Consider the following 288358-nt stretch of genomic DNA (forward strand, 5'->3'; position numbering starts at 1 on the left):
GGGGGGGGGTTAGCAAGGTTTATACTCACTGTTAGAATGATTTAAGGTCGGAGAAAGAGAGTAATATTAATGATATTAATGCATCTTAATGCATATTGTTGTTGTTCCAAAATTATCTGAATTTGTGATATAAGAAGCTGAAGGATAACATAATAATAGAAGAATTATGGAATTGAGAAAAGGCCAGTGCTGCTGTCAGTTTGCATTGATTCATCTTTGCTCTACACTGGCCCTAACAAATGTCATACTTGCTCAGAAACTGCAGATAAAGGCTTCTAACATGAGGTCTGTGTATATTTGCAAGTGTCTTGGGGGGGGGGGAGAAGAAAGAGCAGGGAGCGGGGGCCTCTTTAGCAATGTCTGAATGTGAGCGCCCAGAGCAAGGTTTCCCTATGTGGTGCAATATGATTGGAGGCTGCAAGCCACGCATGGTATAAAGTCTGCTTGGTTTCCAGCACTGCAGAAGGGAAAGAGCTGCCGGACACAGGAAAAGCAAGGTATAGTCTCCTCACTTTCATTTATTGTGCTGGAATGTGTTTAGCTGAATTGGTTTATATGGAATTGGGTGACTTTGTACAGATGGAGAGGGGCAGAACATTGTTCACTGTTCATAAAGAGAAAGAGAACAAGATGAAGATTATGCATTTGCACACTTTATCTCTGTTCAGGCTCTAAGTGGGGGCTCAGTTCAGGGATTCAGCTAAAGATTCACGTGTGTCTGAAGCTGTGTGATTAAAGCTAGTGAATACTCAGGAATTCTTCTAATTGTGCTGCTATGCTGGGCAATGGGCGCTGATATTTATAGCCTAACATAGATCATATAGTTGATAAACAATAAATAAGCTTGTGTTGATCAATAAACTGGAATGCCGTTAAAATGGCTTCTGGAGTACTGGAGTAAGAGCTTATCTCTATAAATAACACTTCTAACTCAGATGAACTTCCTTTAAGGAGAAAAAACTTGAATCGAGTTTTGTATAATTCGAATCTAATAAAAAAAAGAATTTCAGAGTTTTAACAATTTGATTTTTTTAATACATTTCCCACAATCGAATTTTAAATTCATATGAATTTAAGGGAGTTTTTAAAAACTCGACACTTGATAAATATGCCTCTTGGAGTGTCAGCTTCCTACTAGGCATAAAGTTCTCCCCCATTCAGAGTTGGTGGGTATCATTGGGAGTGAAAGAGACAAGTCCCACATCAGAGAGACCAAGCATAAAGGGCTAAGTAAGTAAAGGGTTTCAAGCATTCAATCGAATACCATGCCAAAAAGACCCACCTTGCCATATCAATCCTCTGCCTATCGAAAGAGCAAATCCTCCAAAGCTCACCCAATATGATACTCACAAACTCTGAATTTGATTGGGGTAAATTTATTAAAAAAATCGAATGGTTAAAACTCGAATTGATTCCATTACATTTATACAAAGCTCGATTCAAGTTTTTTCTCAGAAAAAAACTTGAATGTCAGGAAGGCTAAAAATCTCCAAATTGATCCCTGGACCTCTCCCATTAACTTATTTGGCAGGTTTTAGGTGGCGAATAGTCAAATTCGAATTCTTAAAGGGCGAGAGTGATAAATCTCACAAATCATATGAGATTTTAAAAAAAAAAAAAAAAAAAAACTCGAATTGAGTTTGGATAATTCCCTAGTTGAATTTGACAGTTTGGATCATAGAAAAAACAAAATATCATATTTGAATTTTTTTTAATTCAACCCTTAACTTAACAAAAACCCTGCCCAGTACATAGACCCCCCAGCATAAGTGTTACCCTGGGCAAATGCCCCTAACGTTTTACTTACCCCTCGGTGCAGATTCAGGCATCTGAGTTCATGGGCGACATTGTCAGTCGCTTTGGTAATCTTTGGAATGAGTTCCGGCGCTTCAGTAATTTTCGGGACTATCGGCACATGAGCAGTTGTCACAATACTATAAATTGCTCCAACTGTGCAGGCACTGTCATGCTGGTCTCATTCCGAAGATTATCGAAGCGGCTGAAGATGGCGCCCGTGAATTCCGATGCATGAATCTGCACTGAGGGATAAATAAAACACTTAGGCTGGGGGTAACACTTAGGCTGCGGGGAGGAGGGAGGGGGTCTATGTAGGGTAGGGTTTTTTTAAGTTAAGGATTGAATTCTCCTTTACTAAATCTTCCCCCAAGTGTAAAAGCAGATGTCAGACCTAACTAGAAAAAGTGCTGTTTAACTCAAAACCCCGGTGAAGACCAAATACTGTATAGACCCACTCCTGGTAATTGAAACCAGAAAGTTAGGGCATGTTTCTAATGTTTTTCTAGTCAGGATTTAGCAGAGCAACATAAGGTCTGTAGTGTGTAATCTGCCTTCTTTGACTCAAAGCTAAAACCCAAATGACCAAATTTTGCCATAAGACAGTAATCAAAATAACATAATTCATTTCGGAAAATAAAGGGGAGGTCACATTTATTAAAAATCTTATTGAATAATTTTCCAATAAAAAATGCAGGCCCCAAAATAATTTTCAATTAAAGGATAACACTCTTAGCACCACTGCAAATGGTCAGGCCCACCACCAGTTGTCATAATACACATGTATGGGCTTCTCTTGTTGGGAAACTCCCTGACCCGGAAGCAAAAACCAGTGCCAGTGAGCCCCTTAGTGGTTGCCATTAAAATGGGCTTCACCTTGTTTACCCCCGAGGCCTGAAAGCAAAGTTCAGTGCCAGGTGAATTCCCAGTGGTTGCCACACACAGATCCAGGGCCTGCAAAGCATCACATGGGGCCTGAAAATGACATTTTAGTAATGATGCCTCTCTGTTTACTACCACTCTAAAGGTGGCCATACACGGGCCGATAAAAGCTGCCGACAGACTGTGTCGGCAGCTTATTGGCCCGTGTATGGGGGCCCCCGACGGGCTTCCCCGATCGAGATCTGGCCGAAAGTCGGCCAGATCTCGATCGGATGGGGTTAAAAATCCCGTCGGATCGCGGCCGCATCTGTTCGTTGATGCGGTACCGCGATCCGACCGCACTTTTGCGAGCGCTAGGATCCGATCGTTGGGCCCTAGGGCCCACGATCGGATCAGCCCGATATTGCCCACCTCAAGGTGGGCATATCGGAGGGAGATCCGCTCGTTTGGCGACATCGCCAAACGAGCGGATCTATCCGTGTATGGCCACCTTAAGTCCCTTGCTATCCTAGTCCCACCCACAGATGTTTTCTCCTCTCTAGCAGCCTATCGTTTTCCAAAAGAAACCCCCCCAGACTGGTCTCACCACCTCCCCCAGCAGCCAGCCCTTTGCTTACAAACAAGAAACCCCCAGTCTGATTTCACTGCCTTTTCCAGCAGCCCATTTTTTCCACAAAACCACTCAGACTGGTGTCGTCTGGAATGTTACTACACACAGCCCTTATTGGGCTTCACTTGTAGTTACTGCACTCAGCGTCTTATTAACAGCACCTTTCTATTCTCAAAGTTAATGTTTTTTTCCTAATTAAAGGCAGTCGGTTAAAATAACAGCAGGTGGCTCTGTTATAAAATGTATTATATTAATTTAGAATTTTGTCAAATTGTCTGTCTTGGAAACAAAAGAAAAAAACAAGTTAATGCAAACTACAAAAATGCTCTGTGCAATTTTACATTAAGCTGGTTTTTAGGGTTTACAAATTGCAAGCAAAGGGGCTGCAAGTTGTCTGGATTACAGTGCTTCTGGCTGCACATGACTTTAGGTGTGGATATCGGGGGTTACTAACTCAGTCTTTCACTCACTTTGCATGCAGGCACACCAGCACCCAAAACACCAACCAACACCCATAACTCATACAAAACTTGCTACCACCAATCTCAGGAGAGATACCTTCATTACATGCACAAGTGATTCCACAGCCACTAAAGGGTAAACTAGCATACACACAGACTAGTATTCTACCTAAAGTTTTATTGCAGGAGTCATCAGCACATATAAATCGTTATTAAACCAAACACATGTTTTAGTACCTTTTCCTTATTCCCAATTCACAGCTTTCTCCCCCTGCCTATGTCTCTAGGGGACATGCTACCATTTCTCACTTTCACTAGGTACCTCCCGGCAAGCTACCAGTCTGTGTACCATCACAATCATGGGACTATCTCAAGGGCTATGATTTGAGCTCCCTCATGTCCTTCATATTTAAATCTTTCACTGCCCACATCATTTCCCATACAACCTGTTGGTTGGTGGTTATACGGTCATGTCGAAAGCTCTGTTCATATTTCATTTTTATATTGCTGCTTGGTATTCTTATACTGGATTAATTATATCTGGCATAATTTGGAAATGTATCTGTTCTTTTGTGATCACAGAATACCCTAATATTATTAGTGTATTCTGTTCTTTTGTGATCACAGAATACCCTAATATTATGTTTTTCTATCTTCTGTACCAAAATCTCAGAGCTAACGGCAGACTTGGAACATGACATCCCATCATCTAACGTAAAATCAGCCATAGTATTTTTTTTAACAATGATTTTTATTCCAGTTTTGAAAGCGTTTCAATGTTACATGTATACAAGTCCTAAATGGGTCATCTGTTGCAGAACATTTGTAATTAAAAAAAGATCAAAAGCCCACCGTCTTACATTCTCTGCTTTGTTCCACTTGACTCAGTATAGACGCAATCCTGGGTTACATTCCTTTAGTGCAGCATGTTTACTTTGTAAGCCAACACCCAACTAGTTACTAGTCAGCCATGTGATCATAGACCAGGACAGCTCTTTACATTCCAGTACAGATCGATATCTTTGTATCCCGTTCTCCTGCCTAGGATGTGAAAGTATCCCGATCTTACCTCAACAAAATATCTCTTGGATCAACCTCACTGTTCCCACAATAAAGATTAAGGAATTAAAAGTCTTACAAGACTGTGTTATTGTAAGTTACTGCTGAACATAATTTCAATTTTCTTACTACTACTTCCTGGAGGCAGAATATGTGTGCTGATTTTTACAATCCAAGAGGTCTGGTTATCTGTTCCATTTTTCCAATAACTTGAGAAGAATAACTTGAAAAGATTAGGTTAATTAACTTTGTAAAGGTGGGAGGGATGTACAAATATGTTAACACCTGAGAATGAAACATCTTTAGTCATTTGAATTAAAGGTCCAGTTTCAGTGGTTTCACCATGTTTTGCAGGAGGGATAAGTTAAGGGCTTCAAATTTGTTATGGTAAATGGCTCAACTGGAAATTGCACTAAACTTGTCTAATAAGTCATATACATTGGGAAGTCTAATGGTTTAGAGACCAGCTATGTGACATTATTCACATGTGGTGGACTCCATTTACGGTAATTCCCTTTATTTTAAGGATGGATCTGATAAGAGAAGCCAAAGGTTCTATGGCCAAGTCAAAGAAAATGGGTGAGAGTCAACAAAGCCAACTTGATGTTTGTGGATCCATTGGGGTAAATGGTTGTTGATCCTGGTTGCTAAGATTGTGGAAAGGATTTTAATGTTGTGATTCAATATCTATATTTATATGATAGTTGCGACAGTCTATTGTCCTGTGTCAGGTTTAGAAATGGCAAAGAGTTTAGCCAATAGAGATATAGTAGAGAATTGTGAACCTTTGGAAAGTGAATTAAACAAAGCGCTACGGTGAGTGACCAATATAGAAGAAAATGCTTTATAACAGATGGCAGTAAAGCAGTCTGGGCCAGGGGTCAATCCTGATTTTAATATTTAATAGGAGAGCTTCCTCTATTGTAATCTCACCATCAGTGGAGTTTGCTTGTTCTGTGATAATTTTGGATAGTTTGAGATTTATTTATTTATATCATTAAAGGGGACCCGTCACCCAAAAAAATTATTCAAAATCCTATTTTATCACATTAGTCAAGCAAAATGAACTTTAATTACACTATATAAATTATTTGAATCTTGTTTCCTTCAGTCTGGGAATTCATAATTATAGCAAGCAGGTGAGGAGCCATTTTGTGGACACTGTAATTAAGACAAGCCATTGGCATAGAGGAGGGGCAGACAATATTTGATTGACAGCCGACATTTTTAAATGAGTTTACAACAGCTATGGATGCATTAAAACATTTAAATTGGATTTCATGTTTAATTTGAAAAGGACTTTTATTATACACATTTTTGTGTCAGGGTGACAGGTCCACTTTAAAAGGTGTCTGGCATTGCTGTGTATAGATTTTTATAAAACTTTGTTATTTTCTGGGGGTTTATTGTTGGCATGACCATTAGACAGTCTAAGAGCATAAAGGTTTGGGATGAGGAAGATTTTCTTAGCCAATATCTGATTGGACTTATTGGTATTAGTATACAATTTTTGCCTTGACCACATTAGCTTCTTTTCAGACTTTTGAGTGAGAACTAGGTAAAGACCAGAAACTCCAAATGAACCCACTCTCATAGATGTCCAGAAGTATACATTAGGATTGTCACACTGCTGGTCCATCAAAGAATAAAGTTTCTGAGCATCTAAAACCAAACAGTGCTGATTTTTACTTGGGCCCCTAACTGTATAAATGTGCCCCATACAACATTGTGTGGGTCCATAGTGTGGAGGCCAGTGGTAGTCTCTCTGCAGTTTAAAAGCTTAAGGGTTAAAGGGGAATGATCAGACCAAGAAACATTTAAATTTTGCAGTTTTCCCTAAATTTGGTAACACTTCTTGCAGGAGGAAGAATTGATCAATGTGAATATATACTTTTGTGGGTGACAATAGTAGTGAGTATAGGATTTATTATAGGGATGCATTTCTCTCCAGTCATCAACTATTTTGTGGGTATGTAGTAGTTGCTTACATTTTTGAATGGTATATTTATTTGTTGCATGGTCAGGGATACCTGCAACTATCTGACGATACCCAACCTCTTTCTGTAGTTACCAAACATAAGAGTGTATTTAAGAACAATGCTGGGTTTATATTGGGGGGTGTAGTAGTTAACCAAGGTAATTTTGGGATCATTATGCAACAGCTTTAAAATCAAGTATCTACTTTCAGATCCTGTAGAGCAGTGATCCCCAACCAGTAGCTCGCGAGCAACATGTTGCTCTCCAACCCCTTGGATGTTGCTCCCAGTGTCCTCAAAGGAGGTGCTTATTTTTTGAATTCCAGGCTTGGAGGAAAGTTTTGGTTGTATAAAAACCAGGTTTACTGCCAAACAGAGCCTCAATGTAGGTTGATAATCCACATAGGGGCTACTAAATGGCCAATCACAGCACTTATTTGGCACCCCTAGAACATTTTTTATGCTAGCGTTGCTCCCCAACTCCTTTTACTTCTGAATGTTGCTCACGGGTTCAAAAGGTTGGGGATCCCTGCTGTAGAGGGTCTCATCCAATCACAAGCAAGGCAGTACAAAAGATAAACAAGTTTTAGTTTTTTGTTGAACTGTTGTCCATATACACCATGGGGTATCTGTGGTGAGAATATCTAGGGAAAGAAGTAGAGGAAACGTGAGTTTCAGGTAGGCATATAATTGCAACAGATAAGGCTTTATAGTAGAAAGATGCTTTGGTCCACTTAGAGTGTATATTGAAACCTTCTTGCACATTGTGCTATGAAAACTATGATGGTATTCATGACTTTTTAATAACAGAGAGTTTTAGCAGATGGCTACATACCAGTGCATAACCAAAAAGTATATGTAACACTATTTTGGGCTATACAGACCAACGGGGTTAATCACCAGCTAGTGCCCTAGAGCATGGGTTACACGTGACTCTAACACTTTACTCTAGGGCCTTTGCTAAATGGAAGCTTAAAGGTGTGGTAAAAGAGGAAAAGAATGGAAGCCAGGAGATTCTTGCAACAGAATAAAACTTTTATTTGTCAGAGACAAATGATCCACAGGGTTGTACTTACAAAGCCACAGAGGCCCAGCAGACAATCATGACGTGATTACAACATGTCCCTCAGAGACAGCACATTGGAACTCCCTGAGGTGATAGTCTCACACCAGCATAGATACACCCTCAGGATCTCAGAACCGTGACCTGGATCCCACATGTTGGGTCAGGGAATTCACTAGCCCTAATTCCCTATTAGGCTGTGTCCCTATCTACAGGCTAGTCTTGCCTGAGAGGAGACCTACCTTCTTGCTATCCCTCCTAGTTGGAGCCAAGCTGCTCTTGCTACTTAATCTGCCTATCTTTCTCTCCTAGAGAGTACTATTACAGGTAGTAGCCTATCTCTAGCTGGCCTCATTCACAGGGTCCCTGCTCCCTGACTTATCTCTCTATAGTAACTGGTCCTTCTAGGGCACATGGCTTTACTGGGCCTTGTTGCATCCAGGCTCCCTGGAACATCCAGCTGGGTCAGCAACCAGAAGCCAAAGATGAAGATCCACCCCTTTGCTCTCACTAAAAAAAAGTGTGATGGTGTGGTCACAGCGATTCCTGGACAATAACTTGGATATGCAAATTACATCTAGCTACATAGGCATCTGCCCAGCAACTATAGAGATCAGGAAGTATAGGGACTTAAAGCCATAGGGGAATATTAACCCTATGGGTCACTATATATATATATCTGAAATCATTCATCTTTGGGAATATTATCAGTACTAGTGGTAAAAAAACAAAGCAACCATAACAATGACGAACAATAATAGAAAAAAATAACTTACAAAGGGGATGTGTGCATAGTTGTGATACATTGTTCTCAACCAGGAGTAGCAACCGGGGAGGACACTCAACACCAGGGTAAGGATACATAGGGATGGAGGAAGAGAGGAAAAAGGACAAGTGGGCAGGGGGAGTGGAGTAGAAATTTAAAAGATCTGTGGTGGTGTCTTTGGTGATTTTTTTTTTTTGTTCTTTTGGCATACCTCCCAACATTTTGGAAATTAAAAGAGGGGGAAAAAAATATTTTTTTCAGCGCGTAGCGCAGCATTTGTTTGACCACACCCCTTTCGGTGGCCACACCCCCTAATTACCATGTTTGTTTTACAAAATTTGGCAGGTTATGAAAGTTTGAAAATATTTCTCCTTATCTAAACTGTGTTTTTGTGTCTCAAAATTGTTACAAAGTATCTTATTTGCACTTGTTAGCTGTTCTGGGCTCTCTGCTAAAAGCCAATTAAGTGAGAAACTTTGTTTCTTTTTCTGGCTGTTCAGTGCAGAGAAAAGAGGGACTTTCCAGTACAAATGAGGGACTGCGGGTTGCGCTGTCAAAAGAGGGACTGTCCCTCCGAAAAAGGGACAGTTGGGAGGTATGCTTTTGGGACTAGAAAAAGGTCCAATGTTATGATAGTGAAATCCTGTTATCAATGATAATGAGTTGAGGAAGTTACATGTTACATCATATTATATTTATTGATTTACACCATTTTATAACCAGCTTATAATGGCAGTGTGCAGCTTGTTTTCGTTTCTCTCTCTATGAGCTGGTAGATGTAACATCTATTAAATCCCTTTCTCTTTTCATTTGCTGTTTCTAGATGGTGGATGTGCCGACAGTTGTGTTATCCTCTGCGGGGACACTCTGTGTTGCAACCTTGTTGTTCACACTTTATAATTGGAGGCGTGCCCATATTAAAATGGCATTGAGTCTAAGCTATCAAGCCATCAAAAACATTTTGTTATGCAAGTCTAAGGAACAGAGAATTTTGGACTTTGTGCTGAAGAACGCCATCTCTGGGGACCCAAAGAGTGTAATAGATAATGTTGACAAATACTGCAGTCAAAAGGAGTGGTCTATGAACGTGGGAGATGAAAAAGGTAAGGATTGCATGACACGGGGGAAAAAAAACTTTTCTGTTCTCGTAGGTTTTTTATCACATTCCCAAATTAATATGGAAGGAATAAGTATCTTAAAGAAACTAATACTTTTACTGCTATATCTAGGTAACTATAAAAATCCATATGGTTAGTTAATTTCTTGCCTGATGTTCATTGTCTACTTCTGGAATACAGCCACACGAGAGAACAGATAATGTAGATGAGTTATAGACTGTACCCTGGTACTTGGAGGTACACCCTACTGGAGGCCTTTTCGTGATATCAGGTGGTCTCACCAGTGATATCAGTGACAGTGATAGAAGGTGGTCTCACCAGCATGGCCCCTGTATTAAATTCTTCTGTTTGTGATTAAACCAAAGAATCATTCTATCTTTCATAAAAAATGGCCGACAGGGCCATTAGATATATATAATTATAATAAATAGGCAAAATAGTCATTTGCCCAAGACCCACTGTGTTCTCTCTCACTTTGTTTTCTGTCAGTCCTGCACTAATGAGTGTGGCTATCTCTGCACTCTCACAACCCCACCCCTCTCCTTCTTGTCAAGATTAGCTATATTTTCTCACTGGAGCCAGAGAGAACAATCAGTAGTTGCCTAAAGCTGGCCATAGATGTTGAGATTTTTAAAAGATCAGATCCTGATCGTGAGACCACGATCTTCTCAGAATGATCGTACGATCGTACGAATTGTCCATCAACTAAAAAGACCAATTTGCCAGAAAAACAAAGGGGAGCTGCCTGCTTGGCCCTGCAAACATAGATAGATTGCACTGGGACCGACTAAGATTTTTTGACCTGGCCGATCAATTTCCTGACAGATGTTGGCCGAAAAATCGTAAGATGTACGATCGTTCGAATCCCACTAACCGCACGATAATTTCGAAGGATTGGTCGGACTTCGCTAAAATCGGTCGTTCGGCAAGAAGAATTGTCACGTCTATGGGGAGCTTAAGCCCTCCTCCCAATTTCCTTATCTGTATACTCTCCATCTGATCCCCATGAAGAACATTAGACTGACTTAAAATTAGTGTATTGTTTGGTGAGACGTGAGTGTCCTTTTTATGTTGTAAAAGTTGTCGTGTTCATTTGATCTTGTCTATAGATGGAGATGTTGCATATTCCTTCACTTAGCATTCTACTTTCACACATACAGTGGTGTAGAAATACACCAAACATTTATGCATTAATGCCACATTATGTAAAATCCTGTCTGTAAGGCTCTGTAATGATCTTATGGCTATATGTATTTTAGTATAAAAATAGGTGTTACATTGAAAGAATAAAAAAATGGCAGTGCTGCTCTTTACAGAGATTTATAGACAATGATCATGGCAGAGGTATTTATCATCTCAATATATCCCATTAACTTCATTTGGTTATGTGAGCTGGTGTAAATTACATTATTAGTCATAGATTAAAAAAAAACATCTTAACAAATGCAGTTAGCTCTGTAGTGTATAATGGCTGTGACCACAATGTCTGGTGTTAATTCACTTGTATAAGTATATACAGTATGTGCCACTTTTTTATACGGCTATTTTAGTGTAAATCATTTTATAAATATACTTGATGAAAAGTACGCAGGCTGGTACAGTTTTCTGCGAACAGGAGCACCAGCCTGGAGTATCAGGTAGGTAACATTTGGCACATCCTCCGTGATTTATACTCTTCTCCTCCTGAAGACTGGACTGTGTTTCTTGCAATATGTTTGCTGCCGCATGTAGCTGTGGTTACTTGCTCTCAGCCTATTGGCGGCGGCATCAATTAAGGGGCAGCATGCTGCCCAGCCACACAACCATTTTCTTGCCAGAGCACTAGCGCCGAACAGCTAGTGCTCCAAAACCAAGCTAAGAAGATTTGTTTAGAGAGGGAGCGGGCAACGGAGGACACCGGCCGCTGGGCGCCTTCACCTCAGGACAAATCTTGGTTGTAATCCACTTTTAAGCAGGCATCCAATCAGAGTGTTAGAATGTGTACAGGATTTAGGTTCAGTGTAACTTTTAGTATGATGTCGACCACGGTTTTTTAACCTTAAGCAGCCCTTTGTATCATATAGAGTATCTTATACTGTGTATATATATATCTATATATCTATATATATATATCTATATATCTATATATCTATATATCTATATATATATATATATATATATATATATATATATATATATATATATATATATAGTGGTGTGAAAAACTATTTGCCCCCTTCCTGATTTCTTATTCTTTTGCATGTTTGTCACACTTAAATGTTTCTGCTCATCAAAAACCGTTAACTATTAGTCAAAGATAACATAATTGAACACAAAATGCAGTTTTTAAATGAAGGTTTACGTTATTAAGGGAGAAAAAAAACTCCAAATCTACATGGGCCTGTGTGAAAAAGTGATTGCCCCCCTTGTTAAAAAATAACTTAACTGTGGTTTATCACACCTGAGTTCAATTTCAAAGGTTATAAAGCCATTTCTAAAGCTTTGGGACTCCAGCGAACCACAGTGAGAGCCATTATCCACAAATGGCAAAAACATGGAACAGTGGTGAACCTTCCCAGGAGTGGCCGGCCGACCAAAATTACCCCAAGAGCGCAGAGACAACTCATCCGAGAGGCCACAAAAGACCCCAGGACAACATCTAAAGAACTGCAGGCCTCACTTGCCTCAATTAAGGTCAGTGTTCACGACTCCACCATAAGAAAGAGACTGGGCAAAAACGGCCTGCATGGCAGATTTCCAAGGCGCAAACAACTTTTAAGCAAAAAGAACATTAAGGCTCGTCTCAATTTTGCTAAAAAAACATCTCAATGATTGCCAAGACTTTTGGGAAAATACCTTGTGGAGCGACGAGACAAAAGTTGAACTTTTTGGAAGGTGCGCGTCCCGTTACATCTGGCGTAAAAGTAACACAGCATTTCAGAAAAAGAACATCATACCAACAGTAAAATATGGTGGTGGTAGTGTGATGGTCTGGGGTTGTTTTGCTGCTTCAGGACCTGGAAGACTTGCTGTGATAGATGGAACCATGAATTCTACTGTCTACCAAAAAATCCTGAAGGAGAATGTCCGGCCATCTGTTCGTCAACTCAAGCTGAAGCGATCTTGGGTGCTGCAGCAGGACAATGACCCAAAACACACCAGCAAATCCACCTCTGAATGGCTGAAGAAAAACAAAATGAAGACTTTGGAGTGGCCTAGTCAAAGTCCTGACCTGAATCCTATTGAGATGTTGTGGCATGACCTTAAAAAGGCGGTTCATGCTAGAAAACCCTCAAATAAAGCTGAATTACAACAATTCTGCAAAGAGTGGGCCAAAATTCCTCCAGAGCGCTGTAAAAGACTCGTTGCAAGTTATCGCAAACGCTTGATTGCAGTTATTGCTGCTAAGGGTGGCCCAACCAGTTATTAGGTTCAGGGGGCAATTACTTTTTCACACAGGTTTGGATTTCTTTTCTCCCTAAATAATAAAAACCCTCATTTAAAAACTGCATTTTGTGTTTACTTGTGTTATCTTTGACTAATAGTTAAATGTGTTTGATGATCAGAAACATTTTGTGGGCATGTTTAATGCATATGCAGACAATATCCAACAACACTAAAGCGGGAGGGCCAAAGTCTGGGCATGTTTGATGCATATGCAGACAATATCCAACAAATATTAAATGCCCTTTCTGCCCTACTTTAAACCTGGCTATGACAGCAGTTGGTTAGTTTTACATTATGATTAGAAGTTAGAAGATTAGAGTTAAAGTGGACCTGTCACCCACACATAAAAAGCTGTATAATAAAAGTAATTTGCAAATCAAACATCTTTTTTTCATTAAAACATCTATACATGTTATAAAGGTGTTTAAATATCTGAGTTATCAATCCTATATTACCTGCCCCACCTCTATATTGGAGGCATAGAGGTGGGGCGGTCAGTCATTTTCCATTAAGCACTTCCTAGATGTCACTGCTGTCCTCCCCTTCCCTCCTCACGCTCTATAATTGTATAGGGCACTTTGCATGGGCTTTACCGGTAGGTCCTCCATTCTAACACATAAATAAGATTTTGTGGTGACTCACAACTTGTCCAGAAAATGACAGCTGCCTGTTTGCTGTAATTGTGTAATTCCAAGACGGAAGGAAATAAAATGTCAGTAATATCTATAGTGCAATAAAATGTATTTTGCTCAATCAACATGATAGTAAAGAATTTGGAATTATTTCTTAGGCTGACAGGTCCCCTTTAAAAAGTACAACAGGTGCACACACACCAGTAAAACATTGTAGAAATTGTAACTTTTTTGCTTATTATTAATATTTGCCAATTCACATGTGTAGGTGTTATCTTGGATAACATAGTAAAGGAGACAAACCCATCTACATTGCTGGAGCTGGGAACATACTGTGGATATTCTGCTATTCGGATCTGCCGCTCACTGAAGCCTGGCGCTCGCTTCTTCACGGTGGAATTCAACCCAGCCTATGCCGCAGTGGCCAAGCAGATGATTGAATTTGCTGGGCTTAAGGACAAGGTGCATACACGACTCTTAAACAGAGTTTTGATTTATTTTCTTCTGCAGTGTAGTAGAAGGGTGAGGGGTGGTCTGTGATGGCAGGACCATAGCCAAGTGAGCTTTTGTGGAACTCAATTAAATAATTTAATTCAAATTAAAAACCAGTTTTGTGAGGTGTCCCGCCATTATTAAATGTGAAACTAATACTTATAAGATATAGCAGATAGAAGTCCAGCCCTGCCTGCAGGGTATTGTCATGTGCAGATATTCTTTTATATTCAGCTGTGCGGGTTATCCTCTTAGTGTTTATTATATCTCTTCATCTCTTTTACTTAAACTGGTTAAAACATAAAATAATTTTTATAATTATGTGGTCGAGTTGTGTTTTTTCAGAAAATTTTGAGTTTTTCAACTGGTAGTTTCAGTAAAAACTTGAGATAAAAAAAAAAGCTAGAATTTTTGGAGATTTATTATGCCCAGAAGCTGCAAAAAGCTTGATATCTAAAAAAAACTCATGTAGAAGTCAATGTCAGAGGTCCCATTAACCATATGAAAATGTTTTTAGCCTATGGGTTTGTTCAGGTTTCAGTTTTTTTTCAGTGGTTTGCGCTGATAACTGGATCAATTCAAGTATTCGAGTTTCCCCACAATTGCATTCATTCTAGTTTCTTACATTCGAGTTTTATAATAAATAAGTAAACATTCCAGTTTTGAGTTTATTTGAGGTAGAAAAAAACCTCACAAACCTTTGATAATAACCCCCTAAGCATGCTAAACATGGAAGCTCTGACTAAACCTCCGTTTGAAATTTCACACAAGTGTAGAGATAAGCGTATAAACTGGTTGTAAATGAAATACCATTATTAATAAATTGCACTGTGTATATACAGCTGAGCCAGTCATAGTGGTGAACTAAGGAACAAAACTGTTTTATTGTGAAAAATGTTACTATATTTCAATTCGATGTAATACCAAATTCTTCATAAAAGATTTGGACAAATACCCAATCAAAATGAGAGAAGGAAAAAAGCTTCCATTTTTCAAGTATAACCAGTGCAAGTTTGAATCTGGTCCGCTACAGGTAACAGCAAACATTGTTTCTTCTTCAGTCTTCCTGTAATAAATTGGCAGTAACTATTTGTTTTCTTTAAATCCCAGGTGCAAGTACTTGAAGGTTCCACAAGTGACATTATCCCCCAATTGAAGAAAAAATATGAAGTGGAAACTCTGGATTTTGTCTTTGTAGATCATTGGAAGGATAAATACAAGCCAGATACTCAACTTTTGGAAGTAAGTCACTACGCACAAATCCAAATCATATTTCATGTTTGTATATTGCATCATACACTTCTTTGTCTAGCTTGTTTTTGATTGGCTGACACAACGGGCAGATTTATCAAGGGTCGAATTTCTGAAAAAAAAATTTTTTTTTTGAGGGTGAATAGGCCGTTTTCTTCTAATTCGAATCATACAAATCGAAGTAACATTGTAGTTTTTAAAAAAGTCAAATTTTTAAAGAGATGGTACATGATAAATTTCGATATTCAAATTTTCGAATTTTTTTAAAATTTGAATCGAATTTGTAATATTCCATAGTCGAAGTACACAAAAAATAGCTCGAAAATCGTTTTTTTTTTAATTCAAATTTTCACTTCGACCCTTGATAAAACTGGCCCATCATAAACAGTTCATATTGCATGGCAGTTGGGTGCTGCATGGCTCCTCTTGGTCAAAATAACATTCATGCTGTGTAAAGTTCAATTTCTGTGTGGGTTAAAGGGCAAGTCAACCCCAAAATAAAAAATTGGCTAATAAAAGAAAATATAATTCCTAGCAACTTTCCAAAATACATTTATTAAAAATAGCTTTTAAAGTTATTTGTAAAAATAATTGTTATAGAAATCAGCATTTGCTTAACTCCCGGTTAATACTTTTTTAAATAATTAGCAAAAGTCGGGAGCGCATGCGCGGCGAAACTAAGATGGCCGCAATTATCTAGGTATCCGTAGCACTCCCGTGATAGAAAGCCGACATTAGCGGACAGAGGAGAACCCACGGTGCCCGCACATCTCCAACAGTTACCCGATATACAGGAGCATGGGTCGGAAGCGCTTAAAGGAGCTGAGCACGCTCTCCCTGCGCCGTAAAAGTATGAGTCAGCAGGAAAGTGAGCAGCAAGATGGTGCTGAGGACATGAACAGCTCCTCTAACTCCCCTACGCACCTAGATAGAGGAGATTCGCCCAGGAGATTGGAGGGCATAAACCCACCGCTGGCTTCAGTGGTCGGTACCTCAGAAGCTACTAATAGAGGTCAGTGGGGAGATGGGCTTACCCCTGGGAGGCAGAGGGGAGATATGGTCACGTCAGCAGAACTTTCCACACAGCTCTCCCAGCTTTATGATAAGTTTACACATACTATAACAGCCAGCATAAAGGCATCCATTAGTGACCTACAGAAGGATCTAAAAGACATAGGGCATCGCACGGATCAAGTGGAGCAGGCTACAGAGGCCTTAACACAATGTCAAGCTATCCTAGAGGATGAAAATGCTACATTGCAGGCAGGTCCGGACTGAGAATTACAATAGGCCCTGGCATTTCAGGTACACAGAGGCCCAATCCCCACATAGAGGCCCAAACAGCTCCCACCAGCCCACTAAATACTGACTTTCTATGGGACCTTATAGCAGCCCCTCTGGCATTTGCCAGAACCCACATATTGACAGTCCGGGCCTGATTGCAGGAGGAGGTAGAGAAGCTCAAAAGCATGTATGAGGACTTAGAAAACAGGGAAAGGAGACAGAATCTCTGGGTCTGAGGGATACCAAATACAGTTAGCCCTGCAGACTTAAGGACATACTGTATCTCAGATCCTTGTTCTCTACCATTAGTCCTGACCACCCTCCAGAAGCCTGGCGTATGGATAGAGCATTGGGCCAGGCCCCTGCAAAAGGTAATGCTCCCAAAGATGTCATATGTAGACTGCATTACTATGAGAGTAAAGAGGTGGTGATTATTGCAACACAAAATCAGCCACATCCAGATCTTTAATGACCTGTCGCCAATGACTTTGGCTAAGAGAAGGGAGATGCGGTCGACAACTTTAACGCTCAGGGAAGTGAAAATCCCGTACCAGTGGGGTTTTCCATCTAAGTTGATGGTAACAAGAAATGGACAACAATATATACTAAGAGATGCAGCACTGGGAGAACAATTTCTAGCTCAACTAGGAGTTTCGAAAACGTCAGAAGTGACTTCTCCACAGCTATCCCCAATGAGGTCCACACAACCCCTGGCATGGAATGTAGTATCCCCCAAGACCGGGAATTGGAGGAGATCGGAAGGATCTCAGAAGTCAACATCACCAGCACAAAGCTCACGCCCATCATCGGCAACTGAAGGATAAGGTGGTTACGTTAAGGCAGCTTTTATTGGCCAGACACACCACCAACTTAGAAAGAACGAACATACAAGATCGGGACACTCGGGGGAACCAAAGAAGCAACGGTAACTTTTTAGGGTAATATTTGCACAGGGGTGCCCGAGGGTTGAGGAACATATTCTGGTTTTCACCCCATGTCTCTGACAGTAGGGGGTCAGACCCCACAACAGACTTTCCTTGGATAATGCAGGAAGCTGTAAGTTACTTAAAAAATGTTCCACAACTCCAGGTTAGAGTGGAAAAATTGTATATGTTTTGTTATGGTTATGTAATAATGTTTAAGGTTAATATGACATGGTGGACACTACTACCACATTTCATGCTGTAAACGCCGGTTCTCATATGCAGCAATTTTACAAAATTTTATGGGTGACAGATGCGAATATAAAATTACAAGAGATAATGGCTAAAATACTATCTATAAATGTGAATGGATTAAATTCCCCCTTAAAGAGACAACTAATAAATAAGGAAATGATGGCGCAAAAACCAGATATAGTGCTCTTACAAGAGATGCACCATAAAGGGGGAGACCCATGGCGACTGAACAAAAGATTATACCCTATCTGTATAAATGCTTCAGGGGTAAAAAAGAAGGCAGGAGTAGCCACACTAATACATAGAGATTGTAAATTTCAGGTGGAGGGAATACTGAAAGACCCTAATGGTCATTACCTCATTCTTACTGGGGCCATGGGGGAGACCCCAATGGTGATTGCCAATGTGTATCTGCCAAATAAATGCCCACTCACTTGCCTAAGCAAATGTCTAAATAAAGTTACCGAAATCAACTGCCCAAATGTGGTGTTAGGAGGAGATTGTAATATGGTTTTATCTCGGGTAAAGGATAGACAAAAAATAAGCCAACGTAAGGTAGCACAATCTACAGGGCAAATGTCTCGCAAATTCAGAGCTTTGCTTAGGGCTCATGCTCTTATAGACATATGGAGGGTGGAGCATCCAGCGGGCAGAGAATACACACACTATTCCCATGCACATAAAGTGCATACCAGAATTCACTACATTTTCTTATCGTCTTCTATGTGTACTCCCCAACAGTTTTCAAGAATCCACTCTATTACATGGTCGGACCATGCTCCGGTGGAAATAACAATTAGATTAGAACGGCACACTTGGCATCTAAATGACTATTTGCATAAGATACCACATATAAGGGATAAAGTGAGAGATACGATACTGGATTACTTTAAAATAGGATCGGTAGATTCACAGGGAATACTGTGGGAAGCCCACAAATCAGTTATAAGAGGGCAAATATTGTCATTGGGATCGGCACTCAAACGATCATCCCAACTACATATACAAGGTAAAGAAATCCTATTAAAGGAAAATGAGAAAAAGCAAGCAACCAATCCCACCAAAAGTCAGTTGATTAGAATTGTACCGCTTACAAATGAGATAAAAGATTTACAGATTCAGCAGGTGGAAAAAAGTCTCATTAATGGGAAACAGATCCTTTTATGAGCGGGCAAATCAACCCCATAGTTTACTAGCTAGAAAGTTAAGGCAAAGAAAATGGCTAAATACACCACAGATTATTCATACCCCTACATCTGATCAACAGCAAATTATAGAGGAATTCTCTCTGTACTATCAGAGATTATACAATTTGTCCCCAGAATCCGAGGGTCGGATCACAGCTACAGAGGCCATGCAAAAATATTTACAATCATTGGACCTCCCGGTGTTGATGGGGGAGGAGCTAGAGATCCTTAACGCAGAGGTGACTGAGGAGGAGGTGACTGAAGCAATTAAGGAAATGCCTACATCTAAGGCCCCAGGACTGGATGGTCTAACATATAATTATTATAAGACATATCAACAAATACTACATCCCCTTTTGTTACAGTTATTAAACGCTTTCTTAAAGGGCCAAAAAATCCCCTCTATCACTCTTATCACCTCTATCACTCTTATCCCTAAAGAGGGAAGGGATTATACCAGATGCTCTAATTACCGCCCAATCTCCCTGCTGAACTCCGATTATAAAATCCTAACCAAGATACTATCAAAAAGACTGAATCAGTTTCTCCCTAAGCTTTTAAACTTAGATCAGGTGGGCTTCATTATAGGGAGGAAGGCAGGGGACAATACCAGGAGAATAATAGGTCTGATAGATGTAGCAAACAAAAGGGACACCCCTATGGTGCTCCTGAGTTTGGATGCCGAGAAGGCATTTGACCACTTAAAGTGGGACTTTATGTTCGCTGCACTGGACAGCATGGGTTTTAAGGGGGAATTTATTACAATTTTATCAGCATTGTATGGTAATTTAGTAACCAAAATAAAATGGCATCGAACATATCACAGCCCATACATATTCTAAACGGAACCAGGCAGGGGTGTCCATTGTCCCCTTTATTGTTTGCCTTAAGCATAGAGCCCCTGGCACAGAGAATTAGAAGCCATACAGACATCCATGGACTCCAGATTCGGGAACAGCAATATAAGAACGCCCTATATGCGGATGACGTAATCTTGTCCATAACTCACCCTCAGACATCCTTTCCTAATTTACATGCCACACTACAAGAATACGGAAAGCTGTCTGGAAACAAGACCAATAGGCACTCCCAATTAACATTCAGGGCTCCCAGCTTAAATTATTAAAGCTGAATTTTCCATACAAATGGCAGGATAAGAGCATTACATACCTGGGTATACAACTAACCCCGAGTTATAAAACATTATTCTCTGCAAACTATCCAAAGCTAATAGAAACAATAAAAAAAAGAATTACTAAGTTGGTGCAAATATAATTTGCCATGGTTTGGGCGAATATCATCCGTGAAAATGAATGTACTACCCCGTCTACTATATCTATTCGATACTCTTCCGATAGCACCTCCTAGATGAATTCTGGAAGAGTTACAAAGGGTAATAATGCGCTTCATTTGAGGTCATAAAAGACATAGGGGCAAATTCACTAAAGTGCGAATTGCCTAACGCTAGCGCAAATTCGCCAGCGTAATGTCATTTTGTTACTTCGCCAATTTACTAACGGGTGCTGGCGTAAATTCGCTAGCGAAGTGGACCTACTCTAGCACTACATCGCACCCTTACGCAAGGCGAATTTGCGCTATGGCGAAGGGACGTAACTATGCTAATTCACTAACTTGCGCATTTTACTGAACGTTACCTCTTGCGCCAGATTTGCCTTCGCCACCTCAGACCAGGCGAAGTGCAATAGAGTAGATAGGGATTGCTTCAAAAAAAGTTGAAATTTTTTTCTAAGTCCCAAAAAACGCTGTCGTCTTTTCTTTTTTTAAGGGTGATAGGCTGAAAAAGATCGTAAATTTTTTTGGGGGTACCCTCCTTCCCCCCCTACATTTCCTAACATATGGCACCTAAACTATACAGTGGGCTCATGTGCAGGGCAATATAACAACTCTATTTTATCTCATGAAGCTTTCCCAGGCTTGTGTTGTGTAATGTATTTGTTGCTACATATACGTCCATTGTAATTTAACTTGGTGCCGTATGCAAATCAGGCATCACTAGCGTAACTTCGCTTTCCTTGACGAATTAACGCTAGCGCAACTTCGCTACCGTTCGCCTCCCTGAGCGCAACTTCGGATATTAATGAATTAGCGGCGCCCTGTCGAAACTTCGCCTGGCGAAGTGCGGCGAAGTTTGGCGAAGACTGCGCTACCGCAACTCCGCAGATTAGGGAATTTCTCCCAAAGGGTGCAAAGACGGGTACTAACGGTGGCGAAATCAGAAGGAGGGCTGGCAGTACCCAATTTAAGAAACTATTATTTGGCAACCCAAGCAAAACAGATACTAGGGTGGATAACAGAAGTACCATTAACAAAATGGGCTGTAACTGAAAGAACATATCCACAGGTGGGTTCCTCCAATTGCTCCTTATGGATAAAACATAACCAAGCACCACATATCCTTCTCCTAGAAACCATGAAACATACAGCCGGGTGTTGGAATAAGGTGGTGACTCAAGTAGGGTGCAACCATCAGAAATCTCCAGGATGAGGTTTATTCGTAGGATGGATTATTTGACGGCTCTGAAACATGATAATATTGACCTATATAATAAAATATGGTATAACTGGGATCTAATAGAGTTGCAAAGGGGGAGCTTTCCAACCCGGGGTGAGTAAGAGGTAATTCCTCTGGGATATGGTCTGAATAGGATATGTGGGGCAATAAATTGAGAACAGAGATGGAGGTAGAGAATGGGTAGTGAAACAAGAGAAACTGTATATGAGTACCTTAATGTATAGGAAAATTGAAAGTGGCTCGGTATGCAGCAAGAGGAGCTTTATGGGAGATAAAAAGTTTATTAAAAAAAAAAAAAGTCTTAGTTCCCCAGCAAAAACAGGTCTATTATTCAGCTGCCTTGTCTTGCATTATATCAACAGTCTGAGCCATCAGGGCAGAGAATAGAAAGGAACATACACTGCTTTTAATAAGGGTGAGCCCTTTGCCTCAGGCGGCAGTGAACGGCCAGTTACAAGGGGCAGCAAAAAGCCGCCTCCTGTAACTTTAAGAGCCGAATTTCCGGGTTTTAAACCGGAAATTTGGCTCTGGTAGTGCAGAAAGCGCAGTAGCCGCTCATTGCACTAGCGATACTGCCCCTTTTGACCCGCTCTGACGCTAAACTTTTAAGCGCGGATCGGGAGAGGGGGGAGGCATCGGGGTTGCTGCCTCAGGCGGCAGCAGCCCACGGATCGCCCTGCTTTTAATAGTAATAAATATACAAATAACTTAAAAACTATAGAAATGTGTAATTAATGTATATTGCAAAGTTCCTTACAGCTATGTTTTCTTTTATTAGGCAAAAAATATTTTTTGGGTTGACATTCCCTTTAAATGAACCAAAATCTACAATATAAAAAACATTTTCATCACCACATATGACAATATTTACATTTCTAGCAGAACTCAGAAGGTGCCTATAACACAACTGAATAGGTATTATGATGTAAGAAAGTGAATTGTTTGCTTGTTGATAAGCAGCTGTGAACGCAGTCTTTACATAAGCTTAGTAAAACTATAACAACATTTAAATGGGACATGAACCCTCCAGTTGCTTTTCTAATAAAATGTTTCATTGAAATATATAAAACAATCATTTAAATATACAAATCTTTGAGGAACATCTTTGCTTTTTGCAGTGCCTAATATATATGTATAATGCTTTCCTGGGGCTTCCTGCACTTGGTACGCAACTGAGTGGTACCTCCACCTAAAAGTTCCTTTGTTATATATTTGTGGGAGCTCCACTGGGAAATAGAATACTAGCACATATTATAATTAACTTATATTTATTATACTTATATCTAACAACAAAGAATTCACTTCTAGAAAAGAGATTTACAGGAAGGCCACATTACTATCTAGTGCAGCTTAAACTTTCGAATGACTTAAACTGTCATTAGCATTAATGATGGTCAGGTTTTTCCTGACCCACATCCGATCTGCACCCGCCTTCCCTCCACCAGTGCCCACTTCCGGCTTCCCTTTATATGTCACAAAAGGGGCAGGGCAAGCAGGAGCACAGCTATAAAGCCGGAAGCCGGCAGATGAAGGTGGCAGGCGGGGAGAGCAGGAGGGAGAACTCAACCCGGACCTGCCCGCCACCCGCAAAGGGGGGGGTGTGAGGTCGGCCTGAACAGGACCGACCCACGGGTACAATCGGACCGCACATCACTAATTAGCATCCCTCTTAAATGAGAACTAAACCCCCATTAAGCGAAAAAACCTCATTGGCCCCCCCTCCCTGCTTTCTCCCTTCATAGTACCTTACTTGAAAAAAAGTGTCCCTGGTGTTAAGATGTGTATTAATGCTCTCATACAGATCCCATACTAATCTGATACTGACACAGTGTCATGTAACATGATCTTTGTCTGCTAAAGCAGTAGTGTTAATAAAGTTATGAGAAGCATGCTGTCTGTGTGCAGTTTCTCCTCTGTCTAAAAGAAAGCTGCAGGCTCACATGAGATTGAGCTACCGGTTATATCTCATCTCTTAAGCAGAATGGCAATGCCTGGCATTAACATTGGCATATTCATGCAGAGTAATGCAGCGGAGCTCATGGGCGCCATTTTCAGATGTATCCTCTTGTTTTTCTTCGGGCAATCTTCAGAGCTTTCCAGCATATGTGCAGTAGGCACAAATACCAGACTGTCCCCAGCTGTGCAAGCTCACTTACACAAGGAATCCAAAGACACTGAAGATGGTGTCCATGAGCTTCGCCCCACTACTCTGCATAAATGTGCCAATGTTAATGCTAGGGACACTTTTTTAACTAAGGTACTATGAAGGGAGAAAGCAGGGAGGGGGGGCAATGGTTTTTTTTGCTTACCTGGGGTTGTGAAAGTGTGTACCAACACCAGTCAGATCCTTGGCTTTACTCTTGCTTGTAAGAGGTCAGATCACTCTCTCTGGTCTGTGTTGTAACTTGAGGTCTTACCTCACCTCTTTACAGCTTCTGTTATTGTTCTCATACATAAGATAGCAATTTGTGTACGAGCGCTTGGCTTAGAGGGAACATTGCCTCAAAATAATTAATTTAATTTTGTCTGACATGTTATTTATTTGTTATTTCACATTTCTAAAAATGTGCCACCTTTTATAAAGTGTAGTGAGTATCTATCTATCTATCTATCTATCTATCTATCTATCTATCTATTATCTATCTATCTATTATCTATCTATCTACCTATCTACCATCTATATATCTATATACCATCTATCGATCATCTATCAATCTATCATCTATATATCTATCATTCATCTATCTATCATCTATCCATCTATCATCATCTATCTATATAATATAACATGTTAATACTTTTAGGGAATTTTTAATTGATTGGGTTAGTGGTGCTTCAAAAAAATAAAAAATTCTAATGAAGTACCATAAAGTTTGATGTTGGAAAGTGTCACCTTCATTATAATAGCTATAGCCACGGGGTAGGGTCCTCTAGCCTTTTGTTTCCTTGACACTGAGCACTTAATCTGTTATTTTTTATATTTATGTGAATTGTATTTCTAATAATGCATTGTTACTTTTTATTCCAATCACCCCTTGTTTGTTACTACTAATTTATTGTTTTGCTGTACAGTGCTTTGCCCTCGAGGAGCGCTTTACAAATAAAAATATACATACATAAAATATACACACATGTGTTGTAAGCTCACTCAGATTAGTCATAACAATTTATAACCAGTTTCTTTTTCTTCTCTGTAGAAATGCAACTTGCTGAGAAAGGGCTCGGTTGTACTTGCTGACAACGTGATTGTGCCAGGAGCTCCAGATTTCCTAGAATATGTCCGGAACTGTGGCAAATACGACTGTACCAATTTTCCATCTTTCTTGGAATATATGGATGAAAAAGATGCGCTTGAAAAGGCTGTTTTTAGAGGATAAAAGTGGTTGTGTTTGTAGCATGATGGATCAGTACTTAGCATGTTTCCCTTGCAGCACTGGGTGCTATGTTTAGCTCCAGTCAAGGCATTATCTACAAACGTCTGTATATTCTCCCCGTGCTTGTGTGATTTTCTTCCAGGTTCATCAGTTTTCTTCCCAACTCCTAAAACCTACAGCAAGGTTACCAAATTGTGATAAAATTAACCATAGTGTGTGTGATAGGAAGCTTAGATTCTAAACTCAACTGAAGCAGGGACTGAGACGAATGCAGTATAAAGTGCTGTGGATCATGTCGAGGCTTTCTAAATAGAGCATAATAATTATTAACATTTTAATTATATTTGCATTCTAATTCCTTGAATGGGATTAAAGCCTCTTTGTATGTACTTACTATGGTATAATGATGCTGATGGTGCCTTTTGTGTTGTTTTTACTAAATATTAAGGCGTTTAAATGTTAAAATGTCTCAAAAATAAAATGAAAAACAGGGTTCTGGCTCCAACGTAACCTGTAAACCATTCATATAGCTGTAAACCTTCCAGGAGTCTGTGCAACCCCTAAAGTAATCCAAAGAAATGTAGAGCAATGGAATAAACAGCTTCAAGGCAGTACTTTTAAACTGCAAATTTTCTTTTTATTTGATAAATTTTCTTTTTATTTGATAAAGGGTCTTTACATGAAACATGTAGTGTGTGTTTCACACTACTAAAATAAAAAGAAGATTTGCAGTTTGGAAGTACGGCCTTGAAGCTGTTTATTCCATTGCTCTACATTTCTTCAAAAATAAAATGCATTTTTTAATCTACAGTTAAATAAAATGTACGTTTATTAATTTTTATTGTTTGCAGAACATTACTGTTGGTCACACACCATTGTAGAAACTTAAAGGCCATAATTGATTCAGTAATGTTGCATTAGAATGGTATGACTCTGTGTCTAGATCAGGGATCCCCAACATGTTTTTTAACCATGAGCCACATTCAAATGTAAGAAGAGATGGGGAGCAACACAAGTCCTTGGAGACTGGGAGCCCTGGAGTCTGTTTGGCAGTACATCTGGTTTTTATGCAACTAAACTTGTCTCCAAGCCAGGAATTCAAAAATAAGCACCTGCTTTGCCACTGGGAGCAACATGTAAGGGGTTGGTGAGTAACATGTTGCTCGCGAGCCACTGGTTGAGGATCACTGCTCTAGATCACTACAACTAAGTAAATGGTAGAGGTGCAATGCCTGTTTGATTTTGTCTTGTTTCACTCAATAGGGTGGACTTTTAACCATAAATCCACAAGCCCCTCATTGTGTTTCAGTGCAGGTGGATATGAATATGAATGTCAATATAATTTAAAAAAAAAAACACAGACGCTTTTGGAAAAGTGGCCTCAGATCTTGGTAATATTGGTCAACATGGCCATATTAATGTGCAAATATAGGCATTGTTACTGTGTTTAGGTTACAAATATAGAAAGAGTTCAAACACACTCACGATACTTTGTATCAAGGCATGCAGCTTTCAGCCCAGCGTTTCCTCCGATCACGTGACCCTGCGTGATAGTTCCAATGTAACAAAAAAAGGTGAGGATGCTGTTGTGAAATGGTGTACCTACAGTACCTCCAAACTTGTATTTGTGCGGAAAGTGGCCCAAACGTTTCAGGAGTCTGAACCTTACCCACTGAGGAAAGGAGCGCGAGGCTCCTGAAACGTTTGGGCCACTTTCCGCACAAATACAAGTTTGGAGGTACCGTAGGTACACCATTTCACAACAGCATCGTCACCTTTTTTTGTTACAGGTTACAAATCTGGCCAAAAAGAGGATTGACTCATGGAGGCTAATTTAAAAACTTTGCGCAGGGCAGATTGGTTCGCAAAGTGAATATATTTGCCCTGCACATGGTTACATTTATAAAGCTGAATAAGAGTGTGGAAACAGAATTGCAATTTTTTTTCACACTGTGAATGTCTATAATAGCTTTTTAAATAGCAAAAAACGCAAATTGTGAATATTATGTGCACACTCTGCAAATTTTGAATTTAAGTTACTGTCAACGATATTTTCACGCTCAACAGCCTCGCACAGTGGGAGCACTCACGCAAACCCCCGTGTCATTTGCGAGCCATTTGTGAAAATTTATTCTCAATGCAAATTCGCAAAAACCGGAAAGATGTGCACAGCAGTGCAATATTTTAGTGTTCAGGAAAAAACATGGGCAATAGGGTAATTCGGACCCTAGCAACCAGATTTCGGAAATGGCAAAATGGGAGAGCTGCCGAATAAAAAGCTAAATAACTCAAAAACCACAAATAATAAAAAATAAAAACCAATTGCAAATTGTCTCACAATATCACTCTCTATTGCATACTACAGGTTAATTTAAAGGTGAACAACCCCTTTAAGTGCCAAGGTACCTAAATCACCCCCTACTGCCCCATTAAAAGGTAATAAACTCAAACTTAATCCTGAACTGGTGCAGTCAAAGGGACCATCACTTGCTCTTATGCTAACCTTCCACTGGAAGACTGTCCAAAAGGTTTTAACTTAAACACTTCTAGTACAAATTATAATGAGTAGATTGGGTTGGGACTTTTTTGGATCAAGCCTCATGTTAAAGGAAAACCATACCCCCCAAACAATGTAGGTCTCTATAAAAAACAGCTCATATGTAAAACCCTGCTTCATGTAAATAAACCAATTTCATAATAATATTCTTTTCTAGTAGTATGTGCCATTGGGTAATCATAAATAGAAAATTCCAATTTTAAAAAATAAGGGCCACCCCCTGGGATCGTACGACTCACTGTGCTCACAAACATACCAACAAACCATACTTGTTAGGTCAAATGAGTCAATTAACAGACAGAGTTCTGTCTTTTGCTTCAACAATTCTTCCTGTAAGAGTTGTAGTATTTCTGGTCAGGTGATCTCTGAGGCAGCACACAGACCATCACAAAATGGTGGTTCAAGGCAAGAGATGTAAAAGAGCAAGATTTCAAAAATTGTGTTGATGACTGGGGAATGGTAGCTATGCTCTCGATCTAAGTAAAGCACCCCTGCTCCAGGTGTGGGAACTAAAGGTCCCCATAGACGCAAAGATTTCTCTTGCCGAACTACCAATTTTAGCGAAGTCCGACCAATCCTTCGAAATTATCGTGTGGTTAGTGGGATTCGAACGATCGAACATCTTATGATTTTTCGGCCGACATCTGTCAGGAAATTGATCGGCCAGGTCAAAAAATCTTTGTCGGTCCCAGTGCAATCTATCTATGTTTGCAGGGCCAAGCAGGCAGCTCCCCTTTGTTTTCCTGGCAAATTGGTCTTTTTAGTTGATGGACAATTCGTACGATCGTTCCGAGATAAATGTGGTCTCACGATGACGATCGGATCTTTTAAAAATCTCAACATCTATGGCCAGCTTTATTCGAATATTTAAGGCGAGAGAAAGCAATCAATGCAGAACTTGCTGCTAAGTGTTTATTGCACACAACATGTTCCAGGTACCCTTTATCAAGTGTAAAGGTTTTTCAGTGATACAAGCTTTTAAGGGTATATACAGGAAGTGATGTCACATACAATACGTGTCGATCAACAGTGTATAAGTGCAAACATATAATGTCATTTCACGGTTGCCCATAATTTAAATAATGAATATCGCAAAAACTTCTTCTTTTGCAATGTCCATAGGCCTTAATCAGTTTAAATTTTTTAAAAATTCTAAGTTCTTTCTGGAATCCAATAATGCACAAATTACTGCCCATTTCTAGGCCTACCACAAATAAGCTTGATAACATGTTCTAATGTATGGAAAGAAGAAAAATGCCCAATAATCTTACCATTAGCTGCACATATTAATGTAACTATCTTAGAGCTCAGAAATCTGTTCTCTGAAAAGAAACAAATAAGGCATAAGTATCAAGAAAAAAGAACATTGTCACTAAAACAGTATCTAAAGTTTATACACATAGTACGAATAAAGCAACATTGTTAAATTTTTAGAGAAAGCATTTCACACTCCAGCTATTGTTCAAGCCTTTTGGATGGAGTGTATCAGACTTCTTAATCCAGTATGCTTCCCTTTGTAGTATTCTCTTTTTCGGGTTCCCATCTCTATTTTGGAGACTAATCACCTCCAGAATAGCCCACCTTAGCTGAGACTGATTATGGTTAGCAATGTTAAAGTGTCTAGTAGGGATGTAGCGAACGGCGGAAAAAATGTTCGCGAACATATTCGCGAACTTGCCTCAAAAATGCGAACGGTTCGCGAACGTCGCGAACCCCATAGACTTCAATGGGAAGGCGAATTTTAAAAGCTAGAAAAGACATTTCTGGCCAGAAAAATGATTTTAAAGTTGTTTAAAGGGTGCAACGACCTGGACAGTGGCATGCCAGAGGGGGATCAAGGGCAAAAATGTATCTGAAAAATATATTGTTGACACAGCGCTGCGTTTTGTGCTGTAAAGGGCAGAAATCACACTACGTCACTCAGGTGATGTTTCTGGACGCGGAATGTGAAAAAGCTCACACAGCTAGGTGGCACTTGGTTAAAGACTGGGCAAACAATGCCTGCAAGGGCAACGTATACAGTAGTGGGTACGGAATATATTATTGCTGCTGTAAAAACATCACTCAGGTGATGTTTACGGACACGGGATTATTATTGTTATTTAGACAGAATGTGAAAAAGCTCACACAGCTAGGTGGCACTTGCATACCTCCCAACTGTCCCTCTTTTGACCACTCAACCCCCTGTCCCTCTTTTGTACTGGAAAGTCACTCTTTTCTCTGAACTGAACAGCCAGAAAAAAAACAGTTTCTAACTTAATTAGCTTTTGGCAGAGAGCTCAGAACAGCTAACAGGTGCAAATAAGATACTTTGTAACAATTTTGACTCTGGTTGGTGCTGGTAGTGGTGAACTACTAGGAGGAGCAGCACACCAGTCCCTCTTTTCTCTGAACTGAACAGCCAGAAAAAAAACAGTTTCTAACTTAATTAGCTTTTGGCAGAGAGCTCAGAACAGCTAACAGGTGCAAATAAGATACTTTGTAACAATTTTGACTCTGGTTGGTGCTGGTAGTGGTGAACTACTAGGATGAGCAGCACACCAGTCCCACTCCCCAACACAGCTAGACTAATAGCACTGGGCTCTTACAGTAGCAAAGTAAAAAAAACAAAAAAGAAAATAAAAGCAGTCCTTACAAGGACTATTGGGTTACAGGCAGCAGTCAGCAGATGAGAGATCAGCAGCAGGACAGCTGCCCACAGCAGCTACATACAGAGCACTGCAGAAGGTAGATTACTAGTCAGCAAAGCTAACTAACCTAAACTCACTGTCCCTCAAAACCCTGCAGAGTTCTGTCCTTACAATACAGAGCAGTATCAAGTAGATTACTAGCCAGCAAAGTTACTATCAACTGTCCCTCAAATCACTCAACAGCTCTCTCCCTACACTAGCTCTTCCAAGCACACACAGGCAGAAAGAAAAAACGCTGCAGGGCTTCAGTTTATATATGGAAGGGGAGTGGTCCAGGGGGTGTGGGGGTGGTCCAGGAGGGAGAGCTTCCTGTTTGGCTGCCATGTATCTGCTGCTCTGGGGTGAGAGGGCAAAAATAAGCGCCAGCTAAGGCGAACCCAAATTGGCGAACTTCGCGCGACGTTCGCGAACATTCGGCGGACGCGAACGGTCGATGTTCGCGCGAATTAGTTCCCTAGTGTCTAGACACCGTGGTATCTGTAGCCGTTCCCGTTTTAAAATTTCGCATGTTACCCTTGTGTTCTTTAATGCAGGTCTTTAATGCTCTTTTAGTTTGGCCTATATAGTCTAATCCACAGACAGCAAGTTCTGCATTGATTGCTTTCTCTCCGCTTCCTAAATATTTGAAAAAGAGCAAGATTTACTTAAATATATAGACCAGTTTGGTAAGATTCTTTAATATGCCACTTAATATGATATAAATGCTTAAATGTTCATTTTGGGGGTATAGTTTTCCCTTTAAGGTTCAAAATGTACATCATTTCAAAGCTATAGAACTATAAAGATACTGCTGTATCAGCAATGGGATCAAGAAGAAAGTGAGTTGTCCTTGCCAAATCTTAATCAAATTGACCTTCAAGCTGGGTTTTCAGGAGAAGATAGGAATACAAATAGACAAACCCCCATATAATATCTCTATAAATTAACCTTAGACTGGGCCCTCCCAACCAATGCTCTGGGCATTCCAGGGTGGCTAGCACTGCTGCAAACACTGTACTGATTAGCAACGATAACAATAATAAAAGGTAGGCATATTACTGTGCTTCATGTAATGGTAACGTAGGACACAAACAAAATCCTGACCTGCATTAATCTCATTGCTGCTTACTGGCTAATGATTTATGAGAGAGGTAAGGCAGCCAAGTAATTACAATGTGTCTTGTTCTGTGCAGCCTGGTAGCATAAATCTTGATTTTACTGCAAGTGAAAGTGAATAAGTGAGCAGCAGCATAAACAATCTTCTCATTTGTTAGAAGGGTATAACCCAAAGTGACACACCACCTTACAATTGCTTTATTCCTGACAGTATGTAATGCTCAGCAAAGAACAGTCTTGTAAAAATGATTCACTGTTCAAAAACTTGTAATTCATTTTTCTGCTCCCGTGAAGCTTATAAGTTTGCATTAAAGTGACTTGCTTTATCATGTCAGTGGCGTAAGTAGAAGTTACCTGCCCCCACAGGGAAATTCTTTCTCGCCCACCTTCCTGACCCCCAGCCTTGGGCAAAGCAAAATGATCTGTTTTGCAAACATACCTTCTAATGGACCAGCACAGCAGCTGCTTTTTTTTCAATTCAATGTTTATTTTGTTTGGTTTTCTTATTGAAAGGAATCAGGGGGATACAGAAAAGAAAAAAGGGGGAAGGTGGAACAATAGGATAAAGCAGTTTCACACCAGTAAATGTTTTCATTATAACATATTACAGGTATGGGATCCATTATCTGGAAACCCATTATCCAGAAAGCTCTGAATTACGGAAAGGCTGTCTCCCAGACTCCATTTCATCGAAATAATCCACATTTTTAAAAATGATTTTGTTTTTCTCTGTAATAATAAAACAGTAGCTTGTACTTGATCCCAACTAAGATATAATTAATCCTTATTGGCAAACCAGCCTATTGGGTTTATTTAGGGTAAGGCCACATGAGGAGATTCGGGGAGATTTTGTCGCCTGGCGACTTATCGCCTTGTCTTTTGAGTGACTATCTCCCCGAACTGCCTCAGCATCGCCGCGTGTGCATTAGCGCAGGCGACTTTTCATTGCAGCCTATGGGGAAAAACGCTGAGGCAGTTCGGGGAGATATTTGCCAGGCGACAAAATCTCCCTGAATCTCCTTGTGTGAACTAGCCCTTAATGTTTACATGATTTTCTAGTAGACTTAAAGTATTAAAATCCAAATTATGGAAAGATCCATTATCGGGAAAACCTTAGGTCCCATGCCTGTAATAGTAAACACTCTTACAATTTCACTTCCTGATCCTACAAAAGCAGCTTCTTTTCATGCTCACCTTATTCAAGTCATGCAGTGAAGTTTTACACAGGTTTATAAGAGCAAATATTTTTTTTTCTACTTTGACTTTTCTTTTTGGTGATTAAATTAACACTTAGGGGGAGATTTATCAAGGGTCGAATTTCGAAGTGTAAAATACTTCGAAATTCGACCATCTAATTAAAATACTTTTTTTCATCTAATTTTTTCATCGAATTTGGCTATTCTCAGGGCCGGATTTACATAGCGGGCGCCCCTAGGCCCACTGCCGTTCGTCACCCGTGCCCCCCCTTTATTCATGCACATTTTTATAATCGGGACCTAAGCAATGTGGATTGGGCATGGGAAATTTACAAAATTATTGTATATTCTGCGCATCCCCAGTGTTTTTGAACCAATGTAGGTGTGGTTGGACAGCATGCCGCCCCCCTAAAATCCTGCCGCCCTAGGCCCGGGCCTGGGTGGCCTTTCCATAAATCCGTGCCTGGCTATTCTGCGGTCTAAGTAAAATCGAACGGTCTAACGATTCGAACAATTATAGCGTACGATCGAACGATTTTACTTCAATGTGTAAAGACTTAGAAAATGGTTGTAGCAGGTCCCCATAAGCTAATATAGCACTTCGGCAGGTTTAATTTGGCGAAGTATTGAAGTAGAATTTTTTGTTAATGAGACAGTACTTTGATTATCCAATGGTCAAATAGTCGAACGATTTTTACTTCGAATCGAAGTCGAAGTAAATTCAAAGTCGTAGTATCCTATTCGATGGTTGAAGTATCCAAAAGATTACTTTGAATTTCAAATTTTTTTACTTCGAAAATTCCCTCTAATTCACTTCGACCCTTGATAAATCTGCCCCTTAGCCTTAAAGGGATCCTGTCATCGGAAAACATGTTTTTTTGAAAACGCATCAGTTAATAGTGCTACTCCAGCAGAATTCTGCACTGAAATCCATTTCTCAAAAGAGCAAACAGATTTTTTTATATTCAATTTTGAAATCTGACATGGGGCTAGACATTTTGTCAATTTCCCAGCTGCCCCTGGTCATGTGACTTGTGCCTGCACTTTAGGAGAGAAATGCTTTCTGGCAGGCTAGTGTTTTTCCTTCTCAATGTAACTGAATGTGTTTCAGTGAGACATGGGTTTTTACTATTGAGTGTTGTTCTTAGATCTACCAGGCAGCTGTTATCTTGTGTTAGGGAGCTGTTATCTGGTGACCTTCCCATTGTTCTTTTGTTTGGCTGCTGGGGGGGAAAAGGGAGGGGGTGATATCACTCTAACTTGCAGTACAGCAGTAAAGAGTGATTGAAGTTTATCAGAGCACAAGTCACATGACTGGGAAATTGACAATATGTCTAGCCCCATGTCAGATTTCAAAACTGAATATAAAAAAAATCTGTTTGCTCTTTTGAGAAATGGATTTCAGTGCAGAAGTCTGCTAGAGCAGTACTATGAACTGATGAGATTTGGAAAAAAACAATTTTTTTCCCATGACAGTATCCCTTTAAGGCTACAGTGTACAATACCATTAATGAGAATTCTGTGCTTTCTATATTGTAGCAAGAGTTTGGGGGAAGACTTTTTCCTGCTTAAGCACAGTGATGCAATAAGGAGTCAGCATTTACACAGATACGCTCTATGTTATAACCACAATGAGTCAGGACATGTAATACTCTTCAGACCAACAGCACTATCAAAGGTATAGAATTAAAGGGTCAGTATACGCCCTAGTTCAATATGAGTTCTATGATCTTTTTTTTTTAATATTGCTTAAAGATAAAAACATCTATGTAGAGAAGCATTTACATATAAACCTTTTTTGCAAACTCATTGCAACTTTGCTGGCTGACAGTATTGCACCATTATTTCTTCATTCCAGTTACATAATTACCTCCCAACCTGCTTGTGTATTAAATCCTTTTCAGCTTTGGTGAAAAAAAGTTGGGGATTTTGCATGTTATTCATAACGTCTAGTTTTACCAATTATGCCATCTGCTGCCCTTGTCTGTTGCTCATATACAGATATACTTGTTATTGCTTATAAATCCTACTGGTGTGCTTCATGCCTTTATGTTGCTTTTACTGCTTGTGCATGAACTGAAGCACATATTAAAGCTTCGATTAGGCTTATGTTTTGGGCTTCTGTGCCAGCCTGAGGCTACGACAGCCCTGTCTGTGTTATTTTTATTCTGCCAATTCACGGCATAAGCTCTGTGCTGCTGTCAGCTACCTGAGCTTTAGGGTCAAACTCACAACACACTGTATATACCGTACTCAAAATAAATGTCACTATACAAGGCTGGTACAATCTGCCAAGAAGGGAAATCAGACATTATATTTTATGTCCAGAATGACTGACAGTGATCTAATAGGAACCTATATATATATATACCTTATTCACTGATCATTCCCCAAACACATTCCCAGCAGCCATTATTGTTACATTTTGAGATGGGTACATGTGTGGCCACCTTTAGGCTTTCTATTTTTGTTTTCCCTCTTCTATTAAAATTTTTTCTTCATTTACATAAAGTGACATAAGTGGATTCTAATATAATGCTTCACTAGGGGAGAGAAATGCTGGTAAACCAACAGAAAGAGGCAAGCTTGGGGGAGCTAAGCAATCAATTAATATTCACTTTAAATGTGAAATTTATACAGGCATGGGATTTGTTGTGCAGAAACGCATTATAAAGAAGGCCGTCTCCCATAGACTCAATTTCATCAAAATAATTCACATTTTTAATTATTATTATCTTTTACTCTGTAATAATAATATAGTACTTTGTACTTGATCCAGACTAAGATATAATTCATCCTTACTGGAGACCAAAAAAAACTATTGGGTTTATTTTATTAATAAATTACTTTTTATTAGACTTAAGGTATGGTGATCCAAATTTCAGAAAGCTGTAAAAACCCAGGTCCCGAGCATTCTGAATAACAGGTCCGATACCTATAATGGGTAAGTAGTAACTGAAAAAAAAATTCTTCTTCGTTTTTCATCTGTAAGGTAGCGCCATATAGGTGACTGTGCAGTTGGAGCAGTCTTTCAGTTTATGCTTCAAAAGTGACCTGGAAAAACTGCTCCAACTGAGCGTGCACCTATACCGAAGATCTGGAAGATGGCACCCATGTGCTCTACTGCACTTACTCTGCACAGATATGTGAGCAATGTTTTTGGGACACTTTTAGTGGTAATTAACTATGCGGGGGAAGCAGGGAGGGGGACTATGTAGGGTAGTAAGGGGCTTTTCTTATTTGGGGGTTTAGTTCTTCTTTAAATGGAAAAATGTGCACGACCCTGTTACAACTTAAAACACTTTGCCACAGTAACACTGCCACAGGCTTTTTCCTTCTCTTTAAGGTCTGATCAGATGAAATATGGTGAAAGAAACAATCCTTTGAAAGAAATAGAGCTGGGCAGTGGCGTAAGTAGTTGTTACTGGGCCCCATAGCAAATTCAATTTAGGGCCCCAAAATATTTATAAGTTGGCCTATTTTACCAAGATATATTAAAATTGCTAATTAATTAGGGTCTCACTGGGCCCCCTACACTCCTGGGCCCCCCTGCAACCGCAGGGTCTGCTTCCTCTATAGTTACGCCCCTGGAGCTGGGTATGTACTGTGGATACTTAGCTAAATCTGACAGCTCACATCCTCACCACCATTGAGATGAATCCAGTTCATGCCTCTGTAGCCAGGCAGATGATTGAATTTTCTGGCATCAACAACACAGTAGGCACATTCTTTATTTTGGGCAATATAGACGGTAGCAGTACAGACTGATATTCAGTGAAGCTAAAAGAAGTGCCCGATCTTGTCAGCATCTTGATTCTTCCCTTAGAGGGATCAAGGAACAGTAAGCAGAAACAAGGCAAATGTTTTGTTAGTTCTACAGAGAAGGAGACCCTCACTAGCAGCCTTAATAACAATACCGCAAATAAGCATTCTTTTCCTCTCTTAAATGTTACAGCAATCAGCAAAATTTCCCCCTTAGAGAATGATGTTACTCTGGGTTTAATTCCATAGTCTGTTGTAAAAATAATGAAAAGGTTTTAGTACTGCTAAGTAAGTGACCTTGTTTTATGCATCAATTACTCATGTGGAGACAGTTGGGTCAATGATGAACGTTCCTATTCTATACAAGCATTAACTTCTATTCTATACAAGCATTAACTTCTATTATTAAGAAAAATGCTCCAAATGCCAATTAGCAAAGCATTTCCCTGAGGGGATGATGTTACTGTGGGATGATTAACTTCATTATTCTGTTGTCAGAGTAGCTCAGAAAGAGAAGGGGGGCATACATTTCAACAATGCAGAGCCTGAGGCTGAATACAGAGGTGTGATTAAAAAGTGCGAACAAAAGTCCAATATACCGTAGAAAATCGATAATCAGAAGCAGGTCCAACATCAGGCTGTCATTCAAGCAAGACGAGATTTAGGCAGAAGGTCAGGACAGACAGCTGTTATTTATACAGTTATACAGTTATTTACTTATTTATTGGGACACATCTGGATACTAGTTCACTGACTATTGCAACCAAGTATATGTTTCTGCCTCCATGTTGGAACAGTAGAATGTGCAGGGGGAATATGCTGATAGCAAAATGACTTTAATTATTTACATCTATGACATATAGGAAGAATTAAGTCACAAACTGAGGGAAGCAATGCAGATCCACCTGCATAGGGGCAGCCAATATTATTGCAGGTCTTTAGTGACTAGCAGGTCTTCCTATTTATGTCAATGAGAAGTGATCTGAGTCAGCTATTGGTTAAAAATGTTACTTCTCTACATGTTAATTTACTGGTGAACTTTAACCTTTAAGGCAAACAAAATGGGGTGAATAACACGAAAACAGAAGAATTTAAAGGTGACACATTTGTATCCTCAGTTAGTAGTAAATCTTATAAGATCAGGTCAATACATCAACTGCAGTACAAGAAATGTTGTTTATTTGATTACATGTCTGTAAAGCCCAGTATGTAAGACAAACTTCTCAGAAATGAAAAGAGAGGATTTGTGAACATCTACCAGATATTAATATATATCTACATTCTTCTGGTGATTTAAGACACTTTAATATACAGGGTATTGAAAGAGTTAATCTTGACAGTAGAGGGGGGGGGATCTGTCTGAGATCCTATCAAAGCGAGAGTTTTTTTGGATTCTCAGCTTAAATACAAGGATACCCCTGGGACTTTGATGTCTCATGTTATAACTGATTATCAAAATGGGAATTTGTATATTTCCTATATTTTTTGTGCATTTTCTCATTAATGTCATGTCAATTGTTTTAAATTGTAGGTATATATTGAACTTTGTATGCATGTATTGAACTCTATGGTCTCTTTAAGACACACATGGAACCTTGTCTTTAAGAACCTTTTGTATTTTTTCTAACTTTTTTCGAACAAGTTTTTGATTGGCTGTAATTTTCTTTAAATTCTCATTTCCTGAGCTGTGATTTTAGCCTATGACTAAGGGCCTGTAGGACACAAAACACATTGGGCCCATTTATTTCTACAAATAAAAACTGTTTTTACATTATTATGCTTTGGCCCTGTGGATTTCTTTGAGTGCCGGACAGCCTCATTTTGTTTGCCTTATTTCGGATTGCCACTCCTTGAAGCTGAGGGTCTAAGAAGTAAGACTCAGTCACACCCATTGAGGGTAGGAACAAAAGAATGAGTAGAATTCCGTCTAGTTGGGGGTAGAGCTGTATTTCCACAGTGCAGTTGCTGCAGCTCCACGTGAGTATGAAATGATCCTTTTGGTAAAGTGTAGACGACCGAATTCTCAGTTGGTTCTTCATTATAATCTGCTTAAAGGGTAGTTTACCTTTAACTTAATTTATAATATCCAATTCTAAGCAACTTTTCAACTGACTTTCATTTTATGTATTAGTTGTTTGTATTTGTCTTCTGCCTTTTTCAAGTTTTTAAATGGGGGTCCCCAACAGCCAAAGAAACGATTGCTCTGTGAGGCTATGACTGTATTATTATGTTTTATTTCTTCTTCTCTTTCTATTCAGCTCTCTCCTCTCTCAAATTACTGCCTAGGTGCTAGGGTGAACTGAACCCTAGCAACCAGATATTCCAAAACCAGAGAGCTACAGAACAAAAAGCCTGGGAAGTTTAGAAGTCTGCATTTTAGGGGAAAAAAAATACTACAGTACTTGGCTTCTAATGTGTGGATGTTACTATAATAAGATGGTTGTTCTGCTGTGGCAGAGACTACATGATCTCTGTAATGTCCTGCATATTATGTCTGCTTTCTTCTTCTGGAAAAATTGTCTTGACTGATTAAACAGCTTGGACAAATTACCCCTGTCTATCCCTAAGGGTAAACAAGCCTTAAACAAGTAGGTTGGGCTTCTCCAGAATATAGTATTGCAGGTTCCTCAAGGAGGCACTGTCTCAGATGGAGGTCTCAGTAGTGGTGACCTGGCAATTGTTTCTGTGATTGTGGTCATTTGAAGTATATGACTCATTTTTGTTCGTACCACCTGGCAATGACTTGTGGCAAAGAAATTCCAAGGGCAAGTTCATACTTGTGTGTATCAGATACAAAGAAGCAATACTATTTGCAGGAACTCATCTGTGGGGAATGGATTAGTTCTGCACTGTTAAGGTTTCCTGGGCAGAGAGAAGGCACTTTCCTTTGTCTCCTACATGTTTATTACACCAGTTTTTTTAGAAAGTTGGGACCTGCATTGCTGTTAGGGTTGGTAAAAACCATACTTATGGCTTCTTCAGATTAGAAGTATTGCCTGTAGTTTTTGGGTCAAAGTATCTTACAGACTATAAAGTGAAGGGTTATAGGAACAATAACCTACTAGCAGATTTGAACACTGCCAAGCTATGGGCCATTAAAGAGCACTGAGTGGCTCATTTATACCTGGACTATAATCCAGGGTCAGGTACAAGGGAATGTGAATGCCATCTGCAGCTCGTCTCTTTTTTTGTAACATTAATCAAAGTTTAGGGCGCAGACCTCCTGATCACCCAATATGGACAAATCTAATTGAGCTAGCTCCAGTTAGTTGCTACATGCTCACACCTGAAACATCAGCTAATGTGAGTTTCTGTGAATCAGAAGTCATGTCACAGGAAGGTTTATTTATGGCATTTGGCTGCATATATCTTCATGTATCTTCATCAGATGGTTGATGTTCAGTGCTGAACCTCAACGTATGCTGGTGCTGCCAGAAGGGTCACACTTGGCCGACTTGCTACTATGATAACATAGAACTAGAAGGCTGCCCATTAGCCTAACCACTTTTGGTAGGTGTGCAGTGCAGATCATTTGCAAAGATTCTGGAAATGCTAAACTAATTAACACACCAAACAGTGTATTGCTCTGTAATTCTGTTTTGCTAATTGACTAAAGATTTATATGGGAGGCAATGTAACCAAGTAATTTCAATGTGCAAGCAAAGGCATTATGGGTGATGAACACATGTCTCCTGGTGAGAAGCACCTGAAACCTCTACTGAACCCCCTATTTACAGAAATGCTAAACACAACATCACTGGTGTTTGACTTTAAAGCCTGAATTGCTCTAGTGAGCATTTGGATTTAGTGAGTGGCAGGCAGAAGTGGTTATTTTGGATGCTTCTCCACTGCATAAAATATACCAGTTTAGAATACCCCTGGTTGTATCATAGCCCTAAGTCCAACCATAGATTTAATAAACTCATTTATAATAATGTGCAAACACAGAGAGTGTTGTCAAATTATATATTTATATTTATATATATATTTATATTTATATATATATATATATATATATATATATATATATATATATATATATATATATATATATATATATATATATATTGTTTTTGTTTTTTTCAATTGTCCATTGTTTTTATTTGTGCAAGAAACTGATTAGTTAGTATTAATGTGACTATTACTTACTTAATCTTGTTAGTGGTGTAACTAGAATTTGGTTGTGCCCCCCAGGGCAGGAATGTATGATGAAACTGCACATCTATCAGACCCCTAACATATAAGCCAATACATCTACTTCTAAATCTGTTGCTTACCTTATTCCTGGTTTGCATTAAAACAGATATCCTACTTCTAAGTGCAAATCAGTTACACTAATGTCCTGTTCTGCTTATGCACTGGATTAATCCAGAGAGTGCAGAACTGGACACAAGGTTGTCCAAGGTAATGTTATATACCTTTGTATCTTATTAATTCACATAATTTTCTAAAAGTGAGCTGACTATTAGATAAAGATTGCTTACAGGCTAGGGCTATATGAAAATGAGAGCATATATTAGGATGACCATATCTAGCCCAGGGCTAAACCTACTACTATAATAACATCAATATTTTTTAAATAATCCTTTTGATTATAATTTTACTGCTTACAAATGATGTACATTTCTAAGACTTCTGATGTGTTCTCACATAATAACAATTAGTATTCATAAATGTATCCTTAGTAGAAACCTGGGTTCTTGACACACAGAACTGATGGAAGCTAAAACTAAAGGAAAATGGTCCCCTGGTTGGAATGTTTTTATAGCAATGCAAGGAGGTCAAATATAATGTGTGTATAGTTAATGGCAGCTCCTACTTTGAGACAGTAGGTGGCAGCAGCTCCTAAGGTTAGGCCCAACTTGGCCTGGCTCTTCTGCATTTAGGCAGAGTCTGGCCCCTTTTTCTCCATGGCTGGCACATGCGCAGATGGCTTGTCTGTCCCGTGCACTTGCCAATTGTAGGACACAAGTACAAAAGCTCTGCCCAGTGTAACTTCTAAGGGGGGAGGGGAAAAGGTATAAATACCTACCACCAGGCCCGAACTGGCAATCTGTGGGTTCTGGCAATTGCCAGAGGGGCTGCTAAAAGGTCCCATATAAAGTCAGTATTTAGTGGGCTGGTGTGGGCTGAATGGGCCTTTGTGTACCTGAAATGCCAGGGCCTATTTTAATTCTTAGTCCAGACCTGCCTACCACTTCATAGTAACTGATAGAAGACCGTGAAAGGTCAGTGATAGGATAGAAGGAAATGGAGCTCTCTATAGGACTAGAGAAAGTCAGGCAAGTGAGTCAAGTAAGTCGGGTCCAAACAAGGCATTTAGTGGCGTAGTGACCCTGTGGTGAAGCAATAGTTAGGCAGTAACTTAACTGGATGGGTGCGGGCCCTGGTGCGGGATGTGCCGCCGGGCCCCCCTGCCCCCCTCCGTACCAGATTATTTTACCCGAAATCGGCCAATGCGGCCGGAAATCGGCAGTTCCGCCACTGTAGTTATGGTAGGCAGGTTATAGTGGAGACCCTTAGGTACTGAGTGCAGTGTGGTGATCCAGATGGTCAGAGAGGGAGGTGGGAGCCTGTATTAGGACACAGGAGCACCCAGTGCTGGGCCAAGTAGTACTTGTGCCCAAAGCAATACTACTTGCCCTGCAACCCCCTAACCCCTTGCCACCCCATTGACACATTTGCTCCCCATCAGGCTCACTGGGAAATAGTTCTATACATCCCCATCATCAACACTGACCCTGCTGCTTTCTCTAATCTAACCCACCTCTTTCCTAGCTCATTGTGACTTGCATAGTCCCAAACAGTGAGATCATAATCAACACCTGGTGTCCACACCGGCAAAGAGAAAAGAGCCAGAAGAGGTAGTTGTCTGTGGTCTTGGCAAACCCACCCATCATTACCCCCTGGGCACCTACTTCTTCTGCCTACCCTTAGTTCTGGCCCTGGAGTTCCCTCACTGATGTTACATGTTGCTCTGCACGTGAGGTGGTTGTTACACTAGGTTAGTTGGGCTGGAACTGGTGAGACACTGCTGTTGAACATGGTGAGAGAGGAGTGAATGTAAAATGAGTTAATGTGGGGACCAAGTCCAAACTGGGATTCAAAATAGGCCCTGAAGTTTCAAGTACACAGAGGCCCAAACAGCCCCCACCAGCCCATGAAAATAGTTACTGTCTATAGTATCTTACAGCAGCCCCTCTGCCATTTACCAGAATCCACCAAATCCTGCTGAAAAAGGCAGATTCCTGGCCGAATCCCAAACCAAATCCTGGATTCGGCGCATCCCTAATTTTTATAAAAAATAAAATGATGACTTGTTTGGGTATGTAGCTTGTACCTGTTTAATTGTGTCACCATAACTGTAAAAACCAGGTGAAAGCGACACAGATGGTGAAATAACAACCGTTCTTATGAAAGCAAAAAAAAACACATTTACAAGAACTGTGAGTGTTTTAATGTCTTTACTTGTCGCACTGCAGCCTTGAAACCCCCCCCGCTATGGATGGCCTGAAGGAACAGAGGATGTTGGATTTTGTCATGGAAAATGCAGTGCGCGGCGATCCTCAGAGTGTGATCGATACAATAGACCATTTCTGCAGAAACAAGGAGTGGGCCATGAATGTGGGTGATGAGAAAGGTAAAAAGTGGTTACGTTAAATAACACCCAGATTGTCTGCAGGACTGGATTGGTCAGACTTCTGTCCTAATCACTAATGAACTCAGTTAGTTTCATTCATGAACGCACGTCCAACTGCAAAGTGCAAACGTTTTCACTTTCATTATATGACAGCTGTTTTTTTAAACATTTTGTGCTCTCTCACTTTAGGGGTATTTCCTAAGCAAACTTCTAGAGTATATTAGAAAACAGTTTTTTTTAATCAGGATGTCCTAATCTTTCTAAATATAAGACATCATAAGTATGACTGCCAGGAGTCACGTGGCATATATACATAGTATTACAAAACTGTGGCATGAAAAATGAAAATATTGTACGATCAATTTTTACAAGAATCATCAAGTCAACAATCAGTCAAGAAAAATGGGAAATCCAATAAAAGCAATAAGCAATTATTGTACAGTGAGATTGGTAGTCATAATCCTAGTTCCACTAGTCTTCCTGTTAAGTTTATGTTTCTTGGGGCACAATGGAGCAATCAGCAATGCAGAACTGAAAATGCAATAAAATCACGAAAAATGTCAATTATGCAGTGAGAATAGATTAAGAGTGACTTGGATTATTTCTTGAACAAGCATAATATCAAAGGCTATTGTGATACTAAAATCTACAATTACTAGTGACGATATTTCATATATATATATATATATATATATATATATATATATATATATATATATATATATATATATCTATATATATAGTTTCATATATATAGATATATAGTCCAAATATTTCTGTATTTGCTCACTTATTCTGACACCTTTTCACTTGTTTATTATATATTATATAAAATAAATATATTCAATACATGTTGATTATTAAATGTTTATTGCTTATTTTTGTTTTAGTCACTGCATTTCCTTTATTTACACACACGAGTGATTACCAATGTAATGCTTCACTAGGGGAGAGAGGAGCTGCCGGAAAAACAAAAGCCATAGCAAAACATCAGTAACCATGAAAAAAAAACCTTTTTTTTTTTTTTTGTCATTAGTGCTTTTTTAAAGGGGTGGTTCACCTTTAAGTTAACTTTTAGTTTTAAAAAAATGGCTAATTCTAAGCAACTTTTCAATTGTTCTTTATCTTTTCTTTTTTTATAGTTTTTGGATTATTGGCCAGGGGTCACTGACCCAATCTAAAAACAAACGTTCTGTAAGGATACACATTTATTATTATTATTATTACTACTTTTTATTACTCATCTTTCTATTCAGGCCCTCTCCTATTCATATTCCAGTCTTTCGATCAAATCAGTGCATTGTTGTTAGGGTAATTTGGACCCTAGCAACCAGATTTTGTAAACAGAAATTGTAAACTGGAGAGCTCCTGAATAAAATGCTAAATAACTTAATACTCAATAATAAAAAATGAAAACCAGTTGCAGACTGTCTCAGAATATCACTCTCTACGTCATTGATCCCCAACCAGTAGCTCGTGAGCAACAAGTTGCTCCCCAACCGCTTGGATGTTGCTCTCCGTGGCCTCAAAGCAGGTGTTTATTTTTGAATTCCAGGCTTGGAGGCAAGTTTTTGTTGCATAAAGACCTGGTGTATTGCCAACCAGAGCCTCCCGTAGGCTGCAAGTCCACATAGGGGCTACCACTAGCCAATCACAACCCTTATTGGCACCATCCAGGAACATTTTTCATGCTTATGTTGCTCCCTAAATCTTTTTACATCTGAATGTTGCTCACGGGTGATAAAGGTTGGGGACCCCTGCTCTACGTCATACATAAGTTAATTTTAAGGTGAACAACCCCTTTAAAGGGAAGAAGGGACTTGGTCCTACAATGGTCTCTAAATGATAACTGCAACAGGCTGTTTCCTTCTGTTTAAGGTCTGATCCTAGATGAAGTGGTGGGAGAAACAGATCCATTGCTGGTACTGGAGCTGGGCACGTACTGTGGATACTCTGCTGTGAGAATAGCTCGATTGCTGAAGATCAGCTCAGATCCTCACCATGGAGATGAATCCAGTTCATGCCTCCATAGCCAGGCAGATGATTGAATTTTCTGGCGTCAACAACACAGTAGGCACATTTCTTTATTTTGGGCAAAATAGACAGTAGCAGTACAGACTGCAAGGTAGATATTCAGTGAAGCTAAAATAAGTGCCTGATCTCGTCAGCATCTAAAATGTTCTGCAGGGGATTTTTTCTTTCCATACAGATGATCAAGGAACAGTAAGCAGAAATAAATCAAACGTCTTGATGGTTCAATAGAGAAGGAGAGATACAGACTCCAGCACTCACGAGCAGCCTTTGCTCTTCTCAATGTTCCAATGCCAGTCATCAAAATATTCCCCTTTAGGGAATAATGATACTCTGGAATTGTTAACTCCATATTCTGTTATGAAGGTATCTCAAAAAAAGAATGTGTTGGTTTATATATATATATATATATATATATATATATATATATATATATATATATATATAGATAGATATATAGATATATAGATATATATATATATAGACATATAGATATATATAGATATATATCTAGTCAAATGCAAGAGTCCTCTGCACTCAACCCATTATCAATATATTTAAAAAATAGTGGTGAGCACAACTTTCCCTTGTTTGTTATAGATATATATCTATATATAGATATAGATATAGATATATGCTATGTTAAGCACTTTTGCAATGTACATTCATTATTTTTCTTTTTATATTCCAAGATATTAAAGAATACATGTACTGTTAACATGAATGAATTTCGTTACAACAGCGTCACCTGCTGGTCATTTTCTGACAAATCAAGTAGTCAAGGAAGCTGAAGAACATCAGAACAGCCATCTTTCTTTCTCCTGACACCTTCGTTGACTACTTCGTTCAGACTTGTTGGAAAATGACCAGCAGATGGCGCTGTTGTACTAAAATTCATTCATTTGAACATTCATTTAATATCTTGGAATTAAAAAAAATGCTTAGAATAACACTCATCATTCACTTATTTTTAAGGTTTACTTATCCTTTAAACCAAGTCCCTTTTTTATGTCTTGGGCATGTGTTGCTCAATGTGGGGGAAGTTCGGTCACTGTAGGGCACGCCTATTCTATATCAACAATAACTTCTATTATTAAGGAAAATGCTGCGAAGAGGCTGTTCTCTCTTTGCCCTAAATATTGTTATATTTACATCCCATCGTCAGGTGTAATATACAACATTCTACAGAAAGAAATGCAGATATCGAACGCCAAAGCATGCATCTCTTTTCAGATGTCTGTTCTGTTCAGGTCTGGTAGATTTATGCTACATTGTTTCAAGAGTCCGAACCAGCAGTGTAAAGAATATGAGCAGCTAGATATTGTTTTCAACAGCAAATGCATGTACATGTAAATTGAAAACCAAAATTGCTTGGAATTACAATACATTTTCTTTCATTCTGCAAAATGGAAAACTCCTTTGGTTATGAGAGCATTATAAGTTAACAGTTTGCTTCCCTGTGATAATCTATAGTCCTGAGCTCCCTGATATTTCCTTTACATTAGTATTTGTCTGAGTAAATGATATCAGAGGGTCTATGACGAGAAAATTGAAAATGATTTTATTATGATTTTATTTTTTAATATGCATTTGAGTTCTTATTGCTAAAATCCGACGCTGGCAAATGACTTTCTATATTGACCACTCAACGACATTTTGATTTTTAGGTTGAAGTACTTGAAGGGTCCACAGAGGATTTCATCCCGCAGCTGAAGCAAAACTATGGATTGGATACACTTGATTTTGTGTTTCTGGATCATTGGAAGGACAGATATCTAACTGATACCAAACTTTTGGAGGTAAACTTTAATAAGAAGTCTTCAATATTTTTATAAAAATGAATTGTCACTCTAAAAAAAACCCAAAATAACAGGCCAAAGTATAAAAGTACCAAAGTTCTCATGCAATTAAAGGAGTGGTTCACCTTCAGGTTAACTTTTAGTATGTTACAGAATGGCCTATTCTTAGCAAGTTTCTAATTGTTCTTTTTTATTTATTATAGTTTATAAATTATTTGCCTTTCTATTCTGACTATTTTCAGCTTTCAAACAGGGGTCCCAGAAGCCAAAAACTATTGCCCTGTGAGGCTACAATTTTACTGTCATTGTTACTTTTTAGGATTTATCTTTCTATTTAGGCCCTCTTTTTTATTCATATTCTTGCCCCTCTTTCAAACCACTGATTCTAGTTGCTAAGTTAAACTGGACCCTGGCAACCAAATAATAGCTGAAATTGCAAACTGGAGAGCTGCTGAACAAAAAGCTAAATTATTCAAAAACCACACATAATAAATAGGGATGGGCGAATTTGACCCGTTTAGTTTCGCCAAAAATTCACCGCGTGGTGAAATTTTTTTTGACGCACGTTTTTTTATTTTGACACACAACGCCATACAAGTCTATGGGCGTCATTTTTTTGGGCGAAACAAGGCGAAAAAATGCGCCCATCCCTAATAATAGAAAATGAAGAAAATTGCAAATTTTCTCAGAATAATCTCTACATCATACTAAAAGTTGATTTAAAAGTGAACAAACCCTTTAACGTATCCATAAAAAGCCATACAAGTTTAGTGCCCTGGGTTGTGGTCTTCAATATTTTTATTCAATATATTGTAAAGCTATTTCTGTAAGACATACATTTTGTTAAAGTATTGCGGTATTTGTTAAAGGTGTAGGAAGGGAAATAATATTAGAAGGCATGAGGCCAATGTCAGAAAAGCTACCTATAACCATGCTAGACATTACCTGTATACAGGGCTAATTGTCTGGGAAGACTTGGAATTTGAACTAAAATCAATGTTTTAGAAGAGCGAGGGGAAAAATTCATACACGTTGCTGATAATAAGTACATGTTGCATTTACATATCTATTTTCCCTTGGCTATTTTTTTAAATACATATTTGTGTATTTGTTCAATATTGTTCAGGAGTGTCGATTACTGAGGAAAGGCTCGGTGTTATTGGCAGATAATGTTGTCTATCCTGGCACCCCAGACTTCTTGAAGCATGTCAGGAGCTGTGGCCGGTACGACTGCATAAACTTCCCATCTCGTGTGCAGTACATGAATCAAGAAGATGCTCTTGAAAAGGCTGTATTTAAAGGTTACTTGTGAAAGGAAAAAAATGTCAAAAACTGTGCAAAAAAATCCTGTTTAGAAGAAAATGATGTGTTTCATGTGACACCAGTTCCATCCGTTTTGGAATCCCTGTTTATACCCACACCTTTGCTGGATTGACATTCCTACATTATAATGCAGACACATTATCAATCATTCTCTTGTGATTCTGGTGCTATCAGGTAACAGTCATAGGTGCTCAGTGAAAGCCACATGGTTTGTTTCCCTGACGTCTGTATGCACATGGACTAAAGGCAATAACAAAAAAGTAACCTGCTCTCATAACATAAGGAGGAAAACAATTGGGTAAAATACATTTCTGTTCTGCCTAATATCACTCTCAATCATTTGGCCTTTGACTTTATATCTGATCTGTTTTGTTTTTTGATGCCATGTAAAGCATCTAACAAGGAAAAACCTACTCCAGGTGGGATCCGGAAACCCATTATCCAGAAAACTTCAAATTACGGAATGGCCAATTCCGATAGACTCTGTTTTATCCAAATAATCAAACTTTTAAAAAAGATTTCCTTTTTCTCTGAAATAATAAAACAGTACCTTGTACTTGATCCAAACTAAGATATAACCAATCCTTATTTGAAGCAAAAACAGCCTATTTATTTAATGTTTACATGATTTTCTAGTAGACTTAAGGTATGAAAATCCAAATTATGGAAAGAGCCATTATTCGGAAAACCACAGGTCCCGAGCATTCTGGATAACAGGTCCGGTGGGTAGTGGGTTTGGTTAAATTCATGCCTCTTAATGCCCACTCCCACATACAGTTAGTTTGTTAGATTAAACAGTACAAAACACACAACACATCGCAGTGCAAGGAGTGGGGGGGGGCATGTTCACAGGCTCAGATTTGTGGAAAGGTCACTAAGGCCCAGCCTAGGGCGTCACAATTAAGGAGCAGCATGCCGCCCAGCTGCTTGTAAATTATTTCCAAATATTGCAGAATTGGATGCACAGTAGATTTAATTCTCCTGCGTGCGGTGCTGAAACTGGAGGAGTGCACATGCACAAAGGGGAGTAGAAGCGAGCGAGCAAAGCGGGAGTGCGGGGACGGATGGACGGTCCAAGGGTGCTTGGCCTTGAGGCACCTGGCTGGCAAATCCGGGCTGCATATTCAGCATGATTCTTCAGATTAGGATATCTCTGGGGCTGTGGCATTGTCAGGGTAAAATAAAAGTTAGATGAATAAAAGAAAGAGATTCATAAAGATTTCAAACACAAACCTGTATTGCAGGGAACAATATTTGCATAATATATAAAGAAATATATTTGCATTGCACATCATATCAGCGTCCTGCTGACTGGCATTTAGGTGTTGCATACTCTCACTATACAATACATATGTTTGCTTACCTCAGGTACTGTATGTATAACTGGGTCCTGTAACAAGGGCAACCGCCAGTAGGGATGTAGCGAACGTCGGAAAAAATGTTTGCGAACTTGCGTCAAAAATGCGAACGGTTCGCGAACGTCGCAAACCCCATAGACTTCAATGGGAAGGCGAATTTTAAAAGCTAGAAAAGACATTTCTGGCCAGAAAAATGATTTTAAAGTTGTTTAAAGGGTGCAACGACCTGGACAGTGGCATGCCAGAGGGGGATCAAGGGCAAAAATGTTTCTGAAAAATACATTGTTGACACAGCGCTGCGTTTTGTGCTGTAAAGGGCAGAAATCACACTACGTCACTCAGGTGATGTTTCTGGACACGGAATGTGAAAAAGCTCACACAGCTAGGTGGCACTTGGTTAAAGACTGGGCAAACAATGCCTGCAAGGGCAACGTATACAGTAGTGGATATGGAATATATTATTGCTGCTGTAAAAACATCACTCAGGTGATGTTTACGGACACGGAATTATTATTGTTATTATTTAGACAGAATGTGAACAAGCTCACACAGCTAGCTGGCCGTTGTTTGAAAATGAAGAACACACTGGGCAAACAAATTGAAACAATGCCTGCAAGGTCAACGTATACACTACAGCAGTGGATACGGAATATATTATTGCTGCTTGAAAAACGTCACTCAGGTGGTGTTTCTGGAGACGGTATTATTATTGATATTTAGACAGAATGTGAACAAGCTCACACAGCTAGCTGGCCGTTGTTTGAAGAACACACTGGGCAAATAATGCCTGCAAGTGCACTACTATTGGTGCACTACTATGAAGAACAGCAAACAGCACTGGACACGTTAAAGAACAGTGAGATAAGTAAAATAAAAAAATATATATATATATTAAAAAAAAAAATTACTCTGGTTGGTGCTGAACTACTAGGAGCAGCACACCAGTCCCACTCCCCACCCCAACACAGCTAGACTAATAGCACTGGGCTCTTATAGTAGCAACTAGCAAAGTAAAAAAACAAAAAAGAAAATAAAAGCAGTCCTTACAAGGACTATTGGGTTACAGGCAGCAGTTAGCAGATGAGATCAGAAGCAGTGCCCACAGCAGCTACATACAGAGCACTGCAGTAGAAGGTAGATTACTAGTCAGCAAAGCTAACTAACCTAAACTCACTGTCCCTCAAATCCCTGCAGAGTTCTGTCCCTACAATACAGAGCAGTATCAAGTAGATTACTAGCCAGCAAAGTTACTATCAACTGTCCCTCAAATCACTAACAGCTCTCTCCCTACACTAGCTCTTCCAAGCACACACAGGCAGAATGAAAAAACGCTGCAGGGCTTCAGTTTATATATGGAAGGGGAGTGGTCCAGGGGGTGTGGGGGTGGTCCAGGAGGGAGAGCTTCCTGATTGGCTGCCATGTATCTGCTGGTCTGGGGTGAGAGGTCAAAAATAAGCGCCAGCTATGGCAAACCCACATTGGTGAACGTCGCACGACGTTCACGAACATTCGGCGGACGCGAACACCCGATGTTCGGGCGAACAGTCCGCGACATCCCTAACCGCCAGCTGAAGATGTAGAGTTTATAACTGCCAAAGGATTCCATGTGTTTTCTACTGGAAAAGTGATTTCCAAGAAAACAAGATGAATTACCACTCTCTTTCTGGAGAACACCAAATACGTTGGTGTTTATTATTCGAATAAAAAACTATAAAAACTCTAAAAAATAAAAAAGAACAATTGGACACTTGCTAAGAATAGACCATTCTGTAACATACTGAAAGTTAACCTGAAGGTGAACCACACGTTTAATTGCATGAGAACTTTGGTACTTTTATACGTTGGCCTGGAGTTTTTTAGAGTGACAATTCAGTTTTTTTTTAAATATGGAAGACTTCTTATTAAAGTTTACCTCCAAAAGTTTGGTATCTATTAGATATCTGTCCTTCCAATGTTAAAAGAACAGTAACATGAAAAAATTAAAGTGTTTTAAAAGAATGACAATATAATGTAGTGTTGCCCTACACTGGTAAAACTGGTGTATTTGCTTCAGAAACTTTATATAAACAAGCTGCTGTGTAGCCATGGGGGTAGTCATTCAAGCACAGGATACACAGCAGATAACAGATAAGTACTGAAGAATCCCATTATATACTACAGAGCTTATCTGTTATCTGCTGTGTATTCTGTGCATTTTCTCCTTTTTCAGCTTTAAATGGTTGGCCCTATGGCTACAAAGCAGCTTGTTTATATAAACTATAAATATGTTTCTGAAGCAAACCCACCAGTCTTACCAGCATAGGGCAACAGTAGATTATATGTTCATTACTTTAAGACACTTTAATTTATTTGTGTTATTGTTCCTTTAACTGACCAGTTGAGCTGACTGGTTGAGCCACTGCAGTGTCTGTAGGACCAGCCTGGATGATAATTCTGCTAGACTTTACATTTGTTTCCATCATTTTCATTTGCACTTGCTTGTAGCCTTGTTGAGACCAGCTGACTTTAAAAAGCACATAATACACAATGTTTTGATTTGCCCAGGAGGCATTTCAATAGATCCATGTTCAAACATACATGTTTACAAACCATCATTGCAGGACCTTGGAGACCATCAGGGCTTCTGTTTTTTTGTCAATGAGAAGTTATATTTCATTGAGTAGAAATATATATATTTCTACTCAATGAAAGCCTTTTGTTTGACATGATTGGTTTAGAGATATTCTATCTGTCCTACATCTACTCCTTTAGCTAAAGGCTTAGGGCTAATTTACCTTGGCGAGCCTACATACAGTATATGTGTATTCCTTATATAAGATTTTATAATACACAAAAGCCATGAATATCCTGTAAATTATGTCCTTATAAACGGTGAGTTCTGATGTCATCAGTTATAAACGGTGAGTTCTGATGTAATTTCTGTCACATGACTCATTGAAATTTGTGTATTATAATAAATAAAGTACCCCCAGTTGTAAAATATGAGGCTATTAGAAGTTACCTCGGAGTTCCGGTATTTTTTTCCAGAAAAGGTGGCATCCCTAGCTAGGGGAGGTACTAGGCCCCCCTCCAATTTTGCCCTCAAGTTAAATGTGTGATATACAACTCTCCCTTGGCATTGCGATCGATCATTCCCATTCATCTGTCAGAGATCTCATCCAATAGCTGTCTTCATAACCCCTTCTCTGGAACCTCCCTCAAAATTAAATCTGTTGTAAAAAGTAACTAAGCACTTCGTGGATTCGAACGATTTTCCGGCCTTGTGTGGAGAGTCCTGACATTTTTCATCCGGTGGAGATCGGTCGTTTGGTCGATCAGACAGGTTAGAAAATTTCTGTCGCCTGCCGATAATATCTCTGCGTGTATTGCCGATCGTACGATTTTCAGAGGGAGACTGTCACTAGTGTTGTCAGACATAACTATCGTACGATTTCTGTCAGAGGTAGTACATTGGCTGATCTGTTCTTTTACTACTTTATTTGATCTGAATGATAAGACTTTGATCTTAATGGTTAAGTCCGAACGTCATTGATTCGTACGATCTATGGCCAGCTTAACATATGGATCTGAGAGCCACAGCTTCTTTGTCTGGTCTGTTATTCTGCTGAATGAGCCAAACAAAATAAAAATACATAGTGTGTGTGTGTGTGGTCCTGAATTCTGCTTTTGAAGTTTAGCATCACCTAAAGATTGACAGGCATGAAGATTATTAACAATATGAACACAGCAACTCAAACTACAATTTTCTCTTTACACAATGAATCCTAGTCAACTGACAGTATGGCGCATATTTACTTAAGGTCGAAGATCGAGGGTTAATTAACCCTCAATATTCGACTGTCAAAGTTAAATCCTTCGACTTCGAATATCGAAGTCGAAGGATTTAGCGCTAATCGCTCGATCAAACCAAAAATCCATCGATCGAACGATTTTTGTTCGACCAAAAAAAGTTAGCTAAGCCTATGGGGACCTTACATTGACTTCAGTAGCTTTTAGGCGGCGAACTAGGGGTCAAATTTTTTCTTTTTTAAAGAGACAGTACTTCAACTATCGAATGGTCGAATAGTCGAACGATTTTTAGTTCGAATCGTTCGATTCGAAGTCGTAGTCGAAGGTCAAAGTAGCCCATTCGATGGTCGAAGTAGCCAAAAAAACATTTGAAATTCGAAGTTTTTTTCCTCTATTCCTTCACTCGAGCTAAGTAAATGGGCCCCTATGTGTCCATTTTGCAGTGATTTTTTTTTTCAGCATGCCGCCCCCCCCCCTAAAATCCTGCCGTCCTAGGCCCGGGCCTAAGTGGCCTTTCCACAAATCCGGGCCTGTATCTTTGCCAATAATACTAATGCAGCAGGTTCTCTATGTGAGATGTGTCGCCATCTGCTGACCGGGAAACGGACAAAGCCAACCCCTCCCCCCCCATTCCCACGGGAACATTTACGTGTTCTTGGGTTACAGTCACATTTCAAATGAACTAAAACTAGTAAAGTTTTTGCATAATGAAAAACAAAATATGTAATTGTAAGCAAGTTTCCAATGATGAGTAATGGTTAGTGTACATTGGTTTTATATGGGTTATATGAAAATCAAATTGATATTGAAAGCAGTATTAGTTAGTTAGAAAGCAGTAAAGCCATTTCTATTCACTGCACTGCTTGTTCTGACTGTTGAAACTGTATCAGAAGCCAGATGATTAACTGAGCTATGAAGACGCATGCAAGGCATTGTGTGAATTCGAGTTTTGGATGGAGGAAAACTGGCCTCTGCTTTAGAAGTCAGAACCAGAAGTGCAGCAATAGGTAAACAAATGCTGATTTTTTTTCAATAGCAATTCCATTTACAAATAATTTTGAAACAACTGAAGTCATGTAGTAAATGTATTTTGGAAAGTTGCTTAAAATCACATTTTCTTTTATTATACAAAATAAATCTGGGCTCATTTCTCCTTTAATGACTAAACATAGATCACAATATATTTTGACAGTAAATGGCATCCTGTCCCTTTACTAATCGATCTCTCTTAGTAGCTCGACTTACTTACAGAATTTATATTGTCTCCTGTAGTCATTCTCCCAACATCAAGTACCGTGTGTTTCCTTCAGGTCTGATCCTGGATCAAGTACTAAAAGAGGCTGACCCATTAGTGGTACTGGAACTGGGCACTTACTGTGGATATTCTGCTATCCGCATAGCTCGGCTGCTGAAGCCCAGCGCTCGACTACTTACTGTGGAACATAAACCAGATCGTGCCTCCATCGCCGAACAAATGGTTAAATTTGCTGGAGTACAAGACAAGGTAACTCAGAGCTGGGTGCTCAGTGATGTCCTGACTTAGTAATCAGAATTATATTTCCTGACCCTGAGTTTGGTGCTAAATTAGAAAACATGGCACCTTACGTTTAGGTTATGTCAAAGGTAGGTTAACACTATATTGGAGCCTGGTATCACCATACTCTATTTGCAAACCCTGCAGTAGTTCTCAATTATTGGAAACCATGGCCTTCCCTCTGTTAAACAATGGCTTAAATTGTGGGCCAAATTGTGACACAAATCAATGACAATTCTACTTGCTCCCCTCGTTACTATGCCGGACAAGGTTCAAGTTCTCTCTCTTAAAGGAACAGTTCAGGGTAAAAATAAAAACTGGGTAAATAGATAAGCTGTGCAAAATAAAAAATGTTTCCAATATAGTTAGTTAGCCAAAAACGTAATGTATAAAGGCTGGAGTGACTGGATGTCTAACATAACAGAACACTACTTCCTGCTTTGCAGGTCTCTGGGCTTCCACTGATTGGTTACCAGGCAGTAACCAATCACTAGGGGGGGGGCACATGGGTCAAAACGGTTTGCCTTTGAATCTGATCTGCATTCTGAGGATCAATTGCAAACTCACTAAACAGTTATGTCCCATGTGGCCCCCCTTAAAGGAGAAACAAACCCTTAATAAAAAAAACACCCTACCCTACATAGACCCCCCCCCAGCCTAGCTGCCCTCTGGGCAAATGCCCCATGTTCACTTACCCCTCCGTGCAGATTCTGTCCAGCGGAGTTCACAGGTGCCATCTGATTCGGTAATCTTTGGAATGAGACCGGCACTTCAGCAATTTTCGTGAGTTTCGGCGCATGTGCAGTTGTCGCAAACAGAAAATTGCTCCAACTGCGCATGTGCTGCTTCACCGGTCTCACTCCGAAGATTACCGAAGAGAAGAAGATGGCGCCCGTTAACTCCACTGGACAGAATCTGCATGGAGGGGTAAGTAAAGAGTAATGGGCATTTCCCCGGGGGGGGGCAGCTAGGCTGGGGGGAAGGAGGGAGGGGGTCTATGTAGGGTAGGGGTTTTTATTAAGGGTTTGTTTCTCCTTTAAAGCAGGTAGTTAGCCATCTGTTCTCTCCATCTTTTATAGATTACATTTTTGGCTAACTATATAAGAAACCTTTTATTTATTTTATCTAATGATGTCATGAACTGTTCCTTTAACACACCAATAATAAATAGCTCTAATGGCTTTGTAACATCTTCCTTCCCCTTCTCTCAAGTTCCTTAAGATTGTTGTTGGCATTTGTATGATCATACAATAAGTTAACAGTTGCACATCGCCGAGTCCCACATAAGCTCCCTCCAATATCATCTATTTGCTGTACGCTTCTTGTGATTTTGACATGGAAGTCTGTGTAATTTTAATTGTGATGATACCCTTCACTGATACAGTATGTTATTGTCAACCTTATATTTATATATGATCTATCCCTAAAATCTAATTATCCTGTTACGGTCTGTAAATTGTAAAATAATTGATTTCTTCAGTGAAACATTGCATTCTACAGGGTATGGAGTCCAGTGCATAGACACCAAATAAAAGAAAGCAATGAATAATTGTACTTAGACATATTTAGCAAAGACATACAGTACATATTATACAATTTGCCCCAAACCAATCTAAAGCATCAATACAACCATTAATATTAAAATCAGAATACTGCCAGTTTCAGTTTTAAATGTGCATACAGGTTATAACTTGGTGGCACCGCTTTAGCTTATTATATAACTTGCAGTTTGACTAAGGGACCAATTATCTGGTGACTTTGACATAAACCAAAATAACCTCTTATTTGCCAAAAATGGGTTTAAATGGTTCAGATTCCTCTTGCAGTTGCTATACAAACTGCTAATATCTGCTGTGCTGTAAAGCTTCTGTCTCTCCCTAGGAAAGCACAGATCCTATGGTGCCAGAGACACAGAATTGCCTTTATTCAATAAAGAGTGATAAAATCACTTACATTCTCCTGATTTGCGGAGATTAGTTCACTTCAAGCTAATTCTTTTCCTGCTTTGAGCTAAATGTTTCAATTCAGGTTAATTGTTTACCTAGAAACACCGAGTAATTTGCTTTTCCAGCTCAATGAGTCAGTAACTCAGATTAGTTCCAATCTGCAGTGTTAATACAGCTTAAACTGACTACACATGAAGTGTTCCACAGCACACAGACAGAGTTGGGCCCCTAGGCACAGTAGTTTTCAGGGGGCCCTTTGATTCTTCTGCCAATGCAGTCTCTCCCAGAGACAAGTACAGAATTGACTTTGGGTAACAGATATGTAGGGTACAACCAAGCAGCAGCTGTATAGCAGGGCAATAGAGATTGGAGGGTGGGTAGTATCAGTGGTTTTGCCTAACCTGTGGCCCCTTCAGTTGTTGAAGTACCCTGCACCCAACAGCCAGAGACCAAAACATACTGAAAAAACAACAATAGAAGGGCTGTAGGATGCCTGTTTTACCTCTGAGCACTGCTACTACTAAAGGGCTGCCCTGTTCTTATTCTGGGGTAAGTGGGCCTTTAGCTGGGAGCCAAGGAAGCCTTCGGCATACTCCTGCTTCTTCTCCTCCAGAACTTTGAATTGGGGAGAAACCCTACAACATAGGAATGCATTCATGCAATCTGAGTAAACGCAATCTAAAGGAAAATTCAATTTTTGACAATGAATATTCTATTGCATTACCTCTATGGGAGAGAATTGAGTGGGAAGATTCATCTCATTGTTACCTGTACACTGAATGGAACTGAAAAATGGAGGAAGATCTCTGCCAAACAAATTCATTCTAAACATTTCTGTGGTTTTAAAGTTATTTGCAATAAAAAAAAATAAGATGGTTTCAAGACGACAACAAGAAATCTCAAATGTATTTCGGCTCACCACCTGGTCAGAAGAGTTGGCAGGGAGGAAACCTTTAGTGATAGGAATTGAAATTTAGGAAAATATCTATAAAAGACTCTGGTGGTATCTCTAGTTGATGCAGTCTTGGCCAGTGATGGACTGGGACACCAGGGGCCCACCCAAAAACCTTTGACTAGGGACCCACCAATTAATCTTAGATCAGGGTCCCACTCAGTACTATTATTCTTCCTCTCCTCACTCAACCTCTATTCTTCTAGTCTCTTTTCTTTACATACTATAATACATTATTCCATCTATTTAGCCACTTTGTTCTCATAAAAATAGGGAATGGCCATGAAATATGCCAAATGTTTAGCCGCATGAGAGCCCACTGACACCTGGGCCAACCGGGAGTTTTCCTGGTATCCCTGTGGGCCAGTCCGACACTGGTCTTGGGTGGTACTGGGAGTGGCTCAGGGTGGGAAGTATAACTTCTCTAATGTTTAGGGGTTTTTTGATGATTACTGTATGACCTTAACTCCAATTTAAATGTTTAACCCCATCCATGACTATGGCATGTTTTAATCTGTATTGTATGTTTCTTTTTAGTGCTAATAAAAAACATTTCTTTAAAAAAAAAAAAAAAAAAAAAAAAGATTATTTCATGTGGATTTATATTTACAAGTGATATCATAGTAACCCCATAAAAGGTAATGAGCCATATTTTTTTGTGTTGGGCTCTGGAATTTGGGAAGCATCACAGCAGCCCTGCCATATAGATGTTTGTTTGGGGCTTCATTTTACAGACCGTGCACTTTCCAACCCATTAATATGAATGGGAGGCTTGACAGGTTTCTCTGCATGGACAGTTACCTCCTGAAATGCACTGGTCAACCCATCATAGAGAGGGGATCCATGCTGTCGTAGCTCGATTCAAAATCGGGGAAAAATGTTATCCAAGATGGAGTTTTTTAGGCTCATCCCATGTTAACATTGCCAATTAGTAGCCATTATGCTCATTTCCATTTGTGTGCATATATGTTCTTGGCATAAGGGAATCCGCAGACATTCCTGCCAGTTGCAGTGCTGCAGTCACTCGGCCGAAAGCTTTCCTTAGTGAGGCACAACACGCAGACACCACAAGGCAGAGATGCACAGTGTTCGTTCCAGGCAGGATTTATTGAAAACATGTCAAACTTGTCATTTTGTACACCTGGCACGTTAACAGGCATTCAACCTATCAAGATTAGTAATACATCAGCATAGAATAGAAGGTTACCCCCTAACTTTCATTCGGAATATAATCACTTTACAAAAAAAACCCCCACAAATCTGTTCTGTAACTGCTCAGTTTAGAAAGCAGCTATTTTTGTAATTTTTATATTACAAATCTAAACACAATGCAAGGTCCCACCGACCCAACAATGAAGATGAAGCAGAATACAAGGAAGAAAAAGTTGGATGCGATTTTCTTCATTTTCTACTTTTATTTGAGTTATGAATGTTTATTGGTTTAAGGCACATGATCATTACAAACACATCTGCGACTAATTACAAAGAAGCGGCGTCTTAATACTTCCACTTCTAACCTGTCCCTGCCCAGCCCCAGCTCCACATTGTACATAGCCGGCTCCATGCTGCAACCAGGGTTCCACAACAATGGGTCGCTGGGGCTGCACCAGAGAAACAGTGAAAGTGATTGACAAAAAAGGAATATTTACAGCTGGGGAGGGCAGGCCTTTGCTCCCTGTGGTTCCCATTATAGAGCCCTGCATGTGTTGGCACTGATTTTACCCAAACCATCAGCAATCTCTTCCCTCGTGTAGTACTGCAGCCATGCTTACCTGCATATATACATCTCAGTGGTACAAAACAACCCCAGACCAGACAACCTAGCACCCACATTATCCTGTTTGCATTACGGTTATAGACAGACAATTAAATATTTCCCCCAAGTTTAGCAAAACGTCATACAGATTTTACAGTAATAGTATAAACATGGAATATACGCATCTGGAAACCATGGGAAGAGGTCAAATATCAGAAAATACAGCAAATATCCTTGGTCATATCTGCAGAGGTGGCACATTCTACATAGGGGACTTCCAGCTCCAAAGCCTACTGCTGGGATAGAATGTACTAAAAATAAAAGTAGGATCAGCAACTGGCAGATGAGCCCCCCAAATCTCACAATGGGAGATCAAAAGATTTGTATAATATGGTCACATTAAGAGTCTTGAGTAAGATCCTTCTCTATATAGTCATTGCGGGGATAGCCACAGGTTCTTATTGGTCATATATTGGTATTTTCTCAGAATATTAATGGGGAAACTGCCCCATATTTATAGGCAAGATGCACCATTGCTCTTCTGCATGTTTGTATTTTAACAGCGGGGCAGCAGCAGACCAGCACCATCTCCTTATGATCTCGAGAGAGGCAGCTTCACTGAACATGCATCTACCAAGAGGAGCAAGCAGTAGCTGCACAGGTCTAGATGCAAACGTGCAGTGAAGGAATGCTCGGCATACACACAATCATATGTCTTTATACTTGCCAACACGTTGACCTAAATAGGAGGTAAGGACAATTACTTGTCTTGTGTCATTGTTTGCCTTTATATTTAAATATAGAGTGCAGTTAAAAAGGGGATACACTCACCCCTTGTGTAATAGGACTATTAAGAGAGGACTGTATTTATATTTCCACTTTCCTCACCGTAATTATAATTCGATTTTTTTTTTCTTGGGCTCAAAATCCGTTCTTTATCAGCATCCCTCCAGGCAGGAGTGATTATCCCAGGTTGTGGCACAAAGACTAGTGACAATATAGGGAGCATGTGCAGAACAAAGAGAACCCAAAATAAAGCAAGGGAAGAAAAGGGCCCAATGCTTTGCTAATAACATGGACATGTATTTCCCTGTATCAGGATGACTTAAGCACAGGGAGAGATTCCATTATGGTTTGTCAAAAATAATAGTTGCAATAGGCCTTACTTTTTAAATGTGGGTAGGGGTTGGTGTGTGTTTGTTGGAATATTACAGTTAAAGTGGTTGTTCACACTTTTTTCAGTTTAATTGTTTTCACATTGTTCTCCAGAAATAAAGACTTTTTTCAATTACTTTTTTTTTTACTTTCCAATTACAGTTTTTTCAAAATCTCACTCTATTAAAATCACCAGACATCCTGTCTCTCTGCATGCAGGATTTGTGCAAAAGTCAGTTATTTTGAGCTCCAATACATCTGCTAGGAAAGGGAGCCCCTCTATAAGATATATTGGATGGAACTGTCAATGACTATTTGACACCCAACTTCTACAAGAAGACAGAATGAAGAGAAACAGATGCTGAGAGAGGGATAGTGAACATGAACTTGAGTTCAGAAATGGTATAGAATATTTAATTGATTTTATTTAGAAATTTTCGTATTTCAGTATAATGAAGCTTGTATTAAATTTTCATTTTTGCGATAGTTCAACTTTAAGGAATGAAGTAGAATACAGGATATCAATTCCCACCAAGCAATTTTTTTTTTGAAAAAAAAAATTACAAAAGAAAAGTTGCATTACTACAGAGGACCCACCACCATGACACAATGAGATGCTTCATATTGTACATTATTGTTATGGTGGCTATGGCATAGGGAAGTCTTTGCAGCCTACTAATGTGATCTTGTGGACACAGCTCTACAAGATCATCAGTTTACAGCAGCTGTGACTGGCCCCTCCCCATCCTGTTCTTTCCTCTTGCCATTCACTTGGAAACGGTTTGTCACTTTTTGACACATGGAGCAGATTTCAGCCCAAATATGTTCAAGTGATCATTCCAAGATGAAATGAGCCCCATGAGTGGAATCCACTCAGTGTGACAGTCTAAAGCCTAGAATCCAGCAGCTCAGTTGGCAGTCAAAAGTGCCAGTCAGCTCAGCCTTGCCCTTGTGGGATGTCCAATGTGCATTCTGCAGGGGTGCCAATAAACATATACAGCAAATACAAGTTGAAATGCAATGGATACATGGCCTAAAGGGATATGTTCTTCATTTATTGCCCTGCTATTGAAACCCACTTACTCAACACACAAGCTTTTTTTTTTTAATTACAATTGTGGTTTTTTTACTAAATAAAAACTCTGCTTACCTGAAGGAGATGAAATGGAGGTGCCACTTATATGGCTGATAAAAACAACACCTTGACTTGCGGTTACCAATTTTATAAGGAAACAGCATAAAATAGTAAATACTTATTTTTTTGTTTGGGTAACTAGAAAGTGTGGAATTAAAACAAAACTATTGGTATCCTTATGACTTAAAGTGGTAGTAGCAGAACAAGTTTTACATATTTAACTGTAACGCAGTGATACATCTTCTTCAAAAGTGTATATGCCATGTAATCAGAACAGTGCAATTATGCCATTCACATGCGGTCAGGAGACACCCAAGCTTGACCCAGTAGATAACAAAATAATTGGTTTTAAAAGAATCCAATGGCTCAAGTGGCAGCTGCTGCTCAGGAACGTTTTAGGCCTGTCGTCTAGGTCTACACCTTAGAATTCCTCGCATTCTACTGAGAAACCAGGGAAATATCATATGAAATGTGATTTTCTGGAATTGCAGTGGAGATGTAAGAACATGCCAGACAGCGCAGCAGCAACTGTTTCTAGGCATCAGGTGAACTAGGCAAAAGGGATTTTTGATGCAACACAGGTTACTAATAAACTTGGCTGTGCTCCATTCTTCAGAAAAGTCGCAAACCTGGAAAATGATCAGTCAGACTGCCTCCCTCTCTCCATACAAGCTGCCATGGGACTAAGTCTGTCTTTGACTCAAGAGATTAATTGTAAATGAACACACAGGATAAAGTTTCTATCCATAAACACGCCACATTCAGTAGTACACTGTGTAGCCCGGTGTATATAAATGCCCTGTCCGACATGGAACACAGGTCATACAGACACTATTAGCTCTGGTATGTTGGCTTAGAGTAAAGCCTGTGAAACCACATACTGTATTTCAAAGCAACTGAGCTGGACTACAACCTGTAAACACATCTTGTAAGCAGAGGGGGAAGCAATATAACTGATCAGCAAATTGCAGGATACAGTTGCCCTTTACAAATGCAACTGTCAGTACAATTGTAGGTGTTTTAAAAGAGAAGCAATCGTTTTATATTATGGTATACATTGAATATATAAAATCAGAATAAATAAAATTCTCTGTTATAAATCTGTAAAAGACATACAAGCTACAGTGGGAGTCTAGAACAAATTCAGCTGTAAACATGTACTAGTTCTGGGAGATCCCATTGCTTTCTCGTTTCTGAACCTGGCTGTGTCTTCGCTGAATCACTTTCCTAGGGTAATGCTATAGAAATAGTACTGTTCAGAAAGAGAATGTGAAATTGAGAACCAATCGGGGTTTTTTTTTTATCAGCTAAATGTCAGAATTCAAACGTGTATTCTGCAAAAACTTGCTGAACTTTTGATTGGTCCCAAAACCTTATAGGAGGTGGATCCCATTTAACCGTTCAATTCCACGGGAATCTCAGAGGGCAAACAGCAACGCTTAACTATCCCAACAACAAAATGTCAAAGGGTGGGGATGTTAGGTTCTCATTTACATCAATGCTATTTATACGGCCGAGAAAAGCTCTACTGACAGAAAACATTAAGAGTTAATACAAAACCCAAACCCACCATATATTCAAAAGAATTAAACTTAAAACCACCCTCTTTGTAGCAAGATTCATTGAGCACCTAATGAAAATACACTGAAATTCAACAGCAACTGTGATTTGTTATTTTAATCAAAAGGTTACGTTTTCTTCAATGGTTTCATGATTAAAGTCCTAGAGTGGTTCTGTTGACCATAACAGTGTTAGATGAGAACCAGCATGGTCTCCTACAGAGCATAGTGCAGGCATTGAGATGGGAATTCCTTAAGTTGGTTACAATGCAAGTGGAAAGAGAACACAAGTTAAAAGGCAAAGTTATCATACAGCAGAAATGTTTGTTTTTACACAGATTGCAACCACGAGAGCCAACTAGCTCCGACTTCAAAGCTTCCTTGCGATGCTGTAAATTCAGGTCGTTAGGAGCTTAATGGTCCAGTTCTGCGTATGCTTCATCATATATCTCCATGTATAGATGAGCTGGCTTTGGAAACATCAGTAAATTGATAGCTGTACAAGTCAGAGTTCAAATTGCATTCCTGTTTATGGCATGCACGCTCAGCGTAAAATTCCTGCTAAAATCAGAACTGAACCAGAAGAACTTCAGTCTTTCAGTCTCAATGAAATCACAACTTAAGGCTTTTTAGCGATGCACATCAGAAGCCTTTAAATTCACGTTCCATCCACTTTCTTTGATAAAGAGATCAGCGACGTGCTTCACGAAGATGCTTGCTTACAATCAGTTTATCGTCCAACGTTTCCGGCCAAGCCTGACTTTCTTTATTCGCCCTTCAAATAAAACCTGAACCCAATGAACTACCCATCACACCTCAATAGAAAAAAAAAATGTAATTGAATGCACCTCAGTCCAAATGATAAAAAAAATTCACAGTTCAATCTGAGGAAGAGACAAAACAAAAGTGCTCATATTTTCCATATTCTGATAAAAAGCTGTGGCTGTGACATTTCTGGTGCAGGGCTGCAGATAAAATCCATTTCTCCCACCTTGATGTCTACTGCTTGTTTCACCTGCATGGCACCATCACCTCCATCCAGGAGAACAGAAGCCATATTAAATGGAAACAAGGTGCGGGATGCTTTAATGGGAATGTTGCTTTCGATTATATATACTATACATATTTACTTAAAAAAAAAAAAGCATCATTTCAGAGGAAGAAAAAAATCAAGCAACAGTTTTTTTTTGGCGATGATCACAGTTTGGTTCTTAGACAAAGCAGATGGCAGTTTTCTGACCCCCTTTTCTCAAAGGGATTTATAAATGGTCCTGCAAAATGGGCATGGCAGTGGTGCATAATGATACTTCCTACACAAAGTCAAATTTGTCATTGTTTATTTAAAAAAAAAAAAAAGTAATAAAATAAGAAAAAGGTCTTCCCAAAAAGGGTCACTGCAGATTTAACCCTGTAACAGATAAAAAAAAAAAAAAGAGTTGGTGACAAAACAGCAAAGTAGTAGAAAAAACATGTAACAAACCCAAGGGGAATCAATGTGCTACTGAGACATGGCAATGGACATCACAATGAAAAATATGGAATTCAGGCAGATAGATGAAACTCAGACAAGTGCCTGCCTCTTTGCTTATAATGTGCAGCAGTTAAAGGGATACTAACTCTATTCTTTGCTGATTAAAGAGTGTGTTGTCCTTACAAATACTGGAGTGTCAGGATTACTGCTAGTCCAAACAACTGCTATTCCACTGACAAACTGCCCCATCTTATAAGCGAGTGTTCCACTCCATGGCAGACGAGATATCACTCACTGCTTGACTCAGTGCTGCCCCCACCATTCCCTAAATGAGTGGAGGCCAAAATTCTTTCAATTGCTTTTAACCTCAGGCAGGGTTTAAATCATATTTTTCATTATAGTATCCCTTTGCACCAAGAAAGCTACGCCGGCCATAAAGCAAAGCATACAGACTAAATGAAAGCATGAAATGCTCAGCATCTGCAAAGGGGTTTCTACCTGTTGCAACAATTCAAAATGATTGTTATTTCTTTTTAAGGAGGATGTGGACAATATTATTTTATGGTCATAAATCCATTAACTATGACGTTTTACTAGAGGTAATTGTAAAGACCTCCTTTTTCCCCATTCAGCCTATGATAGTAATAGAATTAATATCAAGTCAGTGACATTTATTGCTTCTGGGGCATCGGTTACAAACAAAACAATAACCAGCCCAAAACATTACAGCATTGAAAATGCATCGAACACAATTATTTCTCAACCATAGAAAGAACTTTCACAGATGCTGCATTGGATAAATGAAAAACGACCATTTTTATTGCTTGGAAGTAAGCGCATGCCTCGAAGAAGGAAAAACACAAAACCCCAAGAAATTGGAGGAGAGGATTTTCAGGAGCATAGGAGCCGGAAGGAAGCAGGTTAGTATGTAAGATGGACTAAAATGTGACAGTAAATTACATTCTAACATTCTAGCATCATTTTAAAGCCCCCGTGCAAGACTGTTAAGTTCAAAGTGGTTGAACCAGACTCGGCATGCACCCACCCTATATATCCAAGTGCACGGTGTTGCTTTATTTATATAGTTGCCACATGAATCCACCGTTAGCAAAGGATTACACTGCTAAGATTCCATGGAATCACTAGAAGAACCTACCATGCATGCAAAAATTAGACCCAGGAGTCAACAGGCTGAGGTTTAGTGTCTCGTGCGTCCACCAGATTCACAGTTGGCCTGTTACTCCGGGTAATGTGTTTCTTATTTGAGTCATTCTGCAGCAGCAGCAGAGGAGGAAAGGAGAGAGTAAAATAGAGATTAATGCAGAAGTGTATGAGAAGCCAAAGATCAAGAGGAGGAAGAGAAATAACTCATTCAGTGGAGTGTTAGTGGTGCCTCACACACAGAGAATATAGCAAAATGAACTGAATTTCCAAAAATGACAACCCCAAAGCGGTCCACAGAGCAGAAGTGGAGCATAGTCTGGCCTCCAATGAGTATTGATTGTCGGACAACTGGCCTGTGATCTTATTCATTGTGTGACATACCAACTTACTTGGATATCAGGCCGAATAATTAGATTGTAAAATGAGAGGGGGGGGGGCTGAATTCAAAGTATGTTGACCTCTGCCTTAGAAGGTGTGCTAGGGGTTGTTTTAAATATTGCCCACCATTGCCTCCTTGTACCTTCCTTTAACTTGAAAATGCCTGACAGTGGCAGGCCTGGTACTCTTGTAAGCATTTTTCTGCTGAAAATCACTAGTACTTGAACCGTTCAACATATCCCATTCAATTTAAGGGGTGAAGGCAAGAGAGGGCCCAAAGCAAAGTCAATGTCAAAACCACACAGCAGGGAAATCTACTTTTGTTAATAGCAGAAGACAAACTTCTAAAAAGGGGGTCAAATATCACTAATATTTGTATGTGTTCATTTTCCCAAGAATCTTTCTTCAATATTTAAGACAATTCCCACCATGTGCCCTGCTCGACATACATTCAGGATAGTCCCACACTTGGGGGGGGGGGGGTGGTTACCAAAAATGAAACAAACCTGGTCAGGGTGATGTTCATCCATATCAAACCCTCTAGTATAGATTATTGCACCCAAGACTAAAAGGTTGAACTCAACGTGCATGTATTTTTCTGGTTACACCAAAAAATAATGCAATGACGGCAGTGTCATTGCCATATGGTCAAGGAAGTTTAGCCTGAAACAGGACTATACAAATTCACCTTTAAGGGTTCCTTCTCAGACATATCCCCCATGCTTTCATTGGATCTGTATTTGCGCTCCTTGTCCCGGTGATCAATGGTGGAGTATCCATCTAGAAAGCAAAAATGAGATCAGATCTTGCACTTCACATATCCACTACTCACAAAATAACATGACATACTATTAAACATATTAAAACTCTTAAGCGGTCATTTATAACCCCCCACCCTGAGCACCTCATAGCAGATTTAAAAAAGTATACATATATCTTTACTTACCAGGGCCCAGTTCTCCCATGGGAATCATATCACGACTTCCAGATTTCTTGTTTACTGAAGAACACAACAACATGTTTTACTACATTTAACCAAATTACACCTGACATAGCCAATCCTTCTTGAGTAGCTCTGAGAGCTTAAGGTGGTTAATGGAACTGTAACACTAAAAAATTTTGTATTAAAAAATCCATTTCCCCCCCACTAATAATAGGTTTACCCTGCATAAAGTTTATTAAAATCAATGCTTTATTAAAAAATTTCTGTTTGAAAACTCTACTTCCTGTGTACTGCAAAACGGCGACTCACTCTGCAGCTCTGCATCTTCCCCCTAACCCGACTTCTGCCAAAACCGGAAGCTAAGTGCTACAACTGTCACAGCAGCCCATTCTATTACACATTGTACAAGCCGGATTTTGTGGGAAGTGGCAGCGATCCCCTCTTTTCCCCCCAGCTTACTTCGTAGAGGCAGGACTGTGGAACACTGAGCGCTGCCCCAGTGCTCCTTCCCATGCTAGCAGGCAGGTAATGACAAGCCCGTGGTACCTGAGGAAAATAATAAGTCGGCACCTCGGCCCCGCACCCAGAGTCAGCAGCAACTCCTACCCCAGCTCCGACAAGAGCCCTCAAAGCCCCTGGCAGCAGAAACGAAGACCCCGCCGAACCTAAAGTCGTGGAGGAACAGAAGACCCTGGATTGCTGCTAACAATTGCCGGTTCTTTACAGTTAGAGCCACAAAAAGACAACAGAGCCTCATGCATCAGGCCTCAGAAGAAAAAAGCAGAACCAGAGCCGGCCATTGACGCACCGCACAACCTGCAGAGCCACTGTTCACGACACTTCAACATCCTCAGCTGCCCAACATGCTGGAGCAAAGTCGCTCACCAGGCAGTAAAACTGAATTTTTTTAGGAGGATAATGAAGTGTCATGTCTGCACTGGCTTTGCGAGGTTGTGCGGTGCGGCAATGGCCGGCTTTGTTTCTGCTTTTTTCTTCTGATGCGTGAGGCTCTGTTGTCTTTTTGTGGCTCTAACTATAAAGAGCAGGCGATTGTTGCTAGCAATCCCGGGTCTTCTGTTCCTCCACGACTTTGTCTCTGCTGCCAGGGGCATCGAGGGCTCTTGTCGGAGCTGGGTAGGAGTTGCTGCGGACTTTGGGCTCGGGCCGAGGTGCCGACTTCTTATTTTCCTCGGGTACCACAGGCTTGTCATCACCTGCCTGCAAGCATGGGAAAGAGCACTGGGGCAGCGCTCAGTGTTCCACAGTCCTGCCACTACGAGGTAAGCTGGGGGAAAAAAGGGGATCGCTGCCACTTCCCACAGAATCCGGCGTGTACAATGTGTAATAGAATGGGCTGCTGTCACAGTTGTAGCACTTAGCTTCCGGTTTTGGCAGAAGTCGGGTTAGGGGGAAGATGCAGAGTCCAGAGCTGCAGAGTGAGTCGCCCAATCTCCGTTTTGCAGTACACAGGAAGTAGTGTTTTCAAACAGTATTTTTTTAATAAAGCATTGATTTTAATAAACTTTATGCAGGGTAAACCTATTATTAGTGGGGGGAAAATGGATTTTTAGTGTTACAGTTCCTTTAATAAGAAGCTTGCAAGCTAAGCAATATCCATGAAGATTATAAAAACAGGATGTAAACCTACACATACAATTTTTCCTGATGAAAAATAATATACAGTACCTCTCAGCAATTTCCCAGTATACACTAAACATGCTCAATTGCAAATGTATTTTATTTAAAGTGTTATTTAAGGCAGTATTCTCCTGTCCCTTTCTGCACTGTTGGTTTTGTTTCTTGAAGTCAAAGTTAACCGATGTATTAAGTGATACAGATGTATTATGTACCAAATTTCTGGGGAAGTTCACAGTCAAATGCTGTATCCCTCCTAGAATGTTACTCCAGTTCTATGTGTATCTCTAAATTAACTGGATAATCCATCTGCACCTTGGTAGAAATCCTGTTGAGCCAATGCAATTTCCTGTCTCATTTCCGGCTTTTCAAGATGTAGGACAATGTAAATCCTAACGCACATCTAGACTGATAATATAAAAACGAAAGTGTATTCTCTCACCTTGGCTTTTATCTACCAATGGTAGTGTGCTGTCATCAAATCCAGATTTCCCATTTCCTTTGGATCCTTTTGGCAGTGTTGACACAGCAGTCTAAAGCAGGAGACAAATAAAGCATTCCTGTAACTATGCAGAACAGAGCTCAAAACAATCAGTATAATGCAAACATGAAAATGTCTGGCTAAAAGCACAGCACTGGCTTGATGCTGTACTCAGTATTATACTGTAGCTGTGCAGAAATATCTTGGAGATAAAGACTGGATTGAAGAGGTAGTAGTCTAAGCATCAACATTCAGAATATAAGGCTCAGCTGGAGCACTGATTTGGTTGCTCTGTATACAAGATAGATATAAGGTTTTATCCTATGTAACTACCAAGACATCCCCGCTGGCCAATCTTGGATAAAAAAAAAGGCCAGCAGGTTTACCCTACAAGGTTTATTATGGTGTAGCTTTGCTTTATTTATTTTTGCTTAGCTATAAGATGGGCCATAATTTAAAAATAAAAAATGGATACCAATTGAAAAGTTGCTTAGAATTAGCAATTCTATAACTTACTAAAAATTAACTTAAAGGTGAACCACTCCTTTAAAGGAGAAGGAAAGCGCCAAGATATTAGCCACAATAGTGCAAGCTAGAACGCTATATTTATTCTGCAGAATGCTTTACCATACCCGAGTAAACAGCTCTAGACACTGACTCTGTTTGTTTAGGATAGAAGCTGCCATATAACCTTGGTGTGACATCACTTCCTGCCTGAGTCTCTCACTGCTCACTTACAGCTCTGAGCTCAGATTACAGCAGGGATGGGAGGAGAGAGGGGGAGAGGAGCAAACCGAGTATGCTCAAGCCCTGCCCTGGAGGTTTCAGCTGAAAACAGAAAGTCTGATACAGAAGCCCATGTGTACACAATACAAGGAAAGAAATGCTGTGTTTCTTTTGACAGAGGACTCAGAGCAGCATTACTCTGAGGGTTTACTGGTGTGTTTTTATAGACCTTTCTGATAAAGCTTACTTAATTTTAGTCTTTCCTTCTCCTTTAAGCATGTGATCCAGACCTAGTCTCCTAATGTTGATTATACAGCTTGAGCCTGCATACCTGGAAATTGGCTTTGTTCCAGCCCTCCTTCTGCAGTGAACCTCGTAATTCCTTGTAGCTCCAAACCATCTGCAGGACATGTGAGGCAGCTTTCACTTCCCTTGGAGACTGGCTAAAGATGGATTTTAGAGATTAGAAAGTGGTTCTACCAGCAGGACAATAAAGGAACATAACCCACCCCAGGAACAAAAAATGTAAGTTGCCCAGCAAAACTTATGCTACAGTTGTAATATGACTATGAAGATTTTCATTCATCCAGGTCATGGTATATATCTAGTATAGGTAAATCTAAAAACAACTGGACTTGCTGAGTAATCATTGCAGACATTTCACTACTCATCTGAGCAGCTTCTTCAGTTCAGTTGAACTGAAGAAGCTGCACAGATGAGTAGTGAAACGTCTTCAATGATTATTCAGCAAATCCAGTTGTTTTTAGATTTACCTATACTAGTTATACAGTTGTAATATTTAGATCATTAGGTCGGTAGTAATCAATAGGGCTGCTGTATCATTCTGTGGAGAGCAACTTACTCCATGTTGCTATAGCACATTAGGGGTACCCTGCAATCCAGTCAAAGTAAGCTTTGTCAAATCTAAATTGTGCAACCAAACTCATTAAAGGGGTGGTTCACCTTCAAACAACTAGTTGTTTTCAGATAGCTCACCAGAAATAACTTTTTCCCATGACTTCCTATTTTCTATGTGGAATAATTTTTCTAATATTGAAGTGTAAAGTGTCATTTTCCACCTTCTGAAGCAGCTCTGGGAGGGGGGGTCGCCGACCCTGTAAACTGTTCTAAATTGATACATTTAGTTGATACATTTCTTATCTTTGTCCCTGCTGAGCAGAATCTCAGTTTCATTACAGACTGATGTTAGAATTGATACAATAGTTGCTGATACTCCAGAGATGCTGCTGAGAAATGGATCAACTAAATGTTGCAAAATTGTAACCGTTTAGAGTCTACACCTGAATTACTGAGCTGCCAGACTCAAACACCACAGACAGGGACATTAAACTTCCAACTTAGATTTTGGAAAAACAGTAAAAAATAAATAATGGAAAGTAATTGAAAAAAAGTCTATTTCTGGGGAACAATCTAAAAACAACTGAAAAAAGTGTTTGGAAAGCGAACAACCCCTTTAAACATTGTCCCATTAGGCAAATGGTCTTCAGTTCTGGCAACACAATTGATCACCATCAACTGAAGCAATAACTAATTAATGCAAAATAAAAGTGATTATTTAAGTACTTAATCTGAATGGATCAGCAGACCTACTCATTTCAAAACATACACACGGTGCACTTGTGACACCAAAATAAAAATATATAATAATTGTGAAGCACGGGTGAAACAGCAAGAAATGACCAGGGATGCAATACGTAGTATTTGGTAGATTATAAGAAATGTAAATAGAGGCAGATGCTGTGCATTACAGTATTTGCAGACACAGAGCATTATATATAAATACACACGTCTGTGCATCAGAATAAAATGAATCCAGTTTGGATGATTAACTAAGTTCATCTTACACATTTGCATTTTACAGGGTAATCAATCTCTGCCCAGAGAGGAAACGAATGTTGATGGGATGATATTTTGATTAATGAATGATATGCTTACTGCAAGTATCCATAACAACTAATGATACCCAATACTGGTCTCTATCACAGAGATCAAGCAACTGGAGTATTTATAGTGAATAGATATATAGATGAGGCCAATAAAAGATTGATGGAGTTTCTAGTTACTTTGGTCAGTGTAGCCTTAGTGGAATATTGTAGAGAGTAAAGAAGAGCATTGAAGAAACAGTAACCTTGATTTATTTATTGTGATAAGTTTTTCGATTCCCTGTGACTGTATTAAGGATCGTGCATTCTCTGAGCTGTCTGTGATTATTTCATGAATGGTGTTCAGAACAGCAACCACTGTGTCTTCCTCCAGGTTTTTTGCAGGGCGTTGTTGGCCTCCAGGCAAGTTGCGAACCAGCTGTCCCATGGCGTAATTACCTGAAGAGAAATCATAGATGGACCATTTGCATTTTCCTTCTCTGAAAATCTCAGATTAGAGTATGAGAACAAATCATATAGTGGTGGGATAAAATGGATTAATCTAATAAAACAGTTAGAGGTGGGCTAAAATTGGACCATAAAGATTGGGCATATACGTAATGTAAGGAGGAAAACAAGCAAAGAAAGGATAATGCACAAAAAAAATACATAAAAAAGTGACTGAATGTGGCTAATGCAGGGCATTTGTAGAAAGGGGAACGAGAGGATTTTCTGTGGTTTTAGTTTTTTTGTGTACTGTTTTGCTGTAATTATTATTTTTAATATTAATAAAGATAGTCTTTTACATGTTTTAACCCAATGTTGGTGCAAATTTATAGAGTCTTGTTCTAGTGATATGAATATTCTGTCCATAAGCACAATAACTATGCCTACTTTGTAGAACTGTTAAATGATTCAGTACATGGCTCATTCTTGTGAATTAATCCTAAACTTTATTAACTTTCGTAATTAAATCCAAATTGTTTTTCACTGGCTTGTACACATTTCTCAAAATGCATCATATACAGCCTGTTGTCTACTTTGCCCAGTGCTAGTAAAACTTCTGGGGAGATAATTAGAAATGTTAGAGTTACTACCAACTAGGCATGTTCTATCACTGGCTTGATTTCCCATTGGATATGTGTAAGCAAACAGCAGTGAAAGTAGTACAGTGGATCACACAGAAATGCACTGTGAAATAAGCCAAGGGGAATGGGCTTAGAAAGTTTTGGAAAAGTGTTAACTATTTCCATCATTAAAGCATAATAAATAAAGACCCATAAAAAAACAAATACCTATCAAGTCCTTGTTGCGCCGATCCATAGAAAGGTTCCTCAGAGCGATTGCTACAGCCCTTACCACTTTGTCAGAGTCAGACTGAAGCAGCTCCACCAGCACTGGCAGACCCCTCTCCTTGCGCACAGTAGCACGGATATACATTGACCACTGAAGGGGAAGTAAAGAAAATCAGCTGGGTGAGTGTTACCTGCAGACTTTAATTATCCACATCATATGGCAAATGCATTGAGAATATGCTTTGGATATCCCAATATGTCCATTTTTATGCACCTAAAAGTGATGCGCTAACTATAAAGAGATGAGATTTGAGATGAACCACAACACTAATTGATATAGTGAGGACAATAAATATAAAAGAAATATTTTAAATCTTTCAAAACATAAAGGAAGTTATTCGTTTAGAATGGATTGTATGAAAGAAGACTTTGGAGCTCGTTGGATATTGGTTATCCCATACCTGTAGATTTTTTGGGCTAATGAGAAGACTGGAAAGGATTTAGAAACACAGCAAGCTTGGCAAGGACAATTAGTGCCAATCAGCCGCTGCAAAGACTTAATAAACTCAACATGCACAAAAAAGAAAAAAGAAAAAGAAAGAGGAAGGCATTCATGGGAATTAATTTTAATAGAGAAGTATTTCTTTCCCTCCCTTAGCAAATGATACAAATGCATTGCTTTGATGAAGCAGGCAGCCAAGTTACACACTATACATTGGAAGGTAATATAAATTGCACACTGAAATATTTGATCCCCACATCAAACAGAAAACCCAATTACTCTCTAAATTTGCTCTAGAAAGTAGTTCAAGTAAACTATAGCAGGCCTTTTAGTATCCCGCTTTCAGGATTTTCAGCTAAACTACAACACTCTATTATAACTTATTTTTCACTGATTACTTTGACTTATACTAGAGTTATAAAAGATTCAGGTTCTCATACAATTCATCGTATGTATGTATGTATGTATGTATGTATGTATGTATGTATGTAAGTATGTAAGTATGTAAGTATAACTTTATTTGTAAAGCACTGTTAAAGGAGAAGGAAAGGCTTGTTGCACTTGGAGGTGCCAAATGTTAGGCACTCCAAGTGATTGTATTGACTTACCTGAAACCCTGGGCCAGTGCTCCTATGAGTAGAAAACTGCACCGGCCCAGGGGTTATACCAGTGAGCACCACAGAGCAATCTTCTTCCTGCTTCCTTCTTCTTCTTCTTCATACAGCTGCACATGCGCAGTAGAACGAAAAGCCGAACTTTAACAAAAAAAGTTGGCTATTTCGTTCAATTGCGCATGCGTCTGCCCTAGTAAATTTGAAGACAGAAGAAGACGGAAGTGGATTGCTCCATGGTGCTCACTGGTATAACCCCCAGGCCTGTGCAGTTTTCTGTTGATAGGAGCACCGGCTCAGGGTTTCAGGTAAGTCAATACAATCACTTGGGGGTGCCTAACATTTGGCACCCTCAAGTGCAACAAGCCTTTCCTTCTCCAGCTCTGTACAGTGCATAAAAGTGTAATATATTAAAAGTATACACAGGGAGGACAAGTCACATAATAGATAGAATAAATATGCACAGTACACAGAGCTCATAAAAGGACATGGAGTGCCATCACACACACGTGTGTGTGTGTGTTTGTGTTTGTGTGTGTGTGTGTTTGTGTTTGTGTGTGTTTACGGTTTTGGAGAGTTTTAGCATGAAAAAACCCCAATGCCCAAAGTAAGGTCTATACAAAAATGGTTTGCTACAAAACAATTGCAATGAGAGTTGGTATGGGGAAAAGTTTGCATGCACATTTTAGAAATATTAACTATAGATAATATCACAGTTTGAATAAGGACATCAAAATAAAACTGGTGTCCGTACTCAGTTATTCTATGCACATGGAGGGGAGTTTGATTTGCAAACCCTCTTTTTTGTGTAGCATTAGTGGTTTCTTTACTGACAGATAAAACACTAAGTGTGACAGTGTTATAGCACTAGCACTGGTTCACGTATCACGTAAGCATAACCCCACTTACAGTCCAGTTCCCAGCACTGAGGTTCTGTAGGGCTCCTGCTGCCGCCTCCAATGTATTGTAGTTTTGACTCTCTGTCAGGATAGATAAATAGAGACGCACCACCTCTGGCTGGTACAGAAGTTCAAAACCTACACAAGGGGGAAGGGAGAGGAAATAGGGACCAAAATGATCAATTGTTTGTTCAGGAACATGATTAGTAGCATATGTTATACTTAGAATTACACACAGAACAGCCAGCCCAAGGAAATAAATCAAGGAGTCACTACACAATGAGAGAATGGTTGGAAAATTGGTCCAGGGAGTTTTATTCTGCATTGCAATTAAGCACTATGCCACTTGAGGGCAGTAGCAAGACTTGGATTTTCTCAAGGTCAGTCAAGGAAAGTTACGACATGTCACCAACATCTCAAAAAAAAAAAAAAAAAGGAAAGAGTAAATGATGACCACCAGCATAGAAACACAGATAGAAATCAGAACCAAATACTCAGTCAAGTGCAAACATGTACCCATCACACCCCCAACCTCCCAAATAAGTTAGACAGATATATGTATGTGTGTATGTATATGTATGTATGTGTATATCTATCTATAGATCTGCTAGAATGTTGTTTTTCAGTTCTGCATGCATCAACAGATGACTTTTTATCACTGATGCATAAAAAAAAAGTCCTTATTCCTCCTTTATATAATAGTATATACCTATGTAAAAAATTTAATTCATTGAATTTATTAAAATATTATATTTTGCTTTAAATATTGGTAGCAAGCCGTACATTTCCTCAACTAACCTTGAGAAAATTAAGTGCTACTGCCCTCACGTGGCAACAGTATTAAACTGCACAGCACAACAAAATCACCTGGATCATATTAATTATTCATTCTATATCAGCTCTTATGCGTCATTTGTATCACACGACCTTTATACAAGACTTATAATATCCTTAAATTCTACAGCAGGGGGCACATAATATATATTTTATATGGCTGTTTTTATCCTTTGTACTCTGCAAACTAATCCACTGGAAATCACTGGTCCCACTGGTAACAAATTGTTGAAAGATGCCTTTACATTTGCAAGTATGGGAGTTGCTGAATGTAAAACATTTTACATGTAGTGATTTGGAGTAAAAGTGGGGAAATGGCTTCTTCTGAACCCCATACTTGCAAATAGGTATATTCAGATGTCGCCCGAACGCCTGGTGATCTCTCACGGGTGACAAATCATGGTGTGTGCCATTAAGAAATTTAAAACACTACAGATATGTGAACAGATAGGATTTCAGACAATAGTAATGGCACAAGGGGCAACATTTGTGAGTGATACTCCCCTGACCTGCAAGTGCATCGGCAATAACCAAAAAATTACCTTTTAGGTCAATGGCAGGACAATCGCAAGGCGCCCACCCCCATGGCTGGAAACTGCCCTTTGTGCCATTGCCCTTATAAAGGCTGCTAGAATCCCAGTCATAAAGTATGACACAACTGCTGCATTGTCAGACAGAGGAAAGAGAGTCAGCCCATTTATTACATGTCCCTGAGCAAACACAAAAGTTACTATGCATTTATCAGAATGTAACTCAATCATTTGTATTTGCAGAAATACATTACTTGACATTGCACATTATATTCACACATTCACAAAGGGCCTTGCCATTCAGTTCCCCAAAGTATTTCTGCAAGCCACTAAGAGCTTTTGTTTAGCTAAGCTCGGAATTCCAGCCCCACATTCCCAGGCACCGAGCCACCAATGCAAATTGGTATCATTTGCAGCACAATGTTAACATGGGGAAAATGTGTGGTTAAGAAATGGTTAATGGGCCAAACCCACATGATTATCTCCACCACAGCCCCAGTGTACTATACTGCAGTCACGTCCTATATGGAGATCAGCATTCATTTCTCTGGTGTCTGTCATGTACAGCTGGACAAGTCACAGAGCAATTTGGGGAATGCATTAAGTAGAGGGCAAAGTCCTTCTAAGAATATTTCTTTAGATAAATACATATGAAGCAATATATAAATTGAAGCCAATTAAAATTAAAAACTACAAACTCTGGTAAAGCACAAACTGGCACAATTCCCAGATAGATGAGTGCCAAGTACCAAATAAAGGGGAACAACCACAAATATGAAAGCTTTAAACAAGCTTCGTCTCATGGAAATAATATTTCTAAATATTAATTCTGTGCTGATACTGAAGTTACTGTATCTTCTGTATCTCTTTTAAATCTGACTAACTCCTGCGTGTACATGCAAATTGCTGAGAAGGTGAAAGTTAGGGGTAAAAACAAAAAATTCAGAAACAGGACAGAATTAATTCATTATGTTTATAAAGTTTCTTATTTCCATGAGGTGAAGCTAATAATACTCATTTTGGCAATATCTAGCCTATAATTATTTGGGCAGGAACATGGGGGTTAAACAAAAAAGAGGGTATGTGTGATGGCCTGTGTATGGCCACCTTAACTGTGTCACTGAAATGATGTTCCTCTCACCCTGCACATGTATAAAGAACATTATATTAAGGACGGCAATAAGGGAGGAGTGGAGATTTTACTGCACCATGGGACACATAAAACCCACTATTTACTAGGGATGCACCGAATCCAGGATTCGGCCTTTTTCAGCAGGATTCAGATTCGGCCAAATCCTTCTGCCCGGCTGAACCGAATCCTAATTTGCATATGTAAATTAGGGGCAGTGAAGGGAAATCGCCTGACTTTTTGTCACAAAACAAGGAAGTAAAAAATGTTTTCCCCTTCCCACCCCTAATTTAGAACTTTGAAACAGAAGCATTAATGCAGCACATATATAATATTCTATAAAAGTTATATAGCAGGTTCTTAAAAGGTCATGGGCACTTTTTACACTAGGCGGGGTCTCGCTAGTGTTCACCAGCTAAGCTGGGAAAGTAAATGTGTTTTTTGTAATGATTGACTAACGTTCTCTGTCACTACTTTACAAGCGGTTACAATTTAACTGGTAAACGTTTTGGATATAATCATGTGCCAAAGCCTAGTTATGATTTCCAACAGCGAATGCTTTCCCTCTTGATATTTAGAACATTGAGAATAATATGTTTGTTGCTCTAAGTCCTTAGTACCGCCTTTAATGGAAGAAAGAAAAACCGCAAATTAGAAGAGTGTTCGAATACCTGGATACAGATGTCTGGCCAAAGCCCTGATCAAATTTATGAAAGTCGTAAATATATATAACAAAGTGTTTCGCAATACTCTTTGTAAATGGCTTTAGGTCTATTTTGGCTTTAAAATCATAGCACTGTTTAGCATTGGTAATGGAAAGGAAGATGTCACCTTTGCAGACACAGGACCCTGAAATGATCTCATGGAAGACACTAGCTCTTGCCAGCTCTTTAGCATCAGTAAGAAGCATTTAGAGCAAGCTAGTGATAATGTGTAGCGTGGACTATAAGAGAAGGATGTCATTAACATTGTTAGGTGAGGAAATGCGAGAGCAAAAACAACCTTGCAGGGAGCAGCCTTCTATATAACAGTCAGCAGGGGCCCAAAATGCACTGTTGTCATGGCTACCCAATCAGTATCCTCCAGAACATTCAAAGCCGTCTGCTGAGTTTAGTTAAGAGAATGTCACAAGTGCTTGATGTAAGAAAGAGGTAGCTATAGCTGCGGGCATCTGGAGGGCAATATATGTGTTAGGCAGGCGGCTTCCCCCCATTCCAAGAAATACAGTACTGTATGCTTCCAACATATACTGTACTATGTAAATAACAAACCAAAAAAACATAAGAGCAGAGTTTACCACATATATTGCAGCCAAGTTCTGAAGCTGGCAAAAGATTCTTTTTTTTTTTTTAAAACAAACATGAATATTGCACAGCACAAATGAATAAAAATGTCGAGAGACCAAACAAAAGCCACACTAGCACTGTGTGGAGAAGGGGATGACGAAGGAGGCACATGAATAAAATAATGCATGAGAACACGAAGGAACTAGATAAAACACTGCTTCAAAGGGCTCCCAAGGCCCAGCTTCAAAGGCAGGACAGCTCTAAATATTCAAGGGATGAATGTAATGGTCCCCACTTGATGGCTGTAAAACTTTGCTACTGCCAGCTTGACAACATCTGTAGAACATTGGATCTGAACTGCCTGGCCAGGTTGTGAGTTATGGCCACCTATATGCCATGCTTATTTAACCACCACACCCAAAAGACACATGGAATGGGAGGCTGAGCCACGGAGTGGGTCAAAGAGGGGAGGGAAATCGCTAATGCAATGAGCACAATAGCGCTCTCTGCACTAGTAGAGCTGAACCCAGAAATTCAGCACCCAGTGTTACAAGTTACAAGAGGCGGCATTTAGCCTTATGGCAGGAGCGGCCCTGGACATAGCAGTGCAAATAAAGATATATAACAAAAGATGGGCCCCTGATCACACTGGGCCCCGCGGCTATAGCTTGGAGGGGGGCGCTTTTCATAAATCTGCCCCTGGCCAGTATATGTAGTCACTACTCACCTAGAAAGGCACACTGAGAATTAGAGAGATAAAAAATTAATTTTCTTTCTGGCTTGGGTTTTGGGAGTCAAGTTCAAGCAACTGGGAAAGCAGCAAGTGACTAAATAACCCACCTTGGTTCAGAGGGTAATAATCTGATTGGGGACAGACAGGGCAAATTTTTAGGCTGAAACCCCTTTGTGTGCATTTTCAGGTCAATGCCATCCATGTGCACAAAGAGCCCATGCCATTACTGTTTTACTAACCACAAGTAGGTAGGGAGCAGAATAATTGCTCTCTCTACTGGCGCTTCTATTGGTTGTGAAAACACCACCTGTACTAAAAGCTTAAGGGCAATGTCAGACTGTCATCTGCAGCAGACTGGATATTCCATACATGCGCTCAGTGGCTGCCTGTGCCACAGAGCTGACAGCAGTAGGGGTGTTCATGCTGGTAAAATACAGCTAAAATTATTAATGGATGACAAGTGTCCCTTGAGTGTACTTGTTCTGAATATCTCAAAGGCAGCTCATTCTTTCAAGAGGTCTAACAGAAACCAGAGACTACTTATAAAATATTTAACCTACAAAGATACATAAACAGCATGTACTGAAACACAGTAAATCTTTTGTCTTCTTAACTTGTGTCTGGCCACCCACAAAAAATAGGGAGAGAGAAGGTAACAAACCAAAGAAAAGTAAAACCATAGCTTAGTGTAAAACAACAAGTCATAGTAATTAAATTACAACTTACAGATAAAATAGGATGAGAGGGAAAGATCATACACAGAGCAGTGCTATATCTTTCTGACCTGTTCAGGAGTTAATGTGCACTGCATTTGCACTTTTATTAACTAGTATTTGAGCCTGGTGTTTTGTAACGTGTGAAGCAGGCAACTCGTCACTGGCAAGGGTTTACACCAGATAGTAATTGCTTTTTATTTTCTGCACCAAATATAAGCTCCCTCTGGAATGCCAACTTTTCTGTTGTCATTTCTGCAAACCCATCACCTCCTCTCATCACATGACCACATTTATTAATCATCCTCTCAAGATGAACACGTCTTTCTTTTTGCTTAAGTCCTTTTTCCAGCCACGTACCTGCCTCTGAAGGCTCTCCACCTATTTGTCCCTGGATCTATGTAGATGTATTGTGTTGCAGGTGGTGAGGCCGGTTCCCACAACTTTTAACATTTGCATTCTTTAGTGTTAACAACCAAAAAATCTGTCCCAGAAGATGCAAATACAGGTGGTGATATATGTTTATTATGGAAATGTTTGTCATGAAGATTACACAAAACACTATTTCAGTGTTGCCTAAATCAGATGTAAATTATCTGTCTATACTTCTAGGCCTGTGGTAAGGACAACAAAGTGGTCGGCAACAGAACTCTTTGTATTAGGGTCTGGCCACACGAGCACAAAGAAACTTCGGGCGACTTTGGACCCTGCATTGCTGCAGGCGATTTTAATTTTAGCCAGCGGAGGGCAGGGGGAAGGCAGTTTGGGGAGATTGTCGCCCCGAACAAGAGGAGATTCGTCATTGGGGTGACTAATCTCCGCAAATCTGCTCGTGTCGCCAGACCCTTAAATAGTGGTAGCCCAATTCAGTGTGTGCCAATTCCAGCTACACCATACCCCTACTGGAATCACGTGTTCCAATTGGCTCTTGGTGCCCCAACACCAATCTAATAGAAAAACGCGTCTAACTGATTAACACAACTAGATATGCAGGGCATCTAATAATGTAATCAAAGTACAAGCTCTTGCTAACAGTGACCACACTAACAGGACACTACACTCTCCTAAACCAGCAGTGGCTGCTCTTCAACTCCTCATCCACAGACGCCCCATGTATTGGCAAACATAGCACATCGGCGGATTACATTTCCAACCAGCACGATTCATGGAACCGACCAATACGAATTAGTGCATTAATATCAGTTTGGGCTGTCGCACCACCATATACGCACTAATATTGTACTTAAAGTGGACCTGTCACCCAGTCATAAAAAGAGGTTTAATAAAAGTCCTTTTACATGAACCCCAAATAAATTTTTTTCATTTAAACACCCATACCTGTTATAAATGCATTTAAAGTTTCAGCCGTCAGTCATATAGTGCCTTCCCCTCCTCTATGCCTTAGGCAATTACTTTCACTTTCCATTTTGCATTTCCTACCTGTCACTGCCCTCCTCACATTCCCTCTCCCTGCTGACAGTCTATAATCGTGTAGCTACTAGGTATGGGCATCAAGTCTCCCATTCTGGCAAATAAACAAGATTTTAAAGGTGTAACAAAGCGTATCTTAATAACAATGCCCACAAAATGGCTGCTGCCTGCTTGCTGTGGTTGTGAATTCCAAGGCAGGTGGCAACAAAGATTTAAATAATTTATATAATGTAAGAAAATTGTATTTTGCTTTACAAACATAATAGATAAGAGAGATAAGAAAACAGATTTGAAAAACTGTAATATAACTTATTTCATTTACATACATATATTTATATTTATTAGGTGTGACTAATAAATATGGAAACCACAGCCACGAAAATAAACGGCTTCTGCATATCTCATAAAAAAAAAAAAAAAAACCACGACAATAATTATCTCCATATTTGTTAATGTCAAGTTATTGGCCATTCGGCTTCCTTGGAAGCAGCATAATAAATCATCATTAACAGACTGCTAAGAAAATAGTCACCACTAACTAATTATAATGAAGAACACAATGATTAAGTGGTGTTACTGAGCAATGCCATTTAAAGGGACAGCAACACATTTGTTTCACACACATTTTCTTATACTACTACTTTTACAAACTAGTAGAAATTTAACAAAACACAAAGGCAAACTGCTCACACAGACCTCTTTGACTAATGGTAAAAAGCTACAAAAGTTAAAGTGCCCCTTCTGGCTTGCAGGTGCCTCTCATTCACCCAAATGGGGAACAAACTGGTAATGGCAAAAGCAGCTGCTGTCCAGTATTCACTTCCATTTTCCCTCCTGATCCCTGTCTAACAGCACAAGCACATGCTATAGGCAACAAACGTACCCTTTGCTTTTGTTAATGTACTTGGCCTGATCTGATCAATGGAGTGGATAGCAGATGGGGCGCAGTGAGGGTTTGTCAAGGCTTTAAACAAGTTTTGCATTGGGAATGAGGCCTTAAACATAAGGGCACGTGAAGCAGAGAGATGTAGCACACAGGGTTAAAGCTTTAACAAAAAATGTTGGAATCTTAGTTTCTATCCTTGCAGTAGTATGAATTAGTGGTAGCTGCCAGTTCAAGCCCCTTTCTGTCCCGCTACCTCCCTTTCTTGATTTAAGGATTATTTTTAGAAGGAAATATTTGTGGTTGAAACCATTGACAAAGGAATGGGAAAACACATTCAGAGGCCTGTATGTGACTCGGAGCTCAGTCGAGAACTCCTACATCCTTCAAACCTATTTGGAAAAGGAAGCAGCAGACACAAATGAAGTGGCTGTGTGAAGGCAGTGCTAGGTTAAAGAACTAGCAAGGAAATCACCTTTTAATTTGAATTATTGGTATCACTTCATCAAGCATTGTGCTGAAAGATGGAAAATCCTCTTATATATAACATCTTAGTGAGAAGTCCAAACTGTTAAGTGTCAGTTTGAGCTTGAATAAGCACCATATGTTCTATGTTAAGACAAGTTCCATTTTTATAGACACAAAGTTCTTTTAATAAAAGCTACTGTTTAATCTCAGGGGCTGTTACAAAAGACCCCCATCTGTGGAAATCCACTCACCACGAGTGACAGTGGGTCTGGGTGTGCATGTCCTAGACCTTCAGCCAAGGGGAGTAATCACACAATTATGTAGAACAAGGGCTGGCACAAATCAGACACTATTTTAAGATCCATTTTTTGACTGAGATCTAGTATGTGCCAGCCCTTGTTCTACATGATTGTGCTATAATTTCACTCCCTGTTTTTTAGCAGGGACGTGGACTGTAGAGCAAAATAGTTTTTTGATTGTATGTGGAAAATATGTTTTCAGATCTCTCTCTCTTCAAAAAACGAAAAGAATCGAGGGGCGTAAAGAAGACCCAGCGGATTTAAAATGGACCAAGACTGTGCCTGAACTGATTGAACATTATTAAACTGTGTCCTAATCCTGCGAGTGCAGCACAAGGAAAGGAGGCTCTAGAATCTCATGTGAATGGCAAAGAGGAGGCAGCATGGAGACTGAGCTGTCACTTTCATAAGGAAGCCAGAATGTAATGGTGCCCCGAGTCACCCAAGACTGCAAAGGCTTATTAGAGGGAACTTCTTTGGATGTTTTCACATATTACACTTCTTCCAATTTATCACTCACGGCTCCATACCGAGAGACAAAAGAAAAGGATTTCTACTCAATGCTGTTCTCTGGGCTTTTTCTTCTAAGTATATGTTTAAAGGTATTGTCAACCTAAAAAATACATTTCGCCTAATAGAAGAAAACATAATTCTATGCATTATACATTCATTACTTTTTTGCTATGGTTTTTAAGTTATTTGTAAATGTATTGCTACTGAAAGCAGAGTCTGTCCATTTCTATTCTCTGTCCTGGTGGCTCAGACTCGATACAATGTAAAACAAAGCAGCTGATTAACAGACCTGTCCTGTCTGGAACGAAGACTTTACAAAATTGTTTAAAAAGTAGCGATCAGAAGTTAAGCAAATGCTGCTTTCAATAGCAACAGTTTTTACAAATAACCTTTAAAAGCACTGTACATTTTTAATACACTTCTATTGGGAAGTTGATTAGAATTGTGTTTTCTTTTATTTGGCAAATTTTTGTTTTGGGGTTAAATTACCATTAAGACTGTTATTGTTACTTACCTTCTATTAAATTAGAAAGGGTTATGTTTCCTATTAATTTAGAAAAGTTAATGTAGTAAATGTAAATGTAGTAGTTAATTTTAGAAAAGTTTTGTAGTATATTTATGGGATCAGTTATCTGGAAACAAAGGATCCAGAACGCTCCAAACTATGGAAAAGCCATATCCCATACACTACATGTTCTCCAAATAATACAACATTTTTAAAGTGATTTTCTTTTTTCTCTGTAATAATACAACAGTATGTTCTACTTGATCAGAACTAAGATATAATTAATCCTTTCTGGGGGCAAAACCAGCCTATTGGATTTATTTAACGCTTACATAATTTTCTAGTAGGCTAAGGTATGCAAATCCAAATTACAGGAAAACCCCAGGCCCCAAGCATTCTGGGTCCCATACTGTAATATAATGAATTTTAAAATGGCACTGTTCCATTCAAACCATTCCACTACTTAAAAAAGGACAACAATTTACTAAAGCATTTTTTTCACCAATATTTTAAATGGGTTGAATTAACTTTTAGTGGAGAGTGACATTCTGAGACAATTTGCAATTATTTTGTATTTGTGGTTTTGAAGTTATTTAGCTTTGTCTGATTCTGCAGCTCTCCAGTTTGCAATTTCAGACATCTGGTATACTAGGGTCCAAATTACCATGCAACCATGCACTGATTTGAATGAGAGACTGGAACATGAATAGGAGAAAGCCTGAATAGAAAGACTAGTAATAAAGAAGCTATAATACATTTGTAGCCTTACAGAGTATTTTTGGATGTGGTCATTGACCCCCATTTGAAAGCTGGAAAGAATCAAAAGACGGCAAAAAATGCAAAAGCGATACAAGAAATGAAAGACCAACTGAAAAGTTGCTTACAACCAGCCATTCTATAAAAGTTAACCTAAAAGTGAACCATCCCTTTAATTTTAAAAGCAGAGACTGTTGGGAACATAATGTCATTCCATCATCTGTCAATCACTCCTAAGTACAAGTAGTAGAATCCAACAACCAGATAAATATTGATAAAGGCAATATGCTAACCCAAAAAATGTTGTATGATTAAAAGTAAATTCATGGTAGTTTCGCCTTGGTCCGGCTTCCTCTTGTTCTACATCATGTTATAGCTACAAAACACCAATACCCCAAATTCAAACAGACTGTAGTAAGGAAATGAAGATACTTTTTATTCCCTTTTGGACTATTGACAGATAGATATATGATGATATTCTATGTAGCAATTTCACTAACATATGTAAAGATACTATTAATCTTCAGTCAGACTGTACAATGTTAAATGAGGCAATGGCCAGCTAGGTTAAACGATGTGGCCAGCACAATGCAACTCAATGAGAATAAACTACTATGCCTGCACTTTGTTGTTATGCAAACTTACCAGCCATACTAATTGTTGCCAGAAGTGGAGAAAATGCCTGTAATGCCATTACTTCAGAATTCTGGCACAAAAGGTGTTAAGATTAATTAAAGACAACTCTTAGGACATTGATTATATATAATATTACAGGGTCCTCTAATCAGTGTTCAGTGACCAGCCATTAGAAATGCATGTGGCATTGCTAAAGGTCAACTACTCCAGGGCACGGCTAAATATCTGATCTTGTCTTTAGTGCACAGGATTGTGAAAAATGCAACTGCCTAAGGCTGTGAAGAGTAAGGGACACACTGGGCGATTTGGGGAGATTTAGTCGCCTGGCGACTAATCGCAGCGACTTTTCTTCCGGAATGCCTCCCCTCACTCTGCGCCTGGATAAAATGAAAAGTCGCTGGCGCTAATCACACACGGCGATTCGTTTTCCGAAGTCGCCCGAAGTTGCCTCACGAGGAAACTTCGGGCGACTTCGGAAAACGAATCGCCGCGTGTGATTAGCGCAGGCGATTTTTCATTTTAGCCAGGTGCAGAGCGAGGGGAGGCATTCGGGGAAGATTGGTCGTGGAAAGTCGCTGCGATTAGTCGCCAGGCGACTAAATCTCCCCAAATCGCCCAGTGTGTCCCTACCCTAAATGCCAGATCCCACCTTGCCCATACACACCTCTAGCTTCTCAGAGACTCAAATAATTTGTACACACATTGTGCTACAAGGGGTTTCTGTCTGTGCTATCATACGCAGGCAGTGGTGATTCAGGTAGCTTCAGATGCAATCAATGATAAGCATTCTAAGGTCAGCGAGTGCTCAGTGTCTGAACAGAAGCGGATTGATTGCAACTGGTAGGTGCAGAGAGCACTGTTACATATCAAAGTGGAGGAGTTGAGACAGCGCTGAACAGGAAATGAATGAGAATCAAAACGCAGGTCAAAAAAACAGACAGTGTAGAAACTGGAACTGAAGCATATATTAACCAAGAGATACTGAGATTTCTGCGTTAGCTGGGTCAAAAATCTGAAGGAAAAAAAAAAACTCAAGGACTGTAGAACAGATATGCAACACTGGATTTTCTCTGTGTCGTGTAAACAGAACTTGGGTTGTTAAACAATTTGCTCTTTGGACTGCCCATTTGTTTAAGCCCATCAATACGTCTGATCCATTTCATTCTCTCTCTACCTTACGTTACTGGTTTTGTCATCTATGTATCCCCTTCTTTCTGACAACATCCCCCTCCCAATTCCTCTATCCACCCTTTTGCCCCCTTGCTCTGAATTCCACCCATTTATGTATATATCTATATGGTATTTATTTTAACTGAATAAGCTACTATGTCTTTATGGATAGTTTAACCAATATTCTTTAAGTTTGTTTTTATTGCTTTTATCACTCATGTGGTCAGCACAACAAGTGGAGTTTATTTCACACTATTTTCTCTGGTTTGGGTAGAGAGAGATTTACTTTGTTATATTTGTGTTTCCCTGTCCATTATATACTGAGCACCAGTGTATAATTACACACTGCTCTTTAAGTCTTTGTGCTACAAATGGGTGAGAAGAAAAGTCCACCGCACCTTTCGCTGACTCTGATCTTTTTGGCAAATCAAGAGTGTCAAAGTTCTTGTCTGTGTCCCCATTCTTTTTTCCTGAAAGAAAAACGTATTTATTAGGTGTAAATATGTACAACCACATGCTTTTATGTTTAAACATAACACTACATTTAACACAATAACAATTTCTGCTGTTAAGTGCTTCTACTGTAAAGGTCACTGTGATCATGGATATTATTTTTGTACTTTTGTAGTATTTTGTAGTACAGATACACAAAATCCGGCATATGGCAGATTTTTAAAGGCAAGTCAACCCCCCCAAAACAATTTACTGATAGAAGAAAACCTAATTCTAAGCAACGTTCCAATATACATGTATTATAAATGTTCAGTACTTTTAAAGTTATTTGTGAAAACAATTATTGAATATAGATATTGAAAACCGCATTTGCTTAACTCTTGGTTGTTAATACATATTTTTTGGGTCGACATACCCTTTAAGAATTTTGAGACACCATGGTATTAAGAAATCCAAACTTTTTCGTGTCCCAGTTACTTCAGTGTATTTGAAAAGCAAAGGCAACAAGTTCCTGCTCACAGAAAACAACATTTTGATGGTTTAGGAAAATTACCATCCTTCGGTCCCCTCACCTCTACATCCCCAAACAGTCTATTATGTAGAATGGTGCCCCGATTTGAAAACCTGAGATAAAAAAAAAAGCAGATTAGCACAGCGAAGTACCCAGGCACCATCTTCTGTCCATTCAGATACTCTTAGGGTCTCACAGCCGACATGGACCCTGCAGGAGCATACGCAGGTGGAGCTAGTCAGGAATCTGCTTCAACTGCAATGCACCTGCAGGGTCCTTGTCGCTGAAGAGACACAAAGAGTATCTGATTGGACAAAAAATGGCACGTGGGAACTCCACTGCACTGCATTTTTTAGCTCAGGTTTTTAAAAAGGGGCTCTTTTTTATGTAATGGACTGGGCGAGAAGTGGGAGATGAGGGGGGCCAATGGAGGGCAGTTGAGGGGCCCCCCTTTTGTACCAAGGGGGGGGAATTCAGTTCTCCTTTAGTTTGGTTTTATTTGCTTCTTTTTGTTACCTAGGAAAATACCTTGAATTTCACTAAGCTAGCATGAATCCATATAATCTAACTGGAGAATTGAATGCATTAGCATCCTTAAGGCAATGTGCTCTGTATTGCAAGACCCGATAAAAAAAACAAAAAAAAAACATAACAGGTTTAGGTCATTATGGAAAAAATTTGATTGTAAGAATGACCGGAAGGATTTAATCAGTGTAGAAAGCAGGGTAGGAAGTCTGAGAAATGAGAAAATTGAAAACAGAACAAATGATAAAACTGGAGAAAAGAATAGCAATGCTTCATATAGATACGTTTGACAAGAATATTTATTGCTGTAACTGAACATTTAAATGTATATATAAATGTAATGTGTAAGTGCTAAACATCTTTATGTATCTGGCTTTGCCTTTAAGCACATTTTAGAGGAAATACACACTAAGGTCTATGGCATGCCAGGCAATTTGACTGCTGTAGTGCCCACTGCAGCATTTCAAAACACAGACTCCCAAGGTGGGCCGCATTGTGGCAGCCAAACTAGAAATAAAGCAGACCACCGGCACACCACAATGACATTGATTGAATATCGCCCCTGAAAGCAAATTCCATGTTCTTTAGCAATACATGTTTAATTGCAGTACAGGGTGTATAGGGCCACACTAGCAGATGGAAAGTTAAAGTCAAAATATTTTGTCACACAACAATGTTTTTGACGCCAATAGACTTTTATGGGCTTCGCCGACATATCACCGGTGCCTAATTTTTGGCGAAACAAAATGGGTCAAACTCGCCCATCCCTATTCATGATCACTGTGGTTTTCCTAGAGAAATACTATTTGCTCTAGACCAGGGATCCCCAACCTTTTGAACCCGTGAGCAACATTCAGAGGTAAAGGGAGTTGGGGAGCAACACTAGTACGAAAATGTTCTTGGGGTGCCAAATAAGTGCTGTGATTGGCCATTTGATAGACCCTATGTGGCTCTTCAACCTACATTGAGGCTCTGTTTGGCAGTACATCTGGTTTTTATACAACCAAAACTTGCCTCCAAGTCTAGAATTCAAAAATAATCACCTGCTCTGAGGCCACTGGGAGCAACATCCAAGGGGTTAGGGAGCAACATGTTGCTCACGAGCTACTGGTTGGGGATCACTGCTCTAGACAGACAGTACACCATGATGCTGTAGATCCCAGTACACAAATATATTTTGTTGCTACAGATGCCATTTATACAACAGTGGTGCTTGCTAGATCGAGTCATCTTTCTATTACCATACATTCCAGAAGTAGTTTATGTTTACCACAGGAGAATGGAAATGTATCTAATTTATGTACAGAACTGAAAATATGTAGATCAAGCATTAAGGTACTGTAAATACATGCCAGCTGAGAGATACATTAGAGCATGTCTCAGACATCTCATTGCAAACAAGAAGCCCAGATCTAAAACAGAAAGACACTGTATGCCCTACACTGCACCGTGCCCCATAATTATACCACATAAACTGCCTGTTCCTTACATTCTCCTATCTGGTAAAGGGAAGATACATAGTGCATTCTATTAGGAGATTTCTGCTTAATTTTGTCATAAAACGATTTCTTGCGAACCTTATTAGCCAATTAGAAAATCATACAGAAGAAGGAGGAAAAGCAGATGCAGCTGCAGACTCACCTTGGTTAAACCACTCCTCTAATAAGCAGAAAAGCAAGAGAAGAGAGGAGAATTAGAAAAAGAAAAGTACAACAGGAACTGCATACACTTGCACTAGGGATAGATTTGTAACTAAACTAGAAGCCCATCTGGAGCTGAACTGAAGACATCAAAGCTTCAAGGAAAACATGTTTATTCGCGTTTAATTAATTGTGGTGACCTCTACACAGATGAAAAGCTGGAATACTGCCATACAGCTTGAGAATAGGGCATGGCAAAGATAGCTTTATCACTGTTTTGTCAAGAAAAGAGGTTCTACAGTTCAACCCAGCAGATCTGTATTCAAAAACTGAATATTGGCTCAGCTCACCCTAGCTTTGAATAAAGTTTCTGAAGTTATAACAGGGCTTTCATGCGGTACCAGGTGCAAATTAACCAAATTATTATTTTTACATTTATTTATTTTGAGGATGAAATGACAGAGCAAAAGAAATAATGGAGATGAGAGGTCACTGAACCATTGCAAATAGTGAATTCATTGGCACTTATTACATTGGCTATTGCATATTACATATTATACTGGGTGTAAATAAGCAAGGTAAAGTTTTAAGAAGCCAGCAATAGTAAAAGCACAGCACTTTAGTTTCAGCATAGCCAAGAACCCAAGTTCTATGGAAAATAGTGTCTCCATTTGTACAAACGTCTTTATTACTGTTAAATTAAAGGCTTTTCTAATGTCTGCTATCACAATGTAGCACAGACTGTGTTTTAAAGGGAGAGAAAGAACATTAAATGTAGCCAGCATGCTATGTCTCATAGGACACATCCAAGTCATGGAAAAGAAACATCCAAGTCATGGAAAAGAAACCTGAAGATCAATCAGGTTAAATATGTACACTGAATTCAGCTAAACAGGGCCACATAGGGTTGCCACCTTTTTTAAAAAAAATTTACTGGCCAGTGGTGGGGGCAGGAATTGAAGGGGCAGGCCGTGATGCAAAAAGGGGTGGAGCCCCAGGGTTGTGTTGCAAAAGGGGGCGGGCCACAGGTCAAGATGACAAAGAAATGGTACGTTTCCACTGGAGGGCAATGGCTTTTGTTAAGGGTATTACAAATTACTGGCAGCTATATTGCCGGTAAATTTGTAATACCGGGTGGCAACCCTAGCCACAGATGGCTTTTCGTTTCCAGCAACACAAACTGTTTTGGTATGCAGTTCCTTCCCAGTCACCTCCTTGTTGATTGAGCATGCTGCTGGGCTAAGAAGAGTATAGGAATACAATACAGTAGCTATAGGAGGGATCTAGAAAGGTTTGTGCTTCCATTTCAGAACAGAAATATGATTTGCAGAAGAAGGGTATTTTCATATCAAACTGTTTATCACAGCACCTTGATTCTGTACCAACTGGTATATCTTATATTGGTATACTGGTATCATATGAATATTGTTTAATTTCATATATAGCCCCTGCTTAAGAGTGTGAATGAAAAACACACACGGATACCCAGATAATCAGGCACTGTAGATGTAACTTCCCAATGAGGTTCCAATTCACTGCTTTCATTATGCCCATTCCTAATTTTAAAAAAAATGTCAGTGGAAGACACATTGAATCTCTCTTTCTCTCTTGCCACATTTCCCTTGCTCCTTTCTAAGACTTATTAGATAAATGCTATGAATAGTGATAATTGTCGCCACGAAAATGACACCCATAGACACTAATGGGTGGGAAAATTTGTAGCTGGTCAAAAAAAAATTGTCACCAATAGACCAATGCATTTCGGCGAAACGAAATGGGTCAGATTCGCCCATCACTAGCTATGAAGTATATTTGTCCATACCTAGCATGTTGTATAGGTTTGCTGCTTTTCTTCAGCTTTTCAGCAATACTTGCAAGAAAGTTGATAGCAAACATGTGGAGCATAAAAAACATGTCACAGAGTATGGCAAGGAATGCAGCTGGAATCCAGCCCTTACAAAGGCTCTGATGGCAGGTCTGAGCAAGCCAGACTTTGCCCAGTGCAAGGCAATAACTTGTTATGGGCAGGAGACAAAGTGGCAGCTTAGCAATGCGGTTTACCTTAGATTATTATCAACTGTAAAGTCTATAGTAAGGAAACAATCTCCTTAAGAGACACAACACATAACCAGCCCAAAAAAAAAAAATAAAAAAAAAAAAAGGTAGCTGGAAAGCAGCTTTAAATTTAATTAGAAACTGTGCAAGTTTCCACAACTGAATGTCCAGAAAGCATAACTTATCACTGCCCCAGTTAATGATTTCTAAATGAGTTATTGTTTATGAAGCAAAGACCCCCAATCATTTCAGCCCACAAACCTTTTGCTTTTTTACCCCCAAAACAGCCGGCATCATCTTTCTTCTTTTTCTGCTGACCCCCTATTCCACCTTGCTGGTTGAGCTCATTTTCCTGAAATCTGTCAGCCCCGGGGACTTCCTTGTGGACATGGTAGGAGAGGTTTCGCATGATACACACACAGTTTTCCACAGACTACACAGAAAAAAACAAGGACAAACAGCAGTACATTAGATTGCTACAATGTACATACATTTTTAGATATTTAAAAATTCCCTTCCCCAAACAGCACAAGAGAGCCACTCAGGCACCAAATGCTGAACTCATGGTTAAAGCAACATGGATTTATTTTACACAACTGCACTATACAAGACGTATACAAATTGAATAATTGCAATTCCATCCACAAATAACTACAAATTTGTTTTGGAAAGAAAACATTTTTGAACATCTCATTTGGCAAAACTAAGTTGAAGGCCCTGATCTTTGAAAAGTTATGCAGTCATTTTGGTTTTTTTTAGGGCAATGGTATTTTAAACCAGTTGAGGGGTGTTTTAGCCAGCTGCTCAACAAGCTATAAAATGCTGGGATAACAAAATGCTTCACATTGCTACAGGTAACCTAAAGGTGGATTTTGTGAGGTTTATTATTTAGAGCAAGAATGAACAACATGAGCCCATACAATTATATTTTAGGCCTTTTTTTTTTTTACACCAAACAAATATGTCTTTAAAGTATTTAAAATATAACAGTGTTGTCCTGCACTGGTAAAATTGATGTGTTTGCTTCATAAAGATTAATATAGTTTATAACAAGCTGCTGTGTTGCCAATTTATGCACAGGTTACATAGCAGATAACAGATGCACTCTGCAGAATACCATTGTTTTCTATTAGAGAGCTTATCTGTTATCTGCCAAGTAACCTGTGACTTTTCTCCTTTTCCAGCTTGAATGGCTGCCCCCATTGCTACACAGAAGCTTATTTATATAAAAAATAGTAGTCTTTCTAAAGCAAACACATGACTTCTACCAGTGCAGGGCAATATTACATTGTATTTGAATTACTTTAAAACACTTATTTTTTGCCGTTACTGTTCCTTTAAGTCGGCAGCCTATTGGGCAGTGTCTGGGGTCTTCCAATGGGCTTTCCCGTTCGATATCTGGCGAAAGTCTGCCAGATGTTGATCGGGCAGGTTTAAAAATCCTGTCGCATCGAGGACCGCATTGGTTTGCTGCTGTGGTCCTCGATCCAACTGCCTTTATTCTCCTCACTGTGATGCAATCGGTGGGCCCTCTGGGAGAAAGTTACAGATAAACCACATGGATTGGAAACCTTATTGTGATTTTGATGCGCAAAACACAGAAACAGACCAGAGTGTTTTTGTAAGATATAAATTGCTCTTCCAATCAGATCAGATTTTTTTTTGTTAAAAGAACAACAGGATGTATTGTATAGTACTTTTTAAGCAAGCTGCCCAGTCCTGATAAAAGAAAGCAATAAAAGACCATAATACAGGGATTCTTACCTTGTTATCTGTATCCTTTTTGCTCACTGCAGACTGAAGTGCATGCAGCAAAGCATCCACTAGCCCGTCACACTCGCGCAATCGTCTGCGTGCTTCTGCGCCATCTGAGCTCACATTCCTAGGAAAATAAAATTCAAAATGGAATGCCAGAATGCGGTTTCTTATATACATAACTATATATATATATATAAATAGCTTTAGCTATTACACTGTGAGAGATATGTATCAAGTATCCAAGTCACTATACAAACACTACGACAGATCTGCAGCACTACAATAGATTCCGAGAGACATGTGGCTATTAGCCAGGCTGTTATTAAACACTCTATTAATGTATAATTCAGAGGTTCTCTGCCTCTTAAAACCAGTGGCCAATGCATTTACTACACTGACTATTCAGAAGAGCATATCAGCAGAACAACTATCATGGAATATTTTGGTGTTTGATTGTATGAAGAGATAGCTGCAGGCAGTCTGGCCAGATTTGCAACACAGGAACCCAGTTAGTGCACATGAAAAGAAAAATTACACATACTTTACTGTGGCCAGTGGGTGGTGCAGTCTTCAGCAAACCGGAGCACAAGCTTGGGGCTCTCAAGTTAAGTAATAATAAAAACTGGGGGGGGTCCCCTAAAATTTTGGTGCCCTCAGTGATTAATCCTTCCTTCACCTTTAAAATTTGACTGATTTTAGCACTGGGCAAATCACTACAAACTTCTTTCACATGCAGTCACAAGCATATAGCTGTAACTCAGTCACCTTAGCATTCTAGCCAGTCGCAATTTCTTGCATCCTCTTAATACAAGTGTAGACAGGAGTGCCCCAAAATATTAGGTCATAGTCACTTCCCTTGATTTAATACAACTTTCTCTGTTATCCTTCCTGTATATCCTGCTACCATCTACCTTGGCATTGTAAGGTGCCAATAATTAATAAAAGTTCCAGTTAGCAATGTTCCTATTCTGAAAGATAAATGCTAAATCCCACCTGCTGATTGGTTGCTATGGGTGACCTGTATCAAACTTTGCAACTTTTATTACATTACTGCAGTGTAGAACTAGGCTATATTTTCTCCTTTAGAAACCGGGCATAATGTATACACTCAGAAGCAGACAAAAATGCAGTTTAAACAAACTTTTACAGGAAGAAATAAAGGGGACAAAAACATTAGTCCTAGACTGAAGGTTTGGTGAATAGATTGAACAGGAAAAAAACAAGTATCAAAGCCAGACTTACTGGCCCTGCCCTCAGTCTGCTTTGTTTTGCAATATGGGAAAAAAGACCCAGTGGTCACTAGGATGATAAATGTTTAACAACCCAAAGTATATGTGTCACAGTAAATTGTCTCAGGGCCACAAAGGTGGGGAGAAATGAAACAGCTCTGAATTCCTGTGAGATGCAGTGTTACCTAGATTTCATGGCAGATAAGGCTTGAATGCAATTTATTGTGAAACACTGAACACCCAGCCACTTTCCCCGGGAGACTAAAAGGCCATTGGCACACACCTCATTTTCTCCTCTTGCGTAGTTTATCAATTCAATTTCCATGACCAGTATTTAAAGGAGAATTAAAGCATAGCAGATGTAAGATAGAAATGTTTTTTAAGTTTTTTGTAGCAGGGGGTCCCTGGTTTTTACACCACTGAGCTTAGGGACCCTGAGCTTAGGGACCCCTTCACATTATTCAGTGTATAGAGAATATAAAAGTCAATATACAAGGATGATTAATAATTCATATTTACATTAGACAAACAACCCTCATTTTATGCTTGCTGATTTGCGACAAACCCCAACATTAGCAATATCATGTGACAGGGCTAAGTATTATGGCAGTCTTTTATTGGAAGTTTAAAGGCATATAACACAAGGTGTGCCTAACTGTAAATTACAATTTAGCTTCATGCCTTAAGGTGGCCATAGACGCACCGATAATATTGTACGAAACTAATTTTTTTTGTCGGCTTGTTGATCGGGCTGACCAGAAAGTTATAATTGGGCACCTCGGAAGGCACCTGAACATCGGCCATTGTTAGTTCTGAATTGTCAGATACAGGTAGAATTCTATTGTTTCTAGCTGTATATCTGACTATTCAGCTCTACATGTTATTGAAATGAATGATCTTACGTAATTGATACGTTTATGGCCATCTTTAGATGCCTTAAATTCTAGCTGAAAGCTTTAGACTTGTTCTGCAAGGTCCCTTTGCAAAGCTTCTCCTCAAGTACTGCTGCCAGAGTCCATTTCTGACATTGCAAACTACTGCTTTGTCTTCACAAACAGCACCTCCATTCTGCATAACTATTTACGTCAAGGTAAATGCTTTACAAAAATTCACACTTGTATAAGTAGTAGGTAGTAGGTAGTAGTATTAAGTACAACTTGGGGTCGATATCTTCTATTTTCCACATCAGTGAGTTAAGGTAAAGCCTTAAGAAGAATGAAGAATGGGATAAGCATTTTTTGAGTTTGCTTTTGAGTGTTTCTAACAAGGTCTGCCTTGCTTTAAAACTGTACAAGGAATGCATCAAGAAACTCATACAAAGCCGTGAATTCCTACGCAGGAAGCCTGCATATAAAATCACAAATACTGGTCAAAGCAGCACCCATAGGTTCTAAACATGCATATTACAGACAAAGATTTATACAATTTAATACTTTTTATTTATTAATTGTAAATGTCAAATAGTGCATACAATACCCCTAAAGATGATGTCATAACTGAAGCTGCTAATCTGGGGATACAGGAAACACAGACATATGTACTTTGTTTATTAAACCCATTCACAACAGCCAAGAAAAATTGGGGTGTGACTAACCTTTTTAATGAGTTTGACATGAATTTCTGGCTGTGGTTATGCCCCCTTATAATGTCTGATGGGGTGGACATGCTCATTTTGTAATTATAATGGGACATGTCTATGATGATTTAGTCACTTGCTCATGCTTGCTTAATTTGTGCAACCACAAGGTGTGCCCACATCCTTTATTTGTAGTGCATTGGTTGTTAGGGATTTAAATATACAGTTAAAGTGGTTTCTTTGTACAGTGGATTAGTTCGAGTGAGTCTCCATAATTAATTGCAGAGAGATTGAAAAGCACTGCTGGTTGGTTACCTGTGGGTGACAAAGTGCCCAAAAATGCCCTTTAATTCCAAAGAATGGAGACCACTACTAGTAAATACAAAAGAAGGCATTTTCCCGTGCTTGCATTTGATCACCATATGGAAAAGGTGTTTTAGAAGCAGCGATACACAGTGGCAGTGCCCTTAAAGGGGTTGTTCATCTTCAAACAATGAGTTGTTTTCAGATAGATCACCAGAAATACTTACTATTTTCAATTACTTTCTATTTTCTATGTGCTATCATTTTTCTAATATTGAAGTGTAAATGTATTTTTTTTCAGCTCTGGAAGGTGGGGGTCACTCCCCCGGTCACTGACCTTGTAAACCGTTCTAAATTGATACATTTAGTCGATACATTTCTTATCTTTGTCCCTGCTGAGCAGAATCTCTGGGTTTCATTACAGGCAGCTGTTAAGACTTGATACAATAGTTGCTAATACTCCAGAGATGCTGCTGAGAAATGTATCAACTAAATGTTGCAAAATAGTAACAGTTCAGAGTCTGCACCTGAATTACTAAACGGTCAGACTGAAACACCAGAGACAGGGACATTCAACGTTAAACTTAGATTTTGAAAAACCAGTAAAAAATAAATAATGGAAAGTAATTGAAAAAACTCTCTTTCCGAGGAACCCTTTAATAGAGCAGTGAGGTCCTGGGTTTGATTAGTCTGGGCAGTACCTGCAAGGAATTTACATGTTCCTCTATTGTCTGAGTGGGTTTCCTCCAACACTTCAAAGAACTATCAGTCAGGTTAATTGACTTCTGATTGAAATTGACCCTAGTGTGAATGCAATAAGGAACTTGATGATGAACAGTCTGTGTAAAGTGATGCGTTAATGTGTTGGCTAATAACAAATAAATGTATAAATACCAACAGGACAGGTGTTAATGGTACACTTGTGTACAATAGGTACAATAGGACACAAGCTAATTCCTCTATAATACATGGTGCGCTGGTGCAAGGCAAGCCCGGGAACAATGGTAAACCTTTATGAACACTTACACCTGCAAAGATTGGATATTATCACCTCCAGTAGTTTTCATAAACATAGAATATATAAACAATAATGCATAGATATGGCATAATGTCAAGGATTACACCACCTGAATTTATGGATGTAGCAAAACGTTACCCCTTATGAAAAGAGCAAAGCATAGCATACAGTAGGAACTTGCACAGTTCAAGTGGCAAGAACTCAATACGGAATTACCCATTTGTGAAGTTGCAGCCATAGCTACTTTTCCTGCGCATTCAGCAGCCCTTAGTTAAACCCAATCCATCTCTCAATAAACTCCCCTGTGACTGACCAATCACAAATTATATTTCCTTCTAGTTTCTTCAGCATCAGAGCAGCAACTTGAAAGTTAAACTAAGCCTCTGTATAATGGGTTTCCAGAGGAGAGAGTTTATTAAGAAAAAAAATCCCTACTTCTGCCTTTAAGGTGCTGGGACTTTGCGGGTGACTACTCAACACAGGTGCCAGTACCAGAAGACAAAAATTCTAGGTGCTGATGACAGTAGGCATTTTCTAGAAAACCGGCCCATGTTAAATAACACCATTCTTTTATTCACAGATTAAGAACAAATGCTACAGATTAATTTGATATTTTGATATTCAGTTTTACAGTATTATGGAATGTACCTTATAGTTTTGATGCAAGGAATGCTGCATAAATACAGAAACTATGATATACAAACATTAGGGAATATTTACAGGGATTGTAAGTCATTAACTGCTAAGACTTTTAGAATAGCAGCCATGGGTTTCATATAGATAAAGCTATTCAACTGTCTGGATAACAGTGGGGGATTTAAACCTCTCTAACAGGAAATGAACATTGCTTTTGGGTCTCGTGTTCTAAGCAGTGTACCTCATCGGGGATTCATATGGCATGCCATACAGCTTTTGAACTGGAGCTCTCCGGGGGGCCTGGAATGGAACCCTGTAACTCAATCTATCTCAAAAAATGTTCAGGCAATTTAAATTCACCATGAAAATAAGACACACCATGGGACGTGCAGAGACACAGCAGCAGCAATATGCGCAACACTACAGAAAGGTGATACAAGCACTTCTATCATTGTGTGAGACACCGTAGTGTTAAAGCGATATGATCACATAATGAACCATTTTTCATAATGCTATTGTTTAGAGACGGAGCGTAAAGAACAATTAAGAATTACAAGTGCCAGCAGTCCTACTTGCTGTTGAATATATAAATTTTAGCACCTAAATTTACCTTCCATGTTCCACAATCTCCCTCTCTAAGCCTCTAACGTAGACATGTGAACACTAGCTGCCTTGAACCTTTCCCTGCTCTTAATAAGTGTCATAGGACTGCTGGCTATGACACACCACGCCTTTTCTATACCCGAGGAGAAAACATTTGTTGGTGTGGCATTTAATTCTAAGCAAAAAAGATTATGAGTGGTTTTAAATATACTTGTAAATGCAAATGCCATTGAAAGCAGTTTTTGTTTATTCCCATCTCTGCACTGCTGATTCTGAATATGGCAACAGTAGCTACTGTCTGTATTTTTTTTTATATCTATATCTATATCTATAAATAAATGTTTAAAAGCATGTTTAACTAATGTAGATTGAAAACATGTTTAACTAATGTAGATTGAAAAGATGCTTTGAATTTTATTTTAATTGGGCAAAAAAAAAAAACCCTGTTTGCTGGACATATCCATATATATACATACACATACATACATATATATATATATATATATATATATATATATATATATATATATATATATATATATACATATACATACATACATACACACACACACACACATACATACATACATATATATATATGTTTAAAAGCATGTTTAACTAATGTAGATTGAAAAGATGCTTTGAATTTTATTTTAATTGGGCAAAAAAAAACCCTGTTTGCTGGACATATCCATCAAAATGAAGCAACAGCAGCATACAAAGAAAATAATGTGAAAAAGAGAGCAAATAGGCATTCATTCCAAATCTGACCCCAAGCTGTCAGACAGTGCATTGTATTCAATACTTTAGCACCCCTGGGGGAGAGCCCCACAGTTTTGGAAATAAGAAGAGGAAATAAGGGAGAGGAAAATTGCAGCTACATACGAAAACTTTGATGTTAACAGAATGTGAAAACAGGGGAAAAAAAATCTTTTCTCTCTGATAATTAGGGGAAAGGAGAGTTCTTTTAAAGCCTCTGTACTATGTAATATCATTCATTTCATAAATGGCTTCTTTCAAAGGACCCTCAACAACGACATGCTTCACAACTGCTATCAAGCTGGACAAATCTATGCATGGCTGCAAATGAAGGTCGACTCTGGTTTTGATGACAGCAACCCTGAAACACGGCTACGACAAAAGAAATCTCTGCTCGAAATGATTACTAATTTTTATTTTTAGAGAACAAAATGTTTCTGCTGCTTTGCCAACAATAACACATTGCCACAAGGCCCCTGATTTGAAGAAGTCTTGTGTCCCGCACTGTATGTTGGGACCTGAAAATCCCTTTTTGAAAATGACTGTCCATTAAATAAAAGCTAGTTTCCAACTTTAAAAGGGAATAAATACCACCCTTTTTAACATGAGCACATTTAGCTGGGATTATGTCAAAAACGTGCATAAACTTGGTCTGAGCTTTCAAAAATAAATGTCAAGCTTTTTGTTTTCCCTTCAGACACACCTGGATTCATGGGCTAACAAAATACAATAAGCTCCCACACACCCTCAGGCCCATAGATTGATCCAAACTCTCCGTCACCGTCTTTCTCTGTGAAGAGATGGATTCTGGGGCTTGTCCCTCTTTCAAAGAATCTGTATACTACCTACTACAGTAAGCAGAGGCACATCAACTCCCAAGAGTTTATCAATTCATAATGGAACAAGATGTTGGAGGTAATACATCATGTTCTGAGCCTAAGGGATGTAGGGAAATGGCTAGAATAGAATGGCTTTCTTTCAGTCTGTTGAATCAGGTATGTCTGTGTAAAAAGGCTAGCGGCTGACAACCTAACTGTCTGCATTATGGGGTCTAGAGCTACCCTGAAATTAAGGTAAATTGGCCTGCACTTTCACATAGGGACTCAACTGATCTGGAGAGCATTGACTGAGACAGATTGCACCAGCTAAACAAAGGTTTTTTTTTGTTTGTTTTTTTTTTTTTTTTTTTTTACAAAGGCTTTGAAAACTTATACAGTACTCAGGTTCTGTGTCAAATTGTGAATCTGTTGCCAGTGTCACGGATTATAACTAGAAACCAAGTGAAAGGCAAACAGCTTGTGTTTATCGCCCTAAACAATGCTGACAAGGAAAGCTTCATTGCAAGCTACTGACCTGAACTGGGCATTAGTTGCAGTGGATACATATTGTAGCTCGTGAGCAACATGTTATTCACCAACCCCTTAGATGTTGTTCCCAGTGGCCTCAAAGTTGGTGCTAATTTTTGAATTCCAGGCTTGGAGATAAATTTTGGTTGCATAAAAATCCCGTGTACTGCCAAAAAGAGCCTCCTGACAGTCCAAATAGGGGCTACCAAATAGCCAACCACAGCCCTTAGTTGGCACCCAGGAAGTTTTTGCATGCCTGTGTTGCTCCCCAATTCTTTATTTCTGAATGTGGCTCACAGGTAAAAAAGGTTGGGGAACCCTGTGCTAGATTATAGGATACAGGTTATTATATAGTGCTAAGCATATACCTGATACAAACATAACCATATTAATGCTGCTCTAGTGCAGTGGCTACAAAAAAAGAAAAAGCGATACTATGATGAGTCACTATGAGTAGCCTTATCATTTAATATATAGGGTTGCTTGCATTACTTCTTCATAAATGTCCTGTATGAATGTAACAGGACTATAACAGTCTACAACAAAGTGTGCCTTTATTAATTTATTTGCATGCCACTCAGTTAAAACCTTTGTAGATACTGTAGTTCCCTTGTGATACATGAGAACGCATCAGAGAGAGGTATAAAAACATGAGCATAAGTACGTTTTGTGGACATACAACTCCTTGTGCTCACATGGAATGCTGTCAGAAATCTGCTAAGTGGGCAGACATATGCTGCTTGCATTTGTTCATTCCAGACATGTGTTTGAGTACATGGGTAATGTCCCAAGGTTTATGGCGACTGTTGGCAGCAGGAGTCAAGATTCCCAACATAAAGAATAGCCCACAGATGGGGCAAAGCATGTTGAGCATGTACAAGGCAAGGTTATACTGTGTGTACAGAAGAAAGTGTTGAACAGTCATGTCACAGATAAGATATTTTAAGGGGCAATTTAAGCAATGGAGTCAGATAATAGCATTATGGACCACAAATCCCATTTCTAAATCAGGACAGCAACACAGGAGAAACTGCCTTACAGAATATTTTTTACATGCAACTGTGTGAAACACAGCTTTATTTAGTATTTAATGGATTAGTTGACAAAACGTTGCCTTGGTGGCTACAACAACAATCTTTCTATGTCATCAGTACCCCCCCCCCCGTATATAATTATGTTGCCAGTTACCATTATGGAAAGACTCACATAGAATCACCTTAGACCTGTTTCTATTTGGGGGATTGTGTGTCTTAACTAGTTAAAATGTTCACTTCTAGAATAAAGAACATCAGAAATTGTGTGGTAACTAAGCAGGTACCATTGTGCAGTGTTTCTTTAGTACAGAGCGTAAGTATCTCTGTATGCTTTCACAAAGCTCACACCATCATAATGTACATACCTAAAGGTGGCCATACACAGGCCGATAAAAGCTGCCGACAGAGTCGGCAGCTTATTGGCCCGTGTATGGGCCCCCCCGACGGGCTTCCCCGATCGAGATCTGGCCGAAGTCGGGCAGATCTCGATCGGATGGGACTAAAAATCCCGCCGGATTACACCGCATCTGTCCGTTGATGCTGTCCTGCAATTCGGCCGGCCGTTACCATTTGTTAGGATCCGATCATTGGGCCCTAGGGCCCACGATCGGATCAGCCCGATATTGCCCACCTCAAGGTGGGCATTTCGGGAGAGATCAGCTTGTTTCACAACATCGCCAAACGAGCGGATTTCTCCGTGTATGGCCACCTTTCCTCATACCCCTGGTAAATAAACAGATTAAAAACCCAATCAGAATGAAACATATAGAAAAAAAAATACCTTAAACATCCAGAAGTATTTTTGAAAACAGTGCTCCACTCTGCATCCCGGGGCTTGGAGTCTTCATTAGGTTCATTCTCCCAGCCGGAGTGAGGTATGATAACCTCATTGGTGAGGGTCTGGAGGCCATGGTTGATGATCACCATTTTTAAAGGTTCATATGAGGACAGGTTCCAGAGAGTGCCTTATTAAACAGAAGCAGACACTGCAATGAAGCTACTGCACTAATGAGTAACTGGCTTGGCACAGAATAAATACAACTGTATTAACAAATGATCAAGCCCAAAAGGTTTGACTTAATACATGTCATTACTTTAATCCCTTGGCTGCCAGGTGCTTTTGATCTTACTGCAGCAACATGCCATGCGGCACAGCAGATAACCCATCAACCCAGAAACATAAAATCTACAGCACTGACAGTGAGTCAGAACCATAGCTTTTACAGTCTATGGTAGGAAAGAGGTGAAATGGGTGTTAACCATTTAGTTAGCAGTTAGTATGATATAGACATTGGCATTCTAAGTTTGTCTGCCCTCTCCAAAGCATAAAGTAAAATGATGATGCTCAGCAAACACTTAAGGGCAGAGACAAATCGCCACTTCTTCAGGTGACTAATTTCCCCGAACTGCCTCCCCACCGGCTAGAATCTAAATCACTGTCAGTATGGCACCCTGAGCACTTTGCTTTCCGAAGTCGCCCTAAGTTTCCTCGTGAGGCAACTTCCGGCGACTTCGATTCTAGCTGGAGGGGAGGCTGTTTGGGGAGATTAGTCACCCAAAGAAGAGGCAATTTGTTGCCGGGCGATTAAATCGACCCGAATCTTCTCGTCTGTCTCTGCCCTAAACATTACACTTTGCAAAAGTTAAAAATAACAACAAATAAAGGCCAACTGTTTACATAATACTAATATTTGGTATTGGCACATTCGGGAGACACAACTCACCAAATCAGCTGCATTTTCAAGCATGTTTTTATTTGTCTTGATTATGCATTTTGTATGCCTTTTGTGAAAGATGTGGAATTACACACAAATTCCAGCAAATTTTGGAAGCTTAGGTTGTCACAGAAAATAATATATAGTTTTCCTAGTAAAAGTCCCCCCTAACTCCCCCAGCAACTGTCCCTACAGTGACGAGCAAAACATGTTCAAAAATTGTCTGACAGTAAGCACAAATGAAGTGTTAAACTTTTTTCCAGCAATGAAAGTGTTAACTTGTCATTTTGTTGATGTTTTGCCCTGTTAAAATCAAAGCTATGCCTTGTTTTACTTTGAAGGCAGGATGTCTTTGGCTTCTGAACCCCAGTAGTTAAGGGATGCTGTTAAGTAGCACTACTCCTTCTCTCCAATAAGCCCATACTGAAAAGCACCGTGATTGTGGCGGAGGCTAGAAATGGAAAAGGCAGAGTAGTGTTTGTTTTCTTAAGTGCATGGGAGGACTGCCTGCCATTTTCACCCAGACTGCCAAGCCCTCCCTAAGAAATTACAGGCTGGAGTTTTTAATTCAGTATATGAAAGAAAAAATATATACCACTTGCCAGCTTTCAGAACATTCCCTGGAACTGGCATGTGAGTAAAGCAGCTTGCACATTTCATGCCAATAAATCAGCCAATCAGAAGATGTTCTTCCGGGCAAAAAATAAAAGGGGGAGAAATGAGGGGGCTGCTCATAATGAATTGGATTAACAACATGAGGCTTTGCACAAACAGCACAATGATGACCTATGTCCAGGCTTGTGGACTTTGCCTAGTTAAAACTGATAAAGCACCCAAGAATGGCAAAAAAAAAAAAAAAAGATAAATGTCAAAGCACTGCGTATCTTGTCGGCGCTATATAAATAAATGATGATGATGATGATAGCAATGGAATGTCAGCACTGCAGCCACCTAAATGACAGAAAAAGTGCCCTTTTCCACTGAAAGAAATTGGAACTCCAACTTTCTGGATCTGCTGAGGAGGAGAAGGTACCACAGATAAGACCTCTGTATGTGGTGTTCCTTATCTCAAGTTTAATATCGCCCAACAAGTGCAGACATGAGCGATTTTATGGCAGTTTATATTCAACTTTGTAGGAAGGGGGCAGCATTAGGTGCTGCGGTGCTACATTTTAAGTTAAAAAGGGAGTGCCTAAAGCTGGCCATACATGGGCCAATAAAAGTTGCCGACAGCCGGCAGCTTATTGGCCCACGTGTGGGGCCCTACGACGGGCTTCACCGATCGATATCTGGCCAAAAGTCGGTCAGATGTCGATCAGGCAGGATTAAAAGTCCTGTTGGATCGCAGCTGCATCTGTTCGTTGATGCGGTCCTGCGATCCGACTGCATTATGATCCGATCGTTGGGCCCTAGAGCCCACAATCAGATTAACCGGATATCGGGGAGAGATCCGCTCGTTTGGCAAAATCGGCAAACTAGCGGATCTCTGCATATATGGCCACCTTTAAGCAGCCTAATGTGCTGGGGTTAGTGAAATAAAAGCACACCAAGTGATTACCCAATTTTATGGATACATGAGATCATTACAACTACATGGGACAGCACCTAGAAATCTTATCACCTTAAAATTTTCTTCTTCACAGTCAATTCAATATTCACATTTATGAGACTGGCCAAATAAGCCGAATACCTCATAACCAGCCTCACTGGACAGTCGGTCAGATAACTATTAGCTTGGACAATGTTGCACAATTCAGAATAATCACAGCAGGGTAAAGGTGAAACATGCATTCTTTATACCTGTTATGAGCTCTCTGACTTCCATGTCGTTTGTCTTCCGCAGCAGTCGGATCAAGGCAGGAATGCCATCACAATTTTTTATTGCCACCTTGTTTTCGTTATCTTTTCCATAAGAGATGTTCCGCAGTGCTCCACAAGCTTTGCGATGCACCTCAGGCTTAGGGTGATCTAACAAGCCCACAAGGGTAGGAATACCTTTAAGGTACCTCACATCTTTCTTAATTTTATCATTTTCATAGCAAAGATGCTGCAAATAGGCTGCTGCATTGGACTTGACTGGGTCAATGGGGTGATTAAGCATAGCAATGACCTCAGGAAGATCGGGGTCTCTCCATCTAGGGTCTTTACGAATGCTGTCAATTGAAGGAGAGCGTTTTCCCAAACGATCAATGCTGGCTAGACTTCCTCTTTCTGGCTGAGCCAAAGGAGCTGCATATCCACCGTGCAGATAAGGGATTCTCTCCTCAATGAGATCGGCTTCTAACGGGTCATCATAAGCCCTGTTAACAAAAGCAGTCATTGTGTAAAATCTGTATATGTTGGAGAAGAGTCTTTTTTAAAAAGTTTTGGTTTCTGAAACACTAACTTAAACAGCATCCAAGCAAAGAGAATAGTTTAAGCGTGCAATAAACAAAGAGAAAACCCATCACAGCGAAGACAGCAGAACCACTGAGTAAATACACATACCCGTTAATGGATTCCCCTCACACTATGCAAATAGTAACAAGTGGACCAGTGTTTCTCAGACTGCAAGGCCAGCCTCACTTGCAGCTCAAAAGAAGTGAAACTGGGCTCTTTGCATATCATACATAAAGTTCCTACCTCTATTTCTAAACAGAAATAAATATTTATACAAAAAGGTCAGTTTTTTTAATATATATATATATATATATATATATATATATATATATATATATATATATATATATATATATATATATATATATATATATATATATATATATATATATATATATATATATATATAAATATATATAAATAAATGATTTAGTAGATGCTGGGACTATATAAATAAAGTATAATTAATGGGGAGTGGTGCAATTCTGAAACAAAACACTAATTACCGATGTTCTGCATGCAACATAAGTAATGTTGTCAGACACCAGTACCAATCTATAACAATAGTTGTTCTGCAGAATAATATACCATACCTGAGAAAACTGCTCTAGAAGCTTACTCTGCTTAGGATAGCAGATGTCATATTAGCTTTATTTGACATCACTTCCTGCCTGAGTCTCTGCCTGCTCACTCATAGCTCTGGGCTCAGATTACAGTAGGGAGCGGGGAAAAGGGAGGGAGAGAGGAGCAAACTGAGCATGCTCAAGCCCTAGAGGTTTATACTGAAAAGTGTGATACAGAAGTGAGTGTATAAACAATAGAAGGAAATAAATATGGTGTTTCTTTGGCAGTAATAATTTAACGTATACACAGAAGTTGTGTGTGAGTGCAGAGGCAGAAGAGTAAGTCATTGGCACTGGTTTACTGCTTAAACTGAAGCACTTGCATTGTGTATATATCTTCAATATAGTCTGTTGCCTAGAGGGCCCAAGGTCTATGCATTCTCATCTAACAAAAAGATTTTTATTGCAACATTGCGGTCATATATTACAAGAAAGGTTTTATTTCATTTTTAAATTAAATAATTTGCTCTGTGTATAAATATAGGGACCTGAACTTTCTAGTAAATAGTTCCAAAGGATGTTACTGATCACACCTCAAAAAGAGAATAGGGAAAAAACAAGAAAAATATAATGTAGTGTTCTTATTTAGCACTCACCTCCAGTGTGATCAGATTCACTCACTGGAGGTGTGTGCTGAATAAGAATGCTACACTATATTTTCCTGTTTTTGAGGTGTGATCAGTAAAATCCTTTGGAACAGTTTATCTTGAAGGTGGAGGAGAGCCCAACTCGTTACTGAACTGGGGGCAACACATTGTTTGGGACTATTTTAATTTCTGAACGTTCTGGTGCAGATTCTTGTTAGGTAAAGTTGAGGGTTCTGTATTATACTGGACAGCTTACTAAAAATATAAAGAATGAAAAGCAATTTATTACTCAGCACCAGTGTCGGACTGGCCCACCGGGATACCAGGAAAACTCCCGGTGGGCCCAGGTGTCAGTGGGCCCTCCTGCTTCTAAACATTTTGCCTATTTCATGGTTATTGCCTATTTCTATGAGAATAAAAAGGCTAAATAGATGGAATTATAGGTTATAGTGTATAAAGAAAAGAGAATAGGAGAATCAAGGTTGAGTGAGGAGAGGAAGAAAATAATATTTAGAGTGGGTCCCTGGTCTAAAGGTTTTTGGGTGAGCCCCTGGTCTAAGGCTTTTTGGTGGGCCCCTGGTGTCCCAGTCCGACACTGCTCAGCGCTGTGCATACATTAATGGGGGATATATAGGTATATATACCCTATGAGAGAGGGAGAGAGAACAAAAACAGAGTTTTCTACAGTAGGAAGCTGTGTTTGAGTTGTCAGGGGATTGACAGCCAAGCCTGAAGCACTAATTTACTTCCTAATGCACAGATCATATCACTCTTGACAGGGAAGGAGACTGGGATCTTTGGTAACTTTATCTGCCAAATGCGGATGAAACTGTAAAGATGCTTAAATCGTTGGCTGTGAATTTCTGCAGTCATGGCCTTAATGAGCAACACATTTCTATCATCAAATAGAGAAAAAGGGAATATTCATACAGACACAGAAATGATCACTGCAAGAGATACTGCTGTTTTAGACAGATGTATTGCAACCCCAAAGCAGAGGGGACACATGGATGCATCTTTGTTTTAGTAAATGTACTCACTACAATAGCACTGGAGTAGCAAGGGCAACATATGTGTAGGGGAAGATGATCACAAATCTTCTGCTTATCACAGAATATCATATGAATATTTAGCCAGATACAATGAAACCAGAAATATTTCAAGTCATTTTATTTACATACCATCGATTATCCGAAGGGAAATGGTATATGGGGCACTGTTTTATGCAAAAAATATTGCTTTCACAGGCAGATGTCTCAACTGAAAGAGCAACTTTTTTGCGCCCAGGTGATAGCTTCAGCTCCCTGCTGAAGTCATAAACCTCTGTACAGCCTAGGAATGAGTAAATGTCCTACTTTGTATTAATCCATTTTCACCTACGACTTATGTCCTTTGCTTTCTAGCAAGTATTCCTAATGCAGATATGTGGTTACGTTCAGGCAAACCCCTCTCAGACTGGGGTGTGACTGTGATGAAGCGTGGCAAAGAGTCTCTCAGGCGTCACTGAACTCACAAGAAAAGTGCTGCCATTAGCTTAATATGAAGCTTAGTTTAAAGCCTTCTGCTAGACGGTGCCAGAGCACTTTCTTTTATATTGGGCAGTCTGAGGGATATCTGCAATATGCAGAGAGGAAATACAAGGAGATTTTGAGGTTAAATTAGATGGAGATGTATTTGCCGCCAGATTTTTCCAGAAATACTAATCTATCATTAGCTGTGGTTTGGTCACTGGAAAAGCACAATAGGTAAATGTTTTTAAGGTTAAACCGGCCAACCAAGAAACCTGGATATTATTTGTTGCTTTACAACAGCTGACAGGGCCGGGCCAGGTGTTTGTTTCAAGGACTAAAGGAATGTAGATTGGGCAACAATTAAATAATAATGTTACTATTCACACCATGCTTAAATATAATCACTTCCAACAACTACAAAAACATCTCAGTGTGTAGATTTCCTGCAAAATTACTAGATGGGCTGTGTATATATATATATATTTCCCAAACTCTTTCTGCAACAACTGCGGCTTTGTGAGGCACCAGGGTAGTCAACCTTAGCTGGGCCTCTCTAAAGACAACTCAGACAACTCTGACAGATGTAGAACAGAATTGCACATTCCATTCAACATGACAAGGGGATAGGCAAAGTCCTAGCCTTTCTGCTGTGAAGGGCAAACTGATGTGAGCATATAAAAAGCACATTCCATTGCCCTAAAGAAGCACTCTCAGAAGCCAGTTTAGTGCTGGTTTACTTATCACTTGTAAGGATTGTGTGCACATACTAACTGCACCACTGACTTGATCATGTGCAAAAAGAACAAAAAAGCCAAACTGGTGTAACATGGGGTACAGAAGTAAGAGAGAGGCACAAGCATGTCTTACCCATACTACAATACAAAAAAACAGTAGCTTCACACCTCTATATGATTAAAAAGAGGTGGTGAGGCTATTAACACAAGATTATATTGATTAAAAAGAAAACAAATTTGGATTTTCACCACCACCATGAGCAGCTCCTAAAAATGTTACAGACACATTATATTGAAACATAGCCTGTAACATAGTCAAGTAACAACAGTAATTCAGCCAGCCCCAGTTTGGACAAAGACATTATGTAAGCCATTAAGGTGTGAGATTTAAAGGAATTGTTCTGTATAAAAATAAAAGCTGAGTAAATGGATAGGCTGTGCAAAATAAAAAAAATTCTAATATAGTTAGTTAGGCAAAAATGTAATGTATAAAGGTTGGAGTGACAGAATGTCTATTAAAACAGCCAGAACACGACTTCCTGCTTTGCAGTTCTCTTGGTTTCCACTGATTGGTTACCAGGCAGTAACCAATTGGTTACTTGACGGGCCACATAGGCCATAATTGTTGCTTTTGAATCTGAGCTGAATGCCGAGGATCAATTGCAAACTCACTGAACAGTTATGTCCCAACTTTCCAATATACATTTATTAAAAAAAAGGTGATTTTAAAGTTATTTGTAAAAACGATTCCTATTGAAAGCAGCATTTCCATAACTCCTAGTTCTTTAAGGTAACTTTTAGTATGTTATAGAATGGCCAATTCTAAGCAACTTTTAAATTGGTCTTCATTATCTATTTTTTTTTTTTTTATAGTTTTTCTTCTGATTCTTTGCAGCTTTCAAATGGGCGTCACTGACCCCTTCTAAAAAAACAAATGCTCTTTATGTGGCTACAAATGTATTGTTATTGCTACTTTTTATTCAGGCCTTTCCTATTCATATTCCAGTCTCTTATTCACATCAGTATATGGTTGCTAGGGTAATTTGGTCCCTAGCTACCAGAATGTTTAAAATGCAAATTGAAGAGCTGCTAAATAAAAAGCTAAATAATTTGAAAACCATAAATAATAAAAAATGAAACCCAACTAAAAATTGTCTCAGAATATCGCTCTCTACATCATATTAAAAGTTCTCAAATGTTAACAACCCCTTTAATCAGCTGCCTTGTCTTAAATTGTATCAATAGTTTGAGCCACCAAAGCAGAGTATAGAAAGGGACAAACACTGCTTTCAATAGCAATACATATAGAAATAACTGTAAAACCATTGAAAAAAATGCAATTAATGTATATTGTATAGTTGCTTAGAATTGTGTTTTCTTTTATTAGGCAAAAAAAATATTTGTGGTTGGCATTCCCTTTAAGTCTAAAAGTAATGTTGACCTCCAAAATGTCTTTAAGAATCCTTTGACCAACAGGAAGATACCTTTGGAATGGATGCCTTTAGAAAGGTATTAGCAGAAAGTGGCAAAAAACAAAGGCAACATCTGCTCTTTTGTAATTACAGAGAAGCATAGACATAAATTTTTTTCTTTTTATTTTTACTTAAAGGGGTATTACAGGTGCCAAAAAGTAAAAAAAATAAAAATTGAGCACAAAATTAAGAGGAAGGGTAAGAAATGGCAGAGCAACAAGCTTTTGGTTTTATATGAAAACATTGGAAAGTAATAGGTTTCATAGCCTCTTGTCATAAAAATAATTTCTAAGTTAAACACTTATCTGCATGAAAAATATATGCATGCACTGAAAAAAAATATACACGTGCTTCTGGATTGCAAAAGTATCTCAAGAGCAACAATTTTCAACGCAAAGTGGAAAGCAGGATCCAGAAAGTACAGTGATGCAGTGACCCAGGCAATACTGAAACATGTAATACAAAGAAGCAGAAGTGTGAAATTAAACGAAGATTTTTAGTGCCAATTTAAAAGCTGTACTACTAAAAACAATGGTGTATTGAAACCCTGGATCTGAAATGGCAATATACTGATTGAGTTGAAACGATATAACATTTTCATAGACACTTTACCTTGCTTTGTGTGGTCTCCCTGTAAGAGGCATACCAGGAAGCACTCTCCTGTTCATTGTGGAGTAATCTGGGTCAAGCTCATAGCCATCATCATCTGCCCCCAGACTGCGGTTATCATCTTCTAGGCCATATGGCTCAGGTTGGAATCGTTCAGGCTGGGATCGATTTAGATCAATATTACTTCCAATAGGAACTTGGGGCTGGGCAATGGGAACATAGTTTTCCCGTCTGATGGGCAGGGTATAACTGCCATCCTCTGGCCGATAGTTGTTGCCTGGAGTGTAAGCATATCGAGGACGGTAATTAATCCCACGAGACAGGCTGCCATAATTATCTGGAATATCCCCATATCCTTCATGCCCCAAGAAGGGACGATACTGTGTGTCATGGGGGTCACCATAGGAATCATTGTAGCTGTTGTTGTAGGATCTAGTCAAGGTGGATGTGGCCTGTGGTGTAACGAAGCGGTCTCCATTCTTCATGTATCTCCTGTCAATAGAATCTGTGTAACCACTGAGAGGTGAAGATGCATCAAGGACAGGCACCCCATCAGGCCCAAGGGGAACTTGTCGGACTGTCCTTGTAGTAACAGTTTTTACCATTTTTGTCACCTATAAAAAAAAAAAAAAAAAAAAGAAAATGCCTATAATTACCATAATTAAGAGACCAACTATGAGAAATATTCAGACTATAGGTGCAAAACAGGCTTAACTCCGTGCATTTATATTTTAAGTAAAGGGTCATTATATAGCAAATGATCATTGTATATGCATATTCAATAACTATAAAAAAAAAAAAGGTGTGTGTGTGTGTATGTAAAATATACTTTTAAAATACAAAAGGTTGTTTCTAGTGCATGGACTTGTTACCTATTTGCCTGGCTGCCAGTTCTGGGAACTTTGGTTTGTTTCACACAGACCATGACAAATCTTTGTAGCAGAGGGCTCAAATTTTTCCCTGGCTCACATTTTTAGGGGATTTTTTCTTTTAACATGCTTTTAACTATAAATCCTGTCAAGAACAGCGTGTGCTATCTTATGACATACCTTTTTACATTACTGAGCGCAAAATTGGGACTTTTGGGCCTTAAAGAAGAAGGAAAGCTCCAAGAAAGTTTATTGCCAATAGATTAGCCACAATAGTGCAAGCTACAACACTATACTCTCACTTAGAGCTCTGAGCTCTGAGCTCAGATAACAGGGAGGGGATGAGGGAGGGGGAGAGGAGCAAACAGAGCATGCTCAAGTCCTGCCCTGGAGTTTTATGCTGAAAACAGGAAGTATGATACAGAAGCCCACGTGTACACAATACAAGGAAAGAAATTATGTGTTTCTTTTGACAGAGGACTCAGAGCAGCATTACTTTGAGGGTTTACTGGCGTATTTATATAGACCTTTCTGATAAAGCTTACTTCATTTTAGCCTTTCCTTCTCCTTTAACTATGCACATTGCACACTCATCCATTCTAAACTATGAACAACGCTGGTCCTTTTTCGATTGGATGACTACAAACATCCCAAATAAACAGGGACAGTTTGGAAGTATATCAATGAACAAGGCAGCATTCTTTTCCACAGAAAAAAGTCAGGCACTGCAGCTGTTTCTGGTCACAGCTTGTAAAGGCTGAATGTTTTTTCCCACCACATAAGGCTATGCATCCTTTATATTTTGTAAAAGGCCTTATTTTCATGTATTATGCTTTCAATATTGCTATACTAAAAGTGTCGATTCTTTTACATGCATACATTGATTTTTGTAAACCACTCACCTCTGTATATATTACTACACAATTTTACTGGAGGATCATGACTGTGAAACACTATATCCATGCAATGTTTTCAGTAAAAAGTGTTTGAGGACCTTAACATACAGTATAATTTGCTAGCTTAATATGGTACAAATATAATCAAACACCACATTTACATATAAGCACCCTAAGCACAAAGTCCCTGTGGTGAACAATAGTATGAAAGCTGGCCATACACTGGCAGATACTGGTAGATTGTTTAGCGACCAGATATTTGCCTATTTAGGCATCCAAGTGATTGGCTTAATCAAGTTCCGTATCAAGGTGGACCCTGCCCACTGAGATATTCCAGCATTTCCAGTTCATACTTACCCAAATCATATATCAACGGGAGGGTTGTTGTGGCCTCATTTACAGCTAGATTGCTGATTTACATCCGAGCGGCTACATGAGCCCATACATTAAGTAATTTTGCCCAAGGGTGCACTGCACATCTGTGCAGCTAAACTATACAAACTGCCAGCCAATCAGACTGCCTGTTTATTGGAGATTCTGGAATCGTGCCTAGGAGAACATTTTTCAGTTCCCATAAGAAATACAATCAGCTGATGTCTTGCTGATGAAGAATAGTCACATCCCTATAATAGAGTTCCAAACATCTAATAACAGTTTGATAAACAGTGTGGCCAGAGAAAGCTCATTTGTCAGCGGTTTAATTTGAAGGTTTTGATATTGCATTTTAACCAGAGTTAAAAGTATGGATGCTCCCACACATACTAATAAACAAAGTACATAAATAGAGATTTATGAAAATATGTGCCTGTGCAAGTGGATATTTATAGAAAGGCAAAGGGAAGTACCATTTATAAAATTAAATTCCCCTTAAACACTGAATATTTGCAATTTAAATCTTTTGTTATACTTGACACTTCTGGTGTAAATATACACCAGACAATAAAAATAGTAAAAATAAGGGGATGTTGCATCTATATACTTTTACATACATAACCATGGAAAATATAGTTTTTGTTACTGTAGCAGAGTTTTCTATGCTGTTCTGCCAGTCCACTAATTGTGCTATGTGATACTAGCGATCACGGAGGGCATAAACAAGCTAAACTGACAACATATCACTCAAATGCAGACATACTGTATTTTGCCACTCTGTACAGCTGCTAATCTACAGAGACTGAGAAGCAGCTATTCTTGGTGCATTTCTCTAGGATTCTCACTCTAATCCTTATGCATGTCATATGGCTTCAGTAGAGCACCTCTATAAGCTCCGTATGCCTTAGGGGCTTGCACTTATCCTGCATTTCGCCTGACCTGGTGTCACTCCAGACTATCACCTGACTTCTTAATTGAACAATTTAAAGGAGAACTAAAGCTTAACTAAAGAAGTAGACTAGAAATGTTGCACATTACGTTTTTGGCTTCTGTACCAGCCCAAGGCAACCTCAGCCCTTTAAGCAGGGAAGATCTGTGTCTCCAAAAATGCCCCAGTAGCTCCCCATCTTCTTTTCTGCTGATTGACTGCACATGATCTGTGCTGCTGTCACTTACTGAGCTTAGGAAATCACAGTACATTTAGAATATAAAAGTCACAATATAAGTCTGATTAGTAATTTATACAGCTAATTACTACATGGCAGCACAGAAACCAGTGCAATTAGCATCAGAATTGAATAATCAGCCCTGTAGCATCATCTTATATTTCAGGCCAACTTCATTTTATGCTTGATAATTTGTGACGACCCCTAAGCTTAGCTTCTCAACAGCTGCTCAGAGCCCACTGAGCATGGGAGTGTCACAGACACTTTCCAAGATGGTGACTCAATGTGACAAGCTTGGAGTCTTGGATCATTGCTGCTATTGAGAAGCTGAAACTTTGGGCTGGTGCAATAAGTTCAGTATATAAACTATGGCATTTTTAGCCACATTAATTTTTAGAGGTTAGTTCTCCTTTAAAAGGTAACCGATTCAATGCTTGCATGGTGGATAACAACCTCTCCCATGAATATTTCATGTGTATGTGCACTATTAGACAATAACAAGGCTTGGAGGCAGTGAAAGATAGAGTGAAGCCGATTCTTTCATGCATGGTGCTGCCAGTATTATTGTAGCCTAAACACACTGATAATTCCACATTCAATTGTCATTCTCAGCAGTTTGGAAGCTGTAGGGAGGGGATCTGTTCAGTTTGGCTTCTCTAAGGCAAAATTGTTTGCGGGGTGTAGCGCATCTATATAATGTGTCAATGCTGGCACGTGAATAGAAGTTCTTCTTTCTTTCACAATTGTATTGCATGTATGTTAAAGGAACAGTTCAGTATAAAAATAAAAACTGGGTAAATAGATAGGCTGTGCAAAATAAAACATGTTTCTAATACAGTTAGTTACAAAAATGTAATGTATAAAGGCTGGAGTGACAATGTCTAACACAATAGCCAGAAGACTACTTCTTGCTTTGCAACTCTCTTGGTTTCTACTGATTGGTTACCAGGTAGTAACCAATTTGTTACTTGAGGGGGGGGACCACAAGGGTCATAACTGTTGCTTTTGAATGTGAGCTGAATGCTAAGGATCAATTGCAATCTCACTCAACAGTTATGTGCCATGTGGCCCCCCTTCAAGTCATTGACTAACTCAGAGTTAGAGAGCTAAAAAGCAGGAAGTAGTATCCTGGCTCTTATATTAGACATCCTGTCACTGCAGCCTTTATACATTACATTTTTGGCTAACTATATTAGAAACATTTTTTAACTTGCACAACCTATATATTTACACTAAACTGTTCCTTTAAGGGGTGAAAAGTGTTTGTGTTAGTGATGGCGGGAAGAGTAGGCTTTCAAGAGTTGCATAGCAAAGCCAGGAAAAGGGAGAGGAGGAGAGTGATTGTCAGAATTTGGGTTTCAATCAGCCAGAGATGTACCAAAGGGTAATAAAAATAAATATTCAGCAAAACCCTCAACGCCAAGAGAAAAATCTATATAAAGCTAAGTTAATTCTCTGCAGAGGAGAGAACACTGAACACTAGGGCCACCGACAGCCACAATGTTTTGAGACAATATTTTTGTTATTTATATATTTTTTTATTTTGCCTTTCTTCAAAGTGAAAATCAAGTGCAGTCTGGTTGCTAGGGACATTGAGACATAACAGTTCATTTTCCAATGATGCAAAGATTTCAAGAGGCCATTAAACCTTTTTTTTTTTTAAATTAATAGACTACATATTGTCTTTGAGCTAAACGGTCTACATCAAAGGAAAAGTTATGGTACAGTAATAGCTTTAAAATCAATGTATACAAGTCTGCTATTAATACAGGGTTTATTCCTGTGCAATCCATTTGGTCAGAGTGAACAGCAGGACCAGTACTAGAGGTAGGTAGAATAGACACGTGCCTAGGGTACAATGGTGGGGGGGTAGCTAGCTATGTACTGCTTCGGTCTGCCTTCCCCTTAGCATTATTTAGCAAGTCCTACAATAATGGACCCCTCATTTAAAAACACATCACAGATTTATTTATGTTATTGTAAGCTGAAAGCAATTTTTAAGGTCAAGTTCTTTTCAAAGTCCAAGCAACCTCTCAATCCACAACCCCCGCCCCCATCAGGCCTATTCTTTATAACAAAATTGCTTTTCAACAATGTCCATTAACATGAACTAGACACAATACAGTTAAATTTTTCCTTTGTGTCAAACACCCCAATGTATCTAACAGAAAGCCTTTCTGAGGCACACATCAGAGAACATATTGTTCCAATACAAGCTGACCAAAGCTTGGTAAGTCTGACTCTTCAGTTGACCTGGTTTCTGTAACAGCTCATGCATGAACATTCTTTACATTCTGAGGGATTTAATACTCTAGTTACACAAGTTATTACAGCAGTGCCTAAAATCTGCATTCTGAGTTATATCCTATTAAAAAACATATTACTATAAAACAAGAGCCAGCGCCAAAGACACGGGAACAGACAAACAGATATATAGGGTAACATTGCTTTAAATATGGCACCACTTTTTGTGCTCAAAGGATTTGGTTAACTATACCACATGGGTCAATCGCTTCCAATCTCACCAGCACTATAGGCAATGTAAAAGAAAAAACAAAGCTTTTCAGATTTCCTTATATAAACTTTTTAGGTGGATACTCAAGAGTTTTTAAACTTGCATATCTAATTCTCATCACCGGTATAAATTGTCCTGGGGGGAATCCCGGAAGGCATGTTATATTCCGTGATGAGAATTATATATGCAAGTTCAAAAACTCGAGTACCCACCTAAAAAGTTTATTATAAGCCTACATTGCCTATGGTGGTGGTGGTGGTGAGATTGGATAACTCCACCATATTTGTGTCAATCCCTTCCAAATACTTTGAGCACAAAAAGTGGTGCAATATTTAATGCAATATTACCCTATATATCCGTTTGTCTGTTGCTGTGCCTTTGGCGCTGGCTCTTGTTTTAGATACTGAAAGTCTCAAGTGTGATGCAGAGTTATGTAATCTTTATGTGAAACTGAAGATATACATAGAAGATGTAGCCTAAAGATATTTTCACTTTCTAGCAGTTAAGCTCATATCCAATCGAAATTTAGTCAAGTAGTCACCTAGAAAATTTCACGCCGGAATACTTGATCAATATCCAATGTATCCTGAAGAGATGCCAGATCTCTTTTACTCGGTAGGGTGTGTGAATAAATGGCTTATCTAATGGACCTTTTGCTTGTACGATCTAAACTGGAAGAGAAGGCGTAAAGGCTTAACCCTTCCCACCCAACTGATATTGGAAGGGTGGTGGCAAGACAATCATATCATAGGCTCTGTACCTTTAGTCATCTACACAGAAGGCCAATCTGCATTCATCCAATGGCCAAAATTCTAAGATTTTATCACAAGCCAAGAGGATGAAGACAGACAGTCAAACTGCAGACCCCCTAAATGGACATGTATGTACATACTTCCTGATTTAAGTATAAACATATATGGATACGGTTTCAGTCCAAGCTTAATTTCCCTTTTGCTTCCTATCAAGACAAATAGCTTGTGGCTTTCTTATTCCTAAAAAAAAACAAAAAAAAAACAAAAAAAACCCAGTAAATTTGCATGCAGCAACATTTAAGTAAAATGTGGTAAATTTTCCCAGATGTCTTCCCTTTGAAACCAACAAACATTATGTACAGCACACAGAAAATAATACTTCTTGAAAATACAGCCAATAATCAAAAAATATTTTTAACAGGCCAGTGATATTAGGATGCCAAAATAGTATGTCTGCACAGCACCTGCAAATATAATATTTCTTGGTGGTAATGGTCCCATTTTTACATAAGAACAGTATATAATAAAATATCTAGTATAGGTAAATCTAAAAATCTAAAATAAAAAGACTTGCTGAGTAATCATTGAACAGGTCCTAAATGCACTACGTTCCTGTTCAATAACTACTCAGCAAGTCCAGTTGTTTTAGATTTACCTATACTAGATATACCATGACCTGGATGAATGAAAATACAGACACACAAAAGTTAATGCTGTTATCCATGCAATACCCATTATGGGGCACTGGTACAAGCAAGTGCCCCACCTACACCTGATTAAATAACCTGATACAAATTAAATTCAAGGTACTGTTTCCAATAATATAAATTATAGCAGCATGGTACAGTTGCTTTTAGCCAAACTGAACAGATATTGATCAATGTGTTGCCCTAAAACTGCATAATCTCATTTTTAGAGAATATCTCTGCATGCCTGTATGGGTTTCCTCTGGGTACTACGTTTCTTCCCACACTCTAAAAACATACAGGCAGGTTAACTGGCTCCTTATAGACCATACCATACTGTGGGTGAATGTGATAAGAGACTTTATATTGTAAAATCCACTGGGCAGGTACTGATGGACAACCTTTGTACTGTGCAAAAATGTGTCAATGCTACATTAAAATCACATAATACATTGAAAACAAAAAAATAAAAGAATGTGAACAAGTAAACCCATTATATAGTCTTTAATGACTGTATTGGCTTGAGGAATCCACTACAACTTTTTTTTTTACCTTGGTCTCAGTTCTTCTTGTGGTTCCATCGTCAGAAGTAACAACAGACACATGTGAACTGGGGGTGCCTGGGTCTTCTTCCACAGTAACAGTTTCTTCTAGCATTTCTGGAGGTTCCTGCATCATGGTGATGGAGGTTTGGTTACTGGGACTTTGCTCCTGGAAACAAACAAACCAACCAGTTCAAAGCTATTGTTAAGAAATTAGGGGCAACATAAAAGTCCATGCTGGTTGAAAAGAGATGACTATAACCACAACCAGTGAAACATAGATATTAATAATAATGTGTCTCAATACAAAAAATGACAGAGAGAAAGAATTAGAGAGGAAAAAAGTGAATTTACAGCAACAGGTGACAAAACCACTGCACTTTAATTCTCTGCAGATAAGCTATTGGCTGTTAAGGAGAAATCGGTTTCCAGTATCCATTAATATAAAATGCTCAATTGTTTAATATATATTTTGGAATCTTTGGCAATGGTTGTGTGGCTGGTTATATTCACTGCAATGCATGCTGTCTCTCTCAGGGATCAACTTAGAAGCTAGCCAATTAACAGAAATCAGAAAAAACTACGTCTGCTACATTGTTTAAAATTGTTTTAGAACCCAAAGTTTTGCTACTTATGAGAAAGTTGCTTCAACATTTTGTGAGGACATTGTTTCTGCCAAAGAACCAGATTATGTCTTCTGTCATCAGTGGATCTGCATGGAAAGGATCTTTGTTTCCTAACAGTGCTAAGTAGAATGTAAACACACTTAGACAAATGCTGAAGGTCATCTATATCCATGCCATGCCATGGCATGTAGCTTGCTCTATAGAGGAGTAAGAACACTATTAGCTCACAGATTGGAGAGGGCATCTTGGCTGCAGTCCCAATAATAAGATTGAATAGCATGGGCTGTGGCGCTATTGCATTGCTAAACATCACCATTGTAACAGTTTCATCAACAGTTCTGGTTTACAGTAGGCAGTGCACAATGAAACTTTAGTTACCCAAGTAACATTGTATCCCTAGGAAAACAATGACAGCACCAATATTATCATTTACACGCCATGTTACATTCTGACCCCAGCTTTAGATTGAATATTCAAAAGGAACTGAAGTTTTAAAAAAAGAACGTGTTATAACAGAAGTATTTTTTCAAAGCCTAAAGAACACGCTTATGTGTAGATCAAACAATGCAAGACAAAAAATTGATTCTGAATTACCTACAGAATTAGCCTGTTTCATAGTCATCACAAACGAAACAATCCCAAGTAATAAATGCCCATTTACAAAATAGATTTTAAAATATAAAAGGTTTACAAAGTTATTGACCTTTACTAACCCAGCAGCAAAGATTCCTTCTACTTGCAGCATGGGATTAGCATTTATTGCTCAGAACCGGAGAAGAGAATATTTCTTGCATTTGAAACTGATGAGCACTTTCCTCTGTGCACCCTGATTGTAATATCCATGCATTTAATATTCATGGCACTCCATATTCCGCATAGTCATTTCTTCCAACGTGGTAAGGCTGCAGTCCAACCTGCTTTTACTGATTAGTACCAATAAATTCCCACCTCAATTTGCTAAACTCCTATCAGTATACATTTTTTTCCTGCTAGCAATAAGGTATGATGTTTACTTTCTTCAGCAAAAACTGTCCAGGTAGCAAGCAGTCTTGCCAACTCACCCAGGACATCACCCACTTCACTGCCACATTTTCTGGAAAAAAATACCGGCCTTCCTGTATATTTATCTTTTGTCCCCTATTAAGAACATTGGGATCAACCATAATTTTTACCAGCCAGGCCGGTAAAATAGCCGGCCAGGTGGCAACCCTACCTCCACATTGAGGGGCTCTCTCATCTTAAGTAAATGGATGCACACACCCCTAATCCAGGCTAACTTGCAATACTGCCACAACCAGATCCCCCTTATGGCCTTACCATTGTCTAAGGCACCATTCAGGACTCCACACTTACTAACACGTACTCACTACACACTCTCCTATGTGGAAGGAAGCTTCACTGTGTGATATTAAATAGCAGACGTCTGGCAAAAACAGAAGTACAGTAATAGCAGTAAAAGGGGAAACGTATCCGTCTCATAAGCATAGTTCATCTTCCTTATTTGTATTTGTTCAGATTTGTGGTGCCAGTTATCAAGATTGTCCATGCCCATGGTGCCTTATGGGAGAATCAAAACTATCTAGGCAGTGCTGTGTGTATGGCATGAGACAAGTAAATACCTTCTGATTTCAGAAGGCTTCACTTTGCAAGTATTTACTGGATGCACAAAATTAACAGCATCGGAAAGAGCAGCATTTCCTAGGCAAATAACTAGGGCAATTCTGCAGAGGCCCTTCTCAACTCTGACCCTGTCTGCAGCAGTCTCATTAAAATAATTCTCTTAAACCACAGACTAAAGAGTTATAGGGCAGCCTGTCCACCATCCCCCAACTATATGCCAATCTTCCGAATGTTACCAATGACAGTACAGACATTAGTGCACAATGAATGCTCACAAGAAAGGAAGAAGAATCCATGCCCACATCAGACACATTTACAACTGTTACCTAATGGATAAGTCCTATTTTTTTATTTTTGTTGGAATGGTAGACACGGGATGCTTTTATGGTCATATTCCAATATAGGCACAGCATTAGTTCACATGCAGTTATCCATCTTTGCTACAATGAACTAAGCTTAGCACTAACCCAACAAGAATAGTATTCCATTGACACTGCATCATTTCTTTGAATTGGTTAGCCCTAAATTCTATGGATTGTCACTCTTGATTTCCCAGTATCAACACTAGAGAGCTAATAAGTTATTCCCTGTGACATTCCACTACTAACTGTAAATCAGAATGACCCTACTCTCTCACACTGAAACCCGATATACTGTTCAACTTAAAACAACATATTCTCAGAACCACCCACCCTTGCTCTGGGGACTACCATTTTCTAGTAAGCAGATTGTATTACTATTGATACATGTGCGAGAGAACAAAATAACCATTTTTATTATCTTAAGTTCTAACTAGGAATGACTGAAAAAGATAGTAAAGGGGAGCTGGAGAATAAACACTTGGAACCTTCTCATTTATCCATCATACCATATATACATTTCTACAGAAACATCTTCCACTTTATGCAGCACAGTGCAAGGCTTTTACTTTAAACGTTTTCATACATTTACCCACACATTCAAAATTAAACCCCTTCAGAATAAAAGGAAGGAGAAAAACAGCAGGAATTATTTTCTGCCATGTGGTTGAGAACAGGATATTTATAAGACTGATGTACTCTTACAGTCTGCCACCAGTACAGACCTGTTATTTTGTGGCCTTACACAAAGAATGCTTAAAATGTAAACTGCTTTGTTATAAAATCTACATTCTAATGGAAAGAACAACATAAACTACAGTAGGTTTTTCTTGGTATGGAGATATAGATTACAAGAAACCTATTATCCATAAAACCTTAGATGCCAAGCATTCTCAGACCCACTATCTGTAATTTATCCAACAGAACAACATATTCTCTTCTGTATAACAAAATGCTCAACGCATTTGTTGGTCTGTAAAAAGGTATCAGTCGTCAATCATAAGGGCTGTGCATTTGAACATTCCATTGCCTCCAAGTCCCAAGCACTGATTTACTGTAAAGAAATATTATTAGCATCATATGACCCCTTCTGAAAGTATTCTAAAAAAAAAAAAAAAAAAAAAAAAAAAAAAAGGGTGTAGAGCTGATGTTCAGGAGCCTGTTGCTAGAAGAGATATACTGTATGGAGCGCAACATTCCTGACATCCTCATTGGCACACTGGGTATGTTTAACAGAAGATGCCCAGTGCATGAATAAAAATAGAGAAACTTTAGTTACATGCCTATTTATTTTGGGTATACTACTAGGACAGATCTCATACATTAGTTGATACAAAATCATCACTTCTAAGCTTGCTCTTTGAGCATTACTAGAACCATTCCAAAAGTAATGGATACATTAGATGCAAAGAAAAGTATTGACATACATTCTAACAGTTCATATAGTCTCCAACCTGGCATATACAGAGCTGTAGTGAAGAAGTGTGTCAGGAAAGACTCAACTAACAAAATGATAACTGGTCCCTGGGATGATGATACCATTTGGCCTAAAGTGTGGGTGATCAAATCAAGAAGAGATCTGTTTGTTTGGGAACCTAATCAGACAACCAGATTTTAAAACTATATGTCCAATTTAATATTTAGTTATTTCTTATTGAGCCAACATGGCTTTAAAGGAAGAACTGGGAGATACATTATTGCTTGCATCTGCTGAGGCCCATATACTGGAACAGCCTGTAGTTTATTTAGTTATATAGTTCTAGCTACAGTCCATGTGATTGTAGCTCTTTAACCAATTTCTTTCCATAGATTGTAAACTGTACTGAGCCAGCTGTCAAGTACATGAGTGCCAGCTCCATAGATTTGACATTCCCAGGTTCCTTCCTTGATCTATACTGCAACACATGTTGTCTGGCAAGACAATGCAGCAAAGATCCAAGGCATCCCGCAAGGAAAGTGTTTTTTTTTTTTTTTTTTTAAAAAAACAGATCTTTTTTTTAAAAATTCTGTATGCTTTCCTTCCCAGCAGCAGAGCATTACCTTACAGTGCTGGACTCCAGCGCTGTCTCCTCTGAGACATACTGTAGGCTGAATTCCAACACTGCAAGAGAGCACCGTCTCTGGGGCAAAGAAACAGCCTGATTTTAAAAACCAAAACATATTGCAAAACGGACACTGGCCGTAGAAATGCGGATTATTAGCCTATGTCAGACGAAAAATCGTGGCCTCTAAAACGTATGTTTGAATTCGAGGCTTGGAGGCAAGATTTTGTTGCATAAAAAATAAAAAAAAATAAAAAGTGTACAGCCAAATTGTGCCTTCTGTAGGCTGCCAGTCAGTCCACATAGGGGCCAATCACAGCCCTTATTTGGCACCCCCAGGAACTTTTCATAACTGTGTTGTTCGCCAACTCTTTTTACATTTGAACATGGCTCAAGGGTAGAAAAAGGTTGGGGACCCCCCTCTGTAGGGGATCTGGCAAAGTCACCCTCTATACTGGGAGTCTACAGTTGAGCATTATACATACACAGCATACAGAAAATACAGTCATATGAAAATGTTTGAAAACCCCTCTTAATTCTTTGGCATTTTGTTTATCATTGGCTGCGCTTTCAAACTAGCAACTTACTTTTAATATATTAAATGCCTTATGGAAACAGTATTATTTAATCAGTGGCAAAAAATTTTTGGATTAACAGAAAATATGCATCATAACAAAATTAGACAAAATTAGGTGCATACATTTGGGCACCTCAACAGAGAAATTACATCAATACTTAGCAAATGTAACCGCCTCTAGACACCTCCTTTAGTCTGGATTCTGGATGGCAGTATATTTGACCATTCATCCATACAAAATCTCTCCAGTCCATTTAAATTTGATGGCTGCCAAGAATAGACAGCCTGCTTCAAATTATCCCATAGATTTTCGATGATACTAAAGTCGGGGGACTGTGACTGCCATTCCAGAATATTCCAGAATATTGTACTTCTCCCTCATAAATGCCTTTGTAGATTTCGAAGTGTCATTGTCATGTTGGAATATCCAACCCTTGCATAACTTCAACTTTGTGACTGATGCTTGAACATTATTCTGAAGAATTTGTTGATATTGGGTTGAATTCATCCGACCCTTGACTTTAACGAGGGCACCAATCCCTTAACTAGCCACACAGCTCCACAGCATGATGGAACCTCCACCAAATTTGACAGTAGGTAGCAGGTGTTTTTCTTGGAATGTGGAGTTTTACTAATCAAAGTTGCAACCAGTCAGGGTGAAATGTATCTAGATACACCTCACCATATTGTTGCCAGCCAACCAGTTCAGATAAGCACTGTTACAATGTAACTAAAACTTAGCCTTTAATGTTTATCCTTTTAAAACATTTTGCCCACACACAAAAGTAGACTCACGCACTATTACGTATATTAGAGAAGTATGAGCATCCCAGAACCCTCCCTTCCAAAGTTCCCCCACGTGTCACCTGCCTATCTACGTGGGGAGCAATTGGAGCTGGTCTCCTCACCGTGCACCTATGCCCTACACGTTTCTCTGCTTCTTAAGGGGCATAAGTGTGGCGTTCTTCTTCCGCCATGCAAAGCGCTTTTTGTTATGACCAAATAACTACTTGTCTCATCAGTCCAAAGCACTTTGTGCCAAAATGACTGTGGCTTGTCCAATTGAGCTCTTGCATACAAGTGACTGTATGCGTGAGTGCAGAAAGAGCTTCTTTCTCATCAGTCTGCCATACAGATGTTCTTTTTGCAAATTGCACTGAATTGTAGAACGATGTACAGATACACCATCTGCAGCAAGATGTTCTTGCAGGTCTTTGGAGGTGATCTTTGGGTTGTCTGTAACCATTCTTACAATCCCCCGCTTGCCGCTCCTGTATTTTCTTGGCCTGCCAGACCTGGGTTTTACAGCAACTGTGCCTGTGGCCTTCCATTTTTCTGATTACATTCCTTACAGTTGAAACTGACAGTTTAAACCTCTGAGACAGCTTTTTGTAGCCCTCCCCTAAACCATAAGGGTAGGGACACACTGGGCGATTTGGGGAGATTTAGTCGCCTGGCGACTAATCGCAGCGACTTTTCTCCCCGAATGCCTCCCCTCACTCTGCGCCTGGATAAAATGAAAAATCGCCTGCGCTAATCACACACGGCGATTCGTTTTCCGAAGTCGCCCGAAGTTGCCTCACGAGGAAACTTCGGGCGACTTCGGAAAACGAATCGCCGCGTGTGATTAGCGCAGGCGATTTTTCATTTTAGCCAGGCGCAGAGCGAGGGGAAGCATTCGGGGAAGATTGGTCGTGGAAAGTCGCGGCGATTAGTAGCCAGGCGACTAAATCTCCCCAAATCGCCCAGTGTGTCCCAGCCCTAATACTGAACAATCTTTGTTTTCAGATCTTTTGAGGGTTGCTTTGAGGATCCCATGCTGTCACTCTTCAGAGGAGAGTCAAACAGAAGCACAACTTGCAATTGGCCACCTTAAATACCTTTTCTCATGATTGGACACAGCTTCCTATGAAGTTCAAGGCTTAACGAACTAATCCAACTAATCTGGTTTTGCCAGTAATCAGTATTGAGTACCCCAGTACTCCGATGTTCCTGGGAAATGAAAGACATACCACTGTTATCTTTTTTGTTTAAAGTGGAGTAAATTATTATGCAGGCTGAGAGGGGTTCCCAAACTTTTTCATATGACTGTATATAAAGCAATTTTGGCAAACTCACTAGTATCTGAGCCTTGTTAGTCCGACTTTTTGTCTTTGTTTGTATCACTGTCCATGGAACTCTAGCAACCTGAAACAATTGGACCACATTACTCCTAAATCATGTAAAAAGCTGGCACAAACACACTAAGTTTCAGCAAAAAGAAAAAAAATCCTAACATAAAACATATTTCCGTCAAGCAAAAGTTTGTTGACTTGTACAGTATTTGCTATTAACCTCTGAAGGGTTCTAGCATTTTTTTCTATGAGTTGTCTACACAAAGGATCGCCCAGTTTATTGCTTTCATATGAGCCTAGGCATATGGAAATTCCTGGCTTGCTTCCCAATGATATAGAAAAAAAAAAAAAAACTTTCTAAATAAAATGTTTGTTTTCTAGAATTAGACTACAGGTGATCATACCCTTAGGGCAAGGCCAGACATGGCATTTTTACAAAAAGCTCAGTCGGACATAAATACACAAACTGCACTGAAACGAATGGAAAACGCACTATGGCAATTCTCACAGGGCGCCATCCGGACACCAGTATTAGCGTTTTTCAGCAGAAACACCAATACGTCAGCAAACTACCAACTCAATAGACTCCATGGGATCTGCACGTTTGAAACCACACATTACGTAAATTCGCAGCGTATTTCAAAAAATGGCATCCAATTTCTCATAAGATAAATGACGCATACACCTTTTTACGGCATATTAGGCCGGCGACGTAGTTACACGACGTAGTTACAATGCGTCAACAATCATTCCTGCTCCATTTTGCATGTAAATCGCTTTTCTATTTCTAAATAGCTTTTCTATTTCTACTGGATTATGGGATATGAGACTTGCATGTTGGGAAAAGAAACCTATGGCTGAAAAACGCATGTTGACGGTCATGCGTGGTTTCAGTGACATATTTACGCCCGAAGGAGCTTTTTTAAAAACGCAATGTAAAAACGCCACTTCTGGCCTTGCCCTTATAGATACTGCAGGCAAGACAGGGGAATTAGATCACTTGGTACACAAAATCATGAATTATTAACAAGAAGACTTCTATCAGAAAAGATCTTGTGATACAAGCCACGCACGCAAAGACATTTATATCTTAATATTGGACTACACCTACTGATATTGTTGCTCTAACTAAGAACAGGACCACAGATTTCAAATGAGTACAATCACAGAAGTGAATGATCCATGTTAATATAATATTTAATTATTCTATATCAAATGATCTAATATCCATTATCCATTACCAAACAAAACCTTTATCAGACAATACCTCTTAATATTTGGCCTGCTTAAGTGAACATTTATATGTGAAGCCATTTTTTGTTCTTTCTTCTAACAATTTACGGAAGGATCACAGGAAAATGCTGAAATCATTTTATTTTTAAACAAGCTATCAACAGCATCTGGCAGAGGAATTTGGCCTGGTTATAGAAATATGAAACATGTATTTGTGAGCTGGTTGCTCACATTGAATTGGGTTAGCTGCCAAGCACAGACAGAAACAGAAGTAATAAGGACATGAACAACAATGGATGCAATTACACCAAGGCCTTTACTGCAGAGATTCCATTCTCGGCTTTAATAGGGGCATTAGCAGCACAATTACGTACTAAATCAGAGGAAGGATTACCTAATTTGGCAGGTAATAAAGTCATATAGGACTAGACTTTTTGGAGACCAAAGGTCAATATCGAAATGAAAAAGCCTATATCAGATTTGCTTAGAAATGGCTTTTATTCTCCTACAGTGTAAAAATAATCCTGCTGCCGTACTAAATTTACTAGAAGTTTTATGTACAAATACATTGACAGTTTGTTTTTAATCTCAATTAGAGAGCCACTGTGCATCTCTGGCACTGCTTTTGCCCACCAGGCAAGCTTTCTCTGCAGAGTTCAAGAGTGGAAAAAAAACCCACTAAGGGCAATGACACATGGGGAGATTTATCGCCAGTGTTTAAATAAATAAAAATGGTTCTACGGGCAACAAATCTCCCCAAAGCGCTATTCACTAACCTTGTAATATACACAAGTAATTAATATACACAAGTAAAGTACATTCGGCTAATTAACAAAATAATCTCACTTGATGGAAAGGTTAGTGGTGGAGGGCAGTCGCAATTATTCTTAATTGATATTGGTAAGTATACGGAGCACATGGCACTCTCAAGCTACAGACCAGTCGCACAGCGAGAAATACTTGCCTTGCACATGTTGCACATATACAGTACAGGACTTTGTCTAGGCAGACACTAGAAATAGTTGTGTCCTGACTGCATATTTACTAGTAAATTTTGCCTAAATTAAGCTAGACAAAGAAATGGTATATTGTGACAATCAGAGCAGCAGCAAATATAATTCTGCAAGCCACATCCATGGAGCAAGATTAGTGTAAACTTGCAGTAAAGAATTATCTAGAATGCCTGTGTATTCACCCAACCCCTCGGCAGACCTGCCCTGGAAGCTTAGTTGTGGCTAATCCTGTGATTTGCAGACACATTCCAAAACCGGCCGATTAACTAAAAGACATTTTCCCACTTCCACTACTTAACAAGTGAATTGCATTCAAACCAATGATTAGCAAATCTGCCCTAACATAGCACGCAAATTCATCATGTTCATAAAAAAAAAATTATCTCCTTCAGTAAAAATGAACTGCCCCGCTTATGAACTACCAGACTGTGATTAAAGCTTAGGCAGAACTACTAGTGCAGCCATTATACAATGAATATTCTGCACAGCCATTCACAAGTTAATACTGCAAGGAGGGAACAAATAATGGATAATGCTATGGCTACAGTACAGCTTAGCAGACAAGCACATTTTATTTTTTTTTATATGGGGGTTTTGTGTAAATTCTGTCACCGTTATGTACACAGCTCTTAGGACTACTTTAGAGCCATCTAAAAGAATCCATTGCAGGTTGTGTAAGCAGCTCAATACTGAAGATTTATTTTAAAATTTTATTTGTCTTGGTGTATAGTAACAAATTTTTTTAAATTTTTTTTTTGATGTTACTGGTCCTTTAAAACCCAGGAAAGCAGCAATGGAAGCACAGTGGGGCTCATTTATCAACATAGGGCAAATTTGCTCATGGGCAGTTAACCATAGAAACCAATCAGTGAATAGTTTTTTAAAGCCAGCTGCAAGTAAAACAATGAATGCAGCAATTTGATTGGTTGACACGGGTTAATGCCAATTGGCAAATTTGACCAGTGTTGGTAAATTACCCCCAGTGTGTTGAGTGTACAGCATGAAACACAAGCAACTGATCAAAAAGCAAAGCACAATACATCCAAGAGGGAATACAATGCAATAGAACATGATGCTGCAATGGCAAACCATCAGCAACAAACATCATGGTAAAATGATCTTGTGACCTCACAAATAAACAATGAATACTGTTTATAGTGGGGACATGTGTTTTAACATAACTAAATAAAAAGAGCGGTAGGGAAAAAAATCTGATTGGTAGGTGTTATGAAGTAAAAAATACAGATATTTAAGCTATATTGAAACAAATATATTCATGTATGGATACACAAAAATTATGATTCGTTTTGGAATACAGCTGGATTTGGGGTGAAATTAAGCCAAACCAATTCTGAACACCAGAAAGTCACGCAAAGATATCAAGTGTTACCAATAATTCGTTACCATTGATAACTGGATGGCGGCCAAAGTCAGCATTTGTAGTAGAGTATGTAACACCCGAAAAGATCCAAAACCTATGGGTCTGGTACATCCCTAATTAGTAGCCAAAGTCAAGCCACAGGGAGGGGTCTGGTACATCCCTAATTAGTAGCCAAAGTCAAGCCACAGGGAGTAAATACAAAGTGTATTTGCTCAACGAAGGGGAATAAAAGAGGGAAGCCCTATCCAAGTCAAGACACAATGTTACTAAATAATGAACGAATGATTCCTTCTCCATTATATGCACAGCTATGTATTAAGGAAGTGTTATAATAAAAACAAAGGATGAAAAGAAAGACAGTGGTAAAAATACTAGACATTGGCATGGCAGCCAAGAGTAGATAACAAAGCTTTATTTGTGCTATAAAAGCAGCAGTGCAAAACAAAGACGGCCCAATGTTAAACACTGGTTTATATTTTAAAACTTACATTTTTTGTGATGATTTCTTCCATGAACTTGTGCAGACTCACTTTAGTATTAATGGCAAAAAGCAGTTTTTATGCAAATAAAATTAAAAATTTTCCAGTGTTTTCTTGTCCTCGTTGGAGGAGATTTATCACAGGCAACAAAAGCAATGCCTGCGATCATCTTAAGAGACGCTGGCAAGATAGAGGCAATGTAGAGAAGTTGCACATGTACTATAAAGTTTCAACTGCTTGGTTCAAATGGGAGTTTTAATCAGCAACTTCATGGAAACTTTGTAATTGGTTATAGTTCTACTAAAATACACTTCTTGGTCAGACAGCCTGAAATTATTTTGATTCATACTTTATAGTTAGAGTCAAAATTGTGACCTCCTTTCTTGCACTTGAAAGCGACAAGACAGCAGACGTTAAAAGGAGGACTTAAGCTTAACTAAAGAATTAGGCTAGAAATGTTGAACGTTATGTTTTGGGCTTCTGTACCACCCCAAGGCAACCAATAAGTATATAAAATATGGCATTTTTAGACATTCATTTTAAGGGTCAGCCACGCCTTTAAGGGCAGTGGCCGACAGGGAGATTTGTTGCAAACAAATGTGATGAATTTTGGGACTTGAATCAGCTCTGTGCTTTCCATATAAGGGTAGAACTACATGGGCGACTTCAGTGCATTTCCGGCGGATCCGACGTGCTGCGCCAAAACGCAGGTGTCAAATCGGAGGCGACTGAAAGTAAGTTAAGAAATACAAATGTTGGATCTCGTTGCAGCGTTCATCCGACATGACTGTCGGAAGCAGATGCAGCATGCAACGTCTGCATCCGACAGTGGTGACGTGTTGGATGAACCCTATGACACTATCCGACATTGCTACTGCTCTGATTTGATGCCTGCGTTTTGGGGCAGGACATTGGATCACCCGGAAATGTACTGAAATCACCCATGTAGTTCTACCCTAATCTGTGTACTAGCAATGTGTGGGTCGAGAAAAACTTGAACCCACTCACATCCACCTCCTCCCGTCTATATATAGACCTTTGCTGCCGCTGATGTCACAAAAGGGATGGGACGAGCACACATGTATATAAAAAAAAAAAAAAAAAAAAAAAGAGTGCCAGAAGCAGTGTAAGGTCCACGGGCGGGGAGAGCAGGAAGAAGAGTTCAATCCGAACCCGCCTGAGTAAGCAGAGGAACTTCATGTCTCAGAATGTATCGCCTTTGCTCCTGAAACACTGCTGGAGGAAACATGCCCAGTAACTGCAGTCTACAGGAAACTTAATATTAAAATTGCGCTAGAAGTAATCTAGCGACCAATAACAGAATGCAAACACTGGATTTGCACAGGGCATCATTATCCATGCAAAAATATGGGAAGGTGCCACATCCCACATGCTGCATTATCAAAAGCATCATTAGAGAAGTGATGCAGTGTACTAATGTAACAGTCCATATATTGGCTAGATAATAGGATGGAATGGAAGAATCCTTTGTTTTTGGCTTTACAACTGAAGCTGACTCACGAGAAAGCAGATTTCACCCATCTGACATACCAAGTAAACCAAACGGAGCTCTTAAGCATTTCACTTTCAGTGCAGAAATAAATGTATACAATAACACAGATCATTACCTCGAAAGAAAAAGTGACATCAACATTGGTTTTTATGGACAAATAGGCACAAAACATGTAGGGGGGAGCCCATTATTCCAAAGCATCACTAAATCAACAGGTGGTGTTCCAGCTGCCGTACACGCTCTGACAGTGAGAACATCATTAGATGTACAAGGACTTCATTTAAAGTCTAATTATAAGCCTTTGTTTTTTTTTTTCTTTTAGGGTGAAATTGGAAGTGCAGGTTTGTCAGGAAACATGTGCCAACAGTAAATACAACCGATACTACTTGATGATAACACAACTTTCAAGTCTCTTGCTCATAGCAGTACAATAATGGGAATGCCTTAGGAGCCTCCCAGACTTATTACACACACAAGGTAATTACAATTGCCTTTGGCCTGAGGGGAAAAATTACAACATGGTATTGATGCAATTGCTCAAACTAAAACTGGATGTCACCCAGAGCAAAACTTGTAGAAGTGAAAGGCCACAATACACACCCAAAGCACTTTCTGGATCAAGTACCCACAATTGCAAATAACAGGGTGTGGCAGTAACGATCCCTATGCCCTGCAGCCGAGAAGCTTCAGATGTTTCAGGCGGAAACTGTAAATAGTCATTTGCAGTTGAAATGTATAAAAGATAACATTAAACCCTGTTCTAATAATCTCCTGAAGGGGGTTGGACAAAACGTGTGTTTATTTGTCCTCTTTTATTGGGACCGGCACTTGTTTTTAAGGATAATGGGTTATGTTAATGGAGAATGGAGCAATCTATTAACATTTATAAAGCAAGAAGTGAATACTCTTTAAAGTGTGAAGAAAAAGTAAGGTGTGTGCAAGGCAGCCGGCTCTAGTGGTTATGGAATAAACAAAGCGGATATTAATAGCAAATCATCTCATGCACAGCATGCCCGGCTAGGCACAAAGTTTCATTAGGGAATGAGAAAATGTGTTCATGGAAGTACAAAGACTGAGAATTAGAAATCAGACGCTGTAATTGACTCTGAAGGGCAGGTTACTTGTAGGAATAGAAAATTTATAGGACAGTTTAGGCTAACCTTCAGCTTTCTGGATGGTGCTGAACTGCAGATCCCAGAATACCTACAAAAAGGTTATGGAATTATCGGACATAAAATAGCACACGCCACAATTCCCTTGCCAGAGTTCAACTTATTAAGCCTATGTGTCAAGCAGCAAATGCCAGAGGATCTGAACAGACTCTGAATCCTAATAACATATAGCACTGAAAATAATCAACAGATTTGAGAACCTCTGTGAAGGAGGATATGGCAGAATCAATTCTGTTTCTAAGAACAATACTTAATTTTGGATTGACTGGTGTCTTAACAGCTATTCTATATTAATTGAACCTGGCATATACCTGTAGAAGTTGTTTTAGGTTTTCCACTTGTTATTGGTTTATGTAGTTTAACTTTGGTTTAGAATTAACAAAAGATATGGTTTACATTTTTGAGCTTTGGCAGTGATAAAATGCCTTGTATGTGGTGTACTTAAAGAGATACTGACACGTTCCTATAAAAATCATAGGCACTGGTCAGTTTCAAGTAGATGCTGCACCCAGAATATTTTCCCTCAAAGCCGTATACCTCCCAACTGTCCGGTTTTTAGAGGGACAGTCCATCTTCTGACAGCTCAACCTGCAGTCCCTCATTTGTACTGGAAAGTCCCGGTTTCTCTGCACTGAACAGCCAGAAAAAGAAAACGTTTCTGACTTAATTGGCTTTTGGCAGATAGCCCAGAACAGCCACAGCAGAAGATAAGATACTTTTGTGACAATTTCAAGATAAGGAAATAAGTAATTGTAACAATATATGATAACAGGTCCTTGGGAAAAGTAAAGCTCCCCATAGAAGCAACGATTCTTCTTGCCAAACGACCGATTTTAGGGAAGTCCGACCAATCCTTCGAAATTATCGTGCGGTTAGTGGGATTCAAACGATCGTACATGTTACGATTTTTCGGCCGACATCTGTCAGGAAATTGATCGGCCAGGTCAAATAATCTTTGTCGGTCCCAGTGTAATCTATCTATGTTTGCAGGGCCAAGCAGGCAGCTCCCCTTTGTTTTCAGGCAAATTGGTCTTTTTAGTTGATGGTAAATTCGTACGATCATACAATCGTTCCGAGAAGATCATGGTCTCACGATCAGGATCTGATCTTTTAAAAATCTCAACATCTATGGCCAGCTTTACACTCCCAGCTTTAAGGGCAATTTACCTTCATTAGCAAAACTGTAATAACTGAAAAACACCACAGAAATATGTTCATACTTTCATAACCTGCCAAATTTTGTAAAATGAACATGGTAATTAGGGGTGTGGCCATAAAAATTGACCTGGTCAAAAAATTGCCGTGCTATGCAACTTTTTTGTCCCTCTTTTTATTTCCAAAATATTGGGAGGTATGAAGCCGCCCTCCAAACTTTGAGCAGCCAACCCGCTCGCACTACTAACAGATCTTCTACCTTGCTTTCATGGACGCAGATCGATCCTGCCATAGGCTGAAGTCCTGTTTTCATTCATAATTAGCAAATGGAAGGATCACACCGCCCCCAGCACAGCGTCACTGAAGCTGCACAGAAGGTCATTTAGCAGTGTCGGAGGGTCGGGTCAATGGAGGTTCGCGAGGCTGGGGGCGGCTTTCAGGGAAAATATTTCGGGTGCAGCAACTGACGTTCCCACGATTTTCATAAGAACATGTCGGTATCGCTTTAACTTCTTTCAATCAACATGGAAAATACACAGTGTATTAAAGGAACAATAACACCAATGAATGAAAGTGTTTTAAAGTAATTCTTTAGCTCTGCACTGGTAAGCTCTGTACTAGTAAAAGTGGTGTGTTTGCTTCAGAAACACTACTATAGTTTATATATGACTATGAAGATTTCATTCATCCAGGTCATGGTATATCTAGTAAAAGTGATTCTAAAACTGGACTTGCTGTGTACTGGTGTTGCTATCCTGCTATCCAGTTGTTTTAGAATTACTTTTACTAGATATTGTTATATATATATATATATATATATGCTGCTGTGATACTAGATATTGTTTTTATATATATATATATATATATAAACAATATCTAGTATCACAGCAGCATATATATATATATATATATATATATATATATATATATATATATATAAGCTGCTGTGCAGCCATGGGGTACAAGTTGTATAGCAAAGAACAGATCAGCCCTGTCCAATACAATGGTGTTTTACAAATCTGCTATGTAACCTGTGCCTTTTCTTTTTTTTTCCAGCTTGAATGGCTGCCCACATGGTTGTCTTTCTGAAGCAAACACACAGCTTTTACCAGTGCAGAGCAACAGTACATTATATTTTACCTATTGTTATTATCACATCCACATTTTCATATTTTTTAGGTAAATAACTTTGAAGCTACTCTAGGTTTGGTATTTGAGAGGTATATAATTAGATTACCAGGGCACAGAGGACCCTCTGCATAATGAACCCCAGCTAAAAAAAGTCACAATGGATGGAACCGTATACTGATAACTGGAAATAACTAGCATGGGACAGACATGCAGTTGCTTCACTTCTCTCTTTGATCTACTCAAGAAATAAAAACCATAGTATATTTGTTGTGATAAAAACAACAGGCAAACAGTGTGTTCGGCACAAGGCCTATTCATTAAACTCAGGTTGAAAAGGGGGTATACTTGCCTTGAAATGTGAAAGATTTGCCAGGCCTCTTTTCATTAATTTAACACAGTCCGCCAGAACAAATTACATTTTTGGAAACCCAAGAACACATTCCAACCAAGCAAGACTATGAATTCAACCCACACAGACTAACAGGGAAAATGCCTCCTTCTCTGGCATAACCACATTCAGTTGGGTTTTTATTAAAAAAAAAAAGTTCAGAGAAGAATAATCAGGATTATAGGAGCTGTGTAAAATAGCAATGTCTCAAGAAAGGCGATAAATGAAGAATTAAACCGTTCATTGGCCAAAAGGAAAATTAGCCATGTGAATTCCATTCAATAAATGTAAGGCCATACAAGGAGGCCATTTGATTGAATCAGTCAAAGTACACTTCTAATATACAACCTTTGTTTAACACAAGCGATCCAGATACATATAGTATAGTACTATTGTTATTCTGAACCTTATTTCAAACCCATGGATCTGTAAGTCATTAACCCACATGCAATTCCAAAATGTAGAGAATTTTTTGAGACAAATTAGACAATAGTTTGAGAACTAATAAGAGGGCTGAGAGCAGCATCACAAAATGAAATCACAGTGGTGACGGTGTGTATGGGGGGGGGGGCACCACCATTTTCCATCTACGGATTTGGAACCAAGACTAAAGAGTCATAGTTCAAGCCAAAAGAGCCAACAAACATGCACAATACTCCACAGGACTGATTTTCAGCACAGGCCACCATGACTTACCACAATTTGGGAACCTTGGCACTAGGTCAATGGCTTTACTGAGCAATACATAAGTTAACTAACCTTGCTCAAAATCCTATTACAAATACATGGAGCTGTAAGTCATTAACCCACTTGTTATGTGTCTAATGGGTTCCAATAAAATGTTCTGATTATTTTCCTAATTCGATGACCCTACGCAGGCAAAGGTTTAAATGCCAGGTTAGCTAGAAATAGGACAAGGATATCTAAAAATCATAACAAAGCTATTTATATTATTACTTATTTGTATTACTACGGTTTTATAGTTTCCAAAAATAAAAAAAAGCTGTTACGCATGCGTCTGAAGTGAAGGATAAAAAGAATCAAAAGTGAGCCCCAATAGCTAGCACAAACAAAAACAAGTGCCAACCATTTTTTCTATTAATAAAGTGTTTTGACTTTGACATTTAAAACTTCACAGCAGTTATAAGTAGTAAAAAAAGTCATTTCAGCACAATGACTTGCTCAGTAGCCCTTGCTACACTTCCAGAGCAATGCATGTCACATTGTAGCTAGGACACATTCGGTGATGGTGTAATATGTCTTCCAAGGGTTTATTATGAATTCTCTGGTGGTTTGGTTGCCCTTACTATCCAGTAAAGCTGCTACAATGTAATTACATGCTCAGCGTACATAACACAGCTGGGCTGCTTTAGCAGTGTGCAATCCCATCTCATTTCTCAGCATTAACGGGATGCCTCCCAGGTGACCTTGCCCATTGAAACAAACTATCATTCCCAAGTAGGCTTGAGGAGTCCTTTAGAAACACATGCTTTTTCATAATAAAGCTTTCAAACCCCACAGAAATCAATTCAGCTAAGGAGGTCCAGACAGCTTAGGTCAAAATGAACGGAAGAGACATTAAACTCATCAATGCCAGACATTAAAAACTGACAGTGATATGAAAATATTATCAACATTTCTTCACAAGAGCAAAGAGAGCAAAGAAAGGACATCAGGAATAAAGAGTAATTTGATGGACTGTTCTGTCCTTTAATCCATGCTTTATCAGGGAGCCAGCCACTACACGTCAAGCATTTGCATGGCTCTCTAAGCCGACAGCAGCCCTCATCTCATCAATTACACAAGATCTAATGCATGAACAGGTAATCCAGAAATTCCTATATTTAATTAGAATAACAGATTATATATATACATGTAAGGTAAAGGCTCCAGAAGTGTGTACAGCCGATTAGTTTAGTGGGTGTAAGCACAATGAAATCACTGATGCACAGTAATTATTTCCACTAATTACAGCAAACTTTTACTCCTGGTGAGTGAGGTCTGTATGAAGTTCAGAGACGTGTCCCAGACAAGATTAAAAAATGGCTATTCATTAATCAGTCATTCATCTGCACGCTGTCCTCTAATTCACTACACATATTGGAATACACAGCACAGACAGGGCAATTAATTATTAAAAAGGAAGCTGGATGTTTGTTTGAAGTTCATTTCATGTGGAGGAGTCACTTGTACATTACTAGAGCTAGCACATGGCCTTTCAATTGAACATACCCTAATGCAGTGATCCCCAACCAGTGACTCGCAAGCAACATGTTACTCAACAACCTTTTGGATGTTGCTCTCAGTGGCATCAAAACAGAAGCTTATTTTTAAATTCCTGGCTTGAAGGCAAGTTTTGGTTGCATACAATTCATGTGTACTACCAAACAGAGCTGCCAGGCCACATAGGGGCTATCAAATAGCCAATCAGAGCACTTATTTGGCAGCTCAAACCTTTTTGCATGTTTGTGTTCCTCCCCAACTTATTTTACATTTGAATCTGACTCACAGGTATAAAAGGTTGGGGATCCCTGCTCTAATCTTATAACTGGCTAAGCAAATACTTTGGGCTTTGCCAGTTCAAACTTGCAGCCTTTTATGATATTTGCTCAAGTGTCAATCAAGAGACTGCTAGCTACAAGTTCCTATAACTGCCATTTAAGCTACAGGCCATTTATTACTACTGCAAATGTTTAAAAGTGTAAAAACACTATCACCTTCCTCTATATAATATGCACTGCCAAAAACTGTACTTTATTTCAGCTTCCTAATAAGAAAATTTAGAAACACGGTAACTTGGTATTTCAATGTCTAGCAGACAAGCAACTAAAAATTGATTATAAATCCAGATATTTTTCAGAATATGCTGATATTGCATTGCTGTGTATTGCTATGGTAATCTTTGTAGATCAGTATAAATCACAGATTCCCCTCTGTCACACAGAGTATCCATTAGTTGGAAAGCTAGAGAAGGGATTAGGATAAGAGAGTCGACTAATCATGCACACTAGAGAATAACCAGATTCTTCACGATCAATGCTGACAGATGCAGGATTTTAACCACAACCTACAGCTTTCATTTAGTGCTAGTCAGGATTTCTCGGTTTCTATCATCTGTAATTGACCTGCTTCTGTACGTTCACTGGTATACTGTACTATACTGCTAGCTTCCACTACAACAAACCTTTATTTTCAGATATTCCCCATGAGAGTTTTTTCAGAATATTAACACTTATTCACAACACATAGAGGACTCACAACATTGCAAGCAGGGGCGTAACTACAGAGGAAGCAGACCCTGCAGCTGCAGGGGGGCCCAGGAGGTATAGGGGGCCTATGAGGCCCTAATTAATGAGAAATGTCACTATATATTGGTAAAACAGGACAACCTCTGGAAATGTTGGGGGCCCTTACATTAATTTGCTGTGGGGCCCAGTAGCATCTAGTTACTCCACTGATTGCAAGGATCCTCCACATTCGAAAAAGCCCTTAGATATTGCCTAACTTAATACATTTTTAAGCAATGTTCCAGTATACATCAACTAAAAGTTTCAATGTTAAAAGTCATTTGTAAATAAGGGCAGTAGTAGTTTGTCCCTTCCTGCACTGTTTTTGACTCTTGAAACAGTGTAGCAAAAACCAACGCTGCTCCAGCAAAAAATAAATAAATAAAACACCAGTACCCACAATCCCATGCATGCTTCTTCACAGGTCTGTTATATAGTTAGCTTTGGCTACATTGTTGCATGAGACAGGATGAGCAGTGCAGAGAATAAAATAAAAAAACTGAAACATTTTTTAATTTGTGTGAATTGGACAGCTGCTTACAATGACATTTTCTTTCATTATGCAAACCATAACATATCGATTGAGTGCCCCATACAGAGAAAATATATTCAAATTCAACATGTCAATTTTCAGGGAAATATAAATACTTGCCCATTACAGTCCTTGAGCCCTTTGGCAAATTCACCAAATGCATGTTAAGACAGGTCAGGCATGCAACAGCAGAAAAATCTAAATGAGAAAGATCACTACATGTTAAGATGAGATTTGAAATTTGCACCTAATATCCCACTAATGTTTTAGTACAATAAATACACATGTGTGCAAATGTTCAAAGTCAGAGTTGCACTAATATAACTAAAGTCAGTTGGTATACATCATTATACGTTGCAATTTTTAATACTTACAACTGAGCTTTAACTCCAACTAAAGCGAGAGAGAAATTCAAATTAAGGTACCATAACCGTTGAGAAAAAACCTGTTGTTCTGACTAATGATTCATCCGATGGCAGCATGGGTGTGTTTGCTTGCTGTCTGGAATATTCCCCCATTAGGAACAATGCCCCTCCCACACTTGGGTAAACAACTGGCTGCTATTCTGAAGTCCTCTGGAAGCATCAGCAGCAGCCACTGAATGGAAAGTGGAAAACAAAGGCACAACACTGTACTGAGCGCAATGCAAACAAAGATGTGCACAGTGGATTCAATTTGAATAATACCCCATGACTCTCAGGAACCCGAACCGTATATTGAACTATTTAGTACACAACCAAAAAAAACAGGCAGCCCACACTTCACCTAACAGAGCATACATAATGCATGCTTGAGAGTAAAAGGCGGTGTTTAAAGACTATCATACTCATAAAACCCGGCAACTGAACAAAAAAAACAGGCAAACCCTAGTGTCACAGATTGGACTTCACCAGGCACAGAATATCCAGAATGTAGCAAAAGAAAACAGCATTCTGCCTCGCCCTGTCATTCCATGTGTTGGGAACGGCTAAACAGGAGAAAAAAAAACACAACCCATGCAGAGATGCTCAGGGAAAGGAGTCTGTATACAGAGAACAGGGTGCAGGGACATCAAACGAAAGATAGAATCAGCCATAGACAAAACATATTAGCCGGCCTGTTCATCCAGCTTTCCAAAAAATTCCATCCTGGATATCAACTGGGAGGCTGTCGATGATAGCTTGAGAACAATTATCCCTGAAGAAAACGGTCATAGAGTACTGTGTATTAGGAGATGAAGCCTTTATTATCATTTAAATCTTATAAATATGTATATCACTTAATATCATTTATAAACATCTTTATAAACATCTGGCATCATGCACAAAATTGGTGCTTTGAGTATGTGCGGAGTGTGTAGTATCTACTAAGGCACCTTTGTGGACCATGTCTCACTACCGATAATATCGTATGAAATGAATTTTTGTATGATATTCAGTGCGTTTATGATATTCAGAGCAGACAGATATCAGAAGCAGACCTGGATATCGGTTTGGCTTGTCAATCGGGCTGGCCAGAAAAATGTTATCGTGTGCCTTTGAAGACAACCAAACATCAGCCATTGTTAGTGCTGACTATTGTTTCTACCTGTATATCTGACGATTCAGCTTTACACGTGTGTATTAAAACGAACAATCTTTCCTGGAAATATTGCAATTGTAATGTCTATGGCCACCTTAACTGCACTCCATATCATGGTTTAGCTCAAATAACAACCTCAAAACAACAACCGACAGCTTTTAAAAGTGTCGTGCAGAGTTGCCTTGGTCCCTATTGAGCACCTGCACGACTTGTTCTGCCCCCTCCTTGTGGATCTCCCATATTTCAGTTAAAAAGGAGTGAGTAAATAGGAATGTGGCCTGATCAGGTTTGTGTAACATAATGGCAATGGAAGAAGTTAAGGTGTGCTGGAAAAATAAATCAAACCTGTAGCAGTTGTCATTTTAGCATAAAAGCAAGTCCTTGACATGCTCAGTTCTTCCCCCTCACACAGATGGAGCCAAATAATACTACAAAAGAATAGAATTCGTAATGCGAGGTGTGTTGCTTCTTTCCGTTTCAAAGGAATACATTTATTAGCATATATTAGTTCGAGGAAACGCTTATTAAAGTTTGTCTTTGGTTTTACATAACATTATGCTTCTTAAAAATTAATTCTGAATTTTTTTTTAAGCTTAGTGAAAACAAAAGTGCGTAAATCTGGATTCAAGCAGGCACACAAAAAAAGACTTGTCTGCTTAAGAGGCAGGAGCTCCCATACTACCTCCTGTGCCAAAGCAAAATGGATTATCATCCATCAATAGTCAATGCAATGACCTTTTAAAATTGAGAAGGCAGAATGACAGAGCTTATTGGTCGCTATTGCTATGTTCATGCATGCACTTGAAATTGTTGATGGGGATTACACAGCACACATAATAAAGCAAAAATATGTATTTGATATCCACCAATAATGGGTTCATAAGCACACACATTGTGCACTTTTGGAGGCGAGTCAAAGTACAGCTGATAATATCAAATATAAGAAGACTATTCATGTATGAAAACAGCAGAGATCCCACCATAGAACATATTTCAATGTGAATGTATATGCAATTGTGTCCATGATGATATTTACTAAGGGAGGAACTACACGGACGACTTTGCTGCGAACCAACGTGATGCAAAAATGCAGGCGTCACCAGGGGCAATCCTGGCCCCTCCGCCACCTGAGGCAGCAGCAGTTTCTGCTGCCCCCCCCGGAAATTCGCTCTTAAAGTACCAGGAGCAGCATTTTTGCTGCCCCTGGTACCTAGTGGGGTGCTGCCGCCTGAGGCGACAGCCTCAACTCACCTCATTGGCGAAGCACCCCTGGGCGTCACGTTGGATGCAACGGAAATAAGGTAAGTAATAGCATTGTCGGATGGGTCACATCGTTGATCCAACGCGACTGTCAGATGCAGTCAGTCATGTCGGATCAACGCTGTGACTTCATCTGACATTTCCATCTCACCTTATTGCAGTTGCATCCGACATGACGGCTGCGTTTTTTTGCCCAGCGCGTCGGATCGTGCCCAGATTGTCCATGTAGTTCTTCCCTAAAAGATTAAGGCCTTGCATACAGGTGTATTGTGTTAACCATTTTATTCCAAACCAAGGAGCACCATGTGAAGAAACACGCAGGCTGCCCAAGTTACACATATGTTGACAGTATGTATAAAATGCATGTAATGAAATAAAACCATCACCTAATGTAAACTGTGATTTTAGGACAATAGCACACAGTGGTTCAGGGCACTACATCACTACTCTTAGAGCTGCTTCCATGCTGGGGGCACTACCATGGACCCTGTGCATAAGGGCTCCCTCACATGTTGCGGTAGAGAGAGATATTGCGGAAGCCATACTGAGCTGCTGAATAAAAAGCTAAATAGCTCAAAAACCGCAAATAATAAAAAATGAAAACCAATTGCAAATTGTCTCAGAATATCACTTTCTACATCATACTATAAAAGTTCATCTAAAGACAAACAACCCCTTTTGTTTGTTTTTTTAAGCTAAACAGGACAAACCAGGAACCAGAGAATGAAGCTGGCCGACTACTGGTAATCTCCCTTGCAAGGGGCAAACATAATGTAGCTTCTGTTTATCTTAAGGCTATTAATTGACCTGGCAATTTAAAACTTAAGGTGGCAATAGACGTATAGATCAGCTCTTTTGGTGATGTCGCCAAACGAGCAGATCTCTCCCTGATATGACCACATTGAGGTGGGCGATATCGGGCTGATTTCGATTTCGGACAGATATCAATCGGGGAAGTACATGGGATGGCCCCACACACGGGCTAATAAGCTGCCGACTGTCTGTCGGCAGCTTTTATAGGCCCGTGTATGGGGGGGGACTTTAGTGGCAGATAAAAAAAAAATTTTGGAATGAGCCACCATTTTCCTTTTTTTTTTTTTGCGCTGCAAAAGATGCACTTATGAAGACACGCAATAAAATGAGACATGAGATGTAAATTAACCGGTGTGGTTTGTGATGATAATGCTTTCATCTTGTTGCTCATTCATTTAACACTGGTTATTTCCCTTTGAGGTTATGTTTGATGGAGAACAGCAGTATAACCTACTGTAGTCAAACAAATAACAGGACCCCTCTTGCATACATCTGCCTAGAAAACTAATTTCATGGCAAAGAAAGACTTAAAGGGGTTGTTTACCTTTGAGATAACTTTTAGTATGATGTAGAAAGTGATATTCTGCAAGAATTTTCAATTGGTTGTTATTTTGTGTTATTTAAGGTTTTTGATCTATTTAGCAGCTTTTCAATTTACATTTTAAGCAATCTGGTTGCTAGGGGACAAATTACCCTAGCAACCATTCACTGATTTGAATAAGAGACTGGAATATGACCAGAAGAGGACCTTACTAGTAAGATGCATAATAAAAAGTAGCAATAACTATACATTTGTAGCCTAACGGAGCATTTGTTTTTTATGTGGGGGCGATGTCCATTTGAAAGCGGGAAAGACTCGAAGAAAACGGCAAATCATTATACAACGATAAAAAAATATAAAATAAAGACCAATTGAACAGTTGCTTAGAATTGGTCCTTCTATAACATACTTTTAAGTTAATGTAAAGGTGAACCACCCCTTTAACAGTAGTTCACACATAAGGGTGGAAAAAAATCATAAGCAATCCCTGGATAGTTTACAACTTTTTTATCTTCGTGAAATAGTTAACACAGTATGACAGCAAAATAACCAACGCCCTAAATCAGTCCAACTGGCGTCCTGCGACATCCCCTTGTGTGGCCCCCCACATGCTGTAACTATTAACCTTGTGTAAGCATTAAAAAGGTATCAGTACAGAGATGGACTCTTACAGCACTATGCATTAAATCATTTGCCCTGGCCAACTTATTCCTCTCTCAGCAATGCATGTGGAAACAAGTTAACAAACAAGACTATTTTCCCTTTACACAGTTTATTGCCCTACTCATCCATTTCCAAAGCTCATATAATATCAGTTGCACCTGCCGGAAGAAAACAGAACAATTTTCAGAAGGTATGATTTTTTTACATGGCTTTAAAGAGCTAAATTCTCCCTGTGGCCATTTAACAAACTGGACCTGCCAAGTGCAAAGAAATGCACTGTGCAAATATGCAGTCAGACTGCAAACAGCGTGGGCAGCACTCAGTGGGCTGCCTATTATGCAATTATACGGTCTGCCATTCTGGATTTATTCCTGGCACAGAAAGAAGCAGGGCCTTAGCAATAGGACATTTACTATCATTCTGATGATCCCAATATTTGGGAGCCTTCAGATTTGTTTTGAAATATCAGCTGAACCCTATCCAAAAAGCGGTATTTGGGTAGAATGTGCCAGTTGCTGAATCTTATCTGGCATGAGTGAGCAGTGTATGGGAGCTGAGAAATCTTCTCTTCCCATGTTTCAAATAGTAAGCTGCCAAATCAAAGAACGAAGCCAAGCCTCATTAAACACAATAAAGGAATGAGGACAATAGAAATTAAAGGGAAAGTTCCCATTTAAATTTTTGCACAAACTCTTAAAAAGTTCTCTCTTTGCTCTGATTAAGTGCACTAATGCCAATGGCAGATAGGCGTTACCAAAAATGCCATCCCATCGTATGCATGAAAACACATTACTTGCAATGAACCTGCTCACAAATGCAAAATAATACATTTTTACACAACTTCTTTAGTTTCACACCTGTAAGCATGTGGCAAATTCAACACATACGACTTGAAAGTTATTTTCGGGCACTCTGTAGCGAGGAGAGCATTTTTTGGAAAAGTGGACTCTAGTTTCATACTTACACTATAATATGCCAAAGGAGTCCTACTCAGTGGAACATTGATGCTCATGGCAAGAGACTAATCACAGCATGTCCCCTTAAAAGGGCTACATCAATCAGAACACACCTATGTGTCACTGCCCTTATGCTCACTGAAGCAACAAGGGACATTTCTAGATCATCATGGAAGATCAACAATGCTTACAAATTAGTTCATTATGCATTTAATTAGAAACGGGCATCTAAAAATGCTGCAATGTACTGGATGTATCACATAAGTCAATATATTTAAACAGTCTTTATTGCACTAGAGGGAAAAAAAAAAAACAAACTTATTTAAGGCCATGGTTACACAAAGATTTGTAGCATTTGAACCAGTTCAATGAAAGTTCTAACAGTGAAAGTCACACATCAAAATTACATTACGATGAGGGGAGGGAAAAACCACTTTGATTTGTTAAAAGACAATCATGCAGAAAAAAAAATGGCTGTATGGTCAAGCAATAATCATTTAATTTCTAGATATATACCAGGCATAATATTTTCACTACTAAGTTCAGGTATGTAAAACAAAAACCAGACAAATGAACTATAGATAACATTGTCTATTTCTATTCCAGTTCCTAGGGTACACCATGGGGAAAATGATTACCCCATGCCCCTGCAATGTGAAACAGAAAGACTACATTCCGCTATGTTATTAGTACAAAGCTGTATTCATCAACCGGTTTGCTGGGCACATAATATTTCGCAGAGCTGACAAATTCAAGGCTTGTTTGCGTTTATGGCTTAACACTCTTTGCCTAGACAATAGGGTCCAAGGGAAATCAATTTGCCTGTAGCAACAAATTAAAAAATAGTGCGTATTTAAACAAATCAGAATGAAATGGTTCATTCTCAGGACTTCATAATGAGAAGTTACTCTGCAAATCTAAATCTATGCAGCACCATCACTATTATAAAACAAATCTCCCCTAGCAAGGCTGACCTTGGGCTACAAAGACCACAAAAGGCTGGATTCAACTCAGCGAGAGACACTTAAGCTGGCCATAGATGTTAGAATTTTTAAAAGAACTTTCCGTTATCGCTAGACCAAGCTTATCTTGAAACAATCGTTTCAATTTACAATTTGTCCATCAACTAAAAAGACCATTTCAAGCGATATTGTCTAGTTGAAGCCAGGAAAATGGAGGATAGTTGCCTGCTTGGCCCTGCAAACAATTAGACAATAGATAGATTTCACTGTGACTGATGAAAATTTTCTAACCTGGCCGATCAATTTTCTGACCGATGTCAGACAAAAAAAAAAAAAGGCTAGATGCACGATAGTTCGATTCCTACTAACCTCGCGATAATTTGACGGATTGGTTGGATTGAACTAAAATCGGTCGTTCATCAAAGAAAAATCAATGCGTCTATGGGGGCCTTTACCTCATGTTTATCTCCAAGTTTCCACCCACCCCAAACAGACTAAAAGGAGGTATTCAGAAAAAAATGCAATATTTTGCTCATGAAATTGAACCATGTCTAACTGAGGGGACTTCTAAGGCAATATCATTGGGTACTTTTATGTTAATTAATAATACCCCATACATCCTCATCCCTCCTGTCATGGACAGACTAGAAACCTCCTGTCACACAGTACAAATAATATTTTCAGGTCCCTGAACCTTCACTTCGTTTTAGAGCAAATGCAGAATTTAAAATGGAACACAAAAGGATACACTGTTTCACATTCTTACTCACAAATGGACAATATTAACCAACTATAAGTGATGCTGTGGTTGGGCCAAACAACTCACCCCAGAGGTAGGTTTTGGGTCACACATTTTGATAGCCCAGCCCCTCCCTGACCTCTCCACCCTGTCCCTGTACTGAAGTTGCTGCACTTACTCATGCTTGAGCCATGTCTTCTGGTGAGGTTAAAGATGATGTGGGTCAGTCTCTGGCTAGGTTATGGTCTGCCTGGGTTGACCTGCTCATCAGTGTGGTTGGTGTTGCACACAACAAATGATAACCTTAAAGAGTCATTATAGGATTTCAATCATGAGTGGCACACGTAGCAGATGACCCCCTTCTCTCCTCTCCCATTTTCGGTACAAAACTTTTTGCTACAAAATCCACTTTGTGTATCTGGAACCAGGCCAACAGCATGCCTCTGAGTGGAAATAACAAAAGGATTGGATTCACTTTTCCCACCTGCATTTGATGGAATATCCACTAGTTAGTCTAAAGGTGCCCATACATTCTAAGATCTACTCATTTGGCAAGATTGCCAAACAGATGGATCTTCCCTCCCACCCCCTGTGGTACTTTGACTAAAGGTGGGTGATATCAAGCTAATCAGATTGTTTGGTCCTAGGGCCAAACGTTCAGATTACAACGACCAAAATAGCTGCTGCCTGGGTAACAACGGCATCAATGAGCCGATGTGCTCCTCGATCCGATGTGGAAATCAAACCTGCCTGATCGACATCTGGCCAATTTTTTACCTGATTTTTTGCCGGGTAGCCCTTTAGCACTTCAGTGACACAGATACAACAACAACTGGCAACTTCTGCCCTCCTAGGAATAAATATTTTATAGTCCCTCTTGGGAAATGCAGTATCATATTAGGACAATGAAGACAAAGTAGAACATTAATACTATGTAAATGTGGATAGTATCCCTTTTATCAAAGCGCTTAGCACACATGGTAAGATTTATCTGGTTACTGCACAAAGGTAAAATACATTCCACCTCTAATCAACCCCCCCCCACACACACACACACAAGTCTCTATCTTCCTATTCTTTTCCTAAGGCTAAGGCCACACTAGGCGATAGCGCCGCGATTTGACTCGCGGCGACTTTTCGCGGCGACTTTTAAGCCGCAATCGCTGGGGAAACTTTTGCGCTGGCGTCTATGGGGAATCGCGAAAAATCGCCAGCGTAAAAACACACGCGGCGATCTTTTTTCTATTGTCGCTCGAAATCGCCTAGAGAGGCAATTTCGAGCGACAGTAGAGAAAAGATCGCCGCGTGTGTTTTTACGCTGGCGATTTTTCGCGATTCCCCATAGACGCCAGCGCAAAAGTTTCCCCAGCGATTGCGGCTTAAAAGTCGCCGCGAAAAGTCGCCGCGAGTCAAATCGCGGCGCTATCGCCTAGTGTGGCCTTAGCCTTAGGGCTGCTAGTTTCCACGGAGATAAGTGCTCAGTTTTCCAAAGGACTTTAAAACTTTATTTGCTGCTTTAACAAAGTCATCCTGTAAAACCAGAGATCAGTGAGCTTGACTCCTGCTGACCTGGCCATTAAACTACCTGTGGTGACCAGAACATAGTGTGTAGAGACAGGCCTGACTTTCTTCTGCACCAGTCCCAGCCTGCCAAGAACTAAAGCAAATGTAAACATAAATCAGAAGGCGGCAGAGGGGGCTGGGCTCTGCTCAATGGACAAATATACAAAAGGCTACAAGATACAAAGAGAAAGGGAGATATTTTTTCCTGCCGAATAACTACTGGTTGATGGCCAGAGATGTCAGGAAAGACTTCTCCCGAGACAATGAAATTACTGGAAGTTGGGCTCAGCAGGAATATAGCTAATGTATGCAATGATCAGCAGCACACAGAACGACTTCTCAGGCATGTTAACTCTTAAAGTGCAGCCAGCAAACATTTACAGCAACAGTGCAAACAAGAGTTTTATTGTGTCGTAGATTCTCTAGAAGGATAAAAAAAAAAAAAACTTTAAGTTTCAGAGCATCTATATGTCCTTGTATTGTGGGAAGATCAAGTGGTTGTGCAGCTTTAGACACATACTGGATTCAAGATAAAGTTATGAACATTTTTTTCTGCGGGAGTGGGGAGGGGTATTTACAAAAGGGATGGGTATATGCACAATCCACACCTTTTAGAGATAGATATATATATATATATATATATATATATATATATATATATATATATATATATATATATATATATATATATATATATATATATATATATATATATATAGTTATTCAGAATGTCTAGCTTCTCGAGGTACTTTGAGGATTATTAACCATTTGGCTGCAGGCCCTCAAGTTAATACAAATCTAAAGTGTACTCAAACACAAAAGGCTAAATGAATTTTAGAATAAACAAAAGCACTCCTGCACCGGAGAATGCTGTGCAACATATTTCCTGAAAAACGGATTACAAAGATTATTTCACTCACCTAAATCTAAACAATTTGCAAAGTATTCAATGACAGCAATGAATTAATTTGACCATTTAATATTTCTGTTCTGGGCATAATGCCCAAGGTCAAAAAATGTCACCACCAGAAAGTGTACAGAACATGGTCCATGACTTGATAAGGTATATATTCTATCCCAGCCATGCCAAACACAGCCCTCAACGGTTATCAGCCCTCTCCTAACCAGTACAGAAAAATGTTTATCAACTGAAATACGTGTATACAGCATGAAGGGAATCCATGTAATGTGTGGAAGGAACCATATTAACCAATATTGGCCAGGATTCAGACTTTTTCAGCAGGATTCGGATTTGGCCGAATCCCTTTGCTTGGCAAAACCAAATCGTTAAAATCATGTGAGTTTTCTTCACAAAAAAAAAACAACATATTTTTCCCTCAATCCTGTCCTATTTTGCATATGCAAATTAGGATTTGGATATGGTTAGGTATTCAGCCAAATCTTTCACGAAGTATTCAAGGGTCCGGTTGAATCCAAAATAGTGGATTCAGTGCATCCCTAAAATACAGGTATGACCTCCTATTATATCCGTACATTGCTTTATTATTCACATGAAGTAGTTAATGTGAAATTAAAGCCTGCTTTTCTAAAAACACTTCATTTCAAACCCAATTTTATTTCAAATCTTAAGTACCTGGTAATTATACCTCACAAGCTTTTGACTATACCTGCTTTAACATATGCAATTGTTCTCTCTCTCATTTCTGAACATTCCAATTAACTGTTAAGTAGTAGTAGGCCTATGAATTTAAGTAAAAAAATAAAAAATAAATCCTTAAGCCACATTCTCAGGATGCCTTTGTCCTTTGATATATCTGAGCCACCATCACATCTTAACCTGAAAGGAAGCAAAAGGGATTAAGCGCTGGATGTTTTCTTTGTATGATACATTGCTGCAAGCAACCTATCTTCTAATGTGCCAGAGATCATTCTCCGTGATATAAGTATGTGTATTTATTTTAGAGACAAGAATTACTTTTCCTTAAATTATTACCTGTTAAAGTGATGCCGACAACATTCTGGAATTTCTGCTACGCCATCCTAAAGTTAAGTTGGCAATTTATTTATTTTTTTAAAAATACCTTAATTAACAACAAATCTTAGCCCCATCGCTATGAAGCACTTTTGGAAGTTGGACTTTTGCATATGCTTACAGAAAGACAATTGCAACCAAATCAGGGTCTGTAACTCTGAAAATAAAGTGTTCTAGAACAAAATGGCAATTCAGAGAATGACAGCTACTGGGGGTGGCATAGCAGAAATGGAAGGTACAACATATCCTCCTATATAATAAAGTTGAAGTGTCTCTGCGTCCAGTCCCTGTGTCCGTGGGATTGCGCTACTGCGCATGTGCCCCACGGACCGTCTCTGGCGAATGTTTGACTACATATGTTCTAGCGCCCATTAATTTAACGGGCTTAATGTCTAGTCTATGATATTGTCTGTAATCAAGGCCAACTCATGGCCTTGTTACGGATTATACAGGAAGACTCCTAAGCCAGTAGGCAAAAAGGACTGATTTCTCATAAGAACATTTTTTAGAACACAGATTCCCAGAGCTGGAAGTGGTATTACAAATTCATCAACAACATACTTGCTGGTAAATTTATAATGCCCTATAAGTCTGTTCCTTTAGCCTCTCCACTGGCATTCACCCACCCATTTTCTTGCTCCATCCACCTTTTCCCCACCCAGACCACCTATTTTTGCATCCCCATAGGCCCACCCCCAAGTGACATCACAGCCCAACCAGAAGGTCGGTATTAGGAAAGAAAAAGGGATAACTGAGCAGTTAATATAATGGACAGTACTTTAGTAATACAAATATGGGACCTTTTATCTAGAATGCTAAAGACCTAAGGGGTCATTCCATAATTTTGATCTCCATACATATACATTAAGTCTGCTAAAAATTTATTTCATTTTAATTTGAATTAAACCCAATAGGATTTTTTTGCCAAATATAAGAATTATTACAGAGAAGAAAAAAAAGTAATTTTTTTAAAATTGTAATTGAGTATAATTGAGCCTATTTGATATGGTCTTCCTGTAATTCACATCTTTTTGGATAACAGATCCTAGACATGCACGAATGCCTATACTCACTGGATAGTTCTCAAAAGTAGCTAGTAGAACTATTATTTTGCTAATCTTCTGCACATAAATGTCACAGCTAAGCTCTGAAGTATTCCAGGGTATCAGATACACTCTGGGGTTTTAAAAGGTCAGTATAAAAAATGCAGGACTAGCTATTTGGGATAAGCATGCTGCCACTGGAGAGCTGCATCAGTCATAGAATGCCATTCTCTGGAGCATCTGAACAAAGTTTCAGTCACAACTACAAGCTACAGTAATTGCATGTATGTGCCCAATATACAGAAAGAAACCGCATGTTTATGGAGAGCTTTCAAAGAACTTGCAACGTAAAGACACATACAAAGATACATACCGCAGGCAAGAAATATGACAAATAAAAGCCAGAAATGGTAGAGATTAAAAATGAAACAAAATTTGCAGGGCTATTCTGATTGAGAGGGGACCTTCATGCAGGTTATACAGGGGATGGATTTCAGCAGTCTAAGTTTGAGTACCCATCAGCCACAGTGCGCAAGATGGAAAGCTGTGAATTGGGGAGCTAGGGATTGAAATACTCTGATGTTCCCTAGGCATAGCAAGTTAAGGCACATATACAATTAAATTGCTTCCAGGAAGAATTATCCATTTTATCTGCCTGAAGGAGCACTCCACACTATAGCCAGGGTGCAGGTAAATTGTTTAAATAAAGAGGGCCGGGAAAAAGACTACTTCAACAACCCAACAATAAAAGTCACTCACGACTATAGTACTGAAAAATGAAAAAAGTTTTAGAATTTGACAATTTGCTTTTATTGCATGTACTCATTGAGATGATTCATCCCTATACTACCGGTTTTGTAAACCTTGAAAAAAAAATTTTCAAAAAAAATTTAAAATATAAAAAAAAAAAAAAGATTCCATTAAACATATCATTATCAGATCCTCTAACAGATATATGTATCAGAGGAAGACAAAAATGGTTTCAAAAAGTCACTCACTGAATATTCTGGTAGATCATTTTGCAGACATTAATTTTCCCCTTTACCCACTGATAAGTGCAAGCTTAACAGGCAATAACCTTTATTTACAGAGGGTGGGGGTGGAATTTAAATTCACCCAACACATGAAGTCCTACCCACTACAGTAACAGGTGTGATGCACAAGGAGTTTGGAGGGCATTGTGCAAATGGGTCCTAGGCGATTTCCAAGATAACAATAACTAATTTTAAAAATGCATTGATGCACTATGCGAAGGCACTATGAGCCAAAGAACAGCACAGAACAAAACTACAAATACAGAACTGGAGCCTCCTCTGCACCTGTCATAATAAATTTCCTGACACTGAATGTCGCTGTTCATACACAAAAACAAACAGAAGTTGCAGAATTCTCAGTTTAGCATAAGGTTTAAGCACACAAGTCTGCCCTAGGCGTGGAATAAAAATAGTTATCGGACACATGGAAGCATCTGGCACAGAAGTCTGGCTTAAAGAGGTTGTTCACCTTCAACACTTTTTTTCAGTTCAGTTGGTTTCAGATAGATCACCAGAAATAAAGACTTTTTTTTTTTAATGATTTTCTACATGTGACCATTTTTCTAATATTCAAGATTACATTTACATTTTTCACCATCCAAAGTTCTAAATTGAAACATTTAGTTGATACATTTCTTATCTTTGTCCCTGCTGAGCACAATCTCTGTGTTTCATTAAAGGGGAACTTCATAATCAAAATTTGATGGAGACCCACATAACACAGAAACCCCTAATATACCCATCACAGTTACTCGTTTCTTCAACAACAAAAAAAAAAAGTTTAAAATTGATACAATAGTTGCTAATATTTCAGAGATACTTCTGATAAATTAGTCAACTGAATGTTGCAAAATTTTAACAAGTTTAGAATCTGCACCTGAATTACTCAGCTGCCAGACAAACACCAGAGACAGGGACATTCAACTTTGTGAAAACAATTAAACTGAAAAAAGTGTTTGGAACAGAGTTTCTGATGTAATATCAGCAATGCCCAACAATGTGTATTCTTGCAATTATACGACCTTCCACACACTGAAAAAGAACTCAACACAACAGTTATTGAATAAAATGGCAACCATTATTTCTCAATCAGTTACTTATAAAGAGCAGGACTGGGCAACCCATAGTCCTCCCAACATCTCACAAAGATAATATTAAGCCAGTGGGTACCTCTATGAAAATTAAGAGCAGAGACAAACTGATATGCTAGACATCTGAAATCAATAGAACAAAGACTCCAGATGATAGCCAGAAGCCTACCATATCACATGAGCCATCTAGGAAAAAGCACAACACTGTTACAGGCTTGTATGGGAACAAAATCAAACAAAGGTGTGGTTCACAGCAATAGTTCTTTATGCTTTAATATAGTTTGTTAGCAAACTTTTTTATTTAAAAAAATGTATATTCATTAAATATAAACAGCAAATATCATAGCATTCTGTAAGTATTAAGAGCTTTCGAACACACTCAAGGCGAATGAATGCAAAGCATAATACAGACAAGAAGGATGTCCTTGGTATATAAGTGACAGCAATAACCAGGTTGGCACATAACCTGGATGTCAATCCAGTTTAAAGTGTCCTCATCCCAACTCCTCCGAATCAGCATTAGAATGACAAAGGCACAATGCCGATACAAAGAACTGCAAGGCCAGATCAGACCTCAAATGACAGATACTAATGGCAACATAACAAGACTGTGGCTGAATCAAACACGGAGTGCTAAGAGCTCCAAGCATCCTGCCTGTTGAGATAAAGTACCAGTCCTTCAGAGGAATTCTTCAGGGACATAAACTACATTTAAACCGATCAATAATTTTCATCTAGACTGTAAGACAGAAATATGAGACTGGTGTATTGTGCCATCATCAATAGGACTTTTTCTTGCCATGTTCTTACAAGTCTGCCTGAGCAAAATTGAAAACACCCGGTGCAGAGTGATTCACAAGACACACCCTGTTAAAATTAAAAAAAAGCACCCACCTGCTGTAGTTCTCAGAGAACACCAGAAACAAAACAAAAAAATTGCAATGTAATGTGATCATTGTGCTTTACACAATCCAGCGATACTGAAAGAACACCGGAACTCACGGAAAGTCGTCATGTGTGTTTCAATTAACACTTGGCTGCTGGTAATATTGTATGTGCCAGGCATGGTAATTAACCCTAAGCATCATCAGTATGAGTATGGCTGGACCCCGAGCAGGTAGCACATGACACAGATTTTTTTTTTTGTATCAAATGTACCATGCAGGTATAGAAATTCACAAGTCACAAAATTACTGAAGAGCAGGGGATCGGAGGAAGCTAAAAAGGGAGAAAAGAGTCAGAAATCCACTTAAAATATCAGGAGATCCACCACTAAATAATCATTTACAAAGACGTATAAATATTAAGTGCAGGTAAACAACATTGTCAACATAAGCCAGTTTATTACTAGAAGTGTATCACAGGAGGAATGTTGATATTTGTGCATAGAGCGGATATAACAACCAAGGAATGGAAGACAGAAAAGTCTCAGTTTGATCAGTTTGTACATGGGCACTGCATGGTTAAACTTGTGAGTAGGTAAGGCACCAGGTGTGCAAGGTTCATCGGTGCTCAGAATAAAGCCGTTTATTTTACTGCATTATGGCAAAGGTGATTGCAGCCCTGTCTCTATGACAGAGAGAGCAAAATACAAAGTTTCTCACGATATGCTTGTTTACAGGTAGGGAAGAGAGCATGTGAAAGCTTTTGAACAGGTCTATGGCAACTTCTGCCAAAATAAAAAGCTTGGCACACTCGAAGAATCACAATCCTAAGAATGCAGCCATTACTTAATACTAAAATGTGGCTTTTCTTTCAGTTAGATAACAAGCCATATAGCTTCAAACATTTAACGGTTGAGCATCCATCTGGATCTGGTAAGAAGGAAGAATATCATACACACAGACTGTCCCATGGAGGTATAGCTGCAACCCGTGTTACCCATCAATTTCTGTTGAAATACAATTCTAAACACTTTAACAGGCCGAAGCCGAAAGCTCAACAATAGCTGAAAAGACCTGCATTCCGGATATACTGAACCTATAAATACAGAAAAAATTGAATACACAACATATGTCCTCTGACATCCCTTGATCCCTAAGGTCCCGCTCTATAGGATGTAGTGAAGTCCCTAAAAGCAAGTGGAGGAATGTACTGCAAACACTGGTGTTTAGGATAAGTAAGATGCAGACAGGGAGAGAGGAAGCAGAGCAACTATCATTTATGCAGGAATGCTTTTATTTGCTTTGTGAAAACTGCATTAAAAAAAAAACTAGGGCCACAGATGTACACGCCACCCGAGAAGATTTAAGGGCACAATAACATATATTACAGCAAAGAGAATAGAAAGCTCTGCCAACATGAATTGCACTGCATTGCTTTATTTCACAGCTTTGGTTATTAAACATACCACACTGAACATCTGCTCTAATAAGCTAACAATCTGTGGAGCACTGAAGCTTCAGCTGACCCCTACACACAAATATTGTGACTATACATTACCAAAATGTTTGTGAATTGGATTTCTATCTAGGCATATGAATGAGACATGAAAGGATCTCCAAAATATTCAAAGTGAACCATGAGCTGACATTTTTGTATTAACTCCTCAATAAGAGTTAAGGTAAGCCAAAATGTGATGCCCCAAGTAGTAGTTCATTCTTCTGCATGGTCACATTGTCAGGGAAGACAGTTGCAAGATGGCATGTGGCATTGGCTGGGTTTATCTCCCTGGGGACAAACACCCCTACACACTAACATGGTGACACATCCAAGCCCCCCTTAGGATCCAGTTGGGCATCAGCGGCACATAGACACTGTCTGGGCTCATTCCCCATGTAAATGTGCCGTCCCACTGCAAACACCAACAAATGTGTCTGACTTGCAGTGCCCTCTCCTCCTCCATGGCATTAACTACTTGCACTTACTACTCCCTCTGCACAGAGAGCTGCAGGTACTCACTAGGTTTCCCCCATGACAGAGAATGATAAGTAGAGTCATATGTGTGCGTCCTTGTCCCTACATTAAACTACTGTGGCAGAACCATACACAACAAAATAACCCACACTAAACCTTTAGAGAATCCGAGAGTTGTCCCCTTCCAGTATCACACTGATCAATGACAATACACAGCAGTAGTTTATACAACGTTGCCCTATCAAGTAGTAGAAAGTGTCCCGGTGGCCAGAGATAGTGTGTATGAAGCCATCTTGTGGCAAGCATTACTCAGAGGCACCTGCACACACGGTCACTCAGTTGTATCAGTTGCACATGTATTCAGCAGGACACACAGCGGCCCCATCAAGCGCTCAGCAGCCCCTCTGCCCCTTACCCGCCCAGCGATAGCCACGCTGAAGTCTACCCGCTCTGAGCAGAGCCCACTGGACCCTGTTAAAGTGCCCGTCTGTAGGCACCATGCCCACGCACTACAGTGGCCGGGAGGATACACACGCTGCAGGTCACCACGCGCACTCAGTCCCTACACGGCGGCCGTCACGCGAACTCTGACCCAATGGGCGCAAGCCAACACTCTGTCTGCCCCACACACCGAGAAGCGGGACTCTGGCCACTGACCTGTTGGAGTTCGGCAGGCATCTATGCAGCTCTCAAGTCCCAACACGACACTTTGTAGCGGCAGAGCTCGGACACTGGCAGACCTGAGCCTATGGCTCCCTTTGGCCGCACAACGAGAGCCGAGATTTGAGAGTAGATCCGGGTATCTCCAGATTTGGCATTAAAACAAAACGTAAAAGAAGCGACTGTGTGCAGCGGATAGCAGTCCAGCCGAGGATCCAAAGTGAAAGGTCCGGGAAAGCCAGGCTCCTTTGTATATCTCACATCGCCTTTTCCCCTCCGCTCCCAGCAACCAGACTGACTCCCTACAGCGCGCACACAAGTCTCAGCGAATCCTGCCCCCTCCTCACAGGGTGGGAGTAGATAGACGCGCACAGCTGGGAGCACGATTCAAGCACTTTATGGCCACACCCAGCAGCCAGGCAAGGAGCGGCTCCCTCAGTCCCATTCCCGCTCCACAGCCAGCAAAGAACTATGGGAGTTGCAGTCCTGCTGCCAATATAGCGCGTCTGGACTGAGAATCAAAATAGGCCCTGGCATTTCTGGTACCCAGAGGCCACAACAGGCCACACAGAGGCCCCAACAGGCCACACAGAGGCCCAAACAGCCCACTAAATAGTGAGTGCCTAACTCTAAGGCATCATACAGCAGCCCCTCTGGCATTTGCCAGAACAAACAGAGCCGTCGCAGGGAAAGGGATAGGTTATACTGGTTATTAGGTTAATGGGACAACAAATATCATTCAGGTAAAGGGATCCAGAAGACAACATGGCTACAGCCATGAATGTGATGTACAGAGAGCGAGAGGAATAGAGTGAGGAGTTGAGGGAAGAGATTATTAACTGGCTGGACAGCTTGTATACATGTGCAGCCCTGCACCTTGAATAATTCATTCTCCACTCTCCCTCCTTATTGTAGGGGGCTTCCCTTCTTCTGCTAATTCACCCCACTGATAGCAACTTATTCACTTTAGCTTTTGCTACCAAATAAGAAAGAAAGATATTTGTTTAAATTCAACAATATACATTTAACTTGTATTCTTTTATATATAAAATTGAGACGAATAAGTTACTAAATGTCACGTTTTCATATCCCATGACTGTCAAATGGAGAATATTCAAATATCCGGGGGCAGGCCGGATTTGTAGAGAGGCCACCAAGGCCCGGCCCTAGGGCAGCAGGATTTTATGGGGAGGCATGCTGCCCAACCACACCCACATTGGTTCAGAAACACTAGGGAGGCACAGGAGATATGATAGTTTTTTTAAATTACCTGTACGCCAATCCCCATTACTCTGGTCCCGATGATGAAAATTTGATTGAATAAAAGGGAGGGGACAGGGCGATGAATGACAGCGGGCCTAGGGTGTTTGCCTGCTATGTAAATCCGGCCCTGTCTGGGGAAGTTACAAAGTGCCTTGATGGCACCAAACATATTATACAAACATGCCGGCTGCATTTCTCTTAATTGGCATAAAAATGACATTTCTCACTTGCAACATTAAAGGGGTTGTTCACCTTCCAAACACTTTTTTCAGTTCAGTTGTTTTTAGATTTTTCTCCAGAAATAAAGACTTTTTTTCAATTACTTTCCATTATTTGTTTTTTACTGGTTTTCCAAAATCTAAGTTTAAAAGTGAATGTCCCTGTCTCTGGTTCTTCAGTCTGGCAGCTCAGTTATTCAGGCCCAGACTCTAAACTGTTACAATTTTGCAACATTTAGTTGATACATTTCTATCTTTAGTTGATACATTGTATCAATTCTAACAGCTGCCTGTAATGAAACCCAGAGATTCTGCTCAGCAGGGACAAAGATAAGAAATGTATCAACTAAATGTATCCATTTAGAACCGTTTACAGGGTCCCAGAACTGCTTTAGAAGGTGGAAAATGACACTTTACACTTCAATATTAGAAAAACGGCCACGCATAGAAAATAGGAAGTCATTGGAAAAAGTTGTTATTTCTGGTGATCTATCTGAAAACAACTAGTTGTTTGAAGGTGAACCACCCCTTTAATGCTGTGGCACATGGGCACAGTGACTGCCTCAGTTACCCACCCGCAGATCTGCCCATCCTTCACTCATCACCATGTCCAGACACAGCTGATCCAGACTAGAAGCTGCAAGCTGCAGATGTGCCAAAATGTCCTTGGTCATTAGTACTTTCCTCCTTGCTCTAAATTAAATAAGGTCCCAAAAATGTCCAGTGAGTCGTTATCACTCTAATGACATGGGATCAGATGACAACTAAAGGATTAGCTGATGCGCTTTTGCATGAACCCGGAGGGAGATCTGCATAATGAACTTGCATGGATCTTATACTTTAAAATAAAAAGCTCATTAATCACATGGAAATGAACTGGAAGAGGAAATGAGACTCAATTGATTGGCCTTCTCTGCACTTAACCTGTCCACTTGTTCTGACATAAGCCCTGCTGTACATTAAACATGATACATAAATACAAACATTTTATTGAGGTAATCGATGCCCTTGCAGTACTTACTGATATCCAGTATGTGTAGGCCAATGAACGTACATGTATTATTGGGGGGTTTCTTTTTGGCATTAATTGGAGCAGTTTGATCACCCCTTTTACTAATGGCACCCTTCAGGATCCTTTCAAGGATCACTTGCACCTTACACTTTGCACCTTGCAATAAATCTAGTGACATAAATGCAGTGCAAAACATGCTGCTCTGAGGGCAGTGCAGACAGACAGTAACTAGAGGCCTCCATGCATCATCATTAGCACCACCTTGATTTCACATGAGAACAATTTAGGGATGCATCGAATCCACCATTTTGGATTCGGCCAAACCAAACCAAATCCTAATTTGCATATGCAAATTAGGGGTGGGAAGGGGAAAACATTTTTTACTTCCTTGTTTTGTGACAAAAAGTCATGCAATTTCCCTCCCGCCCATAATTTGCATATGCAAATTAGGATTTGGTTCGGCCGGACAGAAGGATTCGTCCGAATCCGAATCCTGCTGTAAAAAAACCCGAATCCTGGCCGAAACCCGAACCGAATTCTGGATTCGGTGCATCCCTAGAAAAATTAAGGGGGTGCTTCACTTTTAGGTTAACTTTGAATTTGTTAAAGAATAGCTGATTCTAAGCAACTTTTCAGTTAGTCGTCATTATGCATTTTTTTTATAGTTTATTACTTGCATTATTTATTTATTTATTATTTTTTGTTCTGACTCTTTCCAGCTTTCAAATGGAGGTCACTGACCCCATGTAAAAAAACGTATGCTCTGTAAAGCTACAAATATATTGTTATTGCTACATTTTATTACTCATATTTCTATTCAGACCCATTCATATTCCAGTCTCTTATTTAAATCAGTGCATGGTTGCTAGATTAATGAGAAAGCCCAGCAATAGAAAGCTAAATAACTCAAAAACCACAAATAATGAAAAATTAAAATCAAATGCAAATTGTCTCAGAATATCACTCTCTACATCATACTAAAAGGTGAACAACCCCTTTAAAAATACAACTTTTGGCAGGAGATATAAAGTTTTATTTCATGCTAGTACAATGAGGTAGTGTGGCCAGTACACAAATAAAATCTTAAAAGTTTGTTTAGTGGCACCTTTAAACAAAGAAATAAAAATAATGATTTAATATTACTGGAGTTTAAAAGCCATACATAAAAGTAAATAGCCCTGGAAAGGGCTCTCTCTCTCTCCAGAACTGTTACCTGTTGAGAAAAAGTATAACGGTGCAGTGGGGTTGTTGGGCACCATCTTGCTCTGATTATTCTTCTGATGGGCAGATTTATCAAGGGTTTTTTTATGGCCAAAATGGTCAAATTCGACTAGGTAATTGTTAAAATTCAATTATAAATTTATTAAAAATCCGAATTCGATTTTCGAGGTTCATAATACTCTGGCCCAAATTCGACTATTCGCCACCTAAAATCTGCCGAATCGCTGTTTTAATCAATAGAGATGTCCTGGGAATTTGAAGTTATTTGCAGCCTTCCTGACATACAAGTTTCTTTTCAGAGAAAAAACTTGAATCGAGTTCTTAAAAATCTAATTGATTCGAGTTTTTCAGGTCAATTTGATTACATTTTGATTGGTCGATTTTCTAGTTCATGGGAGTTTTAAAAAACTCCCATGAATTCGAAAATCGACCCTTGATGAATCTGCCCCTGAGTATTTACAATTGACCTGTGTTTGAATGGTCATGCTCCGTGTGTGAAATCACTTGCAGGAGAAGATTTGGTGGCCCACCAACTCCATTGCACTACTCTGCCTTTTCGCAACAGGTTATAAAAACCGGACTGTTATTGGGTTGTGCACTACTGCAGTTTGGGAGGGGTTGGGAGGCCTCTGCAAAGCTACTGCCATTTATCTGGCTTTCTTTGCCATTTAATGTAATCTGAATTCAGACACTGCGAAGACCATTCAGTAAAAACAGCAGAGAAAACATTTTGCCATAATACTTAAAGATGATGCGCTAATAGGATCCTTGTCATTCCCTTCTAACAAATGACAGCACACTGAAGCAAATTGCTTTCTTGAAGTGGGCCAATCTATGGGTGAACAAGATTGAAAACTGTCCCGACTGGTCATACATGGCCAAGGCCACACTTTTCATCCTCACATATACATCTATACAAATCCCCACCAAACCCACCCTGGCCAAACAGATGCCATTCAAGTCAGCGACATCCAAAGGCACACAGGTCTACAGGAATTCTTCCAAAAATTCTTTATTTACGGATTGCAAATGCAACGTTTCGGGGAACAAAAATCCCCTTTGTCAAGATGCTGTGTTTCCAGCATAGGTATAAGTGTACTTGCATATACTTATTGCATGCCTATACTGTCTAATAGGAAATGTAAAAGAAAATATACTTATAAAAGTCCCTTTAAGTATAAAAATAACTGATGCCTTGGTTGAACAATTACCTTTCTGCACACAGCAATGAATGATATGAAATTCCTGTACACTTTCACAGTATAACAGGACTTTCCTCACCTGCATGCATTAAAAGGCCACCTGTTCCAGATCACATTACATACTCTAATGTATACTGTGTTAAAAAACAGCATGCTGCAACAAGACAGGCCGAACATTGTTATGGAACTGAGTGTGAAACTGGAGTCCAGTGGAATAGTCTACATGCTGAATGGTCCTCAACAAGCAACTATGATCCCCTGGTGGGGCTTGTTTACAGATTTAGTCCTTTTGCTTTCATGAAAAAGCTGGTACTAGGAACTAAAACAGAAAGTTAAGTAGCAGTGTGCTGGCCGAAACTGGGTTTCAAAATAGCCCTGGCATTTTAAATACACAGAGGCCCAAACAGCCCCCCACAAATCCACTACATAGTGACTTTTTATGGCATCTTACAGCAGCCCCTCTGGCATGTGCCAGAATCCCACAGATCTAGTTGGGGCCTGGCAGTGGAAATTACTGAAAAAAGGTATTGTCAGATAGATACAGAGAAGAAGATCTAGCAAATTCAGATAAGAGTAAAGCAACAATGAATGAATACAGAATGATTAAAAACTTCACATTTGAGATAACAACTTTGAATTTTTTCTTGCCCAATTCAAGAGAATACAAATATTCTACTAGGGATGCACCAAATCCAGGATTCAGTTCGGGATTCGGCCAGGATTCAGCTTTTTTCAGCAGGATTCGGACGAATCCTTCTGTCTGGCCGAACTGAATCCGAATCCTAATTTGCATATGCAAATTATGGGCGGGAGGGAAATTATGTGACTTTTTGTCACAAAACAAGGAAGTAAAAAATGTACTCCCCTTCCCACCCTTAATTTGCATATGCAAATTAGGATTCGGATTTGGTTCGGTATTCGGCCGAATCTTTCACAAAGGATTCGGGGGTTCAGCCGAATCAAAAATAGTGAATTCGGTGCATCCCTATATTCTACACACAATATCAATCAGCACATGCTATGAGCAAACTAAGGATTATTGCTGATGCTACTGTGCCATGGCTCTGCTACATTATATATGTTTGGTAGCTTCAACTGACCACAACATGTCATTTAATTCTATGCCACTATGCTGCTAGGCTATGTCTCAGTCTTGCAAAAGAATTATCCAACTGGCAGAAGTGCTTGAGGAAGAGACACGAGCAGTCATTTATGACAACACATTCAGTAAGCAAAGTGAAATTTAGAGTTTAATCGCCATTTTTTCCCCTACAATCCCGGATTGCCTACAATGCATTGTGCTGAGAGTTTAAAAAGTCCAGTTGCATCTCTTCCAGAGACACAAGAGTGACACAGCGTGTGTGATTCTTTAGGTGAAAGTGCGCTGCACCTTTTGGCACAGGGCCCTGTGGGAACCCTGAAGCCACGCCTGGTCTGGAGACACTGATAGCTCCATGGTTCCTCTATGCTTACAGTAAATTACTCCTATGGAGTTTATAGAACATTCAAAGAATATATGAAAAACATGCAAGAGGAATGCATTACACTGGCCAAAAAAGTTGGGCACCAGCCTGTCAAACATCTTGCCCAAATATGGATTATGAATTGTATGTATGCCCCCAGCTTCAACAGGGGGAGCCTGAGACATGGGAACAAGATGGCAGCAAACGACCAAATTACCGCTGGCAGCGCTGGAAAACGTATCCACGGGAGACGGTAGGATAATATCAATATCTGGCTTTATTTAAACATACATAGTGGTATCATAGTAGTGGGAGTGCCAAAAAAACTAACGCGTATCGTGCCCCACACTGGGCACTTCTTCAGAGTTCAATAGAAGTGACGTAAGAGTTCAAATAAATAGCTGTGTTCACACGTGTTACATATTAATCAATATTTAACTTACGTGTTGAGAAAAGAAAAAGCATATATTTTTGGGATATTGTGATAATATATACCTAATGCAGAGTAATAATACATAGTTCATTTAGCAATATTATGATGTTGATAATCTTATGAATTATATAGTCACTTTTATAGGTAATTTTAAAAAAAAATTTAAATTTTTTTTTTAAAAAAATTGATTGGCACTATCAAATGATATATACATTTTTTACACTAATGGCATGATCTATGACTTTTCACATTTTTATTCCTTAAATATTTATGAAGCACATATATGGTGTGATTTTATAACATATGAAACCTTCATGTTATATAAATTAAAGGTGAAACAATATGTACAAGCACTATGTATACTAACTAATTGATTAATATGTAACACGTGTGAACACAGCTATTTATTTGAACTCTTACGTCACTTCTATTGAACTCTGAAGAAGTGCCCAGTGTGGGGCACGATACGCGTTAGTTTTTTTGGCACTCCCACTACTATGATACCACTATGTATGTTTAAATAAAGCCAGATATTGATATTATCCTACCGTCTCCCGTGGATACGTTTTCCAGCGCTGCCAGCGGTAATTTGGTCGTTTGTATGTGAATGCTCGGCTGAGTGTTGCCGGGATCCCGCGATAGCTGCGGAGGACGTGGGAGAGTGGAAGGAGTGGGGAGAGCTTCGCCATCGATTTTTCTTTTTGTTCATTAGTGACAAGATGGCAGCATTTTGCAAAGAGTAGTTAGGCATTTTTGAAGAGAAGGGCCAGTCCGGGTACCAGTTATCACTGGGGGTGTTATTGGAACCAGAAGCCCTAGCCCAACCCATGAGAAACAGGGTCACCACAGGTGACACACTAAGGGGATTATTTATTAAGGCACGATTTTTTGCTGTAAAAAAGACGTGATTTTGTTTTGCGATTTATTATGCTCTGATTCTGTTCCAAGTCCGAATCTGAAAACACTCCATCTATAACCTGGCGAATTCATGTAAAAGTGCAATGGCAGATGTCCCCTTAACCATTTAAAGATGTTTTAACCCTCACGAAATGTTCAAAATTTTTGGGGTTTGACCTGGTTTTTCCATGAATACGCAATTTTTTTGTGGTTTTCAGGCATCAAACTTGAAAAAAGTCGCAGTTTTTCCAGATCCGATTTTTTTCTAGTTTTTTTTATTGCTAAATAAGGGCAAATTGTGGATTCTAGTTTGGTCAGACCTTTTTATATAAAAAAATCATATTTTGATGAATAACCCCCTTATAGTATGGTGCTCTGCCAGACACAAAAAGTTCTCTTGGTGTTTAAATTTGGGCTAGAACTCCACGAGGCGTCTGGATTCAGCACGTCGCTATGCGACAAAAGGCATGCAACGTGTTGGATGTTCTCAGGGCAGCCATCAGGGGGGGGGGCAGGGGGGAGAGTTGTAGGGGGCCCAAGGGTAAGGGGGGCCCGACCACGCCACACTTACTTGATTAGCCGGGCCCTCCATCTTTCTGAGAGCTGCTGACTTGGGAAGGCATGGACGTTTTTTTCTCATAATGTGGGGGGGGGGGCTGGCCACCAATTTTTTTTTCTCATGTGGGGTCCTAGCCATCAATATTTTTTAATGGGGGGGCCTTGGCCACCAATAACTTTTTATTTTTTATTAACATGTGGGAACCATAGCCACCAATATTTTTTTTGTTTTTTTACTGTGTGGTGGGGGGCGGACCTGTAGGTGGGGCTTGCAGTTGGTGCAGCCCAGGGGGCCCAGGAAATTTTTGCCGTATGGGGCCCTGTAATTTCTGATGGCGGTCCTGGATGTTCTAAAGATACAGGAAGTGAAGGAGAAATCGCAGGTAACAACTACATTTATCCGACTGTTGGATGAAAACAGAGCTGTGGCTCCAGATGCGTCATGGATTTCTAGCCATAAAGTACAAATAAATCAAATTCATGGGGGGGAGGGGTGTCCCACAATGAACTAAATCCAAGATTTTTTTTTACTATACTGTGCGTGTGCAAGGCTAAATCTATGCAAGGGATCCATAAGAAGTAAAAGTAAGATGGGGTATGCAGTGCATTTTGTCTCTGAAGAGCACCACCCAGGGAAAAATGTATTTCACTGGACACGTCTAACATATTGCCCCCCTTTCCTTGTACTTTATTCTTCGTTCTTGTAGAATTAATTTTTCCTAGAAGTATATGTTTCTAAGGGCAATAGAAGGGATTGGGAGGGTTTGAGAGAAGGCAACTCAACTAAAAATCTCTTGTGCAATACTGATAGTGGAGGAGTTTAGGTGGATAGGAATGAGTCATTGTTATACTAATAAAGAGCCTGGGGGGTTGAACCAGACAGGTCGTTGCATTCTTGGGAGTGTTTCATTGTGAATTTCCTGTTAGGAGACCTGACTGTACTATGCTGGACTCTTAACCCTGAGCTCTATTAAATGGAGCTCAGGAATTTTGCAGTTCACCTTATAAGGCTATGAAGGAAACCACTCTGAGCTGCTGATAAAGTGTAAGCCAAGATAATTATGTGCATGGCAAACGTACCCCTTACATACCTATGGTAAGCTCTACAGGGCAGGGATTTACTTTCTATTGTCTTACACTTAGCTCTTAATATTTAATGTAACTGTACTTTGTATTCATTTGTATTTATTATTGCATTGACCCCTGTTTGTTTTATGGATATATTGATTTGCTCTATAGCACTGCATTCATAAGTAGCACTATATAACGAAAAAAAATACTTACATTACACATACAGTCATATGAAAAAGTTTGGGAACCCCTCTCAGCCTGCATAATCATTTACTCCACTTTCAACAAAAAAGATAATAGCAGTATATCTTTCATTTCCCAGGAACATCTGAGTACTGGTGTGTTTTCTGAACAAATATTTTTAGTGAAGCAGTATTCAGTTGTATGAAATTAAATCAAATGTGAAAAAAAATGCAAAAATGTGGGTACCCTTGTAGTTTTGCTAATTTGAATCCATGTATCTGCTCAATACTGGCAACACTAAATTGGTTGTATTAGCTCATTAAACCTTGAACTTCATAGACAGGTGTGTCCAATCATGAGAAATGGTATTTAAGGTGGCCAATTGCAAGCAACTCTCAAAAGATCTAAAAACAAAGATTGTTCAGTATCATGGTTTAGGGCAAGGCTGCAAAAAGCTATCTCAGAGGTTTAAACTGTCAGTTTCAACTGTAAGGAATGTTATCAGGAAATGGAAGGCCACAGGCAGAGTTGCTGTAAAACCCAGGTCTGGCAGGCCAAGAAAAATACAGGAGCGGCATATGCGCCCATATGCACAACGAAGTCCTTTTTGTACTCACGCCACAAACAGAGTCGCTTGTCTGCAAAAGTTCATTTAGACAAGCAACAGTCATTTTGGAGACAAAAATTTAGTTATTTGGTCATAACAAAAAGATCTTTGCATGGCGGAAGAAGAACACCGCATTCCAAGAAAAACACCTGCTACCTACTGTCAAATTTGGTGGAAGTCCCATCATGCTGTGGGGCTGTGTGGCTAGATCAGGGACTGGGGCCTTTGTTAAAGTCGAGGGTCAGATGAATTCAACCCAATATCAACAAATTCTTCAGGATAATGTTCAAGCATCAGTCACAAAGTTGAAGCTACACAGGGGTTGGTTATTCCAACAAGACAATAACCCTAAACACACTTCAAAATCTACAAAGGCATTTATGCAAAGGGAGAAGTACAATATTCTGACTTGAACATCATCTAAAATCTATGGGATGATTTGAAGCAGGCTGTCCATGTTCAGCAGCCAACAAATGTAACTGAACTGGAGAGATTTTCTATGGACCAATGGCCAAAAACACCACAATCCAGAATTTAGACACTCATCAAAGGCTATAGGAGGCGTCTAGAGGCTGTTACATTTGCAAAAGGAGGCTCAACTAAGTATTGATGTAATATCGATGTTGGGGTGCCCAAATTAATGCACCTGCCTAATTTTGTTATGATGCATATTGCATATTTTTTGTTAATCCAATAAACTTTATGCCACTGCTGAAATACTACTGTTTCCATAAGGAATGTTATATATTCAAAGGAAGTTGCTACTTTGAAAGCTCAGCCAATGATAAACAAAACTCCATAGAATTAATTAATTCCCAACTTTTTCATATGACTGTATATTATTCATACATTCTAACTTATTACTTGAACAGACAGCATCTTCCCAAATAAAAAGCAAAATAAAACATTCATAGGGCTAGTGTTCAAGGCAATGCTTGAGATATCTGGAAAGGCAGTTCATTCTGTGAGATAAGGTTGATTTGTGCACTGTGGGCCAATCTCAATTTATGTCAGCCCTGCTTGCTATATTACTTCTTTAGTTATGGCACCAGCAGATGTCTTTGTTCTACCAGAGGTAGCTTACTAAACATATTAAGAGGTCACTCAGTATGATGATGTCATTGTGTGACATCAGTGTGCTGTTTGGACTAAAACTATGCAAATATGGCATCTGATAACTAAGGAAAAAAGGGGGTGGCATATATAGATAAATATACCCCATTTAATTAGTTATTACACTTGCACCTTAGTAATGCCATTCTGTACAGATCTTGCTTTGTGCATGGGGCAAATTATTTTGTGGAAATTGGAAACCATCTACCCCAACTTACTGCCACAAAACAAGAATTGCCAAGGATATCATTGTACACTGAGGCTTCTGTTAATGGTACAGGGGCTCAAGCCCAAACCATGCAAAAGAGCCCCAGACCATTATTCATCCTCCATCAAACGTTACCATTGACATCAGGCAACTAGTGTTCACCTAGCATCTGTCAATCCAGATTTTTCATCAGTGCCAGTTGGAGGAAATCCATTTATAGCTTAGCTATAGAAGACATATTTCCAATGGCTGTGCCCTTTACACCACTGCAACCACCACTTGGCATTACACGTGGTTTGTTTGCCTCTGATCACCCATAACAACCCCATTTCTTAAAAATATTTCAGGTGCTGACATTGCTTCGGGAGACAGTTTAGAACTCAAACTGTCGTATATGTCCATGACAGTTTACATTTCTACATGCCTGGCAGAAACAAGAATGCAAGCCACTTGATAAAAGCTGATGTAAAGAATTTGAAGAGACCTGATTTCTGTTACATTGTTTCAAGAGACAGACCCAGAGAACAGAAAGGGGCATACACTAATTTTAAAAAATGGTGATAATATAGTGAATAAAGTACCCCCTCTTGTAAATTATAAGGATATTATGTTACCGAGGAGTTTCATGACCATATAAAAACACGAGGCCGAAGGCCGAGTGTTTTTATACAGGTCATGGAACTCCGAGGTAACTTATAATATCCTAAAATTTTGCAACTGGGGGTACTTTATTTACTATAATACACAAATTTCAGTGAGTCGTGTGACAGAAATGACATCAGAACTCACCGTTTATAACTGATGACATCAGAACTCAACATTTATAAGGATATAATTTACAAGATATTCATTGTTTTTGTGTATTATATGCTACTACTTTGCAACTGCATCTCCTCTATAAATGACCCAGCAACCTGTCGTGATTTGTAACCATAATTATATGAAGAAGAGGGCACACCTGTATGAGTAGAGACAAGTGTTTGCTTTAAAGGACATGTTATTATTACAAGACTCAACAAGCCCATTGTTGAGAAATTGTTTTACAAAGGAAAAGGTAATTATAACATTGTCTCTACTCTTACACTGAACTATTATTTGTCACTACAGCTGTGCTGGAGCCTTGTACCAGCTAATCAGTTGTACATTCATATAGTTTTATTATTATTTCTATTATTTGTACAATGTTGAACTCTGTGGATAGTTTTATATATTGCAACATAACCACAAACCAAGTTGTGGAAGGAGATCTATTTCTACAAGATTTCTACCATATGCCTTGAAAAATATGCTGTGTAACTACCTCCCAGGGACACCCACACAGGTTGGTTAAAGGGAGGTAATGAGGTTCAGCTCTGCTCTACTGAGGAATAGAGGCTGCAAAGTGGTGAGTTGCATATACTGTACATCAGTCTGTGAGTGCACAGTTAGAATAGTTTCAGGTTAAGTTTGTGCAGATTTAGATTCCCACCCCAGCTTGTAGCTATTGCCAGATTGGCATGGATTTATTTTGTGGTCTGTAAGGGTTTAAAGCTGCTGATATCCGTTCTTTAGACTGATTCAGCAGTTTCTCTACACGTGAAGGGGGTGTTCCGATGGGTCTATCTGAACGATATCAGGCCAAAATCGGCAGATATCGTTCAACAGGTTTTAGGCGATGGAGGACCGCATCAGCTAGTTGCTGCAGTTTATCCTGTCAAGTGCTGTTTCCTTAGTTATAATCTGATAGTTTGGCCCTAGATTAACCCGATATCACCTTGCCTTTGGTGGGCATTTTTGGGTTGAAGAACACTAACACCAAAAAATGAAAGTGCTTTAAAGTAATGAAAATATCATCTACTGTTGCCCTGCGCTGGTAAAATTGATCTCTTTGCTTCAGAAACACTACTATAGTTCATATAAAACTGCTATATGGCAAAGGTTAACTAATGGATAACAGATAACACCATTAGACAGACAGGCAGGGCCGGCCTTAGGCCAATTGGACCAATTGGGCCCAATTGGGCCCCGCACCTCTGGGGGGCCCCGCACCACAGGGCAGCACAGATAATATTTCCCTCAGCACATGATGCTGCCTGGCCTGCCCCCAACTTTGAGAGTCCAGCCCATCCCCAAATCCATAGGTCTAGCCTGCCCCCAACTCTCATAGGCCCAGCTTTCCTCCAACCTTGATAGGCCCTGCCTGCCCCCAATCCAACCAAGCCTGCTCCCAAGCTGAATCGGCCCAGCCCCAAACTAATTGGCCCAGTCCACTCTCCTATTTCCTCCCTCTCTCTCTTACCCTGTGTGCCCCTATTATGTTACCTTGTCTGCCCCTTTCCTTTCTATTTTGTGCCTGTATGCCCTTATTTTCCTAAATACTTGGTGTGTCAGTAGCCAGCAACACTTTGTCTAGGGGCCCCACCAACATGGTCCCAATTGGGCCCCACATGTGATAGGACCAGCCCTGCAGACAGGGCTTATTTGCTATCTGCTGTGTAACCTGAGCCTTTTCTCCTTTGAATGGCTGCCCCCATTGCTACACAGCAGCTTATTTATATAAACAATAGTAGTGTTTCTGAAGCAAACACAGCAGTTGTACCAGTGCAGTGCAACACTGCATTTTATTTTCATTACTTTAAAACACTTTTATTTTTGACATTACTGTTCCTTTAAGATCCGCTCATTTGGCGACTTTGCCAAACAAGCAGATCTTATCATGTATGAGCACCTTAAGTCTGTGTTAAAGGAGAACTAAAGCTTAACTAAAGAAGTAGCTAGAAATGTTGTACATTATATTTTGGGCTTCTGTACCAGCCCAAGGCAACCACAGCCCGTTATCAGGGAAGATCTGTGTCTCCAAAGATGCCCCAGTAGCTCCCCATCTTCTTTTCTGCTGATTCACTGCACATGCTCTGTGCTGCTGTCACTTACTGAGCTTAGGGACCCACTCGCAATATACACACATGGCAGCACAGAAACCAGTTTAATTAGCACATGAATTTAATAATCAGCCCTGTAGCATCATCTTATGTTACAGACCAACCTCATTTTCTGTTTGATAATTAGTGACTACCCCTAAGCTCAACTTCTCAACAGCTGCTCAGAGCCCACTGAGCATGTGAGTGTCATATACACTTTCCAAGATGGTGACCCCCTGTGACAAGTTTGAAGTCCTTGATCCTGCTGCTATTGAGAAGGTGAAACCTTAGGCTGTTGCAAAATTCAGTATATAAAATATTGCATATTTAGCCATGTTCATTTTTAGGGTTTAGTTCTCCTTTAACCATGCTACTACTATTACAATATGTAGGACATGTTCCTATAACTTTAGGCCATCCTGGCTTATTAAGTCTGTTATGTTATTGTCTAGGTTGTCATGCAAATTTACCAATCCACAAACGCCAAATATACCTATACCTAAATATAACCTTTCACCCCTAGAAGGTGGGGCTGACTGATATGTGTATCTTTGTGAAATAGATCACTTTCTTCAATGTATTTAGTTTTCTTAAAAAAAATGTTGCTTTGGGGCACAGCCAGTTGTCAAATTCCACTTTAATGCATGCTGTTTGTTCTGAGGGTCCTTCCTTACTTTCACCACTCTTCTGTTTGATAAGCAGATTGCTCAGTATTGCAAGTTTTCTGTGGGTGATTTGCACAAAACTCCACAGAAAATAATAGGGGTCTTTCATCTGCAACTTGGCTGTGGTGCTTTATGTATAGAGGGGAGCACTGTACTGTGAGGTTTTGTTTTACAGATTGCAGTGAGGTCTGTGATTTAGTACATCCTTTGCTTATGACATTTGTATTTACACAAGCTGAAACTAAATAAAGCTGTAATGAATCAGTTTTCTGTACAACAACGTAGCCTTCTATAGCTGCAGCAATTGTTATGCTTTATGCATTACAGAGATGGTTCATAATTTACACCAGTCCCTGGCCCAGAGGAGCTTACAGTCTATTGGAGGTCTCCTACACTCTCCAATCAACTGGCCCACAGGCCAAACAAATGGAGAGCGTACAAAGGGCCACATATGGTATAGCTTGCCTTTTCAATGTCCGTTATTTTCAAAGAGCTCAGGAATGATCGGAAAAGCTTCTCTTTCATAACTGTTGATGTACCATGAACTGGCCAACCTTTTGCATCAACAGATACCATTATTAAACCCACCTGAACCAACTACTATAGATAGTACATGGCTATTGGTCTGCATTGACAGGCTACCGTACATGCACATGTATGTCACGTCGGCACCCAACACCAGAACAAATGCCAAGCACCCTGGTCTCGGCTTGTGCTTCACCTTTAGTGTGACCTCCTTTGGCCTCGGGAGGAGCCCTCAGCTACTTGGATACCACCAGGACTTAAACAAGAGGTGCAAGGCTAGAGGTTCTGGATAGACAGAGGGGCACGACTGTTAGCAAAGTCTTTGGGCAGTAGGTCGTGGTGCAAGGTGTTAGACAGGATCGTAGTTGGAACAGGCCGGGTCGAGGCAGGCAGAAAGTAAGTGTAAACAAATCAGGCCAGGTCTGGGCAGGCAGAGTTCGAAGCGTGGTCAGGCAGGCAAGAGTCAAAACCGGGAGATCAATCAGAAGGATTTATCAGAAGAGATAGTCGAAATTCAGGCAATGGATCAGGTTACAGAGGTCAGAATCGTCAGGAACAGGCAGGTGTCACAACAGGTATCAAGCTCAAAATCAGAATAGCAAAAGCTAACAGCACCAGGAACAAAACCTATAACGGGCAATGAAAACCTGTATGATGGCCCTTTAAAGATTTCAAAGTTTGCGCCATTGCACGCCAACGTCACCACGCCAGCGCGCATGCACCAATAAAACCAGAGGAGATGCGCCGCGCGTGCCCTAACAATCGACGCAGCGGAAGAGGGTGCGGCTCGGGGCGGGTGCCCCTCCAAGGGGGCGGCAGGCGCCCCTGCCGACCCCCTCCCACTAGACCACCAGGGTAGGTTGTTACAATGCAATGGTACAAAACTAGTTTATCTGTGCATGTATCGCCAGCATAAGGTGCTTATCACACACACACAAAGGTCAGTTTAATCAGGAATCAATTAAAGAGTTGGTAGATCTTTAAGTTAACTTTTAGTATGTTATAGAATGGCCATTTCTAAGCATCTTTTCAGTTGACCATCATTATTTATTTTTTATGGTTTTTAATTATTTGCCTTTTTCTTCTGACTCTTTTTGCTACTTTTTATTACTCATCTTTTCATTCAGGCCCTCACCTATTTATATTCCAGTCTCTTGTTCTAATCAGTAAATGGTTGCTAGGGTAATTTAGACCCCAGCAACCAGAGTGCTGAAATTACAAACTAGAGAGCCACAAAAAAAACTAATTAACTAAAAAACCACAAATAATAAAAAATGAAAACCAAGTGCAAATTGTCTCAGAATATTACTCTCTACATCATACCAAAAGTTAATCCAAAGGTGAACAGCTCTTTTAATGAGTTTTAAAACTCTTTTTTATGCTTTTGGAGTATTGGGGAAACCCACTCAGACACAAAGGGCAACATAACAAGCTTCTCATTGTGTCCAAAATGGAATCAAACCCCCTGTGTTGCAAGACAGCAGTGCCAAACGACAATTGTGCTAATTGCATAACAGCACTGTGTAGAAAACAGAATAAATTGTAAATCTTGGCCATCCATTCTTAGTTCCTAAAAAGTAAGTTCCTAAAAACTGTGTATATAATTCATCATCCATTAACACTGCAAATATTCCTGCAACATAGTTAATGCAGTTCTCATGTTTACTAAAGTGTTATGAGAAAAATATGTCTTCCGATAACTGGCACAATTTACACACGAGTAGCAGGTAATTTCAGCATTACTTCTTGCCAGTTTGGAGCCTAAATAGGCCTTAAATTTATGAATGTATTATTGAATGTTATTGTGGCAAATTAAGTCATATCTGTAATTATTTGTTTTTACATGACATTAATTATTATCAGTGATAATATTCTCTTAAGTGAGAATATATAATCCGCAATTACATACGTGCTCACACATTAGTAAACTTGCTTGGGAATTTTTTCTGTAGCAAGTATTTAATGCACTTTAATAAACAGACAACTTGGTGTAATATAGACTAACTGATATATATATTAGCCCTATAAGGCCATACACAAACATGCTGATTTGTTGAAGTTGCCAAAACAAGTGGATCTTTGTATGATTTGGCCACATGGATTGCCCCCCTTGCCAAAGATCACATAACAATAGAAACCATTAACGGTCATAGCCTGATATGATCTTTGACTAACTGGATTGTCAAAGCTTCCCAAAAGATATTAGCCTCATACATGTGCAGACGGATATGCAGAAGAATAAGCTAACCACTGGAGCTCTGGAGTAGTCTAGACAGCAGCTAGTGACAGCAGGTGTATGGTCTATAGAATGCTACAGTCATGTCTTTCTTTCACGACAAACAGAGCAATGTAGCAATTTACATTATAATGGATTGAATGTTTGTAACAAAAGGTTGACTTAGATATACATTCTGCAGCTTTACCAAATGCCAAATCAGCCACAGCTTGGAAGTGACAAGATACAGTACATTTGTTTTAATCTCTATTTTTCACCTTTTGAGCACGCATGAGAAAAAAATGCATTGCTTTACCAATTAAAGATATAATGGCAATATGAATTTAAAATAATAGCTGATTAAAGCCTGTTATAAAAAAAATTGATTAGAAAAAATTAAATAGTACCTTCAATTATTAAATTACAGCTAAATACTGTATGCTTATTGGCTACACTTTGATTCACTCCGTTTGCAAATGAAACACATTTTAGCCATCGGTAAAACATCTTGTTGGCAAAGCAGAAACCTCCTGCAGGCCTGCACCTGGCTGTACATTCTGACTGCACGAAAGTCATCATGGGCTGCAGATATCATAGAGGCGCAATTACTTAATCACATTAATGCAAGCATGTGGTTCAGCTTTACAAGGTACGCCTAGTTTCGGTCACATCTTCATGTGCTGGTACAAGCCATTGAACCAGTGTTGCCTGCCTTCATGGGCTATGAAATTCCGCATTGATCTCACACTAAATTGTTAGAAATGTACTGCTGCCTGCATGCAGAACTAACAAAAAATCTTGTCTTGTGTAGTTAATATACAGGAATAAGTATACACAAATCACATTGAAGGAATAATAGGATTCCTGATCTCCATACCAAATACAGTAAACATAAGCAATAGCTTGGCAGTTGGATATAATAGAAAAAAATAATTGTATTTATTATTTATTTTATCATGTTAGAGAGCTCTTCTCCAGTATAAATAGACCAAGAGCATAGATATAACTGACCTTAGAACCAAGCTGTGTTATAGCTATCAGACGCACAGTGGGTGCTGCAGCAATAAGCCTAACAGCACCCAGAAAGTCGCTATTTATGCCACTGTTCAGGACAATGATATGTGGCATGTTTTTACGTGTGTGTCTTTGCCAAGAATTCCTGCTAATGGAGACATTTAGATACAATTCTATCACTTATATTGCAATTTCCAGGGAGGGATATTGTTCCCATGTCTCCATAGACCCTAAAGATTATATTAAGAGGTAATTCTTTTGGTATTTTGTGGTCATCGGAAAATTAGCCACAAGTTACAGCACATGCAATTTAGAGGGCAGATCCAAAGGCACAGGAATTATGGGGAAATATACTGCATTGTGGGTAAAACTGCAGCTTTGCATCCCAAGTTTGCAGAATTTTGCTTTTTTTAATGAACCCTAATGCATAAGAGTTAAACAGGGGCGATCCTGGCTCCTCCGCTGCCTGAGGCTTTAACCCCTGGGGTTAAAGCAAAAAGAGTGGCACCCATTCCCCATCCCTGTTGCAAAACTCAAAAATTGAATTGGAGAAAAACAAAGAGAGTAATTCTGTTCATGAAAACAATACATAATATCTAGCTAAGAAAAGAAGTATTGGCGAACATGAATTACTTTAAATGGAGTGGAAGACACTGCAAGATAAATATCCTGGGAGTGATGAACTGAACTGATTTTCTGTATAAAATGTTATACCATGATTTACGACCGAAAATATCATATCTTTATTACGTGATAAACAAGACAACTGAGGAACCGAAATATAAGACAATGTAAAAAATGTTCTTGTTTAAACCGCTATAACACGGGGAGAATGCAAAAGAATTAAGAAGCAGATGGGTAGTGATAAAAGAGTATTACTAGAGAAGTAAACAAATCTACAGGAAGTTTAAATATTACAATGTCCCAGAATTTTCAGTCTAAAAAGATTGGTGCATATTTGTTCAAAGACTAATTGGCCTAGCCTTTGCAACTCCACCCCTTTGAATAAGCACCCACCCACTTTCAACTGCTGAAATCTGGACTTGTCCTGTGGAGAAAAAACACTGGGGGTGTGACGAAGTCTTAAAGGGATACTGTCATGGGAAAACATGTTTTTTTCAAAACACATCAGTTAATAGTACTGTTCCAGCAGAATTCTGCACTGAAATCCATTTCTCAAAAGAGAAAACAGATTTGTTTAAATTCAATTTTGAAATCTGACATGGGGCTAGACATATTGTCAGTTTCCCAGCTGCCCCAGTCATGTGACTTGTGCCAGCACTTTAGGATGGAACTACTTTCTGGCAGGCTATTATTTCTCCTACTTAATGTAACTAAATCAGTCTCAGTGGGACCTGGATTTTACTATTGCGTGCTGTTCTTAGATCTACCAACCAGCTGTTATCTTGTGTTAAGCTGGCCATAGACGCAAAGATCCGATCGTATGAATCGTGGATTCGCACGATTTTCGGACCGTGTGTGGAGAGTCCCGACATTTTTCGGCCAGCAGAGATCGGTCGTTTGGTCGATCAGACAGGTTAGAAAAATTTCTGTCGCCTGCCGATAATATCTCTGCGTGTATTGCCGATCGAACGATTTTCAGAGGGAGACTGTCACTAGCTTTGTCAGACATAACTATCGTACGATTGCTGTCAGGGCCAGAACATCGGCTGATCTGTTCTTTAACTACTTTATTTGATCGGAATGGTAAGACTTTGATCTGAATGGTTAGTGGAGGGCCGGGAGATGGGAAAGTCCGATCGTACGTTGATTCGTACGATCGGATCTTTGCATCTATGGCCAGCTTTAGGGAGCTGCTATCTGGTTACCTTCCCATTGTTCTTTTGTTAGGCTGCTGGGGGGTGGAAAGGGAGGGGGTGATATCACTCCAACTTGCAATACAGCAGTAAAGAGTGACTGAAGTTTATCAGAGCACAAGTCACATGACTGGGGGCAGCTGGGAAACTGACAATATGTCTAGCCCAATGTCAGAGTTCAAAATTAAATATGTCAAAATCTGTTTGCTCTTTTGAGAAATGGATTTCAGTGCAGAATTCTGCTGGAGTAGCACTATTAACTGATGCATTTTGAGAAAAACTTGTTTTCCCATGACAATATCCCTTTAAAAATATTGAATCTGCTAAGTATCAGGAAAGTGATCATCCGTGTCAAAGAAATGTATCTAGCATTAACATGTGTTAATAATAATAAAGCTCATGTAGAATCCATTAACGAAAATACTGACAATATAGAATAACAAATATATTTTAGATACGATGATGAAAATTGGAGTCTGTGCAGCTTCTGTATTAGAGGGTATGGTAAACACTTTAACAGATGGCAGCAGTTTGATTTCTTTGGCCTGGCTTTAAATGAGCACCTGCTAGAGACTCACGGTTAAACTCACAAATTTTCCTCAGTAGCAAAAATCAGGAATTTGCTTTATTTTATGTTTCCATAAAGACCCCCTAGAGAGACATCCTGTGCAAAATCATTGCAGAAAACCTCAGAATTGTCAGTCTGAAGCAGTGTCAGACTGGGACACCGGGGGCCCACCCAAAAACTTTAGACCAGGGGCCCACTCTCAGTACTATTATTCTTCCTCTCCTCACTCAACCTCTATTCTCCTATTCTCTTTTCTTTACACACTATAATACTATAATCTATTATTCTATCAATTCCCAGTGGGCCCACTGACACCTGGGCCCACTGAGAGTTTTCCTGGTATCCCGGTGGGCCAGTCCGACAATAGACTCTGAAGAGTTGCCATAAGAGCAGAGACAGACAAGAAGATTTGGGGAGATTTAGTCGCTCAGTGACATATGGCCTTTTCTTCGGGCGACTAATCCCCCCTAACTGCCCCCCCAACAGCTAGAACCGAAATTGCCGGCAGGACGGCACTCGGAACGCTTCATTTTCCAAAGTCACCCGAAGTTGCCTCAAGAGGAAACTTCAGACGACTTCGGAAAACAAGCTCTCCAAGTGCCATCTCGCGGGCGATTTAGATTCTAGCCGGCGGGGAGGCAGTTCAGGGAGATTAGTCGCTGGGCGACTAATCTCCCCGAATCTTCTCATCTGTCTCTGCCCTTACACTGTGGAGACCAGAGACATCTGCATAGCCACAGTGAAATCTATTCAAAACAATGGCCATATCAATATGATAACCTGATATTATTAATAGGGTTCCTGGAAGTGCTCAGAACAAAAGCCTCTTAACACTATGCAGTTGATTAAAATCTAATCAAGGGCCATAGGTTGTCAGTTTCCCAAAATATAGCACTTCAATTTATATTCATTGTTCATTACCACCAAGTTGAGGTCAGTGGGGGAAAGCAACAATAAAGCTTCATTCAGAGAATATTTGATTATACATTTAAGAAGGCTGCCAGTGTTACAGTATTTTGGCAGTGGCACCAAAGAAATTTAATAATATATGCCAGTAAAAGTCAAGATTTCACTACACAGTTTAACCAATTGTATTATTTACCCCTAAAATGAAAGAAAAGACACAGTCAACTAACTCTTTTCTTCTTCCTATGGGATATTACAATTCAGTATTGTCTAGATTGTATATAGCTGTATGAAACTGAACTTTTGTAAAGATCTGGTTGATTTTTTTTTCCTGATAGAAAAGATCAACACACCAGAGGCCACCCCTTTGAGGAACTGAACTTTCATTTGAAGCAACGTAAGTGCTTCTTTACAGTGAGGGCAGTGGGGTTGTGATGGCAGATTCTATTAATGGATTGGATGATTTCTTGAACAAGCATGTCCAATTCTATAATTCTCCTGTTGTTATAGTGTGCAATGCCATGTAGTAAAATAGGGAGGGTAACATTGGACTAATGTTGAGAGATTCCACAGCTTTGATCGGCCTAAGAGGAGAGGACCAGAAAACACAGAAAGCAATTGAGGAAGACATAAAAACTAAACCAGAAATAAGCAGTTTTCATAAATACAACCATTGGCTGTATGTTAGAATGCATTTATTCCAATAATTAATGAAAGCATAAGTATCTGCATTATGTTAATATACTGAGTGGATATATTTGACCTAAGTGTTTGCATAAAATGCACTCATAATTTCTTAGGAATGAAGAAAAGTAAAGACAGTTAACTGCCATTATTATTCTTCTATTATTATTTTCATTAAATGTAAAGGGAATCTTGCAAACTAAATAAGACTTAATCAGCTTAAAATAATTTAATTTAATTTGATCTTTCTGTGCTACCAAGCAGAAGAGCTACAATAACCCTTTTAGATTTCTCACAGATGATAAGATTAGGGTTTTCATTAAAATAATAATTCATCAAATATTAAATGAATTTCTTTGGAAATGGCTGGCCAAATGTATTAATAAATGCAGTCTTCTAAAGCTTCGGTGACTTGGGGATGAGTTTTGAACACTAGCGGATTCTATCAGTACCGTTATTCCTGGCAAGCTACTAAAAAGATTGTGAAATTCCTTTGATTCCTTTGGGAAATGATCTTTGGTGATCAATTGGCAATATCCAGTTCCAAAACTTGACTCATACTCCATCTGGATCACTTATAGAGAAATAGGTAGGAAGCAGGAACACAGTGAAACTCTGCTGGAAAATGCTTATTACATGCACAATATGTTTCGGGCACAGACTGCCTTTTATTAAAGCATCAAAGGATAGTCTGTGCCTGAAGCATGTTGTGCCTTACCTACCTATTTATTTGCAAGTTGTACACACTGTGGACAGTGGCGTGGGAGCAGCTTGCTGTAGAAATCTCTTTGTGGGATGTGGGCTTTTTGATATTTCTGTGTTCAAAAGTATCTGGACATCTGCCAGTCCAACATCCCAAACAGATGGGATTAATATAATGTCCTCCCTTTGCTGCTATAACAGCCTCTACTCTTCTGGGAAGGCTTTCGGCTAGAGTTTGGAATATTATTGGTGGGAATTGCTTCCTTTAGCAAAAAATGTAATAGTGAGGCTGAGCACTGGAATCGGGGATCAGGCCTGGATAGCAGCCAGCGTTCAAATTCATCCCACAGGTTCCATTAGATTGAGGTCACTGTGTTATGTAGGCTGGTCAAGTTCTTCCATCCATGCAAAACATTTTTCTATGAATCTTTTTTTGTGCATGGGGTCAAAAATAGGAAATAGCCTGCCACTTTGCCACACAGTAGAAAGTAGAGAATTGTCAAAAGGGTCATATGATGTAGTGGCACTTGTGTCAGCAATCAATGTTGTCAACTGCAAGAGTTGGAAAGGGTGTCCACATACGTTTTGCACTTTGATAGGCAAGCCCAATATTGCAGGGTCTACCCTGCTTCCTCCATAGTCACACCCCTACTTTTAACAGCATGCATTGTTACTTTTCAGCAATGTATTCAGTAATGTATCTACTTTGCTACACGGGACTTTTAAGGTCTCAGTAGTCATCTGAGTGCACACACAGCCTGAGCACAGAGCTACATTAGAATGTGATTCCAGCGTGCATCAATGTCTTATGAGGTAGGGACAAAGTGTCGTCACTAGCAACATCCCAGTGATCACTCATTTATAATTAACATCCTACATACATTCCAAACAATTTGCTACACATAAACATATCTGAACATACCTCTGACACAATAGTAGAAAGATAAACACATGCAAAAAATGTTAGATATTGGCAAAAGAATGTTCTACATTTGGTGTAAAATATGCATGGAATGGAATGCCGAGCCTATGCCCTTGAGCTGTACAAACCCATTCTTCAACAGTCAGCCATTGCATTTTGGAGGATGATGGGAATACGTTAGGGCCACAGGCTGGGCATCCCTATTCTATGCAAACACATTTCTTATAATGCCCTTACTAAAGCTGAATAAATATGAAACAGATTAACACATTTTCCTACAATGCTCCATTATTTTGGAGACATAACATTATTCAACCGTTGTTGATTCAAGATATTGTTAGGTACCACAGTAAGAAAATATGTAAGTATCCATTTCTATAAACTTCAGTAGGAGCTCTTTTCGCAGAGAGCTGTACATATCATATTCTAGCCCATGCATAAGCAAAAACACATTAGGACAACACAAATCATGCACTGTAACTTGTAAATAATGAATTCCTGAATAACAAGAATAAAAAATATGCAAATAGGGACCAGATCAGACACAGGTGGAGTAGGTAGACTATAAAATACACCTGAATTATCTTAGATTTCTATGTTTGTGATACACATTTCTGCTGGTATCTGTAGAAGATTGCACATAACTAACATCGTTCTAATCACCTCCCTCAAATATCATGTCATGACTTTCAAAAGCAAATATGTGAACTTAGCAAAACTCTACAATGTACATGGGGCAGCATAAATAATATGTGGTATGAACTTGTACTGGCAGGTAGTATATTGCATAACTAAGAATTCTGATTTGTTCCAGACTACTCCTAACGCTGCAACCTGTGTAAAAAAAATGTGAATTATGCCATTAACATTCCAGTTAATGTCATACATTATGTATAATTAATACAATCTCTACAATGTTACATTTAACTGCTATTTATACCATTCCCCACTCCACTTTCATTTGATTTATCATTTTTCATTAAAATGGTCTAAATATTAAACTCCTTCTATTCATTATTTGTATCTAAGATGTTTCAAAAGCTCACACACCCCTGAGCTTACCAGACATGTTCTATATTTCCATATTTCCATTCTAGCCTCTTCCCTGAACCACTATTTAAATGACAATAAAACTCTAGACTGCAAAACTCGACTGGTTTGAGCTGAACCTACAGTGTTTTTGTTTTTTAGGAATTTTTTTTTGGCCTAATTAAAGAAAACATAATTTTAATCAACTTTGCAATATACATTCATTACAATTTTCTATGGTCTTTACATTATTTGTATATGTATTGCTATTGAAAGCTGTGTTTGTCCCTTTCTATTTTCTGTTCTGATAGCTCAGACTGCTGATACAATGTAAGACAAGGCAGCTGATTAACAGACCTGTCTTTACTGGGGAACTAAGACTTTTGCAACATTGTTTAAAAAGTAACAACCGTTAACCAACTACGGCTTTCACTAGCTATTGGTTTTACAAATAACTTTAAAAGCACTCAAAATAAATAATACATGTATGTTGGAAAGTTGCTTAGAATTATGTTTTCTTTTATTGGGCAAATTTTTATTTTGGGCTTGACTTTAAGGAGACTTATGGCCGCCCTATCCTCACTTGTTTAGTGTAAATACACAAGTGTATCTGGATATGGAATGAGACATTCATGGACAAGATGATCACAGGTACCATGAAGCAGGCTGTTACCTGCAGAACTAGTTGTTGCCACGCTGTGGCAAGTGGTTGGCCATTACCAATGTTGCACATGCTCATTCTTTCAGAGGGCACGTTGGCTCGCTCAAGTTGGAGTGAGACATTGCGGCGTTCCTCCTCCAAAGCACGGGTCAGCCTCTCAAATCGAGCTTCCTGCTCTTTTACAGAGGCCAGAATACTGGCGGCAGACCTTATGTCATAGTCATCCATTGCTGCAGTGAAAGATGTCTTCCTGGTAACTGACATGTAAATAAGAAGGTTTAGCAAATGTGCCTAAGGACAGACTTTTCAAAAAAATCAGAATAGCAGTTAAGTGAGTGAAATGGGTCTGGAGTGATTCATGATTTTCTTCTTTCAGTTTATAAGGACACACAGGGATGCACCCTCAATGGGATGTGCAAATGATTATTTAAAACAAATATCACTGGGAAAAAAATCCAATTTTGGCACAAAAAAAGATGAAGAAGAATGAATGAACAAGAAATTACTGCTTTAAGGAAAATACAAGTAAGCTTCAATATGACATTAAATTTTCATGCATATTTCAACATCATTTTCTTTGTGCAAATATCAATGTAAAGTTAGGGAACATAAAGATAATAGGGTTTTTGGAAGCAAAGCCTGTTTTTTCCTGATCTCATCAGAATGTCAGTAAGGTAAACTCTCATTCTCTACAATAACAGCCCAATGCTACAGATCTGCAAGTGGCTACTTGCCAGAAACCTGGGCAACATTTGTACAAGTTTCTGCAACACAGCTATCTTAAAGGGGACTCCCTACTCAACATGAGTTCAGTGAACAGGGCATGGGCTGAACATGCTTTTTTGCCAACTGTTTTAGGGTGGTGGCAATGTAGCGTTCGCGGGAGATTAGTCGCCCATCGACAAATCTCTTCTTCTTAAGGCGACTAACCCCCCCGAAATGCTTTCCCGCCAGCCAGAATGTGAATTACCGGCGGGATGGCACTCAGATCGCTTTGGTTTTCCGAAGTTGCCCGAAGTTTCCTCGTGAGTACTGGTAAGCTAAGTATCTATCTCACAAAAACCAAACATGGAGTAGCTTTTTGAAATGTTTAACTTAAGAAATGCCAAAAAACATTTGTTTTTGTGATTAATACAATAGGCAAAAAGTATTTCAGCGCAAGCCTTATTAACTGAATTTATGTTGAAAAAGGGGCAAACTGCTCCTTTAAGTGGGTACTAGAAGGAATGAGTCTAGGTTGGACTGGGTCGGACGGACAATGGAAAAAAAACCCAGTGGACCCCATTGACCCAGACCTGCTCCAAACTGTGGCCACTCATTGCACTTCTCCTGACCCCCCCCAATCATGTTAGTAAAGGAGAGAAGTAAAAGGTAAGGGGGGCTGGAGAGGGTTGCAGGGTACTGACTCCGACTGGAATGGGGCCCCTGAGGTGGCAGCCCTGGTGGGTCCTTGACCCCCCCAGTCTGACCCTAGGCTGAGGCCCCAGAGAACTGCAGTGGTAGAGTAAAGGAACTTTATTCAGAGATGTATTTCTTTCCTGGTAAAAGGCTGCAACTGTGGTTTGATATAAATATTAGTATGGGCAACTGGTGTCCCTGCAGCTGGGACTACAACTCAGCACCCCCAGGGGCTTTGGCTATTGGAGGGATTATGGGTGTTGTAGTTCAGCAATATCAGGAGGGCCGTGAATAGATCATGCATAAGGTACAATACAGAAAGAACAAGTCAAGTTCCCTCATATCACAGCCTCAAGATGTTGTTGATCTGTGAAGCTAAAGTCTGGTAGTGGATGCTGGGAGCTGTAGTACAATAACAACTTCAAAGCTGCAGGTTATATGTACAAAGGAGCCACACACAGACTATTTTTCCCCAGGGCTCCTCTACTCCAAAAATACATTGCTGTTCTGCACTAGAATTTCTTAAAAAGCAACTTGAATAGTCAATGAAAAATTAGTATTTCCTGTTAATCCAGCTGGAATCCTGAGTCCTAAATACTTGCAGAAAGGCACAGCAGATAGTATCTGGGTATTTGCATGCATGGTATTTACAGGGTATGTTGAAACCTACATGCACACGCCCTGCAGTCACGCAAATGTGTCTGTCTATAAACAGGAATAAAAGACAGTTGAGGTCTTTATGTGATACAGTCACTGTAGGAATTGTGGGATGTTTCATTATATTTTCATTATATGTTTATCTTAAAGTTCTAAGACATAAATAGGGAGATGCCAACATACACACGCAAGATATCCATATAGTCCTTTCCCTGTGTTATAATAGAGACAATTTTTTGAACACATAGCATGGCTTTGTATCTCTCTCCTTGTTCACACACACACATCTGCTTGCCAACAGCACATAAATCATGATTAAACATGTGAGACTATGGACTGGGAATTACCGTACTTATTTGGGAACTTTCAGGGTTGGGTTTTTCATCAGAAACCTCGACACTTGAGGGTGTAGCTTCACTTTCACTGTGTTCCATGCTGATTTACAGCTCCTTAATTCTTCTGAATTGCCACCTATCCATTTCAAAACTGGACACATTATTCTAAATAGTTAATTGGTAATTACTGTATGTGCTTTCTGCAGTGAGCACTTGTTTCTAGATGCAAAGCATCTAAATGAATTACTAATCAGCCATGTCGACTTCTTACATCGCTTATGTTCACATCTGTCTGGTTTTTGAGAGCACTGACCCAATTTTAATTGGAATATTGTAACAAAATTCTTACAAACAGTATTTTATCATTATAGTCAGACTGTTTGCCAACAGTATCCCTGCAGAGTATTAGGCTCTTTAGTCAATATTAATTGCAGGTCATTGTGCTAAAGTGATGAATGCTGCATTCTTCTCTGTCAGTGTAGCTACAGTTTAAGAAGTGTTGTCATCAGAATAAAAAGTGTAGTGGAATTTTAGATAAAACTGTCTTGCTTTATTTCTTGGATGTGGATGTGTATTTTAATGTATTATTTCTATTAACCACATGGCAAAAAGCAACAACCCAGTCTTTTTATAATAGCAGGGATTCTAGGTATGCACTCTGGTTTACAAACATAGATTCCAAAATGCCACTAACGCATGGCTATATCGGGGGTAATACGAACGTTCGGCCGTATGGCCGAACGATCGAATTACGATGCGCCAAGGGGCTCTGACGGGTCGGTTGGTAAAAAATCAAACCTTCCCGATCGATATCGTGGCCAGATATCGATCAGGAAGACCTGTCGGAGGCCCCCATACACGGGCAGATAAGCTGTCAAATTGTTCCAAACGACCGATATCGGCAGCTTTATCTGCCCGTGTATGGCCACCTTAATATAAAGTAGTAAAGAGAACAAATCACACAATGCTCTGGCCATTAATGGTAGTGTGAACAGAGGTTAGAATTTGGTAAAATAAATTTAAATTTTTGCGTTTTTTTACACGCATCAGCCGTATTTGTGTTACATAGGCAGCTTTTATCAGCCCATGTATGGCCACCTTTAGTCAATTACACCCCATCAGTCTCACAAGGCAAAAAGCTGAATCAATTACCCTTTATCTGAAATGCTCATTTACTACTGCTTACCTGTCCAAATAATTTAGCTATGGTGTGAAACATTAAATAGATCAATAAAAAGGGATGTGAAGACTCATAAGGCTCAGTGAATTCTTTCTTTTCCCTTTTATGGACCAGCAAAGGATTTAAAATTGAGCTATACAACATACACCAAGCTGCTGGGCAAGTAAAAACTCCTAACAAACTCTCATCAACACTCACTCACACTCACATTCTTCTGCTGGGGAGGCTCCTGGCAAAGCAACAGCTGTTATGTCACCTTTCTGTGCCATAAAGGTTAATAATATTTTCAAAGGCTCTGAACAGCTAGAGTTAGAAAGTTCTCAGGGAGGGCTCAGTTTGTGCAGACTACAATTGCACTGTGCACCAATGAAAACAACAGGAATAGGGTGGAGTGTAAAAACTGTACACACTTACATTAAGTAAAAAGAAGTGCGTGGGGTTTGCTTTTAATAAAAAAGTATCATTTATTCATTCACCTTCTATTTATAGAAAATTCTGGCATATATACAGAACACTGACATACTGTTACATTTCTACTTTGTCAGCACTTGTCAGTCTGTCATTGGATGTGCTAACTACACTAATGAATTCTTTAGCTTTGCTCTAGTGCAGAAATGCTCTCACTGCAGTATTCTGCACCCTTCAAAAGGCTATGGCCTAAACAATGAAATCTCTTTTCTACATTGGGCATAGGCTATATGGACACTAGCAGTGCTTTTTCTGGGGCTGCCCCCCAACCCCATCTTTGGGGCAAATTCCCTAACCGGTGAAAATTCGCCAGCGATCGCTTCACAACCATTGCAACACTTCGCTAGGACAACACTAATTCACTAAAGTGGGAAGTTGCATTCAGGGCGCCGAATGCTGGCGAATTTTCTCTAGCGTTATCTCGGCAATCAAAACAAAGATAATGCCTAATTTGCATACGGCGGGAAATGATAAAGTTACATGAACGTATATGTTTCAGCAAATACATTACACAAGTCCAGGGAACCTTAATAAAGAAAATAGAGTTGTTATAATGCCCTACACATGAGCCCACTGTATAGTTTATGTTCCATATGTTAAAAAATGTATGGGGGAACCCAGTTACCCAAAAAAAATTTTTATGGATCTTTGCAGGCTATTACTCTGAAAAAAGGAAAAGACACCAGCGTTTTTTGAGACTTAGAAAATGTTGCACTAAAAATCGAGGAAGTCTTATGTACTCCATTGCACTTCGCCTAGTCTGAGGTGGCGAAAGCAAGTCTGGCACAAGAGGTAACGTTCAGTAAAATCTGCATCTTAGTGCATTTGCAGAGTTACATCCATTCGCCAGAGCGAAAGTTCCCTGAAGTTAGAGTGCGAAGCAATTATAGCGTATATCTCCTTCGCTAGTGAAGTGACGTATGTGCACGTCACGCTAGCGAATTTTTACTAGCGTTTGTCCCTTTGCCCTTTGCCCCTTAATCTCAAATTCCCCAGTTGTGTTCACCGCATTAAAAACGATTATTTTTTCTTTAAAATTATAAGTAATTAAAATGAAACTCTTAAAAGAGACAAAGGGTTGCTTTTTTGCCCCTGGTAAATTGCTGGTTGAGGCAAGGTTCTTACACTGCCTCGTGGATGAAGTGCCCCTGGCTACTACAACTATATATTGTTTTGTTGCAAGAGCAGAGGTAGGGGGTTAGTACCTTTTTGCACTGTTTTGTCATCAGCTAAGAAAGACTGTGTCCCTGCCCCCATTTGTAAGAAGATAATAAAACTGACAGGATGTTTTGGGAGGGGTGGAGTCAGAAGAAAAGGCAATAATAGACAAAGAGCAAATCAGAAATTGCAAGCATGGTCAGTATCACCTAAGCTAATTAACCCTCCAGTATAAATAAAATGTATGCCTTCAGAACCTAATGGAGCCCATAGCTAAATGTAAGAAGAAGAAAAAACAAAACAAAAAGTAGGTTCAGTGGTCCTTTAAATAAATTTTATGCTGAATATAACACTTTAATTATATTCTCCAAGTTAATCTTAAAACTGCAGTTTAGTTCTGAATGTTTGAGTATTAAAATATGTCTTTATAGAATATTAAATACAAAGGCCTTTCTGGCCACCAGTCTAAAAATGGCCGTATGTTTCTTATAATATAACAAATCAAACGTTAGCTGATACACAGAACAGAACAGCTGGATGCCACAGGTTGCTCGTCCTTATAAAGCAATAAAAAAGCTCCTCTCCCCATTTAATACTGGATATTGTTTTCCGTTCAGGTGAATTGTTCTTTTGGGCAATGGAGTCAAGATTGTTTTTGTTTTACATCCACTATGATGAAAAGAGACTCAATTGCCATATCAGAGAAATCAATGGTAAGACATAAAGGGATCCCAACACATTAGGGATATCACACCAATTTCTTGGGATTGAAATATTTGTTGTTGTTGGTTTTTTTTTTTATAAGATTCAGTAACTGTCTTTTTAATATCCCTGTAATGCTCTGTATAAGTAACTTTGCTTACAAAAAATAACTGCAAAATGACAATAAATCAAAAAATATGAAAATAAGAAAATGGTACACTCATGTATTTAAATGTATTTAATTTATTATTTATTTATTATTATTTATGTATCATTATTTAATGCACTTAATTTAATTCAAACGTATTTAAGACAAACTTTTTTTGCTATACAAACTACAGTTGTAGTCTGCTGACTTTGTCCCAGTGGTTTTATAAATGTATCACAGTAGCAGTCTAGGTAGTTCAGCTATGGGACCTGTTATCCAGAATGCTTGGGACCTGGGGCTTTCCAGATAACGGATCTTTCCGTAGTTTGGATCTTCAGAAAGATCCAAAAATCATATAAGCTTTAAATAAAACCAATAGGCTGGTTTTGCTTCCAATAAGGATTAATTATATCTTAGTTGGGATGAAGTACAAGCTACTGTTTTATTATTACAGAGAAAAAGGAAATCATTTTTAAAAATTTGGCTTATTTGGATAAAATGGAGTCTATGAGCCTTTTTCATAATTCAGATCTTTCTGGATAACGGATAACGGATCCCATACCTGTATACTGTACTATCATTTTCATGGCAGCTCCTATTCAGTACCTTTAGGGAAATGGCATGTAAGGTGCTGTGTTCACCACTGCCATCTAGTGGAAAACAGTAACAGACAAAATGCCCCACTCCATCAATCATCAGTCCTAATACCAGTGAACAGCACCAGGCTGAGTGGCAAAGGAGCACAAGGCAGTGCCGCAGTACTGATCCCCTCCATCCCAATTGGCACAGGTTACTGGAATGCACAAAATAAGAAAAGTCTGAGCTGCTCATAGTTACAGACAGGCAAAAAGGTACAGGCCTAGCACCTCCCACTGTTTTGCCCCTAGACACATGCCTCTTCTGCCTACTCAACGTTTTCGCCCTGCCAGTGGTCTGTTGTCCATCTGACTTTGATACCAAAACACTTACTTAGCAAGGGTGGTTCACCTTTAAATTAACTTTTAGTATGTTATAGAAACAACCTTTCAATTGGCCTTCATTGCTTATTTATTATAGTTTTTGAATTATATGCCTTCTACTTCTGACTCTTTCCAGCTTTCAAATGGGGGTGACTGACCCCATCTACAAAACAAATGCTCTGAAAGGCTACAAACATATTGTTATTGCTACTTTGATCACTCGTCTTTCTATTCAGGCCCTCTCCTATTCATATCCTAGTGTCGTATTAAAATCAATGCATGGTTGCTAGGGTAATTTGGACCCTAGCAACCAGGTAGCTGAAATGCAATGATTAAGAACAATGTACCACTGGCTGTACAACTTTTGTATTATAACCCTTTTCATGTGTCAGGTGCTAGATAGTATGTTGACGCACTTGCTCAAGTTCCAAAATATATATAGAATCCAAAAAGTCCATAGGTTTAGTATCAGTAGTATCAGATAGATCAGAGGTGCATAAGGGGAACCTGAAAAACGCCAAATAACTCAAAAACCACAGATAATAAAAAATGAAAAACAACTGCGAATTGTCTTAGCATATCACTCTCTACATTATACTAAACGTTAACTCAGAAGTGAACAGCCCCTTTAAGTTTTGACCCTACTTTCAACAGGAATCTTTTCATTCACAAAGCAATGACTAGTGTAGAGGGGCATTTTATTTGCCACTGTCCTGGCAAATGAGACAAAAGACTCCATTTGGGGTTATTGCACAGAAGACAAACACACCATATGCCATAGCTCTTAAAAAAGAAATGCATAAAGTCCTATAAAGGTTTTTATTTTCCCTGCTGAACTGAGGCACAATTATACCAGCAGCAAATACAGTTGATTCTTGTATTACTGTCATATATACAGTTAGCCCACTTTGACTGCTGTCAACATGATATATTAAATTAATATGAATTGTCATGGGACACTCCATTTCCATGGACCAAGGGAAAGTGACGTTGGATGAGTGACATGGATTGAAATGTAAGTGATACTGTATGTCACATAGCAGCAGACAGATGCCAGCAAATCAGCAGCATGTTAAAATATTAGTGGTGTAAGGTATAAAACACAGAAGCAATACACACCAAGCAGAATATTAGGATCTTTAGAGATGCTCAGACATCACCCACTAGGATTAGAGAAGAAAGAACAGCAGCAGCCTGAAGGAGGAGAATCGGCTAAAACAGAGAGGGAGAGAGAGAGGACAAGAAAGGTTAGTCGGGAAAGGTTAGTCGGGAAAATTCCATCTGCATATTTTCATGTTCAATATTCTGACTCATTTGAATGCTGGTTGGAAAGGCACTGCACTCACAGGAAGCACTGCATTCTCACTGTATCCTCTTATTCCTTCTTATTACTGAAAATAATTGCATCATTTCCATTTGTTTTACAATAACATTCATGTATTTTGTCATGTGAGAGATGGGGTTTTCATAGAGCTGTAAACTGTATGTGAAAAGATCTGTGGCTGGGCTTATTTTGTGTCTGTCCTTTACTTCAAGGCAAACACAAACACACACGCTTCATATAAGTGCAGCAGGAGAAACTGGCTCTACGCTCATATTTACAGCCTTCAACTTTGGGCCGTGCTCGTGCACAGACAAATGGTACAGATTTCAGTGCAGAAAAGCACAAGTATGCATTTGGTACTGAAATCTGCTCCGAGTATCTGTTCCCGGCCCGATGCAGTGGCTCTGGGCGCAGACACACAACTGAGCAGATGCCCATAAATTAGCTGATTCTGGGCATTAGACTGAAAGGGGTAGTTTAGATTAACTTTTAGTATGATGCCAAAATTGATTTACTAACACAGTTTGCAGTTGGTCTTCTTTTCATATTTTGTGGTTTTATAAGCTTTTTGTTCAGCAGCTTTCCAGGTTGGAATTTTGATTTTGAGCCATCTGGTTGCTAGGGTCCAATTTACCATAGCAACAAGGCAGTTTTGCTCTGTTCTTGTTTAAATGTATTTCTATATCAGAATGACAGTTGGAAAAAATCTGCACTGCCCCTGTAAAATCCTCTTTGGTTGTTACAGTTGTTACTGCCCCTTTAATATTACTTACTGTTCTTTAATATTTGAATTAAAGAACCTGTACACAGTAAATTACATGTAGCAGACACAGTATTTTTTTGTTTGGTCTATGACCAAAAATATGTAAATACTTGGGGGGTTATTTATTAAAGTCTGAATGCCAAAAACTTGAAAAATTCTTTTTTGACTATAACATTAGAATATTTAGTGAAAAAATGTCATCATTTATTATACCCTGGCCTGGGATGGAAAATGTCCGAATCCGAAAATCCGGCATTGAAGACCTGCTGAGGTTGTATATACAGGTCGGGGCAGATTTATGAAGGGTCGAATTTCGAAGTAGAAAAAGCTTCGAAATTCGACCACCGAATTGGATTGGAATTGGAATACTTTGACTTCGAATATCGAAGTCGAATTTTTTTTACATTGAATTTGGCCATTTGCAGTCGAAGAAAAATAATTTGATCGAACGATTAAATTCTTTCCAATCTAATGATTCGAAGTATTTCATCCATCGATCGAACGATTTTTCTTCTACTTCAAATAACTTAGAAAAATGTTCTCGAAGGTCCCCATAGGCTAACATAGCACTTCAGCAGGTTTAATTTGGCGAAGTATTGAAGTCGAAGTTTTTTTTAAAGAGACAGTACTTCGACTATCGAATGGTCGAATATTCAAACTATTTTACTTCGAATCGAAGTCGAAGTCGTAGTATCCTATTCGATGGTCAAAGTATCCAAAAAATTACTTCGAATTTCAAATTTTTTTACTTTGAAAATTCCCTCTAATTCAGTTCGACGCTTGATAAATCTGCCCCAAAGTCAGTCAATGGGAGAAGTCCCAAAGATATCCTGATCTGAGCTGGGTTTCATGCAAAAATCCAAAGATTTTGTGGTTTTAGGGCAAAACCCCCCAAAAATCTGAGTTTTTGGGCAGAAAATCTTGAAAAATTCATATGATTTGAATTTTTGTACAATTTTTGCGATTTCTTTTTCGTTTTTTTCCCATGCTGGAATTTTTTGGGTCAGAGTATATTTCAGAAAATAAAGAGGTAAATTCAGATTTTGATAAATAACCCCCTTAGTGTCCTTACTCTTCGGTATCTGCAAGTTTAATCATATAATCAGTGTCAAAGTTTAGAACGGCAATACATATACATTTTCCTGTATAGAGATTCCCAAGCCCAAGTTAATGACACATGAAATGAAAACCTAACAGAAGTGTTGAGATTGTTCACAGAATATCAAGTATAGCTAGCTTGGCAAATGTTTGCTTGGATTTAAATCACTGTATTTATACAGGCTTAGGTAAGCCCCATTGGCCCTGTACATCTTTACATCTTTATTCTACTGATACAGTGCCTTGCAAATGTGTTCAGACCCTTCATCAATTTTCTTTTTTACACAATAATAAATCCTAAGATGATATGTTGATCTTTTTGATATTTAATTACAAAGCACAGTCAAACTTAGTTTTATGTTAAAAAAAAATAGCAGCCCCACAATATTCTCTGTATGTAAAGAGGTAAATTGTATTTTGTTACAATTATTTATGCTTTGGTTAGGTCTTTCCACCAAGCAACATTTAACTATGGGGAACACCAAAAGTCTTAAGCTGGTGATAGACGCAAAAGATAAAGACGTATGAAATGATGGTTCATAAGATTTTCGGACCGTGTGGTAGGGATGTAGCGAACGTCGGAAAAAAAGTTCGCGAACATATTCGCGAACTTGCGCAAAAACGCGAGCGGTTCGCGAACGGTTCGCGAACCCCATAGACTTCAATGGGAAGGCGAACTTTAACATCTAAAAAAAAAATTTCTGGCCAGAAAAATGATTTTAAAGTTGTTTAAAGGGTGCAACGACCTGGACAGTGGCATGCCAGAGGGGGATCAAGGGCAAAAATGTATCTGAAAAATCTGCCTGTGTGTGCTTGGAAGAGATAGTGTAGGGGGAGAGCTGTTAGTGATTTCAGGGACAGATGATAGTAAGTTTGCTGGCTAGTAATCTGCTTGATACTGCTCTGTATTGGAGGGACAGAAGTCTGCAGGGATTTGAGGGACATTTTAGCTTAGGTAGCTTTGCTGGCTAGTAATCTACTGTTCTCTTTAAACAACTGCCATACGTTGACCTTGTAGGCATTGTTTGCCCAGTTTTTTTGGACGCAGCCACTGAAGCACAGTTGCCAGAAAAAATATGCCATATAAATGCTGAAAATAGTCATTTTTCGCCATACGTTGACCTTGTAGACATTGTTTGCCCAGTTTTTTTGGTTGCAGCCACTGAAGCACAGTTGCCAGAAAAAATATGCCATATAAATGCTGAAAATAGTCATTTTTTGCCATACGTTGACCTTGTAGGCATTGTTTGCCCAGTTTTTTTGGTCGCAGCCACTGAAGCACAGTTGCCAGAAAAAATATGCCATATAAATGCTGAAAATAGTCATTTTTTGCCATATACGTTGAGTCAACGTATGGCAAAAAATGACTATTTTCAGCATTTATATGGCATATTTTTTCTGGCCTCTGTGCTTCAGTGGCTGCGGCCAAAAAAACTGGGCAAACAATGCCTACAAGGTCAACGTCGTTGACCTTGTAGGCATTGTTTGCCCAGTTTTTTTGGCCGCAGCCACTGAAGCACAGAGGCCAGAAAAAATATGCCATATAAATGCTGAAAATAGTCATTTTTTGCCATACGTTGACTCAACGTATATGGCAAAAAATGACTATTTTCAGCATTTATATGGCATATTTTTTCTGGCCTCTGTGCTTCAGTGGCTGCGGCCAAAAAAACTGGGCAAACAATGCCTACAAGGTCAACGTCGTTGACCTTGTAGGCATTGTTTGCCCAGTTTTTTTGGCCGCAGCCACTGAAGCACAGAGGCCAGAAAAAATATGCCATATAAATGCTGAAAATAGTCATTTTTTTGGTCGCAGCCACTGAAGCACAGTTGCCAGAAAAATTATGCCATATAAATGCTGAAAATATGCATTTTTTTGGTTGCAGCCACTGAAGCACAGAGGCCAGAAAAATTATGCCATATAAATGCTGAAAATATAAATTTTTTTGGTTGCAGCCACTGAAGCACAGAGGCCAGAAAAATTATGCCATATAAATGCTGAAAATATGCATTTTTTTGGTTGCAGCCACTGAAGCACAGAGGCCAGAAAAATTATGCCATATAAATGCAGAAAATATGCATTTTTTTGGACGCAGCCACTGAAGCACAGTTGCCAGAAAAAATATGCCATATAAATGCTGAAAATAGTCATTTTTTGCCATACGTTGACCTTGTAGACATTGTTTGCCCAGTTTTTTTGGTTGCAGCCACTGAAGCACAGAGGCCAGAAAAAATTAAACCAGTAGGGTTTGCACCCTAGTTTGTAACGGTGGCGGAGGGAGGAGGAGGACGCTAAAGGACAGCTGTGTGTGGAGTCATGAGGCTTGAAGAGAAGGACAGCTGCATAGAAGTCAGAACAAGTCTTCCGGCGTGCAGTAACCCTCCGAGATCCACCCCTCATTCATTTTAATAAAGGTCAGGTAATCTACACTTTTGTGACCTAGGCGAGTTCTCTTCTCAGTTACAATCCCTCCTGCTGCACTGAAGGTCCTTTCTGAGAGCACACTTGAGGCTGGGCAAGACAAGAGGTTCATGGCAAATTGTGACAGCTCTGGCCACAGATCAAGCCTGCGCACCCAGTAGTCCAGGGGTTCATCGCTCCTCAGAGTGTCGATATCTGCAGTTAATGCCAGGTAGTCCGCTACCTGCCGGTCGAGGCGTTCTTTGAGGGTGGATCCAGAAGGGTTGTGGCGCTGCCTTGGACAGAAAAACATTTGCATGTCTGACGTTACAGACTGGCCAAAGGGCTTTGTCCTTGCAGGTGTGCTCGTGGCAGGATTACTGGCACCTCTGCCCCTGGAATGTTGATGAGTTCCTGAAGTGACATCACCCTTAAAAGCATTGTACAACATGTTTTGCAGGCTGGTTTGTAAATGCCGCATCTTTTCGGACTTGTGGTATGTTGGTAACATTTCTGACACTTTATGCTTGTACCGAGGGTCTAGTAGCGTTGCGACCCAGTACAGGTCCTTCTCCTTAAGCCTCTTGATACGGGGGTCCTTCAACAGGCATGACAGCATGAAAGACCCCATTCTCACAAGGTTGGATGCAGAGCTATCCATCTCCGCTTCCTCATTATCAAGGACTGCATCATCCACGGTCTCCTCCCCCCAGCCACGTACAAGACCAGGGGTCCCCAAAAGGTCACCACTAGCCCCCTGGGAAGCCTGCTCCTGTTGGTCCTCCTCCTCCTCCTCCACAAAGCCACCTTCCTCCTCTGACTCCACTTCTGGCACCTCTCCCTGCGTTGCAGCAGGTGCCTGGGTTCGTTCTGGTGATTCCGACCAGAAATCGTGCGCTTCCAGCTCCTCGTCACGCTGGTCTACAGCCTCATCTGTCACTCGTCACACGGCACGCTCCAGGAATAAAGCGAAGGGTATTAGGTCGCTGATGGTGCCTTCGGTGCGACTGACCATATTTGTCACCTCTTCAAAAGGTCGCATGAGCCTGCAGGCATCGCGCATAAGCACCCAGTAACGGGGGAAAAAAATCCCCAGCTGTGCAGATCCAGTCCTACCACCCAGTTCAAAAAGGTACTCGTTGACGGCCCTTTGTTGTTGCAGCAGACGTTCCAACATAAGGAGCGTTGAATTCCAGCGAGTCTGGCTGTCAGAAATCAAACGCCTGACTGGCATGTTGTAGCGCTGCTGAATGTCAGCAAGGCGTGCCATGGCTGTGTAGGAACGTCTGAAATGGGCCGACACCTTTCTGGACTGGGTGAGAACGTCCTGGAATCCTGGGTACTTGGAGACAAAACGTTGGACTATTAAATTTAACACATGTGCCATGCAGGGCACATGTGTTAAATTGCCTAGTCTCAACGCTGCCAACAGATTGCTTCCATTGTCACACACCACTTTTCCGATCTGCAGTTGGTGTGGGGTCAGCCACCGATCGGCCTGTGACTGCAGAGATGACAGGAGTACAGATCCGGTATGGTTTTTGCTTTCCAGGCACGTCATCCCCAAGACAGCGTGACAACGGCGTACCTGGCACGTCGAATAGCCTAGGGGGAGCTGGGGGTGCACAGGTGTGGAGGAGGAGAAGGAGGACCCAGCAGCAGAGTAAGAAGAAGAAGAAGACGAGGTAGAGAGCGATGGAGGAGTAGAGGTGGTGGCAGAACCGCGTGCAATCCGTGGCGGTGACACCAACTCCACTGTTGTTGTTGAGCTACCCATTCCCTGCTTCCCAGCCATTACCAAGTTCACCCAGTGGGCAGTGTAGGTGACATACCTGCCCTGACCATGCTTGGAGGACCATGCGTCAGTAGTCATATGGACCTTTGGCCCAACACTAAGTGACAGAGATGCGGTAACTTGGCTCTGCACATGTTGGTACAGGTGTGGTATTCCCTTTTTAGAAAAAAAATTGCGGCTGGGTACCTTCCACTGCGGTGTCCCAATTGCTACAAATTTGCGGAAGGCCTCAGAGTCCACCAGCTGGTATGGTAAAAGCTGGCGGGCTAAGAGTGCAGACAAGCCAGCTGTCAGACACCGGGCAAGGGGGTGACAGTCAGACATTGGCTTCTTACGCTCAAACATGGCCTTCTCAGAAACTTGGCTGGTGGCAGATGACTGGGAATGGGAACAGGTGGTCAAGGTGGAAGGCGGAGTGGAGGGTGGTTCAGACGGGTCAAGGAGAGCAGAGGTAGAGCAGTAAGATGCTGGACCAGAAGGAGTGTGGCTTTTAGTTTGCCTGTTGCCTTTGAGGTGTTGCTCCCAAAGTGCTTTGTGCTTGCCGCTCATGTGCCTTCGCATAGAAGTTGTACCTATGTGGCTGTTGGGCTTACCAAGGCTCAGTTTCTGACTGCACTCATTGCAAATTACAATGCTTTTGTCAGAGGCACACACATTAAAAAAATCCCACACTGCTGACTTTTTGGAAGTGTGCGATCTGGCGGTAACAGTAGAAGTTGGCGGCATTGGCGGCAATGGCGGGTGCGTTGGCCGGCTGAACACAGGTGCCGATACATGTTGTTGCCCTACTGATCCCTGCGGGCTGTCCTCCCTGCTTCTTCTAAGTCTTATTCTCCTACTGCCTCTCTGACTCTCCGTCTCTCCATCTGAACTACCCTCCTCTTACTCTCTTCTACTAGGCACCCACAAAACATCAATCTCCTCATCATCATTCTCCTCAGATGCATCAATTTCTTCTGACACATCACAGAAGGAAGCAGCAGCGGGGACCTCCTCCTCATCACTCATTATGTCCATCTCTGTCGTGTTCTCTGCCAGAATTAAATCTGGTGTAAGGTCCTCATCTCCTTCATCTTCTTCTGGCAATAATGGTTGCGCATTACTCAGTTCAAGAAACTCATGGGAAAATAACTCCTCTGACCCCAGTGAAGAAGGGGCACCGGTGGTGGAGGAAGTGTTACGTGGGGTGGCCATAGCAGTGGAGGATGAGGAGGATGTTGTGGTAAAGTTAGAAACGGTAGAGGATGGGGTGTGCTGTGTAAGCCAGTCAACTACCTCTTCAGCATTTTGGGAGTTCAGGGTCATTGGCTTTTTAAAACTGGGCAATTTGCTAGGGCCACAGGATTGCATAGCAGCACGGCCCCTAGCACGGCCTCTGCGTGGCGGCCTGCCTTTGCCTGGCATTATTTTTTAAAAAACAACAACAACAACAAAAACTCAGTTGGTTTTTCTGGAAACGATAATACACACAGCTAGATGGCGGGTTGAAGAAAACAGTGTGCAAATAATGCCTACAAGGTCAACGTATACACTACTACAGCGGTGGATACGGATTACGTAAAATATATTATGGCTGCTTGAAAAAAGTCACTCCGGTGTTTTTTCTGGAGACGGTAATATTATGGATATTTAGACAGAATGTGAACAAGGTCACACAGCTAGATGGCGGGTTGAAGAAAACAGTGTGCAAATAATGCCTACAAGGTCAACGTATACACTACTACAGCGGTGGATACGGATTACGTAAAATATATTATGGCTGCTTGAAAAAATCACTCCGGTGTTTTTTCTGGAGACGGTAATATTATGGATATTTAGACAGAATGTGAACAAGGTCACACAGCTAGATGGCGGGTTGAAGAAAACAGTGTGCAAATAATGCCTACAATGTCAACGTATACACTACTACAGCGGTGGATACGGATTACGTAAAATATATTATGGCTGCTTGAAAAAAGTCACTCCGGTGTTTTTTCTGGAGACGGTAATATTATGGATATTTAGACAGAATGTGAACAAGGTCACACAGCTAGATGGCGGGTTGAAGAAAACACTGTGCAAATAATGCCTACAAGGTCAACGTATACACTACTACAGCGGTGGATACGGATTACGTAAAATATATTATGGCTGCTTGAAAAAAGTCACTCCGGTGTTTTTTCTGGAGACGGTAATATTATGGATATTTAGACAGAATGTGAACAAGGTCACACAGCTAGATGGCGGGTTGAAGAAAACAGTGTGCAAATAATGCCTACAAGGTCAACGTATACACTACTACAGCGGTGGATACGGATTACGTAAAATATATTATGGCTGCTTGAAAAAAGTCACTCCGGTGTTTTTTCTGGAGACGGTAATATTATGGATATTTAGACAGAATGTGAACAAGGTCACACAGCTAGATGGCGGGTTGAAGAAAACAGTGTGCAAATAATGCCTACAAGGTCAACGTATACACTACTACAGCGGTGGATACGGATTACGTAAAATATATTATGGCTGCTTGAAAAAAGTCACTCCGGTGTTTTTTCTGGAGACGGTAATATTATGGATATTTAGACAGAATGTGAACAAGGTCACACAGCTAGATGGCGGGTTGAAGAAAACAGTGTGCAAATAATGCCTACAAGGTCAACGTATACACTACTACAGCGGTGGATACGGATTACGTAAAATATATTATGGCTGCTTGAAAAAAGTCACTCCGGTGTTTTTTCTGGAGACGGTAATATTATGGATATTTAGACAGAATGTGAACAAGGTCACACAGCTAGATGGCGGGTTGAAGAAAACACTGTGCAAATAATGCCTACAGGGCAAATAATGCCTAAAAGGTCAACTTATACACTACTACAGCGGTAGTAAAATAAAAAAAAGTAAAATAAAAAAAAATGAATATTAAAAAAAAAAAATTAAAGTTGGTGCTGCTGAACTACTAGGAGCAGCAGATTAGCACACCAGTCCCACTCCCCAACACTGCTAGACTAATAGCACTGGGCTCTTATAGTAGTAGTAGTAGTAGTAGTAAAACAACAAAAAAATAAATAAAAGCAGTCCTTACAAGGACTACTGTTATTGCAGCAGTCAGCAGATGAGATCAGAAGCAGGACAGCTGCCCACTGCAGCTACATACAGAGCACTGCAGTAGAAGGTAGATTACTAGCCAGCAAAGCTACCTAAGCTAAAATGTCCCTCAAACCCCTGCAGACTTCTGTCCCTCCAATAACAGAGCAGTATCAAAACGATTACTAGCCAGCAAACTTTCAACTGTCCCTGAAATCACTAACAGGCAGCAGCTCTCTCCCTACACTATCTCTTCAGCACACACAGGCAGAGTGAAAAAACGCTGCAGGGCTTCGGTTTTTATAGGGAAGGGGAGTGGTCCAGGGGAGAGCTTCCTGATTGGCTGCCATGTACCTGCTGGTCTGGGGTGAGAGGGCAAAAAAAAGCGCCAACAATGGCGAACCCAAAATGGCGAACGTCGCGCGACGTTCGCGAACTTCCGGCGAGCGCGAACACCCGATGTTCGCGCGAACAAGTTCGCCGGCGAACAGTTCGCGACATCTCTACCGTGTGGGGATTGTCCTGACATTTTTCGTACCATGACAATCGGACAGGTTAGAAGATTTCTGTTGACTAACAATATCTCTGCATGTATTGTCTATTTGACAATATCAATGGACGACTGTCACTACTATTTGTCAGACATAACATCATCTGATTTGTTCTTTTTATACTTTATCTGAGTGGTTAGTTGTACAACACACACAACGATCGTTCTTTAAACACAAGGTTAAAATCTACATGTCTATGGCCAGCATTAGAGCCTATATACAGGGACATATTTACTATATAGGCATTCGAGAGACTGTGCCTAGGGTGGCAGCTTTAATGGGACAGTCCTTGGATGCCTATATTGTGAAAACATTTTGCGGGGGGAAAAAAACCTACTTCGTCTGATGCCAGATGCTTTTCTACTAAATCCTACAGCAGAGGTGAGGGGTAGGGGGCCCATCAATTAGCATATGGTGGAAGTGATGTCACGTGCATTGTACCGCTGCATCACATTGCTGACATCACACGGGACGGTCACAGGTCTGGTGCCTAGGGACTTGAATATACTTTACTACTGCCTATGTAGCAACATAGCAAATTACACCTTCTTGTCAGGGACCCCCTTGCCATGAGCCTGCGTGAGAACAGGGTACAGCAGGATACCAATGACGGCAAAAAGCCAAATTCAAGAGCCGCATTTCCATTTTCTTTTAGAACAGTGAACACTGTAATACAAAATGATAAAAATATCAGTTCCTAACTTGAATTTAAAGCAGTGTGTAAACGGTCTTGTGTTTATTAGAACTAAACCCATGTCAAATTAAATGTGTCCCGAAGTTACATAGAGGTAAAGGTGGGAGGATGTGAACTGTATAATAACAAAGTTGTGACTGGACAAGATTTGTTTTTGTTATATACTTCCTTGCATTGTAACTCAAATGTCATTTATCAATATGAATGACTAGTATTTGACTTCTGTATCTAGGTTAGTGTGTTTAATCTTTGCCCCTTTGTGGTCTGGGACTGGATTTACCTGCCTCAGGAGCTTTCCATACAAAGAGAGAATGTATAAGAGAGGCTGAACTCTTGTTATGTCCTGTCACTGTAAATTCCATGAGTATTTTTCTGACAGATTGCTTGCAATGTAGACAGCTTGCTATATTTGTTATATCCATGCTCCAAGTACGATGGGGATAGCTTAAACACTGAGCCGACAATACTGGACAGAAGCTAGGACTGTGGCTGGCCTGGCATTTATGAGTATGTTTTATTCTGTGGATAAGGTCTAAAGCCATCTCAAAAATATAGAATGGAATTGTTTTTTATGAAAACATCTAAAAGCAGTAAGAAGTAGAACTGTGTAAAGTGTTCAGTTACAATGAAAGCTTTATATATATATAGAAAGGGCCAAAGTTATAGCGCTTACTGAGGCATTTATTATATGTACACCAGCCACATTCAAAATACTTATTGCAGCTGTCCTGCTGAACATTCAATGCTGCAGACCATGTTGGTGATTTATACACTACAATAATATTACATTTTTGAGAATGTGCCAAGATAATGTCCTACTGAAAATGATCGCATATGCCAGGACTGTTGGAATACATTTTGTAGATTTAAATAGTTCTCCTTGTATTACTGGTTATCAACCTCTGCCCCTCTAAAGAGTCTTGGAAAAATGCAGTCGCTGAAAACGAGGACTCTAAATCACAATGTGCCCAGCCTTTGAACAATGATGTTGTTTGTCTGGGTTATCTCATTATTCAGCTGCCAACGCCATGGGCAAAAATAAAGGCATCAGAAAAATGTTGGCTTGCCTGTGATGGCAGAAACTGAACAAGAATATAATAGTTAATAAACAAGTCTGGAATATGCTGCACGACAAAGGATGCCTTGAGCTCAATGTCTTCTACTACAGATGGAAAGCAATATGGCATAATCAACACTGCTTCTAACTCTTTGTTTATGATGGAAAGAACATGATTTACCAGTAAGGTCAGAGTCTACTGTCTGCACAGAAGAAAGATCAAGAGCTCAACATGTAAGTTATGTAAAAAAAAAAACCTCACACTAAACTTACTGTGCAGAAGCCTTATTTTTGTTTTGTGCATGCCCATGCTCTTTCATGCTGTATTATCTACGTGGTTGACTACAGTTGGTATTAATTGAAATATAAACACAGAGGACTTTCCAGCACCAACATTCCATTAAGACTATAGCTTTCCTTTTTGTAAAGGAAACAACGGGACTTACAAACAATTTAACAAGCTGTCCAACTTTTCATGCATGGAGCAACAAAAACATCCCTCCTGCGCACCCATCTTTCTGAAGATGAGCCAAAATCAAAAGTATCCATTTGTTTTTATGTGTAATATTATTACAGTGACTTTGATTCTAAATAGTTTCAAACAGCTCCAAGAGAAATATAATCTTCCTGTATGATAAAAGCCAAATATCTGCACGCCTGGTGCATTCTCATTTTCCTTCTTTTAGTGCCTGTGGTCACTACAGCCAATGGCATAAAATGAAAAGAAAAAAAAAACAGATGCAATACATTTGGTTTAGACATTGATTTGCAATTATTTTATTGCACTTTATGTTTAAAAAGTTCATTTTTCAAAAATCCATGAGGGCACCTATAGCAATAGGGGATTGCTAACAGAAACACATTTGTTCCACCAACAACAGGCAATTTTTGAAAACATATAATAAACTGATTAAATTGGGATTGTTCACCTTTGAATTAACTTTTAGGGGGTTATTTTTATATCAAATGTTGAATTTTAGAGTTATATGAATTTTTTTAAACTCCAATAAATTTGATTTTATTCACAATTCGAATGGTTTGATATATATGTTATTTATCTAAAATTCGATCGAATATTCCCGACCCGAAAACTCGATTAAACTCAAATTGAGTTTTCCGCCAAAAAAAACCTTGACTTTCGCATGTCAGATTTTTTTGACCTGCAACATTTTTTTCTCTCATTGGAGTCTATGGGACGTCATTTTCAAAGTGAAACTTGGCTAAAACTTGGCTCATCACTACTATTAACATCTTCAAATAGTTCAAGGGACCTCTGCCATTGACTTCTACATGAACTCGGCAAGTTTTAAGGGGAGAACAGTTGAATTATATGTGTTTCCAGGGTTGAGGTGTTATAAATCTCACATTGGAATTCAAGTTTTGAGTTGTGGTTTTAAATAAGAATGTGTGAGTTTTGACCAAAAAAAAAATCTAAAATTCGAATTTACCATTTGAACCTTAGTATATCTGCCCAGTGGTATGATGTAGAGAGTGATATTTCGAGACAATTTTATTTGTGTTTTTTTTAAGTTATTTGACTTTTTACAGGTTCCGCTTATGTATCTTAGATAAATCTGATACTAAACCTATGGTCTTTTTGGATTCTATATATATTTTGGAATTCGGGCAAGTGCGTCAACATACTATCTAGCACCAGACACCTGAAAAGGCTTATAATACAGGAGTTGTAGAGACAATGGCATACAAAACATTTTTCCGTACAGAGTGCAAAAACTTTTTATTTTCTGTGCTGATTCCAAAAAAATTACAAAATGGCACAGATGGTAGATATGCAATTTCATCTTAAACAGCTTAAAAATGTTTTTAATACTTGTAAAGCACAGAAAGTATTTAAGGGAAACTTTTCGTGAAGCCAGCAGCCCTCATTAGTCCTCAAATGCAAAAGTAGAAAGTAGAAGTAGAAGCCTTAAAATGTGCTGAATTGAGATGCAAAGATTTGGAGCCATACTAAAGTACTGGTATGGGATCGTTATCCAGAAAGCTCCAAATTAGGGGAAGGCCATCTCCTATAGGGTTCCGTTTTAATCAAGTTATTAAATTTTTTTTAAAAATATATATTTTTCTCTATAATAATAAAACCTTGTTCTTGATCCCAACAAAGATCTAATTAATTAATTCTTATTCAAGGCCAAAATTTTAGTAAATAATAGTTGTCCTAATTTACAACTGGCAAAGTGTTGCAATGGCTGCGAAGCAGTCGCTGGCGAATTTACCCCGTTTTGTAAATTTACCCCATAGTATGAACATTTTAATTAAGAAAAGATCCCTTATCTGGAAGACCCCAGGTCCCATATCTGTACTCCAAATTGGGGTCTATCTGCTTCCTATAGCTGCCCTTAACTGAAGCGAAGTGTGTGCATTCTCCCTAGTTAAAGGGGAAGGAAACCCCCCACCCCCCCTCCCGTTTGTTGCCCTCCCTCCTCCCCCCTGGCCTACCTGTCCCACTGGGCAAATGCCCCTAACTTGTTACTTACCCTTCTGCGCAGGTCCAGTCCAGGGAGTTCACAGACGACATCTTCTTCCACGCGATCTTCTTCCTGCTTTGAACGGCGCATGCGCAGTAGGATCATTTCGCCGGTACGATCTACTGCGCATGCGCGTGACTTTTGGCGCATGCGCAGTAGATCCGTACAGGCGAAATGATCCTACTGCGCATGCGCCAAAACGCCGTTCACAGCAGGAAGAAGATCGCGTGGAAGAAGATGTCGTCTGCGAACTCCCTGGACTGGACCTGCGCAGAAGGGTAAGTAACAAGTTAGGGGCATTTGCCCAGCGGGACGGGTAGGCCAGGGGGGAGGAGGGAGGGTGGTCAACAAACGGGAGGGGAGGTGGGGGGTTTGCGCCGACTAGGTTTCCTTCCCCTTTAAGAGCTGCAGTTACAAGACCCTCTCCAGCTGCTATGCAATCTACACCTGGGCACTTGGGAGTAGTTCATTAGCTGCAGATAGAACATCCCACACAGGATTTGGATCCATTATCCGGAAACCCATTATCCAGAAAGCTCCAAATTATGGGAAGGCCATCTCTCGTAAACTTCAATTTATCAAAATAATTAAGATTTTTGAAAATAATTTCCTTTTCCTCTGTAAAAATAAAACAGTACTTTTTACTTGATCCAAACTAAGATATAATTGATCCTTATTGTGATAAAAACAAGCCTGTTGGGTTTATTTAATATTTAAATGATTTTCTAGTAGACTTAAGGTATAGTGATCACAATTATGGAAACATTATCCTTATTTGGAAAACACCAGGTCCCAAGCATTCTAGATAGCAGGTCCCATACCTGTGTTTTTGTTAACCTTCACTATTCTACTCCTATAACCAGGATGTCAAACTTGCATTAATGTAATGCTGGGAGCTGTAGTTATTCATAAACTGGAAGGTGCTGGTTGGCTCCCCTGCAGTATAATTTCTTATGCACCATTCAGTAAAACTGTTCCTCTGCCAATTCATATCAGCTCTATACAAAGTATAGAATTACATAAAATTAATTTTACCTTTATTATCTAGATCAGTATCCAATTTATACAGTATAGAAGAAATGTCAAATTGAATAGTCAGTTCATATGTCTTGGGAATAAGAAAAAACCCCTGTGAGCCATTAATTTGCTCATAGACGCAAGAAAAAAAGAATTTGCGAAAAGTTCAATTTTCCAGCAGAAAAAGAAATCTACGTAGCAGTGATAATTAGGTTATGCAGGATCATGTAACTTATTTAGAATGATTTATGCTTTTATGGAGCTTTGCAGATTTATGTTGTATTGAAGACCTGTAAGGAACAGGCTGAAAGAGTGCCACAGCTTTGCATGGCTGAACTCTAATATGGCCCTACAGCAACAATTCCACCAGTGGGCAGTGATGGGAAATACACATTTCACGAAACAGCAATTTCAATGAAGCTCTTAAAGGCTACGGCTGACAAACTATGCAGGTAACAAAGGAAGCAGTGTGATTTTCCTCGATTTGATATTTTATTTCCTATGTTTTATTTAATGAGCCAAGACTAAGAGACATTTCCGAGCTGCTTATATGGGAGCGAAGTTTCGCCAAAGTTGATGCAGAGGCCAAGCAATCGCAGGCAAGGAAATCGCCCGAGGCAAGTCAGAAGCACCTCCGTGAGAAATGGCTGACTTTCTCCAAGCTGAACAACTGAAATGTCATCACTAGAAAAGCCAATTGTACAATTGTGTGTAATTTGCTTCATGAATTTCTCATGTCACTCATCGTCTGCAGCAATAGCTCTAAAACCCTGTACTGCTACAGGCAGACGAAGCAATTGCAGAGCATGTCGTTCAGTGAGAATATTAACCTTTTCTTCAGTTCCAAATGGTGCTGGGTGCAGAGAGAAGCAGTTGTTTTTCAGAAAATGATTTGTTTAGCCCCCCACCTGAGCCGGAATTTGTAAAATAAAATAATACTATATGTCTATTTTTGGAGCTGGACAATGATTTTGTATTTGGAAAAAAAACAAACAAATAAAGGAAATGATTGAATAAATTGATGTACCATTAAATATTCTTTTTATTAATCAATAGCAGAACATAAGCCATTCCTCACATGGACACTCTCAATGGACTTTGCACCTACAATATAAAGAATACTCACTGGAAACCTCATCTACAACTGTTTAGTTATCAAATCAGCTCAACCTACAGAATCCACTGAAGAACTTTCTTAAATAGCTTGGCGTGGCTCTCTCTCAGTCCATCTGTATGTGAAAATCAGTGGCATAACAATCATACAGCAGACCAAACGACTATGGAGGGCAGGGAGGAGAAGGGAACTCAAACAGCCATGGGTTCTTCAATGTAATTACCTCCCATATCCCTACTGCAAGCAGACAGATAAGAGTACAGGTGTGCTGGGGCAGACTGGGGACAGCTAAACATATGCAGAAGGGGAGTGTGTTTATAAACATAATAATAAACATAAATATAAAAAAGAGAAACCTGTCTTTGTGTTTTTTCTTTTATTTATTGTTTTCTGTTTTCTTATTTTTATTCAACTAGGCAATGTGTCTGTGTGCAAGGTATTTTACATCATTGAAAATGGATGCTCTGAACTCCTGTTTCAGGATTCTGGCTGTGCCACATCCCAATTATACCTCATAATTTCAGTATTAGTAAATTAAATAAACAAGTCTTACTGATGCTAGTGTGAAAAAAATAAATAAACATGAACTCTCTTCCTATGGAGCATCAATCAAACTGCCACCCTGAAGTGACAGCCAAGTTACACTGTATATCAGATGCAGGTTCTGTTTAAAGTGACACTGACACCGGAAAATATTTATAAAGCTATCATAAAGCTCTTTGCTGGTTGCCTATACTTCAACTTTTTGTTTGTCACATTTGTAAAGTATATTTACAATCCATAAGGTTATCTCTCTGCTGTGAAGTTATTATGTCATTACTAATGCAGAGATTCCAACCTTGATATAGAGAAACCAGGGTGCATATAGGCCAAACCTGCCCCAGCTCCACCTTATTGCGCCCTTGCTGCTTTAGAGAGATATAGGAAGACTTTAGGCAAAAATTATACAACGTCATGGAGCAGGTAAGTTAAGAGCAGGATTTGGATGATGGACCAGTTACTGAGGGCCTGTAACTGAGGGCAACTGGCAACCGCGTAACAATGGAGCACCAGGTCCCCCAGCAAAAACAATTTCTGGACGGGGCTGAGTGCACTTACCTGGCCCTACCTGCATCTCCTACCCACCCATGTCACTAATCACCGCCACATGCACAAAGTAAGTAAAAGAGTGGCTGGGGAGGGGGATTTCTTAGAGCTGTAGAGTAAGCAGACCCCACCGCCTGTGCCCCCATTGCTCTGGACCACTGTTGCTCTGGACCCCCCACGACCGTGGGATCTGCTTCTTCTATAGCTATGCCATTGGGTGATAGAGGCTCAAATCAGGGTGACTCCTGAAGAATACAGGCAAGATGACATGTCTGCTCGTATATACATACTGTAAACTGCTCTGCGAATCGTAATAGACATTAAGGGACTTCAGTATGATTTTAAAATAAATATCCTAAAGCTTGTTTACTTTGTCCTGAGGATACAAACATACAGTATTAAGCTAGAGATGTAAATATGCAACTAAGGTGTTAAATCTATTTCTTTCCTGCAAACAATTCCTGTTGTGCCGTTCTGTCTGTTCCTGAGACTAGGAGGATGCTTGAGCAGGATCTCCTGGGGTGAAGATGATTAGGATGCTCTAGAGGTGCAATCAGTATAATACTTACCGAACTACATGTTATGCTTTTTTTTTTCCAGCAAAGTAGACTTTTTTTGTTGTCAGTGTGTTTACTTGTCTCTAGGTCACAGTGTTCTTCCATAAGTAAGTATTTGCAGAACACGACGTACGACGTAAAAGGGAATCAACATTTTTATAGTTGCTAGGGACAACAATTATATAGCAAACAAATACCATTAGCCTTCTCTGGACACATAAATGAGATTGTGCCATTACCAATTTTAACATATTAGTTTAATTTAAAAACATGCACAACAAAAACTGAAACAAATACTTTGTAGATGGTCATGGTTGTATTCATACAGACATATCTTTTGTGGGGGGCTGAGGAAAAGGAGGGCTGACCCGTGGGGTCAGCTTCTTCGATAGTTACTCACTGAAAATTTACATCCCCACTACTTTCGATGGAGTACACTTGAGTGGGTGGGTTGGGGCAGAGACGGAGGCTGCAGGTAGGTGGCAGTGTGGCTGCCTACCCGGCTGCAGGGGAGACTAGCTGATGTAGTCACGCTGCAGCTCAGGATCTACAAGGGTTTGTTTAATATAGATATGTGAATATATACTGTTATATTGATATATATAGGTCTGTATAGGATAAGGAGGGCCTATTTACAATGCCCCATGCAGTGTGCAAAGTGCAAACAAAATGCTGCAATCCATAGGCATCTGTACTCCGCGTTTGCCAGTGCTCCATTCATTAGAGTAGCAAAAAAATAAATAAATAAACAAATAGCTTTAGGACAAGTGTATAAAATATACAACTATGGGCTGAGATGCACAAAGCTGATTTGGACAGTTCAGATAAGGTAAAGAAATGTTTGGCTGAGTTACAAACACTGAAATTATTTTTAGTAGTTTAGAAAATAGTATTGAAAAAGTGAACATTTGAGTCATAAGGATGACAAAGGGAAGAAGGATGCTAAGACCAGGAAGCCAAATTATTGCAGTGTTCGGTGTTTAGATGAGCAATTGTCAAATCTAACCATGTTAAATGCTTTGTAAGACTAGCACAATATAATTCTTTCCCAGGAAATACAACAAATCTGTCTGGGTGGAATAATGCCAGCTCTTGGCAGCTCTGGCCCGTTGTGATCTGTCTTGGCATGGCCCAGATACGCGTGCTTCTTACATGTTCAGCATTTTTGTTTATGTATTAAATCAGCTCTGTCCTCCTGTCACCAAATCCCTCGTAAATCAGCTTGTAATACAGTATTTTAATTTCATTAATTAAAGATACACTTCATTCTGAGATAACACTCGAGATAACTTTGGATTGCTTTTTAAAGGGGTCTACAGTAAAATCACCCTCTAGTACTAAAACAATTTTGTCAGCAATTACATTTAAACTAACAGTATGAAAGCGAATTTCTGTAGATTGTGAATGTTTGAAAGCAGGTCCCACTCAGAGGGAGCCTGGTAAGGAACCTTTCCCCATGGCCCTCTTTGCGTCCTGCATGTAGAGCTGCTTATGTGCATGGCGTGGTGATGCTGAGCTAATATATTGGCACCAACTCTTGGCCTTTTCAAGGACACTGGATGCTTTCATTAGTGCTTGGTTATAGACTTAGCTGCAGTACTGACTTGTTGCTGACTTGGCCTGTCTTCTGCATTGTTTGTCTGCCACCTGCCTTGAATGTTTTGGACAGGCTTCATTATATTATGATCCTAAGCAGATCTTTACTGCTTCCACCTGAGACAGAGACCTGTAGATATAATATATGTCTGAATTTGGTCATTGGGCCACTGACACTGTATGAAATGATGCTGCCCTCAAGCATCAATTCTGTTTGGGCTTTCTGATTATTAAAGTGCAATCTTACCACAGTTGGTATTCCTGATTCTTCCTAATCCAATTGTCTGTACAAATAGTGTTGGGTAATTATCTACCTGTATATGGGACCCTCAAGACCACAAATCCTGGAGGAGCAGAAAAGGAGGGAGGTCATGGGTGACAGGTGCAAAATAGTAGGTCACCCACACTTTTTTGGGTGAGTCTGAAAAGACCTTTATGGGGTGAAGGCTTGGGCCCCTGACACACCTCCCAACATTTGATCAGAAAGAGGGATAAAAAGTTATTGACCATGCCCAGTTTGTGGCCATACCCCTAAATACCATGTCCATTTTACAAAATTTGGCAGGTTATAGAAAGTTTGAACACATTTCTGGGGGTTTTAGGGCTGTGTTTTGTGTGTTATTACAGTTTTGCTAATGCGGGTAAATTGTCCTTTGTGCTGTAAGTCTCAGTTCTCCCAAGAGACCTGATGATCTTAAATACAGGCAGTTCCCAGGTTACATACGAGATAGTCTGTAGGTTTGTTGGTTGACTTTATATGTAAGTTGGAGCAGGTACATTTACCTATTAAATGCACCTTAGACAGATTATGTCTTAACATAGTATTTATTTTTACCTTTCTATGCTCCACAGCAGACAGCACATGCCAGAGGGGATTGGGGCAGGTGGTTTATTAAAGCTAAATGCTAATAAAGGCCAAGCAAACCACAATACATTACTGTAATAGCCCCCATATGTAAGTATAAGCTGTATGTAAGTTGGATGTTTGTTACCCGGTGACTCCCTGTAGTTACAATTGTATCTTTGCTTATTTTAAATTGTTACAAACGTATCTAAGTGCAGGTGAATAGTATTCTGGGCTCTCTGCCAAAAATCATATTTAATTAAGTATTAGAAACGTTGTGTCTTTGTCTGGTGTCAGTACAGGAGAATAAACATAAACTCGTAATTGTCCCATGAAAAATGGGACAGTTGGGAGGTATGAGTTACACCCCTGCTTGAAAGGTTCTGCCACATTAATATCTGACTTAAATTGCACCTTCTGGTTGTCTTTCTGTAACCCACAAACTAATACAGCAAGTTGCAGGGTCCCTGGTTGGCTAAAATGTTTGGGTTTTCTAAAGGGTAAATTTGCTTCATGTTGCTGGATTAAAAGCCTCTGTGTGTCAGCCAGTACACTGTTACCTGGTCATAATGGCCTTACCTGTTTTGCTACATATTTCACTACCCTTTCTGGGTCCAGGTTTCTTGGTCCTTTACCTTCTGACAGTAATGAGTAAGGCCAGCGAGTAATCTCCTTGGCAGACAAACTTTTCCTAAAAGTGTGGTTTATTATTTTGCATCTTTGCATTCCATTGTCTAATAGTTTGTCTTGGCAATACTGATGTTTAAGCTAGTAAAACATGGTTGAATCTTACAGATTCTGGGCATGGCTATGCAAGGTGTATACAGTAAAGAAAGTTGGTTCTGTATTTTCAGGTTGTAGCTCAAAAAAAACTTAGCAATTAGAAATTACAAGTTTCATCCCAGTACATCTGGTCCTCTGGGTGGCACTTTTGCAGAGTTAGTATAGCTTTGTGAATTTAAAATGCAGTCTAGATGGACCAACTGTATCTTCCCTGTCTCCAAATTGTGTTTCTGTAAGTGACTGTGATAAGTTTAAACCTGAAGGGGCTTAATGAATGCCCTGGATCTATGAGTTAAAACAAAATGTGAACACATTGGAAAGGCATTGAAACTGGCTCAAGAGCACAGAGGCCTCTGGCCTGCCCCATAAATACAACACTGCCTGTGTACAGCAGCAATGTAAGAGGGAATGCACATAGGTGTCCCCCCCAGTCCCCAAATAATGATGGCTTGCACCCTCTCTGCACCTTGTGCAGATTTTAAACCCACCACAAGTACAGAGCGCAACCAGACCTGTAGCAGAAGTACTCTGCTTGCATTGTCTTTATTTTCTTTTTGTTTAAACTGTAAGTGTTGTTAACATACGCTGATTTTATAAGGCATGATAAAGGAAATATTAAACACATGAAATGTGCAGTTTTTGTTCCAGTTAACAAAGCAACAACATGTGTTGCTCATCCTGCTTAGATTCTGATAACATGTTTCACTTTATTCTTCTGTTACAGCCATGTTGCTAAGCTTAGTTCACTAATGACTTGACAAAACATTTGCAATACAGAAGCAAAATGAATATGAAGACATACAGACAGTGATGCTTACGCACATTTTATTAACACTTTCTACAAGGGAAATACATGAAATCAGGGTATGTTCTGAGAATAATCGGAGAAATGGAGAAAGGCAATAAATATACAGGACTTTGAGACATGCTGACTCCATGAAATCCTGATACCATGGAAATGTGTCGGAAACAAAGGATGAATATGTCTTTAGCATTCAGAATGGGCTAGACTGGGGACAAAACCAATAAAGTGGGGTAGCATGTTGTGTGAAATTTGTTGACATTTTCACTTAATGAACTAGGCACAATACTCTATCCTATGATTAACATAATTTTTTTTTGGAATCTCTTTTTTTCATGCTTTCAACTAACCAGGACAGGTGCACTGTTTCGAAAAATACAGCAGTAGTTTTTGCTAAGATATGCAGCACATATTACACTGTAGCCATTACTCTGTATATTTATCTTCTAATAGAATACTGTATATGGTTAACATACGACTTTTAATGTGTGTTTATGAATATATATATATATATATATATATATATATATATATATATATATATATTTATAATAATAATTCAATGTAATATAATAATTGTCTTCACTTTTTATTGTGTCAGTAGCCCTCTTGACCAGAGTCTTCAGTAACATAATAAATTGAGCATAAAGAAAAAAGCACCTGATAAAACATGAATTATAATGGTAAGAAATTGACTATGAACAAGTAATTACCAACAAACCACAACAGCAATATGAGGCCAAACATAGTGTTACTCTTGTTCTCAGTGAACCTCATGCCACAAGATAATAATGTGTTCAGTTGCTTGTGTGTTAAGCCACCAATGCTAAGGAGTTGCACTTTTATTCACATTTGCCTTTACATTTGATGTTGTTATTGCTGCAAGTTGCCACAAACAAGTGATGATTACTTAAACACCCTCATTGGTGCATAGGGGCAGGACAGTTTTAATAAATGGGCAAAAGTAGCCTGGGTCCACCATCAGACAGCATCCCCCAGAAAAGGCAGACCTCCAAGGGATTTTTTTTTAAATACAAGGCTGGTACCTTTATTGACATATATTTTTGTTGTGTCCAATGTAGTGGTGGGTTGTGAGTTTATTTTCCAGCAATGGGCACTACATGAGAAGATATCATGGTTGCTTCATTCATTTATTCCCTGCCTTGTTGTATTCAAGTTCACCAGCTTGAGAGTGGAACTGCCAAAATGTTCTTACAGTTGTTTACTCTGAGCCCACTGCCATCCATGGATGTACCCACAGAGCTTCAATTTCTGCCAGTAGGAAGCAACCTGATCAGACAAAAGACCTCCTGATCAGTGGGGTAACTACAGAAGAAGCAGACCGTACGGCTGCAGGAGGGGCCCAGGAAGTATAGGGGCACCATGAGGCCCTAATTCATATATAATGTCAATAAATATTGGTAAAACAGGTCAATCTCTAGACATTTTGAGTGCCTGAAAAAATAATTTGCTGTGGGCCCAGTAATATCTAGTTATGCCACTGCTTCTGATCACCAGTCGAAACACCTTTTGTTTCACAGCCCTTAAATTAAATGAAGAAAACCCCGCACATATGCACATGACTTTCACCTACATTAGCCAACATTTAACCTACCTGCTGGATTTAGCAAAGAGATCAGTTATTCAGAGCCTTCTTCAGGTTAAGAACACTATCAGAAGAAAATAAGCTTTCTCTATTTTTTACAGGCACTGATATTGTTTTTGGCCTACGGGGTATAGCGCATTCATACCTGCAATAACTTCCAAAACCTGTTCCTGGAATTCCCAGTTTGCCTGGCACAGATCTACAGTACATTCCTGCAAATAACAGCAAACATGCCAAGCCTTTACATTCTCTTATATGGTATTATATTTATTAGTCCAGATCATTTATATTGTGTGAGTGCAATGTCAAAAACAAACCATTTAACGGATTTAATATTTTCTTTAAAAAAAAAGCAAAAATGGCAACATACTGGCTGATTCTATGGGCACAACAGAGTCCTTTTTAAATTAAGCAGCTTGCTCACACATCCTTATAACAGTGACAGCCCAATTTATAGGGCAAATGTAAGTGCTAGATAACATGGGCTGAATATTCCTTATATAAAACTAGTAATATTTGGCAGTAATTTTACCACTGAATATACATATTTTGTTCTTTATCAATACATTTACCTTCACAGCCGCCAGTTTTCCCTTATATCAGGGATATTCCCACTAGTTTAGTCATTGTCCCAGGTCATTTTTGTGCCTGCAAATACTTGTCTAACTGCACAGAAGAATGGCGGTGTTAGAATAACAATAGAAAATACCCTGCTTGGTCTTATAACTACTGTATAGCATATTTGACCCTCTTCTAGATTAATAGATCTATATTGGGGTTTTAGCAATGACAACAATCATTTTGCAACCCAGAAGGTTATGGCATACATAAAATTCTGCTGACAAATCTTTGTAAAATGAAACATAAAATTATTAGTAAATAAATAAACTTATATAAACATGTGAAAAATGTCACTCATTTCTCCATATAGGAGGGTTCTCAACTAAGCAGCAAATAGCCTCCACATTACAACAGGCTGACATAAGGGACACTAATAAATTGCTGCTGAGCTGCACTGATGGCATATATAGGGGATTTCCGCTTTTTTTTTTGTAAAAATAAAAGTGTATTTGTAAAAATGTAATGAAAAAAATTAATTCTTATCAACTGTTCGATATTTAGAAATGTTCAGTGACTTTTTAAGTTATTTGTGAAGGCAATTAAAAGCAGTATCTGCAGTAGTTTATATTTTTTACTATGGTTCTGAGTCTGAGCAGAAGCCAGCTGAATGATCTGGACTCTGGAGGGTCACAGGCTTCACACACAAGGACGTTGCGGAAGTGACGTCACACGCCGCGTACCCCTCACCCCCCAGCTCTTTCACTGGATTTACTATTGAAATCCATACAAGAGGCTGGGTGATTTTTTATTTATTTTTTTAAATTTAAAAAATAAATTTATAGGCACCCGAGGGCCGCCCCCAAAAACCTGCCCTAGGCACATGCCCTCAGGTGCCTTAATATAAATACGCCCCTGTAAATTGTTATAATGTAAAGGTGCTTAGAATTACATTTTTTGCGTGGTATGCCAAAAAAAAAAAAGTTTTTTGGGATATCTTCTTTAATGTTAATTCAATACAGTCTAATTACTCTGCCTTAGCTGACTGCTTGGAGTGCTATCTGTACTGTTACAGCCTTATGCCTGATATCACAGAGCAGCATATAGTACTTGAAAAATGGTGCTGACAATAGAAATGTAATTATCATGCCCATATAACATGCCATGGTGGTACAACGTGCCTGATTCTATAGTGAGTTCTTGTATTAAAGCAGATGCAAAGTAAATGGATATAGGCTGCCAGCTATGCCGTGTATTAGGCAACTCCTTTGATCTGCCTCTGCACCGATAAAAATAAAACAGCTCAGTTACTGAACTGATCTCTGTTCCCAGACATGACACCAATGATTATGGATTCCTGAAACCCAGACTGACAGGACCCCCCTGCGAAGAAACTTCAGACAGGCCCAGCACGCCAGCATAGACTAACCACCTACCCCTTCGCTGCCCCTCATTCCTGCTCACTGCAGATCACAGAAGAGTGTGCAAATGATTAGGGGCACAATCAGCTATAGAGGAAGCTGTCCCTGTGGTCTGGGCCACCCTGTTCCCCCAATCAGGGGGTCTGCTTCCTCTATAGTTATGCTACTGCATATAAGCCCCTGGAATATTTTTTAAGGGATAATGGCATTCAGGCAAAAGAGAACCTAAGACAGGATTAGGGTTGCCACCTGTACGGTTTTGACCCAAACAGTTCGGTTTAGGTTTGGTAAGGTTGTGTTTGGGTCACAACTGCCTGAACTGAAACCCGAACAATAATCTGGCCAATAACCAACGCTGATGTCACAAGCCCGCCCACGAAAGGCACAAATACACCCCCAAATATCAACCTCACCCTCATATGCCACTGCTCTGCCCCTGATGTCATCAACCTGTTAGGTTTTTGCGGATGTCAAAGGGTGGCAACCCTAGACAGGAATGGAGTGGAAGCTCAGGAAGTGAGTAAAGACTGTGCTGACACATCACAGCCTGCTCTCACTTGCACACTTTATTATAGCAGCTGTAACACTTTTGTTGGAGCACCATAGATGGCTGCAAATACAAACCCAAGCTAATCCGGAGCAGCAATATTTTCATATTGTTGAAATCATATGTTATAAACTAATAATGTAACTGTATGGAAGAATTTCTATGTGGTCAGGTTGGTAATTATTCATTTTATATTTTATTTATAAAGCACTGACATTTTCGAAGACCTGCACAAAATAAAACCAATACATCTAGAACAACCAGTTCAACAAACATACAGATGTTAGCAGCTTTTATCTATGATATCTTATATTCCACAAACAATGCCCAGAAGCTCTCATATATCACTTGCAACATTTAGGTGAATATAAAGGTGATTAGAGGTCAGGCTTGAGGCTTGTTACAAGACAAGTTGTAGATTACCTGTCATACCTCTTAAAATCAGATTGAATACAGATAACTAACTGACTCCTGAATCCTACCCATGGTATCTTCTGCACTTAGCCTGCCTGCTCTTGGTGGATCAGAAGCATTACACCCAAATATTACAAAATATTACTGACCCGTTAGTAGTACTCGAATTTGAGTTGAATTAGACTAAACTCGAATAATGTTTTTTCTCCAAAAAAACTTGAATGAGGCTATTAACATCTTCAAATGGGTCACTGGACCTCTCCCATTAAAATGAACTGGGCAGGTTTAAGGTGGCGAATAGTCAGATTCAATCTATTCCCACGGTATAGGTTTGATAAATCTGAAAATAGAATTTGAATTAAAATTCAAATCCAGTTTGGATAATTCACAATTCAAATTTGAGCGTTTTGACCGAAATGTTTTTTTCAAAAATTCGAATTTACTATTTGACCCTTAATAAATCTGCCCCTTAGTGTCAGAGTTTATGTGATCTACATTAGTCTACAACTGCATGGTCTTTTTTGGATGAAGCTGTTTAATTTCATGTCATTTTGTTTTTGACCTAACTAAAACCTGCCATGCCATTCAGTGTCACTAGGATACCTACTCTACGTTTACCAGAGACATATCAAGGAATAAGCTGCTGCAAAGCTCAAGAAAAATAACTATTACTTCCTATACAAGTATGCAGCATATGGCAAACAAAAGCTTGGAAGGATCATATTGAGTGAGATCAAGAATAATTTTAATCTTGAAATCATGCCTTTAGGTTTATAGCAACTGTAAAAGCAATTTGACTTGGCACTTTCAGAATTCAGAAAAAAACTAATTACAGAGCTTTACTCCCTTTCTCTATTTATTTAGACTTTGTTTTATTAGTATGCATTAAAAGCTTGTGATTAAGATGTGTAAAGCAAAAAAGATGCATGTTTCGTTTTCCCCCATTTCACTTTGGATCCAAAGGGAGAGTCATCAGCAGTTTTAACGTAATTAGGAATACACAGAGATTGTTTAATCAAAACACGTTTGACAGTGGGAAAAATACATTCCGGCAATTATACTGAGTGACATACTTCTTGGCTGGAAATAAATGTGTAGATGCAAGTAGCTGCTCTGACTCACTATCTTTATTTTCAAATCCTATGGGTAATGCACATTAATTGGACAGATGCTCAGTTCAATAATCGTATCACTATTCAAGATAATCAGTAATAGGGAGGTACAAAATACAAGCGCCAGAAGACTGAACAAAGCACGGAGAAAGGAAGACTTCATCATCCCTTGATGCTTTGTAATAAAGAACTGAGCCAAATGCTGTAGTTAACAGTGTAGAAAAGTAAAGCTACGATGGGGAGCCTAAAGGACAGAAATGTCACCAGTATGTTTATTATAATAAATGTTTATTGGCAAACACTCTATGAAGAACTAATTTGACTGCTATTCCTAGTATATTGTATTAAACTCTTTATAGCTGGGCATTAATGACGCTACTATAAAACCAAGAAAAACATACTGTAGCTTTTCATGAAAATACAGTCTAGTCCAAGCAAGCAGAAAGCTATTGTATATCAATATACGATCTGTAATGAGAAGCTCATAGCACAACCTGTATTTGCTTTCTGTAATAAAAGAAAAGTCCTGGCATTGTGATTTTGCTCAAACTGGCCTGTGCCACATGTACACCCAAAACATCAATGAAACTGGTCATTGACCCACTGTATGGGCTCTCTTTTTTGGTTTCAACTACCAAAAATCTGGATGTAGGCCTATATTGGCCAAATAGGACCACTATGATGGGCCACTCATTCAGCAGCATTACAGTGTCCCTTCTGTTTCTTTGTACAATAAATGACACTTAGCTTAGGTCTGTGTGTGATAACCATCCTGCAGTCATTCCCACCATACTGCAGAATCACCTATGGACAACCTGCCTACTCTTCCAATCTCTGTTATCCATATTGTTTGTGAATGTTTAGTAACTCCAGTGCCATGATCTATCCAGCCAATAAATCTAATTTAAAAGATTTGGCTAATAAAATGCTGCTTCTCATCTGGTCAGAAATTACTGCAAATATCTTGTGGGTTTGACTGATTAGTTCAAATACTAATGCCCTTTAAAATGAAAACTGTCAAAAAAAAGAAACACAGACATCCTGTTAATTTCAGATAGCAATTAAGCAATCACATTACTAAAATGATAATTGCCAACAGGAAGAATTGAGATTATGGACCCTTATCGTTACACTTCTTCAGCACTTCACACAATTAGATTGAAAGCAACATATATTTTTAAGTATTTTGTTTTTATTATATTAGTGTTTCCATGCACTGACTGAATAGCCCTTTCATGCCCTAATGGAACTGTGTGCTGCTGTCAGGTATGGCTGGAAGGATGGGATTAAAGGAATTGTTCAGTATAAAAGTAAAAGCTGGATAAATAGATAGGCTGTGCAAAATAAAAAATGTTTCTAATATATTTATTTAGCCAAAAATGTAATGTATAAAGGCTGGAGTGACTGGATGTCTAATATAATAGCCAGAACCTTTCTTCCTACTTTTCAGCTCTTTTGGTTTCCACTGATTGGTTACCAGACAGTAACCAATCGGTGACTTGAGGGGGGCACATGGGTCATAACTGCCCTCTCATCATTCCTGTCATTATGATCTGTAGGAGGATTCAAGCTGCTGCTGAACTCCTCCGAGACTTATATAATCCTTATACTGTCTTTTACAATTGGAGGTACATTATTCACTCTCTATATTTATATATATAGAGAGAGAGATAGAGTAAGACTGGAGCATTGGGGGCCCACCAGGGTCGCGACACGAAGGGCCCTCCTAGCAGTCACCAGAGGCCCCCTCCCTAACTTCCAAACTCCTGCCCCCCGCATGCACGATCGCATGCCGTTGTGCTGCATCATATCTTCTTTTCTTTAGGGGGCGTCAGATAGGGTGAGCAGGTCTCCCTCCAGGTTTTCCAGGTGTCCCGTCGGCTGGGTTGGAATTGGTTATCTGGAAACCCATTATCCAGAAAACTCTGAATTACAGAAAGGCCATCTCCCATAGACTCCATTTTATCCAAATAATCCACATTTTTAAAAATGATTATCTTTTTTCTGTAATAATAAAACAGCACCTTGTACTTGATCCAAACTAAGATATAATTAATCCTTATTGGAAGCAAAATCAGTCTATTGTGTTTATTTAATGTTTAAATTAAATTTTAGTATGAGGTATGATTATGTAGTATGAAGATCCAAAAATAAAGATCCATTTTCTAGAAAACCCCAGGTCCTACGCATTCTGGATAACAGGTCCTATACTTTTGGAATTGGATAGTGACTCACATATTTAATTCACTTTATTTTAACTTATTTCCTTAGCTACAGAATCTCAGCTGTGCCCACTTACTTCCTGGTTCCCACTCTCTAGTCTACACAGTGACTTTACACACAACCCCTCTCCTTTTCAACAGGTGATAAATCTTCAACCCCAAAACCTGTTCAGACTGCTCCCAATGAACTAAATTGTTACGTTTTCCCCAGGCTAATGCTGGCCCAGAGGAAAAACAAACACTGCACCATGGTACCATATGATTTACCTCCTAGGCATCACCAGCTCATGCTTGCTCATGCAAAGTAGAGTAACATTAGGGTCGCTTCGGAAAGGTAAGTAAAGTAGTGTCAGGAATTCCCTGCTTGAACCAGGGACCTGTTGTATATAGGCCACTTTTCTGTAGGCATCTGTATGTTTTTTGTTTTCTTGTTAATGAAACCTTCTTTTGAAGAACACAGTACATGACATGTGTGGTAGCGGTTATACAGCACATTGGCTCTTATCAGCCAAATCGGTAGATATTCTTAACAAATGGTGATGCTTTCTTCGCGTTTATCTTGGCTGGTCCATTCATTTCTTCGAAAAAGCACAGAATCAGGGAAAAAACTTTAGTTATTTGATTCACTGCCTAACATATTGCTACCCCACAGAGTATTCAGCTTTCCTTGTCCTTTAATAAATACAAGGGAAAGTAATTAAAATACTTCACATTACATTCAGGGTGTATTTACATATCGGGCACCCCTAGGCCTGCCATCATTCGTCGCCCCATCCCCTTGACAAGTGGGCATGCACAAATTTCCTTCGTCAGGTCCAGAGCACTGAAGTTTAGCACCAGGGAAATTTAAAAAATTACCAAATCTCCTGCATTTCCCCAGTGTTTCAAACCAATGTGAATGCTGCTGGATCGCATGCCCCCTCTAAAATCCTGCTGCCCTAGGCCCAGGCCTTTGTGGCCTTCCCATAAATCCGGACCTGATTACATTTTGCAATTGAGAGTATCTGTAGGTAGCCATGTCTGTTTAATGACATGATAGACAATTACATAACGATGGAGAGGGGACCCAGTGAAACCACAAATTATTATTACATTGGCCTAGAACAAATGACCCATGCCTGTATATTCAGCCTTGCTTATCGGGTAGGGATTAGCAACTATCATACTGAGACTTGCAGTTCAGCACCACTAGTTGCCTAACCTACTCTGACAGTGTTTCTCTGGGAGGTAGCAGATGTCCTAAATTAATTGTACGAGCCTACACTAAATACAGTAACTGATGCAACTAAAAGCATAACCTGTTCAAGAGAAGAAGAAAAAATTGTTGCTCTTTAATTCTGTGATTCAATTAGAGAAAAACCATTTAATGCAACCTACACATAATGAACATAACTAGATGTGTCTATTTATTATTTGCTAAAACCAAGCACCCCAGTTGCCCCTAATCCTGCTGGATTTCAAATAATGTGGTGTCAACATGGCCACCTGTACAAATAATGTGTGTGTATATAATGCTTGGGGTAAGTAACAAGTTAGGGGCATTTGCCCAGCGGGACAGGTAGGCCAGGGGGGGAGGAGGGAGGGTTGGCAACACGGGGGAGGGGGGAGGGGTTTTGCTCCCAGGGGGTTTCCTTCTCCTTTAAGTCTACTAGAAATTAATTTAAACATTAGATAAACCCAATAGGCTGGTTTTGCTTCCAATAAGGATTAATTATATCTTAGTTGGGATCAAGTACAAGCTACTGTTTTATTATCACAGAGAAAAAGGAAATCATTTTTATAAATTTGGATTATTTGGATAAAATGGATGGGAGACACCAATTCCGTAATTCTGAGCTTTCTGGATATCGGGTTTCCAGATAAGGGATCCTTTACCCGTATATATATATATACAGTATATATATATATATATATATATATATATATATATATATATATATATATATATATATATATATATATATATATATATACACAAAGATGTGTAAATAACACATTAAAGAGATCGTTCACCTTAAACTATACAATCTTTTTAGTTGTTGGCACATGGCTACATTCAGTACACTGTTGACACACTAAAATGATTTAAAAAAACTCTAAAACACCCGTTAGTAAAGTCTAAAAGTGTATCAGCCTAATCCTCTGTTGTACCTATTACACTGCATTTCCTTTTCAGCAACTTTAATACCATTTCTCAGGTATATGCAGTTTGTACTTTGTTCACTGTGTTGTATTTCTGTATCAGATGTAGAATCATGAGCAGCAGATACCTTAAGGGACAATTTATGCTTAGAAATAATTGTCCAAAAGTTTTTTTTTATCAGGTATGGAGTAAAAAGAATTGTCTTGTTCAGATTCAGTTAATGCCTTTAAGAATGGCTTGGATGATTTTTTGGACAGACATAATATCAAAGGCTATTGTGATACTAAACTCTATAGTTAGTATAGGTATGGGTATATAGAATTTAATTAAAAGTAGGGAGGGGTGTGTGTATGGATGCTGGATTTTCATTTGAAGGGGTTGAACTTGATGGACTTTGTCTTTTTTCAACCCAATTTAACTATGTAACTATGTAACTATGTAATAGATGGGAAGGTAAATTGTAAAATAATACTGGTAGCCCATTAATTCCATACCATTTCAACAATTTTGATTTTAAGTAGGAACATGTGGATGATATTTCTGCTCACTTTGCCAAATACTATTTAGCCTTCAATAGGAAATTATGGTTTCAGAAGACCCAGAGTAGTGAATATATTATATGAAAAATCTGTCAACATTGTTTATAAGAGGACTGAAATAAGAAAAATATAAAGGTACTTGTGTCCAAAGACTCTCCTTGAACTACTCTATAGTTGCACATTGCACCAGTGCATCTATCCTGCCTACCATGCTGCACAAATGTGATTATTGATGCAAGAGAACAATGGAGCTACCACTACCTACAGGAGGAACAATGAATAACACACAAATGTCTTACTTGATGATGCAATCCCTATTATGGAAAATTTTGGATGCAATTACGTGCAATTTTGTCATAAGTGCACCTACAATTGCCTTCATTTTGACACATCAGACCCAATTGTGGTGAACAAAATGCTGTGCTTGCCTGCAATTAATGTTATTTTGACTAAAACCCTTGTGTTCCTCAGGGCCAGAAGCAGGGGTAGGCAGCAGAAGCATCTTTCTAGTGCACAATTATTTTTTTGAAGAGGCAGAGGTGTGTTTTTTATTTTATGCTCCTTTTTCATCCTCAGTCTTCCAAAGCCACTAACTTTTCCAGACAGGGGTGGTGAGGGGTGTCTGTAAGCAGCACTCGTTGGCACTCCTTACCTCGTCGGCGTCTTCCTCAAGATGGCGGCGCCCAGGGGAACCACGTCGGACATCGGAAGCCAGCGCACCAATCCGGGCGCCGCGACATGATGCCGGTGTCAACGTGCAATGTCAGGGCGTGACGCGTGACATCATCACGCACGTTTTGGGGTGAAAAATCGTCTATAAAAGGATGCCAGAGGCCTACAGTCCTTGCCCAATTATAGGTTCAACTTTATTGTGTTCCTTGGTGTGTTATTCTGCTATTGTGATTCCTGATCTTGACTTCGGCCTGTATCCTGACTAAGAACCTTGCTGCCTGAACTGACCTTTGTCTGGACTTGACTACTCATCTTCTTAACCCCTTGATACCGTGATCTGTGTTTTGGAGCCTACTGCTTCTTCCTTGGTCCGCAACTCCAACCTAAGCCTTCGGGCCCTGACAGTGTCTTGATAGCCACCCATGACCTGGGTGCAAAAGCTTTGTAGTCCAGCACTATTCTTGCTGATCCTAATTATCTTTTAACTAAATTTCCCAAAAAGCTCCAATAGTTATATTCTTGTGCCATGTTATTTTCAGTTCCTTCTTATGACTCTCCATCCATTAACTGCCACATTTACTTATTGCTAGAGTTTACTGGACTCCAGAACCACTGCTTGCACTTCCATATAGTTGTGCTCGGCACAACTGCCTTCTGTTTCAATTCTTACACAAGTGCATTCATTGACAAAGCTCACTTGGTGATGTTAGCAAATTTTCAGTGCAACTGTATCTGATGCGAATAAAAGTGAATGCATATGTGTGTACATTTTGTAGCTGTAACTCCGTCAAACACACTATACGCTTGGGGCCACAATGAACTTTACAGCACTGGAATTATTGGAATGATTCTGAATTGTGGGTAAAAAGCATAGTAATTGTGTCCAAAACTGCCCATTGTACAGGGCCACTACAAGGTTGAGAACCTTATTTTAGGTGGCAGTGAGCGGAAAATTAGCAGGGGTGGCTGTCTTAAGCAGCAGCCCCAGTATTGCCCCTGCCATTGTATACTGTAATTCCTACTGTATAAGTAAATGACCATTTATGTCTTTAGCAGGAATTCTGATCATATCCTCATTTGTGCTTTACACATAACGTCAAGGACAAACAGAATCTAGCAATATTATATATAAATATATAAAGCAGGATCATTTTTCCATCAGGACCATCATGATTCACAGATCCTTCAAGTCAGGAAGTGCCTTTGATAAAGGTTTTTCTGAAAGGAATGTGCATCAGTGTCTTTTCTTGTGGTTGCTCCCATAATAAGGCTCATTTGGGGTTTTTTTTTGTGAATATCTTACTAATTTTGATACAGAGGACACTTAGGTGTGAAGGTGTCCTTCGCTGCTCTGTGGGATCACCCACTGTGAATTAGGTGGCATTTATGTTGCCAAGTATGTATCTGGTACATAATATACTGCAAATCTGGTTGGTGCAACCCCCCCCCATGCAGAATTTGGTTGATGACTCCAAGGAATCACTGATTAGCATGGATTGGTCACTATGGTTATGGTCAGCACTGGGGACTTAGGTCAACACTGGCTGTTTTTGTAAAATGAATTAGGTAATGCGGTGTGAGACCCTTTAGTTGCATATCTTTAGTAAGTACTGATATCATATGTAATGGTATTTAGAAATTAAAGATTTAACTGTCACAGATTAAAGGACATGAAAAGCCTACGTGTATATAAATTGGGCATATCTTCTCCACCCAAGCCACATCATTTGTACTCCATATACCCCCTCCATTTGCCAGCTCCATCACTTTTTCCTAAAACAAATAGCAGCTGGGTTTGAGCACTATAGTGGTTAAGCTGAGCTCAGGAGAGGTGGTTAGGAGAAAAAACAGGATCAGACAGCTAGAGCAGTGTTTCTATGGGAACCAGTAATGCGATCTCTTCATTGGCTGTTAGACTGGAGGGTGTGTTTAGTAATCTGAGCTGAGAAGAACTGAGCATGCTCATACTGTAAGTCAACAGCCAAAGCAAATTCCTGAGGGAGGGGGCAGAGTGGGTTAGAGTAGTAGAAGGATTTCTAAGTGATTATGGGGATGCTGCAGCCTTACTGTTAACCTTTTAACAACCAGAGTGGTAAAGATTTCAAAGAGGATGTTCACTGATTACATTTTTGTGGAGGGGGTTTACATGTCCTTTAAGGTGGCAGTGTTTATGCCAATATTGTAGCGGCACATAAAAAAGGTTTGTGTATGCTATTGCTCTACATCTTTGCTATAAACACTGGGTCAGCATCATGTCACCAAGCAAGCTTTAGCCAAAGGTTTTTGAGTTATTTAGCATTTTATTCAGCAGCTGTCCAGTTTGCAATTTCAGCAAACTGATTACTAGGGAATAACTTACCCTAGCTATCATGCGCTGATTTGAATGAGAGACTGGAATATGAATAGGAGAGGGCCTGAATAGAAAGATTAGCAATAAAAAGTTGCTATAACCATCATAAAAAGACATAAAATCTTACTTTTACTGGACAGCTAGGGCTTTCATGAACAACAGCCTTCAATAAGGAATGTTTTAATAATATCTCTTGTTTTGCAGCCCTGCCCTAGGAATATATTATATGTATCAGGTGGCTACTGCCCATCTAAAATCTATGTATGTAAAATATTCTGTCATACACCGACATGCTTTGACAACCATCTGTACAAAGTCAGGCCCATCACCAAATCTCCCCACCCCATCTGAATTTAGCTTTGAGTAATTATCTAATTGTGTATAAAAAAGCTCTGCTTCCCTAACGTGGAATTGCTTTGAGAATCGATAAAGGAAACCACTGATGCATGACTGCTGCTGATCTCTGTGCAACTAATTGTGGCAAACCATAAATATATGATGCTCATTATGAAAAGCAATGATTTTCTGAAAATTTCATAAAACTGCATTTTATTATTTGAATAAACATTGTTTTGATGATTTTGAGCAGTAAGACTTGGCAGTCAGTTCTTTATTCATTATAAAGTCTGTTTACAAGAAATGCATGATCTTAGGGTTTCTTGTGACTTTATGCAATATTTTCAAATTGAAAGCAAACAAGTATTTAATGTGAATACCCAGTTTGTTGGAATGGGAGTCACACACCTCAGTAAAGTTGTACATCATTTATTTAATGGGAGCACTTAGCGGGAGCTTTTATGATACTTCTGTTCACGTAGGTAAAGCCATACATAATGAATGAGAAAATGAGAGTGTTTGGTTTGATGGTCTGTGAGACTCCTGCCATGACCATTTTTATATATCTATAACTTTGTTATGAGCAAAAAGAATCTGGAGCAAATGTTGGCCCACAAAAAAGGGAATATGAAATTCTTTTTTCTACACAATATATTTAAGGTGAGTGCTTGTTTGGGGAGTCTGTCGATTCATGTATAGAAGTAAAGTTATACTCATAAAAGGCATAACAACTCAGCTTGTGTACTTTGTGTACTTTTTCATAAGTAAACCTAACATTTCTTTAAGTTAAAACTCAAAAATTTGTGATTTATTAAGTATATAAACCACTAAAATCTATTCCATAAAAATTCCCCAGGTAAAAAAATAGATTTAAAGGTATTCAAATTTTTTCGCAGAATTTTTTTCATTTGTGCTTTTTAAATTTGGATCTTTTAATAGATTCCATGACATTCGTGGTTTTAGAGAAAGTGGGTTTATTCCTAGTTTCAAAAACCTCTACAACCACTAAAATGAGACTTGACCTCAACATCAAGGGTTTGACTGAGACTTGCCCCTATTTGCCTAAATATCTGCCTAAGCAAGAATCTGAGTAAAAAATTTTTATTTGTAGTAAAACAATGGCTCAAAGCAGCACATGCTTATATAATAATGGTCTAATTGATGCTGCATACAGTTAGTTACTTTAATTGGTAGACAAACATTTTAGTTATCCAGCAGTTATTTTTTTATTTCACATTCAGGTGTGGAATCCGTTATCTGGAAAGCTCCGAATTACTTAAAGGCTGTCTCCCAGAGACCCCATTTTATCCAAATAATCTGTAATAATAAAACAGTAGCTTGTACTTGATCCAAACTAAGATACAATTAATCCTTATTGGAAGCAAAAGTCTATTGGGGTTATTAAACAGCTACATGATTTTCTAGTAGACTTAAGGTATTAAGATCCAAATTACGGGCAGATCCCTTATCCAGAAAACCCCAGGTCCCAAGCATTATAGATAACGGTCCCATACCTGTACGACAAATATATCTATCTATATCTATATATATATTCTCTTTTATTAAAAATCATCTTTTACATTTCTTTCAGCAGGAAAAATGTGAGAAACCAGCTAATTATCATATTAATGAACAGCTCATATCTATGACTTTGTTCCATATAAAACACATCTGTTTGCTATATACACTGATACACTGGTGTGGCACAATGTTAGCAGTGCAGATTAAGTACATGTCTACATTCAGGGAGATATTAACAGCTAACAACCTGTTCTGCAGAAGAAGTGAAACCACTGGGAACTTGGCTTGTTTGTCTGCTTGGTCAGCAACGCTCGTAACCTTCCACCTAAAAGTGTTGGGTACTATATTGGCATATCGCATAAATAATTCAGTTTTTACAATGAGAAGAAAATGAGGACACTTGCAATAGGTTTTTTTCCATACATATATGCAGATATAGAGAGAATAAAACTACAATGACTACAATATATTCAGTTTTCACTCAAATTGGTAGCAAAAGAACTTACAATCAAATATTATGTTTCTGCTTCTAAATGCCAAACCTCTCCAACTTGTTATAAAGCATATCTGTAAGTAAAAAAAAAAAGAAATATATTAAAATTGGGTTTATTTAATTTACTGTATAAATGGTTTTAAGCAGACAGGGGGAATGTAATAAAAGTCGGTAACGGAAAAACTGTTCGCATTGCACGAACAAATTTTGCTGTACGTGAATTTAATATCGTTTTTGCGAACCCGGAAACTGTTTAGCGACCACTTCCGACAGCGGAATACCGTTTCTGAATTCTATAAATAAGTCCAATGCGCAGTACATCTAATAAAACTTCTTACTGAAAAAGTCGTTATGTTTGCTCCAAAAGTTTCTTCAAGCACTGCTTAAGAGTGCGCAATTAAAATTTGCAATGCAATAACAGTTTTAAGGAACAATATTACATTGTGAGATGTGGATTTTTATTGGTGCAAATTGTTTTTCTCTTTGCGACTTAAATTACATTCCTTCCTTACAGTACGGTGCTCCAAATTACGTAAATATCCCCTTTCCAGAAAACTCCCGGTCTTAAGCATTCTGGATAATGGATCTTATACCTGTGTCTAGAGTATGATAAGGAATAACAAATGTTCTGCTGTTTTCAAGAACACTGGGTATCACCTTAGGGTTCTGTTAACATATAATATAGTCAAAGAACTCCTCACAGATTTGTAATGTTCTTATAACACACAAGGACCTACACAATATGTTCTTGCAAACAGTATTTAGTCAGGGCTAGTGAGAAAGAATAGTTCTGTGCTCCACCAAAGCGAAGAATGGTCAGTATTCACCAGGTGAGAAGTGTGTTTGAAAACCTTGCCTCGGGTGGTATTGCTCAGTAATTGGATCTAACTGTCAATGAATTTCTGAAACCCAACTCCTGCATAAAGACAGAATTAAGAGAATCAGATGCTGAGAGGGGGATAGGGAAGATACACTTGATCATTTCAGAAATGGTCCAGAATTTTTAATGGATTATATTTAGAAAGTTTCTTATTTCCGCATGACAAAGCTTATATTAAATATACATTTTCGAGATAGTTCCCCATTAACAATGGCACCTGCTTTATTCTTCTGTTTTTATATGGTACGAGAAAGGTAAGCCCATTGTGTCCTAATATGTTTGCTCTGAATATGGAACCAGAGATAGATAACCAGTAACACCCTGCAATATAATATGTGCACTTATAAGATAGATAAGGTGTTCAGGTCTTAAAATACTTTATTACATCATATTTCTATTTTTCTTTAGCAAATAGCAGAGATCCAAAGTGCAAAAATATGAAGCTGTGCACCTGCTGTTTTCACTTTGAACCTTCCCCCACTATAGTAAATGACCCAACTGTCTGAAACCAACTGGTTATTGCAAAAGCTTTAAACGCTCAATTCTTTAGTTGTTGAGAAAAATATTTTCACATCGGTTTATTTATTAGTCATAAAGGTTTGTGATCCCTTATCCAGAAACCCTTTATCCAGAAAGCTTCAATTACTGAAATGCCATCTCCAGTAGACTTTTAAGCAAATCATTAGAATTTTTGAATAATAATTTTTCTTTTTCTCTGTAATAATAAAACAGTATCTTGTACTTGATGGCAACTAAACTGCATGAATCCATATCAGAGGCAAAACAATCCTATTGTGTTTTATATATACATCCCAGCTATAGTCAGGTGATCCCACTGGTGTCTAATAAAAGGGCAGCCAAGTATGGAGGTTTACTTTGAAAGCAGCTAGTAAGTTGCAGGTAAAACCTAGTCCCTTTGTAAAATGTATAATGAAGCAATAGAATTCTTAATGAATCAGATGAAAATTAAGCGTAGGACTGGCCAGATATGGGATGACTTTGACGTAGTTGGCCAGCTTAAATATATTGCAATATATGGACAAACAATCCCTGTTTTGTTTAAAGGGTAAGGCATTTTTTAGTAGCAGTATGCACAAAATGTCGCTGTCTTAAATATATTGATAATGGGTTGAGTGCAGAGGACTCTTGTATGTGTCTATATATATATATATATATATATATATATATATATATATATATATATATATATATATATATATATATATATATATATATATATGTAGAATCAATGAGGAGCCGGCACTCTCGTCAAACGGTTCAACCCCCAAAGAAGGTCCGCACTCTCAGGACTTAATTTGAAATCAAAATGTTTTATTAACTAAACGACTAACGTTTTGGCCTCTCCTTTATATATATATATATATATATATATATATATATATATATATATATATATATATATATATATATATATATAAAATCCATAATGTCGCAATAAATAGTTCACGTGCCTGGGTGCAGTGTCCATCGTATTTATTTACTCCAAATCCAATAAGATTTTTATTGTAAAGCTACAGACTGACGTTTCGGCCTCGTCATGGACTTTCTCAAAGTAATAATTACATACTAGATCAGCAATATATACATTCTGGCGGGAAAACAACAGTCTTACTGACATAGTGCAATCGTCCAAATTAAGCGACTGCCAATTAAACATACAGTACTATCACATATTCATCCTCTACTCGGTATTACATTAATCTTAAAGTAGTTGATATGTCAAAGCTTCCAATTAGATAACATTAAAAATAGTATGTCTAATTCTAAATCTCCAACAACTAGTTAAAAATGATAAATTAAAAACAAAACACAGAGTAGCATTATTAACTGTCACCATTATTGTAACAAAAGCTTTATAACTAATGTTGCTACTTTGTCATTTACTGACTCACGCTCTAGACTATAATGTACATTGACTGTATAAATATAAGTATAGTTGCATGAACTCTGTTATTAACACTCTCATTACATCTATTTGTAACGGCCTCATTAACCCCTTTTCATTGCCAACTACACCTCATCCCCTGCTAGGGCACCCTTTTATAAACATTTAGGGGCCGATTCACTAACTTCGAGTGAAGGATTCGAATGAAAAAAATTCGAATTTCGAAGTATTTTTTGGGTACTTCGACCATCGAATTGGTTAAATTCATTCGAATTCGAACGAAATCGAACGATTCGAAGTAAAAATCGTTCGACTATTCAACCATTCGATAGTCTAAGTACTTTCCCTTTAAAAAAAACTTCGACCCCCTACTTCGGCAGGTAAAACCTACCGAAGTCAATGTTAGCCTATGGGGAAGGTCCCCATAGGCTTGCTAAACTTTTTTTGATCGAAGGATATTCATTCGATCGTTTGATTAAAATCCTTCGAATCGTTCGATTCGAAGGATTTAATCGTTTAGCGCTAAATCCTTCGACTTCGATATTCGAAGTCGAAGGATTTCAATTCGAGGGTCGAATTTCGAAGTATTTTTAACTTCGAAATTCGACCCTTAGTGAATCTGCCCCTTAAAGTTTGTTAATTCGGCCAAATGTGGTTATCCTGTAATATAAAATTGCAAAGGCTGTGTAGTTTCCTAAATTATACCAAAAAGAAAATAGATAGTGAGACGCCTTAATCATTGATTAGTAACTCAATTTCTATATAAATTTCAAAAAATTTCAAAAAAAATTCTTAACACCCTAAACCACTGAGGTATCTAATTAATTAATTAATTAATGAATTAATTAACCCATGCGTATAAGTGACAAGTTAAATACTAACAGAACATATAATCTAGTGACGTGTCAAATCCTCCCGGCCTCATTCCAGTGAATGAACCCATATACAACCAAGTGCAATACAATACTCCCAATATACACCTAACCACCTTTTATTCAATTTGAGTGACATCAAGGATCCACCAACCGTACAATCCAACACTAAAAATGAATTTACGGTAGGGTATCATGCCATCATACTTTATTGGAGACTCAACGTTTCGATCCCCCCACAGGGATCTTCATCAGGAGAATACAGAACAATATATACTATATATATATATATATATATATATATATATATATATATATATATATATATATATATATATATATATATATATATATATATATATATATATAATGAAAAAGGATTGCGGCACTCACAGGGTTTTAGTGAAAAAACAAAAAATGTTTTATGTTTGTTTGTTTTTGCTCCTGACGAAACGTTGAGGCTTAATAATAAAACATTTTTTATTTTTTCACTAAAACCCTGTGAGTGCCGCAATCCTTTTTCACTGCTTATTTCCCATGCTGGCACCCAGGTATTAATTTTGTCTACGGAGTGCACCATTCCTTTGGTTATATATATATATATATATATATATATATATATATATATATATATATATATATATATATATATATATATATATATATATATGATGTTTAGCAGAATTAAGTTATCGTGATCCAAATTAAGTTCCCTTATACAGAAAAGACCAGGCCCTATGCATTATACCTGTATCTAAAGTATTATAAAATATAATAATGTATATATGACACTGGCTTGCATGGAGAAAAATGTCCTCTTTTTTATATGACATACTTATATTTATGGAATAATGGCAGAAATGACATGTATCTAACTGATCGGAAATCAATGGTAAAAATGGAAGCATGACTGATCTTTGTTCTGCATTGACTGTATGTACTGGTTTAACTGAAAACTGTTTCTGCAAAGTAAAGGTTTGAGTTTTACCATCCTAGAATAACACAGAAAGGGTTGCAAAAGATAAAACTACATGTGAACTTCTCACAGTAAAACTTGGGTAAACTGAATTATATTCAATTCTTTCACAAGTGACAACCTGATGGCATAATGAAAGCATAAGTAGGACTATATTGATTATTTAGAGTCAGTTCCAGGGAACAACTCTGGGTTTGCATCTCTAGAGCAACTATAATTCACTGCCCTTCTCTTCTCTGTAATAAAGTTGAAGAAAATAATATTTTCTGTAAGGTTTTTGTCTTTTCACTGGTGATGCCACAGAGGGAAGGAAGTGAACGGTCGAAGAGCATCTGGGTGAATCTTAATGAGTAGACACAAATCTCACTGGGTTTTTTGATGGGAAGAACAACTTATCCTCTTGATCCCACAAGAATGAGAACTGAGAATGAAAAAAAGACGAACAAGCCTCATATAAGTAAAAGAGAATGCAGGACAAGCCATTGGCAGAAAAGGATAGAGACTCCATGAGCTGGGTGCTAATGCATGGCTTTACGCATACTGTCAGCTTCCCAGCTACAGTCATATGGGCATCTATGAAGAGGAGCCTGACATTTGGGCTTGTGATTTATCATAGATTCTTTAATCCCTGAGCGGCTCTTGCATCTCCAAATACAGGCAGGAACTGTCAAAACTGCTCTTTGTTTTATAAACTTGCAACTGAAAAAAAAAAGGATAAGGAATAAATAGTATGGCAGGAACAAAGGAAACATCAAGCAAAAAGGAAGCGTGGGCAACTTGCACTATGCTATATCTATATGCATTCAAAAGCAAAGCTAGCATGGTAAAGGGGACCTGACACCCACACATAAAAAGCTGTATAATAATAGTCCTTTGCAAATTAAATGTGATACCCCATTTTATTAAATTAAAGCATTAATATTTGTTATAAATGTATTTATAAATCTATGCTAAGGAATAGAAGTGGGACAATCAATTACTTACACTTTCCATTCAGTACTTCCTTGGTGTCACTGACTTCCTCACTATTCCCCTCCCTCCTCACTGTCTATAACTGTGTAGCCTATGTATAGGCATAAGCACTAGGTCCCCCCTTTGGCAGACACACACATTTTAGGCGCACAACATGGCGCCTGCCTGTTTCCTGTGATTGTGAATGACCAAACTGAAAGAAACAATATCTGTATAGTGCAGATAAAGTTTGTTTCACTCAATTAACACGATAGAAAGGGATTTGGAATTATTTCTTAAAGTGACAGGTCTCCTTTAATATTTACTAATGTTATGTCTGCCAAAGGGAGGCTTTGGTTAAACACAGCAGGACATTACAAACTAAATGAATGGACGGCACTTCTGGACAAGGTTTTATTGGCAGGTTGCTGTACAAAACGCGTTTCGGGAGTGGGTCCCTTAATCATAGGATCCACTCATGAAACGCATTAGGCACTGTTCAGCAACCTGCCAATAAAAACTTGTCCAGAAGTGCCGTCCATTCGTTTACTTAGTTATATACCACAGCGGGGACACTGAGGACTGAGCACCTGGCCTGGTGGAATAGTGAAGAGCTCGAGCAGTCTCCCTTCAGTTTTCTCATTGACAGCAGGACATTACTCCAAAAGATGTGCAAAAGTTGGCTGAATATACTTTACAGTTCTATATTCAAACAACAAAGTTCATTTAACAGATTCCTGAGTATTTCCATTTGAGGCACACTGTCCTATAATGATTTTTTTGCATTCTACCCCCATTATTTAATTGTCTGAATTTTGAGCCTATCACTAAAACACAAGGCACATCTCTGGCTTCTTCTGCAATAATATTACATTTCCTTTACAATTGTAAAGGAAAGGTAATATTATTGCAGGAGCAGATCAGCCTGATGGCTAAATTGGGCAAAGATCCAGTTGTTTGGTAAGGCCATCTTAGATCTGCTATTATGTGAGCCACCATTTCTCTGTCATCATAGATTTTCTCTGTTGAGGCTGAGGAATAGTTCTCATTGATTTCTTGATTTATTCTCAGTAATGTAATCAATCAGTCATGACAAGACAGTCAAGTGTCAGTCAAGGTGATACGTTCCCATTATCTGTTTTTAAACATCTGCTTAGAGAAAAGCAAATCATTTGCATATACCCCCAAATCCAAACAATCAACTCTTTGACCCACACTTTTTCCTTTCCAGGGGTGTTTTTGTGCCCAGTCACTCTAAGGCAGTCTTTCCGAAGCTCCGGCACTTGTTGAGTAGGGCCACATTACTAGAGCAGACAAAGCAATGGTGCTCCATGCATTTTAAGAGCCAAAATTCAGATTTAAAAATGGAATTTTGGCTCATAAAGTTAGCATGAGAGGGCTTTTCACCGCCCCTGGTAACCCGCAAGGTGATTCTCACCTTTAGTGATGGGCGAATTTTTCCCGTGAAATTCGCGAAATGGGAAAAAATTTGTGAAACGGCACCGGCGTCTCGTTTTTGATGCCGTCGCCCGTTTTTGACGTCGGGCGAATTTTCGCTGGCATTTTGCGAATTTATTCGCTGGCGGCGAATCGTGCAAATTCGCCATGAATACGTGCCTGGCGAATAAATTCGCCCATCACTACTCACCTTGCCTGATGGCAGCAGTGCCCCTGTTCCTACCTTGATTACTACCTTAATTACTACAGCTTACTCCAGACAGGCATTCCATTGTGGTGTCTTGCACCACTACAGCTTGTTCTAAATGTTGCCACCAGCCACTTCTATTTATCTCACCATTCTATATCACTTAAATCTGCTGTTTTGTTCCAGAACCACAGAGCAGTATTTATTATAATAATTAATTACACCACTCCCTGAGGGTGATGGCAAAGGCAATGTTTCATCACCTCCTCTCCCATGGACGACCTGCAAATACTCCATTGTGAAGAGTGGCAGTTGGAATGAGTAAACCATTAAAATTGCATAATTACTCAAGTCAATTGTTTTACCCACAATAATTACTGTTGTTTTTTTTCTCAAAGAAATTGCATTTTGGGGCATTTAGTTGCTTAGGGAAGAAGAGATTTCCCACAGGTGATACAAAAATGAAAAAATACCATCTTTCACATTCCCTGTGCAATATTTTTGACCTTCTTCAGTCTTTTAATGTCATAGGCTCCCATTTCTGACAAAAATGATATCTCTAGAGCTTTATCCCGTCTTGGGAATTCCCTGCTTCAGTCACACACTCCCCTTCCCTCCAAGCTTTGAAATGCTCCCTAAAGACCACCCAGATTAAAGAGGTCTATTTGAAGCATACAGAATTATTAGCAGCAAGCATTGCATAAACCTGTTCTTTCCAACAAACTTATGGGTCAGTTATTCTTAATCCCTCTTATCCTCCTGTCTCATTCTGTAACCCTTGTTTGTTAACCTCTGTTTGTTATAATATTGTAACACTTACAATTGCTTTAGGGGCTTTGAATTACAATTTATTGGCAAATAATGACAAATGCCCAAGGTAATGATGTGATGATGCAAAATGTGCCATGCAGTAAAGAGATTACTTTTTTCTTTAATCACAGTATGCTTTACCAAAGAAACCTTTTAAAACAGAAGGAACCCAAGCGAGAAAGGGGGAGGAGAGTGCTTCATACTTAATTCAATCTGACACAAAGACTCATATTTGAAATTAATTTTCAGCAACAAAGAACTTGTCACAATAATCATAGTGGGTATTCTCATTATTAGCATTCATGAAAATGTTAAATTTTTTCTGGGTTAGATTCATTTGAGCAGTACAAATGCCTGGTTTCCGTAGTTCAAGTACATTTTAGACCTGGGATATTCAGCCATAAGCACTCCATCTGTTACAGCACTACTGCTTCCAGTGCCAGCTCAGCTGAGGGGAGGATGATGGGAATTGTAGTTCCGCAACAGCTTGAGGGCCAAAGGGAGCCTGTTCCAGCTTTAGTCATTTAGCTGCTAGGTAAACCTTAAAGGGATACTGTCATGGGAAAAAATTATTTTTTCAAAATGAATCAGTTAATAGTGCTGCTCCAACAGAATTCTGCACTGAAATCCATTTCTCAAAAGAGCAAACAGATTTTTTTAAATTCAATTTTGAAATCTGACATGGGGCTAGACATTTTGTCAATTTCCCAGCTGCCCCAAGTCATGTGACTTGTGCTCTGATAAACTTCAATCACTCTTTACTGCTGTACTGCAAGTTGGAGTGATATCACCCCCCTCCCTTCCCCCCCCCCCCAGCAGCCAAACAAAAAAACAATGGGAAGGTAACCAGATAACAGCTCCCTAACACAAGATAACAGCTGCCTGGTAGATCTAAGAACAACACTCAATAGTAAAAACCCATGTCCCACTGAGACACATTCAGTTACATTGAGAAGGAAAAACAGCAGCCTGCCAGAAAGCATTTCTCTCCTGACGTGCAGGCACAAGTCACATGACATGGGGCAGCTGGGTAATTGACAAAATGTCTAGCCCCATGTCAGATTTCAAAATTGAATATAAAAAAATCTGTTTGCTCTTTTGAGAAATGGATTTCAGTGCAGAATTCTGCTGGAGCAGCACTATTAACTGATTCATTTTGAAAAAAAAATGTTTTCCCATGACAGTATCCCTTTAAAAAAGGGAGCATATTGTTCAAACAGTAGAAAACAATTTTGTGCCGGGTTTGTACGAGAACACTGTGTGCTGGCACATTTATGGGGGAAAAATAAGCAAATGTATATTCTGTTCCTTTTTTGTCATTTAGATTAATAGAAGGTCAGAAGATTTTCTTAAAGGAAAACTATACCCCCCAAACAATGTAGGTCTCTATTAAAAGATACTGAGTAAAACAGCTCATGTGTAAAACCCTGCTTCATGTAAATGAACCATTATCATAATAATATACTTTATTAGTAGTATGTGCCATTGGGTAATCATAAATAGAAAATTGCCATTTTAAAAAATAAGGGCCGCCCCCTGAGATCGTAAGATTCACTGTGCACACATACAAACCACATGTAAGGTCACATGAGCCAATTAACAGACAGAGTTATACCTTTTGCTTCCTCACTTCTTCCTGTTACAGTTAGAGTTGTAGTATTTCTGGTCAGGTGATCTCTGAGGCAGCACAGATAGAGTCACGAAATGGTGGTTCAAGGCAAGAGATGTAAAAGGGCAATATTTATGTAAATATATATTCCAGTTTGGTAAGATTCTTTAATATGTCATTCAATTTGATATAAACTATCTGTTGCTTAAGTATTCATTTTGGGGGTATAGTTTTCCTTTAACTTATTCAAACATAATGACACATAGCAAGTGACATGTTCTCTGCCTCATAGCTGAGCCGTAGCACATCTAGGATTTATCTCCATAACTGCAAAATGATTTTACAGTGGAAACCTATTTTGGAGAATAAATCAGTTGTCAGATTTACCTGCATACTGTTAAAATCACCTTACAACCTCATAAAACACATACAAATAACCTTCTCCCCAGCACTGATTTGACTATGCAGGCTTTCTGCAGCCCTTAGTACCATGCTCGGGGTATATAAAGGAAAATAGTCGATAATTATTTATATTTAACTGCAGCCCTCAAGAAATAGATGTGCTAGGAAAATAAATGAATGTAGCTGAATGATGGAGGAAGGCGAAAGCAAATATAAAAAAAAAATACAACAATAACATGACAAGACAAAGGGGCGTACTTATTGACACTGGAGATAAACAATAGTGATGTTGCCCATAGCAACCAATCAGCAATTCGATTTGAACAGTCACCTACAAGCTAGAAAATAAAAGCAATGATCTGTGTTTATATCCAGTATTAATAAATATGCCCAAAAATGTCTTCCTGATAACTCCACTACAATGTACAATGTTGGCTTTTTATTTCGTGAAATTGAATATTTTGTAAGGGACCCAATGTTGGAACCACAGCATGAGAAGGATCATGTAAGACAGGAACTGCAATCACAGCCAGGGTCAGACTGGACCTCCATTGAGCAAGTCTTTCTTTGTCCTTTAACATACTCTGCCTACTGGAAGGTAATAAAATAAAAACAATATAGAAAAAAACATCTGTGTTGTTAAAAAACAAAAAACGCTAACAAAGGGAAACACATAAGATTCACTTTTAAGGCACAGCTGCAGCCATGCTTGAAATATTTGATATTATTTAACAAAAAATTTCTCAAAAAAAAGCCAACAGGCCATTATCTGCCTGTAGTTTGTATAGGTTCTGCACTTTAAAGCCTGCTCAGAGAATGCCATGGACTTGCAAGTTGCTATGATACTTCAGAGGCAGAAGCTGCAACATGTCTATTTTTGTATAATTGTTCAACATTTTTTTTTTGACTATGACTTTAATGTATTCCCTTTTCTCTTGAGAAAGAGAAAGAGAAAGAAAAGAACAAATTGGTCATAAAATGGTATATGTTTCTGGAGACAACTGTGTAATAGCAACTACTTTTTTGCAGGGAATGATGCTGCCTGACTGGGCAAGTCACTTCACATATGTATGTGACAGTAATAATGTTTTATGCATTTTCTATTATACTGAATATAAAATATTGCTTTTACACAGTTTACACAAATTACAGTTTTAAAACAAAAGTTGAATAAAGACCAAAGACTTTTTCAGACATCAATTCCCTCCGACAAATGGGTTCTTTATTATAGATCAGACTCATACCCCATTTAAGTCGCCTTCTATACCTCAGTCCTCATATAATGTTCTACAGTGAAACATTCCCTGATTTTAAGTTTTCACACATTTTACATAAGAGTTCTATTATATCTCCTCTCCCAAATACCCTATTTAAATTGAATCCTATACCCCAGTCCTCATATAATGTTCTACAGGGAAACCTCAGTTTTACATCCCCTGACATTAAGTTTTCCCACATTTTACATGGGGGTTCTACTATATCTCCTCTCCTATACCTCAGTCCTCATATAATGTTCTACCTCCTCTCCAAAAGCCCAGTTAATGTACCATGTCCTATTGTCCTAGAAGTATACATCACCATACCAGTTCCCTCTTAACCTCATCCTCCACAACTCCAAGTCACCAGTTATTGCACAACACCCCATTTCTCAGTTTAATACAATTTGCCATCCCTTCTCTTCCCATACCAATCCCCAGGTAAAATGCTGTCTCCAACTCCCAACCCCCAACCCCCAGTTAATGTGCTGTTCTCTCATTCCTTCTGCCACAACTCAGTTACTGTACCATGACCTCCACTCTTCTCATTTAATATGCCTTCCCCTTTCTTGTCCCCAGTGCCATCTCTACTGCCCCTTCAAAATCCTAGCTAAAGCTTGTAGCCCTCTTTTCTAATTGCCATGTAGTATGTCATCTCTACCGCTTACTTTCATGAAACTAAGATAAAACTTTTGACAGAAATTCAAAGGAAGGTCTCATAGCAACCTTTTCTGATAAAACCTTGGAGAGGCTTATATGGAGACAAAGTCAATATCCCAAGAACTAGCGGCAATCTCATGGGGGGGTAGCTTTGGCTTTACTGGAGGGCAAACCTTTTGAGGGCATTGAAGAAGCCAATGACATGGGGAGAGAGATGCTAATGCTGAACTTCTTTTGAATCCCGTTGAAGAGAAATTCCAAAACAGCTGAAGAACAAGGGTCTTCGGGATTAGAGAGACAACTCCGCACACAATAGTATTGGGAGGAAGTTGAAGCTTGCCTAGATCTTAATAGCAAATACATTAACTCAGACTCCAAAACCTCCATCCAAACCCTTCAGTGACATGAACAGGACAAGGGTGCTGTCTAGTGTGTGTACTTATAGTCTGCACTTTAACCCTCTCCTGCCCAGTTACCTGAGAATCGGGATTACTCATGTTAGCCAATCACTGCCATGGGGGACCAAGCAAATACTATTAGCATTTTAATTACAGGAAAACTAAATTCATTAGCTCTTTTATCACAAATTACGTATCATCTTTCAGGTAGACAATGTGGTAGTTTTACTGTAATTTTAAATCACTTAGAAACAATTGCCAGTGATTTTCAGTGTTTTGAAGTTTTGGCTTGCCAAAGTAATGCAATGAAAAGAAACAGTAAGACCAACAAATGAAAGTGTTTTAAAATAATGAAAATATCATGTAGTGTTGCCCTGCACTGGTAAAACTGGTTTGCTTGCTTTAGAAACACTACTATTGTTTATATAAACAAGCTGCTGTGTAGCAATGGGGGCAGCCATTCAAGCACAGGACCCATAGTAGATAATGAATAAGCTATGTAGAATATCATTGTATACTACAGTGTTTAGCTGTTATCTGCAAAGTGACCTGTGCTGTTTCTCCTTTTTTAGCTTGAATGGCTACACAGCAGCTTATTTACATAAACTATAGTAGTCTTTCTGAAGGATCATGTAAGACAGGAACTGCAATCACAGCCAGGGTCAGACTGGACCTCCATTGAGCAAGTCTTTCTTTGTCCTTTAACATACTCTGCCTACTGGAAGGTAATAAAATAAAAACAATATAGAAAAAAACATCTGTGTTGTTAAAAAACAAAAAACGCTAACAAAGGGAAACACATAAGATTCACTTTTAAGGCACAGCTGCAGCCATGCTTGAAATATTTGATATTATTTAACAAAAAATTTCTCAAAAAAAAGCCAACAGGCCATTATCTGCCTGTAGTTTGTATAGGTTCTGCACTTTAAAGCCTGCTCAGAGAATGCCATGGACTTGCAAGTTGCTATGATACTTCAGAGGCAGAAGCTGCAACATGTCTATTTTTGTATAATTGTTCAACATTTTTTTTTTGACTATGACTTTAATGTATTCCCTTTTCTCTTGAGAAAGAGAAAGAGAAAGAAAAGAACAAATTGGTCATAAAATGGTATATGTTTCTGGAGACAACTGTGTAATAGCAACTACTTTTTTGCAGGGAATGATGCTGCCTGACTGGGCAAGTCACTTCACATATGTATGTGACAGTAATAATGTTTTATGCATTTTCTATTATACTGAATATAAAATATTGCTTTTACACAGTTTACACAAATTACAGTTTTAAAACAAAAGTTGAATAAAGACCAAAGACTTTTTCAGACATCAATTCCCTCCGACAAATGGGTTCTTTATTATAGATCAGACTCATACCCCATTTAAGTCGCCTTCTATACCTCAGTCCTCATATAATGTTCTACAGTGAAACATTCCCTGATTTTAAGTTTTCACACATTTTACATAAGAGTTCTATTATATCTCCTCTCCCAAATACCCTATTTAAATTGAATCCTATACCCCAGTCCTCATATAATGTTCTACAGGGAAACCTCAGTTTTACATCCCCTGACATTAAGTTTTCCCACATTTTACATGGGGGTTCTACTATATCTCCTCTCCTATACCTCAGTCCTCATATAATGTTCTACCTCCTCTCCAAAAGCCCAGTTAATGTACCATGTCCTATTGTCCTAGAAGTATACATCACCATACCAGTTCCCTCTTAACCTCATCCTCCACAACTCCAAGTCACCAGTTATTGCACAACACCCCATTTCTCAGTTTAATACAATTTGCCATCCCTTCTCTTCCCATACCAATCCCCAGGTAAAATGCTGTCTCCAACTCCCAACCCCCAACCCCCAGTTAATGTGCTGTTCTCTCATTCCTTCTGCCACAACTCAGTTACTGTACCATGACCTCCACTCTTCTCATTTAATATGCCTTCCCCTTTCTTGTCCCCAGTGCCATCTCTACTGCCCCTTCAAAATCCTAGCTAAAGCTTGTAGCCCTCTTTTCTAATTGCCATGTAGTATGTCATCTCTACCGCTTACTTTCATGAAACTAAGATAAAACTTTTGACAGAAATTCAAAGGAAGGTCTCATAGCAACCTTTTCTGATAAAACCTTGGAGAGGCTTATATGGAGACAAAGTCAATATCCCAAGAACTAGCGGCAATCTCATGGGGGGGTAGCTTTGGCTTTACTGGAGGGCAAACCTTTTGAGGGCATTGAAGAAGCCAATGACATGGGGAGAGAGATGCTAATGCTGAACTTCTTTTGAATCCCGTTGAAGAGAAATTCCAAAACAGCTGAAGAACAAGGGTCTTCGGGATTAGAGAGACAACTCCGCACACAATAGTATTGGGAGGAAGTTGAAGCTTGCCTAGATCTTAATAGCAAATACATTAACTCAGACTCCAAAACCTCCATCCAAACCCTTCAGTGACATGAACAGGACAAGGGTGCTGTCTAGTGTGTGTACTTATAGTCTGCACTTTAACCCTCTCCTGCCCAGTTACCTGAGAATCGGGATTACTCATGTTAGCCAATCACTGCCATGGGGGACCAAGCAAATACTATTAGCATTTTAATTACAGGAAAACTAAATTCATTAGCTCTTTTATCACAAATTACGTATCATCTTTCAGGTAGACAATGTGGTAGTTTTACTGTAATTTTAAATCACTTAGAAACAATTGCCAGTGATTTTCAGTGTTTTGAAGTTTTGGCTTGCCAAAGTAATGCAATGAAAAGAAACAGTAAGACCAACAAATGAAAGTGTTTTAAAATAATGAAAATATCATGTAGTGTTGCCCTGCACTGGTAAAACTGGTTTGCTTGCTTTAGAAACACTACTATTGTTTATATAAACAAGCTGCTGTGTAGCAATGGGGGCAGCCATTCAAGCACAGGACCCATAGTAGATAATGAATAAGCTATGTAGAATATCATTGTATACTACAGTGTTTAGCTGTTATCTGCAAAGTGACCTGTGCTGTTTCTCCTTTTTTAGCTTGAATGGCTACACAGCAGCTTATTTACATAAACTATAGTAGTCTTTCTGAAGCAAACACATAACTTTTACCAGTGCGGGGCAACAGGACTTTATATTTGAATTGCTTTAAAACATTTAAATTTTTTGCTGTTACTGTTCATTTAAAGGGGTGGTTCACCTTTAAGATAACTTTTAGTATAGAGAATGGTTTACTGTAAGCAACTTTTCAATTGGTCTTCATTTTTACTTTTTTATAGTTTAGTTTAGTTTATTAGTCTTCTGATTCGTTCCTACTATCAAATGGGGGCCACAATCTAAAAACAAGTGCTCTGTAAGGCTACAAATGTATTTTTATTGCTACTTTTTTTCATGTTCTATTCATATTCTATTCTCTTATTTAAATCAATATAAAAATGCTAGGGTAATTTGGGCCCTAGCAACCAGATTGCTAAAACTGCAGACTGGAGAGCAGCTGAATAAAAAGCTAAATAATTAAAGAAACCACAAATAATAAAAGATGAAACCCAATTTCAAATTGTCTCAAAATATCACCCTCTAAAAGGTCATTTAAAATCGAACAACCCCTTTAATGTAGAGGTCCAGCAACTAATTAAGAGTCTAACCATTACCTGTAGACTTGCAACTGTTTCAGTAAATGTATTATTTAAGGCATCTCTGCTACACATTGTATTTCTGTTTTAACAATACCTCTTAGGAAAGGTTATTCTTATCTCTTTGGATCTTATTCACAAAAGAGGAACTGCAATGTATAAGGACTTTGTTTTGAGGCTAAATATATCTTTTTTTTTCATTCCTAGTTCACGGAAAGCTTGAATAAAAGCCTTACCATCTTCCAACACTGGCTCTTTATTTTCCATTATCAACACACTTCAGGGTTAAAAGGTAAAACTTAATAAAAGCCTATTGTAAACACTAGCTCTGGTCAGGCAACATCACTGTCTTCTATACAGAATTTAAGGAAGCACTGAGCTTATAAGCATCATGTTCACTGCCATGACTATAGGTTTAAATATTAATGTCTCAAATTTTGCTCTTAACAAAGCCTACTCTTAAACTGAATTTCAGAAAAGCAATTTCCAAATTATAAATTTTAATTAAAATGTTTTAGAAATTAGAATATATCTGAATGCATATCTGGTTAAAGTAATTTATCTGCAATATTTGCTAATAGGAGTATGATGATTTGATGCTTTTTCTTTCCTTCTTTGTTTTTAATACCTTTATTTTCACCATCAGTATTCAGTATAATATTGAAAAAAATAGTAATGACTAATAATAATGAAATAAAATAGAGGAATCAGGCCTAGCCTGAACCCTTTCTTCAACTAGACCCTACTCTTCAATTATGGGCCAGACAAATGACAATGATACGTAAGTGCTAGACAGGATGAAAAGCCATCCCTCCTCCCCACAATTCCCTCCAAACCAATCATGTTGTAGTACATAGGGGACACCTCCATTCTCCATCCCCTAGATCTAGATTATGATGTTAGTGGTTCCCTACCTGCCTAGAACATATATCAACTTATCAAAAAATATTTTTTTCTGCAGTTGAGGAGTGAGTATTTTTATGTTAAGCCTACAGTATGTTGTAAAGAGCATTACACCTGTAGACCCTGAAGAGTAGATTCACTGGAAAAGAACATAAACCTTGAAAAATATTTGAAATATTTGAAAAACATTTAGAGCATTTTTCTGATTCTTTCCATCCTATCTTATATTTAGGGCCGCAATTAGAGGAAGACAGAAGAGACACGTGCCTAGAGAATGGGCACTAGGCATTTAACTCTTCTGCCTACCCCTAGGTTTGTTTTCTATAATTGCAGCTCATGGGCTCTCTATTGCTCATTGAATTGCTTCTCCTGCTCCTCACAGGGGGAGAACTGGATGATCAAGGGTTTAATTTCTTGCCACTTTTGTGCAGTGCATTGACCATTCAGCTTTATATAACAGAGAAACAGATTTTCTTTATTTTGGATTTTTCTAAATTTCTAATTTCATCACTGTACTGGAGTTATGGGAAGTTTGATGTATCACTCAACACTCTAATAGATTATATGTGCATATAGGCCAAATATGAAAGGAGTATGTTCTCCCCATGTCTATGTGGGTTTCCTCCAGGAACTCTGGTTCCTCACACACTTCAAAAACATACAGGCAAATTAAATGGCTCCTGACTAAACTGACCATAGTGTGTGTGACTATGACTGGGATAGGGAATGATGCAAATGATGCATATGTTCTGTAAAAAGCTGCGGAAATGTGTCAGCACTATATAAATACCAGGAAATAAATACATAAATTTTTTTAAAAAAAACTGGGCCCAGGAGAAAGAAGCAAAAACAGGGAAAAGTACCATTCACAGGGGATAAACAGTGGTTTTTAATGAAAATGGGCTACAATTATGATGGGAAAATCTAGGAAATATTCTCACTAAAATGCATTACTGCATGATGGGACTATAAAAAAAAAAGTGTAAAGTGAGAGAAAGTAAAATTGGAGTTTAACTAAATCACGATAGGAAATAATTCTTATGCAAATAAGTTATATGCAAATTGCATAACTTTAACAGAAATATATCCTCCATCCGCTTCTTGTTTCCTTCTTTTGAGGTGCATGCAGTTCAGCTGTACAGGTAGCAGTTGTTTACAGACCTCCTTCTACAAAATCTTTGGCTACATTCCTCTATAACTTTGAAACAGACTCTGCTATTTGTTGTGTTCTGACAGCTCCACAATATTCTTAGATGATTTCAGTTGTCATACAGAGTACCACTGTCAGTCCTGGCCATTGTGTCCAGCAGCTACCAGGGGCGGCAAAAAGCCACTCCTGGTAACTTTAAGAGCCAAATTTCTGGTTATTAAACCGGAAATTTGACTTTTCTAGCGCAGAGAGTGCAATCAATCTTAAATTATGCAGTCAGAACCCATTTACTTTCACAGAAGAGGGAACTTGTTCATCTGCTGCTAAAATCCCTGTCATTGCTGCCTGCTAAGCAAAGGATAGAATATGAAATCCTTCAGCTAAAGCACTTCATTCCTCTGCTCCTCACTAAACTTCTTCACTTGTCTTCCTGTAAGTTCCTAAAGGGTAAGGAATTTTTCAGTGGCAGTATGCACAAAATGTCGCTGTCTTAAATATATTGATAATGGGTTGAGTGCAGAGGACTCTTGTATTTGACTATATGTATTTTGTGGTCACAGCCTCATTGCACCCCCGCCTAATGGTTTTAAAAATTAGTGGTGAGCACAACTTTCCCTTGTTTGTTATAGTTATACAGGAGCAGTGACCAGCTCCATGTTGTAGCCCCCACCCTTCCCAGCTATAGTCAGGTGATCCCACTGGTGTCTAACAAAAGGGCAGCCAAGTTTGGGAGTTTTACTTTGAAAGCAGCTAGTAAGTTGCAGGTAAAGCTTAGTCCCTTTGTTAAATGTATAATGAAGCAATAGAATTCTTAATGAATCAGATGAAAATTGAGCGTAGGACTGGCCAGATATGGGATGACTTTGACGTAGTTGGCCAGCTTAAATATATTGCAATATATGGACAAACAATCCCTGTTTTGTTTAAAGGGTAAGGCATTTTTCAGTAGCAGTATGCACAAAATGTCTCTGTCTTAAATATATTGATAATGGGTTGAGTGCAGAGGACTCTTGTATTTGTCTTCCTGTAAGTTCCTGGCCATTTCCTCTGCTCCTCTCAGAACCATGGTCTTTTTACACCACCTTTCATCTTGAACCTTCCTCTCTGCTCCTTCCTCTGAAATTCCATCCCTGTATTCCTTTACTGGGAACACTCTTCAAAAAGAAACTCAGATCCTACCTTTTGGAGCGCTAGCACATATCTTGTCTGATGGAGTCCCTGCACTTAAGGGCCAATGTCCAAATCTCTGTACATTTTTTCCCTTTGATTCATGTCTGTATACTAGTCAGTTTGTAAGCTCTATGTGACAGGGACTTCTTTTCTGATGTGTCTTTTACCACATAATAGTTAAAGTCTGTATATTTCTACTTATTTATTACTATACTTTTACTTTTCATTATTATTCTTGTCCTCCCTGTGTGACAATCTAAGGGCAAACTATATATTACAGAAGTTCTTTTTTTCTGTGCCCACAAAGTCCAGTTTAACTGCAGTGAAGAACATAGACTTAAACAGGTGAGGAAGATGCACAAGGCATGGAGCCATATTATTGAAAGAAATGCACAGTATTTCAGGGCAAAGCACTTCTTTGGCTACAAAAGCTACACATTTGACATTTTCAGTGACATACACCAGAGAAGATCACTCTGATGCTGAAAGAACACCATTTCCAAAAAGACCTGTCACCTTTTACGGAGTTCAATAGAAAGTTCCTGACATCAACGGCACAGAAAACATGCATTATTCGCAGACACTGACAATTGTCTTTTTTAATGTGCATGGAAGTAGTAAGTTCCAAGAACTTTTACAACAGCTGAGAAGTCTGGCCTAACATTATTCCCTGCTCTCAATTAAAAGAAATTTAGTTAGATACTAAATTTCTACACTGCGATTATAATGAAACTGAATCAAAAGCAGCATCCACTGGCAACTGCCAACTCAAGTCAACTGACAGTCAGGAGACTGTCAACCTGGACTGAAATGGACTGAAAGTGCCTGTCTGCTGAAGGACTATACTATTCATTTAAAATCCTACAAAACATTGTTTTGTAAATCCATAACTCATCTTTTGAGTAAGCTTTACTGGGCCAGTAACATTAGGACATGAGCAGACGTTGTTTACATATGTTTACTTTGTCTGAAATGTAAAAAATGCTGCATTATTTATACATAGGATTAAATTGTCTGTTTAAAAATACTTATAGCTTTGTTTTGATGATTTTAGGGGCAGGTCACAAATATGTATTATGTAAAGCTGCACTGCACAAAAACAGAAGAGGTGAGGTTATGTTTAGATAGGAGGTAAAAGATGACTGAATACAGCAGAGCAAACATGCTGGAATAAAAGAAGAGCCTCTAATTCAAGGAAAATATTTTTACATATGCAGGATGGAAATAGCTGGTATGTCAGTTTAAATGAATATTTTTTCTGCTCTTGGTATTTTGACATAAATTCTGGTCTATGTGTGAGAAAATACTTTCACTTGTTATTCCCACCCTGCATAAACTATCCCCCACCATGTTTTTCTACTCTTTAGCTACTTTAGATCAAAATCATGTTATGTGCCTGCTTTCTCTTACATAAATACTCAATGAAAAGTGTGAGTTCTGTGAGGCATTTCCTATAGAAAGGAAGCTTTGTGGGATTGCAACCACCCTGAAGCATCTTATTGATGTCTGTACACCAGAAAAATGTACTTTAAAAACCAATGTGAAATGGAAGAATCAATTGGCAAAACAGTCCATGGAGTCTCCTATACCAAGCAAACATGTCAGCAGCCATATTGCATTACAATCTATGTGTATTTTGTTTATGGCCATTTAATTTTTTTGATTAACATGATTTTCAATGCGTGAGTCCGGGTAGCACAGCTTTCCTCCATAAAAAACAAATGGTCCACATAATGACTAGCTTTCTTATTTCATGTTCTTTAGAACCATGTAGAGCAAAGTCCATAGTGGAATTCAGCATACATAATGCAAATGCTTCATATCAAAAACTATATTCTTCAGCAAACATAATTTATGACCTATCCCATGAAAGAGGATGATACAGTATATATTTTATATAATAAGCAAATCCATCAATTCCCTGTTCAAAATCCTCAGCAAACATGGATGATTATAAATCGAAGGTTCATGAATATTCAAGAAGATTTCAGTTCACAAACCAAGTTCTTAAGCAAATAAAAGTGGCAACGTAGCCTAAGAAATAAACGTTAGTCTACAAGTATGTTAATCATGGCTGTGAAAGTGACAACACCTTAAGCATATAACATATTGTTAGGTCAAAGAAACACTGCATTTCTTTCCTTTTATTGTGTTCACATGGGCTTCTGTATCAGACTTCCTGCCTTCAGCTTAAACCTCCTTGCCCGGGGCGTGAGCATGCTCAGTTTGCTCCTCTCCCCCCTCCCTTCTCTGCTGTAATCTGAGCCCAGAGCTATAAGTGAGCAGGGAGAGACTCAGGCAGGAAGTGATGTCACACCATGTTAATACTGCAGCTTCTATCCTAAAAAAGAGTTTCTAGAGCATTTAACTCAGGTATGGTAAAACATTTTACAGAATAAATATAGCATTCTAGCTTGCACTTTTCCAGCTAATCGATTGGAAATACAATGCATCTGTAGCTTTCCTTCTCCCTTTCCTTCTGCCCCATTTAATACAGATCAAGACCTTGTTTGCCCTTGATGCTGCTGCCTGGCATTGCTTGCTAGTCATCTGGCAACAAGCTAAATTTCTTTGGTACCTCTGTGAATACCATCAGGTCCTCGACATTTGTTTACCTTATGTTTGTTCTGAGTCAAACAGTCCCCTATACTTATGTTTATGAAATTGGGTTTATTGACTGGTTGCTTGCTGGTGTAAACAAAAGGAAAGACAAGGATCAAAACTTGATTATTTTTACTGTTGTATATTTAAAGAGTAATCTGGGATTTGTCTCAGCAGTAGCCTTTCATTTTTACATTTTTGCTTGAATAATTGCTTTGCTTTGTGATCCTTTGTTTCTATAGGGGAATATACAGAGGTAGCATTTTAAAGACATTCAATTTATCTTCCATATTTAACCCTATGAACAGACTGACCTATTTATTATGCTGAAGAGATGCCTTTATTCTGAGAAACCATCTTATAATCACTATTCCCTAAATGCTATACCACATAAGAGATGGTGATATATTCATCATTAGTAGTGATCACACAAATAAAAAAAAACTTATTTATGAGTTGGTTCCTAAAGTAGCTGAGGCCAAAAGTAAATCACTGATGGGAATACATATGCAGCACTTTGCTTTCCGAAGTCAGCCGAAGGTGCCTCGCGAGGAAACTTCTGGCGACATCGGAAACCAAAGCGTTGCATATGTTTTCCCATCGGTGATTTACATTATTGCCGATGGAAAAGCATTTCAGGGGTAAACGTTTGCAACAAATCTCCCCATGGGCCATCACCCTAAAGCATATTCAAAAAACATTTTTATATTTCTGACTTGCTTAATCAAGTCTGAATAATGGAAGTCACCCATATTTACAGCCTGACCTATATATCTGGAGGTGTGAGACATATTTTAGTCATATCTTATGCAGCCATCTTGTCTCCTGATGAAATCTCTATAAATAAGCCCTCCTCTCAGAACCAATGTTTATAACAACATGCTCCGACAGAGAATGGATCCCACTGGACCCAAAACTATGGACCTATCCTATTACTAATTTAAAGGACCAGTAACACTAAAAATTCTTAAGTTAAAAATGTATTCTATACCCCTCTAACAATGCATCTACCCAGCACAATGTTTTGTATTTCAAGTGCTTTATGTACAATTACCATTAAAAAAGTTCTCTTCTTGTTCTCCAAAAAATAGATAGGATGACTTCAGTCATGCCAGACACCTACGTGCGCGCTCCACAGCAGCTCCCAACATCACCTCCTCAAACCAGAAGCCAGTTGCTAAAGCTTTAGAAAGGATTTTTCTCCCCTTTATTCCTGAAAATTACGTTCCGAGGAGAGGGTGCACATTGGCATTGTTACTTCCATATTGCTGTACAGCCTGTAAAGTGCTGCGAGCAGGTTAAGGAATGTGCATCAAACTAACTGTGGATTTATTGCTGACTTGGGTGCTGCCGTCCCTGCTCGCAGCACATACAGCAATAAATCTTGCTGCATTAAAACACAAGGGGAGAGAAAATCCTTTTTAAAGCTGCAGCAACTGGCTTCTGGTTTGAGGAAGTGATGTCAGGAGCTGCTGTGGAGTGTGCACGTAGGTGTCTGGCACAACTGAAGTTGCCCTATCACCTTTTTAGAGAACAGGAAGAGAACTTTTTTAATGGTAATTGAACATAACGCACCTGAAATACAAAACATTGTGCAGGGTAGATGCATTGTAAGAGGGGTAAAGAATACATTTTGCACTTAATTGTTAGTGTTACTGGTCCTTTAATCCTCTACATGTCTAAAAGTTTAATAAAGCCTTTTAAAAATCATAACAAGATGACTTGTAAAATGATTAATATCTCTTAGACTGTACCTTAAAATACTTTTGAAATACCCACATTAAGGTACTGTGTCAGCAATATACAAGATTTTAGCAAGCCTTACAATGGTAATGTATTGGTAATGAACATGCATTGCAGTATGTTCTCCACCTAACAGCACTATAGCATCAATATACACATTTTATTCGTCATCAACAGTACAGCTCCAAATTTATAGTAGGTATTAGCAGAACCCAACCGTAATAAAGACCCTGTAACTGTTACAGAGAACACATTTCAACAGCAAAAATGCAAGTACTGCAAATTGAAACAACGTACAGCAGAAAGTAAAAAAGAAGGTGAAAAGTGGAAATAAATATATTGTCAGTCCTTAACAATATATTGATGTATAAAATTAAGGTTTTATGGCTGTTTTCCATGCTGCAACATAGTTTCTATAATATCAGGATATTCAGAACCTTTTTGAAGAATTCAGCACTATATATTCACAAAGACACACAAAGGCTTACTTACAAATGCAGTGTACAATGTTCTAAGTACAAATTCGAACACAAGTTACCTTTTTACATACAGTTAAGCATTTGTTTTCAGAATAGAAATAGAGGGAAAATGCAACCTCAGTGTGATGCACCAATATGGACACAAATTAGCATCAGTTTAGGTGATTTGCACACAAGATGTTCAAATAGTGCCACTTCTTCTTATTCTGTGATTCACCGGTTATCCTATAATCCTCATAACTGAGTTGACTGGTTCAGAATTGTAAGGTCTGAGCAGGCGGTTAGGGTCCTCCCTTTTAGCAAAATTTCCTTTTTCCCCTCCCCTCCGATGATTTCACAAAGTGTCACACACCTTCTATGAACTCATCTGGATGTAAGTGGGGTTTTAAAAATGCAAGAGGACCAAAGGTTCATTAAGTGTGAGTTGGGAAAGGACATTTTCTGGCTCTTACGTCATTTGGCAAATGATATATAGCTGGTAGTGTTGGAGAACGTCTGACAATGTTTGCACAGTTACATCATCATTTTATGATATCACTGCACCACAGTTCTTGTGCCTTGACATCATTGTCTCAAGACAACTCAAGAAACTGCTTTGAAGCCAAAACATCTTTATAATCTCAGACCCATTGACTGTAGATTCCCATTCGTACTGTCATGGCCGTCAATCATTATCAATGGAGGGGCCAATCCAAACCCACAGGAATGGCCAAACTACTGGGCCCAGGCGATGGCGGACAGTATAGTCAGATCAGAAAGGGTCAGCGACTCCCAGTCTTAAAGGCAAAAACATCACCTAGCTTGAAGACATCAGATACGCGTCCCATTGACATCTGAGATTTTAGTTCATAAGGTATTTCATTTGAATTTTATAGATATAATGGAATATATTTTGTATATTGTAATAATGTGTAATTCATCATGTGTAAGAGTTGGCACATTAACAGCACATTTTGTGAAAAACTTGGGATTTCATTAATGAGTGTGAACATGAGTTTGTATTTTCCATAAGATGTTGTAGCTGCTGTGAGCAACATTGCTTCCTAATATCAGACACACACTAGTAACACCAACAATAAGGAACCAGAATGCTCAGGAGCCCACGGATATTTGTAGATATTTAACAAAAACATTTTTTTTCATCATCATAAAAAAACCTTGTAATGACAGGCCATTTAAACACCAAAATAATTAAACACACAAACACATTTATTGATCTGTTTGAAAAAAGTAACTACATAGAATAATTGAAAAGCTGGAATTGGCTTAGTGCAGGCGCCCTTTATTACAGCATGTCCCAGGCGCAGACACCTCATTTAATTGGAAGACAAAGAACTGTATAAATCACACATACCTTTTCCTTAAACTCCATTACAGTTGCTGCGGCTGACACTGCATATATCTAAAAGCAAATTTAGCTTAAATGCTTGTAATATCATTTTAAAACAAATACATAACAGATTTCTGTGAAGAGAAATATTTACCGGAAGAATACATAAATGATAAATCCATACTCAGGATCTTGTTCTGTATCAACAAATTTAAATACCAGTTTAACATATAGAAATATGAAATACAATAGACAATTAAGCGAATTTTTCCACTTAAATGTATTCAGTTGGTCTCATTAACAGCACTATACCATTTTCCATAAAGTTTCAGGATTTGTGTTCGCATTCACCAGTAAGAGAAATTATAGGGCTGTTTCTGTCTGAAATAGAATACTTGATGCCACTATTTGCTACCTATGTTAAAGGGGATGTCTGGTTAATTTTTTTAATCCCCCTTTGGCTTTGGGGAGTGAATAGAAGGATTTTTGAAATTGCAAATAATTAAATTAAATAATTACATTTCACATTGCAATAATATCCCCCACATACCTGCTCATGCTGTAGCAGCGTGCCCATGGCCGTCTCTTCTTCTTGGCCCATGTGCCTCTTCTGCTAGTCCCACCAACCAATGAAAAATGAGTAGGCAGTCTTGTTTGCAGATGCCTGCTAGATGTGCCTCACTGTCACTCCCACCATCACTGCCTTCTCGTTTTTCCTTGATAGGCAGACGGGACTAATAGAAAAGGCAGGCGGCCCAAGAAGAAGAGGCGGCCACAGGCCGTGAAGGTTTTGCACACTGCTGCAGCATGAGCAAGTATGTGGGGGATAAGATTGTGCATCTTAAAAATGGCAAAAAATATATATATATATTATTTGCAATTTGAAAAATCCTTCTATTCACTCCCCAAAGACAAAGACAAAGGGGCATTACAATTTTTGACCATACATCCCCTTTAAAGTGGTGTCTGAGGCAAGGATGGAACTTGCCTGTGAGTCTATAAGTTGACTTTTAAGTGCCCTAAAGAAAGTAAATAGATACTTTAGCACGGTACATCTGCTTAGTGTTGGGGGACCCAGAATTGATGGATACATCTGTATGCTGACACACAACCAATTCTACATAGGGCATGATGCAATGTAAACACTTTTTTGACGTGTATGGAAAAGGCTAGACATATTTTATGCAGAGAAGAATTATATATATATGCAGCAGAACCGGCACTCACGATAAAGTCATTAGTTTGCCTGGGTGCAGAATCTACACATGATATCCATAGTAGAATCGAAGGATCCGCACTCACAGGACTTAAAATTCAAATATTACTTTATTAGTCAGCATCATAATGGAGCAACCTCCCAATTAACATGTCACTGTGAATACATATAATCCTACATCTATCATGTTTTAAAAAGCAATCGATCAATAATTTATACAATACATCTCTTGTTATACAGCAGTTAAAAACAAAATAGCTAACTTATATGTAACAATGATCCAGCTACCAAACGTAAATAATAGAAATATATATATATATATATATTCTTTGGATGGATGGGTATATATATATATATATATATATATATATATATATTCAACTCCTGAAGACGGCCCGAGTATTGGGCTGAAAAGTTGAGCAATAAATTTGCCCTTTTTGCATCACAAATCAAGTCCTGTCAGTGCACTTCTTTTTTCTAAATATAGTAACACAGAGTTTGACCGGCACCGCACCCAGGCAGTTGAATGCATATTAAGTGTGCACCAAACTAGCGTGGATATATATATATATGTATAAATATATATATATATATATATATATATATATATATATATATATATATATATATATATATATATATATATATATATATATATATATATATATATATATATATATATATATATATATATAACTACTGCAAGAAAGTCCGCACTCTCAGGACTTATAAAATCATAATATTTATTATAAATGACTAACGTTTCGGCTAGGTCCCTAGCCTTTCACAAAGTAACAAACTGAACATTAAACCGCCTTAAATATACACTGTGGCGGGAACAAACAGCTGGTAAAAGTCACATGATCAGTAATTCAAATACTATTAGTGCATTCACTTTAAAAACTTAAATTATCTAAAATTCACATATAAACCAAAACTAGACAATATACTATATCCCCTAGTTCATTTCAATTACAGTTAATAACAAGACATTTGTAACCACTGATGTTTAACTATTTAGTTACTTTAACATGAAACAAATTAAAAGATTGTTACAATAATGTCCAAAACTTAGAGTATATTTGGCACTATCAATCTACCAAACTATTATGGGCTATTGCATCCATAGTTAATTTAATTGAATCCTATTATAAAAGTTCTATTTCCCCATTCTTCGGGAGCTCTCTATATGATAATGTGTCAATGGTTGGACTAGTTAGTGGGTCTAAGACATATCGTCAGACAAAACTTTGCACAAGGAGACTGTGTTTTATACGAATTGGATCCATTTATAAAACCTATAGCACACAATGTGATCTCATAGGGACAAGACGAGGGTTTGGAACCCATAATTTATACAATAATATTCACGTGTGGATGGTGTGGAATATTATTGTATAAAATATATATATATATATATATATATATATATATATATATATATATACTAGTTCAGTAAATACATACAACTGCAATGTGCAAAAACAAAATGGAGACAGATTGCTGATATGAGTATCCTTGTTATTGCCAGCACTGTAGCGTTTTAGATTAAAATAAAAATGAATTCAGCCCATTTTAGGTTTTAAATATCTAACTAGGCACAGCTGCTGGAAATGCTTCATTCTTAGTGAAAATGTGCCCTTTATGTGTACATATTCACAAGGCATATTATGCATATATTTTATGCATCTCCCTCTTCATCAGCTACGGATTGTTTTGCAGATATTGTGCACTGCAGAGAGGCTGTACATTTGCTGAGGATGCATTCAGGAATCTCAGAATGAAGTGGCATTGACAGACATATGGGCATCTTAAGAACAGCTTTAATTATGTGAAGTCGTTTGTTTAAAAGTCTGTGTCCTACTTACAACCACAGAACGCATTTAGCAACTGTAATCTCAAGGGAAACGTAGGACTTTTTCAGGGCACCTTATCAAACGCCTACAGACTGTTTCTGAATACTCTTTCAGGTTCTAGCCAGAAATGCAAAGGAAAAGTTCTTACTGTAATCATTATCCCTTTATAAACACAGTTTCACCTGAGTAATGTATATAAATAGGGAGCATTTTTCAAGTAATGATGAAGTGAAGAACATATTGTATTCACTTGTATACTGTACAAGTGAAGGGGAATGGCTCAAGTCAAGAAAAATAAGCTCATGTCTCCCAAACAAACCAATGGCTCCCTTGTAATGCAAGCCTAAAACAGGTCTGAACAGATCATTTATATCTGTATATCATACTGTACATGGGCCAGTCACAAAGATCACTGCTTTAAAGGCTAGTGTTAGACATTCCCATTTTTCCCATATCCCCCAATGATCCTACACTGCCAGCTTTCCACAGGAAAATACAAAATAAATTCAGCATCTTTCAAGATCACTCCTTACAAAATGTGTAAATTCAAAAAGAAGGCAAAAAGCGGAACACTGGAGGTTATAACACATATTGCAAAAAAAATAGTTCATATTCTCAACCTGCTTTGTGCCTTTGAGTGAATAGGGTTCTTTTCTAAACTAATAGCAACCTACTGCTCTATATATCAAAGTCACATCAGATAGCTGCCAGAATGTATCTTGAAATCATATCACATTTTAAAGTAGGTTAAGTCAATATAAGCTGTGTGTTATGTTTTGGGTAGCCGAGGATGAGTAGAGAGTATAACAGTGGGAATTCTTTCCTTAAGACCAGAAGTCAGAAGTAGGTATTTCGAGTGTATAATCAGAGATCTCCCTAATGGGCTTATTTCAGGAACATTATACCTTTGGTTTCTCATAAATTCCATTGAAATAATTTGTGGTATGTTGTTTTGTTATTAAGCTTGCCTTGCTTATTTTTCTTAGGTTATACCTCAGAATAATTTGTATGACATAAATGTACATAAGCAATATTAAATAACTGATAGGTAAAGTGAATGTTCTGTATAAAAGCATTTGTGGCTATCAAACAGTTGCAGATGGTATCATTACTCAAGCAGTAAAATTTCCACCTAAACTATAGCAGTGCCACCCAATTTAGAATGATCTCAATGCTACCAACCCAGCTAATCATTTAACTGGGCTAAAGGTGTAAAGTAGTAGTACATATGACAAGAACTGTTCGATCCAGTAACCTTAAGGTTTACTGGACTTTATGCAAACTTTGTGACTTTCATGACATAATCCCAAAAGTGAGACATGATCCTGGAAAATTTCAATAGCAACATTAAGCTACTGACAGGCACAAGAGACATCTTTCATTATTATCAAACACAGTAGAGGGGGTAATAGTGTCCATGATTACAGGAGAAAGAGCAACCCTGTAACCAATGTTGGACTGGCCCACAGGGATACCAGGAAAACTCCCGGTGGGCCCAGGTGTCAGTGGGCCCTCATGCAGAGCCGGGCCAAGCCGGGCAGGCGCCCTAGGCAGCCTGCCCGGCTGCTGCGCCGGCTGGTTGAGCACTTCTGCGCATGCGCGAAAAACCGCTTCTGCGCATGCGCGAAAAAACGCTTTTGCGCATGATGCATGCATACTCACACAGATGGGACAGTGGGCGGTCGGCAGAGAAGGGACCAGACTAGGGGTAGGAGCAAGTATGTGCCTGGCACCCCTCCACCTTTGCGCCCTAGGCACGTGCCTACTCTGCCTACCCCTAGTTCCGGCCCTGCCCTCATGCTGCTAAACATTTGGCCTATTTCATGGCCATTCCCTATTTCTATGTGAACAAAGAGGCTAAATAGATGGAATAATAAATTATAGTATGTAAAGAAAAGAGACTAGGAGAATAGAGGTTGAGTGAGGAGAGGAAGAATAATAGTACTGAGAGTGGGCCCCTGGTCTAAGGTTTTCGGGTGGGCCCCTGTTGTCCCAGTCCGACACTGCCTGTAACAATCAGAGGGTTAAATTAGGTTCAGTGTGTATGCTAATGCACACACCAGTCACCATAAATAAAGAGTGGCGTCTGATGATTCATATAACACAGTTGTATTATTTATGAAGATTATGTTGCGGTATAGGAAGCTTTTAATGCATGGAAATGAATGTAAATATGGATGTGCATTAATGCTATGTATTAATGAATGTTGCTATATTTGAACAGTGGTAGCACTCAATATCAATATTAAAGGGGTTTTGGATTTAATCAGAACTTGTATCCTTAGCAGGTAGCTCTAGTACATACAATGCTCTAAACCTTTGACCTTTTCAGATATATTTGCAACAGCAGTTTTCCAGCTGTCCCAAAATTTGCTACACCACATAATGAATGAGTTATCGTATATAATTCCCCCTTCATAATAGGCAAACAAAAATATATACAGCGGAAGAACTGAATGACAAACATAGGTTCAAAAACTGCACCAGTGCAGTAACCCATAGCAATGCATTAGAACTTTGCTTTATGTTCTCACTTGCAGAAAACTGTTTAAAGTTAATTGTAAATGAGCCATAAAATTGATATTTTTCCCCTCTTTCTAGGTTTTTCCCGGTGTTTCATCATAGGTGTACAGGACTACCCCATACACCAGCCCAGGCACACTACAGGTTAGGACAAACATGGACATTTTAGAACCTAATCACATGCAAATATGTCAGTAGAGTGACAGCTAGGGTTGCCACCCTGCTGACCTAACTGTTACAACACTAGCCAATGCCTGAAGCCAGGATTACTGGCGATGTTTGTCTGAGCTCGCCAAATCCATAAGAGCAGAATTTGTGGGCAGAGATGAGGAAATGATTGAGCAGCAAACTAAAAAATGTCATCCCTTTACACTATTGACAATTACACTACTCCAGTCAATATCTGGGTAATTAATTGAAAACAACCTGGAACCGTCAACCTTTTCTGGTAGCAATAAGAGATAAGCCTTTTCCTTTTCCATTAACATGAGGCAGACTGTAGACAGCTCCTGCAATTAATCTGCTAATTCTTTGGGATTTTTGTGTAACTAAAAGGTTTCTGCCTGATTGCTAATTCTTGTAGTTTCTTCCATGCTGATAATTAACCTGCTTCTCCTAAACAAGATATAAACGTGTTTACTGCCTAGGCATGGAAATCACCCAACCATGTTTCAGTAACAGATTATTTATCAAATGCTGTCAACTCTAACTCCCCATTTTTCAAATTATATTTTTACTTCAGTGCACTTTAAATGACATCTTTATGCCCACTCCATCAACAATTTTTCCAACTATACTCGCTAACCCAGAATTTGATATTTGGACACATATGGATGAACAATAGATGAACCCCCAGACTGATCAGTGGGGTCACTGCACCAAAGCAAGAGCCCCTGCAGTACTAGGTCATTGAATGTCATACAAGTAGTGCACTAGTTTGGTTTTGACTTTATATGATCTTCAATACAAATGGTTAGGAAGGCAATCTTCCATAGAGTCCAATTTAAACAAATACTGTACTTCTAATTTTTAAAAATGATTTTCTTTTTTTCTGTAATAATATAACAATACCTTGTACTTGATCCAAACTAAGCTGCATGAATCCATATGGCAATACAAATTATGGAAAGAACCCTTATCCAGAAAATCCCAGGCCCCAAGCGTTCCAGATTACAGATCCTTTACCTGTATTGTTATTGTATTATAGGCATTAAAAGGAGAGAGAACTGTGCATGTCTCCCATAATTACAAAGCAATCTGAAAAATGCCCATATACTGTTTAAGAATTTGGGAAGTGAATTTTTGTGGATGTCACAAGAAATCCTGTTTTTTTTACTAAATGAAACTCAAGTTCACAGACAGAGGAAAAAATAGGCAAACAGCCATGTCCGAGGGAAGCAATTTATTGAAATTGTCAGGTCTGCAGAAATTAGACGACAGCATATAGCAGAAATGGCCTTTGCCACTGGAAAAATACCCATAGCAGATATCTCATGAACAATTAAAGGGGACCCGTCACCCAAAAAAATTATTCAAAACTCTATTTTATTACATTAGTCAAGCAAAACTAACTTTAATTACACTATATAAATTATTTGAATCTTGTTTCCTTCAGTCTGGTTACTCATAATTATAGCAAGCAGGCAGGAGCCATTTTGTGGACACTGTTATTAAGGCAAGCCTTGCATCATCTCTGAATCTTGTTTGTGCACCAGAATGGGGGAACCTGATGTCCATTCCCATGCACTGGCTACACAATTAAATTAAGAGAACGGGTGAATGTGGGGAGAGCAGTGACATCTAGGAAGTGCTGAATGGAAAGTGAAAGTAATTGTCTGCCCCACCTCTATGCCTAAAGCTGAGATTTTTAAATGAGCTTACAACAGCTATGAATGCTTTAATAAAAAATAGAAATTGAATTTCATGTTTAATTTGAAAAGGACTTTTATTATACAGATTTTTGTGTCTGGGTGACAGGTCCACTTTAAGACATGAGATTTTCTTGATTAGGTGAACATGCTGCAATGCCAATTAAAACAGGTGGGTATCAGGAATCAGCTTCTGTTCCACTTCTGCAGACTTTAAGAGACAAAACTTATGAAAATGTATCAGTCCTTGACAACTGCCCTCCACCAATTATACCTTATATTAATGGTACATCATTGCTGATATATACTAAAATCTATAGAAAGGTTCAAAGTAATTATACAGCTCTGTTTGCTTTCCCGTGTGCCTTAGTAACAAAACCCCCAAGTAGTAAAATGAGGCCAATTTAAAAGCAATGGCACACGTCACAATTCAGGATTATTTTGTCACCCAGGTGATTTACATTTCCATAGGCATGCAACAAATGGGCTTCCCATCATTTCAACTAGCAACCACCTGCACTCACAGGAAAACTCAGGGGTCAGGCTATAATTACTTAGAAACACTGACTGCCATGTTTCCAAGCAGCAACTGTCTGATGCAGGAGTTCACTTGTTAGTCCAGGCAATTAAAATTGAAATAAACGGGGAGCCATTCCGAAGGTGTCATCTGCCAACAGAGCTGTAAAGCACCTGGAATACTACTGTGGAATCCTTGACCTAAAAAGACATTTTATATGTGACAGTTGATAACTCTATATGCAGTTGCACAGAGAGTATCTGGAGGTGTACCCAGTGTTTATGAAGATCCCACTCGTTAAATAATATGTGCCAAGGTGAAGTTCCACTGTAATATATGTGCTTGCAAAGTGACCTGTGCCGAAGTACACCCCGAAGTCTACAAGCAGAACTCAGTGCAGCTCATCATTTACCCAAATGAGTGTATGCATATAGATAACCTCCGTAGGGTGGACATTTCTCCTCACTATCATCTTATGCAGCAAAATACTGCCCAAGAAATTCAGCTATAAGCTGCAGCCCTTCCAATCTAAAACCCAAACCCACAATACATATTCAGTAGCCACAAATAGTTATATTTGCAGAGTGGTTTTTAAAAGGTAATATTTATTATTTCCATCCATGAGCCTATCAAATATCACGCCTAAATAGTAAAGATTAAAAACATTTAAGATGCACACACAATCTCTCCGTCGTAGGTTCATATTCACGTAATAGATTGCACAGGTCAGTACTATTATTATACCCATACATTATTCAGGAAGCAATAGTGACTGCATAAGCTAAATATATTTACAGAGAAGGCAGGGAGGAAAAGGAGTTATTCAGTCAAGCAGGGCATACATCACCACTGTATAATGAAGTAATACTGGCCTTATTAATGATAAGAAATCTTTAAGATGTCTCAGCTGAACATCCGCCTGGGAGTCCAGTATTGCCGGTGGGGGGGGGGGGAGAAATTGTCAACTTCAATATACTAAAGGGAAGAGAGTATACTGCCATTGTGGTGTTTATACAAATGGCCTGTAGATGTCACTGTGCTCAGACTTATAATGTGCATATTTCTTGGACAGCTTAAAAGTGAATGTAAAAGTTACTGTTGTGTAATTGCTGCATGAGCCTGCTAATAAAGCATTGTTATACTCTACTCATCCTTGGCTACCCAAAACATAAAAAATTGGCTACGAGATGGCTCTTCTACCTCTGCAGCAGCCTTCACCTTTTCTTCCAAACCCTGGTGAGCCTACCATACCTTTTACTGCTTGAATCCGTATGTTTGAAAATTACATTATTGCTGCTGACCAAGGGGAGATTTCTGCTGCTAGAAAGCTTTTCTTATTCACTGCCTGGGAGCAGCGTATATTCTATACATTACAATTACAGTTGCTAGCCAAATTGAAACAGCAGTGGCAGAGGCTAAAACTCTCAGTCAGGGAACTGCTGGGAATGTACAGATTGTGAATTCAACACTGTGGCCTAATAATGCACAGTCACAGGCAAAATACAGTGCTAAGGAAAGGGATTCACCTACACTGCAAAACCATGCAGCAAATACAAATAGAAAATACTGCTTTCGCTGTGGTTCAACACAACACACTGCAAATCATGTTACATGTCCTGCAAAAGTTAAACGGTGCCGCAAATACAAAAATGTAGGACATTTTGCTAAGATCTGCCGTAGTTCTGCTAAAGATGTTCATGAAGTCTCTACTACAAACTTTACAGTATTAAGTGTGGATAAAGCTGGTACATTTATTCCAGACAAGTTTATATGCACTGTCAGTATCATTACTGCTTCTGCTGACAAGGGACACTCCATTAACCTGATGCTTGATACAGGTTCAGCTGTTTCTATACTATCAAACGATATTTTATTAAAATACTTTGCAAAAGATCCGCTTGTTGCACCTGCCCTGAAACTGGTCAGTTACTTAAAGGATCCAATCCCTGTGCTTGGTTGCTTGCCAGTGTCTGTACAATTTGAATCAAACTGCAAAATGTGACTTTTACATTGTGAATAAGGGTACTGCTATACTTGGAATGGATCTCTTTGCTGCATCAAAAACCTACAATTAGTTGATGGTCTCATTACTACAGCACCAGTGCCTGCCACACAGCCAGTGTCTAAAATTTCACCACAAAGCAACACTTCACTGGGCTGTGTAAAGATCTTTGTACACAAAGTTAAGCTGAGACCAGATGTAAAACCAGAACCATTTCCTGATTCAGCATGGGAAAAACGTGCTATTGATATTGTCGGTCCTTTTACAGATGCTCCTATAGACTGTAGATTTGCTATAACCTTGATAGACTATTACAGTAAATGGCCTAAAATTGCATTTGTTTCTCATGTAACATCAGCTACAGTAATAACATTTCTGTCTACAGTCTTCCGCAGAGAAGGTAATCCAAAGGAGTTAATATCAGACAAAAGACCAATCATTTCTCAGACAGAGAGGAATATTGTGCATAGAAAATCTTCAGTGTATTGCCCAAAAGCAAATGGAGAAATCGAGCAATTCAACAGAAGTCTGAAAGTATTTACAACAGAGTTCCTACATAACTACAGAACAATGCACCATGCAACGACCCAATCATCTTCAGCTGAATTATAACATGGCAGACAGATGCGCACTAAGTTACATGTTGCAGACATCAAACTTCAACAAAATACTGTGCCTACAAAATCATCTACTGCTGACATTGTGAAACGTCAACAAGCCAATTGTAAGGCTTATACTGACAGAAAACGTGGTGCCAGAGAAGTGCACTTTCAGCCTGGATCTTTAGTCAGCATTAAGAAACCAGGAATACTAAAACAAGGACAATCTAAATTTACTACACCACTTGAAGAGAGACACCAGCGAGGACCGTACACATATGAACTATCTGATGGACGCATATGGAATGCAAGTCATCTTGCTCCTGTTAGATGACTTTGGAGAAGCTCCATTTGATGAAGGACATTTTCCTACTCCTGATGTCAACTGCAATAGGCCTGAAGAAAGTGAACTTATAAGGCGTACTGAGAGAATCAGAAAACTACCTGCACAGACCAAGGACTTTGTTATGTGAAGAATGTATAATATTGTTTTAAAATGCATACTGTTTAATTGTTGCTGTCCAAATGCTTTCCTACTATAGGGGGAATATTTGGTGTTTATACAAATGACCCGTAGATGTCACTGTGCTCAGACTTATAATGTGCATACTTCCTGGACAGCTTAAAAGTAAAAGTTACTGTTGTGTAATGGCTGCATGAGTCTGCTAATAAACCACTGTTATACTCTACTCATCCTCGGCTACCCAAAACATAACAGCCATGGTGTTAATTTCCTTGCCAACAACATAGAATCCAGGTACTAAGCAGGAAATGGGTTAAAAGGGAACCCCACCCAAAAATGTTTTTCCAAAATGAATTTGCCCACTGCTATAGATTCTTAAAATGATGAAGAGAGTGCCAGCTCTTCTCCAGACAAGGTTCTGATTCCTTGCAGGTCTGTTAATCAGGTAGCTTCAGGTATATTTTTTTAATAGCCAGGACCAGCAGTGCAGAGCAGAGGACTTTGGAGGCCTGTGCTCCCCATGCAAAATGCAATTTTTACATTTATTTTCTTCATATGACTAAAAAATTGCATGGAGGTCCCTTTAAATACCACTTGGTCACTTTAATTGTGTAAATAAAATCCAGAACACTTAAAAAATAGCCATATTAATAATTGCATACCTACTATACTTCTTACAGCCCTTTGCAGAAACCAACAGGACTGTGTGCTTCTACCTGTACTGTAAAATGTTTTCCTGGGCTTATCCTGGAGCCCAACATGCACTGACTCCTAAATGATCAGCTGGTGTCCATTGTGTGCCTTATAACAGTTGGGGGAAGCTGAATTTTGAATCAAGATGATATTCCCTGATCTTCATTATTACTACTTTAAACCTTTCCTATAGGGCACCCAGGCTACAGACAAAGTATATTATCTCATACTTTACTTATTCAAAAGATAGAGCAATTAGAAATGACTTTAGAAAATGATGGTACAGTACTTGTTGAGATGGCAACTTCCAGTTGCAAGGGGAAGTAGAGCAGAAACATCAAATTATGCCAGAAAACTAATTAAAGAATGAGAACGGCTTAAGCCATACAATTTATTTCAGTTTCTGTCCAAGAGACATTTAGTTTTGTGGCTCATGTGCCCTGCTGACCACAACACAGACTGTATATTTGTATAAAGGCCCTACACAACTCCCAATCAAGCTTGCTTGGCACACCACAGAACAACAAAACACTGTTATGTGCGAGCTTTCCCAAAATGCATAAAGGGATTTTGTAGAGCCTAGTCACCAATGATAGGTAAATATAAAGCGAGAAGCAGTGAGAGGGTACTATAAAGCAACAGAAGGCACGCAACAAGTGTATATGAAAGGGACAAAAATGACTATAGTGTAAGCAGGGGAAATGTTTCAGACTGCTGCAACTGGCTATCTTTCTGAACATTATGTTATACATAAAGTCCTTTGTGATTTGTCTGGAAAGTTGTTAGATTAACTGGCATGTGACTGCTCTGGTAGGATTACTCAGAGGCATGTCAATGTTTTTTACATAAGGCACCATAAATATGTATTTCTTATCAAAATAATAATGATGATTTAGGAAAGTAAACATTACAGCAGACTAAGATCTTCAGCATTAACAAGTGCAGAGCAGTCACACGCTTGGTTCCAGCTCAGTTTGCCCCACACAGATCAGTAGATGGCCCAACTGTGATACAGACAGAACAATACAGGTATGGGATCCGTTATCCAGAAACCTGTTATCCAGAAAGCTCCGAATTATGGAAAGGCCCATAGACTCCATTTTATCCAAATAATCCAAATTTTTTGTAAATGATTTTCTTTTTCTCTTTATAATGAAACAGTACCTTGTACTTGATCTAAACTAAGATATAACTAATCCTTATTGGAGGCAAAACCAACCAATTGGATATATTTAGGGACCCATTTACTAAGGGTCGAAGTGAATTTTTGAATTAAAAAACTTGGAATTTCGAAGTAATTTTTGGGTACTTCAACCATCGAATAGGCCAAATACTTCACAAATCCGACCATTCAAAGTACTGTCTCTTTAAAAAACTTCAACTTTGCCACTTCGCCACCTCAAACCTGCTGAATTGCTATGTTAGCCTATGGGGACCTCCTAGAACCTATAGCCAGTGTTTGGCTAAGTTTTGAGAAGTCAAAGGATTTTTTTGTAAAATTGTACAATCGTACGACTTCGAATGTCGGACTACCCTTTTCATCCCTCTTCCCTCTTCATTACTCACTTTAGGTTAGTTGTGTCTAGGTTAGTTATGTCTAAGGGAGAGCTGCCTTCAGCTATCAGTTAGGTAGAGCACAAGCTCCTCGTTCTAGCTATTCTAAGAAAAGAACCTATGCTTACAGATACAGGTTCAACAACTAGGGATACACCAAATACACTATTTTGGATTTGGCTGAACCCCCCGAATCCTTCTCGGAAGATTCGGACAAATACAAAACCAAATTCGAATCCTAATTTGGATAAGCAAATTAGGGGTGGGAAGGGGAAAAAATTTACTTCCTTGTTTTGTGACAAAAAGTTATGTGATTTCCCTCCCTGCCCCTTATTTGCATATGCAAATTAGGATTCAGAATCAGTTCGGCCGGGCAGAAGGATTTGTCGAATGCGAATCCTACTGAATCCTGGCCGAATCCTGAACCAAATCCTGGATTCGGTGCATCCCCAACAACTCAGGCGGCCCATGCGTTGGCACCAATTTATTTGTATGTGAGGTTTATTATGAGTTATATGTTATAATTATAGTGAAAAAAATTAGATATGTCAGCCCAGTAATAACTTAAGCATTTTAGTATTGTTCCTCACAAAACAAAGACAATCCCACATGACCACATACTGCCCGTTACAAAGAAAATCATAAAAGAAATACACCGCAATCAGATGTCATAAATTTGTACCCTGCGTTATCAGTATGTACTGTGCACAAAAAAACTGATCATAGATAATATTTAAAGAAAACTATTTATTATTAGATCAAGGATTTTCAGCCAGTGCTGAACTAAACAAATCCCACAATAACAGATAAAAAATTAATCCAACAGTCTTCAAAGATAATATTGCAGATGTAATAAGAAGAGAAAAACATTCCGAGTCTCCACTAAGATTTTCTACATAAAGTGTGATGAAGCTTTCATGAAATAATATTATACTAATTAGAATATCCTACAGGCTTTCAGCAACCAGTCACGAGTTAGCTTTTCTTGGTCTAATGCAGTCAGAGTAATATTTGGTTGCTGGACTGGGGCAATATTTTGCACATGTTGTCCCTTATTTCCATGTAATGTAGTATACACAACAGTTACTTTTATTTAAAACGAATTTTCAAAAATAATCAGTCTTGCAATAAGACCGACACAGAGCTTCTAATTCTCAGCAAAACACTGCATATCAATGGAGGCAAGCTTAGCACCTCACTGTCTAGGCAGGATTCCAGCTTGGCACAGGATCAATCGCAGTTAATTACATTTTATTGATCAGGTCTTCCCTCACCTACAGGATCAATGCTGAGCCAGGCACACAATCCCAGAGAAAGGAAATCCTTGTTGTAGAGATTTAACTGAGCAATTTTATGGCAGAATAAAACAGATTTCATATCCAGATGTTGCATTTGTGGAATCTAAGGAATAAGCAGATGTGACTATTTCATTTAAATTAACACAAACTGCATCGTCTACCACTATTTTATTGTTTCATTCAGTCCCCATTTCTCACTTAAAATACTTATCTCAATGCCAAATAAGAAGGCTACCAAACCTACTGTAAGTGTGTTAATTCATCTCAAGCAACACCTTGCAGAATAAGTGGCAGTGCTTCAGCACTCGGCCCAATTCACATTATTTGATAAAGGATTCATTTCAGGCAGCAAATGGATAAAATATGCTTACTGGCAATGTGCAAGAACTATCTCACATTACACCTTCATACCTAGGATGGAATAGAATTAAATATCACTCGTGGATGTAGAAGTACCAGTCACAAGTGCAATTTTACACTTATATACACATGCTGATTTCCATTTATTCATAAGGACCCTGTTTGTAAAGCACAGCACTTATATGTATTTCATTTTCCATTGCAGCAGGTGTTGTTTGCATTAATACCTCTAATGTATAATGCTAGCCTAAGTAAAATAGGATGGATATAAAAAAAATATATATAGTAATCCAAATATGATGCATTAGGCAGTACTCACAGCCAAAATGCACACTAGCTAGCTTTACCAGTGTATACTGTATATAGTATCAATTTAAAGGTAACTATAACCCCAGAATGAATACTTAACCAACAGATAGTTTATATTATATTATATATATTATATTAAGTGACATGAAAGAATCTAACCAAACTGGAATATAGATATCAGTAAATATTGCCCTTTTAAATCTTTTACCTTGAGCTGCCATTTTATTGTATTCTCTGTGCTCTCTCACAAATCACCTGACCAGACATAATGCAGCTCTAACTGTAACAGGAAGAAATGTGCAAGTAAAAGACAGAACTTTGTCCATTAATTGGCTCATGTGATCTAATATGTATGTGTGCCCTTGGTTTGTTTGTGTTCACTGTGAATTGTATGGTCCCGGGGACAACACCTTAGTTCCTATGGTAATTTTCCATTTAGGATTACCTGATGGCACATGCTACTTAAAAAGTATATTTTTACTCACTGTAACATGGTAAACACCTTTTCTTTTGCTTAATGCTATGTTGGACAATGTCATAAATGATAACAGAATGATAACAAACAGGAAACCTATAAAAACTAGGGAAACAAACAAGCTGAAAAGCAAAGTAGCCTTGCCTAAAAGCTAATAGCTGGCAAGGGCCAGGGAAAGGGCAGAAACCAAGAACATAAATGTATGATCAGGCAGAAGGCAAAGAGAAATAGACAGAGGTCAAGCGAGAACAGAAAACTAGCAAACACACACACTCCTCCATAAAGGAAGGAATGGTCCCAAAGTGCAAGAGATGGGAAGATGCAATTGAAGGGAAATAGTCATTACAATAACAAATCCACTTAAAGACAGATTAGTAAAAGCTCTTATTTTTTCCTTCATATTTAAAGATATTTCCAAGGTACTCCAGACTTTTTGCTGCAACCAAGTTGCTTGTGCTGGGAGTCACAAACTGAATTCCTGTCTAAGGCTAATGCCATACAGGGCTGCATATATATATATATATATATATATATATATATATATATATATATATATATATATATATATATATATACACACGCACAGACTGAGAATCAAAATCAGCTGATTCGCACAGACATCAGCTCCGTTGCGTGTCTGCACCCAGAGCCACTGCGCTGGCCCGGGTGCAGACAAACACAGACCAGATTTTGGCAACAAAAAAATTTGATTCCATTATAAGTCAGTGATTTCGAATGCTTGAATGTCAAATATCATGACTGAGTTGTTTGTAACAGGAAGTGGGCTACATTATTAAACCAAATAGTACTCAAAAAACTAGAAAAAATTATAAATATTTATTTTTTTATTATTTGTAAACATCTATTACAGTTTGGGTGCTTCTGATTATATTAAATATTCAGTGGTATATCTAATTACACAGCAGAACTCTGTTTGTGCAGCAGTTTATACACTCTGTCTTTTTGCACTCATCCAATGATGTCTAGATTTTTTTTTAATTGAAAGTGCAGTATATGTGGGCTCAGTACTTATGTTCATTGAATATGGTGGCTGAAATATGGATCATGCTGTTATGAAGGCACAGAATATTCTATGCAGATTTCAGCGAGCAAAGCTAAACATCTGTTCTCTCTCTCTCTTTCTCGCACTGTCTCTTAGCTTGTGCCTTAATGAAAGATTAATATATTCTTTTCATAATTTTGCAGAATGTTCATCTAAAATCTTCAGCATTTAATGAAACTGGAAGGGAAGGAAGGAACAAAAAGAATAGATGAAGAGAGACAAGGAAATGAAGTGTAAAAAAAGGGAGGCTGGTATGCTCAGTGTTCTCCCTGAAGTACTTGCCGCTAAAGGCTAATGAAATATATTGGGGTTTTTTTTTAAGGGAGATGTTTATTAGATTTCAGAACATACAAATAAAATGGCAACAGACAAACATCATTAATTTGTCACCAGTCAACCATCACATTTACACACATGCAGAGCAGTTGTAATACATACATTGTAGTCAAAAGTATCAGGGTTACCTTTTGCATTTATTGAATGGCAGGGGGGTGGGCAGTGACTTCCGTCCCAATCCCCGATTCCCACTAGAGAATGTAGCTGAGTTTTGTGGGTAAGTTAAATTAGGAGAACTACATTATTCACTATATTAACTGAAGAGTTCCTGGTTGGAAGAAAAAGACCCATCCAGTGCAATGCCTGTAACTGTACTCTTGCATGGTTGGTGGCGACAAGATCATCTAGAATACCCAGAATGCCAGTGAAATGTCAAGCACAGAGGCTAAGGTATGAATCACCCCCCCCCCCCCCCGAAGTTCATCATAGTAGGGCAAAACCATTTAATGTGGTAAACACTTGCTGAGGGTGACCCAAGCCTGCAAGCAGTTTTCGCTTTACTATTGCCTTGAGTTTCTTCCTCAGATGGGATCCGATATCCAGAAAGTTTAGAATTATGGAAAGGCCATCTCCCATAGAGTTTTTAATCAGACAGATTTACATTTTATAAATTTCCTGTTTCTCTGTAATAATAAAACACTACTTTGTACTTGATGATAACAAAACTTTTTTGTGGCAAAAAATTTTATTGGATCTATTTAATGTTTACATGTTTTTTAGTAGAGTTAAAGGAAAACTATACCCCCAAATTGAATACTTAAGCAACAGATAGTTTATATCAAATTGAATAACATATTAAAGAATCTTACCAAACTGGAATATATATTTACATAAATCTTGCCCTTTTACATCTCTTGCCTTGAACCACCATTTCGTGACTCTATCTGTGCTGCCTCAGAGATCACCTGACCAGAAATACTACAACACTAACTGTAACAGGAAGAAGTGAGGAAGCAAAAGGCAGAACTCTGTCTGTTAATTGGCTCATGTGACCTTACATGTGGTTTGTATGTGTACACAGTGAATCTTACGATCTCAGGGGGCGGCCCTTATTTTTTAAAATGGCAATTTTCTATTTATGATTACCCAATGGCACATACTACTAAAAAAGTATATTATTATGATAATGGTTCATTAACATGAAGCAGGGTTATACGCATGAGCTGCTTTACTCAGTATCTTTTAATAGAGACCTACATTGTTTGGGGGGTATAGTTTTCCTTTAAGGTGGTCCAAGTTAGAAAGATCCCTTATCCAAAATGTTCCCAGTCTCAAGCATTCTGGATAATAGATCCCATACCTTTATAGCTTATCATATGTTTCCTGAAGACAGTCCCCTCCTGCACTGCACCACCTATACTCCCCGGCGTGTACTTCTTAATAAAATGCAAAGTAGTGCAGCGGGTTTGGTGGACACTATCTTTGCCATCCTTTCTCAGCTTTCTAGTGGTGATGGTGGTCCAGATCTGCTTCAATTGTACATGCTCCCAACTGGCAGAGTAGTACGTAAAGTATATTATCACCAAGGCCACTGTGCTACTTTGCACTTTTTTAACAGCTATGGGCAAATGGGGCAGTTTTTGAGAATGTGTGAGGTGTGGTTTGGGAGGGAAGCATTTTCAGGGGCAGTATGATTGTATTTCAGATGTAGGCCCCTGACCATTTTCCTTGAAGAATTTGATGTCTGGCAAGCCAGTGTCTTGTTTGAGAAGTCATTTATTTTCTCCCCTTGCGGTTAACCTGAAACATGATTCACTTATTTTTGATATGAGGTTTATTATTCACATTAGTTTACAGAAAAAAATACTTTGGAAAAGAAATATACATGCTGGGGAGAGAAAATGCAAAATGGCACTCCATAAACAAGACCAATAGTAACACACAGTAAACCATACAGGCTCTAAGGAGCATTTTATTGACTCCACCCAGAAAAACATACAAATAGGTTGCTTTTATATTCAGTGACTTGCCAAAGAAGATTTCTTTTGCAGAGTTTTACCCATAATCTTCTATTTCATCTCTGCCACTAGGGATCATTTTTACAGAACACATCAGTCCCTTGCCAAGTTTAATGCATTCAATTTGCAGCTAGTTAGAAGGCTTGTGCATTCAGATTATAAACCAAAACAGCATGGGACTCTGAGACACACAGCAGTATCCAGTCTCAAGAACATCTTCAATACAAATACACTTACCTTGCATACTGCTCAATCCTAGATAGATGTTAACATCCATTCTAAGGTTACAAGATGATTGAAATGAGTTGGCAGGTCTTTTTCCCACAGATAAAAAGTATGAGCACTTTCTTTATTAAGACCAGTGACTTAACTCTGTATCTGCCAATTTGAACCTAAAGATGTCATTGTAAAAGATGAATTGGCTAAATATGGCTATTTCTGAATGTTTTAAATCCCATTGGTGGTTTATTTTTATTTTTCAGTACACTGCAGGCTAAATTGTTATCATTAAGGCAGCCAAGCAGGAAAATGTATAAACTTTGGTAGCCTACAGTAAATGCACAATTTATGCATTAATTTGTTGACTGCACATAGTAGTAAAACAGCAGTGCCCACCATATATATCAAGACAAAGTATATTTATGTACATTGAATAATCTAATACATATTCTACCATGGCTTCCTGTAGCTTTACAAACTAAGGTTAAAATGAGATGCTTTATTAATATTAAAAAAATTACTTGAAATGCAGGTGTTTAGGATCCTTCCAAAAAAAAAAAAAGACAGAAAATAAAAAAGCTATAATTTATTTTTGTACCTATGGGCATTATATATTTTGATAATTGCATGGACTCTATTCATTGTAATTAGAATGGAATGAGAATGGATGGATTTATTATTAAATGGTCCATTGGTGTTGAGTAAATTCTCATTGCTGTTACTTATGCATTTACACTATTTGTCCCATATTGCCCCGCCCAGAAACATGTGAGTGGGTGGGACTAAGACAGAATAGATCAATAAGGTACTGGCATTATTTGTATTGTGCTTTGAAATAACATGGATCAGGAATAAACAATGCAGAGAGGGTGTTAAAGCTATAAAACAGAATTATGTAAACTTTTAGTATGTTTTAGAATGAGAAATTCTAAGCAAGTCTTCAATTGATATTCATTATTTATTTTTTACAGTTTTTAAATGATTTGCCTTTTTCTTCTAATTATTTCCAGCCTTTAAATGGGGGTCAGTGACTTCTTCTAAAAACAAATGCTTGGTAAGGCTACACAAATGCTTGGTAAGGCTACACATCAAGGGGGTTACCTACCAAGGGTCAAATTTTAGAGTTTTTTCATACCATGAATGAACTCGAATGAACTCACAACTCAAATGGTTTCTTATTTAATAAAAAACTCGAATGGAAAAAAAATAGATTCAACAAGTTCGGGGTTAACAACCTGAAAATTGATCGAGTTTTCAGGAAAATCCCTCTGAAAAAAACTTGAACATCATGAAGCATATTAACATCTTCAAATGGTTCTCTGTCATTGACTTTAGATGGTGTATTTCCAGATTCGAACAATTTTTTATTAAAGTTTTTTTTAACCCGAAAATGTTATTTATTTACCAAAAAAAAAATAACCTTGAAATCTTGAATTTTCATGGAAAACCAACTCGGTTCTTAATAAATCTGCCCCCAAATGTTGTTTCTACTTTTTATTACTCATCTTTCTATTCAGGCCCTCTCCTAGTCAAATTCCACTCTCTTATCTAAAGCAGCGCATGGTTGCTAGGGTAATTGTGACCCTAGCAACCAGTTTGCTGAAATTACAAACGAGCGAGCTTCTGAATAAAAAGTTAATAAGTCAAAAACCACAAATAATAAAAAATTAAAACCAATTTCAAATTGTCTCAGAATATCACTCTCTACATCATACTCACAAGTTAACTCATAACATTCATGTTACAAATAATGTCAAGTAATGTCAAGCTTAATTCCCTATAAAATACTATTAGTTGTGATGTTTAGTGCATATTGGTCAAAGAGTATTTTTCTGAATTTTAATGTATAACATTTATATGTATTACTTAATTTGTTTTGTTAATTGGATGTCTTTGTGTGCCCTAATGCATGCCCTAATGCATGTATACAATAGATTTTACACAAACACTCACATAGTTAATAAATAAATATAGCTTGCCTGCTTCAAAAATCTCCTTGAGATGCACATCCAAGAAGATGTATTTTCAAATAAGTGTTGAAGGCTAATAAGCATGAGGTTCCCTTTGCAAAGTTAAATCGGCTGAGCCAACATTATGCTCACTGCAATGTAATGCAATAAACTTGATTATAAATAAGATAAAGTGAGTGCTTAATATAAAACACCGCAAGTGTATCACATTATAAGTAAGTAATGCCTTTCCCAATTGCTCTGTATCACTTTAGATTTGCTACATGCATTATGCTATGATCACTTTTATCCCACAAACAACTGGCAACAGGACGAAACTCACTTGCACTTAATGTAGGGAACAATCAGCATTTACTGATGCTATTAGTGTTCCACCATTCATACAGCAATTTTTCTTCTGCTAATGGTTCTTCCTTTGCATAGAAAGCTAAATATACTGACTTAGCAAAATAAAATTATTAGACTTACTTAAGTCTAAAACTGCATTTGATTAGTATGGTATGTTTATAAACACTAACAAATGCAATTCGCCATGCTTTTTTCCCCCATATTTGATAACCTTCTAAACCCCTTACCCACTTCCTCATTCAAATTTCTTTAGTCTTATCAGGATAGTGCTTCTTTCACAACAAAGTAGATTTTATCCACAAACAGAATGACATTCCAGATCTCACTTTTTTCAGTTCAATTGTTTTCCGTTTGATCCCCAAAAATAAAGACTTTTTTCAATTACTTAATCGTTTTTCCAAAATCTAAAGTTTAATGTCCCTGTCGCTAGTGTTTGAGTCTGGCAGCTCAGTAATTCAGGTGCAGACTCTAAACTGCTAAAATTTTGCAACATTTTGATACATTTCTGAGCAGCATCTCTGGAGTATTTGGAACGATTGTATCAATTCTAACAGCTACATTAAGGGGCCGATTCATCAAGCTCGAGTGAAGGATTCGAAGTAAAAAAACTTCGAATTTCGAAGTGTTTTTTGGGCTACTTCGACCATCGAATGGGCTACTTCGACCTTCGACTACGACTAGGACTTCGAATCGAAGGATTCGAACTAAAAATCGTTCGACTATTCGACCATTCGATAGTCGAATTACTGCCTCTTTAAAAAAAACTTCGACCCCCTACTTCGGCAGCTAAAAGCTACCGAAGTCAATGTTAGCCTATGGGGAAGGTCCCCATAGGCTTGCCTAAGTTTTTTTGATCGAAGGATATTCCTTCGATCGTTGGATTTAAATCCTTCGAATCGTTCGATTTGAAGGATTTAATCGTTCGATCGAAGGAATTATCCTTCGATCGTTCGATCGTAGCATTTGCGCTAAATCCTTCGACTTCGATATTCGAAGTTGAAGGATTTTAGTTCCTAGTCGAATATCGAGGGTTAATTAACCCTCGATATTCGACCCTTGATGAATCGGCCCCTTAATGAAACCCAGAGATTCTGCTAAGCAGGGACAAACATAAGAAATGTATCAACTAAATGTATCGATTTAGAACAGTTTACCCCCCTTCCAGAGTTGCTTTAGAAGGTGAAAAATTACATTTTACACTTCAATATTAGAAAAACAGTCACACATAGAAAATTAAAAGTAATTGGAAAAAGTCTTTATTTCTGGTAAACTATCTGAAACCAACTGAACTGAAAAAAGTGTTGGAAGGTGAACAAATCCTTTAATCCCTTTTAGCTATCTCTTTTGGTTGATACAACCCAATTTGAAATACAACCTAACAAAACTGGAACTTATATTTCTTTCCACCAAGCCAGGCCCTTCTTCCACTTTAACAAGTACTACTACTAACATGGCCATTAACCATGTTGATTCAACTGATGCTTGGGGGTAACCCATGATTTCCCCTATGCTTCTCTAATCACATAAAACTACCAGACCCCTTTCCTCCTAGAAACGACTAAAACACTTAATAAATAAAAAAATAAAATGCTTAGTGGTTGTAGTGAACAGATGTTTAACATAATAGCCAGAACTCAACCTCCTGCTTTACATCTCTCTACCTATTAGTTTGTCAGTGACTTGAAGGGTGTCCGCATGGGACATAAGTGTTTAGTTAGTTTGATTTTCATCCTTAGCATTAGTTTAGATTCTTAGTTTAGATTCAAAAGCAAACAGTTATGGCCCATATGCCCCCCAAGTCACTGATTGGTTACTGACTATTAACCAATCAGAGAACTGCAAATAACATCCTATGACAATGGTTCCACTTGTCTTATAAAAGTAAGTGTTAGCAACCCATAGAGGTATGAAAGTGTGACCCAGTTAATGACACAGTAAATGAAAAGGCAGCGGGATTTTGGGGAGATAAATGGTTGGCTAAGAGATTGGTATGATGAGGGATTTGGGTTTGTGGAGAATTGGGCTGATCCCTGACTTTGCCAGGGATGCACTGAGCATCAATGGTGAGCTGATGGTGCAGCTGCTTTGGGGGAGTGGATGGCTAGATTGTTGGAGGAGATTTTAGGCACCGGGGGTGGGAGCAGTGAGTAATTCTATAGAAGGTAGGTTAGATGAGGATTTGTGTATAGTAAGCAAAATGTGTGGGGGGATTTGGAGGATGGGGATATAGATAATGGCAGGGAGGGTGAAAAGTTGTATTTACACAAAATGGTTTATACAAGCTGGTACCACTGTTAAATATGGAGGTTTTTGCACCAAAGGAGAAATATTATGTCATTGGCATTCTTAGCAGTACAGACTATTAGAGAGGAAGACGCTTCTTTTAAAGAATATAATAGTATATTACTATAAGAAGTGTTGTAAAGCAGCAATCAGGAAGGCAAAGATAGAAAATGAGAAAATGATTGTGGCTCATGCTAAGTCTACTACCCCCCAAAAAATTGTTTAGAACATTACTAGTAAAAAAAATACTGGTTGAGAGTGTGGCTCAATTTAAATCAATTAAATGACCCAGGATATGATACATACATATTTACTCAAGATGAATTTGAACAAAGAACCAGGGTCAGAGGGAATACAGCCTTGGGTACTTAGAGGTTTCAGCTTAGTTAAAGTTTAGCCAGACCTCTTTTTTTTTAGTTTTTTTAAGACTCATTTTTATATTGTGCAAAACCTATGGGCTGGAGGAAAGATGATGTAATCCCAATTTTTTAAAGGGGATTACAATTAAAGCCTGTCAAATATAGGCCAGTAAATTTGACATCTAAGGTGGGCAAGTTATTTAAATGTAAAGGGATCACACTCAAGATTATGTTTTGGGGAATAGCATTATCAGTAATTGTAGCACAGTAAGGTGCTACTGACTGACCAGTTGGGACTGATTAGCCTCAGGTGGCTACTCAGGAGCACTTAAAACCCAGGCTGGTCAGTCTCTCAGGAGCTCTGACTGGGAGAGACTCACAGAGAGTTTTTGGGACACAAAGCATCCTATGTGCCTGTGCACACACAGTCACCAGCGTGGAAGGTCTGTAATTACACTGCTTTTTTTGTTGTTATTGAACTAATACTGCTGCCAAAAGCAATTTTTTTGTTGTTTGGAAAGAAAACTGCCTTTATTTTGTACTTGTTGCTGCCAGCTGAAATAAAAGCCATTTTTCTTTAAGAGATTTTTGCTCTTCTGATGCTTACTCTGTGGGAACCTGTCATAGTAATAATCAGCATTATTAGTAATAATCAGCAACATGCTAATACTAATGGTATTCTCCAAAACATAATCTTGAGTGTAAAGGGATCACACTCAAGATTATGTTTTGGGGAATAACATTATTAGTAATAATCAGCATGGCTTTATGAAGGATAAGTCCTGTCAAACACACTTGATTGCTTTTGATGATTAAGGGTAGAACTACATGGATGTTTTCCATGCATTTTCGGTGGATGCGACGTGCTGTGCCAAAAAGCAGGCGTCAAGTCGGATGCGACAGAAAACAAGATGAGCAACAGCAACGTTGAATGGTGTTGAATCGTTCGTCTGACGCAACACGACTGCATGCTGTGTCTGCATCCGATAGTGGTGTCGCGTCGGATGAACGCTGTGACACCATCCGACATTTGTATTTCTTACTTTGTTTTCTATCGCATCCAACTTGACACCCTAGGTTAGTAAGAAGTTGGACAGTGGGTAGTAGTTAGCCCAAAAACCTTACTGGTGAACCAACAGTAATGGGAGCAAATCAACAGTAATCACAAATTCCAGTTTTTTATTAAAACATATCCCATAACGCAGCTCCTTCAGATGTGGATACTTTTGTGAATTAAAGTAAAACTTGGCATGGACAATGTGTATATGTGTATATGTTGAATTTACAAGGATTTAACTTTGACATTTAGCTAATCTGACATATTCAACGAGACTCAGTTACAGTGCAATTGGTGAGTTTATGGGGCATGTTTATCAACAATGGGATAATTTACACTTGTCAATAAACAATGGCAATTGCCCTGGTGCCTATTGTTGACAAATGAGAAACCGTGACTCCAATCTCCTCCTGTGTTAAAAATTGATGTGAACATGTCTAGTAGCACAAAACCACTGAGGATATCATGGGGGACAGGGGCAGCATCTATTAAGGCATTTCTAAATGACTTAGACCACAAGAGACAGATACTGTAAATATGTTACACTTTATGCCATGTTTAAAAGGGAATAAGAAAACTGTACATAAAACAAATTTACCAACAGTCCTCCATAACAATAATAAGGGTTAATCATGGGAAGTATGTTGTACCAAGGAGGAATAGATACTACCTGTTCTTGGATCCCTGCTGGCTTCCAATATCTCTTTTCAAGAGTAAAGGGTATTCGTTTTCCTAACACTGCTGTTTTACATTTCAAAATTTTTCTGCTGTCAGATAGAGAAATTGGGCTTCATTCCAGTGCAAGAAGAATGTTCTTCTAACGCTTGTGATTATGTATAACAGCCTCTCCATGTGAAACAAGGGTGACAGACATTCTTGCAAGATAAGAATTCTAATCATAGTTTCAGAGCAAAATGCAGTGCTTGCCCCTTTCTTACTTTGGTGCTTATTTAAGCATTTTCTAAGCAGAGTTATTCACTTTAAAATCCCCATCAAATAGGTATAGGTCTTAGGTTTAAGCTCAGTAGTAGAGAAATAATGGACAATATAACAACAGGACTGAAGATGATATTACTGTATTCTGTGTTTTACAAAGTCGCAAGGTTGGAGAGCACTTTGGTAGTATGTGGTCAATAATCCATAGAGGAAAAACTTTTTACTTGCTTCAAATATCATTGGACAGCAGTGTGACCTTGTGACTGGAATTTTATATCTCACAATCCAAGAACCTAAACATTTGGCAAAATGACTTGTTTGACTAAAGATATAGGCCAAATCTCTTGGTATGAAACATTCAAGCAAAACCTTCTATTAATAGATGGCTGTGATTTGTATGGAATCCGTGCAAATGTGCATTATCCCAGTGGGTCTGCAATTTGTATCCTCACTTCAGGAGCTTCAGGCGCTTTCCAACAAAAACTTAACCCATTCCATTAAACCTAATGGTCAGTCCCTAGGTTATATGTCAAGTTCTGATTTGTCAGTAGCAATTACATTAATTTGAGGGAATCGGCCATGGATTCCTTAGGCACATCATTTAAGAATCAGGACAATGGAAAGTATGAAATGCAGTTTGGGGAAAGACAGGATTGAATTTTCAACTACTCTTGGTCAAAGTGACCAATTTGGTGGTTGCATTTGTTGTATCCTGATACTAATCTAATATGCAAATTACATAACCTCCTCATATATATATATATATAAATAAATAATATATATATATATATATATATATATATATATATATATATATATATATATATATATATATATATATATATATATATATATATATATATAATGAAGTAGCATCTTCTCCCCTTCCTTTTTCTGTTGGGGTTCCTCAAGGCTCTGTCCTGGGTCCCTTATTATTCTCCCTCTATACTTCTTCCCTTGTCAAACTAATCAACTCGTATGGTTTCCACTATCACCTCTATGCTGATGACACTCAGATCTATCTCTCCACTCCTGATCTAAACCCAGAACTCCTAACTCGGGTCTCCTCCTGACTATCTCTACTTGGATGTCACAATGCTACCTTAAATTTAACCTCTCTAAAACGTAAATGTTTCTCTTCCCTCCAACTAACACCAGTAACATCCCGGAAGTATCCATCATAGCCAACAATTCCACTATCAACCCATCTCCCCAGGTCTTGGGGTTATCTTAGATTCTGCCCTGTCCTTCACTCCTTACATCCAGTCACTTATTAAATCATGTCACTTCCACCTAAGGAGCATATCCAAAATACGATCATTTATCACCCAAGACGCTGCCAAAATTCTTATTCACTCTCTCATCATATCGCGTCTAGACTACTGTAACTCTCTTTTAATTGGCCTTCCCCTCCAGAGACTGTCACCTCTCCAGACCATAATGAACACTGCCGCGAGGCTCATAAACCTCAGCAACAGCTCCTCCTCTGCCATGCCACTCTGTCAATCCCTACACTGGCTTCTGCTACAAGGGCTGCATCCTTCCTCTGGAACTCTCTCCCACGGTCTGTCCGACTTTCTCCCAAACTTTCTGCTTTCAAAAGACCTCTTAAAACGCACTTCTTTAGAGAAGCCTACCCTCACTCTGCTCACAACTACCAAATGCAATACCACACACAGTAATACATCTCTCACTCACTTAATTCTGATCTTGCCCACTCCCACATATTCCCTTCCCTTTAGAATGTAAGCTTTTTTGCCCAGGGCCTTCCTCACCTTTTGTACCGTATTGGTTGTGATGTATGTAACTCCACATGTAATGTATGTAATTAATGTGATTTAGTTGTATAAATACATTTACTTTACAGCGCTGCGAAATATGCTGGCATTATATAAATAAATGTTAATGATTATAATAATAAAGATATTACAAAAGCAAGGGGCCAAATAGCAAGAACTTGGCACAGAATTGCTTAGAAACCTTTTCAGTCTTAAATATTTTCCAAACCAGAAAATATTGTGATATATATAAATATATATGTATATATTTAAGCCTGTTTGAAAGAGAGTGTTGTTCATACTGTTGAAACTGGTAAAGGTAACAGGCTTTCTTTCAGACCACAAAAATCTATATATATTATATAGATGAAGATATAAATATATGAAGAGCCTGTACTGAGTGATTTTTGTGGCCTGAAAGTCTGTCATTTTTACCAGTTTCAACAGTATGAACAACACTCTCTTTCATACAGGCTGCACCCTGTTAGCTCATTGCATAAAGATGAGAGCTGTGCTTTGAAAGCCCTCCATGCTGTCCATGGTACTGAATCCAAATGTTGTCTTGACTTACACAGTGTTACACATTTTTTGAATTGCCTACCTGGCTATGTTTAAAGGGCACCTGTTGGGGCGAAAATATTTTCCCCAAGCAAAGGTGCAGGCTAATAGATCCCACGCTCCAGTTGGGGGTAACAGTAGTTTTTTTTAAAAAAAAAATTGCCCCCTGCCAGTGATAAAACATCCACACCAGGAGGGAGCTCCAGGTTGAGCATCCATGTAACGCATGCGCATGATGAACAAGTGTCACAACTTTCTCATTGTGCATATGCATGTGACGTCAAAAGCTCATTATGCGCATGAGCTCTGCACAACATGGCTGCTTACCATGGGGAGCTTCCTCCTGACACTAGTGTCCTAGCGCTGGCAGGGGGCATTTTTTAAAAATAACTACTGTAACCTCCAACCACAGTGCGGGCTCTATTAGCCTGCACCTTTGGTTGAACAAAATATTTACATCCTACAGGTGCCCTTTAAATGAATATACTACTGCAATGTAACAAATCAGTCCTTTTCCTGATTCACCATAGTCAGAACTAGTTGATTTTGGCTATTCTGTTCTCCACCCAAAAACTCTTATTTTTGCACATTGAAAAAAAAAAAATGTAATTCTAAGCAACTTGTTATTTGTAAATGTAATTGCTATTGCAATTGACTGTTTACATTTTTTACACTGCTGTCACTGACTCCTGAGACAACACTATAAGCCAGCTGATTAATTTGATTTAAATACCTAGAGGATAGTGGGGAACATTAGTGATGGGCGAATTCATTCGCCAGGCGCGAATTCGCGGCGAATTTGCGCGATTCGCGGCAGGCGAATAAATTCGCAAAACACCCGCGAAAATTCGCGCCGGCATCGAGAAAACGGGCGCCGGCGTCAAAAACGGGCGCCGGCGTCAAAAACGAGACGCCGGCACCGTTTCGCGAATTTCGCGCGAAATTCGCAAATTTTTCGGCGAAGCGAAACGGCGCAAATTCGCCCATCACTAGGGAACATTTATCAACACTGGGCAAATTTGCCCGTGGGCAGCAACCCATGGCATCCAATCAAATTGTTTCATTCATCGTTCTACCTGCAGCTGGCTGAAAAAAGCCAATTACTGATTATTGCTAAAGGTTACTGCCCGTGTGCAAATTTGGCCAGTGTTGATATATGAGCCCAGCTGATTCTTTACCCACAGATCAGGAAGGGATAAACAAACACTGCTTTAAATAGCAATTGCATTTACAAATACTGTACTTGAGAATTCCACCCTTTAAGAAAAAACGTACCCCCCACCCCACGTAGACCCCCTCCTCCCCCAGCCTAATTGCTCCCCGGGGGGAAATACCCCATACTTTTTACTTACCCCTCGGTGCGGATTTTGGCATCAGAGTTCCACGCAGCCATCTTCTAGGTTAGGAGCTAGCAAACAGCTAGAGCAGAGTTTCTGTGGGAACCAGCAATGCCATATCTACATTGGCTGCTAGACTGGAGGGTGTGTTTATTCATCTGAGTTGAGAACAACTGAACATGCTCAGTAGCCAACAGCCAAAAGGAATTCCTGAGGAAGGTGGGTAAGAGGAGCAGAAGGAATCCTAAGTGATTTAGGGGTATGCTGCAGCCTTACTGTTAACCTTTGAACAACCAGAGTGGCAAGTATTTAGAGATTTCAAAGAGACACTTCAGTGATTACATTTTTGTGTGGGGGGTTTACATGTTCTTTTGGTATGAAGATCCAAATAACAGAAAGATTTGTTATCCTGAAAATCCCCAGGTCCTGATCATTCTGGATAACAGGTCCCATGCCTGTACTGGAACATTGCTAACAATTCTATTTTCTTTCAGCTTTTTCAGGTTTTCTCAGAATCAAAATATAATATTAAGAAAATAATTCCATAATACAATGAAACGCAATTTTATTTCATTTAAACCATTTTTTTGATCCCTTCAAACACATAAAATGGGGGTTCTACTGTGAACAAACACGTTTTAGAAACTGTTCAGTGCATTAAAGCTATGGTCTAGAACAGAGAGCCAACAGTACAGTTCACTGGCTATCTATGGAAAGCACTGTAACATACTGCAGTGACTCATTTTATGTTCTTGCTCTTAAAGGTTGTTAGGCCAAAGAACAATGAAAGATATCATGCTTTTGGTCTTAGAAGCATACATTCCTTGTAGACTCCAATAAAAACATTACCGTCTCACATGTATCAGAAATGTTTATCTAGTATGGAGGGGAAGGGTGGCAAGAAGAGTGTTTGATTGCTGAAGCTGAACAACATTCTCTTAGTTTACTACCTGCCCAGTAAACCATGCATAAATGTCATTCAACCTTACTCTGCTCACCAATATAAGGCATTTTATTGACATTTTTAATTTACTTTTTAAAAGCAACAGCTTACTAGGTTAGAACATTCTTGCATGGAAAGCCTGCCACTTTGTGTGGTCTCTACCATAGATCAGAATAACAGATTAGCACTGGATACACACTCATACGAGCTGAATGCAGATGGACAGCAAAGAAACGCCATAGGAACACAAAGGTTGATCTCTTTCACGTTGTGTTCATAGTCAGGCAATATGGTGTCATTAACACTTTGACCGTTAGTAACCTGCATGTTCATTTATAAATAACAGGATCCTGGGTCTCATCCCCACTAAGGACAGCCGTGTGTTCTTGATTTCACCTATAAAGATTATTATTTCAGTTGTGATTACACCAGTAAGATAATGTGATCTCTGAATCTAATGAGGGGGAATAGGAATATTTATGTAGGAATTTAAAAAATGTGTTGACATTTGGTATGATGTAGAGAGTGTTTTTTGTGGTTTTGAGTTATTTCGTTTTTTATTCAGCAGCTCTCCAGTTTGCAGTTTCAGCAATCTGGTTACTAGGGTCCAAATAATCCTAGCAACCATGCATTGATATGAATAAGAGACTGGAATATGAATAGGAGAGGGACTGAATAGAAAGATGAGTAATAAAAAATAGCAATAACAATAAAGTGGGATGCCAAATGCAGACCCTATATGCTAACTAATATGTGGTTTTATGAGCTATTAGAATAAGTAAGGATTGTAGCAAAATTTTTATGCTTAGAATTAAGATTGATTATTATGGGGAATGTTAGATTGTCTTAAATTTCTTAAACTGTGAGGAATAGCATATCCATATGATATAAGGTGTAAATGGTACAAATCCCCCGGCTCATACCGAATAACTACATGGAGGAAGAGGATATTTTCATTACTGTATTGTGATACTTCCTGTATTTTCATTTGTCTATTCTGTTGTTTTTTCTCTTGCTATTGGATTTATGAAAAATGAAAACAACTATTTTTTTCTGGGAAAAATAAAGAATAAATAGAAAAAAATAGCAATAACAATAAAATGTGTAGCTGTGCAGAGCATTTGTTTTTAAATGGGGTCAGTGACCCCTGTTTTAAAGCTGGAAAGAGCCAGAAGAAAAAGGCAAACAATTACAAAACAATAAATAATGAAGAGCAGTTGAAAAGTTGTTTAGAATTCGCCATTCTATAACATACTAAAAAAGTTAACTTAAAGGTGAACCACCCCTTTAAAGATGTCAGTATGCTTTTGAACTGATTTTTTTATAATATATAAATATGCTAAGCATCTAAATCCCTTCTCATTTATATCATCGTGTATGTGATTGTATTTAGTTTAAAAACATACTGTGCTCACAATTTTGCTTAATTCTGTTCCTCTGTAGTTGGTGAAAGCACAAAGATGCTCCATGCTTAATGTAGCCTATCCTACAGGTAAAGTAAATCCATCCAAGCATTCATTTTCCATCTGCATAAACCTGTCTACGATACAGATTGGGAAGCACTTTCAAATGAAAAACATTTTTGCATACAGAAATCCAGAGGAGGAATCACACAGCAACATTATACTTCATATACTAT

General features: G+C 38.9%; 2 protein-coding genes and 1 pseudogene across 14 annotated transcripts; 2 read left to right on the plus strand and 1 right to left on the minus strand.

Moving 5' to 3' along the window:
* The first annotated feature begins 353 nt into the window (after positions 1 to 353).
* Positions 354 to 25578, plus strand: comt.L (catechol-O-methyltransferase L homeolog). Of its 2 annotated transcripts, none has more exons than XM_041567067.1 (5): positions 354 to 497; positions 9435 to 9714; positions 14056 to 14249; positions 15390 to 15521; positions 24910 to 25578. In XM_041567067.1, the coding sequence occupies exons 2-5, from the start codon at positions 9435 to 9437 to the stop codon at positions 25087 to 25089; spliced, it is 786 nt and encodes a 261-aa protein (XP_041423001.1). In that variant the 5' UTR covers positions 354 to 497; the 3' UTR covers positions 25090 to 25578. The 2 variants fall into 2 exon arrangements, with proteins under 2 accessions (XP_041423001.1, XP_041423003.1); XM_041567069.1 differs by lacking the exon at positions 354 to 497 and adding an exon at positions 5364 to 5385.
* A 12500-nt stretch (positions 25579 to 38078) lies between these two features.
* Positions 38079 to 48698, plus strand: LOC108716056 (annotated as a pseudogene).
* Positions 48699 to 63463: 14765 nt separating this feature from the next.
* arvcf.L (ARVCF, delta catenin family member L homeolog) lies at positions 63464 to 192733 on the minus strand. Of its 12 annotated transcripts, none has more exons than XM_041570772.1 (19): positions 192646 to 192733; positions 184534 to 184778; positions 120122 to 120280; positions 112317 to 112927; positions 106199 to 106698; positions 103465 to 103648; positions 94186 to 94303; positions 92698 to 92854; positions 90368 to 90385; positions 87636 to 87707; positions 75362 to 75489; positions 73340 to 73490; positions 72311 to 72503; positions 70493 to 70604; positions 69397 to 69487; positions 67323 to 67376; positions 67065 to 67156; positions 65991 to 66106; positions 63464 to 64771 (listed from the first exon to the last, which is right to left on the minus strand). In XM_041570772.1, the coding sequence occupies exons 2-18, from the start codon at positions 184747 to 184749 to the stop codon at positions 66005 to 66007; spliced, it is 2958 nt and encodes a 985-aa protein (XP_041426706.1). In that variant the 5' UTR covers positions 184750 to 184778; positions 192646 to 192733; the 3' UTR covers positions 63464 to 64771; positions 65991 to 66004.
* Between the last annotated feature and the right edge of the window lie 95625 nt (positions 192734 to 288358).

This window comes from Xenopus laevis, chromosome 1L (assembly GCF_017654675.1).
Source record: "Xenopus laevis strain J_2021 chromosome 1L, Xenopus_laevis_v10.1, whole genome shotgun sequence".
In the NCBI taxonomy this organism is placed as follows: domain Eukaryota; kingdom Metazoa; phylum Chordata; class Amphibia; order Anura; family Pipidae; genus Xenopus; species Xenopus laevis.

Coding starts and splice junctions, on each gene's coding strand:
- comt.L (XM_041567067.1), top strand. CDS start 9,435: ATGGTGGATGTGCCGACAGTTGTGTTATCCTCTGCGGGGACACTCTGT. Junction 14,250..15,389: donor TTGCTGGGCTTAAGGACAAG/GTGCATACACGA, acceptor TTTAAATCCCAG/GTGCAAGTACTTGAAGGTTC. Junction 15,522..24,909: donor CAGATACTCAACTTTTGGAA/GTAAGTCACTAC, acceptor TCTTCTCTGTAG/AAATGCAACTTGCTGAGAAA.
- arvcf.L (XM_041570724.1), bottom strand. CDS start 184,749: ATGGATGACTATGACATAAGGTCTGCCGCCAGTATTCTGGCCTCTGTA. Junction 70,605..72,310: donor ATCACAATAAATAAATCAAG/GTTACTGTTTCT, acceptor ATCCATCTTTAG/CCAGTCTCCAAGGGAAGTGA. Junction 69,488..70,492: donor GGAACAAAGCCAATTTCCAG/GTATGCAGGCTC, acceptor CTCCTGCTTTAG/ACTGCTGTGTCAACACTGCC.